General features: G+C 42.0%; 3 protein-coding genes across 9 annotated transcripts; 2 read left to right on the top strand and 1 right to left on the bottom strand.

Annotated features, from left to right (window-relative positions):
• Window positions 1-1,171: 1,171 nt before the first annotated feature.
• ASZ1 (ankyrin repeat, SAM and basic leucine zipper domain containing 1) lies at window positions 1,172-43,402 on the top strand. Its single transcript, XM_056341653.1, is given in 15 exon segments — window positions 1,172-1,276; window positions 2,892-2,988; window positions 8,622-8,744; window positions 11,733-11,844; window positions 20,784-20,895; window positions 21,153-21,167; window positions 21,169-21,238; window positions 21,241-21,287; window positions 24,994-25,106; window positions 28,229-28,304; window positions 28,684-28,740; window positions 34,361-34,473; window positions 40,707-40,812; window positions 41,240-41,353; window positions 43,198-43,402. Coding segments are annotated over 15 exon segments (1,419 nt in total). The 3' UTR covers window positions 43,357-43,402.
• Window positions 43,403-51,389: 7,987 nt separating this feature from the next.
• On the top strand, window positions 51,390-70,106 carry WNT2 (Wnt family member 2). The gene is made up of 5 exons (XM_056340716.1): window positions 51,390-51,632; window positions 53,256-53,479; window positions 56,407-56,684; window positions 60,220-60,484; window positions 69,838-70,106. The coding sequence occupies exons 1-5, from the start codon at window positions 51,553-51,555 to the stop codon at window positions 70,065-70,067; spliced, it is 1,077 nt and encodes a 358-aa protein (XP_056196691.1). The 5' UTR covers window positions 51,390-51,552; the 3' UTR covers window positions 70,068-70,106.
• Window positions 70,107-77,184: 7,078 nt separating this feature from the next.
• ST7 (suppression of tumorigenicity 7) lies at window positions 77,185-228,926 on the bottom strand. 7 transcript variants are annotated; one of them, XM_056340894.1, is made up of 16 exons: window positions 228,621-228,926; window positions 148,865-148,947; window positions 142,721-142,801; window positions 139,005-139,164; window positions 134,326-134,380; window positions 133,640-133,755; window positions 132,390-132,465; window positions 130,038-130,192; window positions 126,672-126,769; window positions 113,386-113,500; window positions 103,322-103,394; window positions 101,683-101,785; window positions 91,726-91,876; window positions 86,878-86,970; window positions 83,678-83,817; window positions 77,185-77,508 (listed from the first exon to the last, which is right to left on the bottom strand). In XM_056340894.1, the coding sequence occupies exons 1-16, from the start codon at window positions 228,769-228,771 to the stop codon at window positions 77,413-77,415; spliced, it is 1,746 nt and encodes a 581-aa protein (XP_056196869.1). In that variant the 5' UTR covers window positions 228,772-228,926; the 3' UTR covers window positions 77,185-77,412. The 7 variants fall into 7 exon arrangements, with proteins under 7 accessions (XP_056196869.1, XP_056196864.1, XP_056196866.1 ...); XM_056340889.1 differs by lacking the exon at window positions 228,621-228,926 and adding an exon at window positions 196,059-196,705; XM_056340891.1 differs by lacking the exon at window positions 228,621-228,926 and adding an exon at window positions 189,530-189,909.
• Window positions 228,927-249,104: the final 20,178 nt, after the last annotated feature.

Below are 249,104 nucleotides of genomic sequence, written 5' to 3' on the forward strand. Positions count from 1 at the left end.
CCTTACACAGGAAAAAATACAGTCATTGCAGCCACACTGCCCACAGCCCCGGCCACGGCATGCACCAGGCTGTTGTAGGAGGCGATGGAAGACATGGCCGCGGCTCTTGCGGGCTCCGCTGCCAAAAAGAAGAAAGAAAGAAAAAAGGAAAAGAGGAAGAAATACTTCACAAGCCACTTTCTAACAAAGATGAGTGAAATTTTTGTTTAAACGAATTTCCCAAAAATTCCATTTCTGTGCTGTCATGGGTGCAAGGACTACACTCATTATTCCATACAAGCACTTGCCTCTTCTCCAAGACCAGGCGTTTTCCCTTCTCTGCTCTCTTTCATTCAGTGGAAGACCAAATTAATTTCAGACTGGGACAAGGTCAGCGCTGAGCTGAAAAAGCAGTTTTGCCCGTGGATGAAATACAGAACATTGCTCCTCATCTGTTCTTCAAAGAGTTCCATGTGAACCTCGCGATGGATAAGACATTATTACCTGTCATTAGAAAGAAATCGAACTATAATTCTGAAATTAAAAGTAATGCCCATGTATACCCAGGTGGGAGAAAGCAGGGTGGAATTTTAGCTCATTATGCTAATGATGTTCAACCTTCCCCACATTAACTGTCACCACCACAGGCTTTGGCTAGGTAACAATGCATGTACATACACGTAAGTAATGTAACTGACTGCTATTAGGATAGGTGGCATTTTAAGAGTGTATTAACAACAACAGAAATTAAAGAGAGAAAACCTTCTCTTTTACCTTAGATTTACACGTATATACCAATCAGAGATCTAAAGAGACAACCTCACACGCAGCCCAGCCAGGTTTAACTAACACCTCACAAAACAGCTGAGCCGCTCGTAAGCTGTGTTACGTGCCCATATACTTATAACCATGGTTTTTTTGGTTTCTTTTACCTAGCACTGTAACGCACTGACCGGGCTACCACCTTTACCTCACAAACTACAGCTACCCAGCCCCGAAGCAGGCGCAGAGGAGTGTGTCCCTCACAGGGCTGCCGAGGAGCGGAGGACCCCACCGCCCACCCGCTGACTCCCACAGGCGCGCACGCAGCACGCGGCGGGCCGTCCACGCGCCGCCCAGCCCTCCTGCGCGGGAAAGCGGCGCGGGCGCCGCGGGCCACGTGACTGGCCGGCGCGGAGCGGAGCGGGGGGCCATGGCCGGCGTGCCCTGGGGGTCCCGCGTCGTGGCGGGCGGCGACGAGGACGGCGACAGCGACGAGGACGGCTGGGATATCGGCGTCGTGAGGCATGAGCCTGAGGTGGGGCTGAGCCTCTGCTCCCGGCTCCCGCGGGCTGGCGGCCGGGTGGCCTCAGGGTGGCGTAAGGCGAGGGAGGGCGGTGTTGGCCTGAAACCGCGGTGAGGGGCGCGGGGCTCGGCGGGCCTGGCTGGGGAGGGTGGCCTCGGGAGGGGCTGCGGCTGGTGCCTCCTCTGATGATTTCCTAGCAGGGTAATAGCCTTGTACCTTCAACCCAGGAGTAAATAAAACCTAAATTTTGAGGCTTTGTCTTATGTAAAATCTTAATGTTTATTCAAAACGCTTCTCTTCCCCCTTAATAACAGGCCCTAGTTCCTGTGTCAGTATGAGAATAAACTTGAGAGCAACTGGAGCCAATAAAACTGTTGTCTATCTTAAACTTCTGAGCGTTTTTTTGCAAATATGAAGGTTTAAGTGATTTTATCGCATCTAATGGGTGTGAGGCATATGGTTGTGTGAGGCAGAGGGAGATTCTACAAGGCTTTTTAGCCATCAGTTTGTTTCGTGCCTGGAATTGGAAGAAGGAAGTAACTGAATATTGACAATATTCATGCTAAAGGTTATGGTCAGTTTTTCAGGGGGTTTCATCTTTAACTTGGTTCCTATCCAAAGGTGCACATTATTTGGAAATCATTGGCTGAGTAGAACAAAAATAAGGCTAAATTATTATATTGGCAGTTTCTCACCTCTGGTTTTCTAGACAGTGAGCATTTACTAAAATCTTTACAAAAGGTGTTGGAAAGATAGACTACAGTGTGCTGGGGAAAATTGTGTAAGTCTGAGTTGTCATGTTATGATTTCAAAACTTAACATGAAATACAACTTCTCTTCCCATACCCGCTTCTGTCAACAAAGAAACTAGTGAATAGTCCTCCACTTAGCATTGTATGTAAGTGCTTTGTATGAAGTACTTGGGTATGTTTTGTATAATGTAAGGTAATACCACCACCAATCTTCAGCTGCATTTGCAGCTTTAATAGAGAACAACCCTGTGATGCTTTTGAAAGGAACTTGATTCAGGGAACTGCCTGATGCATAAACTAGCCTTCTGGTCAGGGTATTTTTCAGCCAAATCATTTATGATGCAGCAACACAAACACTGCTGTCACACAGGAGTAGGAGAAAAGAGGAACGGTAACCCTTTCCAGCGATGGATTCATGCTGTACTAAGGCACACAGCTAGTCATTTGAGCTCCGATGCCCCAAAGTCTAACTTTTATGTCTGATACATTTTTTGATGCAACCTGTGAAATGTACAAAAAAGGTACAGAAATGTGTTGCTATGTTTTTCAAGTGCCAGAAGATGAAAAAGAATTTTAATTTAAATGAATTACCGTTAGGAAAAACTGAGAGCAGTGTAGGAAGATAGCAGATCTGTTGAGAAAGAAGTTATTTACGTTTTCAAAGAATGGAAACTTTCTGAAAAGTTAATTTTAAAACTTCAGTTTTACAGTAGAGCCTAAGCAGGTGTATAGAAGAAGGAAAGTTTTACCTTGCTCCTCTCCCACCCCTCCTTTGCTTTGTCCTTACAGAGATCACTAGTGCTTCGATACTGAAACCAAGTTTTTACTGTGAAACATTTACTAGGTTTTGACTTAACTTTTCTTTGCTGATCTAGGAGTTGGATCAAATGTTGCAGGCGAACAAGAATGAAGCTTTAAAGAAGGCTGTGTTTTGTGGTGATGTGTCATTAATTGAAGAACTCTTAAACTCCGGTGAGGACAGTCATTTATGTAGTTGAATATTTTTAATTGAACTTGGCAAGAACTCTAAAGCTTCAGAGTTTCTAGTTTTAAAATAACGTGTCAAGTGCATGTAGGGATATGTGAATGTTTCCAATACATGATATAAGCTCTTACTTTAAAGATGGAATTACTTTTTCAGTGACTCAGCATGCAGTATTCCAGCAAATTCCTTCTAATTTATATTCCCTTTGTCAGTCAGGAGCCCTGAAAATTGAGAAAACTATAATGTGTGAACTATGAAATGTATGAAATAAACTTTGTTTTCAGATGCATCCTTAACCTGAAAATATCAATTACTGAATTTGAGGTGGTTTAAACTGAGAGTGAGAATTCAGTGGGTAGTCTTGCTTTGGTGTTGGAAGGTTGCTGGGGGAGGTAGGGAGGGGAGACTGGCTTTTTTTGTTTTAATGCCCCCCCCCCAGTTAAGAAATTGCTTTTTTTTTGTCACTCACAGCGCTGTTAGGTTTCTGGTATGTGCTCTGTGTAATACTGCTGTCCTGGCAACATCAGTTGGACAAAGATTTTGTGATTCTGAAAGGTCTAATAGGGTTTATGTGGCATTTCTCTCTAAAAAGTAGTTTGTCTTAACGCTAAAAGCTTTTCTTCCTGTTCTGTTACTCAGTATTTGTCTGTAATGTGTTTCTGTTACTCAGTGTTAGGAGGATTGGATCACTTATTGAAGCATCCACAGCAATCAAAAACCACATAGCTGAGTTGACCTGCCTAGTGATAATTGTCAGGAAGTTCTGCTTCGGCAAGCAAGCAGAATATGGTAGCCAAGAGCTTGTTCTCCAAGAAAAAACTGTTTTATGGCTGGACAAAATTAGTTTCCTAGTTAGCAGTGATTTTGTTATGAGTTTTTAAACAATTACATTACTTGCCCTTTTAGAATACTGTTTGTCACTACAGTGGGGGAATGGTTTTCTTTTTAAAATAAGTAAAAAATATTGCACAGGATGAAACATAGAGATGTAATACAGAGTAAAATGCATCTTCTCCCTTGCTTTGAGAAAATATGTTCTTATTTATAGGTAGAGTGTTTAGGGGTGTCTGTGCATCAGATTGCTTAATTTTTTTTGTAGCAGCCCTCCATTTTTAATTGCTTTATTGTAGTCATACTGCAGTATTTCACTTTCTGTGTTAATGCCTGGTACATACTGAGCAGTTCTGTGCTGTCGGAAGACAATGATAGATGTCTGTAAGAGCATAAGGTCAGGCCAAAGATTCCTGTAGTCTAGTGGCCTGTCTCCTGAAATGCACAAGGTATTATCACAAGAGAATCTATGATTTCCTGAAAATACTATTAACAGTAAATTTTGACCCATGCAGTGCTGTCCTGCAAAGCAGTAGAACACAGTGCCTCTCTAATAGGAGGCCTTTCTGAAGAAAGGTAACATTGTCCTTCAGAGCATGGGTGCTCAGTCAGATTAAATCTTTGCCTCCAAAGTTGCCTTTAGTGTATGTTCAGTAGAGCTTGTAGGAGGCTCGCTACCAGCACTCAACCAAACTCAGAGTTTGTGTTGGAAGTGGATTACCTAGCAACAGCTGGGGCCATTCTTGCAGACAGTGTGAGAGCCTGTCTTCTGGCTTGCTTAGCCATTGCCTTAAGAATCTTTGTACAGAGCTCCTTTAGGAAATGAACAAGTGCAATGTCTTCTCTTACCCCGACTATAAAATGGCAACATACTAAGAACAACTTGGTTCTTAGGGCGGCCCCCGACATAAGAAGGACATGGGCCTGTTGGAGCAAGTCCAGGAGCACCACAAAGATGACCAGAGGGCTATAGCACCTCTCCTGTGGGGCCAGGCTGAGACACCTGGGATTGTTCAGCCTATAGAAGAGGAGGCTTCAGGGAAACCTTAGAGCAGCCTTCCAGTACCTGACGGGGGCCTACAGGAAAGCTGGAGAGGGAGTTTTGACAAGGGCTTGTAGTGCTAGGACAAGGGGGAATGGCTTGAAACTGAAAGAGGGTAGATTTAGGTTAGATACAAGGAAGAAACTCTTCACTATGAGAGTGGTGAGGCACTGGCACAGGTTTCCCAGAGAAGTTGTGGATGCCCCATCCTTGGAAGTGTTCAAGGCCAGGTTGGATGGGGCTTTGATCAGCCTGGTCTAGTGGAAGGTGTCCCTGCCCATGGCACGGGGGTTGGAGCTAGATGATCTTTAAAGTCCTTTTCAGCCCAAACCATTCTATGATTCTGTAAGCTTCTGAAGTATGTGTCACAAAAAGTAATGTAAGTAGTAGGGTCAAAGATGACGAGCATTTTGGTCTGCTTTGGGAGTGGAATATTTAACACCATATAATTAATATGTTCATTTTCCTCAGATGGAATTAAAAGTTAGGACCTCATGACAGTTTAGGCTGATCAAAGATGGAGCTAGTCAAATCCTCTTGCCAGTTTTCATTCAGCAGTCAGTTCCACTCCTGTCTTTGCATGAGTGCTGAAGCTCATCTGATCTTTTGTGAGCTGGTGCAGGGAATGAAAGTATCAATAAACTATAGGAGTGAGAGGGATGTGTGCACAAATAATTTTTCAACCAGTCTAGGAACTCTGAAGGCTGAGTCAGATGAGAACCATAGCTGGCCCAACAGTGGGAGACAGCAGCAGATCTGGTGTAAGTCAGTTTTAAGGTATTGTGGAACCACAGCACAAACTGCTGACAGACTTAAATCAATATGTCTATGAGAGAGAAGGCTTCTAGAATCGAGTGTTTTAGAACTTTTTCCTCAGCTAAATTGGGTGTGAATGTAAATGGATTATAATATGAAGAGCTGTTCTTAAACTATTCAAGACCTTATTTTTTTGGTATCAAGCATGGAATTTTTCACCATAGAAAGCTGTAGACAGAGGTTGGTTGTAGTTTTTTGGACATTACCTTGTTAGCCTTTTTGAAATTGAGGTTACATTTTCTGTGTAAAACCAGCCTCTATACCATAACTATCACTAGCCACAGTCAACAAAATATCTGAAAGCAATATGAGAGGAACTGTGGTAATCACAGAAAGAGCATAATTCTTCCTTTGCTGTTCTTTTGCTTCACCATTTATTTACATGCTTCATGTGATTTCTGCTGTAGAGTTCATCTGGGTCTGGAACGTATTTCTCCGCATTCCTAGTTAGAGGAGAATATTTATCTGTAACTCAGATTGTAAGAAAGCATTGTATCTGCTTTGCCTCCTAGACATAATTTGTGAGATTATGTGACTGAAAAGCTCCTCTGCTCATGCCCACAAAGGAGGTGGAGGAACCCAGGGCCCATCATGGAAGCAATCAGTCCATCACAGACACATCTGCACCAGCCCAGGGGAGCAGAGAAGCCCAAGGGGTGGCAGGAGCCCAAGTTATGGACTCAGAGGAAGGAACTCCCAGGGCCGTCATAGGGCCCTTGCATCTGGGTGGCAGTGACTGTAGAGACAGGAGTGAGTGAAAGGATATGTCAGCTACAGGAGCTGGGTCCAGGGGTCAGAGGCCTGGTCTGTCTGTGATGCCAGTAGCTGGAGGAGGTAGATCTGCCCCAGAGGGGAGCAGGATGGGACCATTGGTGCTATTGGTGTTCATACGAGTGCACTGTCTGTCTTTGTGTGTGGTGTGTGTGTATGTGTGTGCCTGCTATGAACACACGCACAGCACTGACACTGGTTGGACCTGGGGTTGTGGAGCTGCAGCAGCCTTGCCTCTCTCTGGCTATTGGATATGGCCTGATTTTTCACTAAAAAATTTTTTCAGGCCCTTCTTAAGGCCCTTTTTAAATGCTAAACTAACACAATTTACTTCAAGAACAACTCATGTAATGAGGGAGTCTGAGTAGTAACCAAGGGGAGACGTTTCTGGTTCAGTCAGCAACTATAACCATGGAGCCAAGAAGCAACACAACCATTACAGTTTCAGCTGTCCTTTCTTTGTCTTCCTTTAGGACTCAAGCTGGTTTGCATTGTGACTTTCACACTGTGTAGTACTTCAAGGCAGTCACTACAAAGATGGCAGGAGACCACACAGAACAAACAAGCTGTAACACAGCTTAGACCATTGTACTTCCAGTATTTAGAGTTTATTAAGTCTCTATATGCCTGCAAAATAGATCTTTTGTCACTATTATTCAGATGCATAGTAAAATAAAAAGCTTCAAATGGGAGATCTAGTTACATGGACTGCTTTTCTTAAGAGGAGAAGGGACTTCTTAAGGCTGACGGAGTGCCAGTTTTCTGGTGTTCCTTTCTTGCTAGTGTTACTTCAGTGGACTATTGGATATCAAGACTTTCTAAGTTCTTGAAGTGACTCATCTACATGGAAGTTCAGATACGACTTCTAAGGGATGCTTGCTGGCTCCCCTTGTAGAACTTGGCTGTGGGCTTCAATGAAACAGTTTGTATACTGCAGACAAACTGGCATGCTGTGACAGTAAGGACTGCAGCTAGTATGTATGCATTACTAAGATTTGATCATGAATTCTGTGGCTTGCAGGTGTTAGAGGTGTTAGAACACTTCAACACCTGGCTTTCATTGAATGTTACCTCTGTTCTGATTGCTTCTACAGTTCCAGTGATCTTAAACAGTTGAAGAACCAATCCAAGAGCAGTGACCTTTTACTCCCTTAGCCTGAATGACTGTAGGTTGCTACACTGACTTGAGCATGTCTTTGACAAACTACCAAGGCAGGGAAAGTAAATACAAATTTTGCATGAGAAGGTATGCATGTAGCTTGACTGTCACAAATTTCTTAGGACAGTTCTGATTTTTTTTCAGAGCTGTCTCTTGTAAGGAAGTATTTTTGATTATCCATAATCACCGTTGGACTAAGTTGGAACCAGCTGATGGAAACTGTTCTGGAGGAAGTAATATTTGAGGAAGAATTGAAGGAAAGATGATTCCTCTTATTGCAAAAATGTAGAGAGATTTTTATTTGAAAGTTGTTAGAACACTGTCTTGATCTGGTACTTGGTTCTTGGTGAATTTGGGGGAGGCTGTCTGACAAGCTTACTTCTAGCCGCAAAGGAAGACATGGCTATTACAAAGAGTAACAAACAGATCCGGTGGTTGTGACTGAATCTTGAATAATCTTCTATTTCTTCTTTCTGTCTAACTAATATTTTGTTAGTACTGTATGCAAAACTTGTATCTGTTAGTTAATGATATTGCAAGGCAGAGAATTAAAGGAAATGTGGAGCAGGAAAACCCTAGTCACTATGATCTTAATTGATTGACAAACAGTTTGCTGCCACAGCAGTCCACTTGGCTTGGCAGGAATCAAAATTTTTAATTTTGATTGAAGAAAGCGATTACACATAAGTGGAGAAAACAGAGATTCTGTGCACTTCCCTGAAACTTAAATTTGTTGGTTACATTTTCTTAAACGTAGTCTTTCTGTGGTACTTAACTTCTTGGATTGAGAATTGAGCTTCCTTGCTGTCAGTTTTAGAAGTTTTCTGATGTTCTAGATAAAGTGTATTACAAAAATGGAAATGGTATAAAAAACTTTTCTCCCTAGGACTAAATGGAAACAGTGTGTAACCTTTGTAATGATACATATTGAGAGTAAGGTTTATAAAAAGCATGTTTATTGTGGTGCAGTTTTATGATTTCAGTGTCTTAAATTTTGACAGGTATAGGCGTAGAATCTGGCTTTCAGTTTGGATGGACTCCCCTGATGTGTGCTGCCAGTGTGGCTGACTTTGCAGTAGTGCGTCTTCTTCTGGACAGAGGTGCTAATGCATCTTTTGAAATAGGTAAGATGTAAATGAAAAATACTGGCCAGGAATGTTCAGTACCAGACATTGTCCTATCCTTATTCTCTTTTTACATATGTAGGGCGGAAAAAATCAAAGTTCACATTGGAACTGAGACCTAGAGTAGCTTTCACAGTTTTGAAGGAAAAGTAGGAGTTTTAAAGTAAAAATTGTGTTCTTGGAACTGATCTGGAATCAGTTGATGGGTTTTCTTGTTTTTCCTCAATCTGTCTCCCCAGCCCCCACCCCAAGTACTCCCAGGCCCAACTACTTCCTTGTTCAGGAATTGTAGGATAAAGTTATATAGTTAAAACTTCCTTTATTACATGCTGTTATGAAGTACGCACATGCAGAAACCAGCTAGAATCCAAAACAACAGGTAGCTTCCAGTTCATGGGAAAGTAATGTAGACTTCTCCGAAACAAGAGAATTTTTCTGTTAAGTGAAAACTTTTTTTCAGTGTGTTGCTAGATCACCTTTTTCTGCAAGAGTTCAGTGGAGCTTCTAAGTAATACCAGTTCCTCTGTCAATTTTTATGGCTTAATAATAACTTTTTCCTACTTAAACTGTGGTTAACTTGCCAGTATTTGTAATAGTAGTAGACTGAAATGCTGATGGTACAAATCTGGCTCTGAAAATTTTCTTGAACTTCTTAGCAGCTGATCAGAGTATGAGATTGCAGTAGGTTGTCTACACCAAAAGCAATCATGCCCTTGAATAACTGGCCTTGTAGCCAACTTCAGAAAACTTCCATGTGGCTGCCTACAGCTGTGGCAGCTTGCGCCTCGGACCTGGTGCTTGTTTATAGCTGTAGAGAGCTATAAATGAGGCAGAAGCTGCCGTGGACAGCAGTTTCGGCTGACTGGTTAACCAACATGCATGGCTTTTTTTTTTTTTTTTTTTTTTTTTTTTTTTTCAGTGTGCGATCCACTGTTTGCCCTAAGTGGCACCTTGGTTGGATCAGGTTTCTAGGCTTGTTTCTCTGTTAGTCTGTGTAGGGAAACAGTAGCTAGGGCATATGCACAGCAGAGTACTGTCCAGTCAGGAACGCCGGTGCAAGTCGTTGATTTATGTGAGACCACATACATTCAGTAAAACTGTGCCATCCTAAAGTGGTACTAAATGTCGCTAGTCCTGCTGCTTTTTTTTTACATCAGCAGGCAATCACATAAGTGATCCTATACTAATTATCCTGTAATCTTTGAATCCTAATAACAGCTATACTGTTAATCCCCTTTTGTAACGTTTCAGTCATTCTTCGTAAGTGGTTACTTAATTTAACCGTTTCTGGTAGTTGTGAAGAGCAAGGAGCTGATGTAGCATTCACTATGGGATGAGATTGGTGCCACATCCTTGAGGAGTAAATTCACTGGCTCTTCTGGGTGTTTCAGCTAAGCTGAACATAAACTGATCTTCTTTGCAGTCTCTTACCAGTTTTTATCTGCAAGAGAAACCTGAGAATTTTAAGGTGTTTCTTCCTTCTTCTCTTGCTGACATGTGTGAGCTATAGTTAACACTAACAGAAATAAATTTCCCACTCTTTCTCGCTACCTGAAATACCAAATACAAATATAACTACAGGTTCTTCTTAAGTATCGTTCCCAAATTAATGGTGCTTATCACTACCTTTGTTCAAAGTCCTGCTATCTTTCTATTCATGTTACTGATAACCAGGTTAAACATTTTGAGTAAAAGTCTGTCAGTGTATCAGATAATTTACTGAAATGTTAATTGATTACTGTTAGGAGTTTAAGTGACTCTGAAACATAGTTTTTCATTTAACATACTGATTTATGTGTGTGTTAGAACTTCTACATGAGGTAGTTGAAAATGTGTATTTAAAACCCAGACAAACTTAAATGCAAAACTAAGGTCTTTGGTTGGAGGGGTGGGGGAGAAGAAGTGGTGAGAAATAAAGTGGGGCAGAGGGGGATAAAGTATATAACAAACTTCTTATGTTTAAATATAAAATCTGACCTCAGTTAGCAATAAAGGTGTTAATGTATACATGGTCTTAAAACTTCTAAAAGAAAGAAAGTATGTTGTAACACTTCATGGTATGGTCTGAAGTAGGTACAGCTAAAAGTATACTTGTTAAAACAGATGGTTAAAGGCATGTTTGAACTTGTGAACAAGTTTGTGCAATAAGCAAAACAGGCAGTTACTCAAATGGCAGTCTTCTAATAGACTCTAGGGCCAGCTAACTCACTGAGGTCCTTGAGGTGTGCTGCTTCCCATATCTCTCTAGGACAACCATGGGAAAGGAAATCTACCCTGTTCTGTGGGCAAACAGCAGTGGTTTACAGTTCTGATTTGTGAGCAAAGGTGGCATGTAACACCAGCTGGCCTCAAAGCTGGAGCAAATACACTGGTTCCTCCTTTATGGACTGTGCAGATGTTCTTTAAATCCACATCTAAAATTTCTAATCCTCCTCCTGCCACTGCTGCACCCTGGTAGTCTAGTTGAGCGAACTTAGTTTTTTTCCTGAAGCCCTATATAATAAAGCCTGTTACTTATACTGTCCTTTTTATGGGCCTCTTTCTCCCTAAAATTGATGCTGCTGTGTGCTTATAATACATTTCATGCACTTCTTTTATCCATTGCAGTTAACTTCCTGTAAGCTGTTTCTTCCCTTGACTGTGTTTTGGGGAGAGGTGGGGAGGAACAGGGAGTGAATCTACTGGTGTGGAACAAGATTTGAGAAATAAACATCTATAGATAAGCTTCTACTGGGTTTTTTGGGTACCTAAGAAGTGTCCTAAACTTCAGTAGGAATGGATGCTTTACTAGTGCCATTCACTCTCATCTTTTTGAGTGTCTTCAGTTCTCAGAAGGAAAACAGGTTTTTTACTCTTAAGATACTTAGAAAAGAGTATCAGAACACAATTAACAACTCTAGTAAATGTAAGGGCTTTTAAAGGAACTTCTGGATTAGCATGGTATTTACATTTACGTATGTAATTCTCTAACTGCAAGTTTCAAAACAGATAAGTACACGGTGCTGATGGCAGCATGTACTGCACATGCTTCAGAGGAAAACATCTTGAAGACTGTAGAACTGCTTCTATCAAGGAATGCTGACCCTAACCTTACTTGCAGGTACCAGAAAACCTCAAGTCTGTGAATACAGCATAAAATGTAATACTAATATATTGCAACATATCTATAGATGTAGCTGTTGTTGATTAAGATGATGTGCACTTCATTAGCTTTTTTGTAGCTTCGCTGCTGTCTGTATAAGGAGAGATTAGTGTCCAGATATTTATTTCTCCTACTGTAGTCATTCATCTGAGTAAGGCTGTGATCAGTTTTATCAAATTTTAAGTACGTTCCTCAGCTGACGATATAAATTTAAGATAAAAACTAATCGTAATACTTCAGTTGACTGCAGTATAAGGGGAAGAAATACGTCCTCTGCCTTTCCAAAATCATATTGCCTCTTCTCTAAAAGGATGTAAATTAAATCAGTTATTCTTTATTTAAATTCATGTCCTCCTTTTTAGCTTTTTGTAGGTACTGCGTGTGAAAGGGATATAGCTAGCCTCCAATGGAAAAAGAAAACTTCTCTGTAAATAAAATACATATATTCCAGTGCAATCTCAAATAATCCAGATTAAAAGGAGATAAAATCTCCTTTTAAAAACAAGTAACAGCTTGTTTCATGAATTACCCTTTGTATCTCAGCAGTCTGAAGAAGAGCATTGTGAGATACCTGTAGTTGCCTAGTCTGATGCAGTGTTTCATTTTGCATAAAAAAGAAAGAAATTATGGCCTGACCCAGGATAAGATGTCTTCCCTCTGCTAGAAAAACAAGATATTTTTTTGTCCAATTGAAACTTTGTTTTTCAACTAACTGAAACTCATTTTTTACACCACAGCTCTTGTTATCGCATTACCTGAGATATGTGAACTGTCTAACCCTCTAAAAAGAACAGAATTGGAGGCCTGTTGGTTGTTATTAATAGAATTCAATTACTCTGGGGCCTGAACCTCACTGTGAGCATAGTACTGATACACAAGGAGGAAACATAGTTGTGCTGAAATGCTACTAATATCTAGTACCAAATTTAAATGCCATTCATTTATTTTTATCAGAAAGGTTAAAAATTGTTCATGAAAGAAGAGAAAGCTACAGACTCTGAAATAATTACACTTCTTGCTGTCAGATAGCTGGGTGGTGGGGTAAACATCCTGCTTTTAAAAATGGGAGAAGTTTTTGCATTATTAAACTTTGTCCTGGGTGTTTGAAAATGTAAGCCAGAGTACAAAGCTGCAGGTTTACAATTGGAAAAGCCTTTGGCTAAAATTTGAAGGGGGGGGTGGAATTTGGGTTCTGACACGAGAGATGGGAATTTTAAGGGCAAAACTTTATAAGCTTAGAGTATGTTATGCATAGTTGGTCTTTATATACAAATATTTGTTTGCTATCTTTGTTTCCTGAGACGTTGTGCTAACATATGAGTTATACTTCCATGCATCAGATATAGTGTCCAGTTGTGGTTTTTTCACTTTCACAATAGTAATCTTTCTCAAATGAAAGTATAAATTGACAATCAGAAATGTCATATTTGTACCAAACAAAAGTAGAAATTAGATGACAAGGTCTGGATTTTTCAAAAAACTTTGTGCTCCTTTATTCCTTTCCAGTATTTGACATTTGTGTATACCACTCCATCGTTAGATCTGAGCAGGCAGCAGCTGCTGCTTCTTGTGGGCTTCTTCCACTGTGCTCTGAAACAGGGGGATGAAATGCATCAAAGCATCTTCTGTGAAGATAAGGGAACAAAACACAGCCTCTATGTGGCACAGCAGTCCCATTTCACCCATTTCATCAGAGCAGGCAGGACGTTCTGTAGGAGAGCATCAGAACTGTCACTGAGTTGAGGTTATTGTGAGAGTACTTCCTGTGTTATCAGTTTACCGCAGGTGTTAAAAACAAGGTTCCCATTATTTGGCTGTCTCAGCTTTTAAGAACCAGAATGATGCTTCTCTTTTGTCCTCTGTCAACTGGAATGTGTGTGAATGCAGAGCAGAATACTTCACTTGCATGTAAGGTAGGGTTTACTATTTATCCTTTGCACTGTCAGGACAGCCAGTAGACTTTTTTTATTTCATGTCATCTGGAGATGATACACAGAAACTTGCAATGTTTTTGGTGTGATTCATGAAGCATGCATGGAGTGGGGGAGGACTAACGAGAAATAAACTCATTTTTGAAATGTAGTCTAAGAAAGAAGATGTGCTTAAGACTGGAGTAGGTAAGTGGTTTCTTTGCAATAGGATAGAGTACTGAGGAGAAAGTATTCAGTAGAGTAACTTCCGATATTTTTGCTAAATTACAATTGGGAACTGCATACTGATGGCTGTAAAAACAGTTTTGTTGATGAGAACGTGAAGTATGAAAGCATAAGTGCTAGCTGAAGAGTTTTGAAAGAGGAGTAAGGAGCAACGTCATGGCTAGGTGAAAAAAACAAGGCATTGTAAGACCTGCTCTGTATAGCCTTTGTAGAGCTACTGTAGCCTGAATGCTTCATTTAAGTGAATGCTACCTTGAAAAATTTGTTCTGCTTATCTTGCATCATTCACCTCCCTCTTGCTCCAAAATGTAAATTATATACTATATCCTTTTGTAAGGCCTGGAAATATTTAAGCAGTCTTTTTTTTTTTTTTTAACATCTCTTAACCTGCAGTGCTTTCTTAAAGGTACACTGGTTTTATTAATGTTAAGCTATGATTTCTTTTTAGGGAGAAGGCATGGCCAACTGATAACCAAATTACTGCTGCTAAGGTTTGCATGTCATAGGTTGTTCAGTAAATATGGATTTTAGCAATGACATGCTCCAAGTTTTTGTTTACATAGAGTAAAAGAAACCTAATGGCTTTTCCAGTAAGCAGAGTATTTTGAGTTGATGTTTCATGCCAATAGCTCTTTGTTAGAAGAAGGTACAAATAGGTGAATGACTGAAACCTCCTTTATTTTGATATAAGCTCTTTGTCTCTTGTTCTGTATGGTATATATGGAGGTTTGATTTTGTTGTGTGTGGCTTTTTTTCTCTCACTTCTAAAATGTCTGGCAAAATTAAGTCCTGGTCAATGACCAAGCCTGTCTTCAGTGTTTCTGCTCTAAAATGATTATGAATCTTATGTATGTTTAAAGGAAAGTCTTCAGAAAGTCTTTTGATTTTCTTTTTTCTTTTTTTTTCAGGGTGAGTATTATAAGAACTAGACCTTTAACTGTCTTTTGTCATTGTACAGATTAAAAGTTGAGCTTGAAGCGTACTGTAATGTACATGAATGCATATACATGAAAATACAATCACTGCTCAGGTCTGATACTAAGTTGACTATGTATATTCACTTATGCTTACATTCAGAGCAGTTTTGAGGAATATCAGAAATGGTTTCATGATGAAATTTTTGGTCTGTTTTGCCCTCTTGAGAAGACAATAATAGAGGGGGAAAATTTTCATCGCAGTATTGCCCAGTTCTCTCTTCAGGTTGCATACTCAGAATAAAGCAATTGTGTAACACCTCAATTTTAGCAAGATATTTATTGCTGCTGATAAGATAGTAGGTCTGTACTGCCACATAATAATTTCAGAGACCTTGACATCATTGTGTGATAGTTAACCATGCCAAATTACAAACAGTACATTTCAGTAATGGTAAATAGCCCAGGAAAAGTTAAAGCGCTACAGTGCATTTTATGACTGGGCCAAGAAAATGAAAGAATTTAATGCTACTTGAGTCAAGATCTTTGATCCACCTCAGAGCAAAAAAAATACCTTGTGATGTTATGCTCTATTATATTTCATGCCTTTCAGAGCGTTTTTTATTCTAGCACCATGAACTCAGGACAGAAAGACTTACTTTATCATGTTGGTCAAACATCAATACAGAGGGACTAAATATAAAAAATTACATGCAAAATTACATTTACCAAAGCACTGTATTCATCTGGGCTATGTCCATAAATCTCTTCTCTCCTCTTATCTGATTTAAGGAGAAGTCAAAAGCATGGTAAATACGTGAGTTCTGTGAGTTTGGAAGAGTGGCTTTTGAATGTAGGTGTTGAGTCTTGTTCATCAGATCTTTTGGTAGGAGGAAGGAGTCCAGATACTGAAGTTGATGATTGTACTTTTCCCAGTTAGTAGTGACCATACGGTGGTACTGACAGGCTCACAACTGTTAATCACAGTTTCTGGGCAGAGGTATAAAATACTAGGGGACAGTAACCACATTAGGTGCTATTTTTAACGGAGGCATTCTGACAGTGTCTTGTGGTGTCTTGGAATGTCACCTGAGCAGCGGTTGCGTAAAACAGAAACAAAACCTGCACTGAAATCTGTTAGCATTATATCAGCAACATTCTATCCCAAGTATATTAAAGTTCCTATCATTGCCACTAGTTTACCCTGATTATGGGTTATTTGAACGGGATTGGCATTACATGACAGGGAATTGCCCTTTCATTAGAAAGGTGGAGTAGATTTCACATGTATGTGCTGAATTTCTGGACTGCAGACTTTACCCCCACTTTGAAAGTAAAGTTGAGAACGGTCTGAGAAGTTTCTGATTATGGGAATAACTTTTCTTTTTTCTACTTTACGTCCAAGTGTGCGTGTTTTTAGCTAAGCCAACTTGCTTGTAAAAATGTGGTGGAGTGAGGATGTAGGAGGACAGTGTAGGATAATTGGGAATGTCATAGCATAGAGTACTGCCATCCCTATTGTTAATTTTTATGTTAATCCCTTTTATAATCGTATTCTTTGTATTTTTCTAGTCATATGAAGATGGCTTTGTAGCTGTCTACCTTCCCACCTCTGCGTGCTGTACAACTTACATAGATGCTGGTTTTTAATTTTAAAACAATCATGCAAACAGAGTTCAGAAGCAGGAAGGTACAAGAACTGGCAATAAAGCCTAAAACTAGGGAACCTGAAACAAAGATGTCAGCTTTTCCAGCTCAGCCTTCTTACTAGAGCTGTATGTTCCATTCTCCTAAAAAGTTCTGCTTCAGGAAGGTTGAGGACTCTCCTACTTGCTCCAGCAGATAATGCCTGGAAAAAGCATCTTGCAGCTCACAGTACACTAAAGTATGTTCTTCCACTACTACTTGATGTATAGTGTTTCCCACTTCACCACTTAAAACCCCAATAAACCATAAAATGGGCAAGTAGCTTTCATTGTCTTGCTGTGGACACACTATTACCGCTTCATTTCTCAGTTTCAGGCTTTTGATGTACAGCACTGGAGTGGTGAAACTGGCTCCAAAAGCTTCCAAAGAGACTTCCTGATTATCTGAAGAAGTGTTCAGTTTGAGGATCAATAAACTAAAATATTAGTGTCTTGTAGCATCCTTTCCTTGCTTTGGGGTCTCAGTAAAAGATTGAGACTAAACCATAAGGTTAAAATGTTTTCTACCTACTGTATTTTTTATATTAGTAATACACTGGTGTAGTTAATAAACATACATCCAGTCATGAGACTTCACATACATCTTGTATTTCTCAAGATCACCAACCCGAAATACTGAGTTTTCTATAGATATCTCCCCAGTGGACAGAAACCTGGGTCTAGATGGAAGATGTCATCTCTTCCTCTCCTCCTTCTTCAGGAATTTTCCAGGAAGATGAACTTTTGCTTGAGAGCATGATCCCAAACATAAGAATGTGTGTTTGTCAAGTGTGGTGAATCCTGCACTGCAGATTCAGCTTAGTGATAACAGACAGGTACTTGGGACATTTTTGGTGACATAGCTAGGTATCGCTGTTATCACCTGGTTTTATCATGGCTTGTGGTTATCCAGGGTAGGAGGCTCCAAATTATGGCTTTTAGGACTGTTCCACTCATCTTGCTCACTTGTGGTTATGTTTTGCCCGTTTTTTTTGACAGAATGAAGATGAAGTGAGCCTGTAAGAACCTCTGGTTGTACCTTTGTGTGGATGTCACATACAAAGTTTTGGATCACCCTAAAAACTGAAAAACCTTTTGGTTTTGTCTTTTTCTCCAGCCTTAACATAAAAGCTGGGAGACCTAAAGATAAAAACAAACAAAACCCCCCACTTCATTTGTGTGAGACCAGCGAATTCCTTGCTTTATATTTAGGTGCTGGCAGGAGACATAGTTGGAACAGACATCATGCTTAATTAATAAATTATTTATATGACTTTTAAGATTTATTTTTCTTTTACTTACTGATTGTGACTTGAGTATCATGTTCAATATGGGAAATGTCATGTGGCAAACTGTGCCATGCAAAAGGACTTCACAGGTTCTTGGACAAGAAGGTCATCTGCAAGCCAGATGGCTGAAATGTGGATGTCTGCATGGTTCGTCAAAATGACAAAAGGATTCTTCAGATCTTTTATCTGGATGGTTATCACTACAGCTTCTGTGTACATTTTTAGATTGCAGTAAGATGAACCAATACATTTAATTTGTCTTCAACTTTAGCAAGGAACAGTGGATTTTGCATCTTTTGTATTTGTAGAAAACAAGATTTGTTTTCCCTAATGCTCTGGTCTCCCTCCTGTGGACATAGATGTAAATGAACCTTGCTTTCTGAAGTGGTGCAGCATATGTCCAAGACATTAAATGGTACACCCTCATATACAGTGGTATGTAAATGCAGTTGCAGATTTATGCAGCTGCATGTATGTTTCTGTCCTGAAACAGCTTGTAGCCTTTGAAAAAAACATTAAAACGGAGTGCTGGAACTTTTGCATATTTATGTTAGTGGATCTTTCATATGTCATGTTTATTGGGTTTTACTTTAAAATGGAGGAACTTTTTCAGTGGCTTTAAATGTCATGGAGGAGTTGCTTTGATTTCAGATACCATGTCTGCAGTACTGTACAGCTGTAACCGCTACATGATGTTTCTTGGAGAAGAATCTTCTGTAGCCAGTGAACTTTGTTCAGTATTTTTCCTTTGAAAAAGCAGGAGGTGCTAGTAGTGTGCAAGTTCAAAAAAAAAAAAAAAGTTGAAAGCAGAAGGAACAAAAATGAAAACAGGCATGAACGGACTGTTTCTGCAGTCAGATGTAAATACTTCAAAGGTGATAGCATGCAAAGTGTCAAAAGCTACTGAATAGAAATATGCGCCGGAATGAGTGTTCACATTAGGCAAGCAAATTTGATTTCTGTTGCTCCAGTTTATTAGGTTGTAATCAACTTTGGTTCATTCCTTAAAATACAGAGATCTATAGATCTCTGTATATGTAGATAGATAGATAGATAGATACCTATATTGCTATCTTACCAGTTAAGTTACAGGGGCAGGTTGTGGAGTCTTTTTCTCTGTTTTTATGGTAATCTTCATAAGATCACAGGGTAATTCAGGTCAGAAGGGACTTCAGGAGGTCTCTAGTCCAACTTCTTCCGTAAAGCCACCTCTGCGATGACATTGGGCTAGGTTGCCATCTGATCTCGAAACCTACCAAAGGTGGAGACTACAGAACTTCTCTGAGCGACCAGTTTCACTGACTGACATATTAAAAATGCCTCCTTAAATTCAATCAGAACTTCTGCTTTTGCAGTATTGATGGACTGAATTAGTTATAGACTGATGCAAGTCACTTCAATTCATGAGCAAGTTCCTTTCTCTTATTGACTGTATGTCTCGAAGGCCTGATTACCTTTCATTTTGTTTATCTCCAAGTAATTTACTGGTGGTTTTTTTCCCCCCATCATAAGGCTCTTTCCAGTTTGTAATAGACTGGATTTTTTCCAGTGACCTTTTACCTGTGTTTGCATAAGACAAAATATTATCCTTTTGTGAATAAGCAATAACAAGGAAAGGCGGGCGAAGTCTTAGAGCAATACTTAGGAAGGCAGAAGTCTGTATTTTGAGACACATACTCTGGTATACATATGCTTTTGGGGGTCCCTCTAGTGCTCGATACTGAACTTACTATTAAGAAACAACATTGGAAAGAACAATCCTCCCTTCAAGTGTATACTAACAAGATAGAATAATCTTCCGACAGCGGATTTTTGACACAGAACTTTACATTAAAAGCAATACATGATAGTTTTTCAGGAAAAAATACTGCATTTTAAGAGACAATAAATTTTAATTGAACATCACTAGTAAAATACTTTAGCTTAAATTGATTACTTCATATCGACCAGAAATTCCACATTTTTCTCCTCCAATACTGCATTTTTTTAAAATTCTACAATCTTATTCCACCAAATAAGAAGTGTCAGGCGTCTGGAAAGATCTTTTCTAGCAGAAGCTTTTTGAGCAATTTTTTTTTTTCTTCCAAAGTATGCAGAGCAATTCACAATGGTTTCACAATTTCACAATTTTACAAGCATCTCGATAGAAGCATAAGATCAATGGACTGTTGTCATCATGGTTTGGGGATATAAAAAAATGAAACAATAATGGGAAAGGTGGTGTCTAAGTACTCACTTCTTCAGCAATTGTAAGAAATAGTAGTATATGTAGGAGAGAAAGAGTCAACACAAACACTTCTGGGAACAGAAAACAAGAATGGGATAAAGGACAAAAATATTTTTATAAACAATTAGTTTTAGTACTTGAAAAGTTAAAAATACCATACTTAAAATCTTATGTAATTCTCTGAAGACTACTGTTGGGCATACTTGGTGGGAGACAGGTCTAAATGTTGATAATATGTGTGTACTGTGTGCTGTGTCACTGCACCTGTGCACATGGGCAAGAGGTGTGTGACCTGTGATTCTTTTGCTTACGCTGTTTTTACCAGAGAGAGTTTTGCAAGTATGTAGTTGTTCTTCTTAATATTCTTCCTCTTAAATATTTGGTTGTGATCTACAGCTTGCCCTCCATGAACTGCATGTTTCTTTTCAGAACTTAGGATTTAAATTAAACTGCATATAGAATTCGTCACTTAAGCTGTGTCTTTTAAAAATAATTTTTGAAGTAAAAATTAAAGTCTTTGCCACTTTTTTTTTTTTTTTTAATTGAGGGGGAAAAATGGGTGATTTGCTGATACTCACTGGTTTTCGTAGAGTGAAAACTGTTATGCCCATTCCCTTTTCTTTCAGGAAACAAATGACTCCACTGATGTATGCAGCTAGAAAAGGCTATCCTCGAGTTGTTGCTCTTCTTGCTGCTCACGGATCACACATAAATGCCCAAGATGAAAATGGATATTCGGTAAGCGATTTACTTCTGTGTTGGAATTAATGGTAAAAATTCTAAAAAGCAAAACCCCAGAAACTTGCTTCTAAGTACAACTATCAGAGATACTCATCAGTATATTCTTTTGCTTTAACACCGCTTTGAGATTCTTTTGCATTAATTGTCTCCAGATTCTGCCATGTAAGAACTTACAACGGTTGCATTATTGACCTGAACCTCTGTTCTCATTTGCTCCCTATGTAAGCTTGGTAAAACAAAATTGTTCTTTACAGGCATTAATATGGGCCAGCACAGCATGGACATAAAAGTGTAATTTTGAAGTTGCTTCAGCTGGGAGCTGACAAAAATCTAAAGACGAACGTGAGGAAACAGCAGCAGAGCTAGCAAAAATCAATAGACATTCAGAGGTATTTAATTTCTCTTTGAAATGGAGTTCTGTTGTCTACCTCAAAAATCTGTTCATTAATTTTATAATTTTCTGTGGAAGTGTTACTTTATTAACTAAATTATAGTGGCTAGTTGAATACTTTTGCTATTACATCTATACATATATATAGACTGTTTTCTGTTATATTGCAACTTTTCACAGGGTTTTAAATGCTATATAATAATGTTTTGGGAACCATTCTTTTTTTATCAGAATCCTGTACTTCAGATTTAGAATACAGAGCAAGGGGGATTATTCATGTTACTAATGTTGATATGAGAAGTAGAAAAAAAAATGGAAAAAATGTGTTGTTTTTTTCCTGTCTGCCAAAGTGTGTGAGAGAATGCAGATATCAAACTAATTTGCAGTGTATAGTTTCTGATAGAATTTGGAAGTGAAAAGGCTAAAGCTAAGAAGGGGGAGAGTTGGTACTAGGCCGTCTTCAAAATCAATTCTTGGGAGGGAAGAAGGTGTAAAATAATGTAAGGTGGTCATCAGATCATTGGAAGAGCAGCCACTAATTAGCAGTGGAGAGAGTGAGCTGCTGAAGACAACATATATTCTTCTAAAATAAATCTGTGTACTGCTGTTACCAGATCGTTGTATGGTGGATCAATCAGACCAGATTTCTGTCTGTTTGCCTTGAGTAGCTCTTGCCAGTGATGTGGCTGTTTGCAGTGGCTCTTAAAAAAAAATTGTATAATTCACTCTAGTGAATTGTAATTCACTTCACAGCTTTTTTTCTCCCTTCTCCCTCCCTTTCTCCTTTCTCCCTTTCTCCCTCCCTTTCTCCTTTCTCCCTTCTCCCTCCCTTTCTCCTTTCTCCCTTCTCCCTCCCTTTCTCCCTTCTCCCTCCCTTTCTCCCTTCTCCCTCCCTTTCTCCCTTCTCCCTCCCTTTCTCCCTTCTCCCTCCCTTTCTCCTCTTCTCCCTCCCTTTCTCCCTGTTCCCTCCCTTTCTCCCTTCTCCCTCCCTTTCTCCCTTCTCCCTCCCTTTCTCCCTTCTCCCCTCCCTTTCTCCCTTGCTCCCTCCCTCTTCTCCCTTTCTCTCCTCCCTTTCTCCCTTTCCCTCTCTCCCTTCCTCTCCCTTTCTTCTCTCCCTTTCTCTCCCTTTCTCTCTCCCTTTCTCCCTTTCTCTCTCCCTTTCTCCCCTTTCTCTCTCCCTTTCTCCCCTTTCTCTCTCCTTTCTCCCCCTTTCCTCCTCTCCCTTTCTCCCCTTTCTCTCTCCCTTTCTCCCCTTTCTCTCTCCCTTTCTCCCCTTTCTCTCTCCCTTCTCCCCTTTCTCTCTCCCTTTTCTCCCTTTCTCTCTCCCTTTCTCCCCTTTCTCTCTCCCTTTCTCCCCTTTCTCTCTCCCTTTCTCCCCTTTCCTCTCCCTTTCTCCCCTTTCTCACTCCCTTTCTCCCCTTTCTCTCTCCCCCTTTCTCCCCTTTCTTCTCTCCCCTTTCTCCCCTTTCTCTCTCCCTTTCTCCCCTTTCTCTCTCCCTTCCTCCCCTTTCTCTCTCCCTTTCTCCCCTTTCTCTCTCCCTTTCTCCCCTTTCTCTCTCCCCTTTCTCCCCTTTCTCTCTCCCTTCTCCCCTTTCTCTCTCCCCTGTCTCCCCTTTCTCTCTCCCCTTCTCCCCTTTCTCCCCTTCTCCTCCCCTTCTCCCCTTTCTCTCTCTCCCCTTCTCCTCCCTTTCTCTCCTCCCCTTCTCCCCTTTCTCTCTCCCCTTCTCCCCTTTTCTTTCTCCCCTTCTCCCCTTTCTCTCTCCCCTTCTCCCTTCTCTCTCCCCTTCTCCCCTTCTCCCCTTCTCCCCTTCTCCCTCTTCTCCCCTTCTCCCCTTCCCCTTCTCCCCTTCTCCCTTCTCCCCTCTCCCCTTCTCCTCCCTTCTCCCCCTTCTCTCCCTTCTCCCCTTCTCCCTCCCTTTCTCCCCTTTTTCTCCCGCCTTCCTGCCTTCCTGCCTTCCTGCCTTTCTCCCTCCCTTTCTCCCTCCCTTCTCTCTCCTCTTTCTTTCTGGTTTGGTTTTTTATTCCCACCAGACTCCAGGGCTAGGCAGGAGCAAAAATGGTAACTATGCACAAAGCTGTCAGTGTAGGCTAGCAAGATCAGTGTCTGTGACTCGGTGATCTGTTAGCTCAGGTTACTTGAAGAGGGTATGGATGCTTTCTGCCTTTGATAAATGACTTGTTCAGCAGGCTGTAGCCATATAATCTTATAACACAACTTCCTCTGACATGGAGGGAATACAGGCTTCTCACACTTCAGAGGTGGACTTCACTTGACCTGTGAAGCGCTGACTCTCACACAGTTACTGCAAAGTCATCCAGATGGTATTAAGATATTTAATGGTCATGAGCTTCTTCCAGCTTGGGGGTCTGCTTTTTTAGGCTGTTGACAGCCCAAAGGGCTGTCATATAGACTGTCTACAGAAACTGTGTCTGGGAGGGGAGGTATTTTTCTTAATTATTGTACTGGATTTGAAGTGGGGGGAGTTATTTTTCTTCCTAACAGCCTGTATGATGCTGTGGTTTAGGTTTCTGACCCAAGCAGTGTTGATAACACGCCAGTATTCTAGCTATTGCTGAACAGTGCTTGTGCAGCATCAAGGTCTTCTCCGTTTCTCACAGTGCCCCCCTGCTTCCAGCAAGAAGGCTGGGAGTGAGAAAGAGGTTGGGAGGGGGCACAGGCAGTGTAGCTGACCCAAGGGATACTCCATACCATATAACATTACGCTCAGTGTTAAAATGGGGGGGGGGGGGGGGGGGGGGGGGGGCGGGGGGGGGAGTGTTAGTGTAGTTTTTCCAAAGTAGCCATTGCTTGGAGACTGGCTGGGTCTTGGCCTGTTGGTGGGAGGTGGTGAGTGACTGCCTTTGCATCACTTGGGGTTTTTTTTTCCCTTTACTTACTCAACTGTATCATCTCAACCCATGATTTTTTTTCTTACTTTTACCCTTCTGATTCTCCCCTATCAGCACCACACATACATGTATGTGTATATGTTGTATATGTATGTAAAACTGGCTACTCACCTGAATTTCAGGGAAGTGGTTTCACTATTCCTTTAGCTTTATTGAGGTTCTCCTTGTTACGCTGAATTTTCTAGTAACTATCTCAAAACTCACACAGGGGCAATTCAGTTTCTGGAGTCCGTGACTGCTGCATAGTGATGTCTGACAGAAGGTTTGCTTCTTTAGTCAGTTGAAAGAATCCCAGTCTGTCAGATACAGTTAGCTTAGATTGTCAGTTATAAATTGCTAAGTGTTGGGTCCATTCATACACTGGAAACAGAGATGTTAAAATAATCATATGCCTCATGCTTTTTTAGACAGATTTTTGCCTTGAGTATGTAGAACTATTTTCTACAAACCACAAAAATGAGTATGTTGGTGTATTGCTGCTTGCGTAGGGGTAGATGCAAACTTCCTTAGACTTCATTATATGTACTGTTTTGCTTTGTGTCAGTTCATTGTTGTGCTGGGATTTGATTAATTCAGCAATGCTCTTGATAGACTCTGTGGGCATTGTGTTAACTCCTCATTGTAGAGAAGTTAACTCCTTGTCTTAATTTCTCATGCTTTAGAGAAGAAGTGGCAGATGTTTCGTGTTCCCTGTAAATAGTAATTTATGGTAGAACTCTTTGTAGTTTTATTCCTGTGTATTTCTTTATGCATTTTGAGTTTGAATAATAATTAATTCATTTTGGCTCTTCCAGATACATAGTTTACTCTCTTTGGCTGCAAATCACTTTCAAGGGAGATACCATGAAACAATTAAGCAAGAGGTTATGTACAAATTTCTGACAGCTGCCCCTGACCGCAGAGTTGGGTAAATACACTATGACTGTAATTTCAGCTTATAAACACTCCTAAGAGATTGTATTTGTTCATATCAATGATTAAGTTGTACTGATATATATTGTTTGGTGCACTCCAAGAGTCCACAGTAAATATATTAATGTACTATTAATTTTTCAATATTGCAAAGTTCCTTTGCATTATAAACAAAGAACATGCTCTAGATCTTTTCTTCCTCTTACTTAGTGTAAAGTACAGTAGAGCCAGGTTCCAATGGCACTTCATTTCAACTCTGTTAAATTTGTATGCTCCCCTGTTGTGTTCTCCTTGTGTGATTATTTTCATTTGATGTTAATTTTTAATGCTTTCACTGAATGCCTGTTTTCAGCTTCATGTCGCCAGGAAGAGCTATGCCTTTTCTTTTTTCAGTGTATGTGAGAGTCAAAATTAAGTATGAACATCAGTTAAGCTCTAGAGCTTTTTGTATAGTGTGCCCCTGACCCTGAAGCTTGCAGGTGTCCTGTGACTGAAATAAGCCCCTGCTTCAGCAGCTTTGAAGATCTCTGGTCTTCTAGTACCCATCTGTATGTAATGGCCTCAGTGTTAGAACAGATCTCTCTCTTTTTAATAAGTTTAGGTTTTTTAGGACATTTCCCAGGCTTTTTCTGGTATAAAGAAATAAACTTAACACTGTGCAGCAGTTATCCAACATGGATTTAGTGCTGTTGAAACATGACAGTGGCTAGAGGATGTTCTACCAGTGTTTGCGAGGTCTTGATAAGCTTTTAAAATAAGACAGTAAAATCCTTAAGCCTGCTTAAAGTACTTTGTGACAGCTAGATGTCTAGCTATGCAAATGTAATTCTGTATTAGGCAATTCTTGGGCTTCCAGGATTTCACAGTGTTTCAGTAGTCTTTTTCTAAACTTCACTGGTTTTCTCTGCATCTGATGAGAAACTGGTTTGTTTGTATATTTTTGTCAAGTTCAAGGTTTTTTATATTTGCAATAGCTAGTTCTGATGTTTCATAACCTTGAGCATTTCTGGTAATTAGTAGAACTCTTGATTTCAGGAGGCAGTCCCCTGGAGATACTAGATGTCTGGCTGTTAAACGCCTGTTCTTAAAAATACAGCTTATCCACTTCCACACACGTACATACCCAGCCCCTAGTAAGCTGGGTTTTTTTCACCTAGTGGTAGTCAAGAGGTACACTGATGCCCGTGTTTACTCCATCGTAGTTCCTTGAGCTGGATGTCTCCTTCCTGCCATTTGCCTGTATAATTTTCATCACAGGCATTCCCAGTTGTCTTCTGAAGTCCCTGTTCTTTCAGTTGCTCCTAATGCGTCATCTGGTACTGGTATCAGTTGTGGCTCACCATGCAGGGTCAGTGAGTGTAACTTTTTCTTGCTGTTACCATCCTTTTGTCATCCTTAGGTAATGAGTGTAGCTTCAGTCATTGCTGTCTGCCATTCTGATTAGACAGTTGTCCTGACTTCAGAGCCCTGGACTATGCAAGGAAATGCACATACCTCTCAGGAATTTGCTTTCTTCAGCTCCTGGATTAGGTCCTTTTCTGGTTCAGAGGCTTTCAGATTTTTGTCTGGATGTTGAATAGCCCGTTCTTTGATCTTGGGGGAGAATGTCCTTTCCTTGCACCTTTAACGGAACAAAAAGTCTTGAGTTACCCAAGAGCTCCAAAACCTTTGCAAACTGGGCACTTTGGGTGCCTAAATAACAACCCTTTGCCATGGCAGGTCATTCACACACTGTCTCCTCTTGCCAGTTGAAGGGCATTGGCTGTACATACAGTGTTTGGGTGTATATGTGAATTGCTTACTTCAAAGACTGGTTGTTGCTCTCTGTGTGTTGAGGGAGGAGGAGTTGAGCGGAAGATAACACAATTCTACACAACTTCATTGTAGGGATGATGGGTTTAAACTCTATTAAACTATTTAAAACTTTTTGTATTTTTTTGAAGGCATGTATTTTCGTGAAGGCATGCTCACAGAATTATTAACTTACTACAGTGTGGAAGTTGCATAAACTCCTTCATGTGTGAGTTAGGGTGTCCATCCTTGTAAAGGAATAGTAATACTTAAATACCAGAAATCCTGGAATGCAAGATTCACAATGTGCAAACCTGAAATATTTTCTCACGTATTCAGAACAATTATCAGAGAGGTTTGTTTTTTTCCTGGGAGGGGGAGGTTGGTTGCTTGGGGTTTTTTTTTTTCTTCTTTTTTTTTTGTTTGTTTTGTTTTGTTTTGGGTTTTTTTGTTTGTTAATACAGGTTTTGATGGGAGCTCTTTGAGTCTTTGATGTGAAAAGCAGGCAGCCCATTTCAGGGCCTACAATAAGACAAAGCAAACTTACCTCTTTAACTTGAGGTTTTGGCAAAGAGTCCACTGTAGCAATTGCAGTAGTCCTTTCCGCATTGTGTATGATTTGCTTTTTCATTTAATTCTGTTCATTACAGTTGTTCTTCTGATTGTTGAAAGCTTGTTGAAAGTTAAATTTGTTTTTCTTCCTTATATCTTCATATCTTTTGATAGGGTGTGGAATCAACATTTATATTTTATCTTTGTTTATAATGTTAAACTCTGAACCTAGAGTGGGTTATACTACTTCCTCAGTCTAGCTTCCAAACAGTAGTCTCCTGACGACAACTTTCTTACTAGACTAATTTCCACTGTCTTTAATTACAGACATTCCTGTTTTCTTGGTAACCTTTTTTGGTTTAAATGGAACCCGAAGGGTAACAGTTGTAAGCTGAATCCAATTTACATGGATGTTATCTGATAAGAATAGTTATCTTCCTTAACTCCACCTCCAAATTTTTCAGGCTTTTGCAACACAACTTTAAGGTTCGGTTGGAAAATTTTGCTACTTAAAATGACTATTATTTATGAAAATAATTTTCTTTAGGTTCAATTCAACTCATTAGACAGAAAAGCCACTTAAAAGATTTTGATAGATAAAATTGTACCCCATGATGCTTGTGAGATACTACTATTATCAGTAGGTGTGTACAACTTCAGGTTGCTCCTAGTGCTTTGTCTGGTGAGCTTTTCTGTAGTATTCTGTTCTGGATGTCTCCCCCCCGCTTCGATTTCCACTCTTTTCATCTCAAATCTCATTACTTATGTTTACAGTTCCTCTTCAGCTTTTGATGACATGGAAGTGTTTTTACATGGTCTTGGTCTAGAGTACATAATAGGATTACTGAAGGTAAGCCTGTGGTGTATCTGCTATCTGTAAAGTAACCCATGAAAGCAAAATGCACCTACAGCATAAAAGAAATTTCTGTCACTACTAGTATATTAACTCAAATAAATGTATTAAATTAATTCAGATAAATTTATTAAATATAAGTTTATATAAAAAGTGTTGAGTTAAACTGCAGTGGACTGAATTGGATTGCTTGATTTTGATTATGTGTGTTAGTCACCACATGATGTTTCTAAACTAGAGAACTCTCCCATTCGATAATGGTGTTGTATAGCTGGTTTTGCTTCTGAAAACTGAAGTAAAACATAACTGGAAAAAATCAAGTAAAAATTTCTTCTGAAATTCTTTTTGATGGTAGAAACCCCTTTGTTTTATGCAGGAAAGAGATATATCTTTAAGACAACTTCTGATCATGCAGAAAGATGAGCTAATACAGGTCAGTTTAATACTTTAGAACTTAATCTGGCTTTTTTCTTTTTTCTTAAATGTTTTAATATCTTCTCTTAACCTTGTAAGAATTTTTTTTTAATATCTGTTTGCAGACTTCAACTTTTTGAATTTTACTGTGAATATAGACAGACCTTTTCTGAAGTATGTAATCCCACAGATCAGCTTTGAATTCTGTGAGTTGAATTCTTGCATCTTGCTCTGGCTAGATCTGACTATGAAGTGGAATTCCCCAGTATTTCTTTGCTGCAGTGATGTGGGAGTTGGGGTGTGAGCAGGAAATAGTTCTGTTTAAAATTTTAATTGTTACCATTTTTAGTATTCAAGTATGTTTTCCCTGAAAGGAAATCAGTGACAGGACTAGCAGTAGGTAATCCTAAACAACTAACTAAACCACATTTGTTAAATGTGGTCCTCTTTTGTGAGGCGGTAATTTCTGTTGGAAAAACAAGAGCTCTCTTATATTGTGGAATCTCATATCCCACACAGGTTTGTAAAACTTCACCCAAAAAAAAAGTGGAGGAGAGTAGATTTGGTTTCTTACAGTTTACTGCAGCTGGGAAGGTTGGTATTTCACTGTTAGTCAGGACTAAGTGATGCATTATTACGAAGTTTCAGTTTCCACTTGAGGTAGGGTGGTTGCTTTTCCTTAGTCTTTACTGGAATTATTCCTGTGGGAAATGAAAGACTTCCTGTGCTTACAGAAGGATGCCATAATAAAATCCAATTATAGGAGTCTCTTTGGAACAATGTTCAGTGCTTCAGGATGAGGGATTCTTCTAGCACTCTGTACCTGGTCTGGGATACCAAAGATGCCTCATTAAAATAGCTGCCTCAAGCCTGCACCCTGCTACTGATGCTAACCGTGTCTTCAGCAACATCTTTTTTCCTCTTATTCTGGCACCAAGCAGGTGTGTGTTCTAGCGGCTGGAACCAACATTTGCATACAGATGTTAATACTCCTTCAGAGTTGGTGTAACAAGGATGGTTTATGTGAAGTTTAGTCTTGTAACTGAGTAGAGTTTAAGAGTTTTGACAGAGTTCGGAAGTACTTCTGTGTTCTCAGAGGAAGCATCTATAGGGAGCTTTGTCAATTAAGAGATTTTTAAGAGTTCACTTAGACCTAAATATGCATGTCAGCATGTTCTGATGTTACTGCTTTTCTGAAGCCTCAGAATCATGCCCACTGAAGAGGATCCCAGTGTGGGCTTTATATGAATCTTAAAACCCCTGTTGACAAGAATTTTGCTCTTAGATGAGATTTTTGTGTCTTTCATCACTGTGTGAGCTGCTGTGTTGGTTATAATTGCATTAAACTGCAAATCTGACTGCATATATGTTCATACTCATCACCTGTTTTGATGCTGTAATCATTATTTGGTTTTGTCCAAGGGACATTGCAGGAAGGGGAGAGAATTGTGGACTTTAATGAATGGCTAAGCCTTATTGTTCCTTCACCAGACTCCAACTTCTGTTTCTGTGTTCTAACATGTTTGAGGCTCCCTATTTTAAAGAGGGCTTTTTTGGACAAACTGAAGTAAATATCTGGGGCTCCTCTTGCACAGGAAGATAATACCTATAGGAGCAGAAGTGTCTTGCCTCTTAGCTCTGCAACAGCAGGAGGCATTTCCTGGAAAATAAGTCATGCTTTGTGCATGGACATAAATTAATTAGTGAGTCTTCAATAGAGAATTTGAAAAATTACATAACACTCTTGGCTTATTAGCACTTCATAAGTTATCCTAAATTCTTGATGCAGTCTAGTTTTAGAGCTCTGCTAACAGTTTGTCCCCACACTACTGATAGAATAAATCTAATCTGTAACTCCAGAGTTAAAGTTTTTAGTGTGATGGCAGATCGTCAGCTAACAGCCAGCTATTTTAAAGAGCCTGGATCTTATTACTACGAAGATTAATGATGACCTCTGATGGATGCCTGTGAACCAAGCTGCTTTGTATCTGGAGAACTAGGGAGAAATCCTGTCACTAACATGATACGCTTGCCTTCATCAAACTATATCAGAAAGATATTTTCTCTGTAAATGTCTTTATCTGTATTCTACACAGTGCCTAAACAATGACTCTCAAGCTGAAATCCTTGCATTCCTCAAGTTTATAAACTCTTCCATACTGAGACAAGTCTATTCAGTATGCTGTGACATGTCCATTCAACATTTGAAGGTTTTTGTCTGATCCTATGCTACTCATAACCCTCAGATCTTTTTTGTCTGGGTTGTTTTTTTTTTTTGGGGGGGGGGGGTTGAACATTGGTCTCACAAGATAGCAATAGAAGTAATTTTTCCTCTGGATGCATTTAGGACTAGGAAGGTTCCTTTCTCTCATGTTTATTAGTTTAGAATAAATCTGCATCCTTTTCTGGATTTGAGAATGCATAATGAAAAGTTGACACATCAGAATTCAAAATATAACCCAGAAGTTTAACTTCGTCATTAGAGAATTATCTGGTCTGTGTGCTTCCGTATCACAGTTCCAAGACTCTCCTTCCTCTGCCCTCCCTCCGCACAAGAAAGCATTTAATATTTGGCAGGAAAATGTCAGGTTATTAAAAATAGTGGCCACTTGGGCAAGATGGCAAGAATGTAAGAGTCCATGTATAACTTCACGGCTTTTATCTGAGAAGCATGTCATCTTTCATGTGTTGAGGCAATCTGTTATTCACCTTTTCTTTTGTTTCCATCTAAAGGATGACAGAAAAATCATGTTGATGGTGGAGCATGAGTTTGGGACATGGATTTTCAAGAGCTGGGTTTTATTTATGTATTTATTTAAGTAAAGAATAAAATAGGTGATTAACGTTAGAGTTGTTGTGCCTAAAATCAAAATCTAGACTGCGCACAATTGTTTTACAGATACAAGCAAGCTCTTGTACACCGCTTGTACTTTCTTAAAACATACGGCCACTTCACAATAATGTTTGCGTTATTTGGACTGTAGAGTATAATTAAACCAACACCAACTTAAAACCTTGCTTATCCATAAGGAAGAAGGTCTTCTTGCACTGTGAATGTTCCATACATTAATCACTGCATGAGTAGTCAGGTTCTGGATAACCCTCACGTTCATCAGAGGTGGCCTGGAAAGGGAAATATGTCTGCTTTTGGGAAGTAGTTCGAACTGGTCTATATATTTCTGTCCCTTAAGTTCTGCACCTAGTACCTCTGAGTTCAGAATTACTGTGGTGGTGGAAGGCTTTACCTATGATGACTTTTATCACATCCTTTACTTCCTAAACCATATCTTCAAGATGTGGTGATGCTCAGTCTCAGATTCATTTGCAGAAGGATGAAATTGTGTTTTATTTATAGGGGAACAAAGTACAGTGTCTTCCTGATACGCTAGTCAAAGCTGTGTCATGATTTGCTAGTTCAGGAACGGGAAGATGGAGTCAAAAGCAAACCCCACGTTCACCGTAGTTCCTGCTTTAAGCATGATAGTTTTAATATTAAAGAATAACTACCATTCTGTTCTTGGAAGAGCTCATTTGATTTGTTAAATCTTGAAAAGTTTTTCTTGAAAAAGAAACTTCCTGCTCTTGCATAGATCAGCTTACTTCTGCATCATGAAATGACTGCTGTAGTGCTTTATAAGCATTAAGAAAGCATTAGTTCGTACCAGATAGGGCTCCACAAGGCAAACTTGAAAACTAATAAATAGAGCAAACCTACAGCTTGACATAATAACTTCTAGGAAGCCCAGATCTTTCTTTCTTAAGGCTGCTAGTGATATTTACCAAAGAAAGTAGAGTACAATTTCTTCAGGTACCCATGGCAACCTATCAGAAACTCAAAAGTTCTTGACACCTGTGGTTAAACTCCCAATAAATCTTGTTGGGATTTTACATTTCTGAAGAACTTACTTGTCTATAGACTTACAACATGGTTTTGAAATGTTTCAAGATGCACTTGTGAACCCAGAGTAGCATGTTACCCATGATTTTTGAACACCTGGTAGAGAACCTGGAGGACTGTTTTATGGAGCCATGACAAACACTGAGCATAAAGAAACAATACTTTCACACAAAGCGAGCATTTCTCTAGGCACCTTCTCTTCCCTAGAATTGCTGCTTGGCACTATACGAGAAAGTGAGACTGTCTGGCTTTTTGATCTGATGTGTTGTCAGCCATTCATTCAAAATTCTTTCTGCAATAATTACAGAAATATGGGAGACTGCAGACACTAACATCTTCCAGATTTCTGAGGCTGCAGCAGGGAACTTGAGGCCCTCAAAACATCAGTGAGAGTCCCATATATTCTAGCTTCGGACACTGTGGGATCCTTGCAGTCTCAAATTCCAGAGTGGTCCACTCCTCCTGAATCCAGGTGCTCAGCTGGAGAATTAGGAACAAAGTCCTACTTGAAGCTGGCATTATGAGGTTTTTCACTTGTGTGGAGAAGCATCCTTAGGGCTGCTAATATCAGAAGTCCTGTGTTGCACAGCAGCCTGTTAGACGAGCAAGGGAGAATACTGAATGTGCCACAGAAGCACTTCCCTTTTAAGAAATGAACTTTTTTTCTTTTAAGTGTTCTGCAAGAAAACTCTTAGCCTATAATTTAAGTACGAGTTAAATTTTCATCTGAAATAGTTGATGGATAACACAGCTGACAATGTTTTGTGTCCCAGGCATCACTTGGAGAATCTCAGTTACATAGTGTTTATCTCCTGAAGAAAATTCTTCAGCTAAAAAAGACAAAAAGCATTGAACACTTCAGAACTTTTCTGTTGTTGTTGGAAGCATTAACCAGGACTATAGAAGATGACCTGATTTGAGCTTAGGGACTTTATAAACTGACGTCAAGTAGTATTTGGGATTGGTCTTAATTTGAGGTGAGAAATCTATTCTGAGTTTATAAGTATGCTGTCCTTGAAGTACATAAAAAGGCTGCTTTTACAGGCTGTTTCTTGGTAGAAACATCTGGCTGAACGTCTCTTTAACAGATCATATTCTCTCTACTGGTTTCTGATCATTCAAAGTTTTGGAGGTAGTATGAACCAACTAGATTTCTTTGTAGATGTATCATACTTTAAATGAGATTCTGTAAGAAAAGAAGGTTTTAGAAAGGCATCATATCTTATGAGATCAATTTCTCTAACTGGAAAAAAATATAAACCAAAAAGCTTGTAAAAGCCCTTCTTAAAATCTGGCCTCTTTCTGTAAAATTCTTCATTTGATGCTGATTTATATAGTTTCCATTCTTTCTGAGTAAAAATCATGATGATTGGTTATTTTGCTGTAAGAGATGACTGAGATGATTCTGAAATAGATGAGTATAACATCCTAACGACACAGGGATACTTATAAAAACTGCTATGAATTTTTTTTATAATCCTTAAACAGATTTTCAGAATATCCTGTGCAATTTCAGCTTGGCTTTTCCTCAGCTCTTGCAGTTTTGTTTCGCATCATTGAACATTTTCTGTGGTTTTTATTTTTTTCTCTTGGCAGTTATATACATTGTATTTTTTGCAATAACTTTAAAACAACTTCTTTTGACTCAATAATTAGAAGCTCACACAATAAATGGTACTATACTGTTACGTCTAATAAGTATTAAAAGTGAATTATAGTTGGAATTACTTTTTAAATTTAGATTGGCATTACAAATCCTGGAGATCAACAGAAACTCCTAGATGCTATTAAGGAGCTACAAGTGGAACAAATAAGTATTGGAGACCTCCCTGAAGTGGTGAAGCTGGAACTGAGGTAATAACTGTATACCTAAGGAAATGGAAGTGAAATATGAACAATCTAAGGTGCCTGCGTTTTTTTCTGTAACTCAAAGGTAAAATTCTCTCACGCCTTATCCCATGCATAACATTCATGAGGGTGTATGCCAGTTAGTGGATTATGAGGGCTGGTGATAGGTGTACAAAGAAAGCTGGAAGCATAGATTCCTGCTGTAGGTATCTTTTGATGGGTTATATTGCCATTTTATGCCATTACTTTGGCCATCTTTTTTAGTGATTGGTTCTTTCTTTGTACCTCAGACAGGGTTTCATGGCCTTGCTGTGCCGGTTTTTTACTGCCTGGTGTTCATATCATAAACTATGAAACTGGCTTCTTGGGTTCTAATATTAACTCATTCCTTAATTTCTTTGATAGGCTCCAATGAGCATGTTTTTTTTTATTTCTCTGTGGAAATGGGGTCTTGCCCTGCTTGCTTCTCCGTGCTTCGAGATTGTCATGGCACGGATCCTTACAAACCCTATATGATGTGGTCTCTGAAATTCTCCATCGTGTCTGTAGACAAGGCAGGCTCTGTTAGTCTCAATTTTTTCTGATTGTAAGATGCAATAAAAAGATGTGTGAGAGGGAGAGATGCCTATAATTTCTGCATAGGAGTTTAATTTTCAACTAATAAATTAATTACTAGTACATATCTGAAATCATAAATGCGACTGTTGTAGAGATGCAGGATTTTTTTCCTTGTTTTTCTCTTCCACTGGAAGCAGTTTTAATTGGCTTCCAAAAGACCCTTTTATTATATTACAAGTGAAAAACTTACTGAGCTGTTTTCCTTATCATGGATTATATTTATGAGTAGAAATAGGTTTATAAGGAAACTTTTTTCAGAAAGTGTTACTCCTTCAGACTTTCATTCCAACTTGATATTTTTCCCATTACAGGTTCTTTTTTACAGCCTTAAGCATCAGCTCTGCAATACCTGTCATACTTCTAGTATAGCCTTGTACAGTCTCATGAAAGCCAGGCCTGAGATGAGAGGGACGTCCCTTAGCAACCTTATTAAACTTCATCAGTCCCCTAAGCCCTGGTAGAGCACTCCCCACATCCAGCTCAAAAAGTAGAATGAAGGCTATATTAAGCATGGAGTTGTCTTAAGATTTGTTGAACCTCTTATCCTCTATTTTGTTGTGTAAATATCATTTTTTCCAGAAGAGAGACAGGCTTGAATTTAGGTTCTGTGCTTGTATATTCCCTCTTCTTCTTCCCAGAACTGTAGCAGAATAGCTCCTGAAAATAGGAGTATTATGATACTTCAATTTGCAAAAGTTTTAGAAATGGACTCAGGCAGAAAAGGGTGGCTCGCCTTTCAGAGGCTTTAGTCAGCTGAACCACAGTTCAACCACAGTTTGTTTAACGTAGAGAAGAGTGGTTTGGAGATACTGCTCCTTCCTCGTACCATAGCTGCATCACTATTAAGTTAGGTTCTCTGTGCTCGTTTCTCTCTTCCCAGTCCCACCACCGTTTGAATAGCATTGTGTTGCCTTACTTGAAGTGGCCTGGCTAGAGTAGTACTGGGGGAAACAACTCCTCCTTGCATCCAGTCTGCTCATTAAGTAACTTTATTCTTGGAAAAGTAAAGGTTCAGTTCCTCTTTAAAGTGTGTGTATCTCCCTCTTGACAAGTGACCTGACAGCTGTGCTGCAACTCTGCTAGGTATTTCTTCCCCTTCCAGAATAGTGGGGAGAGATGTCTGCGTTATTTAGGTACCGTAAGGCTAGACTCTGTTCATCACTTACATTGTTCGTTGGACCAAAGAATGTCCATACTTGGGTTCAAGTTCATTCTGTACACGTCACCATCCTTTGGAGGCAGTTGAATTGCACTGATTGTGTGTATTAGCCGTCATGTCATGGTGTGGCCCTACTGCAGCATTGTGTTTTGTGTTTTAGTTATGAGTCTGTCTAGTATATACTCCACTCCCATCTAGTCATTCTTACATATGCTGATTGCTCCTTATGCGGATACTGTGCCTGTATCTCTATCCATTACTGTGTTTATACAAAATAAGCTTTGCAGCCTGCTTGAGTTACGTTTTTGCAGCATGATGCCAAGTTTGAGCTGTAGGATGTGGGAGGACATGCAAGGCACTTGGGGAAGGTCTTGAAAGACTCCGGTGGACTGGGAGAGCAGGGTGTTCATGTTCTGGTGCGGGACTTGATGCTGCTTCTAGTCTGTGAGATTTCATTTGACAGATGGACCACTCAGTGGATAAGGAATTGGCTTCGGTGGTTGCAGTCAAAGAGTTGTGGTCAGTGGCCTGATGTCCAAGTAGAGACCAGTGACGAGTGACATTCTTCAGGTGTCAGTATTGAGACGGGCACTGTTTAACATCTTTCTTAGCAACATGGACAGTGGGATTGAGTACGCCCTCGGCACGTTTGCCGATGACACCAAGCTGTGTGGTGCAGTCAACATGCTGGAGGGAAGGGAGGCCATCCAGAGGGACCTTGCAGGCTTGAGAGGTGGGCCTGTTCGAACCTCATTAAGTTCATCAAGGCCAAGTGTAAGGTCCTGCACATGGGTCAGGGAAATCCCAAGCACAAATACAGGCTGGGTGAAGAGTGGACTGAGAGCAGCCCTGTGGAGAAAGACAGGGTATTGGTGGACAAGCAGCTCAACATGACCTGGCAATGTGCGCTTGCAGCCAGAAAGCCAACCATACCCTGGGCTGCATCGAAAGAAGCCTGACCAGCAGGTTGAGGGGGGAGATTCTCCACCACTACTCCGCTCTCATGGGAACCCACCTGGTGTACTACGTTCAGCTCTGGGGCCCCTGATACAAGAAGGACGTGGACCTGTTGGAGTGAGTCCACAGCAGGGCCACAAAGATGACCAGAGCGCTGGAGCTCCTCTCCTGTGAAGACAGGCTGAGAGACTTGGGGTTGCTCAGCCCGGAGAAGAGGAGGCTTCAGGGGAACCTTAGAGCAGCCTTCCAGTACCTGACGGGGGCCTACAGGAAAGCTGGAGAGGGAGTTTTGACAAGGGCTTGTAGTGCTAGGACAAGGGGGAATGGCTTGAAACTGAAAGAGGGTAGATTTAGATTAAATATAAGGAAGAAACTCTTCACTATGAGAGTGGTGAGGCACTGGCACAGGTTTCCCAGAGAAGTTGTGGATGCCCCATCCCTGGAAGTGTTCAAGGCCAGGTTGAATGGAGTTTTGATCAGCCTGGTCTAGTGGAAGGTGTCCCTGCCCATGGCACGGGGCTTGGAGCCAGATGATCTTTAAGGTCCCTTCCAACCTAAACCATTCTATGATTCTGTGATTCTCCATCAAAACCAAGTGTGTACTTTCAGAAGACAATCCAAGTACAAACTAGTACATATGCTGTGAGAGTGAAGAACTAAAGTTCCAGCACACAAGAGGGTACAAACCAGTATGATATGGATACACCATAAATCCTGTTGACAGCACCTGTACTGTTCTTGTTAAAATACAGGCTTTGCTGCTGAGCTGAGGTAGTAGGCCAGGCATCTAGGTGTCCGGCTGTCCAAGTTAGACACCTTTAGAAAAGGGTGTTGACTCTTCAGCAAGGGATAATTAGCTGCACTTTAAGCTGACTTTGCCTAGTTCAAGCTTCATGCGGTTTTGTGCTAGAAATGTATGCAATGTATGCTTTTTTCAGACTGTTCTATAGTGGTGTTTAGTATACACATTGAAGCAGAACAGCTTAAAAATGTGAACAGAGGAACTAAGCAGAGAAATATAAAAAGTTAGCAGTTCAGTGCGTGTGTGGCCAAATACAACAAAAAACCTACATGATGTCTGGTACAGTCTCACACACCAGTGACATAGCGAATTCCTAGTACAATATGGGTTTAGAACATATGTCGTTCTCAAGACCAGAAAATAATGGATTGATTAAAGATTGTACACAAAATATGACAGCATTTCAGTTATGGCAAGCACTGCATAGTTTTCTAGAAAATGGCTTGACATGTATTCTAGGAATCTGACCTAGAGACTAAAATTATAGGCTATGTTTACATGCTATTATATAAAGATTTTACTACCCACTGGTTCAAAGTCATTCTGTGAGAAGGAAAATCAGTCATTAAGTCATAGAAAAACTAACATAGTAGGAAATGTTGAACTGATTGATTATAAACTCATAGTGTCTAGCACTGTTTAGCCACTGGTGTTTTGACAGCCATTAATTCTTTTAAAAAGTGATTCCTTTTTGAAAACTTTATTTCCATTTGCAAATTTAAGAACATGTCACTGCAACAGATACAACATTCTATGAAAATGGTTTTTAAGACCTATTATTGGTATAATAATGAAGTATGAGAAGTGTAAATGTTAGTCTTTCCTTTTTCCCCCCCTCCCCATTTCATGCCTATGACATATTTTATTTTTCACTGAGAATCCTTCCAGAATTCCTAAAAATAATTTCTTTCGTGACAGAACACAGAAGGTACTGTAACTGATCCTAGCCAGCTAAAAAGTTGTTTGTAAGTAGAAGGAAATTTTCATGAACGTGGCTTGACTGTAGTAATGTGGGAAAACTTTCAGACTATCTCCAGATTTGTTTATTTTTTTTAGGGTTTGGTTATTTACCCTAAATATTCTGTTCAGTTTTTGTTTTGAAATAAATACTAATTTATTTTATAAAAACAAGCTTACAGGCTTTCTTACTTCCTTGTCCTCATAGAAACTGTGAAAAGTCTTGCTTTTTAACCTCCAGCATCCGTACTGGTGCTTCTATATATTTCTAGTTTAAGTGTTAAAATCTTAACAGTTCAGCAGTGTTGCAAATCACAGATGTCCTGAGCAGTGGTGGAAACTTTGATTATGAGCTGTCTTGTGCTAAAGGTGAAGGAAGACACTGTGGGCTAAATTCAGTCTCTTGTTTAGACACTTCCACCACACTGGCATCTAGCTTAGTTTAACTGTTAGGCAAATTCCATGTATACCATTTTCGGAAGCAGCAGCAAGTAAGGTGGTGTAAGTACGTTGCATATAGGTTTAGTAGCAGATTGCCCTAAGGAAAAGAGGAAAGTTGTGGTCTGAATTAATTTATTCAGCTTCTTCCATAAATAAAACGGGAAGTCCTGCAGTAGTAACTTAAAATTGTTTCTTCTTTTGCCCTTGCTTGTTACTCACATGAATGGCTTATAGCTAGTGGAAACTTTTCTACTGGAGATAAAGGTACTTCTCAGGAGTTTCAGGGCTTGCGATCTCACTGTGTAAAAGCAAACAGATGATTTTCCTTGCCCCCTTTTCCTCTGCCCAGTCAGTGGCAACAACATGGCCAGCACCATGACTTACAACTAATGCGCTCTGAGGCTTCCAATAAAATAAATCGAGTCAGTGTCATGTGGGAGCGCTAGAAATTTAGCATTGAAATTAATCTGTGAAATTTTTCTATCCTTTTCTCCGTTCTTCAGAGATGCTGATCAAACTAATTTTCAGACTTGTCTTCCCACTTGGATTTGAGTACTAAGTATAAATTTTCTTCAAAGTAGGTAACATCAGATATTTTAGGCTTTGAGGAGTATATTTCCAGATCCAGGGGCCAAGCCAGTATTACTGGATTCTTTTTTCCTCTACTGTACTGGAGACTAAATGACTCTTAAATTAGGCATTTCAGTCCTAGCTCCAAAGTACAAACCAGATTATTTTTTTTTCCCACATCTGCCTCAAAAATGTAAGCTGCAAGTCAGGAATATTAATATGTCAGCATAAAATTTACTATAAATTCTCTGTTTCTGGTGTTGCAAGACTGTGATCTATATGCACGCATGTGCTGGAAAACAGTGTTGTAGTTACTATGCCTAGTGTATTAAAAATTTGCTCATGCAGCAGGTAATGAAATATTTTCATTAATAATACAGGATTGGTGAGAGTTAGAAACAAAAGTGGAAGTTGATAGAATGTTTCCAAAAACATTCTGGGTGACACTTTTTCAATTTTCGGTGCGTCTTACCAGCTGAATATTCCAGATAACTTAATGATTTGTTTTGCTTCCCAAAGAAGGGGGAGAACAACCAAAAAATCCAAAAACTTGCTAAGGTGTTAAATGTACTGTTTTACTAGCCTGTCTTGAAACGACACTGGATTTCTTCTTTATGCAATGAAACTGCATGTTGGTCTCACTCACTAGCCAATGTTGTTAATGCATAGATAATACTTAGCTTGCAAAACGTTACAGCCTGTAACAAATAACAGATTAATGTTTTATTTCTGTAGTGAAGATGAATTCCTCAAGTTTCTTCAGAAGTTGAATAAGGAGTGTGCTAAGCTGATTGTTCCTGTACAGACCATGAATAATCATTTTCTCAAAAATTCTCACAAGGTATTCAACCAAAGAAAAAAAGATTAATTTAGAGTATATTATTCTTTTGTAGAATATTGTTCTACCTTGTAAAATGAAAAATATGAATACTTACCAGCTGTCTTGATTGTTACATAGTTATACAGAGCTGTCCAATGTTCTTTCGCTGAAGGACACTTTTGAAAATAATTTATTTCAAAGAGTTAGGCCACCCAATTAAAAGAGATAGATTTGTTTCTTTGTGGTTCTCATGGTAGGGGACTTAAGGTGACAGAAGTTTCCCACAAAGGCTGATAGAGAGTAGTAGGTTATGTTGTGCATAAATCATACAATGAAAACCCAGCATAAATACAGTTACAGACTTTTTCTGACACTGGCTTTTATGATATGTTAACTAAAGAATATTAAATAATAATCTACAGTAATTCTGGCAATTAACTATTAACAGGTAGTACTGCAGTGGGCACCGACTGAATGTTTTATTGAAGTCTGCAAAGACTTGGTTTGCAGCGCTGAAAAGCTGGGAGAAGAAGTTACCAAACTGAAGGACCTGGTGGAGAAGGTGGGTATGTGTGAGTGAGGCTGCTAAATACTGTGTCCAGGTTTCTGCATGCAGCTTCAAATGCAACATCCATCAGTGGAATGTTTCGTACCTTGGTCTGCCGCAGGCTCTTTAGCTGTAGCTTGGACATTGCATCCACCTCTCCTGTTCCACATTTCCGTGAACAGAATGAGAAATACTCTAGAATATTCCACAGCAGCATGGACAGTCTCCACAGAAAGGCACCGTCAATTGTTTTCTTTGTACCGCAGGAAAGAATTAAATGCAGTGTATCCCTGTGCTCTTGGACAACCAGTGTGGCAGAAATGCCACTCTGAATACTTGCACTCTTACTTCTTAATTAAGGAATCTTTTGTTTGGAATTATTGACTCACAAGGAAGATACTAAGGTTTTATGGACTGAATGGGAGGCATCCCAGATAACTCTGCCGAGTGACAAAAGAAGAGGGTGGGAGAGGTCAAGGCTAGATGTTAGCACCACATCAGTCATTCTCAAACCAACACAATGACACGCTCTTGTCAGGTGGGGTCATTTTAAGTAATAGGCTAGTAAAAGGAATGGCTGCTGGGATAGAGTAAATGGAGCATCAGTGTCAGAAAGGAATCTGTTGCTGAACGAAGCCATGTGGATCTCAGACCTTTAGTATAATGCTACTAACGCAATTTCCTGTAGTTTAAGTAAATTTAATGTGATATAACAGCCTTCTCCCAATAAATCACTTAACACCAAATACGGTATTTTAAGAGGTAGATAGAGGCTGTGGCAAATAACTTTTTAGCTATTTGTGTACCTTTTTTCGCATATGCAGAAATAAATTGTATGTATATGTTTGCCTTCTGTATGTGCAGGCCAGTTACAAGGGCTGAGGAGATCCGAGTTAGGTGCCACTTGACTTTGCTGTCATCTGTACTTTGCTTCATCTTTAGCTGTCAAGATGAAGCATGGTGGCTTAGTGTTAAACAGGGGGTTTAAACATTAGCCTTCTAATTACTTAAAAAATGTAATTCCTGTTCTATTAAAATACTGTATAGTGGTTTATGAATTTCACTGATGAAGGCTTTAATACAAAACATTTGTGTGCTGCTTAATTTATGATGGGGCACTCGAATCAGTAGAGCACTGAAACATTTATTATGAAAAGTGCAAATTCAACTGAAACAGTTAAACCCCTTAGATAATAAGTTCGTATAAATTCCCTTAAAATCCACAGGACTGTTTGCCAAGCTTAGTTATTACACGACTGCAAGCAGTACGTGTTGTGTCTGTAGCATAGAATTTTTAAAAGCACAGTAAATGCGGTGGCCTTCTAAGCATTACAAATGAAGGTAGGGAATCGGAACGTAACCCTGCTGCATCTCATGACAAGGCTCCACCCAGCTTCAACATGTACTCGAGAAGGCACTTGTAAGGTACTTTCCACTCTCCCTTTAATTTCAAGGAAGTCTAATCTGTTACATATGTAACTTGCTTTTTTAATGTACAGTTGTTTTAGTAATTAAATGACAAAATTTCTGGTTAAAATATTTTGATGATTGGAGTTAAAATGTTATGTTACTAGATGTTTGTAACATCTATTAGCAACGTGTTTTACTTCTGAGGAATTACCTTCGTAAACAGTTTTTCTAATGCGTATTGCAGAATGATTAAGCATCAGGTAAGGGAAAGGTTTGCATCTGTTTATTTCCATTGAAGTAGGGCAGAAGACAGACAGTGAGAAAGAAATAATATCAGTTGTAGATGCATGCAAATTCTTAGGACTGGATACTTTATCATATACTTAAGTTTTCACGCTAACTTTTTTTTCTTTGTTGCACTTCTTACATGAACTTAACGTCCGCCTCAGCATGAACAGAGGAATGACCCCAGCCAACTGAAACCTCCAGAAAAAGCACTCACCTTGGAAAAAAGATTAGTAAAAATGGGAGCGGTGACATTGCTTGGGTTTGGGTTTTTTTTCTTTATAACTACATTAGTGGTAAAGAAAACCCGACTTGAAGTTTAGTGCTATGAGTACTTTTGGAAAAATTGGTTGCATTATGCTTCTGTTCAATATATGCATGTGAGCTGAGGTCACGTGGAACAGTTTTCATTGTATCTGTAGTATTTGCGTCCAGTAAGTACTTTGATCTAGACATAAAGTTATTAAAAATGAAAACTGCTACTTAAATGTATCTTAGGGGTTTGTTTTCAAATTATTTTGTATATAGAATGTAGGTCTAAAATCTTGTGAAAGCTGCTTTTCTTTTTTGGCACAAAACTGTAATTATTGCTTACTAATTACTAGTTTCATTTTTACCTTTAGCTGTTGTTCAGATGTGAACATAAGCAAGTAATTCTGATTATATCACACACTTGTGTTTAAAATTATGATGCAGGTATGTTTTGGGGGTTGGGAGGGTTTAAAATATTTTAATTATCTCGTGCAATTTTATGTTAAAGATCTTTTCCCTTACAGTTTTTCATATGAATCTATCCTATGAAAAACTTCCCAGTAAGGTATACTTTTTTTTTCCCCTTTGTCACAATCACAGGACTGTAGAGATCTTGTTACGCATTGCCTAAAAGTCATTTTCCACTGAATGGTGATACTCAAATTATGCCTGCAGTCTGTTTCTTTAGGGATACTTACTTCTATTAAGGGTTTCAGCACAGGTATTAAAAGGATTATAGGAGTCCTTTGCTATAAGAATGCAAGCAACTCATAAGGCATAGCAACATGTTTTTTTCTTGGTCTGGTCTTTCACTACAACAACTTCATACTTGGAGTAATCTTTTCTTAATAGTGTCTCCACTTTAAAAGATGGAGTGAAAACATTAATGCCTGGATTTCATCTGGTTACCAAACCAGCTACGTTGAGGAAAGGGAATTGGTGTAAGTTACTTCAAATCAGTTACGTTTTTGGAAACTTCAGTAAACATTTGTAAGAATGCTGAATATTTCTGAATGGACATTTTCTATCAAAATCAAACAAAAGGATTCTAAAACATCTAAACCTCAATGGGTGTGTCATGCTCTGTTTTCAGAGATGCTGTGTGGACTCTTATTAATCTTTGATGTTCCTTCCAAACACTAGTAAGGAGAAAACAAAAACTTGAATGCTACTCCAATTGTTGTCAGTTGTTCTCTGCTTTTTTGTTTCAGAAAACTACATTGGGTGTTAGTATGTTTTGTTGTTACTGCAATTGTTTTACCTCCTTTCCTCCCAGGTTTCTCCTTCAATGCAAGGAACATCCTACAGAGTGATGAGGCCAGAGGCAAATACAACATAAGTTGGGGGTTTTTTCCATTCTATTCCCAACTTTGAGTCAGAGGGGATAAGCAGTATTCACCACCACCGCCATTCACCAGCACAAGTAGAGAAGTGCACCCATGCTATCAGCATACTGACTTGAACCAACAAAGTATAGAAAAGGAAATATCTTAAAAATAATACTCTATTTCTTCATATTACTTTATAATTATAAGGTGTATATGTAAAATGTACCTTTATAAATGTAAACTAACAGGATGCATATCACAACAGGAAGAATCCATGGAAATACAAAAATCTGTAAAGTGCAGTTTTAACTGCTTGTCATACACATGGAACCTTATATATCCACAGCACTCCTCCTCTGATGGGCTTGAAATAAAGCTCCAATGCAGTTGTCCAGTGATGGGATGGCTCACGAGTGTTGCTAGAACTTTGACACCTAACATCTTTTGGGTTTTTCTGTTGGGTAAAGGTGTTGGGGTTTGGGGATGGAGGAGGAGTAGGCAGGCATTTTGATCTGACTCTGTTTCCAACACGTACTTTCTCTTTAGTTAAGTGGAATTATTTCAACCACTACTAAGATTTCTGTGATACTGCCCTTGAAAAGACTGTTACTTAGGTTCACTATTCCTCACTGCTCCACTTCAGTGAGAATTTGCATTAAAGAAGCCACTTCAAAGGATGTTGAGTGTACCTTCTTTTTCAGCAGATGCATTCCCTACCACTAGTAAATCTTGCCATTTGAGACAGTAAAAATGTGAATTATTTTTTTCCATGAATTTCAAGAAAAGGTCCATTTACATGGAGGCCTTTTAAGCTAACCTTGGTGGTCTTGCAGTTGGAAAGGAAATCTGCTCCAGAAAAGTTTTATCAGTATTTAACTAAATTATAGGTATAACAACGTGAATGATGATATTCCTATGAGGCGAAAAAATAATGCAAGATAGTTGCTGATAATTTTTTTTTTCTAGTTTGAGATTTACAAAAAAATATTCTTTGCAGAAATGAGTTAGAAGTCTGAACACTTGGAGCTGACCTCCAAAACACAACTGAGAGAAGCTGGTCCTGTTAAGTTACCTTATGGATCACCTATTTCAGATGCTTATAATCATGATTGCAAACATGCATGTGAACTCTGTTTTGCTTAAACATAGACTTTCTGCCAGCAGCATCCTTAGCATGGTGCGCTGTTTAAGGACAGTGTTCAAAATGGCATAAACCACACGTGAGAAGCAAGGGGCTCGGAGTAGCCATTTTAAGCTGTCTCATTGGTCGGTTGTGAACTGTGTTGCATGAGTAAGATACGTTAAGAACCAAATAGGGAATATTTTAACATACCATATCATAAAAAAATTGGTGTTTTCCTCTTCAGATTCCAAATTCAGGCTTAAACAATTAGTTTCAAGGTCCTTTATTCACTTTCATGTTGTTCCAGTGTCTTTCAAATTCTATTTGTGAAGGTACCTGTGATAGGGCAGGAAGCAAAGAAAAAGATTCCTGCACCATCTGGCCCTGGAGCTATGCTGTCTAAATTCTCACCCCCACCAGCACCGGGTCAGAGAGCCTTCAGATGAAAATATCCATGCTGAGAGGCCTCCTTCTGTAAATCATCAAATTAAAGTCTATCCCAGAACAGTAAGAATACAATGATTTGCACATCTATGAGGGGATTGGAGGAGAATGCTAAAGAGCTTTGCATGCATTAAGCAGGTAAACTGTGCAGCCCTGTGAGGTATTGTTCTCCTCTTAGTAGTGCAAATTCAGATGCAGGAGGATTGAGTGGATTGGACCTGGGGCCAAATCCTGCCCATACATAGTGGCTAAAAGATGCAGTGAGGTTCCTACCTGCAATACCATTGGATACCTAACTTCTCTTGGTACAGATGAATACTCATACTGTGGCCTTTCCTGAATCTTTAGACTGTTATGTAAAATTTGGGTCTGGGGTGTTCCTGTCGAGATCTAAAAGAACCTAAAAAATTTTATTTCTGATTTGTCTTGTCCAAGACAAACTGCTGGTTGTATGTGTGGCGTCTTACCTTCCTGTGCTTTGGGATTTGCCCTGCTCTTTAAATTTGACTTGTGGAGTACCTGGCCTGTCATAAGGCATTGCCCAGTTATTCCTGTTGGGCACCAGTTGCAAATAATAGACCGTAATTTTGGGGGTGTGCATACTTGAATCGAGGAGTGAACTTTTTTATTACATTCTCCATTGACTTAAAGAAGTCTGTGTTTAGTTTTTCTTCTCCTAATTCATCCAGCTGCCTTGTTGGGGACAAGACTTAATGCTTGAGCTACACAGTTTATTCTTTTTCCTCTTGCCATGTTTGAATCCCCTCAGGTGTTCCCCAAAGCTGTAACCTAGTTGTAAGTGTGAGCAGGTGTTTGCTTGCATTTGCCTTCTCCGTTCCAGCAATTCTGCAAAAATTCCAGGTCATCTTCCCCGAGTACAACTTCTATGTTACAAATAAAGTACTACAAATGTTGCTTTGGATCTTTCTACACAGATAAAAAGCCTTGAAGGTCTAGCAGGTATCACAACTGCAGGTTTCTGCTTTTACAGACTTTTGCTGTCATTTCTTTGTTCTGGAGGCATGGGGGAAATGTGTATTTGGAAGTTTGTATGTCCCTATCCTAGAAATGGGAATTTCCAGGTAATGGGGCTCTGTACCTTACAGACCCGAAATCACAAGCAGTGAGATGTGAAATGGGTTATTGCTGGCATTAAATGAATAACATGATGTGTATCCTTTAATAGCTGTTAAATTACTTCTAGTTTTTATCCTGATCGAAGTGGTGTGGTTTCACATAGTATAGAGCTGTAGTCCCTGGAAGTGGGATTTACAGGGATCCCTCTGGGATTGATTGTTGGTTCTTTCGCTTTTAAGCTGTGCTGCTGAGTGCGATGTATATGGGAAGATGGCTTTACTTAAGGTGGAGTTGGGGGGGGGGGGGGTCTCACTCATTCTCAGACGAGCCTTGCATGCCTTCAGCTTTTCTGAAAACAGTCTTTATTTGAATCTAGGAATACAGGTTTAACTGTATTATTTTCACAATTTTATCGAAAAAACCCACCTCACTTTCGTAAGGTGTGTATTCAAAGAATTGGGCTTTCGGTGCTCCTGGCTACTCCGCTGTCATCTGTGTCGCGCATGGCACGATTTCTTGACTGGATGAGAAACTGTGTGTGCTTAGTACTTGTTGAAGGCACATAACAGCTTTCTAAGTCCAGCCTACCCTTGCGGCAGAGGAGGCTGACGGCCTCTCCAGGGCTGCACTGGGAACAGCATCACGTTGCCCGCAGGTTGCGGGTGTGATCCTTCCCCTCTCCTCAGCACTGGGGAGGCTACAGCTGGAGTGCTGGGTCCAGTCCCGGGCTCCCCAGTACAAAAGGGGCATGGACGTACTGGGGTGAGTCCAGTGAAGAGCCATGAAGATGCTGAAGGGCTTGGAGCATGTGAGCTACATGGAGAAGGTGAGAGACCGACCGGGGATTGTTCAGCCTGGAGAAGAAAGGGTTCTGGGGCATCTTATCCATGTGGATGAATACCTGGAAGGGGGACTGAAGATGTACCTAGGATCTTCTCAGTGGCGCCCAGGGGTGGGCCAGGAGGCAATGGGCACAGATTTAAACATAAGGGATTAAAAATTCATCCCGGGTCAGACAGTGGAGCATGTTGCCCACAGAGGTTGTAGCGTTTCTGTCCGTGGAGGTACTCAAAACTGGACTCGTCCTCGGGCAGCCTGCTGGCTGACCTGGCTCTGAGCAGGGACTGGGACGGGGGGAGGTACCGATGGTGGGTTGACCCTGGCTGGACGACAAGGTGCCCACCAAAGCCACCGGCTGGACTGGGGAGATAAAATGTAACAAAAGGCTCGGGCGTCAAGATAAAGACTGGGAGATCACTTGGCTGTTGCCATCACAGGCAAAACTGACTGAACTTGGCAGTAAGTTAAATTGAATATCCATCAAATCAGAGTGGGATAGTAAGAAATAAAACCAAATCTTGAAACACTTTTCCCCCACCATTCCCTTCTTCCTGGGCCCAGCTTTACTCCTGAATTCTCTGTCTCCTCCCCACCAGCGGCGCAGGGACGGGGCCTGGGGGCTGCGCTCAGTCCCTCACACGCTGCCCCTGCTGCCCCTTCCCCCTCAGGGGGGCTCCTCACACCCCGCCCGGCTCCAGCCGGGGTCCCCCCGCGGGGCGCAGCCCCTCAGGCACAGCCGGCTCCAGCCGGGGTCCCCCGCGGGGCCACCAGCCCGGCCAGCAAACCTGCCCCAGCCCGGGCTCCTCTCCCCGCGGGGCCACAGGCCCTGCCAGGACCCTGCCCCAGCACGGGCTGCCCACGGGGTCACAGCCCCCTTCGGGCACCCCCTGCTGCGGCGTGGGGTCCCACGGGCTGCAGGTGGGGATCTGCCCCACCGTTACCCTCCACGGGCCGAGGGGGAAGCTCTGCTCTGGGCCTGGAGCCCCTCCTGCCCCTCCTTCTGCACTGACCTTGCAGCGTTGTTCTCTCACAGGTTCGCACTTCTCTGCCTGGCTGCAATTGCTGTTGGATGGGGTTTCATCGCACGTCTTAAATATGTTGTCCCAGAGGTGCTACCACAATCACTGACGGGCTCAGTCTTGGCCAGCGGTGGGTCTGCCTTGGAGCCGGCTGCCATGGGCTCAATCAGATGTGGGGGAAGCTTCTAGCAGCTTCTCACAGAAGCCACCCCTTTAGCCCCCCCACTACCAAAACCTTGCCATGCCAACACAATATAATCCCTCAGGGCCCCTTTCAGCCTTGCCCATTCTGTCATTCGGTGTAACAAGAGAGTGGTTAATGGGGAGAAATAATGGATCCAAGGCGAATTCATGTAAGGCCAGCACAGAGTGGAGGACTTGGAGAGGGAATCTGGACGGCAATAAAGCTGGAATGCAGATGTGGTAGATGACTGTTCTGGAGAGGAAGACGACATTGATAAGCTGTTGGTGTGGTTGCCACAAGTAAAGGAGCTCCTGTTAATACAGGTGGGTATCTCAGGAAAACCAAACAGGTCAACGTCTTACTGCAGACCTGAGTAGGCTGGTAGCAGGGAGGGCTGTAACCTTTGCTCAGAGGGGTTTGAAGTACTCCTAGAGTTTGCTGTTTTCTCCCTGGCGTTTCTCTTTCTCTTCCTTGCTAATTGATCCAAGGTGTATCTGTTAAACTTAAGAAACTGAAGTTGGCCAGCAGCTGAAAATTGGAGTGTGTTTTTTCACACTGATATGAAATATATGTCGAATGCTCCTCTGTTGCTTTTAAGACCTGCTGGAGTTACTAACTGGAACTGTAGTTGCCTCTGGGCAAGTAGTACTGTGGAGAAGCAGTAATGTACTCCAAGCTTCAATTGCCCATGACCCAAAATCTTTAAAGCCAAAAGCTTTTCTGATATTGGGGGTGGTTGTGTGTGTGTGTGCGCACGCTGGTTGGTTGGCTGGTTTCTGTGGGGTTGTTTGGGTTTGGGGGCTTGTTTTTAAGTTAAATTGAGAATGTTGCTACCTCAAAAGTTGGTGCAATGGCTTTTTTCTGTTTTCTTTCAGAAACACTAGGTGCTTACATTTGGTTATACATCCGTGATCTCCAAGCTCTACTGAGCACCAGCCTGGAAGCCTGGTACCCTCTCTGTGCACAGTCGTGTCCTGCCTGAAGAGCGGATCTCGCAGGGTGCCTCCTAGCTTGCTTTTCCAGGATTTTCGCCTGGAGCTGACAACTGAAGGCATCTTTTAGGAGCAAGGACTGTGCAGTCCCTAAGTTACGCAGCAGCCTTCAGCGTGTGTCTTTGTTACAGCCGGCGAGGGCTGACCTGGAGCGGGGGCACCTCCGCCTTGTTAACGATGGTTCGCTGGTTGCACTATCCGTTATCCTGGATTTGCCTTACACGGATGACAGCAAGTAGAAAAGTTCCAGAATTCCTTGTTCTTGAACTTGCGTCCAGCCCCGGAGGCATCGCCCCGCTCCGCTCCCCCCCCCCCTCCCCCGCGCTGCCCGAGGCGGTGCGGCGGCAGCGGCTCCCCCCGCCCGGGCCCTGGGCGCCGCCATGGGGCGCGTAGCCCGGCCCCCGCCTCCGGAGCCCACCGGCCGGGGGTCCCCGCGGGGCACGGGAGGACAGGGGGGCTCGGGGCGGAACTGTCCCGGCGCTGGTGCCCGTGGGGAGGCGGTGGTCGGACCGGCGGTGGCTGGGTGGGGGCGGCGGGGCGGCGGCGCTCCCGGTACCGGGGCTGCGCTCGGCGCCGGGCCGCGGGGCGTGCCGTGCTCGGTGCCTGCGGGGAAGCGCAGCGGCGTCGTGCCGAGCCCCGAGAGATGCCAAGTGCTGCTGGTCTTGAACAGCCGGGGTGGTCGCCGCTGTAGGCTCCGCAGCGGGTCGCGCAGCGTCTGCTGGCGCGTTTGAACTACCCGTCCGCTGGTAGGGTTATTGGGAAGCGGCTGGCTCCTCGGGATTCCTTGCTTAATCAGAGGTGTTACCTCCTCCTGTTCCCCCAGTGTCTCTTGACATCATTTCATCCATCAGAGTTTCAGGGGAAAAAAAAAAAAAAAAAAAAAAAAAAAACAACCACCAACCAAAGCCGAACCCACCCAGTCTGCGAGCAGCCCGCACCAGCCCCTCAGTTTTGCTGTGACTGCAGGGAAGAGCTGGATCAGGGCAAAGATGAAGGATGGGAGCGGGGCTGAGCTCCTTGTCCTGAAGGATTTAGTGCGGGAGAAGTCGAGGGGAATCCAGAGTGATGCACCGATCGGCATCCCCCGTACCCCGGGAGGGGATCTATAAGCCCTGCGGCCGTGCGTGGGGATGCGGAGGCACCTCGACCCACGGAAAATGGAATCCCTCAAGGTGCGGTTCCTCCTGCCGGTCACCGTTGCTCCCTGGGATTTCTTCTGCCCCCCGCGACTGACCTGATGTGGACCGAAGCGCTTCTAACATGAACTTTCTCTCTGGGATCTGGTGGTCTCTTCCCCTGGTCTTGGTCTGGGCGACCCCACCAGTCACCTCCTCATGGTGGTAAGCTGTGCAATTCCAGGAATTTTTATTTGCTCTTGGGGAAGGTGGGGTCGGATTAATTGTAAATTAGGGAAGGGAAGGGGGGCGGGGGGGAGCCTCTCCCTCTCAGGCTTGTACAAGCGGCGCTCGCCGCTGCCAGCTGCTCCGGTCCAGAAAGCCCGGCCTGAAGGAGAGAGGGATCAGACGGTCTCGGCATCTCCTTCCACACCCCGTCCCTGCCTCCCGGCTTAAGCACGGAGCAGCTGCCAGGGCTGAGCGGGTCTTTCGGCAGGGCAGAGGGGTGCGGGGGGGCCGGCCCGGCCCGGGGGGCAGCGGGGCACCTCCCGGGCGGCGGAGGGGGGGGGCGCGGAGGAGGGCGCGGAGGGTGTGGAGGAGTGCGCGGAGGGGGGCGCGGAGGGGGGCGCGGAGGGTGTGGAGGAGTGCGCGGAGGGCGCGGAGGGTGTGGAGGGGGGCGCAGGGGGGGGGCGCGGAGGAGGGCGCGGAGGGGGGCGCGGAGGAGGGCGCGGAGGGCGCGGAGGAGGGCGCGCCGGCGGGAACACGCCCGAGGTGCGCGGGTGAAGCGCTGCTGCTGGCAGCCAGCCCTCCGCGCCCCGGCGGCTCTGGGATTTGGCTACAGCACGGATTTTTTTTTTTTTTTTTTTTTTTTTTTTTTTTTTTGTTATTAATTTTTCTTTTCCCCTTCGTCCTCGCCCTCCCCCGGCCCCTCCCTCCTGCAAAGTTTCTCCTCGCTGAAGTGCGAACTGCAAGCGCAAAGGGGTTGGAAGCCCCGCGGGCAGCGCAGGACCCGGCTGCGGGTGGTGGCGGGTCTCGGTGCGGGGCTGCGAGGCAGCCAGCTGCAGGACGGGTCCCTGGAACAGGGCAGGGTGGGAGCACAAACCGGCCCCTCAAACTGGGGACCCCAACCAAGCCCAGGCTGAAGAGTCTTGGCGTAGGAGAGGAGTTAAACCGCTTCTTACAGACCCGGGGAACACACTTAACCTCGACACCGGCCTGACGCGGGATCAAAGCCTGATTTATCGGGCTGAGCCTATTTCAATAAAACGACTATCTGTGTCCGTAGCCGTATAAACGTTATTTATTGCGATGGCTTTCTGTCATGGTGTCTTTTAACTGCCACTTAAATATGTATTTTTTTGGAAGGCAGGGCTTTAACGATTTTATGATCGTATAAAATAATGAAAATACAAGAAAAGGACATTTTCTTCTTTTTGATCCCTTCAAAAGACACCTATAGGAGTTTGGGCTTTATAAAAGGTACCTTTCGAAACATTTCAGGACTAATAGAGACCATCTGGAAACAGATGATGATGTAATTTATTTTTTTGTCAAGGTTTTTTGGCTTGGTTTTTTTGTTGTTTGGTTTTGTTTTTTTTTAAGTACTGCACGGAGCTGTAATAGCGGGGTTTGGGGTTCTCCCAAACGCTTCACGTTATCAAAAAAACACGGCACCGGAGACTCATTTTGAAGGATTTCCACCAAAAAGGCAGAGGTGGCTGCAGCTCTGGATCCGCCTGAGGAAGGCTCCTGCCCGCAGCCGGGGCGCTGGGGACCCCCTTCCCCCGCAGCCGGTGCCCGGGGGTGGCCGCGGGCCCCCGGCGCTGCCCTGCCCCTTCCCTCCCGCAGGTACATGGGGGCCGTGGGCTCGTCGCGGGTGATGTGCGACAACGTGCCGGGCCTGGTGAGCCGGCAGCGGCAGCTGTGCCGCCGGCACCCCGAGGCGATGCTCTCCATCGGCCGCGGCGTGGCCGCCTGGACGGCCGAGTGCCAGCACCAGTTCCGCCGGCACCGCTGGGACTGCAACGCCCTGGAGCGGGGGCAGCGCCTCCTCGGCCGCGTCCTGCTGCGCAGTGAGTCCCGCGGGGGGCGGGGGGGGCCGCCGCTGCGGGGTCGGGGCGAAGGGGCTTGGCGGGGGGTGGGGGGGTGCGGGGGCGCTGCCCGGGCAGCGGTGGGGCCGGGAGGGCAGCGCCGAGCGGTGGCCCCCGCCGGTTGTCCTCGGTCCTACCAACGGTGAAGCTTTGTTTGCCGTTTCAGGAGGAAGGGCGGGGGAAATGCAAAATTACCCCCGGGGGCTCACAGGCAGCCGGACAGCGCGTACCATACCGTGCCATACCGTGCCATACCGTGCCGTACTGTACCATACCGTACCATACCGAGAAGCGCTACTTTGCTTCAAAACCTGCCTCGAAGCAGAAAGACATGGACAAGCTTCAGAAAGGGAGGGTTGGCAATTAGGGGCTGGCCCTGCAATTCTCAGCTTCTCAGTTTTGGGGGACATAACGGACCCCAAACCCACAAATAAAGGGCTACGGAGAAGCTGAGGTGCCAGAATGCAGTTGGGCAGAGGGCCTTCAGCACAGCCCACCCCATCTGGGGACACCGGTACTCGGGGGGGCTGAAAGGAGCAGCTCGCATCCCAACAGGATCCCAGTGTGTTGGGGTGGCAGCCGGCAGCCCCTTCGGTGGGCCGGTTCCCGGGCAGGGCGTTGGGTGCTCTCAGGCCCTCAGCCTTCTGCGGGGGGTGAGACAGCGGGTCCCTCAGATCAGGCTCCAGGGGAGACATGAGCGGGGACACATCCGATAGGGATGAGCCAGGCTTGTGCAGACCCCACACAACCGAGGTCTGCGTTCTGCCTCCCACCCTGGGGGAGGATGGTTAAGCAGGGTGGTGTTGCTATCCAAAGGTTGGACTAAGGCATCTAGTGAGTCTTCAGACAGCTTGTATGTTCCTTTTGACTCAAAGAAATGGCTGAGATCTGTTACCATGCCAGGCTGTCCCTACCCGAGTGATAAATGTGCTGAGATTTTTCTTCTAAAATGTGTCTCTTTTCGCCAAAGGCCACAACGGGGCACACAGCCCTGGTGCACAGCTGGTGAGGCTGACCCTGCCCTGGCACTTGTGCCCCTGAGATGTCCCCAGCACGTTTTGAGACAGCCTCTCCAGGCTGTCAGCAGCAGGGAGAGGAGGAAGGTACCCCGGGGCCATTGCTCCACTGGTGGGGATGGGGTGGAGGTTAGGAGACACTGGGCACACTGACCTGACCAGTGGTACTTCATCCATGGAGCATCATTCAGTGCCAGGCTCTGCTGCTGGTAAGTCGTTGGTTTCCGTAACCAGCTTTGTGTTCCCTTAGCAATTATTAGTGAGTAACCAGTAACGTCAACCATCAGCCGAAGTTTTCGATGAGGTTTGTCTGACTTTCAGGAAAACATGTCTGGCAGAACATGGCCTAATTCTGATGAGGCTATTCCATAAAAACAGTAAAAATGCAGTTTTTCCAGAAGTGAAGTTTTCAGTGTTGGCTCATGGGAGAGAATGAGGCTTCTGAGCTCCACGCTGAGCCTGATCAGGCAGTGATTGCGATGGGAAACACAGCTTGATATTGCTCTAATTTGAAATGAGGTGGTTTTGATTAGTTTAATAAACTCAAACGAAACGTTTCTCTTCCAGCAACATCAAGTCTTTCTTCTTAATTAACATTTTACAAAGTTTTGATGTTTCTGAGTACATTTTCTCAGAAGTAAGTCTTCAAAAGAGCACGACTTGTAGCAAGCCTCGATTTCTTCTGCCTGATTTTGAAGGCAGTGTAGGGAAGACAGGGTTCACCCTTGTCTTTTTGCAAGCTTTTAGTTGCCCTTGCTGAAGGTTTGCACAGCACATGGAAGTCCAGGGCCCATTCCTATTTAAAACATGTAGATGCTACGGGAATAGAAATACTAAATAATAAGGTATATGGCGTAGTGCTGCCCCTCCAATGAGATCACAAATAACATTCCCTCGTTGGGGTCCTACCTTACTGTGCTAACATGACTTAAGGCTTACAAGTCCTCCAAACAGGTCTCACTGCTAATGGTCTTAGATACTGCATAAAAATCTTACTTCTCACTCTTGCCATGCTAAAAAACTTTTAAAGCATGAAAATACCCCATTACCATAAATAGTGTTGTGTGCCAAGATAACATAGCTCCGTATTGTAAATTACTACATCTTAAAATAAGCAATTACTACATTGAAATATGTACCCAATAGCCTAAGAGTAGGCATAATCTAGAAAGAAATGCAGATAATCTTTGGTATAATAAAGTATCTTTGTCAAGAGAAGGGAAAACTGCCCGAGCAGCTGGCATGTAGAAGTCACAGCTGCCAGGCCAAATCCTGCCTCAAGCATGACACAACCAGTGCCATTGATTTAATGGAACTTGTTTGTGTGAATTACTGTTACTGGGCTTGGTTCTAGGCAGAAAACCTAAATTTAACTTATTTTCAGAAAATAACACCCAAGATTTCTCCCTACTGCCTTCTAAGCAGGAAAGTCTATTCCGAGTGCTTTGGAAGAGGAAAAGCTAGTTTCAAGAGTTCTTTGCAGTATTTTGCAATGTACATGTTGTTCCAGTGTCCCTACTTAATACTTTCTTAAACCTATCTCTGAAATAGCACTTCATATATTTTTCTAAATCGATGAAACATGATAGAAATACCAGGTGTCCTATTCACATATCTGTACAGAATAACCCATCCGTGAAAGTATATTAATCAATATCAGGAGCAAATGTTTAATGTTTTCCAACTCTAACACTATATTGATGAGCTTTTACCAGGGAGGGGTCCAAGTTTAAGCCATGACTAATTCTGGCTCCAGGGAATGTGTATTTTTGTGATTTCAGCCCAGTTTTATCTTTTGCTCAGCAAAAAAAGTCCAGGCTAACTGGCTGGAGTTAGGATAGCCACTCAAACTAACTGCTTCAAACATATTTAAAGTGACTTTTTTTGTTTCAGGTAGCCGTGAATCTGCTTTTGTACATGCCATCTCCTCTGCTGGAGTTGTTTTTGCCATCACCAGGGCATGTAGCCAAGGGGAGCTGAAATCCTGCTCCTGCGATCCCAAGAAGAAAGGCTCTGCCAAGGACAGCAAGGGCCATTTTGACTGGGGTGGCTGCAGTGATAACATTGACTACGGCATTAAATTTGCCAGAGCTTTTGTGGATGCCAAAGAACGGAAAGGAAAAGACGCAAGGGCACTGATGAACCTTCACAACAACAGAGCTGGAAGGAAGGTGGGTGTCCCTCCAGCAGATGCCTGGAGATGCTCTCAGAGAGCTCTGATGGGTCTGGGGCAGGTAATGGTTGGCCCTTGCTGACTGGTCTCAGCAGTCAGGAAGAAGTATGGGATGAGCAGGAGCCAGAGATGCTCTATCTGTCTCCCTTGGCGGTTCGGTGTGGCAGAGATCTCCAAACAGACTGAATTCAACTCATTGACAGTGCTCCCGTCTGAGTCAGTTCAGTGGCTCCTTCTGTGGAAAGGCAAGCAGGAGCCCAAGCCCTTGCAGGATCAGTTTGGATGGAGGTTTTGTTTTGAGCCTAATCCTTATATTTGGAGGAGTTTTACTTTTGTTTAATATAGCACAGAAATTCCCAAGTAAGGCTGAAGACCATACTGAAAAACAGGCTTGACTATTAAAGAGCAATTTTGAAATAGCATTGGAGAAAAAAAACATCCCATCCATTCCTGTATGTGCACAGTAAACCTAAACACAAAATGAGCAGAAATAAAATACAATTTATTCACTTTTTAAGAAAATATATCCAAAATATGTGTCCCTCCAAAAGGCGTTGGTTCTGGGGCATAACCTGCTCTAAACAAATCCCTTTTCTAAACATCGTATGAAAATACCATTCCTGAATTTCACAAAAAGTCTACTTTTTTTGTTGTAGGTGAGTAGAAGGAGTAGTGGCCGGGTGTATTGCCCACTGCTGGTGCAAGGGCTAAAAAATACATGTACTAACATTTTGTGGTAGTAGCTATAAATAGTAAGAATCACAGAATCACAGAATGGTCAGGGTTGGAAGGGACCTCTAGAGAACATCTAGTCCAACCCGCTGCTAAAGCAGCTTCACCCAGAGCAGGTTGGACAGAGTCATGTCCAGGCGGGCTTTGAATGTCTCCAGAGAAGGAGACTCCACCGCCTCTCTGGGCAGCCTTGCCGGTGCTCTGTCACCCTCGAAGTAAAGAAGTTTTTCCTCATATTTAGATGGAACATCTTGTGTTGCAGTTTGTTCCCATTGCCCCATGTCCTGTTGCTGGGCCCTAATGAAAAGAGCCCGGGCCCGTCCTCTTGACATTCGCCCTTGAGGTATTTGTAGACATTAATAAGATCATCTCTTAGTCTTCTCCAAGCTAAACAGGCCCAGCTGTCAGCCTTTTCTCATGATGGAGATGCTCCAGTTCCCTAACCGCCTTCATAGCCCTCTGCTGGGCCCTCTCCAGTAGTTCCCTGTCTCCCTTGAACTGGGGAGCCCAGCACTGGACACAGCGCTCCAGATGTGGCCTCACCAGTGCAGAGCAGAGGGGCAGGATCACCTCCCTCGACCTGCTGGCCACACTCCTCCTCACGCACCCCAGGGTCCCATTGGCCTTCTTGGGCGCATAGTGTGTGAAATTGCAATAAATACGTTGTTTCATTATTCAAAATGTATTCAAAATTTGCCTAATCCACCACCTTTAAAATAATGCAGAAAAATATTTGATAATGCTAGACCAATCACTTCTAAAATGATTCACAGAGACTAGTTGTTTCTTGTCTTTGGTTTTCCTTAATATGTATTCAGTAGGAAGTAAATTGTTCATGTTCAGATTTTTTTTTTTGTTTGTTTTAAAAAGTTCCTTTTGTAATCTGTAAGATTGTTCTATATTAACTAACTCTTACTAGAAGAAAAGGTCCGATTTTAATGTTTTGTACTGCAAGTAGATGATTTTCCTGACAAATATTTCTCCTTCAACATCTTTTCTCCACCTGTTTATTACCAGCAGGTGTAATTAATATGTAATACAGATAGATGAGGCTATTCAGATCAGTGATACGCATATGCAGTATTATGGCTGTATTTATTTTACTGTCCAAAAGAGACTGCAGTCTACAACACAAGCAAAGGCTTTATAGGGGTGAATGAGCTCCATGATGGGAAGTACTTTCTGTAATAGTTGAGTATCTTATTAAGTTTAAAAAAATACATATGCCAAATAATACAGTATTGGTAACCAGGTAGGTTTTTTAGAAACTGATCAGGAGACTTTAATAAATATGTTTGATTAAAAATAATCAAGACATTCTCATATGCTCTAGGACCTGCTTTATAGAAAGGGATGCTGCTTTATATCCCCAGTGCGACAGTGTAGGTTTAGTTTTGCCGGGATCTCACTACCTACCTCAGCCTGCCCACAAGCCTGGCATTTGGAACTGGGTAAGACCAGCTGTGCCCTCAGCTTTTTCTCACCCCCAAAAAGGGGTGGTGTTATGTTTCTTTTAAAACTAGACTATTCCAATTTTACTACTTCAAACCCACATAGAATATAAATCTATAATATTCCCCTATGATTCATACAAAATAATATGCTATGTATCACTATAGGAACATCACTGACAAAGAGTCCTGCATTCCTATGTGCTTCTTCCACTATTCCAACAAATTGTTTTAAATGCACAAGTAGTTAAATTGATTTCTACTCAGATATTTAAACCCAAGCATCTGCTTAAATCCCAGTTTTGTGTTAGTAGGGGCTGTGGGAATGTCAGTGACTGCTTTGAAGTAGTCATATCGTTTACAAGTTGGAAAGAAAATTAAAAGTACTTTGGTTTTATAAAACATTCTTGCTTTATTACTAAGTGCTTGACTGAAAAATGCTGCCCCGCTGTGCATCAGTCTCACTTCTAATCATGGAGCTTTCCTCTCTCTTACCTTCCTCCCACGATGCTGCTGCTCTTGTACAAATGCCAGAATGTTCATATTTCATGAACCCTGAAGGCATAATATTTATAGATCAAATACCCATATCTTCAGAATTAGCATTGAATTATTTATTGCCTATGAACCTATCTGTTGTTCTCCAATGTCATACGGATGGCTCAAATGTCAGAGATGAAGCTGAAATAGCTTTAATGCTACCCAGACATTAAATTAATGATGAAGGTGATCTCTCCAGTGCAAGCTAATGAAGGTCTTACTCGAAAATGTTTGTTAAATGGTTTATAAGCATTTTAAAGATACCATATTTTAAAATTTTGCATGTTTGATGCCTAGCCCAGGTACGATGCTTTGCACAGCTTCTGTAAAATCATTGAAATATGAAGTGCCTATGAGTTCCTGGGCAATATTTGAACCACTGTTCAGGCAAAGGGCAACTTCGTGAAGGCAAGCTAGAGAGGGTCAGCAGGGCGATGCTTCAGCTGGAATGATGGGGAAAGGGTGTACCTTCGCCTACCAAGAGGCTGAGAGATTCTGTCCGCTTCCCAGCTCGTTTCCTCCTGTCCAGCCTGTGTCCTAGCGTTATGGACCATCTCGGTCCCCGGGATGCCTGCCAGGAGGGGGGAAGGTAAGCCCACCGGCCAGAGGAGGAGGGGGTGTGTGGTTGAGTGAAGCAACCAGAGCAGACCAACCATGCGGGGATGACTTGATGCTACCAGTGGGTGTCACTACAGACCGTGATTTGGAGACCCATTGCGCTCCTGGCACCACAGAACGAACGGAAAAGGGCCGAGAAGCATAAATTACAGTTTGTTTCACCTGTGTGTATTTTACTGCGTTTCTAAACAGGCCGTGAAGCGGTTTTTGAAACAGGAGTGCAAATGTCACGGTGTGAGTGGATCGTGCACTCTAAGGACCTGTTGGCTGGCCATGGCAGACTTTAGGAAAACAGGAGATTATCTGTGGAAGAAATACAATGGAGCCATTCAGGTGGTCATGAATCAAGATGGCACGGGTTTCACCGTGGCTAATAAGAGATTTAAGAAGCCAACTAAGAATGACCTGGTATACTTTGAAAGCTCTCCAGACTACTGTATCAGGGACAGGGATGTAGGTAAGCCTCTATTGTTACATGTGAATGGTTTTATTTCAGACATTTCTACTTTGAAGGCCAAAAATTATTAATTTTGCATGTATGTATATCTATATCTATCTATAAAAATACAAATCCATGCATGTAACCAGCAGGAAACAGGCAGGAAGATGTTTGGGAAGGATAGCTCTGTAAAAGAACAATAGTTCCTCGATGTCCTTAGATGTACAACAGCCAGCTGTAAAACAACAGAAGAAACGGTTCAGCGGTTTCTCCCAGATGCTATGGAGCCCTGGAGACACTGCAAGGCAAAAGCTGCTTTTAGGACAGGTTTGAGTTACGTTCTGGAGGCAGGTCCCTACTGTACAGAGCCACATCTATCACACAGCTCACTTCAGAGCTGCCCGATGGAGCTACAGCCCCATGTTGTCCCCATGATACCACCTCCTGTCACATTGCTTCTTTTCCATAGTGTTAGGCTGCGGCTGCAGACTCCCAAAGGACCACATATCCTCCTTTATCTGCACGTTCCCCACAGCCCCCTGTGGACTGTGGACCCCCTAAGCTGTAGACACGCCTCTCCCCCCCGGTAACGTAGGAGGTACAGCAGCTTGGCGCAAACCGTGCTTGCGCCGGTCAATGAAGCTGTCAGCAACATGGTGCGAGGCAGCTGGAGGACATGCAGGTGGACGAAAGAAGAGCGGTTGGTGGGGCACAGCACACTGCATTGAGTGACACAGCTGTTTATTCCTCTTTACGAGACAGTGTTAGCCCCGTCCATGATAACCGTCGCATTTTCTGAAGGCTTGTGCCAGCCCCAGTGGGAAGAGGTGAAGTTTCAGGGCTGCTGTTAACACTGAATTTTTCTGCTTTCAGAGATTTCAATAGATACACACTTAACGGTGTTACAGCATTCAAGGCACTGCCGAGCACCAGGAATCCTGCTAACAGTTCTTGACCCGTGTATAGTATTTCCTGATGTGGCAATTAAAAACTAGCAACTAGAAAACCAGAAATTTGGAGAAGAGAGCCAGACTGAGTAATCCATGAAAGATGTTGTGGAACTAATTAATAGGTTGTATAACACACCAGATTGCACCCGGTGTGACATATCCATAAGTATCTGGATAGCAACGCAGCTCAACTCTTTTTGGCACCACTGAGTATTTACAATCCAAGTTTACTTGGGATAAGCATTGCAAAACAACTGCACTTAAATAAGAACAATATGTGAAATCCTGGTCGTGTACTATTGACTTCAGTGAACCCAGAATTCCATCCAGTACGCTTATGTTGTACAGCGTTTCTGGTTAGTTGAGTAGTCAAGGTAATTGAAGTGTTATTTATGACTTTCGCAGGTTATGCTTATTACCTGCACAAACACATATTGTTCCCTGAATAGTGACCAATACTGCAAAGTCTAATACTTTAATCCAAGTGAGTAAATGGGCATGCTGTGCCATTGTGCAGAGACTTACTTGGCAGAGTAGGGCTTATTCAAAACTTTGTTTTGTTGAAATTGCCTTGTTCATTGTAAAACCCATTATTTCTTTCTCCCCCAAAGAAGAAACCATACATGCCTCACTTCTATGTCAAAAAGCTGTTTAATAATCTCTGTACTAAGCCTAACCTCATCTGTCAGTCTTGTTATCGTGGAAGAGGGTGGGCATTTTTCACCCCGGCGTATCATGCGCGCTTGCCCAATGCTGTCAAGGTTGCCCAGAGGTGGCAGAGACTGGCACATCATTTGGCTCAGCTCAGGATAAGGCTGTGGGTGAGGTGGTGGCTCTTTGCTGCCCAGAATTCAGAGAATGTGGCTGTTTGGAAGAGCACATTTCTGGCAAGCTGCAGTAAATCTTTAATGGGATGCGGGATGCCCTGCTGCTTGTGTGGAGCAAAGAAAGAATCAGACGAACAAAAACTGATCTGGCTTTGAGAGAGGTAATTTTGAACAGCTGGCAGCATTTTTTTCTTTCTTACCATTGGTTTGCCCTGTTAAGTGCTCCAGAGTGTCAGCCCTGTTAAATGACTGACAATGAAATGAGATTATGGAAGTCTGTGTTTGGAAATAGGTGGGGAGCATCTCGGCATCAGCTAAATCTAATACCACAGCACTGTAGTGGGTCCTTGAATACAGCTCTGCCTTTCATTCTTCTGGGGAATTCAAGCAATTTAGTGCTTCAGTAAAAAAAATAGCGGTATATCTGCAGATTGGTTAGTATTGGGACTGAACGAAGGATTCCCGGAGCAAACCTTATGAAGTATCATGACTTGACCAGGAAACAGCTTCACAAACTGTCAAATGACCAAGCCAGTGTCTTCTGTGGCATGGGTGTGCTAACACATAGGAACCAGTGAGTTAAAGGTGCTCAGGGGTTTTATCATCAGCGGTCTACCCAAAAAAAGCATGTACCTCATCTTCTGCCATCGGAGCTTTTAGTCTTCTCTCTGGTGGCAGGCAGTCACGCGAGGGTGCTGGGGCTGAGTGAACCCCACCGGGTCTGGCAGTCTGTCTGGGGGAGGCAGCTGGACATATATGCATATATCACCCCTACAGCGTGTAAAATGTGGTGGGGTTTTTGTTTGGGGTTTGGTTTTTTTTTTTTCCCCCCTAGAAGGAAAAAAGGAGTAATTGATTTCAGGAGAGAGATAATATGTGGAAATCACTAATAGCAACTCAATAGCACGCGAACATAATAATCTGGCCACCCTTTGTCTAGCATCAGGATTTCGCAACTTTTAGAAAAGGACCAAAAGAAGACCTTCAGAAGTGTTCAGAATTCACTTAAATCTGCTCACATGGATGCTGAAATAATTTTTGCTCACAATTTCGTACTCATAATTTGATAGAAACAGAGGTAGGACATCCCAGAGGGCTTTTGAAAATCTTGTCATGAACTTAAAATTTGGCACAATTTGCATGGTCTTCTCTTATATTACCATAATTTTCCAACTCCCAAAATGAATACAAGCATATCCAGGACTGCAGTGGGAGAGACCTGTTAGAAATGATAAAGCTGTGAAGGGAGCTAAGGTGATGGCTCTGCAAGTGGCAGTCCCACTGTCGCACATACTATCTTACCCTGAACACGGTACTTCACCTTCTAGATGCTCTAAATTATAAGCTTCTGTTAGAAGCTTTTAAAGTTTTACAAGATTGCAGGCTTGGCTGATTGAAAGCTGTTGCAGGTTTACCATGTTTTGAATGCACCGGCGGACAAGCCGAGCCTGCTTTTGGAATAAACATAGGAGCAGCTGCAGCGTGGGCATCGCGTGCTGGCCCAGCCTTCCTTACAGGCTGTTCATGGAGACCATCACAGCAGTGTAATGTGGTCTTGCAAAGGGAAACATTTTAGACCAGGTTTATTAAAAATTAATTTGTACAGAGCTACCATGAAACTCTAGGCAGTGTTTGAGTGAAGCGTCTCCCTGCAGGGAGACCCCCACCAAAGTGTGTAGAGCAAGCTGAGCATGTTGAGGTGGTGTGTATGAGCAGGGAAGCCGTGTCCCCAGGCGAGGACATCAAGGCGGGGGGGGTGGGGGTGGTGAGCAAGTGGCAGGATGGTGGTGCTGTGCACACGCTGACTGTTCACAACTGTTCTGGTAGCAATGAGGCTTTGGCAATGTGGAGATGGTGGTGGAGCAGAGATGGGGCACCTCTGTGTGTAGATGATCTCAAGCTGCTGCAGCAGTCCCTTAGGACCTGCTGCAAACCCACATGCCATGTGCTTCAGGTCATCCATAGGTTTCTCCTGACACTGACGTGGTTCCTCTTTGGGCGGCGTCAAAGCCAACGTCACTGCCTCTGCCTGTGCATGGGGTGGGGGTCGCGTACCTGGATTGCGGTGGCCATCTCCTGTGGCTCCAACAGGCTGACAGGGTGCCGTGGCTGTGTTTGCGGACCCTCCACACCTGGTCTCCTGGTGGAAAGCACTGCGGAGATGCATGTGCAGTGCTGTGGGCAGCCCCCTGGAGCTGCACATTGGGTGACAAAATGCGTGCCTGGGATGACCTGCTTCGGGTCCTTCGCAGGGTTCTTTCTGTGTTAGTTTATTTCCCCTGCCGCCCCACGTAAGCCATTTGCTGCATTTTTGAGATGAACGAGGCCAAGTCTGGAGTGAAAGAAAAATGTGAGATTAAAATGTGGCCTGCAAAGTATTGCTGTGCAAGATGTGTTAGTACTTGAGGTATGTAACCCATGGAGGAAAACCAATCCCGATCTATGTCAAAAGCTTCTCACTGAGTTTAGCCGCATACAGGCAGTCCCTGTGTGACTTCTTGGCCCGTATCTCCCAATTTATGCATTGCAAACACGTTGGGTGCAGTCCCAGCCTCGTGCAAGCTGACGGTGGAGCTTGCAATGACTTCCATCGGGGCAGCTCTCCTCCAAGCACCGTCCGGCCATGGAGCCGCGCCATCGCCCCAGGAGCCCCTGGGAGCTCAGAGGTTATGACAGCTATCGGTGGCTCGAGACACATGTTTACTCTAAACTGATTCCAGATAAGGGGCTTTTATCAGCCCATTGCCCTCTCTTCGTTGCTGGCCTGGGAAATCCCAGCCCCCTCCCGACAAGGCTGCCTCCCTGTTCTCTCCAGCCCTGCTGTACGGAGGTTCCACATGAATCTTTCTTAACTTAAAACTTCTGGATTTGAAGTAGCTTCAGAGCTAGTTTTCTGTGAATGTTTCCTTTTTATTTTCTCCACCCACCGGCCCCAAACGCCTGTGTGGAAACTAGTTTATTGTTGTTGGGGATTTCACTGTTTTTGTGGGGTTTTGTAGGTGAATGTCAGATAATGAACTTTATTGCTTGAGGCCAGATTTTTAATCAATTGGAAGAGAAGGGAAAATCTCACTTTGTAAAGGAATAAATACATTTTACTGCTTTAGGAATGGGAAAAAATATTTTTCAGCTTACCACATGTTTGCTTAAGAAAACAACCGTGTAAACCAAGAAGAAAGGATTTGATGTATGGGCCGTAAAGTTGGTAGTATTAAAAGCTGTGGATGTTTTGGCAGGTATAATGTTGTGTGTCGGCATGGCAATTCCAACATGAAATAAAAACAAAGACTTTTTACAAGTTTGAGCATACTCCTGCCTCTTAAGTGATGAGGACGTGCACTCCAGGTAGCAGGCAAAGATCAGAAAACTCTGCCTTGTTTTGTTTAGTGTCTTCTGCTGTCTTCATCACCTGGGTATCTCAGTGCCCACCAAGGAGCACAGTAACTTGCCTGGTTGCTTACTGTCAGTTATTGCTCATCTTCTTTCTCAGGAGAGAAGCTGCAGAGATGCTGAAGATGCTGTTTGAACTTTTAAAAAATGTTGGTTTTGCTCAGAAACTACGCCTTTATATGAGCCTGTTTTCTTTTTGCCACATCCTGTGGATAATTTAGTCTCCTCTTGCAGTGCCACAGTAGATGTTGATGTTGTGTTGTGGGCAGTATCAGATGATACCGGCTTCTTGGCTATGTGTTAGTGGTTGAAATAATTTTGGTTTTGAAGCCAGTGGCAAAACTCCTGTTGAAACCAGCAGCTGTATCCCACTCAGGTTCTCCTTCACTGCTTTGTGATTTCCCTAAACATCTGGAAACGAGAACTTTGGAGTTGGAAACCAGCCTGTGCTTCAGCTGAGGGATGTGGTCAGACCTTCCTAGGGCAGCTCCTGCTGGAGGTGGGGGCTGTGGGGTCTTCCTTCACCTGCGGCAGCCAGGCAGCATGGCCCTGCTCTGCTCCCGCTCGGGAGGCATGCTGAGGTGCACAGCGGCTTTGCTTTTCCTGTGTTGGAGGAGGGATGCCTGGCTGGCTGCTGTGCGACAGTGGCACAGCCAAGGCACCAAGTGTCCGGCTTGTGTCACATGAACCGCATGCAGAGAGCAAAACGCCAAGCATTTTGAAATCTAAATCACGATTTTGAAATCATGGTTGCTGGAGATTATTGTTCTAGGCGTGTTGCATTATGCAGCCCAGGTGCACTGGGACCTCAGGGCTGGGGCTCGTAGTGGGGTAAGACAGCGCGCAGGGCAAGGGAGGTGAGGGGGAACCCGTGCAGGGAGGTAAACTGGAATTCACACCAAATTCCTGATGCAGAACATTAGTCATACGAGTCATGAGCTTAGCCTTTGCACTTTTTTTTTTTCTGTCTGAGCAAAGAGGGCAGGACAAGCGTCTGACATTGCTGTGGGCTCACACAAGCGTGAGCACTTACATTTAGATGTCCTAGCTGTTTGCACAGCATCGTGGATGGAGGAGAACGTGTTGGCTTGGAAGCAGGGTTTGGTTTTCTGCCACAGGCTTCCTACGGGACCACAGGTGGATCACATAGCTCTGCATCCTCCTAACTCCTCAGCCCTGCCTCGATCTGGGGCACCAGAGGCCACCAGAATTCTCCCTTCCCCCAGTGTGGAGTGATTCCTGAAAAAATGATCTGGGAAAGGCCCTTTGGCATCACTGCTTTGCCTGTTGTGCAGGTGGCCTTGCAGGGAGAGCTGCGTGGCAGAGGGCTTGCCTGCGTGGGTCATTGCTGGTGGTACCTCTCCTCCTCCTCCCTGGGATGCCCTGCACAGGACCCAGGTGCTGGCAGTGTCTGTGGGGACAGGAGACCAGGAGTTACTGCTGGTTTCCTAGCGCAGGGCATGCCTGATGCAACTCGTCACTGGTTTTTACATCAAAGTGAGGTGCTCCCTTAAAGAGCAGAGACTTACTGTTCAGCTGCCTCCCCAAGGATGCTGCGCAGAGTGCTGCTGCGTGGGAAGCAGCGTGAACAGGCTCCTTGGAGCCCAAGGGGGTCGATATTTACCAGGCTGCAGGTGCAGGAGCCTGTCTGTGGCTCCATTCAGCATGTCTTCTCCTCCCTCTGCCTTTTCCCTCGAGTGGCTCAGCACAGCTCTGCTTGGCCTGCGCAGCAGCACCTGTGCAGCTCTGGACCCTTGGACTGCGGCCGGTGTCTCCGTCAGCGAGCGGCTCCCGGAGCGGGCGGCCATGCAAAGCTCTTCTGCTCTGCCCGCAGCAGCCCTGGACCAGCGATTTGATATTGCAGCTTTCCAGGTGTAGATTTCTACACGATGAATATTTAAGTATTTAAATAAATACAGGAAGGCTGAGATGCTTTCTAGGGACCTAAACGCTCATCCAGGACAGCAGCTGAAGCCTGCCCTGACTTAGATGCAAGAAGAGGAAAATTTCCCCCGCCATGGCTAAGAGGCTAAATCATGTGTCACATGAAAAAACATAGTCCGAGAAAGTGACTTTACTCAAGTCCTGAGACCACTTGCAGCCTCAGCGGTGGGCCCAGGCCTGGAAAGCCGTGCAGCCTCCCAGGCGCTGGGGACAGCAGGGGATGGAGGAGCAGCGAATACTCGTATGTTGTGAGCTGCTTCAGTACAGCAGCAATAGTATATACAACCTCATAGCGGGGAAAAAAGATTAGCATTTATGCAACTTAGATTTTTAATAATTACAGATTAATTACAGCTTAAGTTTTATTAAGATTGGTTTGCTATCCTAGCTCATGCAAACTTGAGTTAATGTCTGCATGCATTTTTTTTCTTTAAGAGGGTAAATTTTTCATGGTTTATGTACACCTGTGTATACACTTTGTAAAATGTTTCCAGTTAATTTAATGACCGCAGTCAATACTTAGGGAAATCCCATGTTGGCCAATAACAGAAGAACAGCGCTATAATTTGGTCTAGGGAAAATGTCAAAACGATATCAATCTCATGGATATACGTGAAATTGATTTACAATAGCAGTACATAAGAAATTAGGTGAAGCAATGAGTATTCATGAAGTTTTCAAATTGCTGGTAATAATCTGTCAACAGCTGTGGTATAGGTCCTAAATTGTACCCTAAGGTAACTTTGTTAGATGAGCAGCAGCTCGTGTATGGTGCAGCAGCTCGTGTATGGTACAGCAGCTGATCAGGCTAAAACAGGCCTTAAAGAGGCATTTTGTGCCACGTGGAGGTGGGCAGAGGCACTTTAGCCACTCCAGAGGGGTTTTAAGAACTTGATGAGGTGTGATATGCTTCCCTACCCCTCTTTCAGTCCACAGCAGGCTATAAATTAATTTCTTCCAATCTCTATCAAGAGAAAGGAGAAGAATCCTTGGTGCTTACCCCACAGAGATGAGAGGTGCACAGAGCAGACAGTCTTCAGCTGCCACCTGAACTGTGGGTGGACACAGCAGTGGTGCCAAGCGGTCAGGGTGCTTCTGCACTCACTTCTGCAGAGAATTTTAACTACCGGCAGCACAGTTACTCTGCCCATGTGTCCCCTGCAGCCACCAAATTTATCAGTCTCCTCTTTCCCAGACCTCCCCTGGCCACCCAGAGCTCCCCTGCAAAGCTCACGCAGTCCCGAGCCGCAGGGGATGCTCCTCTTGGGTGCCCCATGCTACAGAGCCCTGGGGGACTGGACTGCGTCCTGGGGGTAGGAGGGAGCTGCACGGCTGCCTCAGGGAAGGTATCTGCTCACTGGAGAGGAAAAAGTGCTATGCAAAGATGAAGCAAAGCGTGATGATAGTCACAGAATCAGGCAGAGCCTTGAAGTATGTCATGGTTTAACCCCAGCCGGCAACTAAGCCCCACGCAGCTGCTCACTCATTCCCCCCGCACTGGGACAGGGGAAAGAACTGGAAGAATAAAAGTGAGAAAACTCGTGGGTTGAGATAAAGACAGCCTAAGAAGTAAAGCAAAAGCTGCGCTTACAAGCAAAGGAAAGCTAGGAATTCATTCACCACTTCCAGCTGGCAGGTGGGTGTGCAGCCATCTCCAGGACAGCAGGGCTCCATCACGTGCAGCGGTTACTTGAGAAGACAAATGCCATCACTCCGAATGTCCCCTCCCTTATTCTTCTTCCGCCAGCTTTACACGCTGAGCATGACCTCATCCAGTACGGAACATGCCTTTGGTCAGCTGGGGTCAGCTCTCCTGGTTGTGTCCCCTCCCGGCTCCTTGTGCACCCCCAGCCTCCTCGCTGGTGGGGTGAGAAGGAGCAAAGGCCTTGGCTCTGCGTAAGCGCTGCTCGGCAATAACGAAAACATCCCTGTGTTACCAACACTGTGTCCGGCACAAATGCAGAACATAGCCCCGTACTAGCTGCTGTGAAGAACGTTAACGCTATCCCAGCCAAAACCAGCACAAAGTATTTGGTCCATTTTACTCCTTCTCATCTCTAGACCAGATTTCTAGGAGAAATTTGAGAATTTGAGAGGAACTTTACCTTATAGGTGTTTCTCTGGCTTGATAATGAATCCCGGGTGATGTCATGTCGAAAGATCAAATACATTGCAAATTATGTCTCCTATACTTATTTTCATATGCTTTCTGTCTTTCCTTAAAATCCACCTCCTGACCTTTACTGCATTTCCTTTGTAGGGTCCCTTGGGACAGCTGGTCGGGTTTGCAACCAAACCTCCCGCGGCATGGACAGCTGTGAAGTGATGTGCTGTGGGAGAGGCTACGACACCTCCCGTGTCAGCAGAATGACAAAATGCGAGTGCAAATTCCACTGGTGTTGTGCTGTGCGCTGCCAGGACTGCCTAGAAGTGGTAGATATTCACACCTGCAAAGCGCCGAAGAGCGCTGGCTGGATCTCCCGGACATGATGCACAGGCTACAGATGCTTGATGACCACAGCCCGCTTCCCTTCCTGGTCCATGCAGGGAATGCATCCGAGGTCTCTACTTTTACACCAGTTTCACCTTTGCCTTTCATTGCACAGAAGCTGCTGAATTATTAATACAAACTTTGAAGTATTTACCTCCCCTTTCTGCATGACAGTGTTGCTGCAGGTGTCTGTGCATAAACCGGTGCATCTCTGGAAGGATGTACTTCTGCCAGAACTCTTCCAACACGCATTTCTCCCCTGGACTCCTTGTGGCAATTCATTCCTGCCATCCAGGAGCACAGCAAGATGCAAAGATGGAGCATTTCGTACAAGACCACCAACAACAACTGTGTAAGCTGAGCTTGCTCAAGCATCTTCCAAAGGATTTTGTGCTGGTCACAGTCATGCCCTGGATACTGAAGTGCTCGAGAATTTGAGCATGGTGATTCCTCCATGAGAGAAAATTTGGGGCCAGGCTGGGTGAAAGGCTTTACTGGAGGGATATTCGTCTGTCCCCAGTGGACTGGAGTTCGCAGTAAAGTGTCCACCTGAGGCCACCCCGACCAGCATGAGCATGCTGCAGCTTCCCGTGGGGCAGCGATTGGCCCATGGCGAAAACCAAAGGAAACTGCAGGAGATGTATTCAACCACAGTATTTTCATAAACTATTAAAGAGTCAAAGCAAGTGTCTTAGTTATATATTTGCGCAAATTTGCCTTAAAAGCTTTTAAAACATCATTAACTATTGAGGGGTTTTTGTGATCTGAAGGATCGAAGAGAAAGTATTTGTTTCTCAGCTTGGTGAGAGCTGGGTATAGGACACTGAACTACCTAAGGATAAGGTTTCCTATTTTTCACTTACTGAATAAGCATAAAAATGTTTGCAGAAAGCTGATGTAGAAGGAAATCCCTTGTCTCAGTTATGATCGGGTTTCTAAAGAATCTATCAAATTCTATGTTCTTTTAAATTTAATAAATCTATTAAATGCGTTCCAAATGATACTTTCCATTCGGATGGGGACTTCCAAATCTGATTTTCTCTGAATACTTCCTGCAAAAACTTCTAGCTATCATTAAGGGTGTGCTGGCCTTTGAAGGAGGCAGTGACAGGTTGTGCCATGCTGGGCTGGCATCAGTGCAAACCAACAAATTGCTGGAAAGATGTGCAGGCTCATGAGGCCCAGAAACAGCAACCTCACTGGAAAGGAGCTCACAGAGAAAGGTCCCTCACAGAGAGGGACCAGCTGCCTCTGCTCAGAGCTGGGACCAGCAAATGAGCCGAGATGAAAGATGGGTCCTGTGCCAGTAAGTATAATAAGGCTCTGGAAAAGCACCCATGAAGTGCAGAGACAGGCAAGGTAGTAAAAAAACAACACGGGAAAGGAGGCTGAATGAGTGATAGAACACACTGTAGCTTCAGGTAAAATTTCCATATGAAAATGAAAAAGAGTGGAGGAATCCTAGCAGGGGCAAACAGTGCATGAAAAAGCCCCATACAAGCAGCATACCGTGGCAATGGAGTGAGTATTCTGGTTATGTGGGGGTTTTTTTGTTTGTTTTAAAAAAGAATATGTAAAAAGAATGGAGGTTTGCATTCAATGGTCTTGAGAGAGCATTTACATCTGAAAGGCTTTGGGAAAAGTCTGTACTGTTAATATGAGTAAGTCATCTCCAGAAGGCACAGCTGGCATTAAAAGATTAGGAGGATCCAGAAAGCTATTTATTTGGACAATAAGATAATGTTTCTGTTACTGTATATGGCATTAATGTAATGGTCCCGGCTAGAAGTAAGAATAATCACGCTTCTGGGTATAAACCAGCTGCTGGTGGGAATAGCCCTGCCGGCGTGCTAGTGCACAGTGCGTGCATTGCACACACATGCACGTGCAGTGCAAAGTATACACACTCAGTTCAGTTGTTATACTGTTGGCCTCATTACGGCTGGCAATTCTGGCACTGGGCTGGATAAGGAAAATTTCATACCTAATTGTATTTAAAGGTGAGCTCCAAGGAGAATTTTTATTATGATTTCATTGTGAAATTAAATCCGCACGTAGTTCACAGCCTGGGCAATACCACATTTTAAGCCTTAAGGAACTTAAAAGTAGTATATTATTTTAATTTTTTTTGTGTGTCAAGTTTTTTGAAAGACTCAGGGACCCTTTGAGTAGTCTACAAGTTTCCCATCTAATAAAGCTGAAAATATTTAAATGTTCTGGAAAAAAGGAAGCCTCATTCTTACAAGGGAACTTGTTCTAGGCAGTTGAATACAAGGTAACGAAATCAGATCACTTCTTAACTCCATCATTTGCTTAATACACCAATAAACAAACCCACCTGAATTCTGCAGTCCCAGGTAAAGTGTTTCGGGGTCGCTGTATTAAAGATGGAACTTCTATTCCCTGACCTGGTCCTCCTCCTCCTCCTCCTCCTCCACCAAGGTGTATCTTCTTGCTGCACACTTTCCCCTCATCTCAGGGGCCTGGGGTTCCTGAAGGCGAAGATGGTGGCATTGAGTACCTTGGCCTTTTCTGTGTGCTTTGTCACCAGGTCCCCTGCCCCGTTCAGCAGCAAGCCCACCAAAGGTGTGCACAGCAGGCTGAATTTTGTATTTCACACAAGAGCCATATCAATAAGACGTAATGCAATGCCTCCATCAAACCTGCTTCACCAGAGGAGAAACGGAGTATTTTGCAGCGCAACAGATGTGTAACTGCTGAACTAGCCATTTATTTGATTACTTTTTTTTTTTCTGTATTTATGATTTAAAAAAAAAAAAAAACGGAGCTCAAGGTAGGCTTCTTACAGCTGTAAGCATTTCTGCTGCCTCTTCCATGAACAAAACACTCCTGGTAGCTTTTGCTATTTCTTAGAGGGAAAAGATGCCCAGAGATGTAAATATTGCTAGGAAAGGTACCTCCTCGACCTTCAGCTAATCAAACAAAGAAAGAAAAAGGGAGAAAAAGAAAAAGAAGAAACAGAAATCAGGCAAGGCAAATGAAATAATCCTCTGTTTTCTTCTGTGCAATAAATTTACTTATGTATGTATTCATGAAGAGGAAACAGTTGTCCCTAGGTAGACACTTTAGTGTCAGAATAATGTTAGCTGAGGTAAAAGGCTTAAAAGGCTGTAGGACTTATTTTTTAAAAATATGCAATCTAATTGAGGGAGTTCCCTTTAATTTGCTGTATGAAATCAGAATGTAGCATTGCTCTGAGATGCTGTTAGCCTGTCAAACTTTTTGGGGTTGCTCCCTTCCCACTGTTTTCTATTTTAACAAACTTTGCCCCCAAAAGTATGTTGAGCTGTTTTAGGAGAAATCTCACTTTAAAAAAGTGTAATTTTCTTTTACCACAAGGAAAATGGGGAATGACTTCTAGGAACAGTGGTGTATGTTACGGCACGTGGGTATTGTAGCTCAAGAGATTGTGGTGCTGCTTCTTTTTTTTCCTGCAAAACTATCTAAACCCCATTTGTGCATCTCACCCTGACCTCCCATCTCTGTGTAACCTTTGCAGATGTGAATTAGAAATAAAATACCGTATTTCTGGTGCTGTGCTGCACAGCTGCTGAAGGGCATCCAGCCTGGATGCCCAAATCACACCCGCGTTCAGCAAGCAGCTGGCGATCCCTGCCTGCAGGCTTCTTGCCCAGCCTCTCGTGGGACTCGGTGTATGGTGGCAAAGGGGTAGTAAACATTTTATTGGGGTTTAGTGAAGATCTGGGGCTGGGGAGGGTGATTTTGCTAGGAAAAACTGGCTAATAATCCAGCGTGGCAGCATGAAGCGTACCAGTGCTTGCTCATCTCCGTGCATTTTGTCTCACATGCCGAGGAAGGCCTGAAGCCTTCATGTGCAGGTGACGGCCGCCTCTGAGGGCGGAGGCAGTTTTGTGGTCACGTATAAGAGCCTGCAGGTTTCTCCTGCCACGGCAAACAAGACAAAATTAACTTGTTTTATTATCTGGAATAGAGCAGCACAAACTTGGTTTTGGTTGTGGTTTTTTGGTTTTGTTTTTTTTTTTTTTTTTTTTTTTCTTTAACAGCCCATTTGCCTGATTACGTGGATGTGGCTTCATAATATAAGAGCTCTTGCGTGGAAGAAGCAAACATATATGAATCAATATATTGACTGCTCCTCCTGTGTTGCTCCAGGGGGGCCTCCCTGGTCCCTCAGAGATGAAAAACCAGGAGTTCCACCCTCCCTGGTGGGAACAGCACGTGAGGCTGGGGGCTGCCTCGCACACATGCCTTGACCACAGCCGCTGAGGTGTCCAAGCCCTCTGTGCAGGGACAGCCACACCGGCTGTGACGCGGGGTGCGCGCGAAGGCTGCTGCTGCCTTGGGATGTTTACCTTCTGTAGGCTTCTGCAACACAGCAAAGCCGGTATTTTTTCCTCCTTTCTACTGGGGTAAGGATTTCTATGCTGTCCCACTAAAAAAAGAAGAGTCGGTGTATTTGCCGTTTGCTTCAAATCACAGCAATTAATCGCCAGAGGAAACAACAGCCTTCCACCAGGTGTAGCACTGTGGCTCTCACTCTGGAGCAGCTGTAAATCTACCTAGTGGGAAGGCCAGAAGGTGACCAACTTGATTTATTTGACGCTCCTGGGTGTCTCTCTTTTTTTGGTTCTATGCAACTTACAGTGCAAAGAAATACCATCCATCCAAATTGTATTAGGCTGTCTTTAAGGAAAAAAACCCAGGAACTGTTAACTTTTCAAGCTAAAAAGCCACCCCACCCCCACTAAATCTGCAAACTGAAGATTTGGATGAGTTATTATCTGAACCAAATTTCCAGAAGTCTCATCTCTGCACTAAGCCAGAGGCTTTCCATCATTATAGTCACGGGCTGTGTTTGCCTTTTGATCTAAGCCATGCTGAACTTCACAGAAAAAACACGTCAGAGGCAGAAAAGCCTACGGCAACAAACTTTGCTCAATGAAAAAGAAAATCCTTTTGTCTGACTTGCCTAAGTCTCCCAGATGCCTAGAATTATAATTGAAGCTGAAAAGAGATTTTCTAGATAAAATCCATGGTTCGTTACTGCTTATAAGGGAGATGGATACTAGACACGGTAGAAACAGAATTGCCTAAAGATATTTTTGAGTTCCTAAAAGTTCCCCATAGTTCAAGGGAAGGATCTGATTCTTCCAGGAGTTAAGTATTCCTTTTTATCAGATTATTACAGATAGTAATTTCCACACGTCATAATTCACATTATCTCTTCCTCTAACATTAGGCCAAGCTACTACCTTAGTTGGTGACAAACGTGAACGCTGGTATATAGCTCGATAAACACTGACATGCTAACATTTACATATTAGGACTGTTAATCACAGCAATTTGTTCTTTTGAAATGTAGGGTATATAAAAAATGAACTTTGACAGGTTTTTCAGGTGGCTGGGGAGTAAGTGACACACAGCAGCACAGGACAAGACCTGACTATGCCTGATCCTTCTGATTTTCATCAACCTTAAATAATTCTGACAGCGCTGTTGAGGCAAATGAATGAATACGATTATCCCTAGTTTTACAGCTAGAGATACACAGGAGCACCTGCTGTAAAGGTGTTCTCTGTAGCTGTTCTAGCAATTCAGATGCAAAGCAGAGGAAACAAATATTGGCCCATTTCACACTTCCACATGTTGTCCTCTAGCAATCCGCCGTCTTCTAATCTTATGCCATGTCCCACATTAAATGCAAGCCATACTAATCTCAACATTACAGCGAATTGTTTTGCATGAGTAACGGCCAGAGATGAAAAACCTGTATGGAAATCCCCAACAGCAACACACCTCACCAGTTTTAACACTTAGCTACGAGGCTCTCCAGTCTCCTGTGTCCTCGCTTAAGCCTCACTCTTAACAGTTGATTTCTCCTGATACGGGGATGTATTTTTTCCTCACAGCAAAGCAGTGCTTGCTTTAATGCAGTACCATTGCTCACCTGGATAAAAATCTTTCTTCTATGTAGACTAACGTATCTGCAATCAAGAGGGCAAAAAACAACGCAGTGCATCTCCTGCTGTTAGGAAACATTTTCCTTTTATACCAAATCCAGTAACGGGAGTTTTGCCTTTTCTTACTCATATCCTCATTGATAAACAAACTTATCTGCTGGTGATCGCAGTCCCTCGAGCTGCTCAACATTTTTAGAATAATAAAGTTGAGCTGGCAAAGTGGCATTTTTGATCTGTTGCATCAGGTTCATGCTTCCTTATCTGGGAAAGGAGTTGAAAAAAAAAATATTTCTGAGGCACCTGTAAGGATGCACTTTCAATTCTTGACAGACAGGACTACTTGCTTCAACTTCCAGATCAAATTATTGATCTTAGAGCTGGTCTCATGCATCAGCAGAGGCGTCTGTGGGAAGTTACCATCCACAGTGGCTAAGTTACAAATGAATACACAGCACAAGGATAGGATTTCCTGAGGTAAGCACTGATGATGGAACACCAACCTCTCTACTAACTGTGCATGGACTAACACCAATTTTGCTAATGAGCTTCTGGTCTCAAGCAACAGTTTAATTTGTACAGGAAAAAGTCCCTTCTTTTTCATACTTGAAAAGTACTTGCAATGCAATAAAAACTCAGCAAGAAATACATAAAAGCATGAATGCAATGATCACTCGCTACAGGTAAATTTGTGTTCAGCTCTCTGCCATTACATATGCTTTGTTCTGTAGCCAGAGAACAAAGCATTGGGTTTCTGGAGGTACTTGAGAAAACAGTGGTGTGAAGAAAATCTGTCAAGTACGTGGAGTTTCCTGAAAATTCAAATGAGGATAAAATTGAGCTCTGTGCAGTGACAGGAATCAGAAGCCCAAAGTGCCATCCAAACTGCCTGGAGAGCCTAAAGCTGCTTTAAGCAAGAGCTTTAACTGTCTCGAAGCCTTGGCTAGACTGTCTGTAGTGCTGAGGGCTTCACCCAAACTGAACTCTGTAAGAAAAGGCAGTGATACAATTGCTTAATTGTAAAGTTATTAGTGTTTTTTCACTAACTGAACGGAAAGCCAAGCCCTAGCTGTGGTGAAGGAGATATACACCACACATGTTTAAGACCACAAAGTACAATTGGAGCTTTGAAGAAGAGGCCAAAAGAGAGCCATGCTGCAATACACAAAAGTTTATTTTTAAGTTTTTCTTTTCTGAAGGCAAAATATAATAGAACCTAACATCAATGTATTTTGTACAACAAAACAGTTTTTGTATGAGAACAGACAATCCATGAAGAGTTTTAAAGTCTTAGAACTGCTTCCCTTTTTTATCATGCTTTCTTGTGGTCAACAAAAAGTTGGCACAGAAGATGTCATGGCAGTCAGTCAGCAGGCGCGCTCCCTCAGATCCTCGTCAGCTGGTGCCACAGACTGGAGGGCAGGATACTTTCTACTTTTTCCATCACAAAATTTAAAGGGGCAAAGAGGGTGCTGAGAAACTGCAAAGAAAACAGATACACATTCAGATCAAAATCCAGGAGACAAGACCTCATGAGAAAGCTGTCCAGTAAAACAAGAAACTTGCTGCATTCCTCTGTAAAATCCTCCAGCATGACAGAAATTACGTAATTCATGTATAAAGACTTGCTGTCAAATTCTGAGCCTTGCATATGTAAAAGTTTCTGGATTTTGCAGTAAAGAAAGCAAGAGCTCCACTTCTATGAAGATCAAAATGATGAACTACAAAGGTTTTCACGTATCTTACATCCTAGACTCAGGCTCGTACTGAAGCCGCTAAAAGCTCTAACCAAAACCTACTGAAAGGAAAGAAAGGCTTTTTTCATAATGGCAGAATCTGACAGACCACCTCTCGGAGAAAAAAAGCGTGTCTTTAGATTCAGGTTTAAAATGGTTCTGGGTTATCTACAGAACTGCTATATACACTGAGGCATCAGTAATTGGAATTTATCTTAACATCCTCTATTAAAGAACACAGTCAGCAATGCTGAAAGGTTTCAATATATTAGTGCTAGGACAGGCATACATGACAGAAATCAAGTAAATAGAAACCATTTTATCACAGGAAAAAAATACTGCCAGCTACACATCTCAGAACTCAGGTACTCAAAGCCCTCCCAAAATTTTAGGAAATACATACTGACTGTGCTTTACATTAAATTTCAATTCAACTGTATACTTTACATAGAGCTATGTCGGGGCCCTATACATGTGTATACATGCGTACCATACTATGCAAGGTCAGCCACCTCGAGACTGTGAACCCTGTGGCTTCTAACCATTCAGGCTGGCGCGACTTTGCAAAAAATAAACCGTTCTGTTTGAAACTGATTGGCAAAGAGTTGCAAAAGGTTTCTGTTTCAGTGACTGCTCTGCAGTCAGCACAAAACCTATAAACTCCACTTACTGCACTGATGTGTATATGAAGGTAGGTCAGTATTAAAGCAAATCTAGTGCTGGATGTGTTCTCTTTTTTCACAGAAGAACTCTCTCTCCTGACAAAAGAGAGCACCAGACTTCTTATATAAACACTGACATCCCTTTTCATGTTTTGAATTTGTCCCATATATCTTCAGGCACTTAAAAGGATGCAGACATGGGGGTCTGGTCCCCTTGTAGTCAGCGAAGAGAACTAAGTGCTTCCGGAGAGTCATTCCACCCACTCCAGGACCAGAACTGCCCTTTGAAATTGTCTCTTCCCCCTTAGTCCCAGGGGCAGAGGGAGGCCGCACAGCTGGGCTTTGTCTTCTCCTGTAAAGCAAGGAGTAGTGTGGCCCAGTGCGGGGTGCTGCCCTGACCCAGCACAGCTCCTGACGCAGTGCTGGCCCACGCCAGTCAGTTTCTCCTCAACAAAGCCCAGGCAGAGTCTGGGGACAGGGCAGGGCAGGGCAAGTTCCCAGCAGCCAGCAAGGACAGGGCCACCCTGCCTCTGAAGGGAGAAGAGGTCGGAGGTACAGACATGAACTGTGATGTGTCACTTGCCTTTGGAGCCACAGAACAAACAATGCTTTATTACATAATACAGGTACGTCCTTCGTCTCTAACTTAGGCTCCTAATCATCTAAAGTATGAAAAACGCAAGTTCAAAAATCGTTACAGGTCTCTGTGCTGCTGAAACACAGCTACATATGGCAGATGTATTTAAAACATTTCAAAATGTCCATATCCCACAGCTAGAGATTATATGGTATCAAGCAAGAAAGTACCTGCAAACAGTTTCACCGTTTAAGAAAACGGGCTCTGTGGAGAGTTTAACTGTAAAGATGTATGATGTTTACGATGCTTATGCATTTTAAAGACAACAGTAAGCATCAAACTATTTTTTCCCCTCTTGCACGTGTTTACATACAATACAGACACTACATCACGGACAAGTTTTGCATCGTGGAAAAACCAGGTAACAACATCGCTGGTAATGAGATTTTCTCATAAGCACAGGTCGAAGGAAAAACTTCTGACTGAACAGAGTATTTCAGTTGTAGCGCTAAAGGTAAAGATGTCTAACGTGAAACACAGCTGAATTAATGTAACACCGATTAACCTAATCTTAGAGGTTGCGATTTCTGTTGCAAGCGGCTTAGCCCAAGTAGAACCATTCCCTCTGGTTAAGCTGTGACTTGTTTAAATAAATATACCCTTTTTACTTTGCCAAACGCAAAAGTCTCACCAGAGGATATTTTCTGCTTTTGAGTAGCGCTTGATCTGTGTAGTAAGCTTGCATCATCACATCTACTTGGATAAAACTCAGTTTTGTAAGCAGTGCAAATTACATACTTGTTAAATCAATGAAACAAGAATAATTTGCCTGACAGCAAGTTTTACTGCAATTCATAGGAATTTTGTTGCTAGTCAATTTTCTGTTCTTTTTTTTTTTTTTTTTTTTGCCTTTCCTTTTGACATAGACTGTTTTTCACATGGAAATGAAAAAACCAGCACCAGCAGTAAAGCAACAACTCAGGGTGGCAGAACTGGTGATAGGAGACCTCTAAAAAGTTTGTTATTATTATTTTGTGTTTTAAAAGAAAACTATCAACTTGGCTATCTCAACCCTGGCAGAAAGCAGCTTTCTGTAGAAGGGAGCACCTTCTGATTAGCCCCATTTGATTAAAACAGATACACAAAAGTATCTTTTCAAGCTTTTATGCTGTGTGGTTGGTGTTTGCACAGAGGAAATGACTATTTATTGCTCAGCCCCTGTGATCAGATCTACATGTTCCCTGCCTCAGCATCTGTCAAGGTCCAAGCGGATGAAATATCTCCCTAAGCAAACCTGCTTGCTGAACTGAGGTCTCATCTATCATATAGGAAATACTGAAACAGATCATGTCAGTGATCTCAGGCAAACAAAGGAATCAAATGACAGAAAAATTAGTCTTTCTGAAGCTTCATTTTAAAAATTTAACTAGGCCCCACATTTTCAGGCATGACTATTGACACAAATTATTTAACATCCCCCTTGTCAACGCAGCTCTTATTTTATTTAAGATACATTCTTATCGTTACTATGTTATGAAAGGACCAGCACTTACATATTTTTCATGACTTCCCAGATATTGTTACACTTCTGCATGACAATAGAAGAAATTCAATACTACCAAGACTGTACTGATAATTTTATCCAAGCCACACGTTCAGAAATTTTTTCTGCTTGTATTCATATCTTAAGTGACTTTCAAAAGCCTTTTGTTAGAAAACCTAGCAAAAATTGAAACCACAGGCTATCAACATGCTTCTCCCTAGCCGAGTGAAAATGCTAAGATCTAGTGTAATTTTAAAGTTACTTATATTCAGCCTGACAAAACAATCAAAGAAGAACTGGATTATTTCAATTTCATTATGGAAAGAGAGAAGCTTACTTCCAGGTACAACATTACAAAATTGGCTGGATGCAGTGGGGAGTATCTCAACTTGCTACTGAACTGCCAGGCAGCATTCAGAGCAGGTTCTGGCTTTAAAACATGGGTGCCCTGATGGAGTTTGGTGAATTCCATCCTACATGTAATCTCCCAGAAGAGGGAAGTAGCTTTAACACACCTTTGACTTCTGCATCCAGTGGGGGAATGCAGGCTGTCCTAAGGGACTGTCACAGTGGCACAGGCCACCTTTGGCAGTCTCACATGTGGGGGAGGTCCTCAGCGCTCAAGGTCTTTTTCTGCCTTGAAGAACCCAGTATCTTGAAAGACTCATGACAAATGTGCAAGAAGATGCCTACAGGACAGGTCAAAGCCAGTTCCCAACACCCAATCACACTAACCTATTCAGTTTTTGTGAAATATGGTAAATATCAACTCGCCAGTGACATAAACCTGGGCCATGATGGCGATATTGCATCTATACAATGGTTTGGGGATTGGCAAGCATAAGAGAGGGAATAATTTTGACCTATTAAAATTAAAGCGTATGTGCACAGTTTCACAATGTAATATACCATGTCATAACGACTACCAACCATACAGGGACAGGTCATTCAATGCACATAACGACAGCAACAGTCGGCAAATTCATCTTTTAGCTATTTATGAAATTAGTTAGTTATGAAGTGGTCTTCCCTAAAACTGAAAAGGAAGAGCCAGGGCTGGCCAACCTCTTCTGTTCTGTTCTGACACAGCTGCATTTCACAGAGATGTTTGCCATGATTTTCTTCAATCTCACCTGGGCTACTTTTCCCGGAGGAGACAACAAAATGAAACTTATGAATCAAAGGCTTTCTACAAGCTACTAAGTGAATGTCACAAGCTTAAATTCTGCCCTTTCTATGTACAATAAATCTCAGCTTCTGCATGTAGTGGTTTATCAAGATTAAGATATAGCTAAACCTATGTCACAATACATGTTACCTTACATACTAACTGAATCCATACAGGTTCAGAGAGCTTAAGTCATCTTGCCAACTTTATGCACGTAATGCAGCCCACATTCCAATTCTATTTGTCTGTGCTCATTTTACTAACTAGGAGCTTTATCTGCTTGGACATGCAGAACTTAATAACCACATACAGAGTCTTGGGGTATCTATTCCATTAACACCAATGGCAGCTGCGCTTACACATCAGGGAAGTAGAGCCTTCTGGTCTGGCTCTATTCCCGAAATCGCTTTGGAACCTGTAAGCTCCAGACCATGGAGAAACAATTACTGACACACCAGTGTAACTTCTGATATCTCTGACTGCACTCAGCAACCCAAGCCAGGTGAGTTAAGTGCATTAAAACATGCTATTGATTTTCTCCAATTCCAGTAGCTCACTGCCTGTAGCAGGAGCATTAAGTACAAAATCTTATCATTCTGCCAGCTTCAGATGTATTCTTTGTTCAGGATACAAGGCTAACAAACACAGGAACAAGGCTAACAGGGACAGATTTGGGGTCATTAACTGTGACAGTATCACAAAACTGCAGATTATACTGAAAGAGCCCCCAGACAAGGGTCATGCATTTCAATGACTTAAGGAAAAAGCCACAGAAAAAGTTTTACAAAGAAGTTTAAGATAATATGCCCAAGTTACACACTTACTGCCCACCAAACACATACATATACGCTCAAGAAACAAGAGAAAGTAATAATATTTCAGGTAGGTTTCAGCATTATTGCTGGTACAAGTGTTACCTTTTGCTACCAATAATCTTACTTTCTGTTTTCTAGAGCTAATGAAAGGAAATTCTTGATACAAGAACTGTTGCTGTACCAGACCTCTGTCCCTCACAAGCCTGGGTAGTAGAAGATCTGGTTCACCTGCAAAGGGAGTCTCTTGCCATTTGCAAAGGAGTGAGCGAAAGTACTTACAACCTGGAATTTGCCAAAGCCTTTCAGCCTTGCCTCCTCTACCCCACTCCCTATGCCTCTCAAATCAAAAGCACTAAAGACATTAAAAACAAGGCCAGGAGGCTATTTTGGAAACACAAGACCTAAAAGAGATAGGTATATTTGAGAAAATATATTACAACAGAAGATTTTCAGTATTTCTTGGAGAAGGAGACAGGTATTTTTATTATTCTAGAACTTTTCTGTAAGTGAATTTTTCATATCCTAGTACACTGCAGTAGTGGTGTTCTTGGTTTTGCAAAGAAAAAAGCATGTCTTAGCATAATTCATGGTCCTTCCCCTCCATCCTCCAGCATTTATTAATCCTTCACGGATTAAAATAGCAGAATTAGTAGAGACTTCCCTGAATGTAGTTAAGGAAAGTTATGAGGGAAATACTGATATTGCTTCCTTCATGGCAGTTTGGGGAAAGAAACAGAAAGTACACTCTATTTCTGCTCATACTAAGAGTCTCTACTGCACTGGAAAGCACAGCACAGTTGTTACGGCTCTACACAAAACAGACGGGTTCTGCAAGCCATTATTAGTTTATTTTACTGGATGATATATGAAAACGCAGATATTTTCTTCTCCCACCAAGCCTTTTTTGGCAAAATCTCAAGAGATCTACCCTAAAACAAGAGCCATATAAATCAGAGAAGACAGACAGTAGTGTGTTTTACTGATTAACTCCCTTAACGTTTCTTCAAATGTCCCCCTGCTCAGACATCTCTTGACGTTTTATTTATACTACTGAATAGGTAGATGTTTAATGCTTGGCAGTATTTAGCTCAGCTCTTCCTGCTTCTGTGTCTATTTACCAGAAGAGAGCAGCCGCACAGAATACTCACAGCTTTTGCGAAGACCCCCATAAGCTCTGGGAACTGATGTGTCAGGAGGGCTAGCATGGCTGTGAAAGAACAAAGTCCAGCAGTGAAGAGGATGAAGAAGGGAAGCTCCTTCTTAGGGTAAACTGAAACTTCATGAAATGCTGTAGAAAAAAAGATGAAGAAAAAAAAGCATTATACATTAAAAAAACCCCAACAAAACAAAACAACCAAAACCAAACCAACATTCTTACGTGGTTTAAACAGAGACACCCAAAGATGCTTTTGAAGGAAGAAATACATAGAAGGTCTGAAACATCAAAGGCCAACATTACTGTGTCAGCCATCTCACTGCCAAATAAAGATCATATTTCTGGCTTACTCTAGTCCTATGCACATGTTACTTTTGCCTTCCTTGCGTCAGCACTAACTATAATGCAGCTGTGCAACAGCTAACCCCAGAAAACTAACCTGCAAATAAAATAATCCAGGTTTTTTCCTGCAGGTCATTGACTAGCCACATGGCTGTATGATTGCTAACGCTAATACACAGAGTGCAGAAACATGCACCTAGGAGCAGCAGGGAGATCAACCGTGCAGAAGCATGGCTGTAGATTGGTTTAAGCAGGCTGTAAAACTACAGCCTCTGTAACAGTAAATTCTGAGGGTTTCATCTGCAGAATCAAGAAAAGTTACCCTCAAAGTAGGACATCTAAACATGTACTTTAAACTCAGAGTTTCAGAATTCTCTGTATACTTACAACAATACAACTTTTTAAAGTGTTAAAACCCTGGAATTTAAATTAATAATGAATTTTAAAGGTGTTTGTTAGTATACACTAAAAGGAATACAGAATTTCCTCAACTCTGGTATGAAAAATTGCTCACTGGGCTTTGGAGAAAGCAGCACTTAGAAGACTAAAAGGGTCAGAAGAGGATAATGAGTATTTTACTGGAAGGATATATCCCTTAAACTTATATGCTGGCTCAGACTCAAGGTGCAAATTTGGCTGGGTTGGCAAAAGGTCTCGTGGACTCTCACCTGTCTGCTTCACTCATTCAGCCCATAGTTTGGAGCTACAGTCACGACAAATGCAAATTTTGAAACATTTTTTCTTAAACAGGACCAACCCCTCAAGGCTTCCCATAGACTCAAATCCTATGATTAATTCATACACACAAAACATTACTCCATACACACAAAACATCACTCTTCCATTTTTCCTACTTTCTTTGCTTCAGTGACCAGCTCTGACCTCACTGTACTTGCAGATAACATAAGCAAGGGTAATCCAGCAATGTGGCAAGACAATATTCTTGACTGCATTCATCCAGAGTGGAGCAGTTTCCAAAACCAACAGCAGGAATTCATAATGAAACTAAAAATACATATGATTTGGGGGTCTCCTAATTCAATCAGTTTAAAAAGAAAAACACAGAGAATTTGTAACTTCTCTTTGATTTAAATTAAATTTAGAGATCAGGAAATACCAGATTATGGACTTTATAAGTCTAAGATATCTTGTACTCAGTTTTTTGCACTTGCTTTTGACGTAGGCTCAAACTTGTTGTTCTGGTCTGTGATCCAGTCATGGCAAAAGTTTTGCGGTTGATATTTTTAATTCAGATAGCCTATAAAAACTTAGTGTTCTGATACAATTCCTGCTGGCTCTACTTTAAACCACACACAATTAAAGGGTGTGGACAGGTATGCAAACCCCCTTTAACCCACCTGTGTCTGTCACGGTACGTTAAACCCTTCCCTACTCAAACCCAAGAGATTTTGCAGTGAAAGGCATTTCCCATAACTGCTAGAGCAGAGCATGACTTGTCTGCATATGCTGTTAAAAGAGTCCCTCGCTTCTAACATTTGACAAGAGCGATTAGTTTTGCATCTAAAAAGAGAATGCTGAGCTATTCTGCATGACTTTGTCATTCCTAAATCTCCTGACACTCCACCCTCCCCAGCTCAGCATCCCTCTGAGTAAAGCCAGCAAAGCAGTCTAAGAGGTGTTGTTATAATTAGGGTGATTATAATGGGGTGGGGAGATACTGTCAGTTGCCAAGGATTTCTGTGCAGTACCAGCGAGAATGTACCGTGAAGGAGAGACTCGCCATGAGTGGATTTGCTGTATTATTCTCACCTAATGTTTACTCACATAGGCTCATAAAAAGTGGCAACACATTTTTCAGCCCAAACCAGAGAGGTTCTGAAAGAAAGACTACAAAGACTGCAAACGCCCTCAAAACAAGCCTTCACAGCAGAAGCAGGCATTTCACGTTTTGCAGAACAGATTTCTCTTTATTCTTTCTTCAGGACAGAGAGGGTGAGAGAAGAGTCTTCCTCCTTCAATTAACTTGTGTTTCCCGCTCTGCCCTGAGTCACTCCACAATCCCCTCTGCAGTTGTGTGCATTCCACTTGTGCTCACACAAAGTCCCACTGTGAGAAAATACGTGTGAATGAAGTGCAACTGTTTGCAAGACGGGCTGCTTCGGGTCTTCCTCTGCATTCCTGTGCTTCACTGCATGCACTGCAATCAGGCTCGTTAGTTTGGACTGTAGCGCTTCTGAAGGGCTGGATCTGTCTTAATACCTGTAGCTTGCAAAGCACTGGGAATACTGTTGGCGCTTTTCTAACCCATGCCATAAACACATACAATAAATGACTGAGGTAATTTCACATCAATCTCTTTGTAATAGCACATACATCATTACACGAAGAAAACCCTTCCTTGCTGTTTAAGACTGCTTTTCAGAAACCATCAGCATAACCTGTCAAAATAACAGCTATGTCAATGATCCAGCTGTCCTCAAGCAGGTTTGATCTTGCCTTGGAATTTAAGTAGCAAGCATGTCTACGAAAGACTAACAAGGCTGTGCCACTGTGCTTTTGGTTTGATGGGATATTACCCTAGATGAAAGTTCAGATGTATTTTCCAGTGACTTGGCAAGAGAGAATAGCAAGATCTAACTGATTTATATCTCTTCAGTAATCTCTCTCCCTGTCCCTAGGCCGTCAACAACAATAAAGGTAGCTAATCGTCATGAACTATGGCTAGCAGCTGCTTCTTAAACCATCAGGGCAGCTCCAGAGACTCACTGTCAACCTGATTATTCTAATCCAGCGTATTCAATTTGAAAGGCATCAATGGAGATCACTGCTGCAAGATTCAGGTAAACAATTCTTTGATGTCAACGGTAAGAAGTGAAAAGTTGAACGTACATGGTAGTAGTTCTCTATCTGCAGTTTCTGTACAAATAGGGTAAGGGTAGAAAAGATGTCCTTTTTCCAGTGGATAGGGGATCATTCTGAAAGCTGAAAACAACAACATGCACAAGTTACTGTGAGTGTGGTAATCACTGCACATACTTCACTACATTTAAAATTTTGAAAAACAAACACAGACAAAACATAACATTTGTATTTGGTTGCAAACAGCATATAAATTGCTTAATGCAATGCCAAAATATAAATCTAAACTTCGCTTTTAATCCTGCAAACACTTATGTTTATCCTTGGGAGAAGGTTCACGAGCATCAAGTGAGACCACATTACAAGTACATACGTAAATGTTTGCAGGATCAGAACTCATTGCATTTAAAGTTACACAGCCAAATCTACACATTTTGTCTCAAGCTTTTTAGGCTGCAGAATTTTTAAATTTCAGGGGGAAGAAGTGTATCTAATGTAACAGGTATAGCCTACAAAAATGACCAGTCAAGCTTGCGAATTCAGGCCACTACTTGCAATCTCTGTGCATCAAGCATAATAGAACTTTTGCAAGGAAAAAAGTCCAGTACTTTTTTCCCACCACACTCCAGCAAACCAAGACACACTGACGACTCAAGCCCAGAGAACCAGTCTTCCAACGCAGTCATGTTTTCATTTTATATTTGTCAATCAAAGATTAATACTGAATTATTAAAACCAGGTTCCTCACATGCATTCTTTTTAAATGCAGCAAATCAAGTCAGGTTTCCAATATAAATCTTCAGGTCATGGATTAAATAATATTTAATCTTATGCATTTCTGAAATTGAAAATAATAACAGTGAGGAAGAGAAACAGATTACTAAATCTGGATGGTGATGATGTCATAGGCCTTCTAAGTGGGTTTATGGAAACATCAGAATAGTTGACTGAATTACAGCTTTGCAATCAAGGCATCTTTTCCATTATCCTATATACTATTTTCACTGTTAAAATGTCATCCACGTGTTATCCTCACTACTCCTAAGAACATCACTCACTGAAGCAATATTTTCCTCCACAGAAAACCTAGAAGCACTGTATATTTTAGATGTTAGGCACAGCTAGCCGCCACATGGTAACACTCCATTATCTCTTGCTCACAAGGCAACTGAGAAATTGGTTTAAAATACCCAATACCCAGTATTTTCAGTTGTGCACGCTGCATTTACAATAACGTTATCTGTATTTTTTGTGTAATTATGTGAGTGTATTTATTCTTGATTTCTATGTTTAAAGCAATAGTAAAGAAGGCAGAAATCCTCGAAGATTGTACACCAACCTGGGCTGTAATGCTTTTCCAATATTAAACATACCACCCCTCCACAGCACCCCAAAAAACTAAGTATAAATACAATAATCCAAGCCTTGTATGATCTTCACAGGCAACAAACTTGAGTGTCTATACAAAAACATACATGGAAAGATGTTCAATGCTCATTACTTCAAAATTGCTAATAGAAGTTATTCCTTCTGATCTGGCTTAATATTTAAACAACCAAGCCTCTTCTGCTTTATCCTAAAGCACAGCAGTACTAAGATTCTAATCAAAATAAAAAGGGACGGTAAAGAGGTTGCTTTTACAAAAAAATGTCTGAATAAATTTTCTTGAATTTAAACAGTCATCTTTGACATGAGACCAAATATGGAATATTTACAGCAAAACAGTTTTTTTAGCAATGTTATTAGCCATGGAAGAAAGTGCTCTGGTTCATCTGTATCAATCTGTGTTTATCAGTATTATCTAATCCTGTTTTACGTAAATCAATTCAGGTAGCACAGAGGCAGTTTGCTATTCATCTGTGTGCTCATGGTAAGAGCTACCATAACATTTGAGAACCCCTAGGATTTTCTTCACATGCAAACAGCAGGAAACACGACACAAGTTTAGAAACGGACAGTGATGAACAAGCGCCTCAGACTCTTGAAGGTGACACCTGGACCAAACCCAGAGCAATCTTTCATGTGGCATCACAGGCTTTTTCAGTTGTACTATGAATAAAACTGTACTTTGATCAAATGAAGACAGAGAAGGAAACAACCAATATTCCGGTTCGCTGATGATCGTTGTTTTTATAACCTCACTTTTTTCAACTGTTGAATGCAATTTGGGAAAAATACTCTGCGAGAATTTCAGAGTTTAACAAAGACATTCCTGCATAAATTTCGTTAGAGGCTGTCTTAATTAGGAGTGACCTTATTCTCCTCAGAAGCATTCAAAATGTAAACCCCAAGTGACTGACTAAATGTACTTAATTCTGCCTCATTCCCACAGGGTCAGAACTGAATAGTGTCTATATGAGCATTACATTCCTACACAGGAGCTACTAAAGTGAGACTTGTGGTTATTTAAGCACACTGACAGAATAGTACACTTCAAAGACATGACAAGTACGTGAATACCTAGAAAGAAGGCGAGGACAACTGACCATGTACTCTGTGTAGACTGTTGGTTAGAACTAGTATTTAATTCAATTTAATTTCTCTGACATATTTCCACTGGTTTTAATTTAACAATAACAAAGAGATGCCAAGGAAACCTCTTGCAAGTAAAGGACATAAGAATGGCATAAATAGTTCACTCTTATCTGTAAAGAGTATTACTGACTAAGATATGGACCAAAAGTTATGATTATCGATTGGACCAGATACACTGAAACCATTAAAATCCAGGGGAGTCCTCATGTGTGAGCAAAATGTGAACAAAATTCTTGAGGACTGGTACACTGTTCATCTCTCTCTGAAATCACTGTGCAAAATGAACTGTGAATTTCTCTTTAAAGGTTATGCAACAATACTAACTTACACCTTACAGGCTACTCTACAACTATTAGCTAATGAAGTACATATTCAGATTGCTGGAGGTAATGAGGAATCCGTCAATATAGATAGATGGAAAGGCCCTACACTGCCTTCATTCACAGATGCCTAGATTTCCTAAGTGGCAGGAGGACTGCAGGGCAGCCAGCCTCCTGTGCCAAACACTGGTCCTTGTAAATAGCTCTTTAGGGACTCCCCAGCCTGAAAAAGCAAAAGAATCTGCGCAGGATTCCCTGCAAAATATTGCTCCATAATGATGGGATAACAAGCCTTGGGCTAAAGGACTTCTGCAAGCATTGGGAGGAGAAGAAACACTCTCTAAAAGCCAACCACTGAAAATAAGGCATTTGGAAGGAAGCTATGACAGAGAAAATAACAGACTGGGAGAAATGACAGCAAGAAAGAGCAAGCAGGTATGACAGAGAACAACGTAGCAGAGCAAACCACAGATGGCAGTGGTATGGAGTACTGAGCAAGGTGTTCTGTACACTTAGAAATAAAGCTATTGCTTCTTCAGGAAGCCTACATTGCAAATTAGGCAAGTTCAGGCCATTTCATACAGTGACGGTGACAGTAAGTCACTTTTACAATGAAGGTATTAAGTGTATTTCTGTAGGAATTAGCATGGTGACAAACTACCTTTTCTAACAAAGCTAAATGAGAATAGCAAATGGAGAAATGGTGGTATAATAACATCTGGAGAGGCTGAAAGAGAACAGAATAAAGCGCAGCAGAAAAGGAGAATTAGATTACATAAAGTAAAATCTGCATTAAAAAAAGCCCACAAAGGCTGATTACAAACAGTACTTTTTAATTCTCTGCAACCTGAAAAAAGCACATCTCAAAAACAGGATAAGACAGGTTGGAGGGTTAGTAATTGACCTCTGGAGGTCATCTACTCCTACCTCCTACTCAAAGCAGGGCCATCTTAGAAGTGAGGTTTGGTTGCCCAGAGCCATGTGTACCTGAGCTCTGAGTACCTCTGGGGATGGAGATCCTACAACCTATCAGCAACCTGTTCCAATGCATTACCACTCTCATTCTGAAAATATTTTTCTGATGTCTAGATGAAAATTCTCTTATTTCAATCTGTGTGTATTGCCTCTTATCTTTCCACTGTGCTTTTCTGTGAAGACTCTGATTCCGTTTTCCGCATCATCTCTCCGTTGGGTGGCAGAAGACAGCAACTGGATCCCCTCTTCACCTACCAGATGTCTTTTCCAAGTTGAACAAAACCAGCTCCCTCAGCATCTTTTCCTACATCACATGTTCCAGTCTCCTACGCATCCTAGTAATCCTCCACTGGACTCACTCCAGTTTGTCAATTAAAAACGAAGTCATATAATACTGTTTTGTTTTATACCACACATTAATATTTATCCACCTATAAGGCACTTTTGTAATTTCCCCAATATCAAAGCATTCATAGAATCATAGAATGGTTTGGCTAGGAAAAGACCTTCAAAGATCATGAAGTCCAACCCCCCTGCCGTGGGCAGGGGCATCTTTCACTAGGTCAGGTGGCTTGAAGCCCTGTCCAACCTGACCTTGAATGCTTCCAGTGACAGGACATCCACAGCTTCTCTGGGCAGCCTGTTCCAGTGTCTCACCACCTTTACTGTAAAAAATTTCTTCCTTATGTCCAATCTAAATCTATCCTCTTTCAGTTTGAAACCATTCATTCAAATTATGACAAACAACTCTGGAACGAGGAAGGTAAATTATTATCCCCTTACTCCCGAGTAAGAAAGCATGTCTCAGCTAAGATGGGAAATTTTGTTCAGTATTACACACAGAACACAATCCAAGACTTCAAAACCCTTTTTCTCGTTAAATGAAGTTTGTGTTTTCAGTTTGAAATTTAAATATTTCAGTGCTGGTGAGGATATAACTGACCTCCGAAATTCCCACATACTATACTTCACCAAAAGCTATTATTTTCTCATGACATTCAATAAAAATATTTGATCAGCTCCTTTGTAAGAAACGAGAATTACTTACTGCCTTCCCATGTACAGTGTAAGAGATTCAATGCCCCCTCTACTCTTTTCCAGTGTTGAAGGTGAAAGAAAGCATATGCTATTGCTTCACTGTCCCCTCTCTTCAGAATATGTTCAGGGGGCAGAATTAAGCTTTTCATTTCTAGTAGATACTGTAACAAAAAAGCAGAGCACAATTATTTCAGAGGTAATAAAAAAACCACAAAAAGCTGCCTGCAGTTCTACAATGCACACTGAAAGGTCTATTCCCCTGAAGTACTCATAAGTGTTTCATCAAATGTGTAACATCACCAACTGCACTTCAAGACAATTACCAAATTATTCCCAAAGACTAAGATATGCTGACAGATGGTTAATGTTCTGCTCTTCAGCTGTAGTAAGGGGACTACAGAGAATTTCAAAATAAGATGTCTCTCTTATCAAAGATGTAAAAAAGAGCTCAAAGCAGAAAAGAGAATCTAATTACAAGAGCTTTTTAATTAAAAATGTTTATAATAAAATGAAGACGACATTAAGCAGTGTGACACACATAGTCTTTCCATAAAGAAACACGCAGTGCTCGGTTTGCACACAGGTTGCTTTATTGCCATCAGCTGGTGGCTGTGTCTAGGAATACACAAGGTTGGCTGCCACCGAAGTAGCTACCAACAAGATACAAAGTAAAAAAAGTTACAAAATGTCAAAAATACCTACTTCCCAGAAAAAAAAGTGTTTGATGTTTAAGCTTGCTACTTGAAACAGTCATATTGAAAATAGTATGAAACCAAAAAGCGCCACTGACTAAATCCACAAGCAAATCTCCCCATTACTGTATACCCCATAGCAGAAGCAGATGAAACACACGGAGCGCTCACGCCACAGAGGTCCTGGACACTATCCAGGCAGGTGGTTTTTCTCCTCCCCCATACCATGAACTAGACCGCTACCAGTTCAGCAGACCTTATCACATCACTGCTGTTAACCACATTCCAGTTAGCAGAGAGGAAAGATACAGCGGAGGGGAAAGATACACCACTTGCTGGCATGCTGTACAAGGGAAGGAATGATAGACAGAAATCACAGGCTGCCAAATCAACTTCTGTTTGCCAGTTCTCCTCTGAGGAAGTGTAACGTTTCCTAGCTATGCACTGACTACTCTTCAACAGTATAGGGAAGCTGTTGCTCCCTTGCAGGATGTCCAAGAGCAAACGTTCTCCCCACCAGACTATTTCAGTTAACACAAAAGGCTTGATAAAAGGTTTAATCATTGGCAAAAAGAGAGTGAGTGTGCACCCCCTCCATTTTACCCTGTGCCTACACACCGGTCTAGAAGGAGGATGACTACAGGACCTAGAGACTGACAACAACCCGGTGAGTGCAGGCACCCACAAGAAGACAACCTGACACCAGAGGTGAAACTGAGGCATGGGTGATGTTAACCCTCCACAGCTCCTCCTAAACACTGACTTTTGTGAAAGGGATGAGCTGGTGAAGAAAAAAGGAGAAAGAGGGCAAAATAAATAAATGGGAATTGAAAATCAGCCTTGGGGAAAGGAAGAGGAAAGGCCAGAAGGAAATGAGCACCAATAGCATGATGTGATGGAAAGCATCCTAGAGCTAGTCACCCCTTTGCCTGAAGGAGCCTGGAAGGAGCTAGCAAACAGGTCAAGGATTTGAAGAGACTGTGATCAAAACAGAGAACTGTCAAACCTGGAAAAAAAAAATACTTCGAAGAGAAAAGAGAAATCATGTGTGTTTCTGATGCAGGTAACAGTATTAAAGGAGGAGAAACTGAATTAGCAGTGGGAGTAGTAAATGTGATACTTGGATTTTCTCTAAAGCCTTTCAGAAAAATCTGAGAGCTGCAGAGCAGGTGGATTAATGGAAGAAGCTGCAATTTAGTAGGCAGGATGGGGGATTAAGAGTGACAGAGAGAACAGAATAAAGAGCTGACAAGAGGGATGGAGCTGCCAGGCGTACAGAAATACAGCAAACATTCTTAATTCACTGCCCTAATGAATGTGCCACCCTTTTAAAAACATACGTTATACCTGTTCAGCAGAATGGAATACAGCTGCAAAAGCTGCAGGTTTCTGTTTTATTAATTTAGAATACACGTCTTATTTCAGTGTTTTTTTAAAAAGTAAACGATAAAGCAAGTTCTCAATATTTGAATATTTCAATTAAAGGAACAAAAAAAAATCCCAAACCCAAAGCCCTGTCATTATTTATAGGAAAAGGAAAACTAGGAAAGAATGTCCTATTTCTAGGAGCGTTGAGATGAAAACAGGTTATATTGATTCTTATGTATTGCTTGTTACCAGTGATTAAAAACAAATCAAGTGGAAATAGCAGATGTAAGGATATATCTTGACACTTGCAAATCATTCTTGTCCTCACTCATTTGTGTTGGCTTTTCAGCCTGCATTTTTCTCAGTTTCAGAATGAAAAACTTATTTTAAAAGTTCCTCAGATCAACGATGTGAAACGCTCCTCCCTCATTACTCTGTCACAGCTCCTTTCCCAAACAAAAAGTACAAAATCTGGTTTGGTGATAATCAAGAAGATCCAAACACAAAGCTGATGGATGGTTCAAGTCTCACTTGGGCCTCGTAATAGTTTTTGTTCTGTGCACAAAGGTCAGCCATACCTTCCAGGCATACAAGCTGTCAATGAATTTATTCTGGAGGCATTTCCAGCAGGAATGCTGATTGTACGCAGCCCCGGAGAGACCTCCTCTGGAACACTGTGCAGTTCTCGTCAGGCACTTTCAGAAATTTAAAAGATCAAATTCTACAAGTACAGAAGAGAACTAATCAAAGAAATGGCAAGCTTGCTTTGTGAGAGTGCACTTGGAAGGCCTCCATCTAACTTCTCTGAATAGGAGTAACGGGTACCAGAAAGGTACCTAGCTGCAGGTAGGGCTTCATTATTATCAAAGGAGAGATATGACTATCCATGAAAATCACGATGGCCTTGATGTCCTAGAATATCCTATCTATTCAAGAACTTCTGTATTTTCAAGGAGACTTCAAAAGCCCAGAGGGCATTCAGATTCCCTGGTTTGCTGACAGGGCTCAGGGTCTACTTTGAGACAGCACGGCCAAGGGCAGCCCCTTTCCACGGTAACTGCAGGTACTGGCACCCAGATACTTGACAGGCAGGACTGAGTCCCAGCAATCTACAGGGTTTCTAGCAGGTTGTCATGAAATCATCACAGTGCTCCTGAAATATTTTGGATTGGACAAGCAGACAAATTCCAGGGAAATTCAATTAAATGAAAAAACCCTTTCTTCAAAGACCATTCAGTAACCTGCAGTCCTCATGCTGCCTACGTAACGTGTGAATCACAGTCCTGATGGACGGCTGCACGCAACAAGTATCTCCAGCTCTTGGGAAAATCAGCCAAACACATCAGATTGTAGTTTCCAAGAGGCTGCTATTGCACTTAATTAAAGATACTATACTAGACAGGTACAGTCTTCTCTCCAGCCACCAAAGACTTCAGTGTGGGAATCTGACTATTTATACCTCAGCATTTCCAGTCCAGAGCACAGCCCTTGTTGTTATAGGATTAATGGACACAAGAACCTACCACAACGCTAAAATTCACGCTAGCATGAACTCCACCTGGCTTCCCAAGAGAAGAACCTACACCTTTTGACAGACTGCCTATTAACCGTAACTCCTGATACACTGACACCTCAGATTCAACCGTGACCTTTACAATTTAAGTAATTAAACTCTGCTACCTTTTGGGAACCCTCTGTCATCCCGACAGGGCTCCCTACCAGGGCTCTGAGCCCAAGCGTGGTTCTAGTTCAGAGGAAGAGTCGAATAACAGGATAAATAAGAAACTCAGCAAAGAGCTAGTCATCCTGAAGGAAACGGAGGTGGCAAGCCCAGCACATCTCCAACTGCATTTGTTTTCTGATGATGAATGAAGAAGTTTAACTGGAACAGGAAATAGCATGTCACCACCATCTGAGGTTATCATGTTGCTTTAAAAAAAAGGAATCAGCTCAGAAAAGATAGTCTAGAAAATTTCAGCTAGGATGTCCTAGTCTTAAACCAAGTCATAAGCGAATACTGAAGCTGCACAATTATTTCTGTCATCAACAGATGGCTCAATCAGCCCTTCTTTACTGCACTGTTTGGGCTTGGATTTTTTTGGTTGTCTTTTTTTCTTTTTCTGGTCTCTCTCTTCTCTCACCCCAAACTTTTTCCTGTCTAAAACCTGTATTTTAGGAGTTACAACAAGGGTAAAAGTATTTTTCATGTGCTTCCACAGAGCTTCTGGGCTGGTTACATGACATTGTGATGGATATTGCTCAGCTATAGTCATCCTGTACATATATGGTTATATGCCTTTTAACGAGCATTTGGAGGATGACAATGGACCTTGTACACATGAAGTGCAACACGGAGTTTATATTTCTCTTACATGAATTGATTGAATATACATTATTTATTTCATAATATTGACAGCACTCTGGCTACTAATTCTCCTCTGCTGGGACAGCTTTTAACATTCCACATTAATGACCTATTTCAGTGCTCTTTTATAAAATAAATCGACCTATCTCAGGCAGATTTCCTTCTTTTTCCTCAGTTGTGCAATTTACCTCTGAAATTACAGCTCAGGCTGCAAACAGGCAACAGTCAACTCCTGCACCTGTGACAGCATCCCTCCAGGCCAGAATATGAGAATTTAACATTGTTTGGACAAGAACTCTCCTCCTCCCAGTGGGATGAACAGCACAAGCTTAAAGCAGTTCCAAAATACTGGTTCCTACATGCCCAGAGAAGCCACTTGTAGGTCACCTTACAAGTTCTCATTGAATTGATGGCAATTAAGAACTTTGGCCCTTTTGCTGGAGATACAAAACCAAATCACTGTCTCACTGAACAGTTGAAAACTCTCCTAAACAGGTCTGGAATAGTTTCTCTCTAATATCATTGGGTGTGTGGAATAGATTAATTTCCCATCTGGTATTTGAATTTGTTTACATTATTTGTTTCTATTAGCAACTACAACTTACTAGAAACCACACAAGCATACAGACACAGTTCTTATTAAAAAAAAACCCCAACAAACTAAGTAAGAAAGAAATGAGAAGGGATGAAATGGAGAACAGATAAATCTTTAAAAGTGTTTAAGTCAATTGTTTGTTACATCCTTTTAATATGTTTACAAACAAAACTGGCATGTTTTAAAGTAATAGAAATATTTGTCTGATTCAAATGCAGAACACTTCAGCAAGTACTCTTTAAATCAACTCAGCTCCTGGCTTACAGAGCAAACCCATACAACTGTATGCAGAGCACACTTCTGACTCACTTTTAACAATCAGGTATACGGACCACCGTCTGTTTTCTCTTCCCTTTGACTTTCCTGAATAGCTTGTGTCTCTTAGATCACAGAAAAGAGAGGGGACTTTTCAGAAGGAGTTTGAATGCAGGGAAAGAGCCTTGCAAACCAGTTCAGAAAGGGTATTCCACAACTGAAGAATGTCCCAGAAATAGCTGTAGTACTTTATCAGCGTTAGCTTGGGATAGTTGCATTACGTGTAAGTGGGGAAGCTCAAAACACATCTAAATAATATTGATGAAGCCTTGTGTGTGTATTTGTGTGTATGCACATACTTTTTTTCCCAGCCACTCCACAAATTATGTACTCTCCATGACATAGGATGCATTACTCTCCATACAAAACCCTCTGGAATTTCAGTGATACCCCAACAGTGTCAGCACACTTCCTTGGGACCAAAACTCCACAGTGCATGGCGCTACACTAAAACAAAAGGATACTAGTCCACAGAATCTCATTTAAGACAAAGATGTTGAAAAAAGTGCAGACAAATCTTCGCAAACAAGTGATACAATTTGTTGTGATGCTTCTCATAGCGTAATTCACAGCTCCTTGCTTTGTTCTCTTTCCTGCTGTACCGCTGACTTCAATCTTTTACTGGTTATGTTTTTCTTCCACTAAAAAAGAACCCTAAGAACACTTTGCCTGGTGAAGTGCTTTTTATATCAGAAATCTCTGCCAAAATATAAAGCTGCAATTTGGTGTAGCTGAGTTGCTTCTGTAACATAAACAAGACAAACTGTAGATAGACATATCTTTTATCAGTCACACAGTATAGCTTAAAAAAATTAAGCCACTTTCATGAACAGAAACTTTTTTACAGGTAAGATGTCTTCAGCAGTCTTGATCAGTATGACAGCGGTCGCATTTTTGCTACAGTCAAGAAGATCAGTGTTTACACACCCGAGCTGGCCTTACCCTGCACAGCTCAGCTTCCAGAAACAGCACAGCCAGGTCGGCTGCCCAGCTTGCTGGAGAGATCTGGCAGGCTGTATTGAACTCTGTATTGCCTTTTTTCACTGAAACCAAATTTTAGTACCTTCTTATGTCACATCTTGACACCAGTGTATTCCAAAATGAGAATTTATCACCTATGACTAAGAGTTAACGGATTGACCTCTGGGAATTAAACTGTCATTGAAATGTACTCAAAAACGGAAGAAGCGACCTGCATCAAAAGAAGGTTATTTGCTGGAAGGCTGCCTGAAGAAAGACTGTCAACCATATTAGATCTCTGCGAAAGGCATTTTTGTGCAGACACAAAAATAATGTGATGCATAGTCATCTAGAACCAATGGAAGTGGGTGCCAACATCTTCATGACTGACTTTCTGAGAATTAACCCAGAAGCATGCATATGCAGGAGTTTCTATATGGAAGGCAGGTGTTTTTGCAGGGTTTCTCACCTCTGTAAAGTGGGAATCTGGGACTTTTACACTGTTTCTTCTTAAGCAGTTCCAATATCTTTGGATTACATTTAAAAGGAAGCGTAAGAAGTATATCTGACCTCTGCAACATCACTATGGAACACTAGACTGCAATCTGGCCATAATCTCCAAGGGAAAAATCAGCACCATGGTAAGAATCCCATGGTAGTTTTACACAAATCTGTAATAGGTCACAATGGGAGACCCAGTCTCCCTTTATTGCTAAATGCAGATCAAGCAGCATCTCTCAGTGTGTGCAGAGTGTGTTCCTTGCATTCCCTTTGTCTCAGAATCTCATTAACAAAAATTTGCTATTTCCAGTTAAATGTCTAGAAAATGCATATCCAGTAATAATCTTTTTACATGGTAATTCTAAATTTTAATGATTTGCACTGCAAATGGTAAAATCTCTTTTTAAGATAAACCAGAAACATATTGAACCATTTATTTCTCTTTAATAGTGCAGTTGCCTGCTTTCAAGGCTTCTGCTGGGAACTTTGCAAATGCTTTAAATCCTCGTCACCTTTGTAATTTATTTCTTCCTCAGTCTGAACAAGAGACTTATTAGTGTTTAAATCCTAAAGAAACTTTGAAGACTTATTCGTATTATTTTTGTGGCACTGTTAGATTTCTTGTGATGCTGCTCGCTAAAACTTCTCTCCATTTCATTAGGAACAAATTGGATATGACTTCAATCGTTAACTGAATGGAAATGAGGTGTAATACCCATACTGTGCATAAAATTATAGCCAAAAATATATTTTTGCCACCTTAATATCCTTTACCTAACAGCAGAAAGAATGTGAAATTAGTAGTGCTGCACATTAATCTGTATTAGGCTACACTGTTTTAATGTTAAAATATGAACTACAAAAACCCTAGGGTGTGCTCCTGTTACTACCTTGCTATCTTCATAATTTGTATGTTTCACAAAAGTTGTCAATTTCAAAATGACGGACTTTGAAAAACTGAGGGAATCAATTAACAATGTGAACTGACTGAAAAGCTCAGGAACTTAAGTGAGAAAGAGGACTGGAATTTCTTTAAATCAAAAGGACCGAAACTAACACACAATCTGCATTTCATACATGGGGATAATGGTCAGAAAGGAGATTCAGCCTTGTATTGAACAGAAGCTGGCTAGTCAGAAGGAGATCAAAAGTGATGAATAAAAGTACTGATCTACAAGAAAAGCAGGATCTTGGAGGTCTGGAAGCACAGAGGTTATGGAGGAATGGCCACAACTTAAGAGTAAGGAAGATTTTTTCCAAGGCAGTCAAACCAATGAAGAGCACACTCTTAAGTATAAACAGAAGTAGTACAAGCAAAAAAGTAGTAAATGAAGACTTAGCCTCAGTTTCGTGGCAGTGCAGAGCATGAAGACAACAGCAGGATGGACACGAGGAGCATGTACAGAAGTGGAGGCCACTGCCCATGATCTCTGTCCCTGAACAGTGAAAGAACCAGTCCCAGAAATGGCCAGACTAGCATGACTGACATAAAGCAAAAAGATCCCCACTCAGAATCAAGTGATCCAGTGATGAGAGAAGTAAATGCAATACCATTCATTTAAAGAGGATGGAAACAATACGTGTTAATATGAAAACATTAGTATGCAAACCGTTAAAAAAGATTTAATGGAAAGAATTATCAAAAACATGGAGGTAAGTGAGGAAAATGGAACAGGCTCTCAAGGATTGCTCATGACAGGCTAAACTGGTATCTTTGCTTGGAAAGGTATCTCATTTTTTAGATAGCAAGGACAGAATACTCTAACTGGGCTTCAGTAAAACATTCAGGAAGGTTCACCCACAACAGAACTGGAACAGAGAGTTAAACAGGCACCCAGGCAGAAGAGAAATATCAAAGGTTGTGTTGGTGCAAGAACCACCGGGATGGAAGAAAGTAAACCGAGTTCCACAGAAGCAGTCCTGGAACCAAACCTCATTTAATGTTTTAATTTTATAGCTTGGCACAAAAACAGAAGATCAGCTAATAATACAAAGGGACTTATCTCACCTAAATCTTGTTGTCTAAAAATCAGGCTTTTACTGGAAAATTGTTGCTCCTTTCATAGTCAATGTAGAAACAGGCACCTCGGAGGGAAAGTCTGTCTAGAGATGTCTAAGATAGTTCCTTCTTTCCACTGCCTGTAGAGGAAGTCTAGATGATTTTATTAAACAAACAGCCTAACTTTCAGGTATCTAAACCATGCTATTTAGTGGTTGGCATAACAGACAGAGCTCAAAGAGAAAATACTTAATTCCTGACACGCATGAGAAGTAACTTTCTGCAATCCATGTGTACATATGGCAGGGGGTTTGGGTTTATCTTGACCAGACTTGGTATTCAGCTGTACCTGATGAATAGGCTCCCTACATTAACACACACCAGTCTTCCACTCTGCAGTTAAGGCTGCTTACTTGGTCCACAGGTTTGTGGGGTGAGTTTCAGAGGCAGATCTCCAAGGGCCAAAAAGCATCTGCCTCTAATTTGCCTTTACAATGAACTTACAGACTGCAATACTGAGTATCAGGTGATGAAATAATAAAATACATTAGCTTTTAGTAGCCCCTGGGCAAGATTCTTACTGCTGAGATACATATCTAGAGAGGTGATTAGGGAATTAGAACATAAATCCCTTTTCTTACTTTGTAGTTCTCAGCAATTCCTCATCTCTGAGCTTTGCATTCTCAAAACTTAATGACAGGGTGCTGCGTAAAGAATTACTAATGCAACTTTTATGAAGTACACCATGAACTCCAAACATGTTTCTTTGTATAGCATACCAAAAATATATTCTTACATGTAATCATCAAAACAAATAAACCATGCTATTTTGAACTAGAATATTTTTAATGGATATTTCGTAAATAATAATCTGTGTTTTTATATGGTTCTGTCCTGGAGTGTAGCATTTAGTGGTGTCTACTACCACAATCCATCATGTAATTGTTGCTCACATAGATGACTCACTTCAGCTAAAATTTCAAGTTGCACAGTCCAGAGCAGGAGACACTAAATGTGAAAGATCAAACAAAAAACCTGTGCATACTATCAACTTCTTTCCCTTCCCGTTGTTTGTTTCCCTTCCCACAACATCACTTGCTAATCTAACACAGAAATCAGGAGTTAGGTCCTCAGCAGCGTTAAAGCTACAACAATGCTTTCTCCATACTCACTTTTGGCACGTGTGGATTAAATTCTACTGCTCTGTGAATAGCTTCTACTGCATTCATCTCTGCAGTACTCAGCCCTCGCCTTGAGGCAGCCTCTGGAGAAAATCTACAAAAGCAAAGAAACAAACACATTAGCTCAGAAATGCAATTACGAAAAAGCCAGAAAAGGAATCTAGAACATGGGCCCATGTAACCAAACTGAGTCAATTTCCTATGCTCTCCAAACTTCCATAGCAAGTGGAAACTCTGAGTGATCTATTACATCAAGGCCAATGAAAATCCCAGCAGAAGTGGAAAGCATGTTTGCATCTAATCATGGCAGAAAGTCAGTTCAAACAGTCCTTTCTCTGTCACTAATCTAAATTTGCTCTAGGTACCTTGCTAAGGGGCATATTCAAGGCTGAACTTGCAGAAAAAAGAAAAGCAAAAAACCCCAACAATGCCAAATTGTTGTTGGAGGGTTTCTATTAAAAACAGGGTTGGGGAGGTTTTAGGGAGGTTCCCAACCCAATGCCCCTGGGTCAGGTTGGGATGGAAGCACGATGCAGCAGCAGTAGCGGGTGGTCTACTGGCCGCAGCACCATTGAGGGTAGCATGCCCAAACTGTGGGCAAACCATCTGCCCCAGTGAATGAAAAACCAGACCATGCAATCTCTTTCTCACCTCACACCCCACGGCTAACTCCAGAGCTGTACTTGGCAGGCAGACACCACAGGGAAAGCTGTGACAACCTTAGCCCTGCCCTCCCAAGCTGGAGTCGCTGTGTAGGGAGGAAAGATGTTGCAGTAGGTACTGGCGATCTACAGGATAAAAAGAATGAAAGAAAATTACTTAGATCTTGATGTGTACATACACTTTAAAAGCAAAAACTGTCAGGATGTCAATCAAGAAAATGGCTTTCCACTCTACTTGCTTTCCAACTTTAGGGAGGCATTTGACTCTCAGGTGCACAGACACAGCTCTGCCTGGGATTTGTGTGAAGGCATCTGAGCTCAGAATTGGGATTTTTGAGCTCCATTTCCCAAGGAGCTGAGCACCCTTTCAGAGCTGGCCAGTGCTCTCAAGTCCACAGGCATCAAGTAGATGTGCTCAGCACCTTGGAAGGTGGAGACCCAAGAGAAAACCGTAACAGGAATGAGCAGATACTTGTGTCTCTAAAAATATGAACATCATCTACCTCTCAGAATCCCTAACATAGTAACGCTAAATCCACCTGCCACTATTTAAGTAGATGAGCAGTCTTCTGGCAGCATTGTAAAATGACATTGCTACGAGTCCACTCACATTTATTTATTACCTTTCTGTTGTCAGGTTTACACAAAGTTGAAGAGGTTCAGCCACACAACACCTTTTACTTCCATCTTCATTATACTATCTAGGAAGCCAAAGCTCACCCGGACAGTATACATAAAACTAAACGAGAATTGAATTTACGCTATTTGTCTTCATTTCTTCTTCTGTAATATTTGAAGTGCAATGTTTGATCACTGCAATTTTTTCTCATATATAAAGTAATTTTATGAATTTACTGCAGGACTGAATTCTCCTGCTAACCCAGCGGATTGTTAGGGTGTGGGCTCAGCTAAGAGAAATCTCGAGTTAAATCAGGAATTTTGCTGGACAGTGGTTCTTATGCACTTACTTGTCAGAGACAGCTCTGGCTTTGAGCAATGCAGCTGTGTAACATATTGTTGCTGATTTTGGTAAGCTTATATCTGTTGAAAAGAAAGAAAAAATTAAACATCTGAAAATTTAAAAGTCTGCAGAAAGAAAAGTGTTTGATTGATACTTTGGAGTATCATGGCATACCCAAAATTATTATGTGAATTCAGAATACTTTCTGATCTTGGGACTTGTACTCCCATGTCACATGGATTTTAAAATTTCCACCCAATATACAGGCTTTAAAACCTGTGTTGATGACCACTGGAACTGCTATTTAAGCAGCAACAGGGTTCACTAGAGAACTAATTCAAAGAATGACATGACAGAGACATAATGAAAGAATTCATTACTTCATATGCAAATGTGTAGGTAACCCAGAATACATTAATTTTTCCATAGTTCACAAAACATCTAAGTAGTAGCTGAGGGCTATCTTATTCACGCTTTTTGTTTTCACTCAGGAGCAGTTGTCTAATATGACTATGTGGCAGCTATACAAGTTAAGACAGCTATTTAAGTAAGAAGGATTTGACTTGCAAGCAAACAACCATTAGATTTATTGCAGTTAAAGATCAACATTAAAATAAAGTGGTTTGCCTCTTAAGGAAATCTTGGACCAAAATATTCACCAGACAGTCTCTGGCCATTTTATGATGTTCCAGAGACACACAGGAGCCATAAACCTGACTTAACCCATTAGTTCAATTTAATTTATACCTGTTCTCTACCAGCAGATTAGCACAAAAGCATCCAAAAGGTAGAGACAAATGCTGTGTAACAGACTTGAGTTACAGCTTTGTTTCCACTTTTACAAAGAATTGACTCTCACACTAGTAATCTACTAAGCAGATACCGATTATATAGTGACTGAAATATTGCAGCATTAAAAAGTTAGAGATAAAGCTAAATGAAAGGAAAAACAGGGAAAAAAAAGGCTGGATTCTGCAAACCCTTCTGCACACTGCAGTTATAGGTTCCTATTGTAAATAGCAAATACACAGCACAGTAAACACAAGGCACTGGAGCAGGCCCACTGTAGAAGTGAAGAGCATCTAATCTGACCATTGTTCTGAGAAATTATCTATCCCTCAGTTTGTCATTAAAGTTGATTTGGAAGATGAAATGATCATACAGCTTGGTAACTTCAGCGTTAAGAGAAACTTGCGATTTACTGAACCCCAGTGCCTTGCAACACAGGGCTCCAAAAAGGAGTTAAAGAGGACAAGCAAGGCATATCTCAGCAACCACCATCCTTCATTTATTAACAAACAAGTAGAACATTGTTCTGTTAGACAGAAAACATGGCCAGAAATGACTGAGGCACTTTGAAAATGCTACCTGTTAAATCCTCTCTATTGTCTTTGTATGCACTTGCACTTCAAGCATGAGATGTAGAGATCTTGTTGGAGGCTCCCTTGTAATATATTCCAACTATAATTTCACTGGAGTATGTAATTGTAGTGGCTAAAGTAATTAAAATCAACAGCACGCAAAGCAGTCTGGGTGACAGACATGTTAATTACCCCACTAATAGAAGCTATCGACAGACACAGATGTGAGCACATCTTCAATGAGAAGAGGAGAAAATATTTATGAGTGCCTTCAATAACCCTGCTTATACCAGGCTTTCCTTAACATCAGGAGTTAAAAGTTATTTCCAGTAAACAGAAATGACCTTTTCCAGAAGATACTGGTCTCTGTCATTCAGTGTAAAACTCACTCATTAAATAATAAATGGAGTGAAACACACAGGAATGCAAAAGAAAAAAACAAACACCAAGAAACCCAGCAATGTGCTGTCATTTATAAGGTTTTCAATGGGTCAAGATAATACATTATTTTCCTCTTACCTGCAAGCGTTTCTCTGGGCCATCAAGCCACCATTACCTCACAGGAAATATTTTCCTCTGCATCAGCCAAAAACCTAGTAATGTTGGTTCAGGATCTGACCTTTACAAAATTTTGCATGAATGACACAGAACAAAAGGTCTACCTAGAAGTCCCTGGAAATACATTTTCCCAGACAAAATGCAAACTCCACATGTAAAAAAAGGACCAAGAAGAGAAAGTTTGCCCAGACTTCTTCTCATAATGCAGTAAGAGCACCACTTCACTTTTCTATCTGTCTGAAGGAGCTGAAAACTAGGAGGAATCAAGAGGCCTGGAGTATATAACTCATGCAGCAGAGGAAAAACAGCTGCTATGCCAATGAAAGCTGCTTGCTCAATTTCATCAAAGAAAGCAGATATGCCAGCAAAAGTCAGAATGACAGCAAGAAAATGTGAATTCAGCTGTTAATACACGATCCATGAAGTGAAACAGTGAGACCACTCAACACACAAAAGCCCTCTAATCACAAGTATAAAGGTTAGTTTCTGCATCAGGTCATTGATACTTGAATGGAGAATGTTGTGGACCTTGCATGGACCGAACTGTGAGGATTATTACAATTCTTGGCAAAGGGATTAAGATATCATACGGTAAGTAGGAACTGCGCTTGATACAGTGTTAAATACACTAGAACAAAACACCGTATCACAAAACAGCTCCTTGAGCTGGACACGTGTGTATACAGACGGCAGGATAATCCACAATGAACTGCTGGTATCTCTAAGGAAGGGAAATACGGTGAGCTGAGGTAAGGCTCAGTACACCACCTGAGTCATTCTTGCAGAAGCAATGGGATTTCTCAAGGAATGTTGTGTTCAAATCTGATCACCTACGGTCAAGAACAACAAAAGTAAACAGGAAGATCGGATTGTTTTTGTAAAAATCCAAGTGAAATGAAGTCTAAGTGAAGATAGAACTGTTCCCTACGCATACCCACAAGGAACACAGGAAAGAAGGGCTGCTTAGTTAAAGGATAACACTGGCACAAGAATAAACAGTTCAGAATTAAATTTAAGCTGGAGATTAAAAGAAAGTTTCTGAGAAGTGGATTTTTGAGGCAGATTTTCAGGTAGAATAATGGGACAAACCAACCAGGATGAGCTTGCTCTAGGATGGAGCTTGCTCGGCTCATGGAAGGTGTAATATCCTGCAGTGAACTCAGCAGCAGGGGGACCTGACTCACCCAGGAGGCCTCTTCCAGTACTGTGCTCCTAATAAGCAAGCAGCAAATATTTGAGGATAATACCTACAGTCCCTTGGCAGTGGAAGAAATACATACAAACGTTCATGTTTATGTTGCTGTGGAGATAGCCCTCCATTAGGTCCGTGCTGTTTCCCTCCAAAAGTGTTTTACTTTTTGTTTGCTTCATATTAGACTGCAAGTATTTGGTTCTCATATAATTTAGGCTTCAGCTCCAAAACTGGACCCTTGTATTTTAGACAAAAGCATAAAAGTTATATCTGATTACAACTTGAATTTAGCAAGAGAATCAAGTCTAAACTAGCCCTAGAAGATAAATCCTCTGTCAGGAACCAAAGTGAAGTTTTTCATAAATGACTACGTCCAGTTCTGTGAGCCATCTGGCAAAATATCTTTACATGTACTGTTTCCCACCCTCCTGTGATTACTTATGGAGCTCCCACAATGTGCTGAAAGATGTGACTGCTATTCTGTTGTCAAATCCATCAGGACATTTTTGCCTAATAAGAATGGATGGGTCAGTCTAAAAAAGGCTCCCCTTCTTCCTTATTGCTCGTATCTTAAAGCAGAATACAAAATAGTCTAGACTTGATTTATGACCATTTTCTTTCCATTAGCCCCAGTCAGCTACAGGGAAGGTTGGGAAAGTGAATTCTTACCGGTCATTTCCTTCTTAAGCAGTTGCCTGTGAGAGTGAACTAATGGAAAGGTGCCATGGATAGAGACTTGCAATGATAATATCACTACTTCTCTCATTCAAGATATCCACAATATGCCATATATGATCTAAATAGGTCATGGGATCTATTGTTCTTATACAATAGCAACTAAACCAAGAAATGATGAATCTGGATATGGACTGGTACAACACCCCCTACCCAAGTTATCCAAAGGCCCCAAAAGTGGTGAGATAGGCATGTTGCAATTGCTTTAGTTGTTAATAAATGCAAAATCTATGTCACTGATCAGAAATTATACCCTATTTTGACCCCAAAGTGTATGTTATTCCCAAACCAACAATATGGATTTCTATGGGCTTAACTTCAGATAGGTGAATAGCCTTATCAACATTAATAGGCCTTATATATTTGCTGAAATAAGCTGTAGATTGGGGGCCGTAATTTGGGCAGTAGTATCCTTACAGTCAAACTGCTAGTTCTTCTTCATATAGCACTGGAAAGAGACTACATTAAGCTGCTGGAATCATTCACGTATTTCCAAATACGTAACTCAAAGTACATCAACAATCTGGAAGGAGTTATGAGAAGAGGTAAAACAAAAAAATGGTGGAATACAGGACATATATTAGGCTATGGCTTGGGGGTGAACCCCCTCTCTGATTTGTCTCTCCTTCAGCCTGTCTGTAGGCTCTAGTGATCGGCCAACACTTGCCCTGTCAGTACAGAACTCCCCCAGTTCTCTGCACCTGGAGGCACAACTGTCAGTTCTTGCAGAAGTGGTAGGAAGCACTGCTTATGGGAAAGATCGAAAGTGCTCTAGCAAATAAATATGTGCAGGTTGGATCAGTGATGACAGAAGAGAGACACAGTCGTCTATAAAGACAGAAACATTAAGGAAGAAAGTGAATTAAGCTGATACAAATGGTTAAAAGCAAGAGTAACGGGGTGGAATTCAATAAACTGAAGTATGAACTGAATATCAGGGGAAAAACACTTTGTCAAAAAGATCTAATATCCTGTAGTGTTATCTCCCATGAGAACAGTCATTGCATTTTTCCATAAAACACGGTAGAAAACATGCTGGAAGGAGCAAATCTATGAACACAATGATCTAACGCTTACTTTGTGCTTGCAAAATAAAGCAGTTCCGATTCTCTGTACTTTTGACATTCCTCCTCAGTGGTGGGAAACACCTCAATCAAACACAAACACATAGCCACTGTGTATATTAAGGCCTGGATTTTGGTCCCCTGATAGGATGGGAAAAACGTTTCAGCACAAACAACGTTTATTTTGCCATGATCACAACTCAAACCTAAACTGTTCAGATACAGAAAGATTTTGAGGGTCACTGCTGACTGTAAACAATTCATATGCAACTCTTGCTGAGATGCGTATCTCAGTGACCAGGCAGGTGTCAGCCCCTTTGATTTGACCAAGTTCAATCTTAAATGCACATAGAGGGGAAGGAATAATTTCTCCTACAGGAGATGAGAAAGAGCAAGATTAGCATAACTAGTTTAGAGTTTTTGTGCTTGTTCACAAACAGGAGAAACAACCCCCCTCCCCAGAATCATATGGCAAAAAAAGAGACCAGATGGTATGAAGAAGACACAGAACTGATGCAGAGACCTAACTGAAGTGACAAGTCATTTTGACATGGAGGAAAGAAACTGGTTCTTAGAAGCAGAAGCTGAAAAAGATATCAAGAAAAAAAAGACAAACTATTCTCTCAATACTGTTAACAAACTGGAGGTCTTACGTGATTTGCATCTCCTGGAGAAGGCAGACTAGGTTTTGGTATGATCTTAACTAAAAGGAACTTTAAGGTCTCTCTTTCAAAGAAACAAAAGGATTATAGAACAGTGTGCATAAGGCAGTGGCTGCTTCCATACTGCCATGTGCTACACCTTTAACTCAGAAGAAAACCCTTTCTTGCACTTAGAACATCTACCCAGTTAGCTCCACCAGGTAGAACACCTTCTCAAAAATAGCAAACATAACCATGGCAAGTAAAGAAACTGATGGAGTGGAGGTGTGATCTCAAATGTATACACATATCCAAAAATCCTAGAGACCATAGCTAATATAACAGAAGGCTCCGTGTAGTTGGTTCATCAGTCTGCAACTCTGCAAAAGGGATGTCTTTAAGTTCAATGTAAACAGAATTTACCCATTTTGTACATCTGTAAGGGCAAGAAGAAATTGGACAGAGGGGGACTGGAGAAAAGAGAGTAGCCCTGAATACGCTACATTTTAGAGAATGAATTTCTCTACATTAATTGTTGGATTTCACAAAGTTGGAAGTATTTCAAGACAAAGAAGGCTCTGATTCTAAAGTGTTTCTTCAAGGGCCTGCATTTTGATTTGACATTAATTTAAAGTAGGTTTCTTCGAAGTAAGCTGTTACTAAATAAAGTGCCATAGCCTAGAGCAGAAGGATACTTTTTGTATTTTAAAATAACTTACTTTCTATGTAACCTTTGGTCTGAATTATCTCAAGTGAACTCTGAATTTGGGACTCCGTATACATGGTGACATAGTCTTTCTCTTTCTTTGCAAGGGGTTAAGTGAAAAGGGAATCTAAGGTGTTCCTCCTGCAAACCAGAAGGTTTGTAGTCTTATGGGAAAACACTGTCATTTAAAAAAAGGAAAGCAAGGATAGGTTTAGGGAGGAACCATTGCAACACTATGACTAAATACATAGACATCCAATCTTTCTAAATCCCGCTTTCAATTGCCAGAAAGGTCTGCATTTTCACACAATGCCCAGGTTACCAGATAATAACAATTAAAGCAACTGGCTGCCCAGCAAAGTTAGTAAATCATTTGCTCTAAGCATTGCAACAAAGCGGACCTACTCCACTAGAAAACAATTCATTTAAAAAGCAAGGAAAGAAGCGCAGAGAAACTTTATCTACTATGAATACCAGAAGCTTATTCCATCAAGAATAGTTTCTTTAGCAGCCATAACTATTTCTGCTGTAAATAACATGAATATGTGTTAAATCGGAGCCAAAAATATTTTCAGAATTCATCAGTATTTAGGTCATCTGCACTCTATTGACAGACACTGAACTCTGAAACCATAATGATGTAGCTCAGCAACAGTGCATGCTGTCCCACTAATGAGGCTCTTTTTCCATGAATAATGAGTATAGACATCAGCTCTGTTGCCAGGTACATAATATAAACACAGTTTAACACATGGCTTTTGGTAAAGCAGTGTGTCTGCCTGCAGAGGCTGAGGTTTTGCATAATGTGATCCAACTATTTAGCCCAGGGTGGGAGCAAACTGCTCAAGGAAATAATTTGTTCATATGTTATCAAAATACAATAAATCAGGTTTGGTCCTAGTCAAAAAAAGGCAGTGGAGTGGGACCAACAGAAACTGCAGATAGGAAAGTATAAATGAGTTCATTGTTTTATATTCCAATAAATCTTACAACACATGAAGCTGATGAGTTCTAAAATGAGCTGAGACTCCCTGAGATGGGCCTTCTGAGACTCATGAACTTTAAGAGTTACACTGGTTAAGCCTGTGATTGCGGAGTCCTTGTGTATACCTAGTGTATACACACCTTTGTTCATATATGGCAAAGCAGGAGTTGAAACTGCACGGGTTCAAACAGACAAAGTATGAAGAGTTTTATTTTGAAAAGCCTCATTTGTTACATTTATGACCTCAGTTTTGACTACCAGGTACTTCTGCGAAAACAAAACGAAACAAAACAAAACAAAACAAAACAAAACTTACCTTCAAGTTTTATCAACTTCCATGACACAAAGTGCCACCATGGTATCATTTAAAACTTGGGATCAGTGCTTTAGTATGCAAAAGCAGAGCTGGCACAGGAGTTTAATCTGAGATTTGGGAGGGTATGGCTTAATTTTCTGTTCTGTCACAGTTCTGCTATCTCCCAGGACTATTATCTCATAACTACATTACAGACCAGAAGGTGCCAAGATCCTGTGGTGCCTGAGGCATGAAAACGGGCATTTTTCTATTTATTTGCTTCTTAACGTGCCAAAAAAAGGTCCATGGGGAACTACACCTATGTCACAGGTACTACACAAGAAGCTACAAGAAAAGACTCTGATTTTACCAGTTTAACTGCAGATTTCTTCAGCCAGACTAAGCACAACCAAGATCTCTCCCAGAGTCATTACTGCTACTGGATGGCAGTACTCAGGGCCTGGGTGACATTTTGATCTCTGCTTAGAATGATTTGACTCCATAAAGACTTGAAAACATTCCAGGCTGGACTGGTAGCAGTGACTACCACTAATGTCGGCTGTAATCATCTGCATATTTAGCTTTCATTAGATAACCTCAGCTCTGTCATAGTCTACTGCATGGGTCTGAAATTTGGCAGGATGATCATGTTAGTATCAAGCCAATGGTCTATTACTAGCCTCATTAAAATTTATCTTAACTTTCTAAGTTGTAAGATGTTAGAAGAAAGCAGTTAGCACATATTCAGTGGAAGCTTCTGCAATTTTTTCAGCTATACACTCCAAAGATTCTTTGCTCATCAAGTACACACATCTCAGTGCTCCAATAAACTTACGCATCGTCCCCTTGCCACTGTTCCATGTGATGATACGGGGCCAGGTACTGGGCTGACAGTAAGAAGGCTCTGTCTGCGTGAGCTCTTACTGTTCTGCTTTTTGGCACCAAGGCAATGCAGCAGAGAATATCAAATGAGGAACCAGAAGCCACAGAGAAAAGGGTACAGGGAAAAGATGTCTGGTAAGACAGGAGTTGAAAAGCGGGTGAGGAGATGTATCGTGACAACTCACTGCCCTGAAGAGAAGATTGGGATAGGTAGGAAGATTAAATTAGATAGGAAGAGAAGGTTAGGAGAGGCAGAAGAATGGAATTGGGAATGAGCAGTACTGGCTGAACACAGAACATCTGGTAGGAACTGGGAGCAACCGAAAGCTGAAACCGACCATGCAAAAGAGAACACCACAATTCAGTAAACAAATGGGGCAGAAGACCAACTAAGGGCAGTCTGGAAAGGACACTAATTCCTTCAAAGATTCAAAGAGAAAGAGGCCAAAGCACTGTGGATATAGGCTCCACAGCCCATACTGGTAGCCATTTATACAACAGTACCTCACCTACCTTGTCAAAAACTTTGGAAGTGACAAACCTTAAAATCTCTTGTTCAGTGAATACCAGAAAGGCTGTTAAGAGCTAGTAATTAAAAACACTTTAAAGGCTACAAGATCAGCCTAGAGAAGGACTTAAGAAACATGAAAATTAAGGGTACCAGTTTCACTTCATTCAGCTATTTGATTCATGCGTGTTATAAGCTCATTATTTTTATTCCTTTCATCAATTCCCTTACCATACTCTAGTGCACAGAGTGAGTCTTTTCTGAAGATGAATGAGGACTGTGCAGTAACACAACAGGAAACTGATGGCTATAATATTTCTGATTCACTTGTTGAAGAACTTGGAATGTGGATAATGAGTAAGTCAGGGACTGCAGGAAGAGGATGAAGAGTGGCACTGTGCAGGCTGATCAACACTGCTCAAGAGAACCAGATTGTATTTCTGTTTCTGTCACAAAGTTTCTACACAATACACGGAATACACATCTAACTTAAACTAAACAAAGTATGCCAGTTGGCGTTTCTTACTCTAGCCTTTCTCTGTTTGAGATCCTGGTGTCTTGAATTCAAGTTCAAAGAGCTAGAGCTGAAGTCAGAAGGAGCTGTGATTTGAACATAAAAAGTGACGTAATGGTGCGTAAAACAATGCTTATTGAAAATTAATGCAAAAAGTGCATCTAATCTTCTGGGCTTTCCAAGTTTTCCACATAAGACATGAAGTCTGCTACTCACTAGACTGCTGTGCAGTTAAATCAATTAATGTTTGTAAAGCACCTACATGCTACTAAGTCAACATTCATAGAAAAGTCCACAAGGGAGCTGATAATACTTTCTTCAGACAAGGCTTGCATAGCATGCAATAAAAAGTCTGCAGAACCTAAATGGTCATTCTTTAAACATTACAGAAAGCAAAGAAAGCACTGAAGAGCTGCTGGCGAATTCCATTACCCTGTACAACTAATTAAGCATGGGTTGGCAGAAAAGATGCACAATATTTAATCTTTGGATTAAGGACTGTGTAAAGGCATCTATGAAGCTCATGCCAACCACCATAATTAAAGTGTTTTCTAAATTTTAGGAGTTTGACTTAGAAACATTGCTTCTGTGTCTACCAGATAGAGAAAACATAAATATATATGAACTTACCGTCATACTTTGCTAAGACTGCCTGAACATCTGCATATGCTTGCAGTTCCAATAAAGCCTCTAGCAGGTTTTCATGGATGTTGAACATGCTGAGCAGAGGAAACTCCTTCATCAACTAAAATCAATAACATATAAAATGGTTAGATTATTAACATGAAAAAGAGGTTTTTGTTCAAAATACATTGAAATAACCACGTTAAACCCCCCCAGTTCTCCTTGTTCTTGGCTCTCTCCAGAACTCACTATTATCTCAGAAATTTCTGAGCTCTTGACAAGACATGCTTGGCATAGGATGTAATTAGTCAAATCCAAGAACACAGCTGCCTGAATACATAACTCTCCTTCAATTAACAGGCTTCTTCAAGTGAAGAAGAGTTATCTTATTCTACTGGAAAAAAAATCTTCCAACAATGTAGCTCCTGTATAACAGTAGTAAATAATCTAGCATGTCTCTGGTGTATTAGTGGAAAAAACAGAAAATACATTGAAAAAAATCAGAATAAAATCAAATAAGAGAAGCTCACATATATGCAACTGTATTATCAAGAATGTGATATTAAGGTTTCTAATTGTGGGTACTTTAGAACACAATTACAATTGTGGCCAATATGAAAAAAAAAAAGACAGCAACAACAGGAAAAGTAATGTTTGTACAAATCTAACACTATAACTATAGAATGTGTCTTCTATGACAAACTAAATGAAATGTGTAGTTAAAATAATGTAATCCTTTTACATGTAAGTGCCTTTCTTTACAAAGTAACCCTTTGAGAGATATCAGAGATTTGTTCTTAGACATCCTCAGTGTCAGTGCCTGCATAGATTCAAATGACTGAGGCTGATACTCTATTGCATCTCCTTTTTGAAGCCACACTTACTAGAAGCATCTATGGGGTTTTGCTGCAGAATTGATTAAATAATATTTTTTATTGTCAGAGTGATTCTCTAAAGAATAGAAGTGTTGAAAGACTCCTGCTTCCCTGTGTCCTCTTTATGGTTGTTATAACCTTAACTGCCTATAGGATGTACATTCAGCACAAGAAGGCCCCACACAACATAGAAGCAGGATAGCTGATATTACTGCTTTCTTCATGAACTTGCAGGGGAACGCTATCATTTACAATCTCTCTGAGATGGTTTATGAGAACAGAAATACTGTAACAAGCCAAGTAAAGAAAACGATTCAAAGTCAGCCTTGCTGATTTGAAAATAATAAGCTGGACCTGAAAACTGTCACTTAATAAACCTACCTTTGAGGATACAAAGAGATAAATTGATGAGAACTGGCAAATCTTAAACTCACAAACAGGTAACATAAACAAAAATAAGCCAAGATGGAAACAAGAGGTGTGGAAATTCACCAAGAACTTTAGAATATGAGAAACAGGTAATGCACTAGAGCTTCTTCACTCTGTTAAGGAAGAGACCTCAACAGGTAAACAGAGATGCAAAGTGCAAAGAATTTTTCCGTTGTGCTAATGGTCTGGCATAAGCTAATGTAAGAACTATTCTGACCTTAAGGGATGGGTCTGTCTAAATTTGGCTATCTGGACAGTATTGACTTTGCTGCAGTTTGCGGATTATTAAAATATCAAAGGCAAGGACGGCAGTGTTTTATTTAATGGATTATATAAATTTCTGGTGAGAATCATGATCATTGAGACAGCAGCAGAAACAGCTCACTGAACTGTTGATGCTAGTGGCATGGGGATGGTCATAAAGCTCTTAGTTTCAATGGTAGAGCTAAACCTGTGAAAAAGGACATCAACAAAACTGGACAATTTGCAGTCTTTTCTCCCTCTCCTTTTTTCCATAAAACATGGAACACAGGTTTTGGTGTTCATTTAGGTAAGTGTAAGGATTTGAAAATAAAACAAAAAAATTAAGTCATTGCCCATGAAGAAAAATGACTGCAGGTGAAAATTCACAGTACAACTTATCAGTTAAAGATCTACCATAGAGCCTACTTCTCTTCATTCTTGTCCCTACTCACTATTGCATTTTTAACAATGGAAGCTACTATTTGGCAGGAAAAAGCATGACAGAATCTGGACCTATGTAAATAGTGATTTAAAGTTCAGAATGAACATACTGCAAAGAAACCCCTCCAAGGGATTAAGAAAGATTATCCCCACTCATTGAGAATGAATAATGGCTGGCAGAATAACATTCCCTCCACCAGTGAAAAGGGAAGAGCTTTAGATAGTTACAGATGTACCGTGTCCAGTAAAAGTTCTTACTCTGGTTCTCCATTTCTCACTGACATCACTCACTGATTATTTTTTTCTGTTTTAATTAGGTTCTGTCAGAGTGATAAACCCTGCCTAAGACACCAGTAGAATAAAGGTCACTGACTGGACTGCCAGGCCTCCAAACTGACAAGTGTTAATAAAGGTTTCATCTGGGAAAGGTTGAACATGAAGAATCCAACCCAGTTACGATGAACTCAGTTGATATTGTAGTTACAAAAATAAAACCCCTTTAAGTAGCCACTCAGCTATTTGAACATTGACTGTGCACAAATGACAGCACGTTTGCTTTAAAGAAAGAGAGTACATGAACTCATTTCTCTGTCATCTCAGGATGTACAGTATATAGTTTTCACTCCAAGTCATTTTTCAGTCACAGTAAAAAATTGTTTTTTGAGAAACTTCCCAGAAAGTAAAGTCACTTAGATGGAATAATATTATGACAGGTCATCTTTTAGGCCTCATATTGAAAGTAAACACTGGGGACTTAAAAAAATGCCACAAAGGTTGCAATATAAGCCTGTTGAATGGTCAGGGCAGGCCAGATACTGTGTCGTGCTGAGCAGCAACAGCAAGGGTACTGTGCGCCTGCTCCCCTTCCCACCCTAGCAGACGGAGAGGGAGGCTGGCTCATACCTACCCAGAGGTGTAAAGATGGGCATGGTTTCCCTGAACACAAGATGAAGAACGCATCCTTGAGCTCCTCAGACCCGTACAGCATTAAGCTCTAATCCAGACCTGCATGGTCGGTTACCTCTCTGAATTGCCTGTACACCAACGCACACAGCATGGGGAATAAACAGGAAGAATTAGAGATCCATGAGTGGTCACAGGGCCCATGATGCCACTGCAATTACACAGACATGGCGGGATAGCTCGCATGACTGGAATGCTGTCATGGATGGCTACATACCTTTTAGGAAAGACAGGCCAACAAGGAGGGGTGGTGGAGTTGCTCTTCACAGGAGAGAGCAACTGGAATGTATCAAGCTCTGCCTAGGTGTGGATGAAGAACAAGCGGAGAGATTACAGGTGAAGATTTAGGGGCAGGCCAACATGGGTGACACTGTTGTGGGTGTTTGCTACAGGCCACCTGATCAGGGAAAGGAGGTTGATGAGGCCTTCTACAGACAACTGGAGGTAGTCTCATGATCACAGGCCCTGGTTCTCATGGGGGAATTCAACCACCCTGCTGTCTGCTGGAAAGACAACACAGCCAGGTATGCATGGTCCAGGAGGTTCCTGCAGAGCATTGATGATAACTTTTTGATAAAAGTGGTGTAAAAGCCAGTAAGGCGAGATGTGCTCCTGGACCTTCTGCTAACAAACAAAGAATGACTGGTTGGGGATGTAAAGGTTGGGGGCAGCCTTGACTGCAGTGACCATGGATAGTGAAGTTCAGGATCCTGTATGGAGAAAGCAGGGCAACAAGTCGGATTGCAACCTTAGACCTCAGGAGAGCTAAATTTGGCCTATTCAAGGACCTACTTCGAGGAATCCCATGGGTTAGGGCTCTGGGAGGTAGGGCAGTCCCAGAGAGCTGGCTAATATTCAGGCATCACTTCCTCCAAGCTCAAGATCAGTGCATCCCTATGAGTAAGAAATCAAGCAAAGGGGGAAGGAGACCTGCATGGATGATCAAGGAGATTCTGGCAAAACTCGCACCAAAGAAGGAAGTTTATGGAATGTAGAAAAAGTGACAGGCCACTTGGGAGGAATATAGGAATGCTGTCAGAACATGCAGGGATATGACAAGGACAGCTAAGGTCCATTTGGAATTAAATCTGCTGCGGGCCGTCAAGGTCAACCGGAAAGGCTTCTTCAAGTACATTGGTAGGCAAAGAATGACTAGGGAAATTGTGGGCCTGCTGCTGAATGAAGTGGGTGCTCTGGAGCATCCCTCTTATGAGGAAAAGCTGAGAGAGTTGGGCCTGTTTAGCCTGGAGAAAAGAAGACAGAGGTGATCTTATCAATGTCTACAAATGCCTTAAGGGCAAGTGTCAAGAGGATGGGGCCGGGCTCTTTTCAGCAGGGCCCAGCAACAGGACAAGGAGCAACTGGCACAAACTGCAACACAGGAAGTTCCTTCTGAATATGAGGAAAAACTTCTTTGCTTTGAAGGTGACAGAGCACTAGAACAGGCTGCCCAGAGAGGTTGTGGAGTCTCCTTCTCTGGAGACATTCAAAACGCACCTGGATGCAGTTCTGTCCAAACTGCTTTAGAGAATCTGCTTTAGCAGGGGGGGGTTGGACTAGATGATCTCCAGAGGTCCCTTCCAACCCCAACCATTCTGTGATTCTGTGACTCTAACTTAAGAGGAACAGACCTTCCTTTGCACCCGAAGATTTATTTTCTGTGAAGTTACAGACTAACATTTACCAAATCATTTTACTTACAAATTTTAATTCTCTTTACATCTTTACCATAACCTGACAAACGCTTTCATTTGAGTGGCAAGCACTGCACTTAAAGAAAAGATAAAGGTTCTTGTTATCATCTTTCTCAACACCATAAGATCTTAAGAGACAGTCATCAAATTCAACACTCAAGATTTCTCACCAGAGCCACTACAGCTTTTTACATAAACAGGAGTTAGGACTAAAAGTTTCATCATAAGATTTCAGTTAGTTGCTTTCTCAGCTGGTATGAAAGAGCTCTGCTCCACTGAGCAAAGCTTATTTTCAGACCATATGAAAACAGACACCTCATGGCTATGAATGTATTCCTTCCTTACAATATAAGGGTGTTCAGACAGTTATTGAACAGATCATACCAAATCCATGTTCACAAGGATTTTACTTTGAACTTGTATTGGTCAAAATACTTTCTAGTGATGAAATTCAGACTCGAGGCTGGGTTAGCCCATACTCTGTTCCAATTGCTCTGCCCATTTGGGGAAATAGATAAATATTTAGAAAGCGAAATTGCTTTTCATTGAAAGATTCATTAGGTATACTGCAAATATACAGAAATGGTAACTTTTGCAGATCATTAAGAATTTTAAATTTTTAGATAAATAGTATTTTGGGAGTATAAGTTTGCAGAAAAATTCTGGAAATAAATCTGACACAATTGGATATCTTATCACTGGTCCTGGGAGGGCCATATTCCCAGACTCACCCAATCCATACTGTAGGATGTAGGTTCAATTATTTTGTGACAGGTATGAAAATGTGATGATCACAAGAAATGCTTTATAGTACAAGGAAAACCACATCTGATTTAATGGATGAGAAACAAGTTTTGTCTCTCAAAGAACAGTTTAATGAAGAAGACTCCCTTCCCTGAGATATATTTCAGTCATCAGCACTTTCTCATTTAGATCTGATTTTTGAAACATTTTCAAGGAATGCAGATTTAACTTGCATCCGTTATTCTCCCTCTGATGACATTAACATCATGTGTCAATTAGCAATGGTAGTTTTTTGTGCGTAGAAACCAGCTTTAAGCTACAGCTTAAATGACCAGACCATAGGACTCATGGGAATACGGAGGTGGATAAATGAATGATCTTATATATAACCTGGCGTTGACACATTTATTCTCCATTTGCATTATGGCTGTGTGCATGGTCACATATTTTACGGGCAGTCCATGCAACGGTTCATTGCTGCTTATGCTCATATCTTCTCAGCAAACAAATATTTTTAGATCAATGTATTCAACTAAATGGATTCATAAATACGAAAAATGAATTCAGTTTAAAATGAAGAATCCACAATAAGCAAACAAGGGAAATTCAATGCAAACAGTGAAACTTACAACCTTCATTCCTAGTGTATCTGTTCCTGCAGAGGGTATCTGAAACGGTAAAATCTGTTTCCTAAAAGAGGAATGACTGAGGCTGCCATCTTTCAGGTGCAACTGTCCACCACCATTGAAGAATCAAACACATAGTATGGATAGCACTGTTATTTTCACAAGTGCTTTGCATAAACTGCTTTCTGGTATATGACTTGTAATCTGTAAGAACTGTTAACTAACAAGGTAGATGAGGCAAAATTCCAAGCCATTTCTGAGTAGAAACCCAGAAACCTCCATTTCTGTGGGCTTCATTGTCTACAGCTGAGCTTTCAGATGTCTAAGCTCCGACTGAAGCATATCCTGGGCTTAAAGCATTTGCAACACGTCACTCCACATTGACCCTCTGATGTCCAATAAGATACATTAATGTTTAAGTTTTTGTCCTGGCCAGCTCACCTGGCAAGGACAGAAGGGGAGAAACATCATTGGCAGACTATGGCTAGCACACAAAAAGGCTCTGTTAACAATGCCAGGTGCTTAAAAATTAGGCTAGCTCCTGGTACTAAAACTGCAACTCATTCCAGTGCAGTCTCATTATGAGCTGGATTCATGTGATGTAAACAGACACTCTCACAGCTCTCAGAGTTGGAAAATGATCTGAAATACACTGGACCTACCTGAATTAAAGCTCTGCTTAATTACAGCAATAGTAGGATTCTGTCATTTAATGAATTTCTCCATGTGCTACATTCCTTTTGGCAAATAATTACTGCTTTGTTTGGAAGCAGCTCCACAGTTACTTTCACAGCTCAGAAAGGACAGAAGCTAAGAATTCAAATCTTCCAGATCCTGTTCTTTTGGAGCTTGGAAATGATTAGCAGTAGGATCCACATATTTTTGTCTATATGTGGAATTCAGGGAATTTGACATGTCGTCTAATAGTTGAATTTCAGAGTGTCAGAAAAGAGATCCAGATCCAGTTTACACTAACTGTGGGATGGCACAGGTATAAAAATTGCTGACATTCCATTTTTAGTTTGCCAAATATGAGTTTAGTCCTAGTGCTCCATGATCTTCATAGATAATATGACTTCTCTTCAATGCAGGATTAGCGATGAGTCACTAAAGTGAAAAATATCTTATCTTTAAGGAAATATGCTAGAACATGCAGTCTTTATGTTCTCTTCTAACTGGAGGATTAAAGCCTTCAGAGTATGACTTGAGCTCTTTAAGGAATATAATGATGAAAATACTGTTATTTGGACTGTGTCGTAAAAATGCATGTATTTCAGGAATAATGAGAATTTTAAAGGCAGATATGGCATGAAACCAGAAGAGTGCAAGTTGTTCCAGATGTATGTTTACTACTAATCACATCACATAAAAGCACTATCAGTGATAAATTGTGTTTGTTACATCCAAGATTACTAACTTCATAAAGCATTAAAATAAATCCCTCTTCACAAACATTCCTTATTTGCATCATCCCAAAGTACTTCTTGAAGAACTTTCCCATATTTTTAGAAGTAGATTTTTACATGAAATTAATGAGGAAATTATCTTGTAGGTGAAAAATTAGGTAGGTGCTTCCAGAGAGGAAGATCAGGACAATACAAAGCCCCAAAACACGGAGAGATGCAAGAGGGCAGAGAAAAAGGAGTCCAAGTTACCAGGGCTCCTACCAAGACAGTGTTACTATATTCTAAGACTATGTTCTATTTTAATAGAATCACAATGCAGGAAACCCATAATTTATATGAGAAACTTTATTATCGCCTTTAGGTAGTAGTCACCAAATTTCTAGTTTTTAAGGGTCTTGCGCAGGATCACAGTTATGACAAAAAGTGAGGGGTCTGAGTCATGTGCAGGTAAACAGAAGGAATAAACATCATCAGGAGAATCACAAGGAGCCTCCATTTTGTTTAAGAACCCACTCAAATGAGGGATGTTCTAACTTGCCCCTCCCACTTACCCTTAACGTGAATCTGTAGCAGAACAAACCACATTTGAATATACGGACATATGGAAATGTTAAAATCGGAATTTATCACTTGCTATTATTGCACTGCTTTGAAGTTACAACAAGAATTAACTGAAGATACTGCTCTGTACAGAAACGAAAATGTCACCATTCTCAAGAGTAGCACTCTTCTAAAACTTACGAGATAACTGTTGGTCTCATTCAACCAAGAAGTACTTTTTCTCCAAATTTTAATAAACGGTACTTTAAATAACTGCTACAGATGTCAATAAAGCTAGAATCCCACTCAAGGCAGAGCAGCCTGCTCAACCTGATCTGTGTAACACAAGCCAAAGACTAACCTTGCCTCAAGCACAGAAGCATTTGGGAGAGACAGACAGTAGCTGTCCAGGCAAGCAGCTGCAGAATTTGTGTTGTTAAGTTGCTAGGGATCCTAACACCTTTATTGGCAATTAGTACTCTCTTTGTTTGGTACAGCTTGATAATTCAAGGTGCAGAACATTGTCCCAGCTATGTATTCCCATTACCCAAGTGGAAGTCAGCAATGCACACAGGAATACAGAATTTAAGAGAATATTGAACAGAAAATCTTATTCAAAGCCCAGCAGAAGAGGCTGCCAACAAAGTATGCTAGATCTGCAGAACCATCACACTAGCACAATCACCAATATCACTGGCCATAAAAAGATAAACACCCAACATTCCCATATCATTAAAATTGATTTAGTGTGGTTGAGTACCCTTTTGAAACCTTCAAGTGACATAAACTCTTAAACAATTTTAAATGCTCAGAGCAGCCAAAGTGTTTAAAGAACTCATTATGCAGCACGTTGATAAGCATGCAGCACTCTAACAATACAAGCTGCTTAGGTACTGATAATTCCTTAGTGTCTCCTGTGGCATAGAATACACATTTAGAAACAGCAGGTGGGTACAGAGACGAACACGTAAACACATCCAACTGAAATATCTTCAACAAGGTTCTCAGAGCTAGGTACACAGAAGTAGACTTCTAGGTCATTTACTGTGATCTGAAGAGTAATTCCTCAGCAGGTATGACTGATTCCAGAAATAAGTTGTACTTTTCCGACCCTTAAGAAGTGTTTTGGTTTCTATCCTTCTCCAGAGCTAAGGAAAGGTCTGAAGAGTCTCTTCTCTCCCTAAACCTCACTTGTTTCTAAACAAACCTGCAAAGCTGCAATTCCACTGTGTCTCAGAAATGTATACTTGTTAAAGTTACAAATCAGTCTTCAAGGGGGCACAGGGCCATGGACTGGCAGATAAAACACTCTAGAATGAGTTTCTTTCCTCTTCTCTCTGAAAGAGGAAGCAATTAAGAGCTTCTGTTCCCTTTGCATGTGCCTTCTGCCTGCCACCCTGGTGTTTCCTAAATGTACATCACCCTTTAATGAAAGCTTGTTCTGCAATCTAAATGTTCTCCAGAACAATCCCAAGAAGCTCGGATTAATTTGACAATTCACTTTCTTGCACAATACATTTTCACCTGGATACTCGAGGGACCCAGTCAAGGGAAATACCGTGTCAGACTGCTCCTGAATTCAGTAGCTCAGTCACTGATCCAGTTTCCCACAAAGTACAGACAGAAGTGCCTTTGCACACCCTCCACATCATCTCTGCTTTTAATCAATGAAAAACATGACACAGAAATCCAGCACGCTTCTATTTTCTTCTGTTGTTAACAGCGAGGGAATCTGCAAAGAGCTGACAAGAGAGCAGCTAGTACAAAAGGCTACCCTTGCTCATCAGCGTGTAGCTACTCGGCTTGCAACGTTGCCCACAATAAAGATTCAACATGAAGGGATACTGAACATACCCCACAGCCACCATTAAGGTCTTTCACTTCTGCTCATACCAAATTTTCCAACGTCATTTAGAACAAACTGGTTTTAAACCTCCTAACATAATCAGCAAAATGAATGAAACAACCAGCACTGTAGACTTTCTCCTCACGGACAGTAAAAGCGATCTAGTTCCCTCCCAGACCATACCATGCTCTATATAAACCAGAACAAAACAGGAATAACTCTGTTGACTAGACTGGAGTTATTCCAACAATCCACTAATCAAAATGAGATCACAAGTTAAATCAATATATACAAATAGTGACAGCTGCTGGTTTCTATAGCAAAATATAGTAAATAATTATCATCAGAAATACAAGTAAAAGCAACACCTATGAATGATGTCAATTACATGCTTCCATGAAAATTACAGGTTTGCAATTTGCATTAATTCAACCCAACTAAATGAATGACATCCAAGCAGCAAAGCCAGCAATAAAATACTACCTCAAAATTAATCACAGAAGGAATGGGAATTCCTACCCAATTTTTAAAAATTAACCCCCCTGTTTTTAAACAGTTTTTAAAAACAGTGTTTAAAAATATTGTTTTAAATATCTTCAATATTAAAGAATATGATTTCCCTATCAGTAGTGTATATAACAAAAAAATCAAAATCTCATTTAAGTCACCAACAACTCATTTTCTTTCCATTAAGGCGTTTTAAGCAGGATCTTAGTCTTTTCTTCCATAAAATTAGACAATCTAATCCATCAGTAATGTCCTCAAGATGGCCTCATATATGCAATGAATTAAACACTCTCAAATATTTTATTTTTTTCAAAGTAGAAAAGACTCACTACAACCCAATCATATTTCCCAGATGGTGTCATGAACCTCTTAACACTTCATTTCCATCGTGTTCCATGTCTTGAGAAACCTGTTTTCAATCTTTCAAACACAAACAGGGCCTCCACCCTCTGTCCCCTGATGCTAGAGTCAGCAGTCCCCAGCCAACACACTCTTCATATTCTTTTTAGGGTGAATAAATTCATCTCCTCCCTCATCAATCACACAGAAACCTTCAATGACACATTCGTGTTCTTCAAACTTCTTCGTAAGTATACTACTTACTTCTTCCATGAAAAAATGGAGGACATGCATTCATCAGAACCAAGTAACTCCAAGTCAGTTTCAAAAAAGCATCTGCAAAGCTTACTTGACCCTACTCATGTTCCCAGTGTGCTGGAGCTGTGACCTAGAGATACTGCTGCTTTTATATTTCACCTAGGGACCTGCTAATTCTTAGCTCTGCTTACTCACAACAAAGAGCTCTAGAGGCATCTAAATTCTGTTCTGAGGATTTGCCTCAGTGTCTGTATGGGGAAAAATACAGAATGCATTGATCTGAGTTGAAGCTCTAGAAGCTAAAATTCTATCCTTATACCTCCTTTGTCTTGCCTCCTGTCCTTTCATTTTAGCAAAACATTCTTATTGAGGAGGGTGTTTTCCGTCCTTCAAGTCTAATGAACAATGACTTTGGGTCTTCCTGTCATCGTTGCCTTTCGAGACCCACATTGTGCTTCAACAACACGTAATCTTCTATCTTACAGAATAAGCCGTTCATTACGATCAAAGATTTCTAGGTCTCCCTTTGCATAAGAAATCTAGGCCTCCATGGACCACCCAAGTCCCTGGATCCAGTGCTCTGCATACACAATTATCCATACCTATTGACATCAGCAGAAGGCTTCACAGAGAATCTGTTCCACACAGCCCTATCTCCAGATCACAGAACACATTCAGCAGCCAATAGTAAGCTCCAGAAGTTGCCATAATCATAATGTGTGACATTTGAATGTGAAATTCAAAATTTTATCTTTCCTGTGTATTAATGCCAGAACTTAGAATTCTAACGTTTGTCCCCAAACATTTCAGTATTTGTCCCAGAGTGCCCGTGTAATGAAATTCATGAGGAATCAGTGGAACTACTTGGACTGAAAACAACACTTTTGAAATCAACATTCTCCCAGCTGACCACAAGACTGCAAAACCAGGTCTTTCTCATCCCTCTCTCCTACACTCCTAGATGTGCAATGGCTGGTTTTTTGACAAGTTCCTTTTCAACACCTCTGGTCTGGAAGCCTAGTGATTCTGGGGAGTGAGAGTTGCCTGCCTGAAAAATCCCAGCTAGAAACAGGCAACAAAGTTACTCAGCGCTTGCCAGCTGGTAGATTATTTAGGATGAGGGCCTGCATTATTACAATGAATTCTGTAATAATACTTTTAAAAAAAGTATTCATGAGTGCTCCAGTTCCAGCAGAAGATGCTGGGTGCTGGATTCCAAGCTGGCAGACATACTTGCCCTATGGCCATTGATGCAAGTGCCTCAGCTCCAGAGAAAACCACTTGCTTTTTACGTTAAAATTCCCACTGATTGCAGCGAGACTTTCCCTTTTCACTACGCAGGTTTAGGGACCATCCATCTGAGCTGCCTAAAGCACACTTTACAGGTGCTTCATTCTCATCTGGGATTCCATTTTGTGCATTTAGAATTTAGGTCCTTCAGCGTAACTTGCCAGATTCATCTCTACCTCACTTTTTTTTGGGAGCTGGAAAACTAAGTATTCTTCTTTCTAGAAGAACACAGGAAACTAGTAAGCAGTTTTACCGTCAGCTGTCCAGAACTCTAGGGCTCCATTCCTCCTTCTGTCACAGGCTTGCTACCTCAGGTAAGGCAAGTCACCTCCTCAAAGAATTGTGGTCCTAATCAACATCCAGGGGATCTCATTTGAAGAAACGCTGGGCATTTGCAGCTATCACTAAACTCGAGCATTTTACATACCTGAAACATACGCTGTTCCTTATGTGGACAGCTTTCCCTCCTGCCATCCCCAAAGTAGCTAGTTTGGTGTTTCAGATTTGTAGCTTTGTATCTTACTGACAGATGACCACCACTGGTGGCTTCCCTGCTTACAAAACAGGGATATAGTCATCCTCCATCTCAGAGGGAAATCAGTTCATTATAGATTATTTACTTGGTTTTGACTTCTCAGTAATAGGTTTTGCATGAATAAATAACACTGTCCTTAGGTCTAAATAGTGTGATGTAAGCAGTGCACACAGACAAACTGCACCTTTGTGAGGAGGAAAGAAAATACTTAAGACCTGTTTAATAAGGTAGCAGCATTCATTACACGCTTCAGAAAAAATGTTAGTAACTTCATGATCAAATAATTAAAGACTGTATTCCATTGCACGTGTACCACGATGGGAAATTCAGTCTGTATGGGCAACTGTCCATCTGGAATTTTATGACTTCAAAGTGTTGCTTTTGCAATCTTATAAATAAATGATCTCTTAACGTAATCTTTATGTACACTACACATACAAAATCACTACTAGCAGTGCCGCATGCAGGAGGAATGGATGCTAACTTGTAAGGAGATGCGTATCATTTCTGTGCTACTATTATCTAAGTATCACATGTGAAACAAATCCAAACTCACATCTCTCATCATTTTCACTGCTTCCCTGGTCCTTCCCAGCTTTCTTGCACACATTGCCAGCCTCCTCTTAATATAAACTAACACATTGGTGTCCCTTCCTGTATAAGAGGAAAAAGAAACAGCATTAAGATAAAAAAGATAAAACAAAGGTTCATTTAATATTCCAACACAAAAGGAAACATAGCTTTCTTGCCATTTTTATTTGCTATCATCAATGCTTTCACAATAATTTTAATAAAAAATTACCAAATTCTGCTGATTTAGAAGTTGCATAACACCACTTATAATCAGTGGAATTGCTCCCGATACATAGTGTTATCAATAAGGACCCATGCGTTGACCTTACACCTATGAAATATAAGCAGATCTAAAGGTACAGACAATGCTATAGGGTACAGATGATCAAGTAATCGAGTGAGGCAAGGAGAACCCCTATGGAGGTAACATTGGCACAAAACCCTGTGGTCACACACTGCATTCAATTCCTTACCAAACCACGTACATGCTTAAGAGAAGGGTATCCATGCAAATGCATATTCTATCCTGCCTTTTTTGTCTGTTACGATGTCCATGCTTGTTAACAGGAGATGTAGCAAAACAAATCTCCATCCTCTAACAGTCTTTTTCTTAATGATCAGAAGAAAAGAAGTGTACCCTCAGCTTTCTGTTTACAGAGCCTTTACTTGTTACTCAATTATCGTCTTCAAATCACTCAAACCACTAATTATGGATGGCAAACGAATGCGTTGCAGGTAAGACAATCCTATGTGCTGGAAGATGCCGTAACAGCGAAGATGACAGAAACTAAGCAGCGATAATAATTATTCTCTTGGAGATTTCTTACTCATTTAATTTCTCATTCTCTTCCCTATAATTCAAATGTGAACTCTTAACATGCTTCTGGACCAACAGGAAATGAGCGGACAGCTAATCATCAACAAAATTACCACATCATGAAAATATAAGACACCTGCTACGAATTATCTTTCTGTATAGTATGCAGTCTGTGAAGACTTTAGTGTGTTCCTAACATTTTCAAGTCCTTCATAATAAGAACAAGATGTGCACTGAAAATATTCCAAGTACCTACAAATTGTTTTAAAACTGCGATTACAATTTTCAGATACATTAAGCAGCAGGTTGAAAGGTCTGACTTTTTAGAAGAAAAAAATATATAAGGGAGGGATTTCTTTAGCTGTATTTTATATTGTGTAATTCCTTATCTCTGTATTGATTCCTACATATTTAATAAACAATTTATTAGTTACATCTGTTTCAACGTGTTTATTTAGTGTAACTAAGAGGTATACACTTCAGGCCAAGCTCCTTTTCAGTCTTTCCAGAAGGAATGGTCAAAAGCCATTTACTTACTATGAAATCAAGATAACCTTTCAGGTCAAAATTTTCTGAGGTGGCTAATGTTTTGGGGTGATGAACACATGCCACCTTAAAAAGGAGATTGCCTGTGCTTTCTGTTAACTAGCACCTTTTGAAAGAGGTTAAATTGGTTACTCAATACCATTATTTACTCTTAAACTCCACAGTCTAACATAAAATACTGTATGGAGACGGAATACATGAATAAACAGAAATATAGAGCAATATACTGTTGGTCAAGCAGTTACATAGTGTTTTTCACCTGTAAAAGATGAAATGCCCACTCTTCATGCCGAAGTCAACTTTAAGGACCAGAAATGGAATGACAGACAGAACCATGGAACTGCAACACATCTGTCCATGGTCCTTCCCCTCTAAAGAAAGCTGAGCTCTCCACCTTTGTAAACCATGTGGAAGTCCAGCATATAATCAAGAAAACCTACTTGAAGACCCTGTTGTCCAAGGCAATGTCTGAGGCTGGACCTTCTCTAACTTCTGTGAGTGCACACTGACATTATCAAGGGGAGACTGGGTGGTATAGAGAAGTATGACAATCTAGCCCCTCCTGACGGCCCCCCTGAAGCCACAGGCAGAGCTGGCAGTCACTTTTTAGCCCCTTTTGCCCTGTGGCAATGCACTCAGTTTTGAGGTTCAACTCGTTACTTCCTCTGCTGTGATACTGAAGGTTCAGGGTGTGAAATTTCATGATGACAGTAGCAACCTAGTACAGACAGGTTACAAAAATATCATACTTAGATTTGCCTGCACAAACGTAACCAGGTTATCTTGGACATAAGCAACATGACAGTGTTTAATTATTTTTTTTGTGTAGTTTTCGTAGAATCACTGTCATTTTCTGCACTCAGAATTCAGTGCACAAATTAAGGTTTCACAGACCACCATAAGCTAGAGCCTGAAAATCGTTTCAAGGGCTCAGCTGCTCTATATTCTTATTTTTAACAAAAATAAGTAAATCATCCTAAATACCGTTTTATAACCAACAAATGTTTAAAATACAACCCCAAGCTTTATAAAATCTCACATTTTCAGGTATAGACATGTGCACACTTTTGAAACCGGAGAACACAAGACAATCTCACTATGTACAATTTTTACCAGTAACCTTCAAATTATGCGAGATAGCTAGAGGCTGTGAATGCAAGTCCTGAGAAACCTGAAGATGCCCAAAGTATGTTAGTGCTTGTGCTTATGTAATTAATCGGTATTACTTTTGCCTGAAGTAGCCATCATAGACTAGAAATAACCTAGACTGATTGCTTTTTTAATCTTTTTGTTTATTTACCGGCAGTGAACTCCCATGTATTTTCAGGTTTACGAAGCATCTAATAAATATCATCACAGCAGCTAATTTTGCTTATTCAAAATTTAAAATAAAATAATAAAAATCTAGACTTTCAATGAGAGCACTGTATTATTCCAGTTGTTACTTTTTATGTTTCTGTGACCTTCATTAATATATGCAATTAACTTTTCAAATGTCACATTGGTTAATGGTTGTCATTAAATTTTACACAGAACAATGTAGTGTATATATTTACCCTCACAGCTGAAGGAAAAAAGCTGGTAAAGCATCACTTCACTCCTGTTTTCATCGTTCCTTACTGCCTGTTAACAATATGAGCCCACGTTTTCAAAATGGCTAAAGGCACTAGACACTAAAACAGTGTCCAGCATTTTCTGAATATCAGAACTGTTTTGGCTCTGCTACCTTTTCTTTTAAGTACATGTTACAACATTTTCTGCTGCAACAAAGACAAGGTGCATCTGTAATCTGAGCGTTGCTCATCTCAGTAACAGAATCAAACAGAAACACTGAAACAGAATAGTCTGGCTCTAGGGCCATATTCCAGCCAGTGTTGAATACTGAGTACATAGTTCTGAGAGGGAAAAGAAAAAACCCAAACCCGAAGAACTCCCCAGAACTTCTCCCCATTTATAGAAATGGCTATTCCATCCAAAGAAACTTACTGTGTTGGGCTTCATACTGGGCACCATGGTGCTGTAACTGCTGGCTGCGCCTGTAACAGCCCTCTCCAGCTTTCAGAGCTTGCTTGAACAGCTTCTCTGCTTCTACAATTGTTGTCGCTTCCTCTTCGGCCAAGAGTATATAGGCAGTAGCACACCTGTAAAAATACCAGACGAAAAACCATGAGAAAGTTCTATGAAGTAAAAGCTATACAAAGACATGCAGACTGGCAAGGATGTATGAAATACAGTGGCAATGGAGTTTTGTCCGTATACCTTTCTGATTAACTATTCAGATGAATAAATATTCTGGCAACCAGACCATGACTCTTATTTGTAGGTACTGTATCATTCAGCCACTTGAGTGCACCTACTGACAACTGCCCCAGAGAGTAAAGGACTGGCTCGCTAAGCAATCATGGCTTGTATCACTAAAGCTCCTTCTGGAAACCAAGACCAGTTTTACGCACTATTGTTTTAACAGAAAATGCCTCTGTTACTGTAATGGTATGAAAAGAATCAACAGAACTATAACACTTGCCATATGCCAAGGACAGATTACAAATGCAATTGTAAAGATTACAAACCAAAAACCCTCCTCCAACAAGAAAGCAGAATTTTTATGAATATGCAGAAAGGTGAAATGCACGGCGGGAGTCACCTTTTAGCTTTTAGCTGTCTAATTTAGATGTCTTAACTACCTGCCTCCATCAAGGTGCATCTTCACAAAGCCATTCATTTCACATGTTTAAACACCTCTCACACAAAGCACACTTCTGATAAGATTATTCTTTATACTGAAATAAAACTGGGCTGCAGCTGCCTCTAATTGTGTTTCAGAGTCACCAGCTGAGGAACAGGAAACAACAGGTCCGGGTGAAAACAAGATTCCAGGCACCAGTACTTTCTGTGGGCAACCTAGCTGAAAAGCAGCTTGGCAGAAAAGGTCTTGGGGGTCCTGGTGGACACCAAGTTCAACATGAGCCAGCGATGTGTCCTTGCAGCAAGAGCAAATGGTATCCTGAGCAGCATTAGGAGGACTGTTGACAGCAGTTTGAGGAAGGTGATCTTTCTCCTCTACTCAGCACTGGTGAGGCCACACCTGGAATGCTCTGTCCAGTTCTGGGCTGCCCAGTACAAGGGGACATGGACATACCAGAGTGAGTCCAGTGGAGGGCCATGAAGATGATTAAGTAACTGGAGCATCTCACATATAAGAAAAGGCTAAGAGAGCTGGGAATGTTCAGCTTGGAGAAAAGAAGGCTCAGGGCGACCCCATCAATGTTGGTAAATACCTGAAGTGAGGGTGCAAAGAGGATGGAACCAGGTTCTTTTTAGTGGTGCCCAGTTACAGACCAGAGGCAATGGGCACAAACTGAGACACAAGAGGCTTGCTCTGAGCATCAGGAAACACTTTTTCACTGTGAGGGTGACTGAGCACTGGCACAAGTTGTCCAGGGAGGCTGGAGAGTCTCCCTCCTTGGAGATATCCAAAAGCCAACTGGAAATGGTTCTGTGCAACGTGCTGGAGGTGGCCCTGCTTGAGCAGGGGTGTTGAACCACATGCCCTCCAGAGGTCCCTGCCAACCTCAGCCATTCTCTGATACGTGAGTAGAACTGGATAGGCTTATAGCTCACTCCTGCAAAAGCCTTCTCTGCTACATGCTCTCTCAGTTAAACTGCTGTGCAGGAACAAACAATTCTTTTTGACCTTCTGATGAAACATGTAAAGGACATTCTGTAAGGCACCAGGTTATGGAATTCGAGAATGCTGTAATCTCTGACAGCAACCTAAGGGACTCTCTCCGCTTTGTGCACTTTGGCAACATATATACAGTTTGCCATGCCAGTAAAGCATCGCAGCACTGAGTTTATTTTGGGATCTCAGAATACTACGCTTCTTACTGAGAAAACAGATAATGGACTCAAAGACTAAAGTCCCACAAAATGACATCATATTCTCTCAGACTATGAAATGAATATTTCAGAAGGTGTTTATGAGTCCCTTCTTTCTTGCCTCTGTTCCGGATGACTGACAAACCCCAAAGGGAACTCTCTAGCCTATAAATGCATAGTTCGTATGCTCATTAGGAGACAACTTTATTAACACTTCGCTATGCTGATACAAAGCCCACTGACATCAATGAGAAGACTCCCATTGTCAATGCTGCCCTAAGGATTTTCTGAGTGGCTAGCACAACATGCAGCTGTGCTTTTTTCCTCCCGTTGCAGGCCTTGCTGTGACAGGCCTGTAATCATCATTAAAAATTACTGTAGCAACCCCCCCTGCCTTAAGCTATCATCAAATGGATTTTTAAATGACAGGAAATAAATGTGAATGTTGTTGTCACTCACTCATTCAATTCCAAAGCTTCATGTGCTGCAGAAATTCGGGCTTGGGGGTTTCTCTCTCTCCAGGCTTTTTGCATTACTGTTCAATAAACAAAGCAGAACAGAGGCATATCAGTCATTACAGCATTAACAAGCAGAATCTACTGCATTATAACAACAGAATTTATTTTGCTCAGCCTGACTCACTCCACAGCACTCAAAGAGGTCAGTGATCCCTCAAAATAATCATAATAGTCATAATCAACATGATATTTTTGTCCCAAATACTCAGCTTTACTCTTTCACTTAATTAAACTCTTTTTCATAGGAAAATCTGGCTGAGAGATCATGCCATCTGCACTGTCACGTACAGAGGCGAGAAGCAGCTTTTTCCTCTTGGAGTAGCAGATTCCACAGGACACAAAAGAATACAAGGACAGTTAGGATTCTTATTCTAGTTCCTTACTGTGCTGTTGCTTGAGGTGAATGTTAAATGGAAACAACATCCAGGTTAATCAGACTGCCTCATAATTAGCCCATCAAGTTCAGAAACTAGGATTCATGTTTATCGCGTGTTAAAAAAGCACAGTATGTTCTCTTTTGTAATTATGCCCTCAGAATGGAGTGCCCAACTGTCAGTATCTCTCCTTGCCTAAGAGACAAAGATTTGTCTCTTCAGAGGCGAATTCTGATGATCAAAATCATTGTCGTGCATTTCAACATGTCACAGAACCAAAGTCTGCGTGTGGACTTAACAATAAAGGCTTAACACAACTAAAGCCACTTCTATCAAATTCAGCTGTAAATGTGTTGTTTCCGTTTTCTACAGAGCTTCAAACTACATCTGGGAATGAAACACAGGACTCAAGTTTTACATAAGCTCTCTCTCTTCTGTCCGCATAGACTAAATGGGACCTGGATAATGTAACTTAACATGCCACACTGCAGCCAGAGGCAAATTAAGCTATATATGTTTGAAGCCGCTGCAAGAAACAGGGAAAACCCCAAATCTTTACACTTGCAAATGGTACCTTGAATGACTTCAGCAAGAAAGCAGAACAAAATAGTGACACAAATTAGATAGTTCATACCTACAAAGATATTTGTTCAGATCTAGAATTCTACAAATACAACAGCAACGATTTTCCAGGCATGATCAGACTTTTGCCTTTCCTTATTCCCTAGAGAAATGATGCCTGACTGCATTTTTCTTGCACCAGTTTAAAACAATCATTAACCTATTAGCAAAACCAGTTGTTCACAAGGTTTCTTACTAGCATCTGCAGGCCGTAAATGATCCGTGTCACATGTAAAGAATGTCTGATGGTCCTGTGCTGAAAGATTCATATCATAGTAAGTCAAAGGTTCTCTCCCTGTTACCCATGTATACCTGAAAACATGCCAAAAAAGAGACATTTTGGTTAATGAGGTCACATTTGGCAAAATGAATCTAGAAAAGAATCCTAGACATTAGAGATGGGCATAGCCTAGTAAGGTCACCCAGCCAATCTCCCAACCAACACATGTTGCATTTCGCTGTACTGTGATGGAGCGACAGTAGTTGAACCTACGCTAATGAGGATGTTGGAAAGTACACACTGGAAATTGGTAACACACATATTCACACACTAAGACTGCATGAAACCTAGATGTAATTCATTATGTTGTTTTCTATAACTGATTTGAACAGAATTACTGCCTTAACAGTACCAAGTACACCTGGTAGGTTTTTCCTTTTTTTTTATAGGGTCACTAAAAACTGCAGAAGTAACAAGTGCATGAGCATGAATTTAAATTCCTTTTCATTCAGAAACATTTTACAAATGACAGAAAAAACCTGGCATGAGCACATGTCCACAGTTGGTTTTGTTTGTCCATCTCTGAGTTAGATTAATGGATGTGCACAGCCAAGGTCCTTAACCCAGTACTATGCCCAAAACCGTAACACTGTAGCACTTACCGATTATATTCAGCTCCTCTGAACAAATTTAAAGGATTTCGCCAGACTTTGCATTCTGTTATAAACAGAAACACACAATAATGAATCTCTTTCACATTACAATGGTACTTGAGGATTATCAGAAACATCAGTTATCTTCTAATGAGCCTCACCAAATGACTTATTTATAGGGGAAAAAAATATCAAGAGCATAGAGATGTAGGTAATCAGACTGTTCTTCCCTTTTAAAATAATAATTTAATTATAGATTAGTGTCAACAAACATAATCATTCCAGACAAATAAACACTAACAAAGCTCCAAACACCAGATGAAAAGATAATACTGATTAGTGCCAGGACTCACATTTACCGTAATGCAGAATTGAAGAGGGATCACACTGGGTTATTGCAGTGAAAAACAGCAATTAACTTGGTCCCTATGGACTTGTTATTTCCACAGAAAAAAATCAGAAAAACTGTCCAGTTAATACTGTAAATCACCGAGAATCTCAGTTACACTTGCCAAATCAAATTCCTCTTTAGCTCATGAAGTAAAAAATACATGGCAACATCTACTGACCTTACTTAAGTTACAAAGCATACTAGAGTTGACAAAGGATGTTGAAGGTGATTGGCAGAGAAAAGTTCATTGCATTGCAAAGGTTTGGGAACACTAAAAGCATTTCATACATTTCTTTCAGGGGGAAAAAACCTGTCAATTCTTCACAATGCAGGCAGGAAGAAACTAGAAAATCCACAACAATATAATTCAGAATAGAACTTATCAAAACCCAACCAAACACGTAAAAATGAATTTCTATAGCTTTTGAAAAGCTGAGGTCTTGATTCTGGTTTTTCTTCCTTTAACACTAGACTTGTTCTCTTCATTTCAACAAAGACAATTCACTCCAGTGAAGCTGAGACCAGAACCAAACCCAATATCTGCACAAATATTCACCAAGAGGCAGTGTCGTTCCACCACAGATCTGCTACTGGATGACCCCTCACATGGTGCTCTGCAAAAACTCATCATAGAATCATGAATCGTTTCAGCTGAAAAAGACCTTCAAGATCATCAAGTTCAACTGTTAACCTAGCACTGCCAAGTCCACCACAAAACCATGTCCTTAAGTGCTGCATCTACCACGTCTTCTAAATACCTCCAGGGACAGAGACTCAACCACTTCCCTGGACAGCCTGCTCCAAGGTTTGACAGCCTGCCAGCATTTCACCAGCTGCTTTCCAGTACCAAAAGTCAACCAACACATTTTCCCCTACAAAATCTTGTGACATTGTTTCTACACAGATCATAGAGACGGTTTTCTGGTGGGATATTGAGGCAGCAGGGTATCAAGCCTTCTTATACGACATGCTAAGTGTATGCCTGTTCCCTTTATGCCTGTTCCATTAAAGAAAGGGACAGAAATACAGAACTGCAAGTCAAGACCTTCTCTTTTCTCCTGAATGCAGCTCCCGTTTCTAAGTGTAAGGCTAAAGTGGTATGGAGAGAAAGCATTTTACAGAAATTATCTGCAGTAACATAATGACACCCACAGCTACACAAACACTAGTGAAGTGGCAAAGGAGGTGGGCCCTCAGCTTGCTGCCTACATCACCTAAAACTATGTGTGAAACAGAGACAGGGGAATGGGAAGAGGTTTGGGAAGAGCGAATGCATTGATTATACATCTGCATCTTTCAACTAACCACTTCAGGAGGTAGCTAATATTAGAAAGTTCCACTGGTTTACTCAGCAGAAGTGCCTGATCAACATTCAGCTGTTCTGTTGTGCACCCAGACAGTACGGCTGTTTGACAAGCTTCAATCTGACAATTTTTACATAATATGACTTTCAAACTATCATAAATATTAAATCCACATCAGCCTTCTCAGTTCCAGAGGTACAATTCAATGGTTTGGCTTACTAGTTGCAACCAAGAGGATTAGGCAACTATTTTATCACAGTGACACCATTCTTTTTGTTCATCTTATTTAAGTGGTTATACTTTATCCAAAGTATGCACTACTTCAGCACTGTAGCAGGGAAAGGTGGAATTGGAGAACAAAAAGAGGAGGTGAAGAAGGGATTTTATTACCACCTCCTGTCCTGGGGGTAGAGTTTGACATCTGTCTAGCTGGTTAAACATAATGTGTTTGTTCTTTGTTGTTTTTGTCTTGGTATCTGCTGGTACTGTGGTCTCAGTACAACAACCACGCTTCTGACGACAAAGCTATATACTGCAATATTCTACCATAGTCAAATATCTACATAGGAAAACGGGGTGCGCCAAGTGAAAAAGCCATTTTCACCTTGTTGGACAGTGAAAGAAATACCCCAGCACTGACGCAGGGTAAACTGAAAAGGCTGCCTTACCTGTTATGCTACAAGTAATAAAACTGTATCCCTTATTTTATACAAGCAATTAGGGTCTACTGAAGATTAATCTTTCAGCTCCTTGTTCAATGGTCATGTTTTGAGCATGCTATCTTTCTGAAGGCACAAATAACAAGCTATCTGTACAGACACACTATCCAGAGACACTGTGAGAGACCCAACTCACAGACTCAAGTGCCAATGCACTGAAAGGAAACACACTCCTTAACTATTTCTTTACATCAGAAAAGTCAAGATGCTTGGGTGAACCTCATTAGTCAAAATACTGTGCCTTCTGCTTTAAAACAATGAGTTATTTCAGAGCTGCTGAAGTGTGACTGAGCACACTGATGAGTTTTCAGGTGTTTCCAAGCCATCCCATGCTTTCTGCCAGTTCATCCAAATCTAATATCCTGGACGACGCAATGCTGCTATTCACAGCCTCTCCTCGGATGGGAATGACAGCAGCTGAATTTGCTGTGCTTAAGTAGAAATACTCAGCAGAAAGCAAGGGATTTTGAGGCCACCTATTTCATTGAACTTGTGAGTTCAAAGCTAATTGTTGTTTGCTTGTTTTCATGAACACTGAAGAGCAGAAATAAAATTTGCCAGGTACAGAAATAGGCACCTCAGCTGCTAAAAAATAATAATAATAACTAAAATACATATTTTTTCATTCAGTTTTCTGCACTTGTTAATTCTGATATATTTTAAAAGCCTGCAGAGGAAATAAATTTAATGAAACTGTACTTGACTCTAGGTGCACATCCCTAATGAAACCCAAATTAATTTCTAGCATTAAGATTATGGCCTGTATGGCAAGCTAGGGCCGAAACAGGCGGCCTTCATTTCACAGACGAGGAACAAAAGCCAAGATGCTCCTGCCCTGACTTTCCTTTTGCAGTGGGCATCTCCAGCTCAAGCCAGAAGCAACACCACTTCAGCACCTTCATCACCCATGGGCTAGGTCTTCAAACCATCCCCCCCAGGTAGCTGAGTCACCCAAGCACAGAGACAAGCTCCCCTGGGACTCCTCTTCAGTCTGCAAAGATCAGTGCTTAGGGGGCTGATTCATTTTAGGCAGGCTGGCCTGTCTCTCAGAGGAACCATCCTCAGGCGACCAGGCACCGGAATCAAAGTGCCTCAGCAGAACCCCAAACCCTGTGACCTGACCAAAGTGACCTGCAGGGATAGTCCTCCTGTGGCAGAGTTGCAACAGGACTCAAGCTGCCTCAGTTCACACTGACATCTTCCCCACCATCACATGAGAGCTGATTTCTTGTGATTTAACATTTCTTCACCAGACCAAGTAAATATGTGTCCATTACAGTAATACATAAACGCACGAAAAAATGACAACTTGTACATTTATACTGGTCATGTAAGGCTCTCAAAACACCTCCTCAATCACATGCTAATTCATAATAATCACACACACTAGAAAAGAAGCCAGAAAGTCAACTTTAAAGGTTTGAATGGCTCAGAGTCAGACACCTTCAGCCTGACTTGCAGCACCCACTCCTTGCACTGAAGCTCCTAGCGGCTTTGAAGGCCTGGAAGCTCACAAACATTGCAAATGCCAGAAATCAGGGCCCCTAAACTGGAGGCCTTTTGTTAAAACCTGAAGGCGTTATGATGTGTGCAAAGTCACAAATCAAATCAGTAGCAGAGTCAGGTACAGAACAAGCCTTTTAGCTATCGAAAGCCACTGCGCTTCCACTTACTCGAGTGAAATCCAAACGTTGTTTACATACTACTTTCATGATCTAAATAATCAAGCGACACAAAAGCAGATGGGCATTCTTCACATCTTTTTCTGATGTTTTTGGTTACAACTTTGTTATTATTCAAAATAATTTAAATAAAAACACTGCCTGCCTTTAGAAACGATATTGCAGAAAGAGCATGTGCAATTTCGCCGGGCTTTCAGAACACGGAGGGAACAGATGCACTGGCAACACAGCCTGAGCAAGGAGCACGGCATGGATTTGGAAAGATATAATTAGCCAGAGCAATTAATGAAGCAGCTCTGCCTTTTATTTGACGAGAGAACAAGTTTAAAGGAAGCCTCATCTGGTCTTACGGCTTCAGAACAAGATGGTATTTTGTACCCCGCGCCCGCCCCGGGGCTGCTGCCAAGCCGGGCCCGGGGCAGCGGTGGGGCGGGAGGGCCGGCTGCCCGAACCGGCCGCTCTGTCCTCCCTCGGGCATATAACGGCCATTCCCCCCCCGCACTGAGTGAGCCAGGGCACGGGAACCTTCAGCTTTACACCGCCTGGGAAGCCGAGGGACAGGCGGCAGCTGCCGCCGCCCGCCGCCCCTCACCTGAGACGCTCTGGCGGCTGGAGTCCGCGTCCCCGTTGGCGGCGCTGGCGGTGCTGGGCGCGCTGTTGTCCACCCCGCCCAGCAGGGGGCGCAAGTGGCTCACCGAGACCTGCTCGATGAAGGACGTCCCGTACTTGCGGAAGTACCACCACTCGAAGATCTGCAACAGACAGCGAGAGCGCGCCGCGTCAGCGCCCGCCCCGCCCCGCCCCGCCCCGCCCCGCCCCGCGCGGCCCCGCCCCGCCCCGCCCCGCCCCGCGCGGCTCCTCAGCCCGCTCTCCCGCCCCTCAGCAGGGAGGCACCGGCCGGCGGGGACTCGGGCCTCCCCCCGGACCCTGAGGGAGGCACCGGCCGGCGGGGACTCGGGCCTTCCCCCGGACCCTGAGGGAGGCACCGGCCGGCGGGGACTCGGGCCTCCCCCCGGACCCTGAGGGAGGCACCGGCCGGCGGGGACTCGGGCCTTCCCCCGGACCCTGAGGGAGGCACCGGCCGGCGGGGACTCGGGCCTTCCCCCGGACCCTGAGGGAGGCACCGGCCGGCGTCTGCCCTGCCCGAGGAGCGGGCCGGCCTCCCTGGCAAGCAGCCAGCCTCCCCGGGGCATGCCGAGTTGGAATTTCATAACAGTTCGTGCCGAATCCGGCAATTCGCTTTCAAAACCTGGTTTACAGAGAGTGAAAAATCTCAGTCTCGTCAGCAAAGAATGTTGTTGGAGTTTTTTGTTTTGAACGGGGTTTTTTTTGTGGGGTATTTTTTTTTTTTTTACCCAAAGAACCTTAAATGAAATTATTTATTTCAAAGGCGTTTAAAATTGTTAGGAGCATTCCTTTACATTTACTTTTGGGAAAAGAAAACCAAAAACCAACAGCCCAGCAGCTCAGCTCCATCCCGTCTGACATCAACGGGATGCTGCAGTCAGGAGTACACTCTCCCCTCATCTTCCCCGAGCTCCCACTGCAGTCAAGGGAAAGTGAGGAAAAGCAGGTTTGCCTGTTTTCCCAGTAATGCTTCCAAAGGAATTAACTGAGTTTAATTAAAAAATAATAAAATAATGTTACTCCAGGAAGCTGAATCCTATTCCTTTTACGATTTTTTTTCCTAACTGCACTGTGTTTTGTTTGGTTGACTTGGGCTGATTCCAAATTTATTTTCAGGCTTTTGGTTCACCTAGCAAATCGGAAAAGATTTACAGAGCTCTACTCAGAAGATCATTCCACAGCCTAAAAAACCCCCTTAACTGAAATTGTATACATAAATATGTATCTGTGGTATTTTCACAGAGAAATTACACTTATTTCAGGAAACTATGTAAACCTGCAAAGGAAGACTATTTCATATAAACAGAGAAAAGATTTTAACTGTAAAAACTGTAAAGACACTTATAGTGAGTTTGTAAAATGAGTGTATTTTGCAGTTCCACCTTAATCGTCACCCAAACATCTATACACCAACAGAAACAAAAGCAAATCAAAGGGTTTTTGAAAAATGGTTATCTATTAATTCTTACTACAACTAGACACAACCAACAGCGAGTGCAATGATTGTGTTCACATCATTGCCACCATCAGTGTGCTGCCAAGCAGGTCCTGGTGGGCCAACCAGGAGCCAGCAGGCTCTGGAAGACCTCTTAGGAGTCCACCTGCTGCAGAGAGGTTCAGGCTGGGCTCCACGCTCTCCCACAATAGTTTTTCATTTTTAAGTTCTCTTGATCTCTTTAAATAATTGAACTGACTTCTGTGTCCATGGGATTGTCTGTAGGCAAGACATACTTTTTTTTTTTTTTCCCCCTCTCCCTTTAAAGCGTTCCATAGGGGAAAACCAGAAGATAAACCTTCTGGCATAGCAAGAAAATGTTCCTTTCCAAAGGATACTCCAAGGCATTCTGCACTGGGGCTTCCCCTAACTTCAGCTACGTTGTTCAGGCATCTAGAGCACTCGTATGGAGGAAGCCTGGCCCTAGCTGCACTGGAATGGGGTGGGCATGCAGCTGGTCACCACCTGAGACAAGTTCACACAAGAGGGTGCAGCAACCCTGGAAATCACTGGGTCCCCAAAACAGTCTAATGGGTCTTCTAGGGCACATCAGCAACAAGAATGGATCAGTCTAATGAGGAGAAGACAGAAGGGCTACGTGAACACATAAAGGTCACAAGCACTGGGAAGATAAACAGATGGTCACAGAGAAACCTGAACAGAAAGACACCCAGCCGTCTGTGACCTCTACATCCCAGGCAGATCACTGAAACCCCACACAGCCTGGACAGTTCCTCCTTACACAGGCACCACGGTGTGTCTGTCACTGTACTTGGTCCACCAGCACACACTTGCAGGAGTGCCCAGGTGGGACGGCTGGGAGCTAGGGACAGAATGTCGAGGCTCTGTCACTGAACACTTGCTCTGTGCTGCTGATACACATCCCCTGGTATACACCACTGCCTCCACATGCTGGATATAGGGGACAAGGAGCTGGCACAGGTAAGCAAGCTTTTTTAGCTGTTCTTATGCTCTTAGGCACACACCACCTACTAAAAAGTTTAGAATTTAAATATGATCTAAGAGACCATCTTAACCTAAGCAGGCAGCATGTGGCTGAACATTACAGAAAGGCTGTGCCATAAAGATAGTCACAGATCTGCTGTGAGCATGTTTCTGTTTTATCTTTGGAAACTTTGAGGCTTGAACAAATCAAGGCACCAAAGCCACAGTTCTACCTACCCAAGGCCTCAGAGAGAGTGGTCGTTAGGAATCGAAGATCACGGTCTTACATTGAGGCAAGGGACACTCAGTAAGACTATCACTGTAATGTAAGTGAGGGACTGAAGGCTGGATGGTCAAAATTCTTAGCAGTTATAGATGTATCTAACAAACTTTGTACTTTCTTTAGAAGAAGTATAAAAAATTATATTTCAAAATGTGCTAATAAATTCCTGCTCATTCTTTCAATGCTAATCACCTTCTAGACAAAAAGTCAGTAAAACCCAGAAGAGGAGAGCGAGCAGCACAAAAGCATGCTTGAGCCCACTTGCCCTTCACAAATGTACACCGGCTGGAAAACTGTCACACTGAATTTCAATGAAACTGAGAGTACAAGCAGAAAGAATGTATATAAATATGTGGTCACTACTACAGTTCAGCTGAGGGACAAGAGCTTGCTAGAACATAGATACAACTGTAAGTCTGCCTCCCTAGATTTACATATATATTAATTACTTCAAACAATGGCATTAAAGCTCATAAATTGTTTAAGGCAGCTCTGAAAAATATTAGCAATGTTGAGTGAATCCAATGCCAGGAGACATCAGCCAGATCATACAGTCTCTTAGAAATTAAAGCCATAAATCATCATCATAATAAGCCTTTGCTTGGAGTCATTTGTTCGGGGTGTATGAGAAGGTAATCTGTAATCTGGTACTGAAGTCAAAACAATACATTCTCTCCCACAATTTCTGCAACTTTCTCAGACAGCGTCAGCTGTTTTGAAACCTGATTTCTATAAATCAAATTTGATTTCTAACTGTACCAGCCAGTTTGAAAGCAATGTAAAGTCAACAAGCTTTTGACGGTTCAGCAAATGAGAGATCATCTGGCAGAGTAATAGCTGACTATGAGGATTAATTACCCATTGAAAGAGATCTTGATCAGAGAGGAAATTAAAAGGAAAGATAATTTCTGCACCACTTCTGAAAGAAAAGGCCACCTCATTTCTGTCATATACATACAGTGGGAAGGGAGCTCATCTTCACAGACCTTGTCCCCTTCACAGCAGTGTAAAACTTCTCTGGGATCTTTCTAGTTGGTGCCTGTGCTTTGAAATCAGAAAAGGGTCAAAGATCTCCAAACCCTCAAGGGATCTTTGAAACCATTATGTCCACAAAGGCCAAGTTAAAACCCTGTTCTGAATGTTTCCAGCTTTGTGTATTTAGAAAGCCCAATCTAGAATTTTTACTTTTTAATCTGGTATAGATAATGCTTAACGTAAGAGTATTTGATTTTGGAAAATCCTTACTGATAATTTCATGGCTATAAAAAACCAACTTGTAGGTGACAAATATATTTGGGTTGAGAGCTGGTTAATCATGCATAAGTCTTCTTAATACATTTCAGATACTTGCTTTGGACTTTTTTTTTTTGCTTTTGCTTCTCTGTGCAGGTACTTCGCTGCCCCTGTGCAATGAAAACATTAGTCATTCCCCTTCTTATCTCTGCTCTTGCAGACAGACAATCCCAGATTTTATTTCTCTCTGTAGCAACAAATCTATTCTGCATCATTTTGATATCTGATCTTCCTGCCTGTTTTTTCAGAACAGATATTCCATCATAAATGCATCAATTCACAAGGGATGATTTTGATAGTAATTCTCACTAAACCAAGTACTGATGTCTACCAGCGATCTGAATTATGCTTTTCTGTCTATCACATTTGAGACAGGCATCCTCTCTTACAGCGAACACCCTCTGTAGTCCTCTTCTAGTGTGAGTGCATTGAGCCTTCAACAGAAGCACTAAAGTTGCCAGCAACTTCCACAGCTCCAAGTTCTCATTCAGCTTTGTAATTAGGGTTCCACATCTCAGAGGAGTAAGATTTGGAGCGCTCTTCTAATATAAGGGGTGGTTAACAACCGATCTAATGGATATAAATAAAACTTACTCTCTTGAGGAACAGGATAACGATAGCACAACTTGATTCCATGGTTAAGCCTATTTGATACATAAAACAGGACCACAGCACAGGTTTGGCAGGCTCAGTCATTTGTGATGTTTTTTTGCTAGCACGCTGCCTGGCCTGTGCCAACTCTCCCAGGCAATGACTGGGCGTGCTCTAGGGACAGCACAGCCCAGGGACTGTTCCTAGGAGAAAGTATAGAAAAGATCATCCTGTTTCGGTAGGCAAGTGTTTATCCGTATGGGTGTGATTATACAATGCTACTTGCCTTCTGACAAAGCAAGCCCCTGGTCTGTTTTATTTTAGCTGTTAGGGGTAGCCAGTGACTCAAGCAGATCCTCCTGTCCTGCTCAGCTTAGTTCTAGGAAACAGTACACCTCTGACCACGCTCTCAGTGTTTTTACCAACAGTCTTGAAGGCTATGCAGCCCCCTTCCTTCTGGATGAAATGCACCCATTTAGCATCCTCTTAGACTGCTGCTGGTTACCGAACCCCCACTTGTCTTAACTCAAGGAGTCAGCATGAGAAGATACATGCAGTGCTAACAAGCAGCTTGTTAAAAATAAATAGCTATTTGCTTACACTTCATCTACCTCTGGAAATACAAAAATGGGAAAGAAAATAACATATTGCCTGGCCTAAGTATAGTACTTCTCTCAAATTAGAGCCCAGCTACTTATGGTAACTCTTTCTTATCTGTGGACTGGCTTACAGCCTGCCTTCCTACAGACCCCTTCCTCTTTCATCTGCTCCTTGGCAAGTGTTTCCAGTTTCTTAGAACTTCCTATAAGGATTCTGCCCTCTCTGACCTGTCAGCCTCCACTGAGCAGAGCAGAAACTTTGAACAATTGCCACGTATCGCTTTTCAGCCACCAAAGATTGTGCCTGCACAATTGTCTTACCTTTCTGGAGCCTGTGGCAACACCCAGAACTCAGTCACCTTTCTGCCCCTCTGCAGCAGGCTACACAGAGGTATTGAAACAAGCAGAACAACTAATATCTACAGAGAATAAGACAGGTCCCTTCTGTGTTATTCAAGTCTCTCACAGACTTCCTGGACTGGTACCATTGGTTACCAAAGGCTGGGACTCTCGCATACTATACATTTACTTGAGTAGTAGCAGACAACCCAGCTGCTCAGTGCTAGCCAGTACGTAGACTCAGCACTCATGCTCCACCTCCATAGACTGGCTTTCTAATCCTTCTCTCAGAAAGACCTGGTATTTGTGCATTGCAGAATGTTTCTCATGGTGTAGCAGAAAACTCTTATTATTGTCCCAAGCTCTGCAGTAGAATCACGAGGCATTCCTGGTGGAGATTGAAGACTGGGGTTCACTTCTGCCTGTACTTTGTTAGAACGAAGACTCCATCAGTTTGTAGAGCAAATATCACGCACACTTGCTAACCAACTTTCACTCTGGTGATAACTGTATGTTAAATACATGGCCTTATTTGCAAATCTCAGTGGCATTTACACAGTTCCAGTTCACAGCATTTACTGGACATCAGTTGTGTTTCATGACAGTTTTATTACCCTACCTGTGGAAAACCTTAGCCTCTCAAACACCGAATACAATGCAGCTCATTGTGTTCTGTGAGACAGAACCCTGTTTTTTACTGGATTAAAAGTAATTGTGGTGGAACCAAGTTTGCAATACAATATTTCTAATGGAGCCTGGGATTTAATTTGGTTCCTGTTTTTGATTTTTGCCAAAAATAGTGCAGATAAATTGAACACATGCTAAATTGTTCATTTTAAACTATGTTAGTCAAGTAATTCTTGAGAATGCTTGAGACAGAAAAGTATTTCCTGTACTGTTCTAAGCTATCCCGAAAAGAAAAAAGGTCTGAAATCCTTGCTTCATTTAAGTCACATTGCCTACAGCAAGGCCAGAATTTTACCTAAAGAATGAAAACAAAGTAAGAGACAAAATAAGATGGGAGAGTAGTGTTTTGCAAAGGAGTCCCGTAGCATGCAATTGCCCAAAGCTGAACTCTGCAGTCATTGCTTCACAACCCAAACATGAAATAGGAAAAGCATTCACTTTCTCATTGGTTACCACACTTCTGAAATGATGGAATTTTCCATCATTTCATAACCTGCAGTTCTGTGATTTCTCCTTCTGATTAGGAATTGCAGCCAGCTGATAATGGAAAGAAATCTGCCAGACCATATGGTGGAAAATTCCAAGGAATATTAGTACATCTAGTCTGGAAAATACCCAAGCAATGTAGATATGACAATAGAATGTTTATTTTATGAGAGAGTTTCACTTAATACCATGTAACAGGTGAATGTGTAGTAATGCGGGCAATACAGCATGTTACCGGGCCATTGGTAAACAGCAAGATTAATAAGAATAATTAATCTGAAGCACAATTGGGCTAGTGACAGGCTAGCACTACCTCACTAGAACTTACTCAGCTGTCTTTCCTGATACATGGTCTGTTCAACTTGCAGGTTCTTCTCTCCTTGACTGTGTCTGCTGAGTTCCTTTTCCATCATCCAGTTGACAGACCACATGTTCCTCTCAGCACAGACACCAGTCCCTAAAATCTAGGGTTCCTGGCTGTTACCTTCCTGGCCTATGTATCCTTTGCACACTTAGGATGATGGCATAGGAACAGCAGGCAACAACTGATAGCAGTAGTGAAGGTCCACAAAAAAGTCTTTCAATCTTCTTTCAGTCTGTGTCTACACCTCCATCACCTCACTGTTCCTTCAGCTTGTTCATAATGGACTTTGTCATGCAGCATTTAGTGATTTTTTTTCCAGTTAAGTCTAATCTCTTCCTGGGAGGCTTCTAATGCTGCCCTTTTGCCCCTTCCTCGTATCACAGTCTTGAATACTCCTTGCCACTTCCTTCTTGTACTTTCCATCAAAGTACAGCACTCAGAAATGTCTTGCTCGCAAGTCTCCTGCTGAGCTTGCTCCTCAGAAATTACCTTCGTGACTACAGTATAAAATCTACCTACATTTGCAATCATGCACAGAATTAGTTACAGAATCTACAGAATCTACAGATTCTAATCTAACAGAATTGGACACAGAATTCAGTCACAGATAATTTAGTCTCTCTTCAGGGTACTTTGCTCCACTTTGATTCTGTAAGGTATTTCCATAGGGCACAAACTGTGTTTTTCTTGCAACCTCCTCCCACTGCCTTCACTCTAACAACAAATCTGGAATTGTGCTTGTGGGACCCATGTTATTTCTGTCATTCCTTCTCATCTTGATGGTGGGGTCCAGCCTTTCAAACATTTCTTCTTTCTGGCTGACAGTACTGAATGTAACATTCAGTATTTTCCTCCCATGCATTTGAGTAAGTTGTGCTGAACCGAATCCAAGTCTTACAGGTCTGGCTTCTGTTCATATTCTGAAAGATCTGCTGGTGTCTCTGAAGCTCCATCCTGTGCTTTGAGGATCAAACCATATGAGAATGAAGAATGCCCAAGGTGCAGACATTAAGTAATTGCCTTCTGCTAGCTACAAGGAAACCTCAGAACAAGGCACAGCAGCAGTGCACCTGATGCTTTATACCTGGCATCATCTAAGTGATGAGAGTCTCACAGGCATTCAGGAGTCAAGGACACCATTTCTTTGTCTACATCAACTACAGGCAATGTGTAAGTGAGAGGTGTGCGTTTCCCACACCAAACTGATAAAGTTTAATTAGGAACCTAGTTTCTTTCGAGTTTCTCTGAGGTCAGTAGATCCGAGGCGATGTGACCAAGCACCTAGCCATGTCTCTCTCTTTCCACTTACCGTTACTGTAACTACACTCCTACACAATTGGTCTCATTGGTCTCCCAATTACATGCCTAGTTTGGTATGGTGAGGAGGGTCTTCAGCTTGTATCCAGCATATTTTAAATGTGTACAACTTGTTTTTAGACAAGGACCTAAGACAGATTGAACAAACAAGACTAAAACAAAGAACTCCTCCCTCAGAAGGGGAAGTGCAGAGGGAGGTGCTGATGTCTTCTCCCTGATATCCAGTGATACGAAGCATGGGAATGGTTCAAAGCTGTACCAGGGGAGGTTTACAGTGGACATTAGGAAGCATTTAGTTACTAAAAGGGTGGTCATACACCGGAACAGACTTCCTAGAGAGGTGATCGGTGACCCAAGCCTAGCAGTGTTTAAGAGGCATTTGGACAATACCCTTGACAACATGCTCTAACTTGGTCAGCCCGGACTTAGTCAGGGAGTTGGATTAGATGATCATTCTCTTCTCTTCTCTTCTCTTTTCTTCTCTTCTCTGTTCTCTCATCTAATCCTATCCTATCCTATCCTATCCTATCCTATCCTATCCTATCCTATCCTATCCTATCCTATCCTATCCTATCCTATCCTATCCTATCCTATCCTATCCTATCCTATCCTATCCTATCCTATCCTATCCTATCCTACCCTATCCACGTAAGTAGAAAGCCAGCTGTCAGCAGTGAGGAGACAAAACAGCCCAGTATAACACCCTACATATACCATGCAGATTCTTAGATTTTTTTACCTCTGTTTGTTTTTATGAAGACTGAATAAAATCCAGAACAAATGCTCTGCTTTGGACTCCTGCATTGTGATGGTATTATGATTCATTCCACTGCATTGATTTGCACAATGAAGCCCTTGGGGATTACATATGGGAGGAGGGTTTTTTAAATGATTTAAAAATACTCTTCAGACCTTTAAGTAAATAGGCAGATATGTACCTGAAAGATTTTGAAAGTGAAGATCTGAAATAATTAGCTCTTGGAATCTTGGCACCAGAACTGGGTTCGTTGCTAACATTCTGCTCGCTGTTTCTCTGGTAAGTCCTGCTGTAACTTTCTAAAAGGACCATGCTAAGCTGAGATAGTTGGTACCTCTCTTCTTTTTACTGGCCTTTTTATTTCTGTAGTACTTGTCAATAGAAATACCAAACATGCAACCACTTGCTATGAATTACTATAGGGCTGTTAGTGGGGCACGCTGTCTTTCAAGACTTGTTTTATTCAGAGGCATAGCACTGGAACATTTTCTATCTTTTTTTTTGTTGTTCCCACGGAAAAAGTACAAATAAAGAAATACAAATTTCATACTGCAGAAAGGCAAGTTTAAGGAAAAAAAAAAAGACACCTATTAATCTGGATAAAGCCTGAAATGCCATTCTGGATAATGAAATCAATTTTTAAAGTGATATAATATATCTAGTACTTACCAAAATAAGTCCCGAGATTAGTGAGGAAGTGCCTGTCAGGGCAACATAGAACTTGGGGGTTAATGTGTTCAAAAACATACTCACTGAAAAAGAAAAGAGAGGAAACCATGAGTACAAGAGCAGGACATATTCTCCCAACTGCTTTTCAACTACAGGTAAGTTATTACCTGAATTTTGATATAAAAGACAGTTTAAAAAACATCCTGTCCCATCTGCCTAACCTCTGATAAAGCACAGCATTAGATTGCCACATGCAGAATTCTGTTTTCACAACCGAGTCAATCCCAAGGCATTGGAAAACAGTTGTACACACTTTTGGGTCTTCCCTATTCCAGTCAGCACTCCACTGACACCAAATTCAGGATTCCCCATGATATATGGAAGACATTTTATTATCTGCCTTTGCTAGTCTGTTGCAGTTAGAAATCTTAGGCGTTGATCACAATGTCCTGCATTCAACATTGTCTCAACATCCTGTATGACCTCAGTGAAACTATCTGGACAATTTTTTTAAAGCCTTTTACTTCTCATTACCTTGGTTCCTTACTGATAAAGTAGAAGATAACAGCATTTCCCTAACTCATTGCACTGCATCAAAGTTAGTGGACCACTCAGTATGCCCACAGTGAATAAATTCATAAAACAGATTAGGACCTAACTGGCTTTCTGATAATTAGGAGTGAAAATCATGGTAGCTGTCCAGCTTATCTGAAATCTAGGGCAGAAGCAAAGCCAGACAAACCGCAAGGAATGGCAATTCCATCTGTATGGGTTTCTGGAAATTAAAAGAGCTTTTCTAGTCATATACTGTTTTGGAAGCTGCTTAGAGAATCACCAGGTAATTGTGCTCAGCCTCCCACAGAAAATCCCTATGACTTTAAGAGAATAAAATAATGTTTTTAATAGGTTTTGGATCACTCTACAGAAGCTACTAGAGAGAATTGAAGCTCTTCCACTAAATTCTAGGTGTTTAAAGAAAACCCTCAACTTCCCGTCACCTCCATCTTCCACAAATTACAACATTCTGTGTTAAACTACATGGACAGTTAGAACATCTTCTGTAAAAAAATCTACTAGTCTCATCCTTAACCAGTGCCGAAGTATTACTCATACATATATACATATATGTATATACACACACATATATTTGTATATATACATGCATCCATGACTCAAGAGGGAGCTGACAACAGTTAGCAGGTAAATTTAAAAGTCTTGTAGCAGACTACCAGTCATTACAAAATGCTGATGAAAGACCTGGATATGTAGGTGGAAGGCCCTCAGTTCATTCTGTTCCCTTTAGAAATTACACTTACTGAAATTAAATAATATGGAGCCAAAGAATGAAGAGAAGACAACAGCAGCAGGATACAAATCATCAAACATATGATTAATTTTCCATGACCAGTAAAACAGAAAATTGTTTTCCAGAAATGCATCACTAAAAGAGATTGAAAGCCTTCAATTCAGCTGCTTTGTTTGGGTTTTGGCTGCATATTTTTGACATTTTTTTCTTGGAAAAGCCATAAACTGTTAAAATGGAAGTGTCATTTTCTGCTCCACTGGAGTGGCATCAAGCTTCAAGCTGATATAGTAAAGAAATGGTTTGGTAGGTTTTAATTCCATAGTACATTTTCTTTCACAAATGAGCTGGATGCTAGATTCTCAGCTAGTGTAAATCAGTACAATATTGCCAATTTTACTGATTTATGTCAGCTCCGGCTCAATAGTTGGGATTTTCCCACATCTTTTTTTTTCCTTCCTCCTTTCCTCCCTCCCTCCCTCCCTCTCTCTTTTTTGCTCTTTTCTTTCCTTCCTTCCTTCCTACCTTCCTTCCTCCCTCCCTTCCTTCCTTTCTTTCCTTTCTTCCCTGCTTTCTCCAGCCTCTATACTGGCTAGGAAGAAGAATGGAGAGACTGAAATAGCTTTGGCTTCTACCAGACACCATCAGTCCTTTACAAGAAACATTCCTCATTCTGGAATGCAAATGTAAGCCAAAGACACAGTCAAACTACGTCACTGGGGAAATTTCAGACCCTCAGTGAAATTACTTCATCTGCTTAGGTCAGGATATTCCTGAGAGAGAATATGGTATGATGGGACATAGATGTCCATGTCCCCCATGTAGCACAGTGCTGTTGCAGTGCCAACAATAAGATGAAAAGTGAAGCAGCTGGAGATGTTACAGAAGTGCTTTCTCCATGGAATGCTGGAATTTTTCCTATTAAACTGAAAAAAAATTTCCCATTACCCTGGAAGAAATTTGATTTCCAAAGCTGTGAAGCCACCTCAGTCTCCTGTGTTTCAGAAGATTCCACATGACAATATCCATTGAATAAGAATATAGTCTATTTGCTTTAAATCTCTAATGTCTGTTTCACTAAGAAATGCTGCAAAGAGAACAAAGTTTCTCAAGCAGTGATCAATCGTTATCATTACTTATCATTACTGACTGCCATCAATAAAATTGGCTTTGGGAAATACATCCCCATTTGGAAGAGCCCTCTCAACAAATTAGCTCCATGGACCTCATCAATGGAGTAGAATGACTGAGGCTCTTAAAGAATGCTGTCAGCTTTATCACCACTCCTCTACAAGCAATGTATACTGATTTTATAGACAAATTCTGGGATTTCAGCGGAGACAGGATTTTATTTATCTGTCATTTACACCACTGCTACTACTTTGTTTGCATGCATACTGGTGCTCCTTCATGCTCTTTACTACAGGCTGCTACAATTCTTCACTTTCACAGCTTAGTCATGGAACTGGCAAGGTAAACAGGTATGGTGCTGGATGCTTTTAGATTGTATGGGCTGGACTCCCAGCTGCGTGGAACAGCTCAGTACATTTGCTACAGCTGCACTCAACTACCAGAGCTGCTTACATGGACTGTATCTTCCTAATTCTTTTCCCATCTTTATCCCACTCATTAAATATAAGAATCTTGTGTCCCATTACGAAAATTATCAACTTCTGCCAATTATTAACTACTCTCCCAGTCCCTCTGTCTACGTAAATATTTTTAACAAAAGCAAACACTTTCTAATAGGAAACACATCCCCAAAACAGTAAAACTAAGCACTGGAGGATCTGTGGTCAGACTATTTTTATTCTGAAGTCAATGAGAATTCATTGTTTCAATGGAAACTACATTAAGGCCTAGTTCTCATAATACTAACCCAAAAGTAAAAATTAAACCACTTTTGGGTTATCTGATCTATGTCATTATCCAAAAGAGAACATTTCTTTACATTCAGCATTCTCACACTGGAGAAATCATTATTATATTCAGTATCTCTGTCCTGTAGTGGACTCAGGTTTCCTTCAGTGTGCTGCAGTAAACTAGAGCCATTAGATAACGCTAAATGCCCATCTGCCTCCATTTGGATAGCATTATGTTTCTCCTCTATTTCCATTTGATGAAGTAGCAGGACTGAGACGCAGAGTTTTCCGAGAAATGACAGCTGAAGATACTCAGAGAAGATGACTGCAGAACAAATAAGCCAAGCAGAATCACCACTGAAAGGTGGTACTGTATGTCCTTTTTCTGAATTCGTAACACGCCAGTGTATACCTAATTATTTCTGTCCACAAAGGGAAGATGATGCAGCTATTCAGCTTGGAGTGTCATCTCTTGTCTGTAACTTGGTAGGACTTAAACAGGGCAACTAATGAGTATCTAGAGAAAGAAACCTGCTTGATGTTCCTACAGTGCCAACTCTTCTAAAATTACTGTCAAATCCCAATTATTTCCACAGGCTTTTGACGACCAATGATTTATTTTAGGTGTGTTAGTAGAGATGATGGAAGACAGTACGGCCTGTTTTGTTTTGTTTTGGGTTTTTTTTAAGAAAACCAGCATGACCTATAAATGCTGTCTAAACAAGACAAGCATGTCTGCTTATGAGAGGCTCCTGGCCTTACAAATGTCTACCCCCTCTTTCTTCCCTTCTGTTTATTGCTTTCATTTTAATCATGCTTGAATCATCCACAGGAAGGCACAATTTACATTTCCAAAGGTGCCTAAGTTACATGGGCAAAGAATTCTATCCTATTGTATAGTATCTACGGACGGACTCTTACTTCATTGTTAACTGTGTATGCTCACAGAGATGAATTTACATCCTATTCAATTAATGCCAGACAAGGTAAAAAAGCACGTAAGTCATGTTTAATATTCCCTGTTGAGGCTGATCAAAAGAGGTGATTGAAATGTTCTTGAAAGCTGATCCCATTTCATTCCGTTATATATATTATTCACTGCCAATACTCGTGATTCATTCTGAAAACGGGAATAAACAAGAGAAGAAAATCCAGATATTTTTCAAGCAAGAAAACCCTCAGATAATGTAAAATCTGTCACTCAAGGTGACAAAACACTATGTCGCTTTACAAATTTCTTCAGGGAGTTGAGGCATTCAGATTTCAAGCATGTGAGGAACCACACTAGCAGGGAAATCCTGGGGTTAAACTGCTCAAAGTATCATTGTGCTGCTGTATCGGTTAATTACATTAGAGGAACATTAGGGGAGGGAGCACTGCAAACTACCTACTATTCCCACATGTGGATCTACTAAAATGAGAGCCCCGTTACCTACTTCTGAATGTGAGGCTATGTAGCTTGCACAGTACAGTGCAAATAGAAAAATTAATAGCAATGGTACATAAATCATATACACAAACAGATCAAGCAAGGACAGGACCACATCATTTATGGCACTTCTAAGAGGAAATATAATTCCCTGAACAGAACATTGTCTTAAAATAGAGATAAAATTACATATATCAACAACTTAGTGTAAATAAAAAGATGCACTGCACAGAATTTAAAAAATCGAACATAAACAATCCAAATATACTGAAATACACATAAAGACACAGGTCTTTTTGTGCCAGTATCTCTACGCTCCTAAGTGAGACAAGGCTTCTGGGTACAGCAGTAACTTTTATAGGAATGTATAGCCAGAAAACATAGAAAAGCTTTTAGTCACAGAGCAATTCTAGTGCATTACTGGTCCTTAAGTGCTAATGGCTACAATACCTGCGTCACTAAGAAGTTTTGCTGCACTTTCTGTCTCCACCCTCCACAATATTTGCTTGGTATGCAGATCAATGCAAATTCTTGTAACACCAGTGCCAAGAGCCCAAATCCTTTAGACAGGTGACAAGCTAAGAAACCTATCGCTGCAGACCTTTGACACAGCAATTCAGCATCTTCTCACTGCACCCATCCATTCAAGCTGGTGTTCAAGCATGGTACAGAGGATGCGGCAGTGACTGGCCTGTTTCACAGGGGGCTTCATCATGGATTAAAGCAGCTCCCTGATTCAAAGTTGCTGCAGCAGTGAAGAACTCTTCTGCCACACTGTCAGCAAAGGCTGCAGATTAAAGTTTAATAAACTTATGTTAATAAATGTATAAACTTCCCCTGAGTACGAAGCGCTGCGTACTCTTGACTTTAATTGAACTATTTATACATAACCTTTTTGAACCCTCAACCCATTCTACATAAGAACGTTAACAATACACTTCAGGAAAAGCATGCTAGGGTCAGGCTGAATATGCATTATGTACTATGGTGTCCTCTAGCTCAATATAAATACAAACCCCATCAGATTTAAAGCTAGCACAGTGCATTATCTCAGGAAAAAAAACCCCAACTTTCACCATTTACCAGGGTTTTCCCTGGGAAGCTACCAAGATTTTTTTTAACTTCTTCAGAGTTCTTGAAGAAATTACCAAAGAAGAGATAAGCATTCAAAAGTTTAAGAATGCGGCGGAGCGAGTTTCATTTTTACTTGTCCCAAATGCTATGCAACTTCCTTCTGTAAGGCCTTTTGTCTAGGTCCATTTTCAAATCTTGAAAAAATTTGTCACTCCGAAATGAACACATGGCCATTCCAGGCAGGAACAGCTGGTGTCTCTGTGCTGCACACAAGGAAATCCAGATGCCCACTCACTTTGTTCAACCACCTACTCTTGTCCTAAGGCTGAATGAGAGTCACATTCCGATGTCTGGAGCCTAAGCTAATGGCCAGTGAAATTGTCTGTTGCTCTCTTCAAATGCTGGATCACAGCCCACGTGAGAGAAAATGGTGATGTGCCAAAAGCTACCTATTATTTCAGATAAATAATTAACTCAGATTAACTACATAGTTAAGCATAATCAATGTTCTGCCCTTACAGATATTTCTAGTTAGTGAAATAGAACTTTCTGGACTAAAGACCACTGCACTCTCTCTTCCATGTTTCCACATCTTAAATGTAGGTTTCCCCTTTCAACGGAGTATCTTTACCAAACCAAAAAGGAGAGCGAGTAGGAACGGTCTGCAGAGAAGTTGTGTATCATGGGAGAGGCTTTCAGCCACAAAGCACAGCCCAAAGAGAAGAAAGAGTGGAAAACAATACAGTGCCAGTTCCACGTCAAAATAATTCAGATTCATTTACTCATAACTGAAAAATAATTTTGAACATTGCACATGATGGCAATAACATTCTCTCCACTTTGTGACCCAGTGGCCCACTAAGCAAATTATGTCCAGCACAGAAAACTGAAACAAATCTTAGCAAATTCAGTCCATCTTTTCCCAAACAACCCTGCCCGAGGATTGCTAGCAAATTCAATTTAAACATTCTCAACATTTTAATGCATTAAGTATCTGAAAGCCAAAGTAACACAATGACCAATGCTGGCCTCCTTTTCAACACCAGGTCTATATTCATGTTATAATGTCCAGAAGTTATCAGATCAGTAAAAATTCTGGCTCAGTCCTAGCAGGAATTAGTCTGTGCTGGTTCTGGAGCTTTTGGGACTTACATGAATACATTGTGTCCTTCAGAATGCATTAACTATTCAGCCTGTTAGACAATAAGATTGCTCATCCCTACTGAGAATAATATACAGGCAAACTTAACTGATAAGAGGCAAGAACCATCACAGAACTGAGGGCAGAAGTATGTACAGGTGAATCAAGGAAAACAGATTTGGAAGAACAAAACCCACTTAGACACTACTGTGACTTGGGAAACAGAAAAGAAAACCAGATTAGAGTTAAGCAAGCATTATACAGCGATGAGTTAAAAGAAAATTAAAAACCGGAATGGTGATAAAAATAACCCGTGCAGAAAGAAGATAGAGACAAGAACAGTAAAAGAAAAAAAAGACACGTAACATGAATGTAAATAAAGGCTATTTTTACTTTAGCAAAAGATGGTTTGTGATTCAGAATTACCTTTTCACTGGGAGAAATAAGACTGCCAACACCGACAACTTAGGTCATTTAGGAAGAGATACTGTCAACAAATTAGTCCCTGGTTCCAAATACAGCCTGAAGCATCGTCTCAAAAACTAAGGCACTCAACACAAGATGTTATTATAGAGTCTTACCCACAGCTATCTTTTCCCAGAATTTCCTGCTAAGGTCAGCTGCTACACCTTCCCCCAGGAACAGGCAGGCTGGATGTAAGGCACAGGAGGCACCATACCCACCCCGAGAAAAACATTCTCTTGTGAATTTAAATGCTAAAAGCAATTTAGGATGGCTCGACTCAAGCACAGTATTTTGCTATTCTGTTGGTCCGAGACCATGACCTTGTGGATTTGGGGAGAATAAAAGTATGGAGGAAAAAAAGATCAACTTTCCCCCATGAAAGCAGCTATTATAATGCAAATCTGCTGCCACACAGTTGCCTCCGCAAAGGGACAGGGACAATTCCTCTTGCTTTCACAATGCAGTGGTAAGATGAGTTAATTACACAGCTCCTGTTAATTGCAGAGCATACGGCATGAACACCACCACTTTCTAATATATTGGCAGCAAAAATCCTGTTTCAAAAAAAACCCCAAAACCCACACAACGTTTCCATTTAAAGAAAACAAGGGAGAAACCATTTCCATGGACCTTACAGCCCTTAGCTGCCAGGGACTGAACTACTCTGCATTTCTTTATGACCATCACAGTGTCCTAATGCTAAAGGCAGACTCCTGGTATCAATATATATAAATGGAAGGGAGGAACTGGGCCAAATAAGAACGAGGCACAAAGAAAAAGCAATGACATATTGAGTAGAGATACTAATATTTGGATTTTTAGAGATGTGGATGTTTAAAATCGGGATGTTGCCTGGTTCTTGGTTCTAGTCAAATTCTCTTGCAACACTTTCAAGCTCACTTCTTCTAAAACCAGGTTGCTTGCGAACTGATTTGAAGCGCTGTCATTATACATGTCTACCCTGAAGATTTTAAAGTTCAGGAAACATATGAGTCCTTGTCTTGATTTTTACTTCAGTGTTGCACCGCCTGAGTAAGTGCTCTCTCAGGTTTGTGATCGGGGATTTCCTTCGCCGTGCAATGCTACAAGGTGTCTTTATAGGCAGAACCAGCCCAGATACTGGAGAGGGCAACTTCATAGTTAGCTTGCGGTTTCCTATTCTAATAACACACATATCAGCATGAGTGTGCATCAGCAATTTCCCCAATGCAAAAGCAGGGGAAATCCTGATGTGATGCTACAGTCAAATGAGGATGTACGTCTCTCAAGTGACTGCAGAGTTATCACCGTGTATGGGCATGCTTTACCTTCTTTTGGATAAACACCTGTAAGAGAAAGCAGGAGTATACCGAGCTCTTCAGAGTACAGCTGTTGCAGTTTTATGAGGTAGATGATTTTAAATCTTCAAGACACACAGCAATTGGGCTCTACTGAAAATCAATAGTAACATATTTCATCACAAAAATGTACCTAAGCATTGAAACAAAATGACCTTATTTCGCACTCTGCACCTCAAAGTGTTCAAATAAATCCATATATAAAAATTATTAACATCAACTAATCACTCATGTAACTGAACTGATATGGCTTTATCCAGTCCGGACAGGCACTGTGAAGTCAAACTATCCCTTACCTTAACTGTTGCTTATTCCGAGGCATTACACAGATTGATGTGGTTTAGCCTTTCAAAGCTGTATTAAAACAAAAGCCAATTACTAAACCTCATTATCTGGAGTCATTTAAGACAATTAATGGCTTTTGTTCCAAGTGCCAGATCAGCATAGTTCTCTCAATGGAACAGCGTAAGTTTTGCTGCCTTCTTTCCTCCAGCATTCAGGGAGGTAACAGCTCCATTAAATCTTTTTGACTTTGGTTCATTAGCTGTCTAAAGAATACCCTAAACTAAAAGTTTGCCACAGTGATTAATTCCAATGCCACAGATAACAAAGGCTAACCCACTCTAGAGAGACAAATCATGCTAAGAGTTTTCACCACCAGCTACTGGCATTCCACGAAAGAGAAAATATCCCACGGGTTCCCATTATCCGGGAACCTCTCTCAGAGGAGCTATTCCCATGCTAAGACAAAAAGAGGCACACGAACAAAGCACTCCCTGCTGCCCTGCAGCTTTCTTTTGTGCCTCCTTTTGTTCCAGGCAGGATTTGATATGAACCCTAAACCTACAGATACCAGCAGTGCTACATCTTCCATCCTTGCTTGTGCATCGCATTCATAGGCATACAAAGATGAGGCCCATCATGCTTTGTGCATTCAAGAAAATCATCTCAGTAATGAAAAAAATTGAGAAAATATGGCTGAATTTTGCATCGACTAAAATTTTTACTATTTTTCAGATATGTATTTTTTTAAATTCTGCAGAAGCATTCTATTCCAAACATTTCTGTTCTAGCCTTGATAGCCTCCCTCTAAGTAGCACATCTATTTTGAGAGTCTCTAAGATGCTAATCTCTTTGCATACACGAAATTGCAAGGTGCTTCTTGGAATAGAGGTGACTGGAAAACATTTTCATAATTAGAGCCAGCAACCTCATGAAAACTCCATGGAGATCTACAATAGCCGATATCATTATCCTGTCATTGAAAAACTCATCTATGGTTCCTACTTAAAAAAACAATAGGGTGTTCATGCCATTTGTCTCCTAGGAGAAATTTCTACCTATGATAAATTTCTATATGAGGCAGGGATTTTTTTCCCCAGTAATTGATGGACTGGCTAATGTGGCACAAAAAGAAGAAGAAAAAAGAATTTTCCATCGAGTGTGATTCATTATTCTGATGTATCTAATAATCAGCTTTCCCCTTGAAAGCATTCTTAAAGCTGAGTGACTCACACAGTAATTGTACCAAATGGAAAAGAAGACAAGTTAAGTAGGTAACTTTTACCTCTCTGCCTCCATTTTGGGGTATTTCAAGGAAAGCACAGCAGCAGGTTTGACAAGTGCTGTATAGTTTCCATCGCCTACCAGTCTCTCGGGACACCCAAAACTTATTAAAATGGAAAAGGCTCTGCAGTAACTCTGTAGACAGAACTGCAATCTGCATTCAGGACCTTACTGATGAGGAGACAAACTCTGGGGGAGAATTTTGCATAATATTTTCAGTAGAGACAGCTCCAGAGAAAGAATTTCCAACCAAATGCATGACAAATGGTGCAGCAGAGGCTGAAGGAGGAGCCCTCTCACACAACCTTACAGAAGTATAGCATGAAGTTAATATATATATACAGAATATACAGAAGTATAGCATGATCGTCTCGTGGCTCGGGTGGTCACCCTGTCCCTCTGAGCAGTGAGTCTCTCTCCGGTGTGATTTCCTCCAAAGGTCTCATGTGTCTGCTAGACAAAATTGGACTGTCTATAGTTTTAAAGCTTGTTTTGTTTTATGAGAAGACAAATAAAATGCCACTTAGACTACCTCATTAACATTAACAATGTTATTTGATTTAGCCTTTGATGAAAGCCCAGGATAAAAGGCAGCACAAGACACCCACTATTTTTCTTGCTGAATATTTGATGGGTTTAACTCCAAACATGAGCCATGGCTGACCTGGCTGAAAACAACTGTGAAATAGCATTCTGTCCAATAGTGTCTTCTTTAATTTTCCTCTCTTCTGTTAAAAATCTTTTCAGAGGTGGGTCCCCTCATGAAGGTAGGAGAGCCTGCAGCAGGAGCGGGGCAGGACTTGCAGGCAGAACTTGGCAGGGCTGCGTTAGCGTCATGGAGAATGGTCACGACCTATCGCAGCAGTCAGGTCGTTCAGAAACACGGCACAAATACGCTAACCCCAGCACTCTGTGTTACTCAATGGCTACTGTCAGATCTCTTTTCCTCTAAAGCCAAACAGCATGGAGAGAGGAGTGAAAAATGGAAGACTAAATTACCCAAATGTAACACACCCGATAGACAAGAAGCTTGTACTAGAAATAACACCTGTGCAGGGCTTAGTAAATAACTTGTGTTCTCACCCCTGTGGTTGAACCAGTCAGAAACTGCATTGGCTCTAACTTCTAATTCAAAGCTGTGTTTGGAAGCTCTGGAAGCTCCCATATTTAGGTCCAGCCTGGAACCTGTGAAAGTAAATGCCCGTTTACCTGTCTGAATTCTCAAGGCGGACATCAAGGAGCTGAAGAGTGCACCCCCACATTTTAGTAAATAACTCCAGGAAAATATTCTGCATGTCACGTCACATCAAACTATAGCTGGATTCCAGATACCATGATGCAGAAAGCAGCTTGGAAAAAAAAGTAATTTTTTTCTCTTTGTGATTAACAGGCTATGTCTTAGGTTTTGCACTGAATTTTGTGCATTGCCCTGTGAGAAAGATACTAAGCTAAAGGGAGGGCATGCCAGAAGCATGGCCATTCAGCAACACTGCCCTTCCCTTCCATGCATCATGCAGACTGGGCGGCTCAAAACCGGCAAGTAACGGCAAGATCCTCTTTGCAAGTTTCCCCCTTTTGAGTTCCTCAAAAATCAGGCCAAGATAGCTCAAATAGAATGTCTGCAATTAGAAACTGGTTTTGAAAGTTTGGGCGGGCAGGCAGTGAATCACCAGGGTGAGACAAACCTCAAGAGCAAAACTTTCCATTCTCCAAGGGTTGGTAAGACCTGAGCACTGAGCAGACCTGGCGACCACCACCTGCACTCATTTGTGAACATGACTGCACACTACTTCACTGCTGCACCTGATGTCCAAAGAAGGCCTTGCTGCAAAAATAGCCCATCAAAATGCTGTATTTTTCTTGCATCTGCTTGTTCCCCTTCCATTCACATTGTTAGTATATCTAGGACTTGTAACCATGGCTATGCTAATTCTCAGATACTGGTGGTTAATTATGATAAGCACTGCGTTGGGATTTTTTTCTGCTGGCCTTTAATTTGACTTGCTCAGATCACTCCGGAAAAATTGTCTTTGAACTTGCCATGTTTTCTGTTAATGCAGTATCAAAAGTTTCTGGTTTTGTTTTGTTTTGTTTTGTTTTTTTCCAGGGGGCAGGGAGGGACACCAACAAAAAGATTCAACAAGTGGGAGACCTCACGTCTACTCCCAGGTTTCCCTACACCTGTAGTGTACACCTAAAAAAAGGCCCTTGAGGAAGAGCAATAGCACTGTGATCTCCAAGTGAGCGGCACGTGGAGCCGATTTCCCTCTGAACACACACATCTGAATAAGCAACTGCTTCAACAGAAAAATCCAGAAGAAAACTTTGAGAATGGCAGAATACCAAAATCAATACAGTGATACATTCGAAGCATGCTCCGGTACAGAAAGCTCAAAGAGGGAACGCAAAATTATTGTGAGAGACTACTTAACTTAATGCTTTTCAAAATGCCACTTGGCTCAGAAACAGAGAGATTCAGAACCTGCTAAGTGTGTTTAAGTGCTTGGAACTGTGGTATTTAAATAACCAAAAAAACACTTACCGCTCATTATTCAAAGCACGCAATACCACTGAAAGAAGGGCAGCTAACTTTCTGGCTAGAAGTGCCCATTAGAAGATGCACTTAGGGATATAGAATACCAGAGCAACACGGAATTTGCAATAGAGTTTGGCTTCTGCTCCCAGTTTCATGGCTGGCTTGCCTGCAAGTCTTTCAACGTAATGTTTTGGGGCCTGGGTTCCCTGCCAGTGCTTTGGGAAGAGACCAAGGTAACATTTTGTGTGCAGAAGAAGCAGAGATCTTTGCACTCAATTTATAGCTCCCACTGCTGGTTTCTTCACTTAAATGTAGCACCTTCCTCAACACTGGCAAAATGAACTGTTCTGGCCTTCTCCAAGGACTGTTTCCTGTAGTGTCACCCTCCAATCCAAGAAGGCGTTACAGAAAATAGTTGATTATATCCAAAGGAAGCGCTTTCCAGTAGACCTGACCTCAAGTCCAGCCCGTCCCAGGACAGCATGGTGGTACACTGTGGTGGTCTGTGAAGCAGACTTGCCTACCGTCATTACATAAAGGGTTGGAATATGAACTAGAGCATGAGAGGGTACGTAAAAGTGATTATACAAAAAAACCCCAACACCCTTTGCAGCCTTAAAAACACCCTACAGCAGAAAAAGTGAAGACTATTATAACCTACTGTGTTGAATTTGGGTCTCCCTGTATTAGGCAACCATTTCTCTATTTTCTTTGTTACTTTTAAAAAAGAAAAATAGCTCCCCAAAGGAGGTTTCTCTGAGCTCTAGCAACATCAGCACTATTAACGAATGGGTCCCTTGAAGAGCTGTTTTTCATATTATACAATTAATATTTCATATGGTGAAGAGCTGCCACTGAGAGAAAGATCCCATATGTTGAAAATAGGAAGCATCATAAGGCAGGGGAATTAAGAAAAAACATCTGGGCTTGTTAAGGCATTGCTGCCTGAAGGACACAGTGTGATGCCCAAATACCTGTGACAGCTCACCAGCAAAGCCAAGCCCAGAGTTGATACTGGCAGCAGAAGCCAAAGGCAGGCGATGCCATTAGGTCTGCAAGCTTGAAATGGTATCAAGAAATGTTGAAATGTTACTATTTTGTAGCCATGTTACAAAAATTTATTTGGCTGACATGCAGTGGGGCAAGATTTCTGCATGAATGCATCAGTAAAGAAATATTAAATTACACTTTCCCAAAAACATTCACAAATTTCTCACTGAAGCATAACACTAAAAAATACATTTACCTGTTTTTCAGAACCCGTAATTTTTTTTTCCCTTTTACAAGTCCTTTCCCCCACAGACATCTAATTTTTAGATTAAATAAATAAATCCAGTCCTCTTTTACCTGGGAGTTATGAACATGGCTTTGTGGGAAAAATGCACCTCTTGAATTTGAAATGTTCTAATAGGTTTTTAGACTTCTCCGAAATGGTGGTTTCCTTCGGCTGAAAAGTGAGACTCCTGAGGAAACTACTCCGGGTTCATTGCTCATGAAGTACACTCCTAATTTGGATAATTAACTAAGTGCCACAGAGTCATTATGTTTTCCCTAAAGCCGAGGGTTTTTTTCTGTAAGAGTTTTCCCAAGTTAATTTAATATTGTCAGTTTTCCCAGCTTAATGTGATACTGCCAAATAGGTAAATCCTTCAGAGATTAGTTAGTCTCAAACCAGAGCTAGGCAGACAACTTGCAGTGTTTTTTGCTGTGATTTTAAATATGTTGCTCTTACTGGTTTTCAAAAACATGGAAACATGTTTAATCCTAGGCGTGATTCCTGCTATGAGGTAAATCACAATAGGAAGGCAAGGGGACGTTGTTTAAAAAAACAAAGTGCTCTCTGCCCCATCTCCCAGTCCCACTGCTGCCAATGCCGTTCAGCTGCAAGAAAATGCTGACGGCATCGATGTATGTCAGGAGAACCAAAGTGCCACAAAATGCCGCTGACATTTTTCCGATACTGAAGTTTTGGGAAATGCAGGCGAATACTATAGAAGCAGCGATGCCAGATGAGCATCACTGACACAAAATTACAAGTAAACATGCATCACAGAAATTCAAATGAATAATTAAAGCAAGCCCTTCTGAGTTACAGCGTGCTGCCTGGGTGTTTGAAAACAAGCCTCCGAGGAGTGGTTAAGGAGAGGCCTCTTCACTGAAGTGGCCCAGGATGTTGTTCTCAGGGGCTAGAGAACCTCCCTGGCATGCAGAGCAGCCATGCCAAGCAGCGCAGCTTGCCTTTAGCTGGGCTGCGAAGGGGAAACAGAATTTTTATCCTGCAGCTTCACACTTAGTTCATATGGAACCAAGTAATTTCTGCCAGATCCTTACTGAAAAGATCAAATAAGCAGAAAAAAGAAAGCAAAATCAAGAAATAAAATGAAACAAGCCTAGGATTCTCTAGTGACAGTCATTAACTGTACCATTTTCTTTCTGTGTAGACCACTGCTGCTTTCCCTGTTTCACTCTGAGCAGACAGATTTTTTTTCCCCATGGTTATACTCTCTTTCTTTGAAATGCTGATCACCAGGAGCACTCCACAGAGCTGACGGGGAAAGCACAGTGGCTCTGCTAGCAGATGGGCTCATTAAGATTTGTTGCTCGAGGCCAGCATCCGTGGAAATGTTAAGTGCTCTCCATACATCAGATTAGCTGAGGTGGTTGCACGGGTCCAGAGGACTGAACTATTTGTTCCCCCACCTCTTCAGGGCACACCTACGGTTTCCAAGTTCATTTCCCTAGCACACCAACTTCCAGCTCATAAGGCCATTTTTACTTTCCTTCATGCTGCAGTAGTTTTAAAGCCTCTTCTTGCCTTCATTTTTGAGATGTGCATCCACTTGCTTGCCTCCATTGCAGCTCCTTCCTCTTCGAGTTGTAGATTCTGGCTGTCATCTAGCTTGATTTAGTTTCAATTTGCAATGTCATTTGAAAAAAGCAGAACAGATCCTCCTGTTCTGTCCTATCTGATCTGCATGCATTTGGGATGGGCTTTGAAAGAAGGAACCAGAGTGCAAAACTTCTGTTTCTGCCAGAAGTAGATAACAGCACCCATATCTGAAGAGTTCAGCAGAAGTGGCTACTTTTCCTTATACAATCTAATCGTAAGGTAAGTAATGATGGGTCAAACGAATAACAAATGCTGATAGGCAAAATCTCTAGTCAAAGTCCCCGCTGACACAGAAAAAATTATTTTTCTTCTCCGAAAATACTTTTGCAAAGCTTTCCCTAAAATCAGATCTCCCTGTAGTTCAGCTGAAAAGGCAGGCAAGAAATTCCAGGAAAGTGGTTGATGAACAAACAGATTGGAAGGAGAAGGGGGAATGATCCGTAAATACAGCCACTTACTTTATTCAAAGGAAGAATATAAAGTTCCTTTGACCTTGAAAGAAAACAACCCTGTTAAAAGGAAACTGTGTCACTGCCAATGGCTCTATTACAAGAATAAAGTCTGTGATTGATCTCTGTACCGCCTGGTGCGACGAAGGCACCATCCATCAGAATACCCCAGGGAGGTGGCATTGGCTGCCCCTTTCACTTTGGGGCAGCACTGCCCCTGTACAACTCCATCCTGCTTTGAAAGAGAGCCCCAAGAAGCTGAAACCAGTAACTGAAAAAGTTGCCACATGCTATCTGCCAAGCCCAGGTGAGGGACAACGCAGGCCCTCCCTGGACAAGGTCCTTTCACGGGAGTGATGCCACCCAGGCAGCACAGCTGGCAGGAGGAGCAGTGCAGGGGGACCCTGCCTTGTAGCAATGGGTTACAGTGCCCTGCCCCCCAAACCCCATGGATGCAGAAATCGCAGATTACTTTTTGTTTACCTTCACTTCTCTCCATCTGTTTGAAAAGGCACGTGCCTGAAGTTTTGACTACTCTTCCTAGATTTTCCAAATGTGTGTTAAATTCCTATGAGTAGTGCCATTTCCCACGCCATCCTGAGAGACGTAGCTCCTCCGGTGCCCTACCAGGGAATCGGAGAGCCACGGTGCTCCTTCTTCATTAGAAAGAACTGAGAAAGAAGTTCAAACCAGTTCAGTGTCAAAGGGCTCAAGGTCTAACTCTGGTCCCTTATCATATGTGTGCGGTATCTTGCCCTGGGCACAGTGCCTTTTGTGCAGGCGAGCTGCCAAGGACGGAGCTGTAGCTGCAGGTTCAGCAGTCACTGCTCGGGGCAAACACAATGGCATGGGGAGTTCATCAATCACACACGCTACACCTTAGGTAGCTTCATTCCTGACTCACGATTCAAAGAGTGAAACAGTAGGATTTATTATAACCCACCTTCTAATGCCAAAAGAGTACTTGTTAAAATATACATTAGAAACCCCCAAATTCACTACTCGCCTTTTTTTTCTTGTTCCTCCAGCTGTCTTTCCCCTTCATCCACTTCTCACTTTCCACGCAGTTTCCCAACTAATCTGTGCTTCAGACGGCCTCCAAGGAGCAGACTTCTAGCCCAGGGGTTTAGTTTTCCATCTCCGATTAACGGTACCGGCAACTCAGCAGCTCAGCCTTTTTGCATAGCACCAAGCAGTCACCCGTACTATTACTTAAGCTGAGGGGTTTCATTTGATTTTTGTTTGCTTGATTCAGCTCAAGAACTGCGCCAAAGCTGTTTGCTCCAGTGGCGAAACCTTCGACAGCTCTACAGCTAGTGATACACACAAGTTACCAAGGGCAGTTGCTCAATGGTTTTCAGGCTCATGACTTCGGGCAGAATTTTCCCCCCTCTTTTTCTGAACCACAAAAAAAGGGATAATTTACTGTCTTGCTTCAAGTTAAAGGGACATTGCCATCCTAAAATAACTTCTTAACAGGCACTTGGGTTTTTTTCTCCCAGTGAACAGAAGAAGATCGTGTTGAGAGCTCTTGGTACTAAATGAAGAAGATAACCTATTTCACTGATGCCAATTTTTTTCCTAATCTGTTTGTCTGTAACCTCTTCTGGATGATTGTTTTCAGCAAGATACTTCCCTATTTTGGCCTTTCATACAACAATAAATGAAAAAAATCTTCCAACAGACTAGACTTCTGTTATCTATCTTGACATAGACATTGTTTTCAATTCATAAGTTACAACATTGTGAAAGCCTGTAAGAAATGACGACAGTCATTATTTTGGTGAGGATTTCCTAAAATGTTAATAAACACCATCTTTTCCACTTGCATCTTTTGACTCAATGCTCAAAGCAGCTAGCAAACAGAAATTAAGACTCTTCCTAATCCTGCAATAATAGCCTAATATGACGCCAATTTCCAAAATGACATGATCAAAGCTAAAGGCACTAAGAGGTGCATGCTGAAACTCTGGATGTCCTTTCTTTGTGCTCATGCTGAATTCTATTTTTAGATTTCTAGTCTGGTCTGAAGCCACTTTCTAAAGTGGGATTAATTGCAGCTGCTGGAGTGCAGCATAATAACAGTGCTTTCTAATATAAAGCTAATAGAAGAATAACTTCTGGATATCTAATAAAAGGAACTTTATTAATGAAGTGACATGTGCAGAAACATGTCCCTTGCAAGGAAATGTGGGACTTGAGGGAACTGCCAGAATACTCCAGTTGTTTTGTTGTCGGTTTTTTTGTCACTTCACAGTACAACATGAAATATCAATGAAAAAACAGCATGCAGGGTATGTTGCCTAGATTTGCAGTACTCGGATCCATGCTTGTCTATCAGGAGAAAGGACTAAAAGCAAGTATAGGGAGAAATGAAGTACAGAAAGATCTTGCCAACCAAAATCTCCCAGTGTTTGCCTAATTACTCATTTTGCTTGTACTAAACACGTTTATAATGCTTTGCAATTTGCCATCATATTTCCATATCCGGTATGTTATTTTGCCCAAGTAAAAAGGGAAAATCCAAGAAAATCTAAACAGATCGCAGTATCTGAATGGACTGAATGACATTTGGTAAAGAATCAGTGAAGTGCCTGTCATCTCTTCCAAATGGTCTCTTCCAGTTAAGTTCAAGTCTCTATTGTATTTTCCACCACCCTTTCGTAAGACTACTAATTCTTCCAGACCTCAACCTCGTTTCTGTCTTCAGGCCATCACTATCAAAAAAGTTCTGCAAACACAATACGGAAGATACCAGAATTGGATGTCTATAAGAAAGCCTCTACAACTCAAAGGAAAAAGGAGCCAGAGTAAGTGACATGACTTCTGCTTTAGAAAGGCTTGCATGACTGGAAACTTCTTCGTTTTTTTCCAGCTGTAGCAACTGGTCTGAGCAGATTATCCCTTCTAATAAATTTTGCTTAGCACTTCAGTGTCCTGTCCATTGTAGATCTCAAACTGCACTGCTAAACAGTGTGCATGAACTTCACATTTTAGAAGGGAAAACACAGAAACAGAGAAAGACTAGTATAAACACTGAGTAGGTGGTTGATCTCAGAAGGGAATCGCAGGGGAAACCCATCTACCCACCTTGAAGCTAGGGGAAGGTTTGCAACTGGCATTAGCAGGACCAGGATTTCATCCTAGCAATCTGATGCCTCTGCCATTTCCCTGGTAGGGTTAACATCTCCACAAAAATCTCATCCAGGTAAAGCCATTTTGCTTATTTTGCCTCCAGAAGGCTGCCATCATAGCAGTAAGCTATGCAGGGGAATAATTAAGTGGCTGTGGCAGGATGCACAGGTCTCGGATGGTATCTTTCCTCTTGCACATCAGTTATGATTAAGTCATATACATGGAACAGAAGAAAGCATCATCTGGGCCTTATTTCTAGGCAATAAAGATCTTAGACCACCCAGAAAGACAGACCTGATAGACAAAAAACCCATCTGTTTCAGAGCTGATTTCATTATTTTGTGCATCTGTTCTGTTCATTTCTTTTGATGCTCATACGCTCTGCTTCACAAGAATCTTTTACTAATGAAATAGTTGTTAAAGAATAATAATTTGCTTGATTGACTACTGTTCTCTGTATTGCTGCCTTTTCTGGATATCTGTCATGCTGCAGATGTTGGGAACAAGCCAGTCACTGCAGGGACTTTTCCGAAGAACCTTACTGAGATGCAAGAGCTCCTTGTTTAAAGAAAGACCTCTTGTGCCACCATGGGAAGACCATCCTTCTGCTCCTTTTTGGGCACTCTTTTTTCCTTATACAATTGTTATGCACTCGTATATAGATTTCTATTATATGATTGATGTGTGAATGCAAGTATGCGCATGTCTCAGTGAAGGAAATCACGAAGACAAAATGGGATAGCTGCAGTTCCCTTCTTTCTTCGTTTGGGTGCCTTCTAGGGTTGGTTTGTTTTTTTTATTTACTACTTTGATGGTCATTTTCACTTCACTTTCCATTTTCCATCACCTACATTCCTGACATTGTCCATCCTAGTGAGGGACAAGGCTCTCTTGATATTGACTGTCTACAGTAATGCTTCAGTGAAAGGAGAGCTACTTAACTCCCCCTTCTTATCCTCAGGGGATGAAACCTTCACCCTCTTCCACTCTGACATTTGCTACTGGCTGAGCGCAGCTGGTTAGAAATGAGCCCATGTATCCTGTACAGTCATTCACATACCTACTCTGTAACATATTAAGAAGCATCACACATTGATTACTGTACTTATATGCTAATAAGAATCTACAAGTGATTCACAACGACCACAAAAAATCCCTGCTTCACTACATATCCTAGAGCCTCATACCTGATACTACCAAAGCCTTGTTGATTCACTTTCCTCTAAGAGCAATACAGAACATGAAGCCAAAGGTGTGCTAAGATCACTTCAAGCCTTCCCAGTTCTGATGAAAAGGCAAGAATTTCCCGCTTTCCCGGAACCTGGAAAGCTGTGTAAGTCGAAATGCAGCATCCTGCAGGGATGCCTGGGGAATCACAGGGCAGCTGTCCAGCAGCTTTACTTTGTGATGAAGCTCCCAAGGAAATGCCCCTCTCCACCCTAGTCAGGGAATCAGCAAGAGTCCTTGGGAAACACTCAGACAGCTGTCTTCTGCATAAGTTTACAGACAGGCTTTTAAGATCGCTTGGACATCTTTTACCTGAGCAGAGAAACTAAGAAAAGTGGTCCTCTGATACGTGATCGTTATTGGGCATGCAGGAGAGAGGTGCCTTTATTTATAGTACAGAAAGCTTGAGATGTGTTTATTTATTTAGCCATTGTCTTATATTGCACATCCTGGAAAACAATATGTAAAGATGTCTTTGCAAAAAAGCTTAGAAAGCCAATCTGTTTTACTAAGACTTGCAACTATATCACTACAATCACACCTGATAGGTTCCTCCAATCTTACCCTTACTGTAATGTAGAATCTTCCTGCCAATCTCTATGCAAGACATGAGAAGTACAAATAGGTTACAGACACATATTTTATTTCCCCAGACTGTTTCTCACCTTCAGAACTTAATTTCATGTTGTCTTTTATCTTTCTGGAGAACAGCCTGGGTGACCAGAGCGCAAACACGTGCACACCTTCTTCAGGAGAAATGTTTGAGAAATACCGTGATGCCTCTCCAGGCTGGTCAGAGCTTCTGGTTTTGGAAATTTCCTCCTATTAAGTATGGCCTGGTTTTCCATACATTTGTAGAGGGGTTCTAAGAAATACAGCTTAAATAATTTGGAGACTTTCTTGGCCCTAACTGAACATATTTGAAGATCATACCTCTTTTAGTTAAAAATAATCATAGAATCACAGAATCATAAAATCACATCATAGAATGGCTTGGGTTGGCAGGGACCTTTAAAGGTCATCGGGTCCAACCCCCCTGCAATGAGCAGGGACATCTTCAACTACATCAGGTTGCTCAGAGCCCCGTCCAACCTAACCTTGGATATTTCCAGGGATGGGACAGCTACAACCGCTCTGGGCAACCTGTTCCAGCGTTTCACCACCCTCATTGTAAAAAATGTCTTATCGCTAATCTAAATCTACGCTCTTTTAGTTTAAAACCATTACCCCTTGTCCTATCACTACAGGCCCTACTAAAAAGTCTGTCCCCAAATAATGGCTCTGTCTTTATGTTACTGAGAGGCATATTGACTTTGGGTGAACTCCAAATATGAGCAATTACAGCAACCAGAAGTATGAAATGTTAGGTTAAGACCAATTGTTAGAACCTGCCAGGTCTGGTTCTTCACTCAGTGTACTGATATAAGCAATTTTTTTTTTCCATGGAAGGAACAATAAAATGCAGGTTTATTCGGTGTTTTCAAATGCTTATTTTAATTTATAACTGTGTGGCAATCCAAGCTCGTGCAAATTAGATGCAAACCAACTCGTTAAATAAACAAATTATCAGCATATTTCGATGATTAAATGGTTCTCAGAAGAGCAGTAAGAAGCAAACATAGATCAAGATTTTTGAAAATACCTTATAATTTTAGAGGTCTAAACCAAGGCACTTTAAAAACTTCTAATTTGAGGAACAGAGTACATCTTCAGTAGAATCCTTTGGAAGGTCTTAGACAAGGAGTTGAACTCGATGATCCTTACGGGTCCCTTCCAACTTGAGACATTCTATGATTCTATATGCTTCTATATGATTCTATAAAGCACCCAATAAAATGGGAATTAAAAAAGATCACCAAGAGTTGGTTTAGAAGAAAAGCAGCAGGGTTTGTTCATGGTATAACATTTACTGGCAGAAAATAAAAAGCCAAAACCCAACTGCCATCACACAACCTATACCTATATATAACCTATGTACAATATAAATGTAGCATGGATCTGAAAAAACCTGCCCCTGTAAAGGATGGAGAGAACATCTAAATGCTATGGCAAGGTGTGTTACAGAGCGCCCTGAGCGACTGCTTACCGCTTCAAAAATCCCATGTGGTGCCATAGGACAATGCCATGTTAAGATGCTCATTTTCATTCAAGACAGCTGCAAAACCCTATTAAACACCTTGACAGACTAATTAGCTGGAGTATGGTGCTGAAGAACAATATTGCTTTGGTATTACTCTGCTAGCTCTCTCTCCCCACTGCAGAACATAGATATGCCCTTCACAGGAAAAACAGCTCTGCTTAATAAGTTCCAAACTGCTTCTGACTCAGTTTGTCCCTCAGCCTTTATACTAAATTCCTATCTTCAGCTTTTTGGAGCTAAATATACTGCTGTATGTTGAACGCCATAAACAGCAGCTGAATCTAATGAGGCCTGTATCCAAAGTCATAAAATAACTCAGATAAAATGTCACATCCATATTTATTTGAAATGTTAAAAACTTTCAGTCTTCTCAGGCATAATTAAAATTTATGTTCTGTATATGCCTTTCCCCTGTGGAAAAATAATGACCTATCATTTTAAGGGCATCAAAGCATGTTCGTGTGATTGGCATCTGATAGATTTCATTAAAGTCGTGTTTATTTGAAAAGTGAGATCTGCAATTCTGTTTCATGTAGGGCTCCCTCTGTGTATTTTAAATGTGTAGAAAGTGAGCATGCCTGTATTCTCCTTTTCTGACAGTAAATCTTTTCCTGGTATTAAAGAGCAATACACTGAAACAAGTAGTCATTACACTAATTTTGTCTGCAAAATTAACATACACAAACTTATTATATAAGTGTGTGTATGAATTATATGGATTTTGCATTTAATGGAGTTAATTAGCGTCCATCTCACTGCCGGTTTCACAGAGCTGGTTTAATACCTAAAAGGGTGCTTTGCTGTTCAGAACCTCCCCCCAATCTTTATCTTCAAGATTCTTCAGTTTTCTGTCTTGAAGTGCAACCACAGCAGCCTGCTCCCACCCACCGCTGGACCGGAACATCAGCCTACAGATGGCCTGGATTTCTGTGTGTGAGCATCAGCAGGCTGAGTACCAAAGAATAATGAACTGGGTTTTTTTTCCCCACTGCTATCGGAGAGATACAAGATGTTCCCCTACTCAAATCTGCATGTCTTGCTTACCAAGTGTACTGCAGTCATTAGCTAACCACAGTTCTACTAATTCCCATATTTGAATGCTTTTTCATTTAGTACTTCCTGCGGCGACTGTAATTACACTTCAGGGCTCGTTGGCTGGGAAAGTCAAATGACATGATACGAAAGTAGTAAGATTAAAGCAAGTTTTCAATTCTGAATGTCAAATATACAGGAATATACTGTGAACTTGCACCAAATGAGACTGTCATTCTTTACCCCATAGTTAGCAACATATAGAAATTGTCCTTTCTAGTCTATTCCTTTTCCTTATATCTATTGGTTAAGTTATTATGCTCTGGTCATTTACTATATTGAACAGGAGGAAAAGGGCATATCAAGATAAAGTATGCCAGGACCCGAAGTATCTTCTACAAACGTAAAACCAGGTTTTCAAAACAGCTGTCTTTCAATGGTCCCGAGGCCAACCTTGCTCACAATCTGCAATCTTTTATGTGTATTTTATCACTATTATTCAGAACCATTGCTAGCAGCTATATCTATTAATAATTGTTAATAATTACCATTATTATTTTGATCACAGAAAGTAGAGCTATCCACTTGGGATCAAAAATAAATTTGCATCTTTCAGGGACTTGTCAAGGTTTTGCATGTGGATGACACTACTTCAGTCACAGAACAGACACATAAATAAATACAAATGGAAACATAATTGAATATATAAAAATTAAATATATTTGTATGTTATATAAATATAATCCAATATGGAAAGTGTTTTGTTTTTTTTTTTTTCTGACAGTAGCTGGGCTGGTTCTGGTTTTCCCTACCGAGGGAGGAGGCAGAGTTAGTTTAGTCCATACAAGGTTGAGAGAGAAGAATTTGTTTTGTGTCAGGGGGAAATAAATGATGAAGGAATCTAGAAGTCTCATCATACTAATACATGACTTTGAATACCTGTGGGGAAGACACAGGCAGTTGCTGTGCTCAGTGTCTCCCCTTCTCCCAGTACTGAGTGTAATTATAGACAGCAGCAACAGATGTTGCCAATAAGCTTAAAAGGAGAAAGGGAAGTGGTGGGAATAGAAACGCAGTGTCATATAGAGAAAAACAACACAAGGAACACCTGAAAACGCAGTGAGTTTCTCTCCCCCAAAGACAGACCTGTGGCAGCAGTGCCTATCTCCCACTGCAGTTAAACAGATGGTTGCAAAGGCTGTAACAGTACAAAGATCACAGAATATCCCGCAAAGCCATAGAAGGAAGGAAACCGGTAGCATTGCTTAATAGTCTGCTTATTTCACAGTCAAGTGGATTGCCAAGCAACTAAGCTATAACAAGTCCCATATTTAGGCGAAGAAATGTTTGTCTTCTGTCTGTCCCTGCTTGCAAATGGCAAGTGGAGGGCATTTCTAAGCCAGATAATTTGAGTACAGCATGTTCCCCAAGCCACAAGCCCATGCTGCAGAGCAGCCAGTGTTAATAACAGCAACAGTTGACACATGCACCTTGCCAGAGTCCAAGTTTATCATCACCACTGTGACTTTTACCCTCTACTGCTCAAAACAAAACAAAAGACCACCGAAAACCCCGGCAGTTACTCAGGAATCTCATATTCCCACATTACTTAACATGACTGGACTTCTTTAGGATTACATAGATGACAACTCTTGATGGCAAAAAGAGCTTGATTTGATTGTCTACGCAAGTGCATCCAAAGCTGTTTGAGATGCATAGGGGAGCTGATACACTGACATAAGGCACAGCCAGAATACCCCCAGGGACCGACAGCTGGAGGCCAGGTGAAACAGGAATGTCCTAGGGCATCTGAAATGGCTCTAGATGCCTCATTTAGGCAACTGAGCTGTGCCACAAACACCTGCGTGTCTTGCATTATTCAGCTGCATCACCCACAAATAAAAATGGTTTAGTATTACTATTAAAAAGCACTTAATATACGAGTACAAATATGTAGAGTGTGTACATTTGAAGCACTTCTTAAATCACTCAGAAAGATTAGAAATGTAGTATTCCTTCTGAATACAAGGAGACATTGAAAAGTCTCACCCAAGAGAATCATCTTGTAAACACAGCGTTCAAGCCTGAAGAAAGATGTGGTTAGGGCAAACGACAGAAGACGCTAAAGGGTAACACTTCAAGACTCCATGTAGTCAGGCATCTATCCCAGAGCATCCTGCTGCTGGAGAAGGACAATGCAGTAACAAAACAAGCCTACAGGTCATACAGGTAAGTGTGGCAAAACGACCCCAGCGTGAGCCATCAGCACCTGTGACATTATTTCAAGGGTAAGTCTAGTTGGTCAATCTCAGCCCTACCAGCCCACAGGAGAAGACGTACTTATCTGAATGCTTTGATAGACATTTACTATCTCATTAGCGGCTTTTCAGGAAGCACCTGACTACCTTTTTTTCAGAAGATATGTCTCTTTCCCTGGCTTAGCTCTCTAACACTGACGTTTTCCAGGATTCTGTCTAATGGTGATAGAATAAAATTCAAGGTGTGATGAAAAACTATAATGGAAGTGTACAAGTAGTACTACAGCCTAGGCTGTTACCACATTAATGCCCAGCTGAAATATTAAAGAATGGAAAAGAACTGTTAAAAAGTAATGATTTAAAACAATCAGCCAATTTTGAAACGGATTCTTTTTTAAATTTGCTGTTTTATTTCAAATGATAGAACCAAATTAATGACAAAATCACTGTTTTCCTTCAATCGGAAGTGATACTAAGAATCAAAGTAGAATTCAGCAATGGAAACATCCACTGGCTGACTGGTGTTAAAATTTGATTGGAATACAATTAAAATGTCTTTGCTTGGGAAATGACTGCATTTAAAGTTGCTGTTTTCAGTTCCAAATTTACTATACTGCATAGCCTTGACTCAATTCCTCTTTGCATCCCGAAACTCACGTTGACAGCAGAACCCCCCAAGCCCACAAGTGACAGCAAGCCTTCTCCCTGAAGGAAGATGTAATGTAAAAAGGTAACATCTAGCTTCTTTATTACATACAAGCTATATGTAATAAACATTGTATGCATATGTAAAATGTATATTACATACAATCAGAGCACATAAACATGGTCTTTTTCTTTTACCCAGTAACTGCCACAACAACCACAGAACACAAAAACGGGGTTATAAATAACTGCAACATACAATTCTGACATTGCTTTAAGCAAATGCTGCTCTGCAAACACATCAGGTACCTTCTACTAAGTACAGGTCCTTGCTACTAAATGACTTTTAAATCTTGCTCAGAGCAGATGAAATTAGTGATTGGAATTGGAAGAAGCACCGCATTGTGCAGAGATGTATTGGGGTGAAAGTGCTTCCAGCTGTGAAGCTGTAGCTGAAGAGCAAATTCTCTTCCTTACCTTCTAAAGCCGACCCTTTCCAGTCTGCTCGGAGACCAGAAAGTCCCACTGAGCAGGGAACTTAACTACCTAACAGGACTTGATGCAAAGTCTTCTCTCAGAATTAGGTGCTTAACAAAGTAATCCACCACAAAATTTCCAAGGAAACATCATGAACTGTAACTCCACAAATCAGGGTGGCCATAGCAAGGCCTGGAGTGTAAAAACCAGCCAGATGTGTTTGTAGCGGACAAAACGAGCAACTCTGGTGTCTGAAATGCACCGCGCATCACATGGAGCCCCATCAGCCAAACGACATGCGGTACCGGCAGTCAGTCACTAGCAGCAAATAAAAAAAGCGACAGGTTCAAGATAAAAATATGATACGCTGCTCTGAGCCAAATAACTGAAGGCCATGTCATAAATAACAGTAACTCTTTTCTCTAGATGCCTGTTTGCTTCTCTTCTCCTGGAAGACAGGCTTGTTTTCCTCTTACTTCTCTTTCTTACCTTTTAAGGGATTCTATCAAAAAAGAGTAAGTCTTTTAGCTTCAGAACAGATTTATATCCACTTTCAAAATACTCAATGCCTGTTAATTAAAAACACAGATGTACCTTTGGGCTACCTACACTTTGGACACATTGAAAGTCAGAGACCCAGTGAAGCCCTCTCCGTAGCAGATCAAGCTCTCTAATCCTGGTCTGTCCACCACAGACTGAGAAATGGCCTTTTTTAGGTTTACTGAATTAATTCAGTGCACCTTTTTATGTACAGGCAACCTATCTGGCATGCTGTATGGGCTGTAACAGAAAGGAGAGCATCACGCTTTTACAGCTGCGGACTGTGAAGATCAAGCTTCCTGTGAGAAACTGAAACACTGACTGTTGGGAGTGATCATACAGCACATGAAACAGTGGCCCGAGCAGTGATTTCCTCCAGTCATCTTCAGAGTTCTGAAAAACAGGGAAGAAAATCGACGCAGGTCTTCCAGTACGTTCCTACCGCGTATGCTGAAAATGCAAGATTTTTCAGAGTGAAGGGAAAACTTTCCAGCAGGAAAATCTTCCTGGGGCTATACTGGTGACGCTGAATGGGTGAATAGGCTTATGCTCAGAAATCCGAGTTCTGAATACAAGTGCCCATGGAGCAGCTGGAAGCTGCAGGAGATCTCAATAAGCAGAGACTTTCAGTTACTTTCTCTGAACTACACGATACTAGATCTAAAGCAAGCAATGGATTGAAAGGGATCTCACAGTAGTTGCAGCTGAAAGGAGGGGAGGCATCACTAAAGAGGGCATAAATGCATTCCCTGTACTCGCTTGTTCCTTAGAGAAAGAGAAGGGGAAAAATTAAATGGAAATGCCTTATTTTCACAGGAGCTGAAAATAACCCGGCAGCCCATGGGAAGGCACAGCTGGTACTCAGGCTTATTGCTACCATGAAGGCTGAATGGCTAGCAGGATTAGGAGCAAGCCAGGCTCAAACAAAACAGCATCAGGCAGTTTCTCCTCTCCCCCGCTCCCACCCTACCCCAGGTCTGCTCTTTCCTGCTAACTACACCATTAACTCACATCCCACTATTAATTCAGCTTCAAACGGCAGGCTGCGCCGATCTGTGGACAAGATTACAGCTTGGGCTCCTGCCCATTTTGTTACAGCACAGATTGCTTCCTGTATTGAAGAGGGAACCATCTGGGAGGAAGACCAAATGCTCGGCTACTTAATTGGTGCTTTCAGTAAAACAGCCAGTCAGGATTGACAGACCGAGAGAAAAATCACAAAAGCAGCCATCAGAAAGTGAGGGAAGGAAAAAGGAGCCTGCCTCCACTCCAAACGCTGAAAAGATTTGGAAATAAAGTAGGATTTGCGTCAACTCCCTCAATTCTGAATCACCTGGGTCGTCGCAGCTTCACCACACCAGTCCTAGAGACACTGGCCTATTTTCCCACCCCAAGCAGGAGCAGAAGGACTGGCTCCATGGACATTCCCGCAGCAGTCAAGGACTGTGTGATAACATCTAGTATGGCGAATTATCTACCATCCACCTTCTCATCTAGATATTGGAGAAAAGAAAGACTGATGTCTTGCTTTTAATGTCTAGAATGGCCTCATTTACGAGAATCACTTCAATAGCATTTCCAGCGTTTTCCACCATTTCCGTTTTACATCTTAAGGATGTCTCTTGATTTCTTCATGTGAATGGCAGCAGGTCTTCTTTACGGAAGGGTGGGCAGGATTAAGCATTCCACCATCAATCCTGTTCACATCTGCCCCTCCTACCGCTTCTCTCACCTTCCCCCCTCTCTTACACATATATACTCCAGGTGCCTATTTGGCATATGAGATTTTAGCTCTCACACTTTTCAAATCCCCCACAACTCAAGAATTTACTATTCCAGGATATTCCTTGTTGCAGTCTTCCTTCTCTCTTCTAGCTCGTCACACCTCCTCAGGTTTTTTGGTTGCTCAAGAATGAAGATGATCTGACCTCCTCCTTCAGGTTTCCAACTGTTCCTCTTCTTCAGCCTATTTCAGTCTCCACAGATCAGACAACTAGCCCATACTTGATTTTGCAACAGCTTGCAGAATATATTTTGTGCTCAATTCCTGTTCTTGTCAGAATCTCAAAAGTTTTTAAACCAGCTTAAGTTTAGTATTTAGATCCAGAACAGAACATAAACAGTAGGCTGTTTGGTGGAAAGACTAACTTTTATGCCACCTTGAACAATGGTTTAAGTGCTGAACTATTAGATAACACCCCCATAAATTTAAGAAGGCCCTTTTTACCCTGCGCGCTCAGAATTGTTCGATGATCTGCCACTATGGATCAATAGACATGTCTCTAGGCCTTCCCACAAGCAAGCATCTCAGGGAAGAATGGTTGGGCAATTAACACTACCTAGTATGCATTTTCTTGGCACCCTCCAAATATGTATCATTAGCTTTGTAGAAACATCACCAAAGGGCTCACTGCACAGCCGCAACATGAAAGAAAACAAAGTTATTCATCTGTTACGCTTAGAAACGGTAGTTCACCTTCAGCAAATGTGGTGAATGAACTTTAAACCCTTTATCAAAGGGCATTCATGCTTGTTAAGAAACCTGAGAGCACAGCAAACAACGTGATATTTCAAGTTTCTGAAAACTAAAAGAAGTGTAATGGAAGACATTTTAAAAAACCAAACAATAAACCACGGTGATGTTTTTACATTAATATAACCTTGAAGTACCTTGATCTGCCTGAACCCACATTTTGATGCAGTACAGTTCATGGATATTCTTATTTCAGCTAAGAGGGTTTATTTCAATTAACCTTAAACCCTACAGCTTGTTAACTCCATCAAGTCCATCGAGAACCTCTGAAGGTTGTACCATCTTAATTAACCTTGTTAAAAAAAAAAATCCACACTTTTATTTAAACCTATGTAAGGACACATACAAACCTTGTAAGAGATCATGTACTAGTTCTGAAAACAGTAATCACAGAAAAGACCGATCTCATCAATCAGCCTAAGCTCTTAAGAACACAGCACAAAGGTTTTCAACACCTATTTAGCACGGCTCAAACCACCTCAGCATGCTGTTCCCAAAGAAAAGGTGACCAGTGCCAACTGCCAACACTCAAACTCGACTGCAGTGACTTGTACTGTAGGAAAAGCGCCGTTGTTGACTTATTTTTGGACATCAGCATCCTGCTGTAGCTGGTGTGAAGTCACTTGCACAGAAGCGACCAGATAAAACTTTAGTCCGTGAAGGCTGTGTTTTGCCTTGGGCTCATGTGTAAGGTCCTGAAAAAAAACAACTTTATAAAGAAAAAAGGAAGTTACCTCTACTTTTGCTCATAACTAGCACACCATTCTTCTTGCAAAGAATGAAAACAAATGAAATGTTAGAAACCAAGGTGATTTATAAAAATTTACCAAATAATTTATTGGCCCATCACAACTATCTTGTTCACCAATCATTCTGTAGTTTAATGTCTCAGATTGCTGTTCACAAGATTATTTTGATTAGATTTTATTCTGACTATATCCACTGATAACTTTTGCTGTTATTTGCCTGTCAGTCCTCATTTTTTTTCTTCAAAATTATTTAATCAGACCAATTCTGTGAGTTTGGATGCTAGAAAGAAGCACAGCCCTACAAATATGATTCAAGTTTAGGATTTAATAGTTGCGCATCTTTCCCTTTGAAAGGTATTTCTAGATTGAACTTCTGAAATAAAGATGGGACTAACAGCCACGTTGTAGCCCATTGAAGAAACCCAAACCAACAACAAAGCAATCAGTAACCTAGAGCAACTGATTTTCAGAGTTGACATTCCAGTTTCTGCAAGCCAATTTGGCAGCATAATCCTCCCTTACCTGTCCATAAGGCAGCACATGAGTCAGCTGCGATGCAGGCTTGCCCGTGGTGCCCACAACAGACCTCCACCCTCATCTGTCACTATACAACGCTTCTGGAGATGAATGGGTAGTCCAATTTCCAGATATATGTAAGCTTTTGGGCTCCCCACACACAGGAACAACAGGAGTTACTGCCTGCCATGGAGCTGAACTCCCTGGCAAGAAGCAGTAAGACCACATCTTCACATCACCAGTTATAGGCTATACGGGGAGAGAGCTCCAGGCTTTTCCTTCACTAGGAAACAACTGAGTCTGTTTTACAATCCCAGCGAAAACAAGGCAGTTCTGCTTTTAACTCACAACAGCTGTCAAAGTAAAAATAAATAAATAAATTTATTCACATACTACATACCTAAATACAAACTGGGAGCTTTTTTTAAGTCCTTCATCCATAGTTAGACTGTTCAATGACATACAGACACCTCTTTCTTCTGGGTGCAAACCAAAACAGATTTGGAGTACATACAAATCAGTGAACTAGCGGAGAATAACTGAAAATGCAGACGCCATGTATTTACTGCCAGACTCGCTCTGCAGTGACGGTGGCTGCACCGATGTTCCAGATCAGAGTCACATCGCTTTGTTCCCCCAGGGAAGCCCCTGTGTTTACGGGGATACTATTAAATTTGGGAAGTCCATACATGAGCCTTTTCTTCTTGTCTTTTTTTCATAATTCTGTGTATTTATCTATATTTTATGGAAAAAATAACTGAATGTCACTATAGACACACAAACAAGTCATAGCCTAACTAAATGCCAGGCACGTAGTTCACTGAACTCCTGCAGTTCAGGGCACTGATTTTAAATCTACAGCTTCATCCCTCTCTGACACGCAGCCAAGATCGGTAGAGACTCTAAGTCATTAGCATACATGCAATGCCCCAGAGCGAGCAAGCTAATGTCTCTCTGCGTCCAGATGGATGCTGCAGGCTGTGACACGCAGTGCCCACAGCAATGCCACCTTCCATGGCATGGAGGTGTATCCTAGCATAGTGAGAGCCCCAGCTGTGAAAATATTTGTATCTACGAAGATAACTCTACAAAAGGTCCTGTGTAAAGGCCTTTGATTACCTGTTCTTTGTGGGACCTCTCTCTGTTGTGACAGACTACCAGTGCTTTTTCCTGGGTAGGCAACTTAATCTCTTGGTCATCATAGCTGTTGTGTCCCTATGGGCTGGGGCAACACCCTGTAGTCCCACTATAGCACGGCAACTGTAAATGGTACTAAAGATGATGCAGTATGTCTTACCACACTTGAGAAATCCTTCCTTTCACTGCCATCTCCTTGTGCTACCATAACACTCCTGCTGAAGCCTCAGAAAGACATCGCTAGCAGGTCAGCAGCTGTAAAGGAATCTGCTCCCCCTTGCAGTGCCACAGAGCCTCCCTTCTGTCCTGTGACTGATTTGGGACACCATATCCTCCTGTTCGATGTTCATGCTTTACGCCTCTCACACTTGGGTGGTTTCTTGGAGGAACTTCCACTCTTGAATGTGATGCTTACATCTCAGATCTTGCTGCTTTTTATCTGGCTGCTCATCTCCACCATTTGGAGCTTTTCTCCATCCATCTGCACAGGCAGCCTGATTATCACCCTCTTCTCTCTGTGCATAGTAACCACAGCTTACCTGGATTTTTCACTGTGGACCACACAAGCAGCAGAGGACACAGAGAACAGCCAGGCAGCTAGACCTTGCTGAATTACAGGAACACTTTCCCTGGCTTATTTAACCCTCTAGCAGATCTCTGCCTCTACTCACTGCCTATAAAACTTCCAAGGGTTTTTAGTTGGACTGTTCAGGCTCACGTCCTCATGGATGACAAAGCACAGCACGGAATCTTCACACACAGCTTGATATGTTTCTTTACCAGCTAATTTGACATTTCTGATCTACTGTATTCTCTTTGATAATCTAAATCAAAGCCTGAGAGTATTTTATCAGCAGATGGATGGATTGAGTGACTGGTTATTACCTCCATGCAAATGTAGTGGCAATTTACTGCCACTGCAACAGTCCTAGATACTTTACCAATGCAGCTGTCAGGAAAAAAGGTTAGCGGTGCTAGTATTTTCCACATTCATCTCTTTTCCTGAATGTTAAATATACCTTTTTAGGATTTTTCAGTATTGCTAATTATGGTGCTTTTCTTTTCCTTTCTTTCTTTTCTTTTATTTTTTATTTATAATTTCGTATTTGTGACCGGCAGTATTTACCTTGCGCCCAGTCACTTTAGAGTCAGTGTGACACATTAAGTATCAGCAAGCCAGTGATTTATGCAGTTCAGGTTCTGCTTGGGATGCTATCTTCTTACAGCAGTTCTTCCTCTTCTTGTAGCAGAGATCTTAGAAGTGAAGTCAGCTGCCATCTTCTGAACTCCATGGAGCTGTAACATATGTCCTTCCCCTCAGAATTTGCTTTCTAGGGTGTCCTTATCATACAATCGCTTACTACTCTTAAAAAATGCAGCAAACGCACTAAGTGAATATCTGATCTCCTTTTTCTACTCCCATCCAGGAACTTTTAAAATATGTAATTGAGTACATTTTCCTTTTGCTGCACTTGTACAACAACATCTTATCAATATAAAGACCATAGCCTCTTAAAACTCCTCGATGCACATTTTAATGGGTACTTCTACACTTGGACAGGTACAGCAGGGAACCCAAATGTGCAACAGCTTTCCAAGCTGTTTCTAGCAGTCAAATAAGTCGGCATTTGCTGGAGTGATGACATGGTATGAAACCATATAATCACTGTAGATGGCAGAATCACTGGGCTCATACGTGGCACGTTAAACATGAGAGGCCAAGGGGGATGGATAAGCTTGCCACTGGCATCTTAGGAAACCTCCTCACGGCTTCTTAGGCTAAAGAAGCTTTTGAGCACAAGGCACATTCTTCAAGAGCTCATTCATTCTCTCATCCTTCCCTGCTCAAACTTTTACAAAAGCTATTGTAAGGGCTATACAAATGTGCAAAGTCCCCACTAAAGCAATATACTTTCTCTGAAAAGCTCACCAACTTTGTACCGCTTTCACCACAGGCTCCTGCTTTAGGCTGGAAATGCTATCTAGCATGCTTTGAGGGTCAGTCACCTCAGCATCCTTCGTTTCACTGCACCAAGGAAAGATCTTCCCAACCACTGGATTTCTCAAAAGAGGAACACCTAAAAATATTTCCCATCTAATGCTGGGAAGCAATGGCACATTCCTTGGTCTAGGCAGAATATGGGTTCCCTTGCACTCCCACTCCCGGTTTCTGAGCATCTCAAGTTGATCTTTCAGCATAAGCTTCCCCTCGATCAAACACAGCAAAGCTAGCCAGTCTTCCACTGAGCTACACTGGATTGTGGGTAGCAAGTGGTTTTCTCTGTAGCTGTACAGCTTACTTTCCTAACACAGAGCCTCAGCATCCTATTCTTTAAAATTGGAAACATAATAGCATTTCTAAGATTCTGTAATCTCTTCATTATAGACAGTGACCTTCATACGAAAGGGTCTAAACAGTGACGTTACATCAGTATTTTCACCAAAAAGGAAAGATATCCATTTATCTTGAAACCTGGTAACTCCCTGAATCCCACATGCTCTTCTCGTAGCACTTTACAGACCTTTTCCTGGAGCTTCAGGGATCAAGCAGGGTGTTCTAGCTAAGATGAAAGGAGAGGGCTTAGATTGTTCCATGAATAAGTTTTTTTTACCGGGCATACACATTAATTACCCCCAAATTATATGAAACTCTACTGCTTCTACCCCAGTTCAAATAATACGACGCAGTCCTCACTGCATGTACTGCACTCCCTATCTGGGTCAAACGGCCCAACGGGACGTTCTTTCAGTCGTCCTTGGGCATAAAGATTTATCCCAATCTCTGGTCCTGTAAATCAAACTGGTCAAAGATGAAGCTTGTTTTGATCTCATACCATTTCATAAACAGGCAGATGCTTTGAGATGGTATCTTTCACCGGCCCTAACTTGGAGATCAGTCCTGCTTTGAGGGAGGTGCTGGTCTCGTCAACCTAATTTATTCTATGATTTTTGTCTTCCATCTGAAAGATCTTTTGTCACCTTTGACCAATCACAGACCCCTTCCACTAATTATAGCTCACACTTTTAGCTATGGCAAGGACCAACCAATTTGACAATCTGAAAAACAAGGTTAGCTCATTCACTCCATGAACACTGAGATTTCTTCCGCGGTCCAAAAGCTCGTGTGTGGACACAGCTACACTGGAGACTAGCACTGCATTCGGTAACTTTATATCAGATCCTTCCAACTGTTAAACCAACGAGACAGGAAAGGTGAAGCAAGCTGCAAGAACCAAATTGTCCAACACTGTCAAAAGCACGAGCCAAATCTAGCCTGCGAGATGTCTCCTTTCATTTTTTCTTTGTGGAAGAAGAAAGGGCAAGGTGCACTTAGACTTTCCCAACAGCTGCCTGCCTGTAAACAAATTCAACTGCCGTTAGTGCTCCCTGAGAAGGAGGACTGAGCTTCATGCCCCTGCAGAAGCTCAGAACCTCCAGAACCCTCTCTTATCTCATGTTTCTGTTTTTTAAAAACACATTTGTTTAAAAAATAACAATAATGGCACACAGTAAATCCTCAAAATCTACTGTAAAGTAGGAGGTGAGATGACATTTTCCCCACAAATATCTTGATGTTTCACTGATGAATTCATCAAGTCTATTACAGCTCCTGCAATCTCAATCCCTTTCATAATCTATGTCTACTCTGGCATTTGACGCTGCTGTAGCCAAGCCTCTCTTGGAGGCTTTGCCTCTTTTGCCTCTCTTGACCTGGTTCTGCAATTCGTTCAACAACCCTGACTCTATGGGGAACAGTGAGAACCTCAATAGCCAAATAGATGGGTGTAAAGTTACAGCTTCTGGTATGTTCCTGTAACCTCTCTTTGACGTAGAGTTGCCTGAGAAACCAGCAAAACATCATTGTGAAATTGTGGCTGCCACTTGATGCCAGGTACCTGTACTTGCTGTTACTACCAGTCTTGGAAATTCAGGATGGCAGTGGGCTATTTCTGCTCAAGAAAGAAGCCATGTCGTCATCTGCCAGTTCAGTGGAGCCCGCTCTCACCAATGCTGCCATCCCACTAGAGTTTCAACAGTCATGCCCCACCTCTCCTTGTGCCACTGCTCATTTAACCACCCTGTGACCCAGCCTGGGGAGCCAACTCTCCTGCAGGCTGGGGTGGGTACTGATGCTGCAGAAAGGAGAAGGCAGGCACACCAGCCCCGGGCAGCAGCACTTGTGCCCATCGGATTGTCCTTGCTCTTAATAACTGATGCTACGATGTCTCATTTCTCCACTGTTGGCTGCTGCTGTTTTACAGGGGTTTATAAAACTACTTTTCCAATCAAGTACTTTGTGCAGTCTTTCCTATTTATCACATTCTGGCTGGAAGAGGGTTTCAGGAAATAAATCCCCAGGAACAAAAGCACTTTCTGAACAGACAAAGCAGAAGACAGTACAGTGAGCCTGGGACAAGCACAGCAGCTCTCCCTGGCACACTTAAGTGGACAAGTTTTCTCCTTCTCCACAGCATTCCCCAGCTCCCTGTGGAGAGCAGCCTTTCAGCATTAGCTTTGCAGTGGACGAAACCTGCACTTCCCCCTGATTTTGCGCTTCTCCTGCCCTTTGGTCAGCTCTCCTTCAGTCCAAAGTTTCTGCTCTTTCCAGAGTGCAGCTGCTGACTGGGGCCACCATAAGCATCTCCCTGAACAGCACAGGCTGGAAGAGCACCTCCCAGACAACCTCCCATATATCTCTCGCAGTTTAGCATTGCTGCTAGGTTAAAATACCCTAGCATGAACAAGCACAGCAGTACTGAAAACATCATGTCAGACTTTCACAGCACGGATCTGGGTCCTTTCAACAGTGCTGGGGTGAGCGGCGTACACGCGTGTGTGTGCTTGCAGCTTCCTACTGACTTACTCTGGCAGGGGTACGTGAAGCACATGTGGTGCACACTCTCAGACATGCATGAAATGGCTCTCTGAGCACCTCTTTGCTCGCTTTACAGGCTCTGAACGGCACCCTGTACCATTTCTCCCCATTAGACAGACAGATTTGGTGAAGCCACGTCACCATGACCTCCCTTGGCACTGGTGAGCCCCACTGACTGTGGCGGCTCTCACATTTCGCTTTCATTTGTGCCTGTGTCGTCTCTCCTGTAGGCCTGCAACTGCCAGTACTATGAGTTAGAGAAGGGATGTTTGGTGGTTGCACCCCCTAGGCTTGGGGTTATTGCTTCTCTCTGAACTGGTATCCTTCTCACGGGGACCAGCCTGTCGCTTGTTCAGAGCGCCACCGCTTCCCCACGCAACACCACCTTCAAAAAAAGTCATTCTCAACTCAATGCTTTATCAAACCAAGTTTTATTTACCACCCCCCAGAATACGAAACAATTATGGCGAGCAGATAAATCTGTCAGGTCAGCAGGAGAAGTGGCACGGGACAGAGTCACCCCCCTCCCATGCATAGAGCCCCCTGCCACCAGCCTGGCGACGCAGCTGCAAGTGGATCAACACAAAAGCACCAAAGATGAAGGGTCTCTGGTGCATACATTTCCCATGGCGATTATAAAGAAGACACGTGACTGATGGAAAATACTGGGCATGACTGTACGGCAACTACCCTGCCACAGCACAACCCTTCCCACGGACACTTCATGGGTTTTTGCTCTGCGTACTCTTTCCTCGCTCATCACGCGCCACAGTGTTCGCAGCTGTTTGTGCATGGCCTGCTGCCTTATCCCCCTTTACAAGCTGTCCTTGCCTGCTGTTTGTCTTTCCCTGCATCCAGGAGGCGATAAGCAGATGCCTGTGCTTCTACAATGGCCCTCAGCCTATCTTTTATCGCCCTTCTGACTGCTGTTAAAAGCAAAAAAAAAAAAAAAACCAGCACTGCTGACTGACAGTTGATTTGACATTTAAAATATTTTGACACTGAGTGATAAAATAAAGGTTCTAAACCAGGATTTGCTTCTGACCGTTTTTCTTGTTTTTTTAATCAGAGAAAAGAGAAATAAAAGCCTACGTACTAACTGTAAACAGCAGGATTAAAAAAAATATAATCTCCTCATTTCATGCCTTTTGGACAGCAGCAGAAGTGGCTTATGTTGCACTTTCAAGGACCAGATGATACTGTATCTCATTCATTTTTCACTTGATTTATTTTGTGTTTTAGATAAACAGAAATATTAATAATTAGTCGCGCTGTTGTCACCCAACAGCTTGGAAATACGCAGAAGACAGGAGGAGAGGGAAGAACAAAAAACCCCTAGCTGCGACTGCATTTTGGTTAAATTGATTTTGTTACAGCTTGCTTTCTTTGCAAGCAACCCCGCCATTCCCCCAGCAGCGGGTCAGGCAGGGCTGGTTACGCAAGGGCTGCCCTGTGCAGGCAGGCGTGAGGGGCATCACCAGCAACCCCGCGCCCTGCCCGCCTGCCAGCACCCGGCCGCAGCAGGCAAAGGGACAGCCAGCCCCATCTGGAGAGGAACCCAGGTGTTCCCAGTGGCCCCTGGGGCAGGAGGTCCAGGCCTGGGCAAAGGTGCAGGGAGGACATCTGAACAAAGGTGGTGAGGCCATCACGCTGCCTTCATCTTTGTCAGACCGGGGAGTGCAGGCAGGCACCGGCCAGAGCCTCTGCTCACATCAATGGCAACTGGCCGTGTGGCATTTAACCCCCTTTTTAAAGGCAAATAATACTGGTAGACCCTTCTGGGAAACAGGTAGTGGCTGTTACAGAAGCTCCTAAATTGTGGGAACCATGGAAACAAAAGCAGCCACAGCTGCTGGCGGTCAAACCCCGTGACTTTTGCCCAAAGCCCGATGTGACAAGCAAGCCATTTATTAATGCACCTCCTAAAACAAGAGGACCACAAAACCCAACAAGGCTGGACAATTTGACTTTCTGCAAGAGGGCAGTTACGCCACTGACTTTATCTCAAAGCACCTTGATAAGCGTTCTGCAGAGGCAGACCCCATAGACACCCAGGCGGGGGGGGGGGGGCTTACAGGTCTGGCAGGCTACAAACAGATGCAGCTACAACATTTGGCATCTCTGCTCATGCCCCACTGACCCAGAGCTGCAAACGTGTTTACACCCATGCATGAAAAATGGCCCCCCAAACAAAAGAAATCTAAAGGCACGTTTTGTTTTTACGAAGCCTGACCTTGACCAGGTGTTGTGGCAGAAGAAGGGGGGAGCTTCCAGAGCCAGGCAACAGGACTGATTAACTGTTTGGGAGCATGGGGGTTTGACAGCCAGGAGGACGTGATTATGAGGTATCCTGATGCTCTTATCACTTCTCAGGGAGAGCTGAGCAGCAGAAGTGGCCCCAGCCTACTGGCATGGAGACATTACACCATGCTGCATGTTAAAACCCTCTAAAAAAGCCACCACTTCATATTCAAATGAGGCACATTTTCAACATGCAGCACTATTTGCACACAGAGTACAGTGTAAATTGACTGTTTTCTATTTTTCAGTCACCTGATAATCACTGGATCAGACTGGTAACCACACAGCCGCACTGTCACCAGCAACATTATTTATACATAAACCCCCAGCCTTCCTTCGCGGCCAGATTTGCCAGGTAGGTAATTGTTGTTCCTGTTGAAGCAAAACTGGCTTGCTTTCAACGACATGTGTCTGCACTGCTATTATACAGCAGACTGCCTCAGTTAAGATTTTCCAGCACAAAGATTAGGACGAAAGAAATAAATGATTCTGTTATTCTGCATTTTTCACCTCATATTTAGAAATCCACCTAATTGTATTTTAGAGTCTAGTTACAGGAGGGATCCCACGCAAGCCTCCTTTTTCCCAGAAACAAAAATGAAGCAAATACAGATATTCTTTCCCTGCTGATTAAACCATCTCCCCCAGCTCTCACCCATCTAATACTGCAGCATTCCCAGACCCCAAACATACCATCCCAGCTGCGCAGTCATTAGAGCATTTGCAGCTCCACATCACTGACAGATGCAATCTTACCAGCTAAAATATTCAAGCAAATCTGCCTTTTTCTCCCCATCTTTCAGCGGCCTGAATTCAGCAGCACTGACAGCCCTACACTGCCTCGCTGCCGGCATCAAGGATGCACCCACAGTTCGGAGGTAGATGTTTCCCCTTTCAGCATATTTCGCCCCTTCGTAAACAGGCAAGGACCGCAGCTTTTAGCCAGTGACCTACAGCAACGGGAATGCAAGTGTGGTGGCTACAGCGAGGATAAAACAAGTCCTATTCTCAACAGAAAAAGGATGTAAGTGGGATGCATCTACTTACATGAAGATTCAGTGCCAAACATGGCTGGCCCCAGATGCTGCTCTTTTTAAAAGGAAAGAAGAAAAGAAGAGTGGAAGACAGAGGGAGTGTAGGAGAGCAGGGATGAGACTGCTACACAGCAGGGGTCATGAAGCCAGACAATGCAGTCCAGGCTACCCAAGCTGCCAGATTCTCCTCTCTCCTTTCTCCTCCTCTCTCCTCCTCTGCTCCGCACCGCAGACAGCTTTTCCTTGCAACTGCAGCAAAGGTCCTTCTTCAGGAAGCAAAAAGCAGGAGCTTCTGTTTTAAATCCAAGAGATATGGGCAGGCCAGTGTCCTTTCCGTGATACCGGCAGGCAGAAATAGGTAGCAGCCACCAGATACTGCAATCCACAGCCCCTGCTCTCAGTAAAACAATAGCAGAGCTTATGCATACACTGGATGACGTCAGGACACTGCAAAGACTGACGGCTGCTAACCCAGAGGCTCAGAGGGGGCTTGAACGGAGCAGAGCAATTCAAATGGGAAATCCTTTGTCACAAAAAGCAGAGGACAAAGAACCAGACCTATATTTCCCTCTGTGATGATAAAGCCCCAACCTAGGGCTGTAACGCTAGCAGGAAAATATCTGCCTTGAATTCACACTCCTTTTCTCAGTTGCACGAGATGTAAAGTGTTTCTGTGCAAACAGAATACATTTTGGGGCCAAATGTCCTACAAACACTTATGGCATTTTCAATAAAGAATAACCATGAATTTCTATTACTAACGCTCTTTGTTATTTTCCCTTCAAAGAAAAATTAAAATCCTGGGCCAATCTACACTTCAGACTTAATTTTCACATCCAAGTGCTAGCCAACTTCAATCTATTGTCAGAATACACTGCAGCAATGCAATGCTCTAACCATAATGAATAAGTCACACATCTAAATAAAAAAGAAAAACCCAAACCACACCAATTTCAGTGATAAAAAGGCATCCTACCAACCAAATAAATATTTTCCTTATTTCTTCTTTATTCTTCTAAGCCATCTAGATCTAGTGTTTCTTAGCCTCTGCGAGTGCATTTTTCAGCACATTGAGGTTATTTTTTTCTGATGCTCAGTAATTTAAAAATTTCAAATATAGAAACAAAGCCCTAAGCTGGCTCCTTATCTTCCTCCCGCAGACAAAAGAATTTGCCTGTCTTGTGCTGTTGAGAGCAGCCAAGCAGTAAGCTGATGGTTGGAAGCTACCAGACACTGGGGGCCATCCATAGGATGCATGTATGTCTGTAGGGGGGAAACCCAATAATATTTTTGCTAAGTCTCACTGAACAAGTACATGCAGTCCCCAAGATGGCAAGGACTGCAAAGCACTGCTGATGAGTGAGGAGAACAAAGACAGATACAAGTCCATTAAGTGAAGCGCTTAAGGAAACACACACACATACACAGACCCCATTTCTGCACTTTGACGAGTTAACCATTCCCAAATGCTCCTGTGCTAAGGGTGTTTGTGCTGTTTGCAGAATACACAATGCCACCATGAGCAATAGGCTGGAAAATGAGTTACACTGAAGGCTGGCAGGCCCTGCCACCCAAGGATCTCAACGTGCTTAAATCATTAGGGAGCCGAGCCGGTGTTGGCTGGGGCCAGCACTGCCCTACGAGGAGACTGGAAAGCAACGTATGGGCCAGAGCCACACCAGTCCCTCTGCTCCTGGGGATGAGGAACACAGTCCCTAGCTCATACAATGTGCGTGCCCACAAACATCCATACAGACCCTCAAAGGTGCTGCGCGGCAGGAGAGAGATCAAGAGGCTGTACAGAGCCTGACCTCCTTGTCCTTACCCTCCTCGTGGGTGGCACCCGCACGGCACACAGAGCTCCTCTCCTGGTTACCTCTGTTGGTGCAAAACACTCTTCAACTGTTTCCCTGCTTTCCACCCCACACACTGAATGGTCTCTGTGTTTTGCACACACCATGAGAATACTTAGGACCACCAGGCTTTTGGGAGCGTTTACCTGCATTTCACCTCTGGAACAAAGCCATGGAAGAGGCCGTACCCTAGGGTGAGACATCTCACAACACACTCCCCAGCAGGCAACTTTTGTTGTCTCCGCTGGCAGACAGCGCACTGGCGCGCAGTGACTCCAATCAACCCTTACGCCGTGACTAACCAGATGTCCTCTGTGCTTAAGCACCTGAATTAAGGGCCTGGTTGTTCAATCATCATGAATATCTGCAGCACCAATATCATCATCAATATCTGAGCAATGGATGCTCAGCGCCAGGAAGACACATCCGCATTGTTTTCGATCACAGTGCTCTAATGACAGTGCCACAGATCGTCTGACAAGGACCATAGTTTTGCTGTTCCCAGAACTGAACCAGTTACTTTGACTATTTGAGGCTGGTTACACCTCCTTTAGTCAAAACAGCTTGACAAGAAGTTGTAGTGTGCGGAGCAAAGCAAGTGTTCTGGCTTGGCTTTCCAGCAACCAAGGCAAGTTCACAAAAGAAACAAGTCTGTTATGTACCGGGAAGTCTCTCAGCATCTTCACACACAAATCTCTGGAACACAAACCCAAGCGCACATGCAATGGCTGAAGAATAAGTTTTGCTCTGATGAGCAGATCTGAATTTCCCACAGCACTGTTTCCAAGGAAGATGCAAAACCTCAGGGCTTTCCAATGACATCCTTGAAGGTGTCACAGAGCCCAGGCGCTCCGCCAAGTTCTCATTACAGTGACGCACGTAGGCAGTCCAGAAGCCTAAACAACCCATGCGGTATCTGTGGAAGGATTTCGTAATAATCTATTTCATTAGTGTTAGGCTTGCCAGGTCAGCACTTTCGCCTTGTGCGGAAGGTGACTCTTGACAGGCCACTGAAAGACTTTCCCTGAAATTCTTTCAAGTCTACTTAAAACACTTCATAAAATGACTTAAAGTGTTAAAATCTGTTTCTGATCTGCTGCTTTTCTAAGACCATAACCTTTTCGTTTGCTAGCTGGCTAGCAGACTTAGAAACTTCTGTTCCCTCCCCTGAGTTCTGCTGTTGGTTTATTCTGCAAGAAAGGTCAACAAATTTAATCTCTTCCTATGAGAAAGTTTCACTCTCTTACACAGCAGTGAAACTAATGTAAATTACTGAATAGAGAATGCAAAAATGAAATCTCCTGCAAGTGCTGGCATTGCTGTGATTCGCTTACAATGTGTGCAAGACATTGTTCAAGTGTTTTAGATTAATTTACAATGTAACTTCCATACACTTCTCCAGAAGCTAGCATGAAATATTTAAAGCAGCAAATACATATGCTATTCAAAGCTCTCTCCTATATGGTCACGTTTTCCCGAGAAAGGGATGTGCTCTTGGAACAGATAGTTTTTATTCCTTAGTTTATCACTGCAGAAAAATAATGTATATATTTTACTTTGTTTTGTAAGGAAATGTGTGTCTAATCCCTAAAGCACAGTTTGCGTTTTAATAAAGAAGCTGGATAATGAAATGTTAAATTTTTATACAGATGTACATTTCTGCTTTAGAGTAATTTCTCTCAAGGAAACCAGTGCAAGCAGGAAATTTGAGCTACCAACAAAGGCAGGTTTGTACATGTGCCTTATGCTGATCCACTAAACCAGAAATCTTTATTCTCTCTTGCCACTAGAGAAACATTTCATTTTGAGCTTAACCTCCTTTTCCACAGGAGAAACCCTGTTCCGCAGGGAACGGGGAACAAATCCATCCCACCTGTGAGGTTCTCCTGCCCTACTGCCCTAAGCAGCTCACCTCAACAAGGGAGGTCTCACCTGTCTCCCCCTGGGGCAATGGAAAGGGTCCCACACCTTCAAATCTCTAGACAGCAAGTAAAGGATAACCTCAATCGTCCTCAAAGATAGGTAAGAATTTTTATTACATCAGTTAAACTTTACCTTCCAAGTCCCTTTTGATATGATCTAAGAACTTAGAAATAAACGGAGCAACCAAATCAGCACTATGGTTAAATTAAGTATTTAAATAACCTGCTATTTAAATGCATTTTTAAAATAATAAAATATTAGAAGGAAAAAAGTGTGTATTTTCTACATGGAGGGAAATACCTGGGGGTTTTGTATGCTAACATCAGGGTAATTTCAAAGGATCTATGCCACAGGACTGCACATAAGGTGCACACAAAAGCCTCAAATGTCAGTGTGAACAGAGGTGGATAACAAATTAAAAAACAGATTATAAACAAATTGTCATCATTTTTTATGCAGCTCTGACGGACCACAAATTAGGATTAAGGCCGAGTCAAAATAAACCGCATGCAAACCGGCATCAGAGGGAACATGTGTGCCCCAGAAAAAACACAAATATCCAAATTATATGCATAAAAAATAAGTTGGGCAGACTTAGAAGAGTAGTACACGTTGCCGACATCGCATTGCAATCTGCATTAATACTCTTTGATCTAATGCCAAAACTTCATGATTAGGAGATCAAATTTAAATTACTTCCCTGAGTAAACACAGTAAGAACATTAAATCTGACATCATAAATAGCAATGATTTCATCGTACATATGGGAAAAATCAAGAAGGACTTCTAAGTCTACGAGGGAATACCCACGAAATAAGGTAAGAAGGTGTCCAAAGAATTTAGCTGTTCACGTGAACGTGCTCTGTCTGGCCCTGCTTAGCAGCTCTGGAACCTGCCAGCCATTTCAACCCAACCTAGCCAAGGGATAGGAGAAACAAAATTATCCCCCATGCCATGTGAGAGCTAGGAATCAGACAGGGAACAGATAACTTGGGAAGGTCCTGCGGGACGAGTGAGTGAGTTGTTGAGCTGACCCCCTAGCAGACATAAAAGAATCTATAACATAACCAACCTAAATTGAGGAAAAAACTTAAAAAGAGACCTTTTTTTGTTTTCCTATGTGGACTCTCCTGTGCATAACAGTGGATGCGCTGACATTGCAGCCATACATATAACACAATTGCGCAGTCAGTGGGGAAACCAAGTCCACTGGAAACTGTTTCACTAGTTCCACCGGAAAAAACTGTGGTCATTTAAGGATCACTGTTTTCCCAAGATGCAGCATTTTGGTGGTCAAGATGCAGCATTTTGGTGAAGTCCCAGCACTTCCTTCCAGGATTCCATGCAATGCTAGTCCTGCAGACTGGAGATATAAAATTCTTCCCTTAGAATAAAAAAAGATTAACCACAAAAATTAGTAAATGGCTGGATAACTTGATTATCATAGCTTTTCTTGAGAAAAAAGGGCTTCTAAGAGTCAATAAAACAATCCAAGCAAGAGACCCTCCTGAACCTGCAGCATGATCAGTGTTAGGTTGCTGCAAGCACAGACATCCATCAATGAGGCTCAGAGTGCAGGTTCTAGGCAGCAAGCCTGGACACAGCAGTTTCATTTGCTGAATACTCAACAGCAGAAAAGTGAAATCCCTCCTGGAAATGCAAGGCTCTGCTCTCGAGATCAAATAAAACAGACATGTGGATAAGGGCCAGCCTGAGGAACAAATGCACAGTGCAGAGGAAACACCCCACCAAAGCACTTCAGCTCTGGGAGCTTTTAGGAGAAGTAGGCTCTTAAACTTGACAGACGCCTTGGAAATGCTCTCCTAAACAAAGTACTAGAGAAAACGTTTGACATTTAGTCATGATAACAGAAGGCTTACGTATACAGTTAGAGGAAAATAAGGTTGGAAAGGCTGATGGCATTTGCCTTTCTCATGGCAGAGTCAACAGCACCAACATCCTTTCCACCAGGCATCAGTCACAAAGGAACACTGCAGAGACTCCCAAGTCCAACTCCATGTGGGCTCTCATCTTAGGACGTACAGCAGACCTTTACTAGGAGCTCACGGCACTTACCGGTTTACAATGTTCCTCTCACAGCAAGCCACCATGTTGCCAGAACACAAAGGAGCCTCAGTAACTATGGCTGATGCCTTCTACCTGGTGATGGTCAACGTATGAACACCATGGTAGAACCATGACGCCAGATGGGCATGCTAAGCGGTATCGGCAACTTAGTGGCAATTAAATGATCAGAGATTAACACTATTCAAGTTTCTCAGAAATTTTATACTGGATGTGAGCCTCCTGCTGAGCAGACCACACTGCCTAGGACCAGGCTGGTGGCATCCCCCTTCCTGGCCCCTCCCCTGGAGGGGTGGGTGGTGGTACCTGCAGAGCTGCTGTATTCCAGCAGCACGAGGACAGGATGGAGACATGGAGGTTGCGGCTCCTAATCTCCACAACACTCATCCCAGGAAAAGGTCCTGGTCAGCATGATTAGAGAGGACTGATTTTCTGAATAGTTTTGTTGTCAGTTCAGCAGTTGCTAACTCCAGCAGTGCCTGTTTCTCTCTGCTGACTACACAGAGAGTATACACAGAGCCAGGCTTGAGCAGCTCAGATGCAGATTCTACATGTGCATAAATGTGCCTTCTGTGTGGCTGGGAGTTTTAGGGGAAGCATAGGAAAAAGGGAAGGTTATTCTGAAGACAGAGGCCCCATAATTCAAGGAAGGAGAAGTAGATCCCTACACTCCAAACCCACCTTGAACTGTGACCTCTGCTATGGGTTCCCCTGAACAGGTCCCAGACTTCATCATCATCGAGTCACCCAAAAAGCAGGTTTCTGCTGAGAGAGACATCATTTTGATCCCTGCAGCTGCGTAAATCTCCATAATGCCACCGATGTCTTGGTACTTGGAAGCACTGCGACACTCCTCTGCCTTCAGTGTCATTAAAGTTTCGGGCTTGTGTCCAGCACTAGGCAGCCCACAGAGTTTATCGACTTCCATCAGCCCAGGCAGGAAGATCATGCTGATATCATATTTGCAGATATGCAAAGTGGATAAAATCATGAGGCACCAGTTCACTAAAGAGCTTGTCTTCCCTACCGTCAGAGACATTCCTCCTCCTGACAAATTTAAGCACGTAGATGCATTCCTTTCTTCAAGTCGAAGGGTTTGTGGCCCTCCTGACATAGCTGACTTGTTTACTTAACACCACCTGATCAGTTGTCAAACCAGACTGAAGAGCTTCATCTTGTAGTAGAAGAGCACGTGCATTTGGTCCTGCTCTGCCTGCAGGGTGGGCAGATCACCTCTGAGCTTCCCTCACTGATGCTTCATGAAACTTCAGATGGCTGCAGGCTCCGCTCAGCGCTACTTGTTGTCAGTGTTATTTATCCACTTTAGCCTCTGGCCCTGTTTACACTACAGGCAAGTAGTGTTTGACACCACTTATCCTTCGTGGAAGACGGTTTGGTGGTTGGCCAAAACACAATCTCAAGCACAAGAGAGCACAAGAGAGTGACTCACCTCCTGCATCCGCTTGATTAAGGCTGGCTCCACACCACCACTGCCCTGCTGCAGGAACCCGAGGGCAGAGGCTCGTGGGTCCTTTAAACTTCTGTCAAACAGCCTGAGAAATGCATTTTGTGCAAATAGTTTTATCATTTCAAATGAAAATTCTCAAAAAAATGTATTCTGAAAAAAATGACAGACTACTGTGTCTTTCTTCAGCTCACACCAAACACCACTGGAAACAGTGCACTGGACGAACGTGGTCCAGTATGGCACCTCCCCTGATCTTGACCCTTGCACCTCTTTATACACTGGTTAAAAACAGACCGCCAGGCTTCATTACTTTCCTTGTAGCTAATTGTGTGTTTGATTGAAATTGGTACAACACGCTACAGGTAGGGAAAAGCAAAGGGTTAAGGACTTTAATAAGAAAGGGGTATGTGATATCAAGTGTCCAACTATGAACATACAGTCTCCCCTGGCATGCAGTGTCAGGACCCAGGGAAAAGACCCCAGTGGAAAGTCCCACTATGTCTTAATCATGGGCTCAACATGTCCCTTATGCCAACTATTTTTCTCATGCCTGTGCAGAGAGAGTTAAGACTCTTCTGGAACACCGCTTTCATTGTATGCAATAATTGCTTCTTACCAGAGCAATTATTTTCACAGAATATATTCTATGAAAAAAATAGTTCACTCAGTTCAACTTCAGCCCTCCATTACAATGCAAATGAAAGCAGCACACATGTGAATATGTATTTCATCAGCAATCTAACCCTTCACCGACTTTGCATTGTTATTTACTAGCTTGAATTAACATCAATTTAAATGCAGCTAGTTAGATACCAGTCGCTTAAAGGAATGCCAATAACTCCTCTTTTGCTCTGAAACAACATGGAAGATTTCAAAAACCCACTTGTCGAAATGTGCCCTACCTGTCCTTTGACAAGGGCCTGCCCTGGCGCAGGCAGCGGACAGACAAATGTGGCACGCTCACTGTGGAAGCCAAAAGGGAACTGGAATGTTTTACTTGCAATAGCCATAGTCGTAGTTCAGCTCTGCTGCAAGGTGCAGTAGATTTACATGCATTAAGCTACAGAGCCAGGAGATGTCTCCAGGGCAGGAGCTTTCTGGAGGGGTAATTTCCTGGTTAGCAAGCTGCAGTTAAAGCATGTATTTTTCTTTAAAATCGGTCGTTTTCATTTTTCTTGGTTTCTGTTGTTATTAGTATTGCCCATTTAAAACAGTGTGCTTCACTAGTTTATAACAGACAATGACTATGTCACCAGCAGTAAACATGAAACAAAACCAAATGAAATAAAAACCTACAGGACCAGGTGATGGACTATGTGGAGAGCCCCCTTGCAAAAAGTCATGGTGAAGTGATAAAACACCCTCTGCGGATGGTTCAAACAGAGCAAGACAGTCATGTCCGAAGGTCTTTACTCAAGCCAAAATCCAAGTTAGATGACAAGTGTATAATAGCAAGGTGGCTACTTGTTCCACCTACCCAGCCACAGCCAAGCTCAGGTCCCAGCCCTCCTCTTCCCAGACCTGCCCTGCGCTTCCTAACCCAGAGCTCTTGCTGCACCAGGGTTCATCCCTCCCCTTGGGGAGCACTGAGCCCTTCCCAATGCACAGCCAAGTCCCTCCTCTTCTCAAGCCCATAGGAGAACCTTCATCTTCCCTCTCTTCTGCCTTGCTCCATATCTTCTGCTTTAAGCCTCCCCTAATGACCGCACAGAAGCACAGGTTACAAGGGAGCCCACGACCGCTGCTCAGGCAGGGCCAGCTGCAGCAGCTGGCTCATGGTTGCAACCACCTGGGTTTTGAATGTCTCCAAGGATGGAGACTCCACAAACTCTTTGGGCAACCTGCTGTGGTGTCTGACCACCCTCAGAGTCAAGAGGTGTTTTCTCATGTTTGGACAAAATTTCCTGTGTTTCAGCACGCCCCTGTTGCCTCTTGTCCTGCCTACTGGGCTCCACCAGGGACCCAACGTGTGTACCCAGTCCAGCTGCAAGGCTGCAGCCCCTCTGGCCCAGACAGCACCGTTCCTCACAATCTCCTGATCAAAATACCCTTCCATCTCAGCCAGAGAGAGGCACCTTGGATGGAAAAAAAAGAGACAATAATGTGCACGATTTATTTAAATCACAGCACTTAAAGCAGATGTCCATCTAACTTGATTCTTTTTGTCTTCCTTTTCCTAAGATCAGAATATCAAGGGGTTTTGCACCTGACTTCGAAATAACTTCAAACTGAATCTCAGCCTTAACAGCTGAATATTTTTCAGGCTTCCGTAATCTGTCCAAGAGTATTCATGCAAGAAAAGTATTCTGTCCATCACTGCATTTAAAGTTAAAAGACACGTAATAAAGTCAGCAGGTTTTAAGGAGCAGGAAGCCTCGATCCGAGAGCTCAACACTGTGCCTTCTCCTAATGCAGAGCTACTGAAGCATAAACATAGATCTCTGTGAGGAACATTTTACAGTGAAAACTTTTCACAAAGAATCCACAGCTTCTGCCAAATTAAGATCCCAATAATGCTAATGATTAGCCTGAGTTAGGTTTTAGACTGTATAATAAATAGATTTTAATACATTAATAAATACTAGTGGTAAGCCACAGGAAGTGTTTCTTTGCTTTCCCCCTTTTAGCATCTTTAAAAAAATTAGAAATTGCAATACTAACAGGACTCGTTTGCAGACCTAACAGCACAGAAGTAACTTTCACTGCAGTCTAACGAAAAAACACAAACATGCTTTGATGACACAACGAAACATTTTGATGTCATCAAGCCCAATGGAACAGATTGTGTCAGGCAGTTCTGAAGCTTCTGCAGATAAAGGAAGATCATTAGAACCTTTGATTTCCCAAATCAAGGACTTTTCCATAATATACTTTGGGGTACTGCACAGTAAATGGGTAGATAGTAGTTCAGAAATAAGTAACAGTTTATATTTCTTTAAAAGTTACATTACTTTTTATTGTTTCTTGAAAATAATCAGACAACCAAATTACTTATTTCCCTTTGCTGTGAAACAATGGAAAGAGCCTTTCTGAATTTCCTTGCTTTGAGGCATCACTAACGTCAGAGAAAAATAGGATCTTCTTAACCAAGTCTTTGGTATTTTCTTCCAATTGACAGATGAATTACTATACTGTTGGCAACAAACAAAACTTTTCATCCTTTTAAGAAGAATCATTTTAGCTCAGGGTGAATACTGAAAACTCAGTTGTTTAATTTCCTTTCACAATCACATAAAACCATACTTCTGGCAATACTGTGGCATAATTTCTTCTCTTCTGCAGCAGCCAGCTATGGATTTCTGTATTTCTCAGCACCAAAAGTTCACAAACCCATGCCTTTAGAGGCTCTGCTAGAGCTGTTTTATTGCATGCAGTTGTGCCCCGGCACTGCTACCCTGCTTCCAGCAGCCATGTGCTTGCTGAGCCTGCGTGAGCCGGTGCTCCTTACACCCACCTTCTTACACCCACCTTTTTGTGCTCACTCTCCTGAGCGGCATGTGGGGAACCCGGTCTGGGAACGGACCTGGCTGAGCAGAATGTGGGGAAGAGCACACGGTGAGACCTGCTGCCCACCCGTGGAAAGCTGCTCAGCAGAGCACAGCCACCACTGACTCACGGCCGCCTCTGCCATCTTTGCTGACCTGTGGCATCAGAGGGTTCCCATTGCCTGGGATGCTATTCCTGCAGTAAGTGTTGTGGTCATGATCAAGTTCATTAAAAATACAGCCTTTGGTCACCTTTGTACCTCTACATACCAGACCAGCAGATCTAACATACTGTTCCCCAAACAGGCAGAACTCAGCCTTTGGATAATATAGCCTTTAGATACCAACAGACTGCGTGTATAAGCTATTTTTTTAAGAAGAGTACAGGTCTTACAGGAGATATAATAACAATCCTTTTTCATTTCAATGCTGGTTGAAGTCATTTCTGAATAAAGTTTGAAAAGAAACATAAGGTTCTCTAGATGTAAAGGTGCTGCCTAAACAGGAACGGAGTACTGCATCTCAAACGACAAGAGCTGGTCTAAAGGCACAAGGTAGTTGAGGGAAATGAAGCACAGTCCCACAAAGGTGGATCCAGTGCAGTCTCTGAATTCTTGCTGCAGAGCGAGAGCTCACCGGGCATCTATCACTCACTCTAACTGTTCTGCCCTTCCAATTATTTATTTATTTATTTATTTAATGCATAGAGTTCGCTGTCTTCAAGCCGTCAGCAGGACCTTAGGAGGGCTTTTGCCCTTTCAGAGTCTCAGCTAATTGCTCCTACTCTGAAAGAGAAACCATTTCTCTTTCCACTTGCACCCCACAGCTCTCAAGACCTCTTCCTACAGCCTGCACAACTGATGGGAAAATGTTGACTGCAGAATGCAGTGAGCCTCCTAGTGCCTCCCCTACCTCTAGACCCCCAGCCTGGGTAACAGCTTCCCAACAGCTCCAGTACAGTTTCTATTTAAAAGCTTCAGACCCTGCCAGAAGGAGATGCGTTGTCAAATTTCAAGTCTGTGCTGTCTACAAAGTACTAACATGTGCTTCTGCAGTAATAAGTATTAGCTCTCCCATGTGGTACGCACTTGCCCTTTACACAGACATGATCGAAGCCTCATAGAAGTCTTCCTCCTTGTGCTCCCATTCCTCCCTCATTTTTAGTTCAGACACAACCACCTTCTGACTGAGACAAGGAACTAGTGACCACTCGAGGAATGGGGGACAAGCACCCACCCTGCCAGGGTCCAGAGATTCCTCACCAACCACCATCACTCACTCTGCCCCCCCAAAAAACTGCTCACATCATGAGCCTCCTTGCACGCCTCAGAGCCCACCTCCACTGCCTTGCAATGGACTTGGCTATCCCAGTTTTTCCATATCCCTGATTTTGCTTTGACAGGGAGCTAAAAAGCCTGCCTGCAAGTTGTTCTTACCGAAACTCACCTTCACAGGACTCAACAGACAGCAAAAGCCTTGTCTCAGAAATAACAGGCTAATGAAACCACTATGCAAGAGACTAACTAGTGTCATCACAGCAGTGCAACACAGAGCCCTTTCCAGAAAATAGTGAAGACCCCAAGCTAAATGTTGCTGGATTGCTGCCACGCAGCAATCCACATAACAGACTGGCATCAGTTTCCAGGTCAGCCAAGGCTTTCACTGCTACAGGAATTCAAAATGTTTGTAAGACTACAATGCAGAGCTGCACTTCAAGGACCAGGCTCTGCTGAAAAGCCAGAGACCTGGCAATCAAAACACACTGTAGAGGAAAGACAGACAGTCAGGACAGACAGGTGTGAGCAACAGGAGAAGAATGGCAGAGGACGGGAGAAGGCTAACAGAGCAATATGGCAGGGAGCATCATCTGCCCTCTCTGTGCGGTCACAGCTGCCTGAGCCACATCCTGTGACTGGAGGGAGCATCAACAACAACCTCCTCCGAACCAGCACGGCCGTCAGAGGAATTTTCCCACAGTAAGGATCACATTCACCACTCCGTGCCAGGAACAATATTGCATTGTAACATCCCCAGGATTCCAGCAGATGGAAGAGAGAACATCCAACCTCAGCCATCAGCAAACTCTGAGAATCAGCTGACGTGATGAGAAGCAACGCTCTATTAGCTGCACTACAGCATGGCAGACTTTATACAAGTTGACCACATGGCCAGCACAGTGGCATGAACTCAAGTGAAGAATGGAGAACAGATCTTAATAAACTTTAAAAGGCTAATGATTAAGCAAACTAGCTTGACCTTAGCTGTAAACTCAAGGGAAAGCTGAAAAAGGACAGAACCCCCCAAGCATTAGACAAAAACAAGTGTCTGAACCTCATGGATTTATATGACCAAAAGAAAAAAAAAAAAAGAAAAAGGAAGGAAAAAAAGAAGAAAGGAAAAAAGAAACGGAACCACTGAAGAAGATTTTGAAGCACTTTATTCACCTGTACAATCTCACAGATCTCTCAGTGGGAAGGGAACATGGTGACGGCCATGCAGACAACACTGCAAGCTTCACTGTTTAAAAATCCCACCACAGTATTTCCATATGTTTTTTCAGGGTTCCTTTTTTAAGCTTCCTTAATATGTGGCAAAGTTTATGTCCTCTTAAGACTCAGACCTTTTTTCTTATTTGTAATGGTCACTGTTACTCTTCTTCCTACACATTTTTCAAGTAATCTTTCTCAGCATTTGTATGAGAACAGGATTTCACAGCCACTCTGTTTTTCTTCCAGTCTGGGACTGCCCTATGTTTTCTCACAACCCTTACAGCAGGAAAGCCATAGCCTGCACAGACAGGAAAGCATAAATTATGCTGTGACAGGTTTATAAGACTAATTCTAATAAATATCTCTCGGTAGCCTCCTATTCACTGTCTCCCTAGAAGAACAAGGAGGGGGTTTTCTGCTGGCGGCCTTTTCAGCTGTATCAACGTGTTGCATCTAAGCACATGAATTTCAACGACACTTTTTCAAGGAAGCCCTGACAGGCTTGCAAGCCAGGAGGAACAAGGAGACCCCCTCAGAGCTCCTTGGTCAGAGCACTGGCCTGGGGTAAGGCAGACCAGAGACTTGACCCTATTTGATGACTAGATGCCTTCAATCTGCTTTTTTTTACCTTGGATCACTGCGAGTCAGGTTTCCATCAAAGCTTTTTCCTCGACAAGCCCCTGCTCTGGCCAGTTCAGCTGACTCGGTGCCCAGCAAGGCAGGGGTGTGAAGCGGGGCGCCTGTCCCCCAGGATGCAGCCACCAGCACCCGCAGCCCAGCCCAGCAGGACTGACTTCCCAAAGGTGCCTCACGTGTTCTTGCATCATTTCACAGTGTTTTGCTCAGGTGTGCAGAAAGTCTAAAACGCTACTCAAAGCTCATTTCATTTCGGTAGGATCTTTACACACATCCTATCTGCTGCCACTGGATTTCTGTTGGGAACCCCCCACAAACACAACATATTGCAGACAGAAAGAAATTACAGTCCTGTCAGGAACAATGTCCAATGCTATCAAAATCAGCTATACCATGTGCTCCTCATGTGGTAGATGTCTTTTTCTCTCAGTCATCCTTTCATGATTGTTTATTGTACTGTTCTTATTGTTTCAAAAAACATTTCATGCCTTACCTACATGTATTTATTTAAATATTGGTTCAGCTGTGTCATTGAAACTCTTAGAAACACAAGCGCGGTTTTCAAAAGTTAATTAGGAACTTCTTTATTCAAGTACCATTGGCTTTCCTAGAAAGTCACATCACTTGAAAACAGGATTTAGATGCAGGATGATGTGCAGGGAAATTCAGAAAAAACTACATTTAGAGCCATTAACCAGTCCAGTAGCTCACCCATACCACTGACCCATACCCGTATCACTTGTTACCAAAATCCCTTATCACTGATATTCAAGTGAATGCTGCAGAGGCCAGAGAGGTCTGTGCGTTCATGCCCACTGAAATCATACAAACTATGAAGGTCTAGGATTAAAACCAGAGGCTGAAGGATGACGTCCAAAAGCTGGAAGCATTTAGTACTAAAGCACCTTTTGCAACACTCGCAGAAGAGTTTCTTCATATGTTAGACTTGACACGGAACATACCAGATTACGGCATTCTACCCGTAGACTAACTCCATTCTCTGTATCATGACCTCAATACACAAAATAACCAAGCCTCAAAACAGCAACATGAAAAATAAAAATTAAAAGTAGAATGAATTTGGTGACAGAGTTCTTGCCACCTTTATCTATGCACTCTCCTTTTCCAATTATACAGAGAGAGTTGCACCACTTTCAGAAATATTGCGAGAGTCTTTTAAGTTTTTCCCTTATGCAAGACGTGCAGCTGGACTCCTTTGGCTTTCCATTAAATGCCTTTTACCAGCCCCTCTGCACTTTCCCTTTTCAGCCCACACAGAGTATCTGACCACACCCCCCACTTTCTGTTGTGAAACTGGAACATGCCCAACATTTTTTCCTTGGTGGACAATTTATTTTTAAATCCATGGCTAAGAATGCAGCATAATATATTTTAAAACAAATGTTCTTAGTCAACATTTCCATAATATTTCAACCCTTGCACAGGAAATATGATTCAGAACAGCAACAGTATAAAAAACAACAGTTTTCTATTAGCAAGTGTCCACAGCTCTTCATTTCAAATCTCAGCAATAATAAAAAACTGCAGGAATAAAAACTTGGATGAAGACTGACTCTTTGCAATAACACGAATAAACAAGTGGAGATCTGTCTGAAAGGACGCTGTATTTCAGTGGCACATTGTTCGGTCAGCTGCTGAAACGGATGCTTCAATTCTGCTGTCCATGTTAGGAGCATGACAGACCTAGGTATTCAAATAAGTAAAGTTAAATAATTAATAGGAGATAATATAGTTCTAAAACTAGATCGCCTTTCACAAACAAATTCTCACTGATTCCCACGGGTCCATTCTCTTAAGGAAGGTCTTCTATCCCAGATGAGGAGGCAGAAGGTCTCCTTTACCATAATTCCCTGTTACTTCTTAAGAGCACAAAACACAGGCACAGAAAGTGAGGTTAAATGCCTGGTACTTCTAAAAAACTAGCTAATTCCTCCTCTTTTTCTCTATAGCACTTATAAATCAAGTCAAGTGTGTTTTGTGTCAGTGATGCAGAAGGGTAGATGTCAGGTCTGAAGTCTCAGGTTCAAAATTTAAGGTTTTGTAAATTACACTTTTATAAATGCCAAGGCCATGGAGGTACCCCACAAGTCTGGGCAGGCAATTTTGGTCACAATCAGGAATTACTCCTTGCTTCCCTACTTACTCCGTTACACTTTGGTGCAAAAGTGCTCCTGCCATATAATGTATAAGCAGATGAATCTCTCCACTGTACTTAGGGATCTTGTAGGTATTAAGACATCGTATCAACTAAACGTATCTTACTGTGTGCATCTAGGGGAGAAATAGGAAGTACTACTGCAAATAAATTCCCATTAAACTGCTACATTTCTTCTTTCCTTGAGTTGAATTACTACTTTGGCTTTGCCCACTGTCATGATTTTTTGATTTTAAGTTCTTTCTACTAAACCAAGTAGGAACAGGCTGTATGTGAAATAACAAAAGTTATGCTGCTATTTTTCTTATGAAATTATTCAAAAATACACACAACTTAGGTTCAAACCACAAATTCATGACCAAACATGGAAATACACTTTTATTCATGTTCCCATGAACTTTTACCTATAGAAGCCAGTGAGAAATCAGCCATTGATACCACTGTGAGCAGGTCAGATCATTCAGAAAAAAATGTAACAGGATAATGTCACCCTGGAATTAAATAAGTTCTGTAAAAAAACCACAAGTGGTAATCAAAACGTACAATGGTCTGATCTATATTAAGCATTTTCTCTCAACTCCATCAAAAGGTTAAAGACAGTTATAAATACTCTGTCTTCTAGAACTGGCTTAACAGAGGCAACATGGCAACATGGGCAGAATCATGGACCGTGTCTGATGTTTAAAAGCTGTAACATTTGCTGCCCCACTGACACCGTGGTTTGCCAAGTGGAAAGAACAGGATTTCTCTTAGAGAATACACTGCACGTGAGAATTTGCAGAAAACAGTATCCGTGTCTTTGTCTAGAATTTACGCATCCACAGATCACACCCTGTTTGAGTACCTGCTGTACTCTGAGGAGAAGAGGATATTCATCTTCAAGGCCATGGAGCTTCCAAAAATACCTGCCTTCCATGGCAGTACTAACAGGACATTAAATAAGAAAAGCAATTGCACCTCCATAGTTAATTTTGCAATTATATTCCCTCAGAAAACATACTGTCATCACTAATGTACAGGCTCTCACCTCATATTCCTGGCAGAATCCAGTAGTCTCAGACTCAGGGCTCAAGACAGAACCTCCCGGAGCCCCTGAGTTTTTAAGGCAGATGTCTCCCAGAGCAGGGGTATGGACATGCCACTGCCCTACTCATACCTACATGGGACAATCTATCCAAAGAAAGTGACTAAATGAAACAAGGTTTCTAGTCACAAATGTCTTACCTTGAAAAATGACATAAATTAAACACACCCTACCGGCTGGACCTTATCGCATCCTAAAGCCCAGGGTTTACCCAAAACCCCAAATCCCAACAGCCCTTTTTGCCTCTTCTGATTTTTGTCCATTAGGATAAAAGAACTCTGCTCCCATGGGACCTCCTTTTCTCAATGGCATTTCTCTTGCTGTCCATGCAGTTCACAAAGTAGGAATCCATCTCAGCTCAGGAGTGTGGTTGATTTCTGCCAAATTGCACTGGGAGACTTTCTGAAGTCAGGGGCCTTGCTGGCAGAAAGCAACTGCTGCATTTGTATGGAAAAGCTGTTGAGTTGAACTGTAACCTGCTGTGCCAGAAAATGTCCTCTGGCCCCAACTGTCCATGAAGCATCACATCTGGGCTGAGACAGCAATGTTGTGAACCAGAACACAAGTTAACATCTTGGTTAAACTAATGGCTTTCATACACCAGAACAGAATTCATAACTTTATATGGGGATATTTCACACATGGTTATAAATAGGCCTAAAATCTCCTGAGCTGCTCACTTACTTTAAGGAAAAAAGTAACAATGATTCCTTAAGTTTCTGTTTCTGGTTAACGCTGAAGATGAGAAACTGTTAAAAAACCAACAGCAGAAAGAAGACAAACATCTGGTAAAAACCTGTTGAACTAAAATAGAGTCCTACATACTGATCTGAGATAAAGAAGCAGAACCTACTGTTTGGAAATCTCTTCCAAGATTAGGGACTCTTCCAAGTCCACCAAACTAGCAGTGAGTGCATAAAAGGTGTATGCATAAATCTTGGCTTTAGAGAAAATCAGTAATGGAAAAATTCATTATATGTCTATGTCATACAAATTAAGCAGTCAAAACCACAACACACAGTCAAGATCTTGTTATGGGTGAAACATTCCTGTGTATGACTTTACAATGTCAAACTTTTAACATCCACAATTATCTATAATTTCCTGACACTGTAAAACACTTTGGAACCTTGTTGTAAAAATTTTCCAGAGACCAATTTCAGGATCATAGAAGCACAGAATGGTTTGGGTTGCAAGGGACCTTTAAAGACCATCTAGTCCAACCCCTCTGCCATGGCCCGAGACACCTTCCACTAGATCAGGTTGCTCAAAGCCCCATTCAGCCTGGCCTTGAACACTTCCAGGGATGGGGCATCCCCAACTTCTCAGGCAACCTGTTCCAGAATCTCACAACCCTCACTGCAAAAAATGTCTTCCTTATGTCCAATCTTAACCTACCCTCTTTCAATTTCAAACCCTGATCCCTTGTCCTGTCACTACAGGCCTTGGTAAAAAGTCTGTCCTCTTCCTTCTTAGAAGCCCTCTTTTTATATCGGAAGGCTGCAATAAGGTCTCCCTGGAGCCTTCTCTTCTCCACACCGAGCAACCCCAACGCTCTCAGTCTTTCTTCACAGCAGAGGTGTTCTGGCCCCAGGATGACATATCAGAAGTGACACCCTAACACATATATTGTGTTTAATGGTCAGACAGTGGAAGGAGATTAATTTTCATCTCCCAAGTGTAAGACTCAGGAAACATGCAGAGAGAGGTGAACACGGTACACAGAGGAGAGCAGTCTCCCGGAGGACAAAGGGACACCCCAAAGGATTCCGGACCGCTACAGTGCAGTGACCAGATTTAGGTTTTTTGCTTGGCAAGCTCTGCTTCAGCTCAGGTAACCACCTTGCTAACTCATCAAACTTTGCAGCCTTTGCCTAGTAATTTGGACAAGCCAGACATTGAATTCCTCAGGCTTTGCTTTCAATGACTTGAAATTGGCTTCGCGACAATTAACTCATGGTTATTGTCAAGCATCTGCCAGCTTGGCCTTACTCTCCTAGTGACAGTGATGCTGGATTACCCTTTTCGCTTGCCCCAGAGGATACCTAACACCTATTCACACTCAGCTTTCAGCACTCCCCCGGTTGCCCAAGCAGCATCAGACAGAAGAGTTTGCCCAAGGCTTCAACTACCTACAGCTCCAGAGGAACCTCTGATGCATGACAAACTAAAGCTGACAGCATTTTTAGTAAATAATGTTCTCTATTAGCTACCAGAGCTATAAAACCAAAGCTTCTGGTCAGTCAATGCCCTTCTGTTTCCATTTACGGTTAAGAATGCAAAAACTTGACCGTAATTTCTTTCCCACTTTCCTCAGCCTGTTCCAATTTTGGGACAGAATTCAGTCCAGTCAAAAATACTTTTAAACAATGTGGTTTATTTATAATCAGAAAAGTGGTCTTAGCAATCATCAAAATTACTAGAAGTTACTAAATTTAAAACACAATGACTGCATTTCCTTCTCTCCCCATACAGAGCAACAGACTGAGCAGAAAATCTGAGTGCTGCTGTACATAGCTCAGCAGAATTCCCTCCCTTCACGAACAGCTGCAGCTAGAGCCAGGAAAAAAAACCCCAGAAGCAAAAAATCTCAAACCAGCCAAACAAACATAATACTAGGAATGGCAAAGAATATGAAATAAATAATCTCTTTTAAGTATAGTAGTTCACTTATACTTTCTGAGTACTACCACCTACCCAAAAAAGATGACTGCAAAGGGAGATGTAGCAGTGGCAATAAGAACTGTTAAGATTAAAAGAATCAGTATCATTTGGGTTACATAAGATTTAAAGGAGAGGAGATACTGTAAGCATATGTAGAATAAAGAAGCAAAATTGCAAAAAAGCAGCCACTCAACAAAATAAGGGACAAACTGAGAAAGGTACAAGAAAACAGGCTTTCACTAAGCACATAGTTTACTTGCAATGGTCCTTATGAAAAGATGATGCTGAAGTCAAGAACTAGCAAAACTCAAAGTTAGAATTACAATAAGACTATCCAGAAGCATAACAAAAGGAAAGCCAAGTGGCAACCTCACATGTGAAAGTAAATTAGAGATGAAGGAGGAGAAGCTGATTACAACTGGCATCTGCTCATTAAAAGTTATTTTACACTGTCTGCTGCATCCCCATCTGGTATTACCTATTCTCAAGAAAAAAAATACAGCACCAAGAGAAAAAAAATCAGTCCCCATCTCCCTAAGACAACACTAGAAATGCTCTGAGAGACTCCATCACAGAGGTTTCTCTGTTCCGTGTAGTTTCTGGAGCACAGCCGGCTAGAACACACAAAACCCCCTAGACTGCTTGAAAATATCAAGAACACATTAAAAACCTTGCTTTACAGGTAACAGGAAACTGACAATTTCCAGACTAACCTGAAGAAGTTTTCAACATGCATTACATTACGTTTGAACAGGAGCCTGTCTTGTCTTCCCAAGTTAGCACCGCAATCTGTCACACTTACTCCAGCTAAGGTCACACTCCACAAAAGCAAAATCAAGACTAAGAATGTAGTCTGACAGGTATTTCTGACTGCAGGTCAGGTGTTAAGTGATTTTTCACTGTGAATGGCTGTTGTCTCTGCTCTCCCTACCCGAGGTAACCCCCAAAGATCTGCTGGTGTAACAGCACGCAAGCCAATCTACACATCAGCTCTACCTGAGGGGTGGAATCATAGAATCATTTAGGTTGAAAAACACCTTTAAGATTATCAAGCCTAACTGTTAAATTGAGGTCACAACCACAACCAAGCGAAACCACTTTATGGAAAAAGTGTTTGAGCTAACTGAGATCACTTCATCTTGCCACATCTGTCCAGATGCATACCTGCTTTTGCAGCACAAGTCTGCTGGTCAACAGCAATGAGGTGTTTCCCACAGAAGGCTTCAAGTACATTCGCCTTCACACTGCATGAAATCTAACCATTATTCAGCTGATTTTTACTCTTTGTTCTCTCAGGTCAGGGCTATATAACAGCCAAGGATTCATCTGCCTTTGGAGTGAAACTGTCAACATTCTGCCTCCACTCAGATTTTACAGCAATACTACAAATAGGTGTTAATTATATCGCATAAGGGACAAAAAGAGGAAAATCACTGTTTTGGTAATAAAGACACTGCTTCTTGGTAACCTCTGGATGCCAGTCTACAGCTTATTAAGCATCATTTCCCATTCTCCCATACAACACAATGAACTCATGTGTCTGACCACTGGAAATGAACTTTCATGGCAATTAAACACTATCCTTCCTGCCTATTTATTTTCAATCAAAGGACCTTTCCCAGGAAAGCAGAGAGCCTAGTTCCAACCAGAAGTAGAGGAAATGAAAATAAACGCTAGCGAGGAGGCAATACCTTTTATGTCATCTGCGATGGCTCCTCAAGGGTTTCACAGAGGACGCAAATATGGAAAGGAAAGCTGTTATGTTCTCGCTCTCCCTACAAGCTAGATGTTAAAAACTTTTCACCTAAATTTGGTTTTAAAATTGTAAAAAATTTTTACGCATAGATTTTGAACTCTTTCCATATCGTCTTCCATGTTCCTCCATGTGTCACGAATTTGGGAAGGGGCTGTGCTGACCTGGCTGAAATGAGAAAAAAGTAAATTCAAATACAGCTGGAGGAAGAGCATGTGAGAAAGTTAGCACTCATTTAAGATCTGCAGAGTAAAGGAGAACTTGACACTCAAATGATACTGGTTAACGTTTGACCAATCAATAAATCAGGCATTATTTGCCTTTTCCTTTACATATGAATTGTTTTTAATGAAAAATATGCAGTAAGCCCCACTCATATTTCACATTCACTTATATGTTCTCAGCTTTAGATATTACAATACAATTGGACAAATTTAGCCATTAAAAGTATTTCCATAGGAAACTACTTTACATGTAAACTTCTTTTAATTCTTCTGACCTTGCCATTGTTCAGCATTAGAAGATGTGGTAAGATAAGGAAGGGTCAAGGGCTTGTCTGCCCTTGTCAGCTATTATTTCAAAGTCACTGCCCTTGAAATTATTTTATACCACGTTAAATGCAAAAGAGAAAAAGCCTGAAATATATATCATGCAAAGAGATGTAGGAGATGACACATCGCAACAGAAAGCCTATCCCTATGCCCTTGACATTCAATATGAGTTGCTGGTAGCTGTACAAATTTGTTTTCTTGTATTCTCTCTTTGAAATCTCTCTACAAATTGTAGTTAAGCTGCTGCCTCGATGGACATTAGCAAATATTTACAGCTGAGGTTGCTCTTACTAAAATACTTCACAGACAAAAATTTTAGGTATTTAAATTGCTTCTAGTATGCCTCATTACAGGTCTCCTTAGCTGAAGTCGTGGTTCACTTACAACAAGCCACATGCACAAAAAAAAAATTAATAACCAGGAAGCAGGTGGGGACCTGGCATTAACAAAACACTGAGACCTGCTCAGCCCTTGGCAACCTATCCTAAACTATACCTGCAGGGTTATTTTTCATTTTTTACCGTTCACATTTATCTCCAGTCTGTCTAGGTAAATCACATAAAGATGGGAGCTAGCATTTAATACACAGCTGTACAAAGACTGGTCACCTGAGCCCCAATGTAGTGGAAACTCCCCAAATAAGCTCATGGATAAAATCCCAATGAAGCAGATGTGCGCTATTCCAGGGGCCCCTGATGCTGAAGAGTCTGTTTTAACTGTCTGAGCAGCTGCAAACACCTCCATTTTTGAAGGACACTATTATGTATACACAAAACATCAATGGCACTCCAGAGAAAGAACATAAAGCAGATAGAGAACAAACTGAATGAACAGAACTAGAGCTTGATTGATTTGATATATAAAAGAACAATGATTTATAAAAGAACAAGCTGCTATACAATTCTTTTAGCAAGGCAGACCTAAGAATCAAAGTAAAGCAACAACTTCTTTCCTGACAACTCCCTAATAAAAAATGTCAAATACTAAAAATGAGTGACACACATATTCTTATTTTATAAAGATGATATTGAATCAAATGGGGCATGTTTTAAGACTTGTATCAGTGTCCGCAGTTAACAGGTGCCTGAATGGATCAGCTGTATTTGGGGTGGGGGCGGGGGGAGCCACCACCTTTAATTTGTACATACACAAACCCAATACTGAGAAATATGTCTGAATGTATACAGAAATGGTCACACAGATGACACACAAGATCCACCTAATAACTACTGGGGAGGAGAAGAACCTCCAGGAAATTAAGCTAATTTTGCTGTTTGTACAGAATAAGCCAGCCAGAGACGGGCATGCATCAGGCTGTGCTTGTAACGGGCTCTGCAAGAAAGCGCCCTGAGCCATGTCCAGGAAAGGGCTGTACGTGCAGAGGTGTTCTGCACCAGCCTTCAAAGCCTTCAAAGCCTTCTGCTGTGGGTGAGCCCGGTGGGATGGCGGGATGGCGCACCTCCCGCTGCCCGACCCGCTGCGGCCGCACAGCGCAGGCGGCCTGCGGGGCCTGCGGGGCCTGCGGGCAGCTCCTCCGCCATGGCAGGCTGCACCCACACCGCAGGATAAACGAGCGCAAGTTTTCCAAACCTTGAAAAATTAAGTCTGTAAAAATGCTTTGCGGCCTTAACAAAGGCAGTGGGTTGAGCAAAGACTGGCAGGCCGGTACCAGTTACCCCCTCAGCACTCTGAACTGTCCTCACGGTCTCAGCTCCACAGGCACCAGCACACAGACGCAGCACCCATCACCACAACTGTTTCAAACTCACAGCCTAGCTTATTTTGTGGTAATCACTTCAGGAAGATAAATATAAGAACTTTAGTCAGTAATTAGTCTTGATTTAGTCCTCCATTTTCCATTTTTTTTCCTACACAAATAAATTTTTGGTGGCCTTACAGCAGCCACCATTGTTCCTTCAATTTACTGCAGCCCAGGACCTGGGTCTCATGAACCTCCCCTTCCATCTGACCTTGCAAAAGCAATCTAGAGGATGACGTCGCAAGCAGACTTCCAAAAGTCAAAGGTGGGACTTTGTCTTACAGCTACATCAGCTGTAGGACAGCCCTACAACTATATTTCTTACCTACCACATGACTGTGTTCAGCTTAATACTTCTCCTCTGTGGGTAACCTGATGCAATATAATGACAGTTAAGGGTCTCCCCTTGCCTACGAAGGCACTCCATCACATTCACAAGTTTACTGCGGGGGCGGCTGCCTGTGCGCGCACACGCCTGCCATTGGAAACAGACGACAACCCTCCGTTAGGTGTCTGACACACAATCAGACCTATGGTTTTTTCATATTATCGAAGCCGCCTCTCCTTGTCCCTGGATCGCCTCCTGTCTCTTTAACAGGATGCCCTCTAGTGCGTGACCTGCACATGGTCTTCTCCACTTTTGCCCACGTTACTGCATATCAAATGCAAAATCTGTTCCAGACAGCCTAGGCAAGGCACGGTGCAGGGCCCAGCTCAAGCACTAAGGAAAGGAACTAACAAAGACAAGGGGAAAAAAAAAAAACTACAAACCAACAGCATAGAACAAAAGTCTAACCTTACTGTTTCCATCTGAACAACAACCACTGGGAAATGCAAGTACATTATTATGGCTTCTAGTTAGTTTTCTGCATGATAAACATCTGCTGAGTTGAAACCGTAACTTCAGCCCCTTCACAAACAAATTCAGTGAATCCTTTCTACTGAACTTAAACTGCAGTGTGCCAAACAAGCAGTAATGTTAACGGTCTCTGTAAATCAAGATGCAGTTTATTTTGTTCACTATAAATTAAGAACAAAACTCAAATTTCAGATCATTTCCATCTACTGCCATGCAGTGCTGGCAATCCCTCGACCAGAGGGCCCCACATTTTAAGAACAATGTTGAGGACCCAGATCAGCCGATGTTCATCTTGCTGAACTGCAGCATTCACAGAGAGCAAACACCATAACCAAATTTGTTTGAAATGGTGTGTATTTTTGGTTTATTATTATTTTATGGTGTTCTTACACCTCTCATTAATATTAACTTTTATTCCAAACTGACGGCGTAACTTCCTGCAAAAACAACAGCTACAATGTGCAGTACAGAATTACACTAGCATAAAAGGATTCTGTGCCACTATATACATGTGCACGTAATATACTGTAGATCAGATATTTTCTTTCAGTTAGCAAAGCACTTTCTGGTGTATTACTATGCTTATTATAAAGAGTATATAAGTAAGTGCATGTTAATAAGTAAACTAATGGCTGACTAAAGCATCTAGGTGATGAAATACCATGGGTGCTTCTGAAGACATTGCCCTGTACATTTAATACCAGTCTGCATGTTTAAAACACATACCCCAAATAAACTAATGCTTTCAACGAGAGAAGATACTTTTAATACCAATTTATTTTCACCTTAAAGACCAAAGGCAGATACAAATCTAAGGAAGGAGGGGGAAGGAAGAGGATGAAGCCCTTAGTTAAAAGGCAGGCTCAGATACAGCTGGTGAGGGCACACGTATACGGCACTGCTTCCATACACAAATAGAAAACACATCCAGAGAACTGCAGAGCCCATCCCGCACAGGACACATCACTACCTGCTCTGTTGAGACAACGGGTTCCCCCTGATCCTTACACAAGGAGAAAGTTTCTGAAAGGCTAAGCCCTGGACCCCCTCTGCCGCAGCCCACGGTGCCTGTGGGGGGATGTCAGCCCCCCCGAGCACTGCCAGCCCCTTTGCTCCCAAAACAAAGGCACTGGTGAGAAAAGGCTTCGTAAAATTTCATTGCTTTCAGCATTCTTCTCCCTTAAATGATTCTCTGTCACATTAGATTAGAGAAGGAAAAGAAATGCAAAATTAAACAAGAGATTTCAGTTGGCAGGCCTCTCGTTATTCATTTACTGTTTACTATTGATTTTTGTCCCTGTGCAGAAGGATCACGTACGTGCACGCTGAAAGAGGACGACTGTGATTTACAGAGGGCTGTGTATGTAAGGGAGCACAATGGCTGGAGAGGCTCTCTGGATTATCTCTGTGCCGGTTTCGGGATTGTTGGTTTTGTTTTTTTAAACTAAGAAAGTCTCCCATGTTCACCCTGTAGCTCTAAGGGTCCACTGCAAAGATACAAAGAGGTTGTAACCTGGAGTGGAGGATCTAAGATGCTGGGTGATCCCCAGGGTGGCAGCTGCCCTCCCAATGAACCAAGCTGCATCAGCATTTACAGCCACCGAGCTGCCTTACAATAACCGACCAGCAGCTGCTCTCACTTGCACCAACAAACAAAATGGCCCCAAGCAGCTCCGCAGCAAAGCTGAGAGTCCAGCGGGATACAAACCCACGCACTTCTGCCATCTATAAGAGGAACTCCACCGTATCTAGGGAAGAACAGATCTGTAGTGAAGATATTACAGGGTATTTATTTCAAGCCTGTATTACTAGCTCACCCAAGGGATGTAGCAAGTGATGCTGAGTAGCCCTGCACATCGCTGACTCTGCACCCCAACTACAGAGCACCTGTAGGGCTGTGTATTTATAGACCTAGACCCTCAAACACAAGGGGACAGTACTATATAATTATTCAGAAACCTAAATAAAACGAACTACCTAATAAAGATGTTGTTCCAGAACCAGTCAGTGCCAGCTTGAATGTGGCCCATAGAAAAATTGGGATTTTTTGGTCTACTTGAGTTTTAGAAGACAGCAGAATATTACTTGAAACAAAACGCAATTTTCAGCTGAGTGATTTACTGATTACTGTTTTCGGCTTATATTGTGTAAAAATTATCATGTCAGAAAGCTTACAATACTTCGTAAAACTGAAAATTCATCTTGCAACTTCAGGAGCTTAAAAAAACGTGTGTGAAGAGAATTGACTAGACCTCTGTAAATACAAAAGCACCTGAGAAACTTCGCAGTTTAGGTTTAGATAAGTCAGCTTTTTTAACACACAATACTCACTAAATATCTTTATTTAAACGCTGCCTAACCTGCACTGCTATCCATTCTCAGTTCCCTGATACCTGTGATGTTCCAAACACAGGAAGGCAGCGAACGTCCAGACTTTTTTCACATTGCTGGGGGGTGTTTGGGAAATTGCCCTCTTCTACCAGGACCTAATGTCCAAGAACTCCCCCGGCAACACAGTTGTTTCATTGAGAGTCAGCAGGTACTTTGCTGACTGCTTCAAGGAGGCCAGAACCGCAACACAGACATTCTCAAAATAATTGTGGAAAGTTAAATTCCATTTCTACCTCACAGACATCAATCTGTTAGCTCAGGCTTTAAAATAAAGCAATTATCAGGCATGTACAAGTAACACCCACAAGACCCGGGATGTTCAAAGATTCCCCTCTGCTTTGGTGAGGGCAAAAGGCACAGAAATAAAACTGTATCTGCTAAAAGTCAGACTGAGTTACACCTTAAGAGTTATATAAAAAAACCCTTAAGATGTATCAAAACTCAGAAAACCAGTAAAATTACTTCAACAACACAAATAATGAGACAGCAAAGTGACAAATAGGATACAATAGCCCTCAAAACGAACTGAATACTTATTTCACTTTTGAATGGGAACAAAACTACTGAATGTGGAGGAAAAAAAAAATAAAAAGTGCAAGAAAAGAGATATTGTGACAGGAGAAAGAGAGACATAATTCAAAGAGCTTAACATGTCAAGACATGGCTGAGTGCAAGATGAAGGGGATATACACAAACCGCCTTACCGAAAGAAGTGGCATTTGAAAAAATTAAGCCCGGCATCAAGGCAGTTCTAATAAACTGATGAAACTCCCCAAACTATGCCAGAATATCTCATATTTTTATATTTAATATGCAGACCCAAGCTACTGCACTACTGACAAAGCAGAATTACGTGAAACGTCAACATTTTAAAGATAACGATAAATTAAGCAACAGAGGTAAATGAAAAATTGGATAAAATGCAAAACAAATAAATCATGCTAGACCAACCAGATGTGTCTCTTTATTAAAAATAGCCAGTTTTTCAGCCAAGAAAAATGAGCAGCTCTAAACTGTCTGGATTTCAGCAAAGTGTTTGACAGTGCCATAGGAAGTTAGTTAAAACAGGAGACATGGTTAAGAGAGAAAGGAACTGGCAGAAATGGAGAAACCTGCAACTTACCTGGCAGCACTGGGCTATGAGGAGAACCCCTGGCTGTCAAATGAACCTTGTTGAATATTTTCATTACCAAAACCAGAAGGGTACAGAAGGTGGCTGGTATGAGCTGCCAGAGAAGCTGGACCAAAGTTAATGGTGCAGAGGGCGAGGGACCAGCAAGGGCTTCTGCTCACAGCTGACCAGCTGGTGTGACAGGTCCGCACCTACTACGTGACCACATACTGTTGCGCTCCACCAAGGAGATACCAACACAAACCCAGGCAGTTTTAACCATATGACTACATATCTTTCCAGTGCAAGGCAAGAAAGATTGATTAACTATATAAAGCGGTTAACAAAGCCTTACCTTAGCATACGATGCACAACACCGGTTACACAATTACAAAATGGGCAGAAAACTGAAGTAGACTATTACTAGTATGACCGAGGACATCCAGCCATTTCAGGAGAGCAGGCTAGAACAGCCTAACAGACTCAACCTCATAAGGGGAGGACAAACAGGGAAGACCCCACGTGAGTACACTGGGAACCGGTCCCCATGGCAGTGGTGCGGTTCCTGAAGGTAAAAGAGTGAGCTGCCATGAGCATGAACATGTGCAAGCCAGCCACAAGCACAACTGGGCTGGAGTAAGAGCAAGGTTTCTATCCATCAAGAGTCATCAAGTTCTGGAAAAATCTTTCGGTGTGGTGCTTTATGGGAAGATAACATAAAGATGACCGAGGACTGGAGTCAGGGACCCAGAGAGCCCTGTCCATCTCTCCAGCCCCACACAGCACAGCTCCTACCTACCCCTCACACGAGGCAGGGGAGCTACACTACGACATCGAGGGTGAAAACCCTGGCTCCCGTATAGCCACTGACAAAATGCCCTCAACTGTAACACAGGCCAAATGCTCACTCACCAGGGCCAGGGAAATCTTGCAGTCTGGGCATCTTCAGAAGTCCTGGAGCTAATGAGAGCTCCTCATGGCTTGTGTTTCCCCCAGACTACATGGCTTTTGGGGCTGCTCCTAACACAGCTGTGATCAGCACTATAACTGATAACCACAGAGTCCTGGACAACAATTTCTGGAAGGAAATCCAAGTTAGGAATATGTAGAGCAATATTTATTGCTGGGGTTTTTTCTTGTGTTTGTATCACTCATCCTTTGTTCTGACCCAAAGAGCTGAACAGACAGACACTGGGACCAGAAGGCACTTCTATGCCACCCAACACAGCAGCCTACTCTGAGCAGGCAGGTAAATCCATGAAGTTTAAGCAGTATCGAGGAGACACTTCTGGCTCCTGAAAGCTGTAGGTCTGCATCAGTGCAGCCCTGCAAAAGGCCTCCTCAGCTCCTTCTCTCAGCAGGGAGGGCTCATCAGCTCAGATGCAGCATCACGCTGCTGCACAAAATCAGCTTCTGCTCGAGAAGTGGCTTGAGTAGCGCTCTGTCCCCTTGTCCCCTGCACAGGGTACGACAGGCCAGCTGCACACCTTCTCCTACTGCGGTCTGGTTTAACCTCCTCTCCGAAAACTGAGGAAACTACTAGCCTGGGACTCTTAAGACGAGATTTGTATAAAACATACCAGCTGGCTAGGCTGCTATCAAGTTCACTTCGGCATTAAAAATAGCAAGAGAAATTTCACATGGAAGATTAAGTGCATTAGCGGATCATATAACCTTGCTCGAGACAAAGCCACGCTGTAAACAATTTTCAGTCCTCAGCATGAAAGATACAGGCAGTGCCAAGAAAACATTTAGTTATGTGAAGATCAATATCTATGACACTCCCAGGTCACAAGCATATTTTCTTGAGAAATAAATGGCAGCCTTACAATACAAAATGACAATGATAACATTTCTTGCGCTTTAAATCTGATATCTGAGTGTCTTGCCACTAAGCACAAGACCTAACATATCAACCCAACAGGCCTGACATTTAATAAGCCAAGTTTATTTCTAGAAAGTGAGCTGGAAATTAAATCTCATGGTTGAAGTTGGCACACGGTGCAGAAGAGGAATCTTACGATGGCTGCATTTCATTTTTGCCCTATAGCTTTCATCCTTCTAATTGGTCTATTTAAGTGCACTTAATCACTTAAGCATTGAATCTACCACAGTGATAAATCTCCAGTTTAGACCCCACAATAATATATCTTTGTCTTCTCTCAGCAGCTGGCGAGATTTGATTTGGACTTAGAATTTAGGTCCTTTTCTCAGGCTTAACAGTAACAACTTGTTTGTTCTGCCTGCTGAAAGCACGATATTAACTCTTGTCTTTAAATGTATTATCATTGCTTAAGCTTAGTGTTCTCGGTGTTAAAATTGGTTGCCCTTCTGCAGTGCCCAACTAAGAAACACACAGACGAAAAAAGATCTAATTAGCCTGTGCTGGGAGTTTACAAAGCAACTTTCACTCATTAGTATTTACACAGCATCACTGGTCCGCATGACACTTCACAGGCACGAGGACGAGATGGAGTTTATAACACAATCTTTCAATAGATGCCTCCAGCGCCACAAAGAGCTAATTGAAAAACAGGTGGAAGGGCCTTCAGACACCCCCTTTAACAGCCAACAGAGGAGTAACATCCCAGCAAGCAGCTCATGGTTTGGCCACAGGACCAAGCCAGGTTTTAGCTTAAATTCTTTGACAAATGCCCTAAATGCGTTCCTGAAGTAGCTCCGGTAAAAACCAGTAACAACTAGATGTGACCATCAAATTACAAGAGGGGAAACTGCCTTTGGACCAAATTGGCTGGGGACTCTATCCCCAGTTTTGTTACCGGTTTCCCACACACTACCCTGGTAAACAACTTAGGCCCCAGTTGTTAAGAATTCATGCATATTACTTACGTTTGCAGCAAGCCCCTGGACCCATGCTTGCAGAACAAACCATGCCATTAAAGACTTGCAGGATCAGGGTCTCACTTCCCTGTGCCTCAGTTCTCCCTGTACAGTTCAACGTAACTCTCGGTTGTACTCAAAATACCAACAAATACCTGGAGCAGGGCCTTATTTTGTTAAATACAAAATACCTTCTTCAACAACTAGCCTTGTTACTAAAAAGCTGAATCCTGACTTGTTGTGGCTGCTGCACAAAAGACTGCATCTTCATCTTTTTCTGACGGTGCTGTTCATTTCTGTAGATTGTAGTCCAGAAGAAACTGCTCAGTCATCCAAAGTTAAGTCACCACTTCAGCGGGTTTGTTTGCTTTACCACTTGCCAACAAGCCAAATTAACTCTCCCTGAAGCGCAGAGCTTGCCAGCTGACCAAGCTACACGCACAGCCTTGGCCTCGGTGGGGACAGTGGCCCGACACATGCACAGAAGACCTGGCACATCCAGGGACTACCGGAGCCTCTGCGCTTGCAGAATGTACCTGCACACCCTCAGAAATTGCTTCCAGCTGGCTGCTGGTTTGGTTGGGGTTTTTTGTTAAAATCTCAGCATGATAGTGTTTTTGCTAGTCAGCTCTCCTGTTTATCATGGGCCGTTAGATTTCAGTCCCAGTTCCCCCACTACTGAGCTCAGCAGTCCTCATCACACTGACAGTCTTAATACCACGATAGCCAAAGCTGCAAAGCCAGAGCATCACTTGCCATATAGCAGCTGGGTCCAAACACGTAAATCTCCAAATCTTTTAAAACATACTTTGTACGTGAATTCCTCTGGATTCAGCTTGCAGCCACCCATTTTTGTGAGATTTGTCTCCCCTGTATTAAAGACTACTTTAGAACCTGCTGGTTTGTTCCCACCGTATACTTTACAGTGCGTGCAACCACCTCTCAATTCTTTGTTTCTATTAAAGTGAGGGCACTGCACGCAGCATCTCTCACAGCCAGGCTGCTGCTTCAGACCACTGATAATTTTGCCTCAATTCTGCCAAGTGTAATGCATGCATTTTAATTCCAAATATTTGGGAGTATGTTTGTCAACTAGATTAAGGCTCTTACTCCTCCTTAGCTACCATCAGGGTGCTTCTGTAGCTCCTCTGTGATCAGTCAAACAGTTTGAGCTTCCTTACGCTGGCAATGTGTTTTTGCTAGACTCTGAGTAGCTCCTCTCAGAAATGCTGCAGTTTTCAGAATCCATTTTAAAACACCAGCATATCGTTGCCCCCAAAATCCCTGTTTTATCCAACATCATCATCCTAATTCCTGTTAGGTGCTGCTCTCAAGGTAGACATCACGTCCTTCTGCCTTTCACTTAACGGAGAGCAGCTTTGGCACAGAAATATGTATTTCTCCCTCTTTTCAGTCTTGTAGGCACTGACACCACTTAGCACTACTTGTGTCTTTCACAAACGCATATTTATGATCTGGAGTTCTGCATTGGCTTTGTTTACACAATAAACACCTTGTAAATTAAACAAATTTAGAAAAAAATCTATTTTAATTTTTTCCTTTAATTTACAATTGTAGTATCCTCGTGGCCTCCCAGACAATTAGGACCCATGACCTCTGTGAACAATGGGGCTTATGTTCTTTTGGGCTAAATTTATCCGGGCACTCAGCGGATGCTTTGGGAAAATCCCACTACACACATGCAGTTTTAGGAGCACTTCTGAAGATTTTCATCAGCACATGGAGGACGTTAGGCTTCAGTTAGAAGCTGGCAGTACAACTCCATGGTTGTGTATCAGCCAGTGTTACAGTAAGCTCACTCAAGATTTTATCAAATATTATTTTGAAGGCTCTGGCTTACACACTTCCCCTGAAATATTGGCTGCAGATCTTCTAGAGCTTTTGTAGTATGAAAGTCAGTTTCTTAAAGAAGTATTTTCTGAAAACTTTGCATTTGCTACAAATGCTACAGTTTCCTTCATTTGATGCTGACTGAAAAATTAAGCTCAATCAAAAAATCAAAATTTGTGGAGAAATGCCAAAATTCATAGAAAACAAGTATCATTGTACACTGCATCCATCAGAAATTGATCTAACAAGTTTTGTTAGGGCCTTCCCCCCCTCTCCCCAAGAATCCCAAGTTTCATCCATATAAAGATTTTTGTCAAAAATAACACACTACTTTCATGTACATCACATTCTTTTCCATAAAAATTAAAGGGAGAGTTTCCGTGCTGAAAATGCACATGCTTAAAATGGTTAAAATCCGTTTTAAAACAGCCTCTAGAATGTTAGTCTATATCCAGGTAACAACTAATTTTTTGCAAAACTCAAAAAGGCAGATCTCTAACATCCAAACCCTGTCTGGAGGCTCAGCAGCCACTACGAGTGCTTCATGGTGCTGTAACTGATGCAACTGAAGACAGAGGTTAACAGTAAACAAAACACTGTTTACTTTAATTCCATTAGAACTGCAGAAAACTTAGGAAAGGCTTCATTTACATTCTGAGAAATGGCAAAAATTTAAGTCATATGGGGTCAGTGGGCAAACTATGTACCTGTAACTGATTCTGTGAAATCCATATGGAGAATTAATGTTGACCTTGCCTGAAGTGGTCATGTATTTAAAATTTTACTTTCAAGTTCTTACCAAAAAAAAAAGAAAAAAGAAAAATCTACACTGTACTTGCAGGGAGTTAAGAGGTTTTCCGTTTCCTTTTGGTAGTGTCAGAGTTTTGCCCCAGGTTTTCCATGAACACACCACCACACTCACTTCTGTAGTTTACAAAGCAGACACTTACAGGGAAACCCATCACAATGATGGGAGACGACCCTGAAAGAAGGCCAAGCAACTACCAGCAAGTCCGCAAACGTAAATGTAATTGTCCTTCAGTATTTCTCAAACAAACGAAGCTGTTCACTCATTTTTAATCCATTTTGTGTCTTCAGAGAGGTTCTTGGGTGAAGAGCAAGCATTAGAACAGGTTGCCCAGGGACGCAGTGGAATCACCATCCCTGGAAGTGTTTAAAAAATGGGTAGATGTGATGCTCAGGGACATGGTTTAGTGGTGGACTTGGCAGTGGTGGGTTAACAGTCGGACTTGATGATCTTAAAGGTCTTTTCCAACCTACATGACTAAGATTCTAAGGGAAAGTGTTGTTATCATTATCTTACAGGGAACAGAGAGGACTTCTGCTGTGTCCTCCTGCCCGTGTGTGCCACACCCTGACTGAGTAACCTGGTGTTGGCCAGCACTGCAAGCGTTGATGCACATCAGCCTCTTCCTTCCCCTCTCCAGACGGCTGGCACCGTGCACGGCATTTCAGGCTGTGGGCTTTAAGAAAAGCCTATTCCATGGTCACAAATCCCCCATTATTTAAAATCCTAGGTAATAACTCGAGGAGCAACGTCACAATAATAATAATGAAATCATAATGAAGAAAGACACCGTGCTCCTCAGAACACAACTTTGTCACAACCACCAGCTCCTCACCAAGGTGACGTGGGCTTCCTCCTCCAGCTCTGGTTCTCTCGGCCCCAGCAGGACCTTGCTTGTTTTCATGCTGTAGGTTTCTAGCCCTCCCTTTCTCTCGATGTTCAACTGGAAACAGTACGCGGTGCGGTGCAGCTGAAGTGGGATGTCCCGCAGAAAGCTTTTTACAGACACCAACAGAGCTAGACTCAACCCTGAGCTCATACCCATACCTTTATTATTCACACCTTTAGGAAACCATTTTTTTCTGGTTTCTCCTACCCTCAGCAACCCAAAGGCTTCCCTGCTGCCTGCCTCATCACAACTCAGTTGCACTTACTGCTCTGGTTATTAAATCTTTCTCTTGCACTTTGAAAGGATAAATAAAATAATCAGAAACTGTTTAACTTCTGGGACTCTCTCCTTCTTAAGATATGACTAGAAAACCAAACATGTAAGAAAAACAAGCAGGGTAGCACATTTTTGGAAGAGGTGTGCCTTAGTTCAGATTAATGTGGCATTCAGAAATTGTGCAAGTGCCAACATGGGAGGAAATACAGCATGTTATATAAAATAATCATGTTTATTCTAATTATTTTGGAGTAAGATTATAACACCTGCTTCCTCAACTACTTATTCTGTATTAAATAAAATAAAATCTGGCATATTAAGTCTCATCTCTTGGTATGGTACAGTTATAATCATCCAAAGATTGCTACTGATAAAGGATTGTAAGGTTAGATTTGCACATCGAGCTTCAGCGAAATGAAAAAACACCAAAACCCTGAAACACCACAATCAGTTTTAACATTAATATTTTTATGTGACAGGCTAGATTTCCCTTTGATTATATCACAGTAATGTACTCCACTGAGGATACTGAAATTACATTTGCCCCAACAGCGAGGACTTTCAAGCCTGGAAGCCCAATGAAACACACATGATGTCTGACTTCCACTACCAGAGCTACCCAACGCTCAGGGTGTGCACACCTGTACAACATTAAAAAGGGGGGGGGGGGGGGGAAGACCCCACACTTCATCTTAATAAAACTTCCCACTACAAGTGACCACTGGACTACCTGATGAAACTCTCCGTAACTACCCTGACCACCGCCGCTGCACAGCCCGCTGCCCAAGTCCTGGCTGAAATCCCATTTCGGGCCACACGAACACCAGTGACTTGCGTTTTGCCAGCTGATTTGAAGACTTGCAGACATGGGAAACCCAAAGGTTCCTTTAGCAGCCAGTCCATGGTTTGTTAAACGTTAATGCCTGATTATGACTAAACAGAGTTTGCCCTCTTGCTTCCAGTTGTCAATTCTTACTATTTTTTTAATGGTTAAAAGGCTATTTATTTCTCCCCCATGGTAACACCTCCTCACTGCACCCAAGCCACCTCCCAAGCAAAATCTCTTCTTCTGATGCTTCCCTCCAGCCGTTAAATAATTTTTCCACTACCTTCTCCAACTTGTCAACTTCCTTTTAAAACTACTGACATCAGGCATGGGAAAACAAAAATTATACAGCAGCATGAAGTGCTAGTCCTTCTAGCAGGTACTCTCCCTTACATGCCACACTAGTCCTTCATATCACAGCAGCCCACTGTGGACTCAGGTTAAGGTGTTTGATCTAAATATCTAAAACCTTCCTAAATCACTATTTCACAAGGTGCAAATCGTACCTGCAGAACTGCATTTCTCTTACCAGCTGTCTAAGCCTGCGTCTGTGAAAACCAGTTTGTTTGACCTCAACTCACCAAGAGATCCAACTTGTTCTAGGAAAATGCCTGGTCATTGTTTCTAATCACCTTATTATTTCTTTACGTCACACAGAAGTTTTATTAGAGAGATTTATACTTTTATTTTCACATCGCTGAGATGCATTTGATTAGTATCCCATCTGGGGCCAGCTGCTGTGGTAGCTCATGACCAACCTTAAACCAATGACAGCATCCTATTGTGATCGATTTGGAGAAAAAAAATAATCCACAATAAGTCAGGTCATCTTTAATCCATTCACAAAAGCTCTGACAAACAAACCAAAACAACCTCATGTTATTGCCAGTGCTGATTTTTTAATAAACCCCATTTAGGAACAGATGATGCATAAAGGCCATATTGTGCCTATTGTTCTCCCCTGGTAGCTCATTTTCATCACGCACTTTGGGACTTACTGGTAATTCTGGTAATTTCTTCAGTCTTTTTAACCCCCTCAATGCTTAGAACACACAGCTGTGAAAATCTCTCCCATTTACAGACTTCATACTGTCCTTTTACTTCCATTTTGGGACACTTCAATGAAAACCAAGATGACTCAGCTGAAGACGGCTGGAGTAGTATTTCAAATGAGAACTACATCGAGAATTAGTTCATTGAAACTCAGGAAAAAATCAGAAGGGTTTGATTAGGTATCAGATGGGTGCCTGTGATTTTTTTCCAATAGCGAAAATGATAATATAAAGCATTCTGACATTTTTGCTTCACAACCATGGCCTGCAATGTTTACCAGGAACATAAACATTATATAAATTGTTAAGAACTCAAGCAACAAGAATTACATACTGTTCTAATCAGCATATGGCAATGTCAAAAGAAACAAGATACTTGTTCAAAGACATATTGAGAAAATTTGACCAAAACTGTACTTAAAAGTCATTTTAATTGCATTTACGCTTAAAGTGAAAATTGCAGTATGCTGAACCTTTTTTTTTTAATTCTTCTTTGATGCTAGACTTGCCAAAGACTTATCAAATGAGAACAGGCCAGAAAGACAGGTGAAGAGCACTCAGATAATGTTCAGCTTCCCAGCAGCAGGCATGCCACATGTGTTACATCTCATCTGCCTCCCAAACAAATAACCTTCTCCAAGGTGGGGGTAAAAATTAAATGATCATAGAAATCAGGAAGGAAAAATAAGCAATTCCAAAATAAAGTCACAGCAGCCCAATTCAGACTGGCTAACACTACGTACGTTACTGCTGATTCAGTACAGTAGCAGCATACTTCCTTAGTGAGTCTTAACAGTCAATGCAAAGACTATTGCAACAGTGACAACCTTCCAGCAGACTTGTATGCTTACTATTTATTATAACTCAGAAGAATAAGCTGATAGCTAGTTTTCATCAGAAACACAGTAAAAGTTTTAATCCTGTTAAAAAAACACTCGAGTGTAACATAAATTGTACAGGCAAAGATATTAATTCCACTCCATATACTCCTCAAATCCAAACATATTCCCTGTAACAACCAAGGTCCTTTCTCACCCTTCAAAAAACCAAAGAATTTTCCACAAATATAATTTTCCTTTGGAACCCCTGAAAGCCACATAAACTGCAAACCTGCTCCTAAGAAAGCTCCCAGAAAGAATGAAGTGCCCTGCAACTGAAGACGGGTCTTTATTTACATACTCGGTCTACATCAAAGATAACCCTGTTATGGAAATGCATCGAGACCAGGCGCATACGAGATGTAAATTAACTTTGGCTGTTGCTGACTTAGGCTTGTGAATTGAAGAAGCCGCACGTTTTTGCTCAAGCCTCTGAAATTCCCAGTCAGAAGCACAAAGCATGACATTGTGGGGGGAAGCAGCAGTTTTGCTATTTATCATTTACGCGTTCAGTACTTGGAAATCAAACACTTTTTTTATTATTATTATTATTTTTTCTCAGCGAGCTTGCCAGTCAAAAGTCAAGACGTTGACTCCCTTAGCAAAAGCCCTGCGTGAAACACAGCTCCCGAAAACAGCAAGCCTCGGCCAGGGCATGGGCCACAGTGTGCCCCATACCGCTTTGGTCATCCCTTCACCTGTACTCGGTGTGAGGGAGACAGAGAAGCTTCTCCAGTGCCTCCCAGCCCTCCCAGCCCGGCAGGCAGAGCGCGGTGCGCTGGCACAGGGACCAAGCAGAGGGTTTTGCAGCATCCCTCGGGTAAGTGGCTCCAGCAGGGAGGGCAAGCAGGAGGGAGCGGTGGCCCACCGGCGGGTCACCTCGCTGCACGCCACAGGGACCCTCTGGGTGCCGCCGGGGCACCCACTGCCCGCTCCTGCCGCAGCACAACTACTTCAAGGCTCCCAGGCCGGGAGGGAACCCCCGGCTGAGCTCTCCGGGCACTCGCAGGCCCTCCCTGGGCTCGCTGGACCGAGTAACAGTGCATCGCGAGTTACGGTTGCCCACGCCAGCCCCTCACAAATCCCCCCCGCACCAGCACGCAAGGGGCTGCGGGGAAGGCGCAAACGCCCAGAGCACCTCGGCTGCCCCCCGGCACCCCCTGCACCCCCCCGGCGGGCGCGTTTCGGGGAAGGGGGGACACCCCTCCCCTACCCCCGGCCTTAACGGGACGGGACAGCTGAGCGCCTCCGCGCCCCACCGCGGGTTTTACGCCGATCGCGGAGAAGGCGGAGGCGGCGGGGTACGGGGTAGCCGAGAGAGCAGCAGAGGTGCAGCCCCCCCGGGGACAGGGGAAGGGGGCGGGAGGAGAGCACGGGGGGGAGGATCGCACCCTACCTGTGGTTAAATTGTCATTGATCTTCAGGGGCACCCTTAAGATGTACACCAGGAAGAGCATGATGAAGAACCACAGCGTCCAGAGGTAAGTCCAGGACCAGACGATACAAGACTTCAGCTGTTCCAAAAAGCCCGTCCCAGCTTCAGCCATGTTTTTGGAGGAGGGGAAAAAGAAGAAAAAAAAAAAAAAAAGAGAGAGAGAGAGGAGAAGGGGAAAAAAAAAAAAAAAAGCGCACACAAAACCAACCCAAACCCTGCTCTCTGCTGCCACAACCTCCCAGCGTGTATTTGCGGGCTGATTCACGCCTCCCCGCGCCGGCTCTGCCCACCCCGCCGCACGCCCCGCCCGCCGCGGGGAGCGGCCGTGCCGCCGCTGGCCCCCCCGGCGCTACCGGCCCCCCCGGCGCTACCGGCCCCCCCGGCGCCCCCCTCCGCGGTCCGGCCCGCTGGGACGCGCCGCTGCGCGCTCGCCGCCGCTCCGGCGGGGCGGGTGGGGTGGCAGGCACAGCCGCGCTCCATTGTAACTCGCCCCCGCCCCGCTCCTGCCGCCGAGGGGCGGGCAAGGGAGAGCGGAGCCCAGAAACTTCCCCCGGCGGCCCCCAAATCTCGGGGGCGGGGGGGTGCGGGGGCCGGGCGGGCCGTGCCGCGGCTGCAGCTCCGGACCTGCCCCCAGCACCGCTCCCGGCGCGGGCAGCAGCTGCATGATGAAATGCGGGGAAACAGCGAGAGGCTGCGGGCAAACGGGGCGAAGGAAAAAAAAAAAAAGAAAAGCAAGCCAAAAGGCCGTGCAACTTCTCCCACGTCTTTACGATTTTGAACAAGAATTTCAGGCGGTGTTTTCAACATGCAACAGGACTTAAAGCCTAAAAAAGGCTCCTGTAGGATGGCTTGGCTTTTTTGTTTGGTTTGGGTTGGGTTGGGTTTTTTTCAGTTTACTTGTCTGCAGGTCTTGCTGGGATAACATAACAGACTCAAAACTGCAGCTTTGCTTGTGTGTGTTGGTGTGGACAGTGCCCATCAGAGTCCTGAACTGGAAAACTCCCCCCCTTTGGAGGATACTATATGGCACAAGAAATACATGTGTCTCATTAAAACAGTGTGGATAAAGCATAATCTTCAGGTCATAAGCTTGTACTTTTGTGAAATATGTTTTTCTTCTTCCATGAGTCTCTTGATGAGGTATTTCTCCATGAAATAAGACCATACATACATACAGAATGGGACAAAAAATCAGGGGCCAGTTAAAATAACTCATCGCTACTTTTTATGTTACACGGGTTACAAATACTTAAGTAGACAGGCACCGTATACTGCAATTTGTTTTGATCTCTCTTCCACAATCTCTATCGAGTGGAATAATACTTCCCAGCATTTTAAGAAATGCATTTCTAAATTCCTAGTGTTTCTGGAATAATACTTCCCAGCATTTTAAGAAATGCATTTCTAAATTCTTAGTGTTTCTTAAGCAGTACCATAAGAACAAAAAATCCCAGCGAATTTTTCCAACTGGTAATAGCCATTCCGTCCTGGGATTTTCTAGTCTGCCAATGAAAAAGTTATCATAGAGAAAAACATTGTAGCTTTTCCAGAATGTTTACAATACCTAAAACATTAACCAAAATAAACATGGAGTTGTACAAATGGATGCTTTCTGAAGTTAGCAAAGGCACCAAATTTGTTCCTCCAAACTGTGCTATGGGACTTGAAGCTGGATGGGGAGCACTGGCTGTGTCTTGTGCATTTGATGGTGACAGGATCTTCTGATGAATGGACCATGGTCCACATAGAATATTGGTGCAAGACTGGCAGAAGTTTTTCCTGCTAATAAATCACAAAAGTTTTAAGACTAGATTAACTACAAAAAGGTCATTTATAATTTAGTTCAATACCAAAGAAAAAAAAACCCATTTCAAATATTTCAGCTTCCCCTTCCAGTTATAAAGGCAAAAAATACTTGACATAAGTCACATCTGAAAAAAGTCAACATTATTCCATCATGCAGTTATTTACAAATCAAAATATTCATCTTATGTTCTCTTATGTATTATAGTAACCAAAAAACTAAGCCATTTTCTCACTTTTATATTTTTTCCACTGCATATTTTAATATCCAGAATATTATTGCTTATACTTAAAAATTAACTACGATGATGTCCTTTTATGTACAAAAGGTGGAGGTGGTTTAAGGGGCTTTTAAAAAAATATCTTTATAATAAACTTTTCATATTATTAAGCTGTATTTTATTGAAAAACTGTAGTGGAATGTATTGGTTGCTTCAGCTATGCTTTGCTTATGTCCCCTGTATTACTAGAAGATCAAAACACTGTAAACTGTGCCCACTTAATGCATAGTTATTAATTTCATGCCTTTCTTCCTTTAAGCACTACTGTTTCTTCTTCCCCTGGAATTCCAGCAGTTATTAATATTTTCCAGTAATGTTATACATTTCACTCCTGGATCTCCAGTGTTTTTGCAGTGAGCATAAAGTACTTAAAAACCAAGCTGCCAACAAAGTCCACCTCCCTCTTTAGGCTCCCAGTAGCACACTTCGATGGATTCCCTATTGCTTGCTACACACAGAGATGTTAATAATATTAATAACAACATACATTAACAATACAGAGGAAGAAGAAGAAGAGGAAGCAGAAGATAAAGAACAAGTAGAAGAAGCATAGGAAGCAGAAGCAAAAGAAGCATGAGCAGAAGAAGCAGCAACAGAAGAAAAAGAAGAAGCAGCAGAAAAAAAGGCAGAAGCAAAAGCAAAAGAAGCAGCAGCAGCAGAAGAAAATGCAGAGGATGAAGAAGAAGTAGCAGAAGCAGAAGAAACAGAAGCAGAAGCAAAAGAAACAACAGGCGTGGAAGAATAATCAGACACAGAAGAAGCAGATGCAACACAAGAAGAAGCAGAAGGAGAAGAAGCTGAAGAAGCAGCAGGTGCAGAACAAGAACCAGAAGAAGCAGAAGAAGCAAAAGAAAAAGAAGTACCTAGAAGGAGAAGAAGCAGCAGAAGAAGGAGAAGCAGCAGCAGCAGAAGTAACACAGAAAGAAGAAAAAGAAGCAGAAGGAGAAGAAGGAGGAGGAGGTGAAGAAGGAGAAAAAGAAGAAACAGAAAAATAAGAAGCCGAAGAAGAAAAGTAAACGGAACCAGAAGAAGCAGAAGCAGTAGAAAAAGCAGAAAAATCAGCAGAAGAAGCAACAGAAGAACTTGCAGAATAGGCAGCAGTAGAAGCTGCAGATAAATGAAGAGAGGTGGAAGAAGCAGAAGCAGCAGAAGAACAAGCAAAATAATAAGCAAAAAAATCAGAAGAATAAGAAGCAGCAGAAAAAGCAGCATAAGAAGCAGAAGAACAAGCAGAATAAGGAGAAGAAGCAGAAGTAGAAGCAGAGGCAGAAGCAGACAAAGGAGAAGAAAATAGTAATAAGAAGAACAAGCAGAAGAAGGAGGAAAAGCAGAAGAATAAGCAGAACAAACAGGGGCAGAGGAAGCAGAAGCAGAAGAACAAGGAAAATAATAAGCAGAAGATAAGCAGAAGCAGAGGAAGAAGCAGCAGCAGCAGAAGAGGCAGAAGAAATAGAAGCAGAAAAAGACCAGAAAAAGAAGCAGAATAAAAGCAGAGGAAGCAGAAGAGGAAGCAACAGAAGTAAAAGCAAAAGCAGAGGAAGCAGAAGAACAAGCAGAATTAGAAGAAAAACAGGAAGAGGCAGGTGAAGAAGCAGAGGCAGGTGAAGAAGCAGAGGCAGGTGAAGAAGCAGAAGAGAAGTGAAAGTAACACAAGAAGCAGAAAGGGAAGAAGCAGAAGGAGAGGAAGAAGAAGCAGAAGCAGAAAGGGAAGAAGCAGAAGGAGAGGAAGAAGAAGCAGAAAAATAAGCAGAAGCAGAAGCAGAAAGGGAAGAAGCAGAAGGAGAGGAAGAAGAAGCAGAAGCAGAAGCAGAAAGGGAAGAAGCAGAAGGAGAGGAAGAAGAAGCAGAAAAATAAGCAGAAGCAGAAGCAGAAAGGGAAGAAGCAGAAGGAGAGGAAGAAGAAGCAGAAAAATAAGCAGAAGCAGCAGAAGAAAAAGAAGCAGAACCATAAGAAGCAGTAGAAGAATCAGAAGAAAAAGCAGCAGAAGAACCTGCAGAATAAGCAACGGTAGAAGCTGCAGATGATTGAAGAGAGGTGGAAGAAGCAGAAGCAGAAGAAACAAAAGAAGGAGAAGCAGAATAAGGAAAAGCAGAAGAACCAGAAGAAGCAGCAGCAGAATAAGCAAAACAATAAGCAGAAAAATTAGAAGTAGAAGAAGCAGAAAAAGCAGCAGAAAGAGAAGCAGAAGAAAGAGAAGCAGAAAAAGAGTAAGTACTAGTAGAAGAAGATACAGGATCAGAATAATTAGAAGCACAAGAAGAAGCAGAGGCAGAAGCAGCAGAAGAACAAGAAGAAGCAGAAGAAGAACCAGGAGCAGAAGGGCAAGAAGGGCAAGAAAAAAGCAGAAGCTGAACCAGAAGGAGAAGAAGCTGCAGAAGAAGCTGCAGAAGTTGCAGAAGCAGCAGAATGAGAGGAGGCAGAGGAAGCAGAAGCAGATGAAGAAGCAAAATAACAAGCAAAAGAGGAAAAAGATAAGGAGCAGAAGAAGCAGAAGAAGCAAAAGAAGCAAAGGAGGAAGCAACAGAAACAATAAGCAGAAGAAGTAGAAGAACAAGAAGCAGAACAAGACCAGAAAAATAACCAGAAAAACAGCAGAAAAAGAACGAGAAGCAAAAGCATAAGAAGCAAAAGCAGACGCAGAAGAAGAATCAGATGCAGAAGCAGAAGCAAAATAATAAGCAGAAGAAGCAGCAGAACAAGAAGCAGTAGAAACAGACGCAGAAGGGGAATACGATGCAGAAGCAGCAGCAGCAGTAGAAGATGCAGAAGCAGCAGCAGCAGAAAAAGAACCAGAACTAGAAGCAGGAAAAAAAGAAGAAAAAAAAAAGAAAAAAAAGCAGGAAAAAATTATGAAAAAAGCAGAAGAAGCAAAAGAGTAAGAAGCAGCAGAATCAGATGCAGAAGAAGAATCAGATGCATAAAAAGCAGAAGCATAAGCAAAATAATAAGCAGAAGCAGCAGCAGGAGAGGAAGCAGAGGAAGAAGCAGCAGAAGCAGAACAAGAAGCAGAAGTAGTAGAACAAGCAGCAGAGGAATGACAAGCAGAAAAATCCCAGAAAAAAGCACAGAAAAAGAACAAGAAGAAGCAAAAGCAGCAGCAGACGGAGAAGCTGCAGACGAAGGAGAAGAATCAGAAGATGCAGACGGAGAAACGGCAGGAGAAGAATCAGAAGATGCAGACAGAGAAACAGCAGGAGAAGAATCAGAAGATGCAGATGAAGGAGAAGAAAGAAGATGATGTAGAAGAGGCAGCAGCAGCAGAGGCAGATGTAGTAGCAGCAGCAGAGGCAGCAGCAGGATAAGAAGCAAAAGCAGAAGAAGCAGCGGAAGAAGTAGAAGCAGCAGCAGGACAATAAGAAGCAGCAGGACAATAAGAAGCAGCAGCAGAAGAGGAAGAAGAAGCAAAAGAAGTATAGGATGAAGATGAAGAAGAAGAAGCAGAAGTAAAAGAAGTAGAGGACAAAGAAGAAGAAGAAGGAGAAGAACAAGATAAAGCAGAAGATGCAGAAGCAGCAAGAAGAAGAAGAAGGAGAAGAAGGAGCAGGAGAAGAAGAACAAGATAAAGCAGAAGAAGAGGAAGCAGAAGTAGAAAAAGGAGAAGGAGAAGCAGAGGATGCAAAAGAAGCAGAAGAAGAATCACAATTAACACAGTAAGAAGATGCAGAAGCAGAAGAAGTAGAAGAACAAGGAAGATGCAGAAGAAGAAAAAGCACAAGCAGAAAACAAAGCAGAACCAGAAAAAGAAGCAGAAAAAGCAGAAGCAGCAGCAGAACAAATGAGAACAGGCAGAAGAAGCAGCAGTAGAAGAAGCAGCAGCAGAAGGAAAATAAGCAGAAGCAGCAGCATAAAAAGCAGAATAATCAACGGAAGAAGCAGAAGCAGCAGAAGGAGGAAAATTATTAACATAAGAAGAAAAAGATAAGCAGAAGAAGTAGAAGAAGCAGAAGAATAAGATGCAGAAAAAGAAGAAAAAGACCAGAAAAGTAAGCAGAAAAAAGCAGAAAAAGAACCAGAAGAAGTAAAAGCATAAGAAGCAGCAGAAAAAGCAGAAGCTGAAAAAGTAAAAGCAGAATAAGTAGGTGCAGAAGAATAAGCAGATGCAAAAGAATAAGGAGATGCAGAAGGAGACAGAGAAGAAGCAGAAGAGAATAATAAGAAGCAGTAAAAGAAGGAGAAGATAAAAGAACAGAAGAGGAATAAGAAGAAGCAGAAGATGCAGAAGAAGCAGCAGAAGCAGCATGAGAAGTTGCAGATATATCTGCAAAAGAAGCAGAAGCAGCAGCAGAAGAGGCAGAAGAGGAAGAAGCATAAGAAGCAGAAGCAGTAGCAGAAGAATAAATGAAATAAGCAGAAGTAGAAGAACAAACGAAATAATAAGCAGAAGAAGAAAATGTAGAAGCAGAAGAATATGCAGAAGAAGCAAAAGCAGAAGAAGCAGAAGCAGAAAAAGCAGTGGAAGAAGAAGCAGAAGAACAAACAACAAGAAGTATAGGAAGCATAAGAAGCAGAATAAGTAGAAGCAGCAGAAGCAAAAGAAGCAGCAGCAAAAGAAGCTGTAGAAGAAGCAGAAGAAGCAGCAGCAGCAGGAAGAAGAAGCAGAAGCAGCAGCGGCAAAAAAGAAGCATAAGAAGAAGAATCAGAAGCAGAGGCAGAAACAGAAGAAGCAAAATAAGCAGAAGCAGCAGAAGAAGCAGCAAAAAAACCTGATGCAGATAAAGAACCAGAAAAACACCAGAAAGGGAAGCAGAAAAAAAACCAAACCCAAAACCCAGAAAAAGAAGCAGAAGCAAAAGTGTAAGAAGCAGACCTATAAGTAGAAGAAGCAGAAGCCAAAAAAACCAAAGCAGAAGCAGATGCAGAAGTAGCAAATGAAGCAGAAGCAGCAGCAGAAGAGGATGAAGAAGGAGAAGAAAGAGCAGGAGAAGTAGAACAAGAAGTAGCAGAAGAAGACAGAGTAGAAGAAGCAGAAGGAGTAGAAGAAGCAGCAGCAAAGTAGAAGCAGCAGCAAAGTAGAAACAGCAGAAGCATAAGCAGAAAAAGCAGAAAAAGAAGCAGATGCAGAAGAAGCAGAAGCAGAAGACAAGCAAAATAATAAGCAGCAGAAGAAGACGACGAAGGAGAATCAGCAGCAGAAGGAGAAGCAGCAGAGGAAGAAGAAGAAGTAGTAGAAGCAGAGGCCAAAGCAGAACAAGCAGAAGCAGAACAAGCAGAAGAAGCAGAGGCCGAAGCAGAACAAGCAGAAGAAGCAGAGGCCGAAGCAGAACAAGCAGAAGAAGCAGAGGCCGAAGCAGAACAAGCAGAAGAAGCAGAGGCCGAAGCGGAACAAGCAGAACAAGCAGAAGAAGCAGAGGCCGAAGCGGAACAAGCAGAAGAAGCAGAAGAGGTAGAGGAGGAAGCAGAACAAGCAGAAGCAAAAGAAGTAGAGGAGGAAGCAGAACAAGCAGAACAAGCAGAAGCAGAAGAAGTAGAGGAGGAAGCAGAACAAGCAGAACAAGCAGAAGCAGAAGCGGAAGCAGAACAAGCAGAAGCAGAAGCAGAACAAGCAGAAGAAGTAGAGGAGGAAGCAGAACAAGCAGAAGCAGAAGAAGTAGAGGAGGAAGCAGAACAAGCAGAACAAGCAGAAGCAGAAGAGGAAGCAGAACAAGCAGAAGCAGAAGCAGAACAAGCAGAAGCAGAAGCAGAACAAGCAGAAGAAGTAGAGGAGGAAGCAGAACAAGCAGAACAAGCAGAAGCAGAAGAAGTAGAGGAGGAAGCAGAACAAGCAGAACAAGCAGAACAAGCAGAACAAGCAGAAGCAGAAGAGGAAGCAGAACAAGCAGAAGCAGAAGCAGAACAAGCAGAAGAAGTAGAGGAGGAAGCAGAACAAGCAGAAGCAGAAGAAGTAGAGGAGGAAGAAGAAGCAGAACAAGCAGAAGACGATGTAAAAGAAGAAGCAGAAGCAGCAGAATAAGTAGAGGAAGCAGAGGTAGAAGAAGAAGGAGAAGCAGCAAAAGAAGCTGCAGAAGAATGAGAAGAGGCAGAAGAAGCAGAAGCAGCAGGCGGCAAAACAGAAGTGGAAGAAGTGGAAGAAGCAGAAACTGAAGAAGGGCATATCAAACCCCAAATCTCTGCATTAGGTGAAGAGCAATTCCCTGTTAGGATATCTGGACTCATAACCAGCTCAGTGCACTCATACAACAAATCACATTTCTGTTGTTCCTGTTAAAGAAGCATCTAAGTTGCCATTCAGGACAAGTTCACAGCTTAGGCTCTGTTTACCACAAATTATCTCTCTTTCAATTCTGTTTGAAAGGAGTATCAAGTATTAATAAAAAGCCTTAAAACTTGCATTTCACAAGTCAGAGCAGCAAACTATTCAGTACTATGAAAAGACACTATTTTATTAAGCGTCATCTGGCTCCAGGCATTCATTTGCTAAGTCAAGACATGACAGAATATAGCTGATGATTGGACAAAAATGATTTTGAAAAAAATCTTTTACCTTTCTGCTAAGATTTTCCACTGAATTATCTCACTCATTTAAGTGTTTTCTCACACAGCCCCTCAGGTACCTCAGTTTCTACCTCAAAATAACACCTGTAATAGTGTTTGCACTTAATTGGTTTGCTATAAACTGAGTTCAGGGTTCCTAGTTTTTCATACGACTGTTGATGACTTTGCTAAATGAAATCAGGAAGTAGAAGCAACTAGAATTACTAAACAGAAGGTACAATGAAGTTATTGTTTTTTTACAGAAGGAAAAAATGCCCTTGAACTTGGGTCCTGGCAAGGTAGGACCAGTATGCAGCAAAAATCTAGTTTGAAAATTCTGCCCACCAGATCTTTTTATGGGTCAAGATCCAAACTAGTGGTGGTTTTAATGTTTGGGTTTGGTTTTTTTTTTTGTTTGTTTGTTTTTTAGTTTTTATTTTTGTTTTTTATTATTATTTTTTATTTTTGGTTTTTTTTTCTTTTTTTTAAAATAAACCTTAAAATCTCTTCTGTCTGAACATTTCAGAGATCAATAACTTTCTCTAGGCCCACAATGTACAATCCCCTTGGAGCCTGGCTATAAAATAAGATTGCATCAGCTTTCTTGGCAGCCGAGAAATGGGCAGGCACATTTGTCAGGGACATTCAGAAAGGGCATGAACAAGACCCACATTGGCTGCAGACATCTGTGAGCACTGGAAAACATTGTCAGCTTGGTTCAAAGGAGCCAGACATCCCTCTGACCTTCAGCTGATGCCTGGTTAGCAACTGAATCCAGCTGAGAACTGTCATGCCCAGCACCTTTCAGTCTAGATATTAATTAAACAATATACATACACGCACCTATGTATGCATGCATATAATTACATGTGTGTCTATATACACATAAATACATATGCATATAGTGCACTTATTAAACGTATCAGATGCACATTAAACAATATCAGGGTTGAACTGGAGATGGCAGTCTAAACTGAAATCAGTGATGGTGAGAAACAGCATGCCAATGCGAGTGAAAGCACTGAAGGAGAGGTCATGGGATCCCATACCCAGCACTTTTCAGACATACCGAAGTCTGAATAAAACGGCTTAAACACTACAAAAAAAAAATCTGTTTTCACCTAAAGCATACGGTCCTTAGTCACAGCCTAGAGAACTGAAAGTATGCTAAGAAAGACTGAAGCACAAATTCACGATTAATTTACAATTTAATCAAAGTACTTTCATTAAAACAAAGATATTTCAAAAGTATGAAACTACAGACTTCTGAACAGTGTGCCCAGGCTGAAGTTTCTGTTCCCCATCTTAAAAGTGAGATATTATGGTACTACAGCAATATTCTTTGGCTTAAAGGAAGACAGTCATCTTTAAAAGCATGCCACTGTTACTAATGAAGAGAAGTCAAATAAGCGTTCATATGCCTCGAGCACCACTTGTCAAAAACCTTTAAAAAATCATCTTCCTCATTACTTCCAAATCAGTACGAAGGTGGGAACATGGGGATGAAGCTCTGCCCGTTTTGTTGGTTCAGAAAGCAGGGGAGCTGAGTTTGAGGGAACTGAACCTTCAGATTCCCGGAGATCTGCTTAAACTGGAGGAGGATGGAGAAAACAACAAGGCGGCAAACTCCGCTAACCCCAGGGGTTGTCCATGGGCAGGGGGACTCTGCCAGAAAACAGGGTGACCTAGAACATGCCTGGGCAGTTGTAGGGGAGGGAAGAAAGACCACCTGAAAGACATTTTACGATCTTTACTGACAAGAACATCAACCAACAAGCTGCCTTAATTGCAAGACAAGTTAAAACCGGCTCAGTTAAGAGTCCGGTGTCAATGCAAAGACAGGGCAAAGAAAAGTGTTACCAAATAGCTGGTGCAGCTCAGAGCAGCGTTTCAGTATTTTCAAGTAGTGTTAGAAATAATCTTAACCAGAAAAAAAACGCCAAGCCCTGAAACAAACAAACGAAAGCCCCAAACCTGTTTTCTTCTTTTGCTTTTTGCCTAACAAATGACTTTCATCCCTAAAAATAAGCTGGGAATTCTAACCTGACCATCAGCACACTGAAGCATCAGTGCGGGGTAGAATGGCCCATCCCAAATACACACAATTGCTAAAGCACATTGAAATGTAAATATTTTTTCTAAATCTATGGAAATATCCCCCAGTAGCACTTACATATTTTTATGAAGCAAGTGGACATACACATTTATTGACACATTTTATGAAGTTCCTTTATAAAACCAGGTGGTGGAGCGAGGCACGTCAGTATTTGTACAAGATGGTATGTGCTTAGGATTCATAAAGGAGTCATGTGAGCTGCAAGATTCACCCCTGGTCAAAAAAGAGCTCTCAGCAGTCAGTCTGGCACCTGCATCCACACGTTCCATACATCGCAGGAGGCAAACAAGGCTGTGGGAGAAATGGGGAGGCAGAGACAGATGGTGAAAAGCCCAGAGGGAACCAGTGCTGTTGTCTCCCTTGCCCATTTAGGTTGAGGAAAAGGACAAGAGCTCATTTCCCAACATTCATGCCTTGGACTGAAGCCAAACAGTAAATCTGCTCTTTCTTTTCTTAAGGAGATGCATTTGTGAGTGCAGAAAATAGAGAAGACGCGGAATTTTTTTGCTGTTTGGTGTCTTGACTCTTTTTTCTTAAGAAGAAAGATTTTCAGAACGGTCTTTAATTTGCTGAGCATTGATACTATATTTAATAAATGAACCATTTTAAGAGAGAAAAAGATCTCACCTCCTCTGAAATCTGCAATTAGCAGAACATAGTTCATCTTTCTCCTATCACTTGTCAACATAACATCTTTACTCACTACGTATCAGTAAAAACACAGAAATCCACCAACAGTTACATTTCACTTAATCTCCAGAAACTCACATGAAGGAAATTGAGCGGTTACAGTGCTGAGTCATGTACAGATAATTATTGCTGCTGGAGGCTGGCAACTATTACAGAGAACAGGAACAGCTCTGACTGCAGGCAGACAGGGATGGAGCAAACAGTACATCCTCTACCATGGAAGCAGGTAGCATCCAAACGTCAGGCAATTTCCTTCTATCACAGATAAACCGTTGCAAAACCAGCTACCAAAATATCCTTTTGCCTTGCCTGACACAATTCATTCCTCCTTGGCTTGCTTGTCTCACCTCTTCACATCCATCCAGTACATCACGGCTGGGAAAACCTCTCTCTGCAGTCCATGGAGCCCTCATCTTCTTTCCCTCCCCACAGATGAAGGTCTTCGTGAGATCTTGTCTTCAAATTCGGGCTACAGAACAATTTCTGCTTTACATGTTAGCTTCATCATACCCTACTTTCTTTCCTCCTTTGCCCTTCGGTCCGTTTTGCTTGATCTATATTCTTGCTGGTTCACCATGCTGTGAACCAGCATTGTCTCTTCTGCACCCAGCAGTCGTTCTTCACATCCAAATTCCTTTCTCACTGGATCCTTGCATTCAGTCCATCCTGCCTCCCCTTTTGGTAATGATGCAATCACTATCCAAAATTACATTAACCTCACTATATTTAGGTTATAATATCGTGGGAAGAGGAGGAACATATTTACTGATGTGTAGTGAAAAAATATACCCAGTAATCTCTGCCTGAACAGTTGACAACCCTGTCGTCAACAGACAAGGTGTCGTCTCTTCAGGAGAGAGTGTTCTGGAAAGGAAAAGCCATGATGGCCATTTCTTCAGTAAAAGCAGCCCGGCTGCAAAAGTGGGATTTCAGAGTAAGCCTAGCCTAAGACTTAAGCTAACCCACCCTCTAAACACTCATGAAGCAGCAGAATAACCCCACAGGCAGTGTTCCTCACTTCTGAGGTGGCTGGGGAATGCAGCCCCTGTCTATAAAACATTTCCTGCGCAGTTAGCAGGAGCTGACAGACCCTGCAGCCTGGGTGGCCCTGCACGTGCAGGTCCAGGAAAGAGAGAATGAAGCTTGCCACTGGTACAGACACCTGGGTTGCCCAACATCCCAAAAAAAAGCTTGGTATTAATGTTGGCGTTGACTTCATATCTTGCATTGAAGCGGGATGCTCTCATTTGTTACGTCATTGATTTCACCTCTTAATATTAATCTGAACAGTTCATCTCTCTTTTCATCTACATTATTCAAATAGGTTGTGTGCTCTTTAGCCAAACCCAGACCCAGGTGAATTCTATGTTACAATATGCTTTTATGTAACATTTTTGTGTTTCAGCCTCCTGATTGTGAAGAACGCAGAAGAGTAAGGTGATGAAGTCCCACCTGGTCCGAGAAGATTCTCATCCTTCTCACGCCTGCTAGTGTTGGTAAGCCCAAAGTAAAATGACTTCCCCTGTCACAAATTACTGCTAGCTTATATCCCACTTACTATGTCTTATCACACAGTTCTGAATTTACTGCGCAGCCAAGCAAGCGTAACTAGAGGGCCTTAGCCAGGACCGTTACACACGCAGGGGCGAGGTGGCTGCCTTCAGCCCCAGGAAGCACCATGCATCTCTCTCTCACATACCCCACTGGCTCGTTAAGAGAAAAAGGTGTGTTTGCACCGAAGCGCCAGTTGATACCTGGCAGCCCCATTATTCAGTACGTACCCCTGGCCTCATTTGCTGCCTATTATTGAAATCCTGCTGTAGACACAGTACTTTCTATTCTCTGAAGGCTTCTTTCATGATGCTTGCTACTACAGTACCAAGCACTTCATAGACCTCAGGCAGACTTTTTCCATAATCCCTTTTACAAACAGAAAGCTGTGAAGGAGAAGTAATAATACTAAATATAGTCACTAATATGTGATCTTGGGCATTGCTGAATACTCATGACATCATACTTGTTGAATTCCAGACTGATATCAGTTTGAAATAGCAGGTTTCTGCAAATCTGGGCTTCTCTGGGCTTGCATGCCCCAAGGTGAGAGACACGAGCAGACCCATAGCTAGGAGGTTTGTAAGGAGCGTTAAATGAAGACAAAATGCTTTTAAATGCCAGCATCTGCTGCTGTGCGGGCAAAAGGGTGGTGGCTGCGCAGCTGTAGAGTGAGAAGAGGTCTGCAGCGCCTGGGAGGAGGCACCAGGGTCAGGGCAGCAGGTTCAGCTCTGGCACCAAAATGCTCTGCAATGGTTCTGGGTACATAAACGGACCATAGCTGTACTTGCACCAGAGCTTTATACAGACACAGACTTGTGAGAGGTCAGTATCACTATGAAGCTCTTTCTCTCAGACTTGCTCTCCTTACCAAACGGTGATCACGCAAGGGCAGTGCACAGCCTCTCACAACAGACACGACAGAGGTGACGTGCCCAGCACCAGGGGTGCTCTGCACACCGCTGAGAGTGATACATGCGGCTGGTAGCTATCCAAGAGGCTTTTAATTCCATCCCTTCTCAGTATACCCTGCCCTTTCCACACGTTGTCCCTTAGAAACAGGACTCGTTTTAATTCCTGCTTCCACTATTCAGCCATTTTCAGAAAGAACACTTTCTTCTGCTTTCCCCATTGCTTTTAGTAGAGATATTAATGTATTTTCCTTGCTCTCAATCCCCACAAAATTAGCTGTCAGACCTTTTCCATCCTGATTATATAGACTGCTCCCAAAGTCTTTATCTTTTCTGTTTTGCACTTTCATCTTCTGTGCTCAGGTTTTAAATCCATAAGAACTCCTCTCTTACAGGCTAGCCCATGTCTTCTCTGGATAACTGGTTTTAATGGCATACCTTCCCCTGCGCTGCTACAACAGGAACTCTTCTGTCCCACCTTGGTTCCAGACAAAACACACACGTGAAGAATCCTCCTTTACATGTGACTCCAGTGTTGCCTTACTTCACCTTCTGTTTGGACCCAATCGGTGCAGCTAAAGCAGCCAGTTTGTCTTCCTTCTGCTGACCCAATCAGTTACTCTGTGTAGCAGCTGGGAAGAGGAACAAGATGAAAACCCTGGTGGGTAAGCAGGGAGCTTCACCTATGCACTTGATACTTTCCTCTCAGCATTTTGAACCTTGCAGGCAGGCACAAATAGCCATATTGAAGGGTGGTGGTTTTTTTTTTTCTAACAGTTTCATGAATAGACTATGAGAGGTTCTGAGCAAAGGACACAGTAATAGTTGCTGCTTCCATGTTTTCCACCACCAAAGACAGCCACAATTGTAGCAAATCCATCATCTGCAGTGAAAATCCACGGTTACAGGGAGCCTTGGAACCTCTTTCTTTTGTTGGTGACTTTGATTTTTCCTGGAACAGCAATCCCTGATTGTGGGATTGCCAAGGTTGATTCTGCTACTGCCCTCTTTCTCAACCTTATCATCTGTGTTTTGACCGAGGCATTGCGTTACCACACCGTGTCTGCAGCTACAATTAGAGTAGGAACTCTGCTATGTCTGGAAGGATCTTATCAGGAGGGTGAAGTATATAGTAGCAGGATTTATTCTTTGGAAAATTACATACTGACACTCTCTACCCTCTTCATTTACATTCAGGTAGAGTAACTGATCACACCAGCGGCTGGTAGGACTGCAAGGCCCACAGTATCCGGCTGAAAGCGCTAAGGAGAGGTAGACAAGTTCTTAAATGCAAGATGATGGCTCACTGAGTTTAGTAATGAACTGGGACAGGAAACATACTCATTACTGACTTTAACAGATTCTTTTGCACCCAGAGAATCAGTTGCGCAGCAATCTCTTCCTTTGCTTTGCAGCAAAGCTCTGAACCAAACCAGCCCTTCAATTCTTCATAAGCATATGGGATTTACTTTCTTAGCAGGATTTCTCAGGTTGTCTTCTGCAAATGAGCTTACTCCTGGCACCTGTGACAGTTAAAGGATGACAGTTAAAAGACTCTTCATACTCAGTCCATGCCTACAGGAACTTTCAACAGGCTCTTGAATGACACAGGCTTTTCTGATACTCTATGAGAAGTTCTGGCTAGCTTTGTGGAGGATACTACCTATCCCCCCCGAGAACTGCTGGGACGTAAAGAAAATGCTTGCATAGATCTTGCATTAGCTACCATCCCATCTTCAACAGTGCATAGCAGGAGAGGTGAGATGCACTTCAGTGCTTCTGAAAACAGGGTAAGTTCTCCTCCTGGACCCCTAGCTTCAGCTGCCTTGTCAACTCTGACTTTTCCTCCACATGGAAAAAACAGGCAGGAAAAAAGCATAACATGCACTTCCTAGCAGAAGAGAGCATGGCACGTTTTACCTCCCCAGTTTCGACTGACATCAACGCCTACCAGGTACTGCTAAACAAAGTGCCTGCTGTTGGCACAAGTATGTCAGATAACAAGGATCCAGCTTATCACCCTGGACAAGTTCACAGCAGGCCCTGACTCTTCATGCCAGAATGCTCTTAGCTCAGAATCCATTTGCTGGCTGGTCCGCATCATTAGGATACAGAAAAGTTTCAGTTTTGTACACTCCCAGTGCCTACTTCTCAGTAGAGAAGGATAACATCAGGCACACATACCTAGCAGTTAGGGTTTTTTCCCTCCTTAATTTAGTACAGGCTTTAAAATTATAACCAAAATCTCCTAATTGCCGATTAAGACAATGCTAGAGAATATTATAGCATTCAAGGCCAGAGATTAGCATAAGGAAAGCCTAGCACTATGTTAATATCACGACAGCCTGCAATACCACAAGGACCAAAATGAACAATATGCAGAAAACCCCAAGCTTCTCAAGATGAACAGAAACCAAAAATCAGGATGTAGAGAAAGGACTTCACGTATTGGATTTCATGTAGAAATTAGAGTTGCTGGATTCATTCTTTAGCCTAAAAACTACAGAGCCTGGAGACGCTCTTCAGATACATTCAACATGTTGCAAAGAAAATGGCAACAAGCTGTTTTGTATGCCTACAGCCAAGACAAAAAGAGGTTAAGATCCAGCAAGGAAAATTTAACTTTTCCTACTACCCACCTTAATACTAATAATACCAAAGCCCTACAAAAACTTAGTGAGGAATTTCTTTCAGAGCAAACAAGTCTCTGTTCTGCAACATACAGTTGAGATGCTCCTGATCCTGCCACACTGTAGAATAAAAAACCCAAGCTTTGCTTTTGCTTTCCATTCAAGTATTTCAAGATTGCCAACACCACTATTGTTCAGAAATCTTCCAGTCAAATATCTGAACTTTGGAGCCTATAACCACAACTGGTTTTTGGCCAATCGTATGCTTTTGCTACCTCATGTTCCTGTTTTCACAATGAAGTGAAAGATTTGCAAACCTTGCCAGTTTTACAGCACTGAAAGCTGTTAACAAAGCAATGTCATGTCAGAAAAATCTGCTTCCCTTCCTCTTTCTGCTACTTAGTTTAAAACTGCTAAAACTGCTAACAGCTCTTGAAAGCTCAGTTTTCCACTCCAAATGCTTGTGCAGGTATTCATCTTAAGTGTCACAGCAAAGCTGAAAATATATTAAAACAACATCTGTTCACCTTTTGAATATTTATTTTGTAATTAACTTATTCCTTTTCCAAGCCTCTTTCCCTAACTTCCAAACTATGCGGAAGTTATTACTGCACAGTTAGACCAACAGATGGGAGAAAGAGGTGCTAGGTCACCATGCAAATAGCAGGTTATTAACAGAAGGGCCGCAGAGGCATTTACGGCAGCACCCTCAGGAGTTTTGACTGGGTTAAGACAGACAGTACTGGGACAGGAAAACAGCTCAAGCAACACCTGAAGCGTGCCGTTGCCATTTGCAAGGCAGGGGTTCAGAACGGCATGCGTACCCAGGCAGGCAAGCAGGCAGCCTCACGGCACGGCGTACCGAAGACCTCTGTTAGGAGTTCGGAGTGCTCTGCCAGCCTCCATCAGACCTGCGCTCCTGAGTGCAACTTCAAACTGACCCTTTCCTCAGGGCTGCAGCGTAAGGCTCCCACTCTCCAGGCTGAACGGCCTTGGTCGAGTGGAAACACGTCACCTTTCTTCCTCAAAATCACATTCTTGTCGTCACTTTTATGACCTTACTGACACATCTCGTATTAGAACTGGGTGTACTGCCTTACCTAGGAGAAGGTGGTATGACTGCATCCCACATCCCAGGGCTGATGTTCAAGACCCTCGCTGCACGACTGGCCCTCTGGCACCTTCACCGCACAGCGAGAATCTAAACATTTCTGCCTTTGGGTACTCACCTTCCAGTACCCAGCTTCTGCAGCAGTCCGAGGCAACACACACCACCATCCAGTACCCAAGAAAGCCAGCACACTGGGCAGGGAGACAGCTCAAGCAGGTGGAAGGAAAACATTTTAAATCCATGGCAGCCCAAGAGAATGAAAGGCAAGTTATTTTTCCTGCACTTGAAAACTTGTGGCTGTGATTTTTCAGTTAGGTTCGTAAACACTTCATTTGCAAAAGAACATATAAAACTGGCTAAAAGAAAACCAGGCTAAAAACATTTGCTCCAGGGAGAGCGATTCCCTTCTTTACCTCGTGGGACCACAGCTCTCTCTGAGGAAAGTAGCCTAGCTTCCAGGTGTATGAGAGGCAACTTTTGCCTTAGCAGGCAGCTGCACTGTAACTGGCAATCCCTCTGAGGACATTTTCACTTGCCAGGACAGAGACTGTGACCATGTTTTTCTGAACTCCTCCTTACAATGCTGCTTGTCTTGCATCCAGTGTTGCGTCAAAGCTGCGGCTCAGCCTTCTACATTATCATTCCCAAGTAACTTCTGAAATAATCTGGAAGGGTAGCTCAAACGTTGAGTTGCACACTGAGAAACTACTTATTAAAAGAAGTACTCTGAATTCTTCCACTAATGCCTACAGTAGCTGTACTCAGTATACACTTGACCATTGAAAAATATTAAGCACGTTCAAATACAGAACTGAAATTAATATTTACTGCAAGTCACTATTAGCTTGTGGTGGTGTCCCCGCAAACCAACCAGTAAAAGACTTTAGCAGGCACATTTACAATCCTGTAAGCTGGAAGTTGTTTCAGATCTGAAGTTATTTCAGACTACAGCTGGTCAGGCAGAAGTCCCTACATGCTCCTCTTAGAGGAATAAACCAAACAGGTTTGCTCCTGCACAACTTTGATTTGCAAGGAAAAGATGCACAGAAAAGTCTAAATGTGTTTACAGAATATATCCTTTAAGGCAATGAGTTATCCTCTCATAAGCACATAGATAATACCATGCTGAGCAATACCTGTTAGGGGTAAGCCAATCACAGCAGCAGAGGAAAACACTGCTAAAAAGAAAACCTTCCAAGTATTAAGCATTCATTTTCACAGAAGGAATAAAGTACATATTCACAGTTCCTTTCCTTTAGCTGTGAAAAAAACTATCAAAAAACCACCACATTTTTTGCTTAACCCTGATGAAATTTTTCCCCTTTTTCAAAAAAGGAAAGTTCAGCGTTGACATTGGCACACAAAAATTGACACTTCAAGGTTATGAACAAACTTAGTTTAATCTAAACCTAGTTTACAGTTGCATCAGAAGAACAGGTTCAGTCTTTCCACTAAACAAATGCAGCAGAAACTATGTCCATGTCAGCAAGTGATTCAGAATGGTAAGAGTGGATGCATAGAATCAAACTGTTCAATGTCTATACCTACAGTATATACAGTCTGGAAATTCGAAATTTGAAGCTGGTATGATCCTCCAGACATCCTCAACACATAGATGGTTTCAAACTGCCTGAAAGAAACCCGCTGCTATGGACTCATGTCACCATTAGAAGCTGGAGGGCATCTGGAGGGCAATTGGTTCCTAGTTCAGAGAGAGCTCTGCAAAGGGAAATAAGCTTAAAAGCACCAAAACTGCTTTGTCAGCCAAACCAGTACTGGCAAGTGGGGATGAGAGGGGGATTTAATCCCAAACTGCACAAACTACGTCACTGCCTTAGACGCAGCTGGAGCCATCCCCTAAAGCGAACACATCTATTAGGATGTTCAGTCTCACACAATACTTTTAACCCAGGGCTGAATCACCATTTACTAATGAACTGTGTTGCAGTGTTCCCAAAAGGAACCAGCCCACAGAACTATTATTATCAGCATGTAGAATCACAAGCAGCAGCAGTAACGTAATCAAAATTACAATGATATTGAAGTTTCATTCTACCTGCAGTATTGAATTTTCAGACATACAAAAAGGGGCTGCTCAGGAGAACCCAAAAGCAGAATTGCCACTCCTGTTGCAGATGTTCAAAAAGAACAATTGCTTACTTGCAGAAGTTAAAAATTCTTTCATATAAAGGGACACTAAGATGCATAAGATGTAATACACTTCATAAATGCAAGCATTTTACAAGTCCATATTACAAGCCATACTGTCTAGTACATCAACATTGCACAATACAAAGCTTGTCTTTACGTTTTAAAATAGAATATAACAAACAGTAATTCACATTAAGACAACTGCCACAGCAAAATTTCTTAAAGAGAAAGTGCTTCACTTACACAAAATACCCTAAAGCCTACCAAGCAAGCTCTAAAGCTCTCCAATTTACAAGGGGTAGGGGTAGAAACAAAAAAGTGCAATTGACATTCAAAACTGAGAGAAATCAAGAACTCCAAATGTGCCACGTGCCTCAGCTGATACTCAGGTTTGCTTCATCTGCAGAGTCATTACCCCTAAACATGGTATTTTTCCAAAATGGTGTGCTGTAACAGAACAGTTTATTTACTTATACCTTGGTTTATTGAAGCTATAACTTAATAAATTTGATGTTCAAGGTGTAAAATTACCTCAAACTAAAAATTAACACAACAGGAAAACATGTAACTAACACCAATCTACTTATTTCACCCTTCTGGTGCAATTGAAGCTGTAGGATGCTATTCTTTGAAGATAAGGAATTAAGACTATCACAGGACTGAATAAACAGGGAAACACAGTAATACAGTACTTCACAGTAAAATACCTCTTTATTACGAATATATTCAA

This window comes from Falco biarmicus, chromosome 5 (assembly GCF_023638135.1).
Source record: "Falco biarmicus isolate bFalBia1 chromosome 5, bFalBia1.pri, whole genome shotgun sequence".
NCBI classification, from domain to species: domain Eukaryota; kingdom Metazoa; phylum Chordata; class Aves; order Falconiformes; family Falconidae; genus Falco; species Falco biarmicus.

Excerpts from the sequence above, each read along its gene's own strand:
- WNT2 (XM_056340716.1), top strand. The coding sequence starts at position 51,553 with ATGAACTTTCTCTCTGGGATCTGGTGGTCTCTTCCCCTGGTCTTGGTC. Across the intron at positions 51,633-53,255 it reads CCAGTCACCTCCTCATGGTG|GTACATGGGGGCCGTGGGCT; the intron begins GTAAGCTGTGCA and ends TCCCTCCCGCAG. Across the intron at positions 56,685-60,219 it reads ACAACAGAGCTGGAAGGAAG|GCCGTGAAGCGGTTTTTGAA; the intron begins GTGGGTGTCCCT and ends GTTTCTAAACAG.
- ST7 (XM_056340889.1), bottom strand. The coding sequence starts at position 196,491 with ATGTCAGGAGGGCCACAAACCCTTCGACTTGAAGAAAGGAATGCATCT. Across the intron at positions 132,466-133,639 it reads TTTACGGCCTGCAGATGCTA|TAATGCAAAAAGCCTGGAGA; the intron begins GTAAGAAACCTT and ends TTTATTGAACAG. Across the intron at positions 101,786-103,321 it reads GCCAGAGCTGTCTCTGACAA|ATTTTCTCCAGAGGCTGCCT; the intron begins GTAAGTGCATAA and ends TTGCTTTTGTAG.